Raw genomic sequence first — 288,358 nt, 5'->3', positions numbered from 1 at the left:
ACCGATGCATCAGATGTAGGCATTGGAGCGGTCCTGTCCCAAAGCAAAGAGGGTGAAGAACACCTGATTTTCTTCAAAGCCAAAAATTAAATGTACATGAAAGAAACTATGCTACGGTCGAGAAAGAAGCATTGGCCATAAAGTGGGTGTTAGAGATTCTCAGGTACTACTTGGTGGGAAGAAAGTTCAGATTGATCACTGACCATGCCCCTCTGAAGTGGATGTCAGAAAACAAGGACTGTAATGTGAGAATAACAAGGTGGTTCTTGGCATTACAAACCTTTACATTTATGATAGAATACAGGCCAGGAAGGCAGCTTGCCAATGCAGATGCTTTGTCATGTGTCCATTGTTTGGGGGCTGCAGTTGTTCCACCCCCAGGTCGAAACAAAGGGGGGAATATGTGATAGAAGCACTGGAGAAGTGTGGAATGGCTTCTATGTATGTCCTAGGTTCCTGTCATGTGTGTTCTGAAACCCCCAGGAGAAGTCTGTTTGGGAAAAACAGACTAGAAATGTCGGCTTTAGAGAAAAGACGGTTTGGGTCCTGGGGGTGTGGATGTGAGGAGAGGGAGGGCTCCATCCATAGGCCACTCCAGGTTTTGGGCTTTTCAGCCTGGTAACAAGCTCATTAGGGCTTGCAGCTGGAAATGGCTAACATAAGCTGGGTTTGTTTGTGGCTGAGTGTCTCACACCTGGGAGAGCAGGCAGACTAGCCTGTTCAGAGACAATTGGTGATAATCCTTGTAAGTACTGTGCACGTGTTTTTTTGATGGTGAGGGCAATAGGCCCTACCATTATTGTAGAGAGGGAATCTGCTGTGTAGCTAGTGAACAGCCGGGCAAGGACTTATGTTTATGTTTTGTTTATGTTTATATTAATTTGCCACAATAAAGACTGGTGCCGACCAGTTTGTACGAGAATCCCTGACCTGTATCCTGTTTCTTATGGCTGCTGTGTGTGTAAAGAGGGAGTCCATCTACCCCAGGAGACGGACCTGTATCCCGACCGTGTCAGAATAGCTACTACAGTGCATGGTCTGGGCATCTTTAAATATAGTTTATACAGATGCATACAGTATAATGTGCCAGATTGATAACAGCAATGCACTGTTGTAAATACACTATAGTTCTAGGATAGCAGTATATTCTTTTATATAAAATTAATTTATCTGTTTGTTTGCGTGTCTGGCTATGCATTCGGCCACACCTGCATCGATTGGGATGAAACCAAAGCGAGGTGGTCCAGTTGGATCCTGGTGAGGTTTTAGGTGGGTTTTAGAGTCTCGGTTGAACCTCCCATTGGTGTAGGCTGGGCAGAACTTTGGCCCAAGGAGCCTGATATGAGCATTCAACTGGATGTATTTGAACGAAAACTTCACAGAGTGGTAAAATTGGATCCCAGAATACATAGCTAGTTGGACCTAGGTCCTAGTTGGACCTCCCATCGGTGTATGCTGGGCAGAACTTTGACCTGGGGAGCCTGTTCACGGTCTTCCACTAAATGGATTTGGATGAAAACTTCACAGAGGAGTGCCAATTGGTCTGGGATGCCTAACTTGATAACTTGGAGATTTAAACCCAGGTAACGCCAGGTACTTCATTGGTCTGTTTGTTTGTCTGCCTGGTTATGTATTTGGATATCCATGCACCGATTGGGATGATAACAATGCAAGGTGGTCCAGTTGGATCCTATACAGGTTTTAGGGGGTTAGAGTCCTGGTTAGACCTCTCATTGGTGTACGCTGGCCGGAACTTTGACCCGGGGAGCCTGTTCTGAGTCTTCCACTGGATGGATTTGGCTGAAAACTTTACAGAGTGGTAACATTGGATTCCAGAAGACAAACTAGAGGGTTGAGGTCCCAGTCGGACATCCCATTGGTTTATGCTGGGCAGAACTTTGACCCGGGGAGTCTGTTCTGAGTCTTCAACTGGAGGGATTTGGATGAAAACTTTACATAGGGGTGGCAATTGGTCTGAGATGCCTAACTTAATAACTTGAAGATATAAACCCAGGCAATGCCAGGTACTTAAGCTAGTGTATAATAATTAAGCATATATGGTGATCCTGTTTATATTTGCCACATTAATGTGCTGCAAATGTGATAGGGGACCCAATATACTCACCATCCTGTGTCAAAGAGAACTGCATTAGGTCTAGTAAAGACCAAATCCCTGCCATTGTAAAACTATTTATATTATCTGTTTTTACCACTGAGATGATTTGTTACAACTGCATTATGACTTTGCATTATTATTATTATTATCCTTTATTAATATGGCACCACAAGGATTCCACAGCACCTCACAAAGTACATAAACAAATGAGCAAACACGAAAACAGTGACTTACAGTACAAATAATACAGGATAAGAACATAGTTTATAAACATTGCTGCAATGGCAATCATAACACTCAAAGAAGCAGCAGGGTGTCAGCAACCAAGTGCTAAGTGCCCTTGTGGGGAGATTGGAGTAGATGATCATATACAGTAAGTGAGGAAAGGAGAAGCACATGAGGGAAGAGGGCCCTGTTCATGAGAGCTTACATTCTAAATGGGAGGGGAAGACAGACAGGGGTGATGCGGGATGTAGTCTGGAAGCCAACGGTCTAAATGCCGAACGCTGGCTTCCAAACTTTCTAATCCCAGCATGGTACTAATGACAGGCATCGAAAACTTGACGCCTGCCATTAACCATATGCTGGAAGACAGACGCCCGGAATACCAAACGAAGGTAAGTCGGGTGCCAGGCGCGGACAGTTGCGGGGGGGAGAGGGTTAGGTTTAGGGCTCCCGAGGACACTTAGGGTTTGGCACCTCCCCAGGAGGGTTTGGTTTAGGCTATGGGAAGTGGGAGTTAGGGTTAGGCACCCCCAGGAGGAGGTTAGGGTTAGGCACCCCCCCGGGGGACTTAAGTTTAGGCTGCGGGGAAGGGGGGGTTAGGTTTAGGCACTTAGAGGGGGGATTAGGGTTAGGCACTTGGGGGGGAGGTTAGGGTTAGGTACCCCTAAGGGAGGGTTAGGGTTAGGGGGAATTAGGTTAGCAATACTTACCTTAGGGATGATTGGGATCTTCACCCTTGTCCGGCATCCGCTGTCCGGGTTTGAACTGCCGGCCATACCTACTACACCCGGTGACACAGATAGGGTAGACAGTGAGGAAGAAGCATGTAGCAGTGGGTTAGGATGAGAGGTGGAAGGCTTTGACGTAGTGAGTCTTGAGAGCCCATTTGAAGATTTGTAGAGAGTTGGAGAGTCTGATAGGGAGAGGGAGAGATTTCCAGAGGTAGGGAGCAGCAAAGATGAAATCTTGGAGGTGGGAGTGGGAGGAAGTAATCAGTAGGCAAGAGAGGCAGCATGCATTTGTAGGAAAGGGAGGGAGTTTAGTGTGATGGAGATGAAGGTGTGGTGTGGTGATAGGGAGAGGAGGGTCGGTGCAGGGCTTAGTGGTGGGGTAGTAGGACCATTGTGGGGGAGAAAATAATTAAAGTGGAGTAACAGGAGAGGAGGGGAGGGAAGCAGAAGGGAGGAATACAGTCAGAGGGGAGAGTAGGGGAGGAAGAAGTGGAGAAGACTAGGAGGGAAGGATAGAGGTGGGAACAGGGGGCAGAATAAAGGATTAGGTATGCACTGAGTAAAGAACGGAGAGTTTGAAGAAAACATGGTCATGGTGTGGATGAGGTAAGAAGGGGGAGGAAAACTGGAAGTAGGAATAGTGTCTGTATGAGAACAACAGTGCTAAAGATTTTGCAAAAATGCTGGTGAAAGAACACTGTTGGTGAAGGTGTTTGCTCGATGACAAAAGTTTTTTTTTTATTGAAGGGAATGTATGTGAAAATCTAATGGGTTTAGAAAATTAGTAATAAATAAGACTGTAGTAGTAGTTCGAAGTTGTGAGGCTAGGCAAAAAAGCAATGGTAAATCAGACAGTATATGCAAGGTTAAAGAGGGAAATTGGCATTGGTACAGATATGAAGTTAGTTTTTTGTGAAAAAAGAGAGGCAGCACAAATGACGCAAGTGACGTGGTAATTTCTTTGCGATGATCGAACAAGGAGTTCAGTATTGCATGTCCTGGAGGCAGCAGGTGTTTGTTGTGAAGAGGTAGTGAACTCACACTTGATGCTCCATAGGTGTTCATATGCAGTGTTGATTGTAGTTTAGTTTGATGAAATGTTCTCCTTCTGTTTTACTTCAGTTTAACGCGGTGTAACGCCGACATTTTTCGTAAAATCTATTTTGCACTTGTGAAATCTGCACTTATGAATCTGCTAACTACAGCCAAGGCCTACAGCCTAGTGAATGATATTTAAGATGTAGCCAAGTGTGCATCCTAATTTATGACAACCCCCCACTGGCCAGCCAATACAGACCTACCAATAAAATGGCTTAAACAAACATGTAGAACATACAAAACATTTACTACTTAAGATCAATCATGCCTACACTCAATCTAAAGACTAGAGATAGTACTTACGGAAATTTTTATACAATAAAATATTATAAAGCACCCGCAGACTTCAGATACATTCTGATTACCTTAATATATAATTCAAACAAAGCAGCACATCAGGAGTAATGTTCTGCACCAGACTTCAGATACAGTTTGATTACCTAAATATATAATTCAAACAAAGCAGCACATCAATATGCTTAAGTTTAGATAGAAATAAACCAAACACTCATGTTCATCAATGGTCCTGCTTCACCAGGTACCCTAAATAAAGGATGGGGTCGTGCCCCCCCAGGGATTTATTCTGTACCCCTGTGGGCCAGTCTGACACTGCTTAATATAGAGCATAGTTTATTATATAAACAAAAGGTAAAATTAATCAAACTAGAGTAGATTAGATATAAAAATAACCAACCACAGTCATTTTCAAAAGGGTGTGGTATGAAAAGTCAACAGTCTGAATGTCGACACGGACATTATGTTGACAGTGAAAAAATGTTGACAATAAAATGACATTTTCATAATGGCAACATGATTTAGCATGTCGACACCAGAACGTCGACATACAGTTTTTTGCTTATTTTAGCCTAACCTTAAATCTAACCCTAAAAATAACGCAACAATGAGTTTGATTAATTTTGGAAAACATGTATATGAAATGTAAAAAATACTGTTAACTAAATCTGCCTAATGGTAGAGTCGGTATATTCCCTGCCACTTGGCCATGATGAATAACATAAACATAACTCAGACATAGCTCAGACAGTGCTATGCAGGAGAATTTTTAATGAAAATGAGGGTTTGGGGAAAATGAAATAGGTAAATTAAGAAAAGGCCAAGTACTCTTAAGGTGCGTATCCACTACACGATATTAATGGACGACTGAACGATAACGATATCGTTATCGTTCAGTTGTCCATTAATCGTTCACTGATCAGGCAGTAAAGTGTCGGCAACGACCAACGATGCACGTTCATGCTGGTCATTGCCGGCATCGCTCACCGCCCAAACATGCTGGTCAACCTGATGATATCGTCAGGTTTACCATGTTCGGAGACGAGGGAGGGTGCCTGCACTGAATGATATATCATTCAGTGTGAGCACTGTGCAGTTTAATGAATGCCTGAACAATAAAGATATCATTATCGTTCAGTCTTTCACAGTCGGGTAGTGGATACCCGCCTTTAGATCCTGGAGTGCCCTTATAACTTCAAGTACATCAGTGTTCTGAGGGCAAGTAATGTGGCAGAAAACGATGTGTACTATCAAGCATTACAGTACAGTATCTGTTTCTCACTTTGACATCAGCACCAAGCTGACTTACTCAGTCATGTGCAGTAGGAGGGGGCTGCCAGACTGTCCTAAGACAATCTAACCAAGCAATATTACTTCACAGCAGGGCATACAGTACTGTATCTTGTACCTAATTGGCAATTTCATGTTAGACTAAAGGCAATCATAAAGTTGTGTAATTGTGTTCTGCAACACAAAATAAAAAGTCCCCTAGGACACAGTTACAAGCAATAATCAGTATATCTTGATGTTTTATATGGCAGATTACACTGGAGTTTTTTGTGTTTTGTGCTATTTCTAATCTTTCTAACTTTAATATTACATACTTTTACAGAAGTGAATTGATTTTTTTTTACCTTTTTATACTAAATTGGGCCTCTACTGAAACACATGTATGGATTTTGTTTTTTCTTTTCAAGTGCACAACACTAATCATCATAAAAAGAACAGGGCAGCCAGGGAAGATGAAAGGAAAATGGATTGAAATGGCCCTCTTTAAATTTTACTTAGAAAAGATTCACTGAAGTGTATTGTTAGTGGGGTTAGAAATATATGAGTGACACACTTCACTAACATTTATATTGGCATTAAAAATTGAGACAATAGTAAGCTATATGCCATTGGTAGAAAAAAAGCCTAAAAAGTTATGTAATAGTCTAACATTTTACATTGTAGCCCATTGCTTTGAACTAATTTTTTTAAAATTCACTGATTAACTAATATTCATAAAATGTGAGCATCTGTGGCATACAGTATATCTGTCTCTACATAACTATTTGATGAATCTATTAATGGTATATTTTTCCACCTTTAATAAACTGTGCACAATGTGCACAGAGTTCACGCAACTGGTTTGTTTCCATTGAGCTCTAAACTATTCATGCCAGACCCACCTTCCAAGATGGCATTTGATTACCTAACGCATGGCCAGACCTATGTTAAAAAGTATGCTGGCATGTGTGTGTATCGTGTGTCTGTGCATGTCCATGTGTGTGTGATTTTAATTATGATGATTTTGCTATTAGTAATACTATTATTATTATTAATAATACTAATAATAATAATAATAATAATAATAATAAAAAAAGAAAGCATAGTCACATCAATGTTTCACCTTCACATCTTCAGTAAAAAATTTCTTCATTTTGTTTACGCTTGTTGGTAATTTTTCTTCTAACAGCATGAGGGCCTCTTGTGTTATTAATGAGCTTGGCTGTTGATCTTAGCTTCCTGTTCACAGAATCTGGCTGCCTTCTGCTTGATAGCTGTTGCCTCAACATCAGTTCCTTATCTGCCAGAATCTCATATTTAAACAAACCCATAATTATCCTATAAGTTGTGTACAACAACAAAGTAAAAAAAAAAGAAAAAGTAGCGCATCTAAATGTTTATTCCAACATAATATTTAATGGTGACATTTAAATTAACAAAAAATATATAAAATATCCAGCAAAGCTACTAGTTGAAATAAATATATAACATGGGTTTTACTATTGTCAGCAACCCTGATCTACCTAGCTACAGCAGTAGCTCAATCAGCTTAATCAGAATTCAATATGTTTTCTAATGATATGCTGTTTAAATAGGAATTATTTTTAAAACCATATTATTAGCAATTATATTGCATTTTAATTAAACCAATTATGAATAGTTTAAGGAATAGAGATAATGGAAGGTTCTGGTTTGCCAGTTTCAAATGTGTTGCAAATATTACTAAAGATCTCTACTTGAATGCATATGCAGACATGTCTGAAATATCTAAAGCCGCATATCCACTTGCAGATATAAATGAGCGATTGAATGATTACGACATCGTAATTGTTCAATCGCTCATTAATCATGCATAAATCGGTTTAATATTGGAAACGACCAGCGATGCGCGCTCCCGCTGGTCGTTTCCGACATCAATTATAACCTGACCATGCCTGTCAATCTGCCGATAACGACAGATTGGCCATGTTCAGGGATGAGGGAGGGTGCCTGCACTGAACGACATATCGTTCAGTGTAGGTACTACAGGGAATGAGGAACGACTGTACGATTACGATGTTGTAATCGTACTGTTGTTCCACTATCTGCAAGTGGATACTCTTTCCTTTGCTGACTGTAGAGGAATAATATTCTATTTGTAGTAAGTCTGTACCATATGCATATTGTGCCCACCACCACTTTGAATACGCATCCCTAAATCTAATACTGTTTTGAGTGGCCAAATTTTCTCTGAAAAGCGCTGCAGAATATGTGTGCACTATATAAATAACTGGTAATAAATAAATAATAGCCCAAGCAACAGTAGTGTTTTGTAATATATAATTAATTGTTTACTTGTTGCATATAAGGGCTTTCAAACATATGTGAAAATAATTCTACTGTCAGTATGTACTAAACAGTTAAGAGCATACTCTCTGAAAAGAGGACACATTCTTTTCACTAAAAGGACACTACAGTTCCTATATTATAATATAAACAAAACATATATAAGATATAACAAAATATAATTGTGTAAAATTAATCTTAATAAACATGTTCCATGTAGCAACAATGTTGTAGACTGAATAAATGGATGTCATCATTATCAGTTCTATCTAAGTCTGACTCATATAACTTTAAACACATCCTCTGACCTAAAAAAATCCCAGGACCCAGCTGACAGATGAATTATGTAATGTGAACTTCACATAGAACAGTGTTTTTCTTATTATGACTTTGCAACATTTTAACCTAATATAGTAGTTACTGCTTACTGTTCATTCCTTTCTGCTCAAATAAAGGCTCCATGGAAATGTTATGATCGAAAAGCATAAATGTTAAATTCAAATTGTAATTTTAAGAATTTTTTAACAATTATAACTATAATAATGTAAATATAATGTCAGATATGTAATAAATATACTTTATACACAAAACTTCACTGCAAAAATGACCTGCTACCAGAACCCATATTAGCCCATATAGTTCAACATGCAGTGTTTTCTCTGGGAAGCCTCTGTCAACACTTTTAGATAAATAAATTATATTGGAGAAATAGCCCTACCACTGCTCATGACCTTGATAGTTTACTAGTTCCTGTCATTCCCATAGTCTTTCTATATAAGTATATTTCCTTTAAGAAAAATTCAGTGTTCTCTATTCCCCGGAAAAAGGGGGGAATAGAGATGATCATAATTTTCGAAACTGTTCTAAGAAATATTTTCCGTATTCAGTATTTACAAATCAATTTGCCTACCATATGTAATACTTTACTACTACCCCATCCACAACATGACTGGGGTAGTACTAATTATAGACTAAAAAGTCTACAAATGCAGACTTACAAATACAATGCAAAAAAACTATACTATTGAATAGCAGAGCTAAATTTGGAATCTGTAACGCACCTGTGTAATGGCCTTTTCTTCTTTGACATTTGCCTACTATTCAATTTGAACAAAATTCCTCATCGACATTGCTTATCTCTAGAGAAGTCTATAACTATCCTTTATTGTTTTGCATTTACTTATTTTTTATCATGCTACTTTTTGGTAGCACCTCATTTTCTGTGAGCAATTAACTCATATTATATTAATATACAAAGTTAAGACAGGACATCACATCTAATTGCATCTTTCCCATACAATGAGGTATGGTAGAATGTGAAATGAGGGCACTATGAGGCAAAATGTGAACTGGGGGAACCATGCGGCACAATGTGAACTGGAGACCCCATATGGCAAAATGTGAACTGTGGGCACCATGGCATAATGTGAACTGCGGTCACTGTGTGGCATAATGTAAATTGGTGCACAACAATGTGGCATAACAAGAACTGGTGGCACTGTGGTTTAATGTTGTCTAAGGCACTAGTATTTGGCTTAAAATGAAAACTGCTGTGGAGACAGGTGTCTCAGTATAATCATTAAGGGCCGCTTCCAAATGTTGCTATGGGGCCCAAAAAGTTATTAGTATGTCCCTGGTATAACCGTTATGCTTTGTGTACAATATTCAAGCAGCCGATTATTTTAAAATATATTTTAACCCCATACAAACACAAGGTTTTTTTTCCCATTAAATTTCAATTGGACAAATACCAAAACTACCACCCACTCGCATTTCCAATATATTTATTACAGGTTTAGGCGTAAGCCACACTTTTGGTCCTCATAATAATCTTCATATTAATGATCTGGAGGTCACTGCAGAAGTCAATATATATCTGTTTGCTGAGTGCATCTTGCATTTTTTTCAAACTGGGTGTGTTCCAAATACAAGTGCACACTACTACAGGTGATGCAGAGTCTTACGTATTTCATTTGGATCTCAACTTGTGACTGAATAGGTGTAGCAGTGCTGTAATGGGTCATTGTCACATAGGCACTGGTCAGTATATGGTCAGAGAGTTTGAATGCATCTGCAGGCTATGATGAATTAGGCAGACGCATAGATACGCATGTTTCCATCTCCTGCTCTAAGTATAGTCTGATGTAAGTGTGCACTGAAGGTGATGATATTTATGAAACACAGCGTACAGATTGGGAGCCTTATGGCTGCACGGTACATATAACTCTGCATACAAGTGCTTAACACATTTTTTTCCTGCAGTCAGAGAAAAAAATGCAGTTACATTGCGTTTACTTCACTTTACCGCATTAGGCCAATTGCTGACTGTACTTCAACGTATCCAAAATATGAGTCCTTACATCCTTTGACGACACTAAATTCTGTTTATCAGTTACAAAAATATGTATGAGCTACTGTCATTTGTTTACCATTCACACAGTTTCCCACATTTAACACAATACATATGTTCTCTTTTTTGCATACTTAACAGACTTCCCACATAAAAAGTCTGAGAATGGACTAATCAAATTAATAACAAAATGATCAGCAATAGCTAGTACGGTAAATAAGTTCCAGCTGCCCATTAGATACTGCCAGATCATTTCAACATGTTGTGTCATGACATCTGTGGTAGTCTGACTGACTAGATTACTATCTCCTGTTGTTTGATGCAACCATTCTGGGTGGTTCCAGATCTGAATACAGACAAAGTTGAGAAATCTTTAATCTTATCAAAATGAAAATGTTAAAAACCAACATGTATTACACAGTTTCACATGCATTATATAGGTATGATGTGATCATTTTCTGTTATTCATCACAGTCTACTAATAACATATACACTTTTCATGCATGATCTTAGTTACGACTAGTTACTACTGTACCTCTCTCACTCCTCCTTAGTGATCTCTTTATTTATTACTGCCCCTACTCTGCCATGTACTGTCTGATTACGTTTTCTTTATTTAATTCATGTACTATCATCCCTCTTATACTACTTGTCTTCTTTTCCCTCACCATCATTTCATGGACATTTTTTTCTACCTCCTCTCTCTAACATCTCAGCTCTTCTCTTCCCTTCAATTTATAGAAAACAAAAACATCAACATAAAAAGCAGCATTTACTAATGGCGCCAACTTTAGTTTCTTTAACTTGCTACTTCATCAGATCTGAGAGGCCTCACTACATGGAGCCCCCACAGTACTACAACACCAGAGCTTGTTATGTAGTATTTTATGGAGAAAATTGTGTTTTTGTCAAAATGTATGGAAGGTTATCACGTCTTCTTTTACATTTATTTATTCATTTTTATTTCAATTAATAAATGAAATATATAAAGTTTTTCAACTGAGCAGCTTCTGGCGTTATCTTGAACTAGTGTATAAAAAGCCTAATTGAGAGATGGACCCTTACTGTTCACACGCTAACTGAGATGTGCAAATGTGTACGCAATTGCATACGACATCGCAATGATTAGAGACAGTGTTTGTGATCCATTAGCATTTCAGGGTATTTGCAAAATAAAGCCATCTCATGGGCATGTTTTGGGATTGTCAAGGGTGTGTCTTTGATCGTGGTTGCATTCCGAATCGAATATCCACAGCTGGCCATATTTGGAGCACTTGACATGAATAGCCTGAGTAACCCTTAGGCTACTGCAAGAGCCTTTGGTGTATTCAATGGTGCATCGATAGTGGAGTGTTTACAACCACAGTCGCTGTTGCATAGTCCTCAAAGCCTGAAAGTGGGAGTCTCAGCAATTGTACTCTCAGTTGTATGCTGGTGCACAAGGGGAAGGCTGATATTATCATTTGTATATTTCAGCAACCACTGTGGAGACAGAATTTGTACCAATGAATGCATTAGCATCCATCTCTGGATCAGGCCCAGAGACCCTCACCCACATGGAACTGGCAAATTAGAGTGGTCTTCATGTTTGTTGTTCAATGATGTTGTATTGTCCTTGAGGGTTTATTTAATATCCACAAAATGTACAAACCTCTGTCACCTCTTTACCACGTGTCTACTCACATATCTGCTAACCCCAACTTGCCTTACTGCTCATGATTACACCACATAAATCAAAGGCATTATTTGTGCCATCCAGCAAGATCTCACACATTACCACCCACAGTTCTTTCTCTGCTGATATTGAAGAGGTCAGCACTCTCCTCTCTTCATCTTACCATCAACCTGTTTCTTAGATCATATTCCCTCCCAAATTCTCCACTCCCTCACCCAATTGTTGTCTGCACCTTACTCACACTTCAACCATTTTTTTCTTTCACTTAGTGCTTCATATGAAAAAACAGATCCTACTTATTTATTTCAGCTACTGCATCATTTATCTCTTCCACTTTGCAACCAAACTACTTCAGCAGCTTGTGTACAATCATCTGAGCTACCTTCTCTCAGCTTACTCTCTTATCAACATTCTGTTATCAGGCTCCTCCCTCTACACTGTGCCAAGACTGCCTTTAATAAAGTGACCAATGATCTACTCAATGCTAAGTCAAAGGGACACTTATCCCTTCTCATCCTTTTAGATATATCTGCCAATTTAAATATACTCGACCACCTGCTTCTCCTCAATATCTTTCACTCCCTTGGCTACTGCAGCACTTTTGTCTCTTTGTTCATCACCTTCCTTAATTGTCTGTATTATTGACACATCCTCTTCTTCTCTCCATCTATCTGTTCAGTTTCACCAAGACTTTCTTCTTGTTCCCTCCTTTTCTCTTCTTTTACTGTATCTTTTCTCTCAGAGAACTAATAGGCTGTTTTGGCCTCCACTGTGAAGATGACACACAAATCTATTTCTGTTGCCCCAGCCTCTCTCCTTCTTTTTTGTCCAATGTGTCCAACTGCCTCTTTGCCATCTCCACTTGGATGTCACAATGTTATCTAAATCTCAATATTTCCCCTCCTGGATATTCTCTGTTATAATTTCAGCTCTGCCTGAGGAGAGTTATGTTTAATGATATGATGTTAATGTAAGCTGTGTACACTTACTTGGAGTTGGTTTTTATATTCAATACTGAAGTAGCACTTGCCAGTGGAGTCTATCTGAAACATTTAATAGGTTGTGAATACTATATTGTATTTATTTACTTTCATAATTTGCATATTTATACTCAATAGGTTATTGTATACTGATATATCACATTGTGCATTTATTTTATAATATTGCCCAATATATTTTGGATATTATTATAGACATGATTAGTCTATATCTACAAATCTATGATTCAGTAGAATCCTTCCCACCCATACTGAAGTCCTGATGGCATCTGGATAGAGGTAACAGATAGTTTAAAAGGAAAAGCGACTATTATAGTTGAAACTGTAGGTTCTGATTTCTATGGATTTATCATGTGTAGGTGGTGTTAATAATAATAGTTTCTATTTTGACTTTTAATTACATTTTATATGATTTAGAATTCTGTCCTGTAATTTGCTGTGAAGGTTTGTGGAGTCTTACAAATAAACAATGACGATTATACAGCCATTTTGTGGTGGTAGGCAGGTAAATGTGAACCCTACTGGTGACTGTGATGCACTTACTTAGGGTACCAGGACGTAGTGTGGCTCACCCCTGCACTGTAACTTCCTCCTGCACATTCATTGCAGTAGATGTAAATAAGTAGGTTAAACTTCATGGTTGCAAAAAACTCTTGCACAAGTTCAACTTATTCTGAGTCGGATGGAGCTGCATCTTTTGACATTCGTACATCTGTGACTTTATGCAAATGCTGCTACAAAGCCCTTTCCTGGTGTACAACCATACAATTGAATATGCAAGGACTGAGATGCCTAATATCAGCATCTATATACACTTAAATACTGTTTGGTGCGCTTGGTCACACTATTGGAACTTGCCATAGATTCTCTGTCTAATATATGGCCTCCAATGTGAACAATTGTGCATGTCTGTGCACAAACACTATCGGCAACAGGCCTATGACACTCCCATAACATGCCCATAAGACGGACCAACTCCGTTCGACCACTAAGCCACCTTCCTGGCACCGCCCAGGAATTCCCAATACATTTTCAACATATTTCATTGCCCCTAAATCACTCCACTGCATATATTTGATATATACAGTAATACTAAAGTTCACCTCATAAAGCATTGAGTTGCTTTCAATCTATAAGCTTGAGACCACTTGAGAACAGAAACAAGCCTTTCCAGAACAATATTTAATTAGTTCTATAGACAATTTATTTCATTAAAGGTAGTTGTTTTTGTTTGAATACACTTAAAATAATGATTTGCCTGAAGGCATGAAAGAACTTCTACATGTTTTCAATGCTCTTAGAGGTTTCAAGAGAAAATGAATAAGACATCAACAAAAGTTAAGATACAATACGTTGTTCTTATGGAGAAATTGCTGATAAGTATTGTTCTCTTTTTCCTTTCTTCTTCTCCGTTTCAACAATGGTTACATCAAAACACATGAAATAAAGAATATAAAATATACAATGTGTAGTGTTGTCATTTGACCCAAAACAAAAGTCTATAAATGCATCTCTTTTTCAGTGGTGATTCAATATTGTTTCCCAATGGATAGGACTAGCGTACCAAACTCACAATAATTCCCTGGTGCTGAATGAATAAAGGCATCTTTCTCTTTCCCAATTATGTGCAGCATCCACCAAAGAGAGTAAGCAAGAAGGAAAGCATACCTGAACTCACTTACAGGACAGTAGAAAAAAATATATAAAGGTTTCTTTAAACACAGGTAAAAGGTATTCAGTTTCAATGCAGGGGGACCACACTCACAGTAAAAAAATCCATATAAATTCCTATCTTTTTTTTCTGACATGGATCCATATTTGCTCCCAGTATATTCAAGATAGATAAATACAATCAGACCATAGAAAAACAAGGTACAATTAGGAGTATGTATGTAAAAGAAAAATTTTTATTTCTAAATGCACGATCCCAAAGTAGGGGTTAAAAAAATATAAGTACACGATTGTGTAAAATTGCCGAAAAAAATAAAATGCAAATAGAGGCAAAAAAACCCCACCCACTCTTATGAATAAGAAACATACTCATCATCCTCTCATATCCTAATTATATTGTATGCTCACTGGAGGTCTTAAATAAAAATGGTTGCACACTTGATCCTGTCAAACAATTCTGAAGAGTGGTAAGAGACACTATTTAAACCACAATGCAGGGACCTAATCTACCACATTTTTTTTTTTTTTTTTTAAAAAGAAGCCAGCCGAGCAGGTGAATTGGATTTTCTTAAGAACCATTTTCCTTAATAAACTCACCCATTGTTTCAGACTCTGGTCGAGATATTGGAAATACACAGCCTCTAATTGGAATTTTCCCTGGGGATAAATTGATAGGACAGTGCCACTCTTGTTGATGAGTCAGTTCCTAAGCCTTGTGTTTACTAAAAACATCAAAAAATGCAGAGTATTGTGGAATAAGAAGTGGTGCTGAAGAGGGCATAAGGAGCATAATACTCTCTCTTGCTTCTATTGAAGATAGACATTTGGCGCAACAAAAGGATCCAAAATATAGTATTTGCCCTGTATGCCAATCAAGCATAGGGGTCGGCATCTCATACCCATCACGCTCCAAACCAAGGGGATCCAGGTATAATGGTATAAATGGGAATAAGTATCACAATGAAGGTTATATCCTCCTTATGCAGTAATCCTGGGTGAAGTTTGAAGGTTTGCAATAGAGTGAAGGCAACACATATTTTTCAAAAAGCTTTTTCTCAAATGTATCTTTATTTGCTGTTTATTTTCAGCACCACAAAAAGGAAAATTAAAGAGCCAGCCAGATGATGATGAGGTGGCAATTTTTTTTAATAATTACATTTTAGAATCTATTCTTGTGTCAGAATTGCACAATAATAATTATAAATACAATTTATTGTGTAGGTCCATCAAGGGTTGTTTTGCATCACACACCACCTGCATATTAAAATAATAGGTATGGTGCCTCTTTATATACACTTCTACCTTATTCTTAGGTGTCTTATTCTTAAGGGGGGTATCCACTAGACGATAAAGTTGAACGATTGAACGATAATGACAAAATCGTTCGATAATCGTTCAAACATCGTTTGAACATCGTTTGCAAATCGTGCAGTAATTGTTTCTAACGATGTACGATGCGCGCTCCCGCTGGTCGTTTGATCGTCTCCTCCATCGACTGAACATGCAGGTCAATTTCACTTGATTGCTTACACATCGTTTACACATCGTTTACACATCGTTTACACATCGTTCATGCTGAACGATCAAACGATGAACCACTGTCTGCCCACTATAGCTGAAAGCTCTCAATTACAGATTAAAACAACATAGTTTATTGTTAGATCTTTTGCAAATCGTTTGCAGATCTTTTGCAAATCGTTTGCAAATCTTTTGCAAATCCTTTGCAAATCTTTTGCAAATCCTTTGCAAATCTTTTGCAAATCCTTTGCAAATCTTTTGCAAATCCTTTGCAAGTCTTTTGCAAATCCTTTGCAAATTGTTCAGAGTGGAAGATCATATTTCAAGGGAAACTTCAAGGGAAAATCGTTAAGAGGTTGGACAGGGATAAAATCGTCTAGTGGATGCCCCCCATTAGGCTCCGGCAGTGTGATTTTGCTGGACATCCTGAGCAACCTGAGAGTTCTTTGGACCAAAGCAGAGCATCACTCAAGTTATTTTCCGCTATAAAAATAATTTGGGATTTTTCTTAATTGCTGCAGTGCAAATGCAAATAGATCAGCGTGGCTTGGTATGTTATTGTAGCCAGCATTATGATTTATAATTATCAATGGGAGAGGTCCAGGCATAACTAGCAATTCAGAAGACACTAAAGTACCTATTGTAGTCTATGTGTTTTGCATCGGAGTTCCAGCACCTGCAAGAGACAGTGGCATAGACATGTGTGTCCAGGTCTACCGCAATCCCATTTGCATGACATGTCTTTGCTGTGCTCAGCCTACACTTTCCGGTGTTTTCCCATTATGTTCTGCCCCTCTAAGGGAAGATAGTTATAAGCATAAGGTGTGTCCCAATCTGCATATAGATGTAAGTGTAAGTCTTGTTTGTGCGCAGTATGCAAATGTATCTTTACTCCATCCAACCGTGCCTGACCCTCTATATATAGTCAATCTAAATTAAATTTAGTAATGAAATTAAGAGATGTTTAGATACAAACTTGATACCACTCTGAGAAAGAAAATAACATTTTCAAGGTGCTGGAATCAGTTCTAGCTCAATGTTCTTGCCACTAGGAAGGCATTGTTCTTTTAAATAAAATATGTGAACATTCTATGTAAATTGTAGTCATTTTAGCTCCCTAGTGCAAATTCAAGTGGGACTTACAGAAAGCGTTGGAAAATGCCCAAAACCAAATGTCAGTACCAGTGCTGAAGTAGCAGTCTTTAAACCAGCAGGAGTTCCCCTGAAGATCTGACAGGTAATAGATAGGTAGGAATCACATACACACCAGATGTTCAACCTTTTCTTATGTTTGTACTAGTAAAAAAAGAACAGAGGCTGTTGTCTGTACATTTGCCTGACGCTAAGACATACAGTAAGTGCAACTAATAACTCTTGAAGAATGTGATTTTGTATCTGACACCAAATACTCAATTCCAAGCAGATAAATGATGTATAACACAAATGTACTATGATGTTTGATGCATCAAAAAGTAATTCAGTTTTGTGCATGGTACAGGTGCCGTATGTTAGTGTCCATATAGTACAACATATTTAAGACTCTGGGTCTGATTTAGAGGTGCACACAGATGCGGCTGCATCTTTTGCCGCATCTGTGTCGGTCTTTATGCTAATGTCGTAACCAATATTCTTGCTACTAAGACACCCACAGGCAGCGGTGCTAATACGTCTCGGTGTGTCTTCAGACACACCAACGATGCACCATCAAAACTTTCCGAAACAAACGTATGCAAGTGAAATTTCTCCATCTAAACATGGCGTCCTGTGTCAGCACCACTGTGTCTTTAGACACAGTCGCTGTCAGGGACACACCTACGACATGCCCACATCTGCCAAACCACACCCCCTGTTACCTCCCAGGACGCCTACTGCAATTAACAGCTCATGTATCCAAATTTGTTCTGCATCTCTATACAGTAACCATCAGTGTGCATGGACTGTGCGACTCATCCATATGCAATACTTCCATCAAAGGCCATCTGCGTGAATATCGGCATTGCATGCATTCAGCTTGCACCTTTGAGCCAGGCCCTTCAAGAGCTGATACCTGTGAAGCAAGGAGTTATGTATGACTCTCGTATAAGTTCAAAATTAATTCACTGTTGACATCTTGTCCTTTTCGACCTATTTCTCTCACCAGGCACCATCCATTCTGCTTTTAAGCCCTGATCTCTACCATTCTTAAAAACACAACTTTAACCCAGCCCCTTTCTCTAACTATAGACTGGTTTCATTACTACTACTTGGGGAACTATATAAGGGGCACTACTGGGGCACTGCATGGGATGACTACTACTGGGGCATTGCATAGGGGGGACTACTACTGGGGGCACTTTATAAGGGGCACTGCATATGGGGGACCACTACTGGGGGCACTGTAAAATGGGCACTGCAAAGGGGGGACCACTACTGGGGCACTGTATAAGGGGCACTACTGGGAGCACTGCATAGGGGGACCACTGCTGGGGGCACTGCATAGCGTGACCACTACTAGTGGCACTGTATAAGGGGATTTACTGGGGGCACTGTATAAGTGGTACTACAGGGGGCACTGTATAAGGGGCACTACTGGGGCACTGTATAAGGGGCACTGTATAGGTGATACTACAGGGGGCACTTCATAAGGGGCACTGTATTAGGGTGCATTACTGGGGGCACTGCATAAGGGGCACTACTGGGGGCACTGTATAGGGGGCACTGCATAAGGGGCACTGCTACTGGGGACATTGCATAAGGGGCACTACTACTTGGGCATTGCAAGAGGGGCACTACTACTTGGGGCATTAAGGTGCATAAGGAATGAAAAGGAATGTTCCCAGAGTGACGAGTAATGGTGGCGTGTCATGTTGACATGCCCCCATTTTCCAGTGGCCATGCCCTGTTGGCACGAACAATCTTGGGGGGGCTCCATTTTTCTACTTGCCCTGGGCTCCAAATACCCTAGTTACACCACTGCTCAGCTTTCTCCTCTCCTTTGCCACCAAACTCATTGAGCAGGTTTTTTACAAGCACCATAACACTTTCTTTCCTCCCACGCATCCTTGATCCACTTCAGTCTAGATTTTGACCTCTCTACTCCACAGAAACTGTCCTCACTAAAATTAGTTATGACCTAGCTGCCAAAACAAAGGGCCACTGCTGTTTCCTCTTTGACATCTCTGCTGTCTTTGATAGTATGGAAGTCCTGCGATTCCTTCACTTTTTTGGTCTGTATGACACTCATCTCCTGTCTGTCCTCCTACCTCTCTGACTGCTCTTACTCTGTCTCTTAACTCTCATAACTCCACTTATCCCATCTTCTGCTACCTGTTGGCAGCCCCTAATTATGTGTGTTTGCCCACTTTTCCCTATATATATTCTCCTTTGGTTAGTTCATCAGCTGTTGTGGTATCCAATATCATAATTATGACTGTGATAATCAAATCTACCTCGACTTCCCTATATGTTGAGTACAAGATCCCAGTGACTGGGATGCCGGCAGTCAGAATCCCAACAACTGTAGGTAACTAGCCTAACCCTAACCCATCTTTCCCAAAGCCTAACCCTAATCATTCCCCCCTGCAGCCTAGCCCTAACCCTCCCCTCCCTGCAACCTAACTCTAACCATAAACCTAACCCTTCCCCTAACCCTAATACTTACTGTTGGGATGCAATTGGTTGGGATTCTGGTGCCATAATTTTTACTGTTGCCGGGATTCCAGTGCCAGCAATGCCGGCATCCTGACAGCTGGGATGGTGACTACATCTCCTGACTATCACCAGCTATCCTCACTAATTCCTCCAGCTGTCTTCCTGCTTATTCCACCTGGATGTTACAGCACTTTCTTAAACATGTTCAAGTGTGAGCTCATCATCTCCCAACTTTCCTGAGTCTACTCACCTACACCCTTTTCACTGTCTATTGATAGCATCACCATCTCTTATGTCCTACAAGTTTACTGTCTGGGAGTTGTTCTTGATTCCATCATCTGTTTCAAACCCCACATCCATGCCCCTCCCATGCCATTCTTCAGATCAGATCATTTCTCACTTTGGAGGCAATGAAGACCCTTATCCACTCACTGGTCATCTCTCAACTGGTCTACTGCAACCTCCTCTTATACGACTCCTGTTTCCCTCCATTCCAATCCATCCTCTACACTGCTGCTTGCTTCATCTTTCTCTACAACCACTCTGCAGATGCTATCCTTCTCCACTGGCCCTACACTTGCTGCCAGAGTGCAATTAAAACTCCACACACTCAAATAAAAAGCACTCAGCTCCCCACTACATCTCTAACCTCATCTCCCTAAACACTCACACTGGTCCACTTCGCTCTGCCAACAACCTCTGCATCTCTTCACAAATGATTACCTCTTCCCACACAGGACTTCTCTCCTGCTTCTCACCATCATTAGAACTCACTCTCTCTCCCTATAAGACTCTCCAACTCTTTTCACAACGTAAAGAAATGAGTTCTGAGAGACTTTTATCAAACTCTACCAGCTTTTGTCAACACAACTTTAAGGTCAGCAAATAAGCTAGTGTTTAACAGTCCCTGTATGCCCCGCCCCTTTCTTTCTCTGCATTAACTACTTTCACAAGCAAGGACTACACATGGAACATCATGTCACTGATTTTCCTGCAGTTTTTGAAAGCAGTACGTTGACTGACCTTAGGGAGGAAGATATTTCTTCTACTTCCCAGCACCTTCTTTGGTCCCAATATCAGTCAACATGTTCCCAATAAGATGACTGTAGAATGCAGTACATGTGGTTATTTATCACTATTAGCTCACTCCTGCTATCATGATCTAAGTGAATATTGGCAATTGTTGTATACATGAGGCTGAGAATGTAAAGGTGCCACAGGTAGAAGTGATAGAGTAGGTAGTTATAGCTTGTGTGACTGCTTTCTTAGGACAGTCATCTTATTTTCTACTTAAATTCTCAATCTCACATTATTTATTTTCACATTATTATTTAAGTATCTAAATAACAAGGATACCTGTAAATAGGTTCACATGACTATTTTACCATATTTGGGCTTCTGATTAAATAATATTATTTCACGATGATAATACCGTTTGCATATTTGCACCAATATCTACTAGAGTTCAACGTCAAGATAGATACTGTATATGTAAACAGCTTTCCAGTCTTTGGTGCGTAGCATTATACTTTAAATTTCTTACAGTTCATAATATGAAGAATTCTTCTTACTTATTGTCTCTCTTTCTTATATAGATCAAACTCCTTTCTACAACCAAACAACAGTCTCCAATAATTGTATTAGTGTAATTTCTCTTTCCGTCTGTTATCTGGGAAGTGGTAGTTAGTGCAGTACTGTATGTAGACTATTCACATAGCATTCAAAATTGTTTATTTTATTTAGATACAGAACACACAAATGTAAAAAAGTGCTCTAAAACTCTGTATATATTTCTAAAAGTCACAAAAATCAAGAATGTTAAATGAATGATGAATAGTTCTAAGACAATGTGAATTTTTACTAAACAATACACATTTTATACTTTTTGTTAAATATACAGTATTTCACTGTTCTTGTGATACCTATGAATAATCGCACAATAAAAATACAATAAACTAGCAAAATAATACAAAAGCTGTAGGGAAAGATAAAAACACATATTGCTGATTGCACAATACCTTTTGTATCTGTCCTTTTAGCCAAATGTGTGCTTCAATATGCAAACTTTTGTTCAATGATTTTTAAAATTAGGCTAATAAATTGCCTCACTGTTTCTTTGGTGATAATGCACTACATTATGTACCTCTATATGAATAATGCTATTCGTAATGGGGGAAAAATTAAATATCAGACACAGACCAGATGTTCTTATATATATTTATATTTATATATATAACAGAATATGAAGTATCACTCTGTCATTGCTAGGTCTCAATGGGACAGGATAAGGGATGAGAGTTTTTCAAACGAAATGGGAAAAAAAACTTAACTGGGTCATTGCAAAGGATAAATGCAAATATGCTTCTATATGTGCTCACACTTTGATCTATTGAGTAATACTGTGTATGTAAACTTTTGCATATAAATAAAGTGCATTTCCTTGAAATTACAATATTTTGCCATAATATATTTTAAATGAAGGCACTCATATAGTTTATGGAATTAGCCTAGATTATTACTGTATCTTTTTAACATGATTATATATTTGTATGTGTCATATAACTATATATTATTCTAACGCATTAAAAAACTAGTAACATAGGCAATGTGATTTAAAAATCAAGACCAAAGTCTATGTAAGTTTGTGACATTGTTTGCCTGACTCACACACTTTTTGTAGAGCCAACCAAACAAGCCTTATGTTTAATGTTAAAGAAGATCTTATGCAAATATAGATATAAACCTTATAAATATGGATTTACACATCCTTTGCTACTAACTGCTACTCTCACTATTCATAGCTGGACTGGGCTACTACACATGTTATGTGTTCTTCACCAGACAAAATAAACCAGTGATGATGCCAAACTATCACTGAGCATATTCTATTGGGCAGCTCTGTTGGTGTAATGGTAATGTTCCTAACCAGTCCCTAACTGTGTGGAGTCTGTATATTCTTCTCGTGCTTATGTTTCCTCCAGGTACTCCGGTTTCCTCCCACAAATGTAAAACTATACTGGTAGGTTAATTTGCTCCCAATATAAATTAATTGTAGTGTGTATGCGTGTGTGTGGTCATGTGCTAGGGAACATAGGCCCTCATTCAGAGCCGTTCGCTATTTGCGGTCGTTCGTTCAAAAACAAGGGGTGGCTATTCAAATGATCCGTTCGCAAATTGCAGTCTGTTCACACCTCTAAGTCTGAACGAACGCGCAAAACATACGCTCGTTTATTTGATAAAAACGCCCCCTGGCCGCTCGCACCATACGTCATGTCCGCTATTTATTAGATTAATCGAGTACATCGTACAGCGTATGAACTGCTCGCTATTCTTGTGGTTGGTTTTTTCAACCGCTATTTTGCGAGCAGTTCTGAGTTAAAAAAAACCAAGTGACGTGGTCAATGACGCTGCTGGATTAATTATGCACTCCCTTAAAACGCCCGTTTTGACCTTTAAGCACGCCTGCGTTCGAATTCCACTCCCCCGTTTTCAAGCACCTTTCCCTGTTACCACCCACATACGCCTCATTCTGTCACTCAAAATAGCAGGCACTCGCTATATAGCGTACAAACGATTTTCGGCCGCACTGACTGGTTCGCGCATGCGTACTAAAAACCGTACGCATGCGCAGATGTGCGAACATCGCTCAGAACGAGCGTACGGCCGCTAGCGAGCGGCTCTGAATGAGGGCCATAGATTGTAAACTCCACTGGGCGGGGACTGATGAAACTAGCCAGATAACACTGCAGAATATGTGTGCACTATAACAAAAGTAATAAAATAAAAAAATACAGTATCCTGATTCCACAATACTAGTTGTGTGTTCACTTGGAACTAGTCATATTATGAAATGCACTATATATTAGCCACAGGATTCAAGAGAATGATGTCTCTATAATTACTACAAATTAGTAGAATATAGTGTACACAAAATATGGTAATAGTGTTCCTAATTATATTATTAACATACCTTGGAAATGCTATTTTTTAATAAGAGTTAAGGTGGGTATCCACTACCCAATTAAACAGAGCGATTGTATGATAACGACATCATTATCGTTCCATTACTTGTTAAGCGGACTCAAATCAGGCAGCATACTGTCAAAAACGACCAGCAATGCCCGCTCCGCTGGTCGTTTTTTACATCTATCATCGCCCGAACATGCTGGTCAACCTGCCGATAACGACAGATTGGCCATGTTCGGGGATGAGGGAGGGTGCCTACACTGAACAACTGATTGTTCAGTGTAGGTACAGCACAGACTGTAAAACAACTGCACAATAACAATGTCGTAATCGTGCAGTTGTTTCACAGTCTGCTAGTGGATACACAGCTTAAAGGCAGGTATCCAATACCCGATTAAACAGAGTGATTGAACGATAACAGCATCATTATCGTTCAATCGCTTGTTAATCGGGCACAAATCGGGCAGCTTAATGTCAAAAACGACCAGCGATGCGCGCTCCCGATGGTCGTTTTCGACATCTATAATCGCCCGAACATGCTGGACAACCTGCCGATAATGACAGATTGGCCATGTTTGGGGATGAGGGAGGGTGCCTAGACTGAACAACTGATTGTTCAGTGTAGGCACAGCACAGACTGTGAAACGACTGCATGATTATAATGTCGTAATCGTGCAGTTGTTTCACAGTCTGCTAGTGGATACGCAAGTGATACATTGACCTAAGCCGTATTCACTAGAAGGTGAACTTGAGTGCTTGTTAAATAGTGAATAGTTAACCACATTGACTAGTGCTGTTTTACTACTAGTTTCAGTTTTAACAAATACTTGAACATAATTAAGGTAATCTGCATTCAAAGTCTTTATTAAGAACACAACAAAAAGTCCTTAGCCTTATTTCACTTTTTAAAGTTGTATTAAACACAGTTAAGGTAATTGGGCCAATACATAAGAAAAATACTTTTTAGGTCCTATGTTACATTGACATGAGGGAGAAAAGAAAAAGTAAATGATATATTTTCTGGACACGTCTACTTCTAGTAAGAAGGAGCAACGTGATGTGAAAGCTGTACTAAGTAATGCTGCGATATTCCTATCTATAAATAAGCATACCTATGCCATTCTAAAACTCATTAAATCACAAATGACCCCCCGACATTGTCTCACTGATAATTGTACCAGTACAAGGCACATTTCATCCTTAGGGATTGCACTGACAATAAGAAGACAAGCTAAATGAACAAAAGACAATCTGTGACAGATGTGACTCTCTGTGTAAACCATGTAGAAAGATTTTGGAAGCATAAGCCACAATGTCACTGACTGACTTCACGAAATGTTGCTCCTTAAAATTTGTCATTGGCAATATTGATGACTTAAGTTAAAGTGTAAGGTGAAAAAAGCGAGTTGCAACTAGAATAGTAGAATACTAAATGCAGATTGTCTCATTATAAAAGCCTCTCAAGGTCACTTTTGTGAAATTCAACAAAGAGGAACAAAACCCATTTATATTAGAGATGTGCGGGTTTTGGTTTGGTTTTGGTTTGGGCAAAATTACCCTCAAATGTTATGGTTTTGGCATTGGTAAAACCACCCTCAATTGTTTTGGTTTGAATTTGGTTTTGATTTTGGATTTCTTTAAAATTGATAACAGCTAAAATCATATATTTGGTATATGTTGTTTACATGCAATCCACAACCGAGATTTCGTTTTTAAATTTGAATTCTGAATTTACAGCAGACCCGAATCGGGCGTCTGTGCCTGATTCATTACGGATCGCAGCTGTGATTACACACGCAGTCTCACTGCGAAAATATACTAATGATTGCTATCGCAATGCCATCGCAGCCTAACATTAGGATGTCCACTTCACATGTGATACTTAGCAAGACTGAAAAACCATCGGTAACATGGAGTACCATCGCAGCCTCACACACTACTTGCACAAGGTCTGACCTTACTCACAAATTGCTAACCTCGTCGCACACAGTGAAAGCCCAAGCTGCCTATGGCATCGCAGTGGCTAATTTATGCACGCCACTGTAACGACGTTCAAACACACTGGCACATCTGCGTTTCGCCTACCACCCCCGTCACCACCCCAAACGCTTACTTCCTGTCAATCACTCTGCGATGGGTCTGCGTAGTCACTGCGATCGCAGTCCGATCGCAGTGAAACCTTCGCATATGCACTCTGTGATGCATACTCATGCGCAGAACGCAATAATCGGCCATCTACGTGCGTAATTGCAGTTGCGATTGGTAATGAATCAGGCCCTCTGTCTATTTGGAACTCCAGCAGTGTTCTGAGCCGGGACTCTAATTGGAACCCCTAATTTTGGGTGTGTTCGTTTTTCAGGAAAACCGAACTGCACATGTCTAATTTACATACATAACTTTATTGAAAGCAATATTTGTTGTAAAACATAATATATTTTAAAGTGTTACTCTGCAGAGAAAACCAGCCGAAGCTGAGAAATGCCTTATTAAATAATTTTTACTTGTGCAGCTAACACAAAATGATGATTTATATTATAAGATGACTTATACACACACAATGGTGATACACCAAAATACCACTTTGGTAGCACACATAAATCATATAAAATACCAAACCCAGCTGTATTAAACAAGTATTGCTCTGTGCAAGAGGTTACATGGCAAAATTGAAATGATTTAATTACAATAAATTGCTAATACAAGAATGCTCAATTTTAAAGATGCCAAACAACACTATCAGTTCTGATCCATATTCAGTCTATAGTCAAACTTACTGGGGAACTCGGTCCCTGAGTTTCATGTCTTTTGCCCAATGGCGTTCAATCCGTTTACTCGTGTTGTGAAAAATGCATATACTGTATGTTGACACCAGTGGGTGGCCTTAAACTGGCAATGGTGGAGCCCATAAACATCACAAAAAAGGTTTCAATTTCTCACTGAAGTGTACTGTAAATGCCAGGTTGTGTTTAACCACTTAAAGGCCGAGGTACTTTATAGCTTTGTGGCCAGACACATATTTACATTTTTCTTATGCGCTGGTAAATGACCAAGCATCTATTTATTGTTAAGTGCTCAGTTGCTCTCAGGACTTACCATGTGATATTAGTGACTTATACCAGTTCAAACGTTTTTTTAAGCAGGGCAAAATCTAGGATTTCAGTCAACCGGGTCAAGACAGTAATTTGGTGCCCCCCCGCCCCCCCCCCCCCCCCCAAAAAAGCAAAATAGAGGACAAAAAAGATGTGTGCTTTTGTGATACAGTAACGTCCCTTACAACACATTATGCCACACGGTAATTTTCCTTGCAACACATTATGCCACAGTAATGTCATTTACAACACATTATGACACAGTAATGCTCCTTGCTACACATTGTGTCACAGTAATGTCATTAACAACACATTACGACACAGTAATGCTCCTTGCTACACGTTATATCACAGTAATGCCCCTTACACATTATGCCACAGTAAGGCCACTTACACATTATGCCACAGTAATGCCCCTCAGTGACAGCAGCCCTCCCAGAACTGACAGATAAAACACTATTAAAATCGGACTTTCACATTAAAATGGGATCTCCCAGTAAGCCAGCTCCCTCCTTTTACTTGTCAGGGCCACGAGGTGGGAGAGCTCAGGCGGCGCGGGATGGGACGGAGATGCCACATGCCGGGGATCGGTCAGCGCCGCTGTCATTCTAATGTGGCGCCAGTTGCAAACCGTTTGGAGCTCGTGGATCGGCAGCCGATGCTGATTGGCTGCCGGTACGCAAACTCTGATTGGCTTGCGACCGGCGTCAGATTAAACTGATGGCGGCGCTGTGTCGCTCAAGGCCGGGCTGCAGGAGCCAGGCGGTTGCCTGGAGATCCCGGCATCCGGCTCCAAAGCCACACAGGCAACTACCTGGGGCAGCCTGTTCTTGTCACCCCATCAAGTCCAGGTGCACGTGCTCCCTTAGCCCCCCTAGTTGCGGCCCTGGTGTAAGACATATTGGAGACCAATGGTACAGATAGAGGTGAACTGCAGTTAGACAGGTAACAAGAGCAGTACTCTCCTTGATTAGCATGACCACAGGTATTGAGCTGATCCAGAGAACGATAGTGAAGCCAGATAGTAGGATTGGCAATACAGGATGCAAGTCAAGATGAGATCAGTGCTGCAGCTTGTAGACCAGTATCCAGACAGCAGTCAGGACAGGAGGCTAATATGCAAGGCAATTATCAAGACAGATTTCTGCACAAGCAGCTAATGGACAAGGTCAGTACCCATACTGGGGTCAGAATATGCCGTATCAGTTTCCAGACAGGGTCCAACCACAAATCAATTAGAAAAGAAATGCTTGCTCCAGCAATACACAGTGTAAAGTGTAACTACAGTACCACTATCATCGGTATCACAGACCAGTGATCCAGCATTATAAGCAACAGGGAGCTAATCAGAAGGCTACTACAAAGCCAAGCCCCCTTTTAGTGATAAGCTGTAATTCAATCAAGTGGTTTTCTAAGTAGCTTGTGGGTTGTTTAATCAACCTGTCAGTTGCAGAAAAGATTTGGGATTCACCCACCAATCGGACACGCTCACAGTCCGTTTTCTTGTTACTTTATTGATAATTATAATGAAGTATCATACAGTAGGGTGTTAGTGGGCATAAAAAAAGTACTGGAGGTTTTTAAAATGGAGTCAGTTGGCTGATTTGTGCATATTTTAAAAAATGTGAAAAAAAAGCAAACCAAAAGAGGAGAAAAAGGTGATTTTGTGTTAATTTGAGGCCACTTTAACTTAAAAAAATGGTAAAAAGCAGTTATTTATCTTAAAAAATATACTGTAATTACATTTGAGGCGCCTAGACTAACGAAAAACAAAAAACTTTTTTTTAACCACTAAAAATTACATGTAATTTATTGGGCCAATTAAGCTAATTGAAAACTTTGAAATGCCTAATTAGTCATTAGGGTGCTGTCCAAGGGGTTTTGCACTGTGTGCCAACATATTTACTTTAAAATAAAGATTTTCTCTACTATCTCACACCCTCAGGAGGGTGTGCACAAAAAACACTGTTTTCCTCACAAGCTAACTCGCACCAACTTGCACATAATTGGAGTGATCCCTAAAGATGAGCAAAAATGTATGTTCCATGAAGTTTTACCTTCATTGATACTCATGAATTTCCTCCTCCTTCCCCAACCACGCCACAAAATCAAAATGTAGTGACAGTGTTGTTGTTCCAGATCAATTTGTAGATTAGTGGAATTTACAAATACAGGCCCATATTCAATTAGTTTAGCACCCGCGATACTTTTTCGCATGCCGTACTTTTCGCCGACATCGCCTGTTTTGGTCTTGAAAACTTTTTGTGCGCGCCCCCGCTATTCACCGTATTCAATTCCAAAGGACGCAAAAATGGCACCCGCCGAAACTTAAACAGGTTAAAATTGCTGTAAAAAATTGGGAAATCAGCCTTACACCCCCCAAAAGATGCCATTGAGGACCAATATAGAAGTCTCCGAATAGCCCTACTGAAGCTCTTTGGGTTACTTAAGTGCTGACAATTGCTTCTAATTAGCGTCTTTGCACAAGTGGTGAAGAATAACTTTTAGCTGTTTTTTTGGAGAAAATAAGTAGTCCTGTCAAACTTGGGGTACTTGAAAATGGGTGCAAGCATGGTTTAAATTCGCTAAAATTAAGTTTAAAAATCGTGAAAAACCCACCTGAGACATGCATTACAATTAAAAAAACACCAACCCCATACTTGCAGACCCCCCCAAAAGTCTATTTCGCTAGTTTAAAAGTTTGTACCCTAACTTTGTACTTTTCCGACCCCATTTTCAAAGTAATTTTTTGGGGTGTTCCACACTTTTTTTAGGGATTTTTTGATGCATTTATCCTTTGGGGGGCTGTCCCAAGGGTGCTGAGTGGTTTCCCCACCTTTGCACCCCAAATACGCAATTCTGCACTTTTTTCCGCCTGCTATTCAGAGGCCAATCTTTTTCGCCTATTACATTGCATTGCAATTTTCAAGTAGGCGAAAAGTCTTTGGAATTGAATACGGAAAGTTTCCACCTGGCGAATGACGTCATCTGCAATACTCTTTCACCGATCTCGGCTTTTCGCATCTAATTGAATACAGGCCACAGTGTGAAATTACTGAAGCTTAACTCCAATGCATTGACATTTGCTAAATCGCCCACAATATCACTCATCTCTAGCTGGCTTTAAAGGGTAGTAGTAATGATAATAATAATAATAATAATAACATTTTTCATCACTTGTTATTATTATAGCTTGAGGGATCAAACAATAAAATAGCATTCAGTAAATATGAGTAGGTGATTTGCTTATGTCAAGTGCTTTACAAGAGAATTGCTAAGAAAAGTCATATAAATAACACAAAGCTGATAATAGAATAGATTTTGTGTGACTATAAAAAGAAACATGATAAAAAGACAAAGAAATGCGTGAAAAATATAAAAATGGTTTTGCTTTAGGGTATGCCCCTAGAAACACACAGATGATGTAAAAGATTTGGTCAGGTGCAAAAAGGCATGTGAAATATAAAGAACATTAGCAAGTTGTTGTGTCTCAGAAATTAATTTCAAGTGAGTTGATCTACAGTGTCACAGATCCAGATTTCAGCATTATGGAGCCATTTTAAAAATAAAAGTTGATTAAATATAATTGTTATATCATAAGTTTTCCAAATTCATTGCGGTATGTATGCAGATGTGTCTGTAATCAGATAGAGAAATGTACATTGTACAAGACACATTTCTCTCTTAATAAATATATATAATAGACCCATAAAGGCTCATGTATGGTTGGATGTAAGACCATCACCAAATTGCAAAATGCGATTTTCTGTACTGTGCATATGCAGTAAAATAAAGTATGACTCTGCCTCTATCCTTAACGATGATTAAAGGAATAAATACATAAAAAAAATACTCAGGGTAGACAAAAAAGCATTGGGTTTCCCAAAATTGACAGCACTAGTCTATGGCAGCCAGTGTTGGTGGCAGTATTGCACAGAAAATGGCTGCGTGAGGTCCTCCTGCTATTAAACCAACCAGGTCTAAGCTGGACAGCATGTGACTATATTCAAAAGCTCAGTCATCCCTATGGCTGCCAGGGCTTCTTAGCACTTGAGGAACATAAAGTGGAAGCATGTACGGGCATCCGGTGCATACCGGGAATTGCAATGCACCAAGTGAAAATTTAATGCGGTGGGCTTTACAATAAAAGTGAGTGCTGCTTTAAATGTTCAGTTCCAACTTGCCAAGAAGTGATGGCTTACAAATGAAAGCTTCCACAATGGAAGCTTACACAATGGCATCTTAAGTGGAAGAGTTATTGTATATCAGGACAAGCAAAGAAAGCATAAACCAGGGAACATACAAAAGATTGAAAACTTTATACTGATGTGCACATCAAAAGCAAACAACAGGATATGTAATAACACCAACAACCATAGTAGCAGTGTATCCCTAAGACAGTGTTATGAATGGGTACTTGCTTAGTAATATAGTTCAGTGCTAAGTAGTGTTAACCGTTTCTCAATTAGGGGCTGTTTCCAATACAATGTATGATTAATTTGCTCACTATACATTGTGTATGCATTTGGGCAGGGGTGGTTAGGGTTGTTATGAAAAGCTGGCAAACCCATTCACATACCCCCTAGAGAAGCTATAAACCATCTTTCATTGGTCAATTAACTTGTTTTTGCAACTGTTAGTATATAGTTTTCTTTTGTTTGGGTCACCAGACAATCTCATGTGTGTTCTTGTATTGTGACATTGCAATGATTAAACTACAGTGTAAAATAGGAGAAAATATTTGTGTTGCTATTTTATGCCCTTGGAAGTATATCAATTGAAATGGGATTTCGATTCCACGTAGACATCATTGTTTTGCTGATCCCACAAAAAAAGAAAATATAACCTCGGCACTTCAAAATAAGATACCAATAATAAATAAATAAATAAATAATAATGTAAAAAATATATACTAATTTTAATTGGTACTAATCTAGCTGCAGTATTTTATGGGTGTTAACCAATTTCAAACAGAAAAATAAATAAAAATGATACTGCGCTTTAGGATTACCCAATGGCAATAATAATCAGCAGAATGTCAAAAATAAATGCCAATTTAGTATAATAAAGGAATAATAAATAAAAAGCAAAATATTTTAATTAAGGTGTATATCACATAAATTACATACAGATGAAACACAATAACGCATTTAACAATAAAGAAATATCTCATTTAAAGCGCTTGTGAACTCATAAACAATAATAAAATATCAAATAAAAAAAAATAAAATAAAAAGGAAGTGCCTTACTTTAATATAGTACAGCCGCGTCCGGCTGGTAGAAAATAACAAAACAATATTAATATAAAAAATGAGTAATAATCATTTTCCCTCAATATAGCTTCATTGCTATAACCACAAAAAATAAAATGATTAATCCAACTATTCAAGATGTTATTTTATTGATTTGTATCCAATGATGTGGTTAGTTTTAAGTTAAAATGTCACAAGTTCTTTGTAAGGTGATACCACTTGTAATTAGCAGCTTTTATCATAGGATCCGCCACCTCTAAATATCTCTATATTGAAGACAATCCACAGTCTATTGTGACAATGATATATATCTCTCAAGAAAAAGACAAAATAGTCTCACACTGTGTGATAGGTAGTGGCTATTTCTCCCACTCAGGATAGGACAAAGCCTTTGATACAAGTCACTGTTTAGTTTTCCGTCCTTTTTTATATTAATATTGTTTTGTTGCTTTCTACCAGCCGGACGCGGCTGTACTATATTAAAGTAAGGCACTTCCTTTTTATTTTTTTATATTTGATATTTTATTATTGTTTATGAGTTCACAAGCGCTTTAAATGAGATATTTCTTTATTGTCAAATGCGTTATTGTGTTTCATCTGTATGTAATTTATGTGATATACACCTTAATTAAAATATTTTGCTTTTTATTTATTATTCCTTTATTATACTAAATTGGCATTTATTTTTGATATTCTGTTGATTATTATTGCCATTGGGTAATCATTGTTTTGCTGGCCTCATAGTCTTTTGCCAATGATATAGGTATTGTAGGTCTTTCACTGTTTTGTCTGTATGCTATTTTTTCTTTCATTTACACTTATTGATTGCATCTGTTGTTTTAATGACAATAGCATATATGTATTTTATATTGTGGAAAACAAAATATTTACATAATTTCTTCCAAATAATTCAGGGTACTACCCTCTACCATTTGAACTTTCATGCCCAATAGTTCCATAAACAAACATACAAACAAACAGCTGTCTAAAGCCAATAGTAAGCACAGTGGTAAATGTAACAACCACTACTGTATTTAAAATAACTGTTTCTTAAACACAGGTACTAAAATATATATATATAGGGAACAAAGTATATAAATAAGCGGGATGTGGTTAGCAGACTGATGGCAAGTATCCCGCCGGTCTAAAGCACGACAGGGGAAGCTCGACACGGGACTTAAGATAGACATCGAAATACTGACGCGTTATTCCTCGTTTGGAATCCAGAATGACTTCATTCCAAACGAGGTACATCCGGAGTTTCTTAGCTGTTAGTCGCGGGGGGAGGAGTGTTAGGATTAAGCAGCGTAGCAGAGTTAGGCTTTTTTTGGGGGGGTTAGAGCTAGGCACTCCTTGGGGGGAGGGTTAGGGTTAGGCACTAAGGGGGGAGGGTTAGGTATAGGCATGAAGGGGGGAGACTTAGGTTTAGGCATGAAGGGGGAGACTTAGGTTTAGGCACTAACAGGGAGGGTTAGGGTGCGGGGTGGAGTGGGGAGGATTAGGCTACAAGAAGGGAGGGTTAAGGGAGGGAGGGGGAGTAGGGGGAGTGTAAGTATACTTACCCAACCCCTGTCGGGATACCGACCATCGGGATGCCGCTATCTGTATTTTGACAGGAAGCATCCCGACTGTCGGTATTAGAAAACGTTTCCGAATAAGCTACCTGTTTTTATATTATGTGAAACTCAGCTGCTATGGTGAGATCAAGAATAGGCAGGAAAAATGGTCCTGGTCAACTATGAGCCTGATTTAGAGTTGTGTGGTATTGCATAGCCGCTGTGACTTACGCAGCGGCTATGCAAAAATATGCTATTGATGCAGGTCTGTTGTGTATGAGGATGCAGCCATCGGATCACTCTGTGTGAAAATTGCCCATCTTGTTAACCCTCAGGTTACTTGATGGCAGTGAAATTCATGCAGCCGGGGCCAGTGAAGCTTCGTCTGAAGATGCAGACACTGTCCTTGGCATGCCTTGAAAACAAGGGCAACATGCCTCTGTTTTTAAAAATGCTCCCAGTGGTCTCCCTTTCCCTGTCCCCATATGGCTGCAGCAAGGCATCCCATGCTGCAGCTTTGGGGCAACTGCGACTGTCGTCCCAGACACGCATCCTGCACATGCGCCTATCAGCCACCATTGGAGTTGCAGACCATCGTGTTTGCATACAACTTTGAATCAGGCCCTATGTCTACACCAGTGGTTCTCAAACTCGGTCTTCAGGATCCCACACAGGTCACATTTTCCAGGTCACCCAGCAGGTGCACAGGTGTATTCATTACTCACTGACACAGTTTGAAAGATCCACAGGTGAAGCTAATTATTTCATTTGTGATTGTGAGGGAACCTGGAAAACATGTACTGTGTGGGGTCCTGAGGACCGAGTTTGAGAACCTGTGGTCTACACAATGATGCAAATTCATCCATCAAAGATTATTACATTTTCTATTTATTTGTATTCAAAACAAGTAAAATACAAGTAAAGTACTGTTGCAATAATCATATATGAGTAAAGATTTCAAAGAAACACTCTTATGAAGCACATTTCACGGGCATGATGTCTGTCTCATCAGAAAGTTTCAAACAATTAGGAATCGATTGTGAGATCTCCCTGATTCCTACAGACTAATGTATGAGTGATATCTGGAAAAGCTCTGTACTAATCATAGGAAAATAACATCATTCTATAGGGAAGATGCTATTACAAAAGTACTGCTGCTATCAATCATAGTTGGTAAAAATAGGTGGAACCAGAGACAGCAGCGCTACATAGGACCTAGATGGACCATGCTAAACTGGAATTCAGATATGTTTCATGGCTTAACCTTGAGCTTGTTTTGCCTGTTACAACAGCAATCAATAGAATAAATTGTTTAAAGCTGACGAACCTGAATACCATACTCTGTCACGGCAGTTGAAAAATGCAAGGATATAACTATATTTTGACAGATAATTCTGTTCTGTTTTTCTCTTCCACCCTTTATCTCACTTTGAGGCATATTTATTATAAAATGCAGCTAGCCTTCAAAAATTAAGAAAACTTATCACCGTATAACAGGGCAATAAGTATTATTTATTTCAGGGGAATGTTCCAATCTAAATTGCTGGGACATGGGCTCTGATAAGAGTCTGTCCCAGTGATCAGTAAGGCGTTAAGCACTTATCACTTTGCTTCTGGGTTTTGGACCTGGCTACAGCACATGCTTGGCTTTCCAACTGCATGTGCTCAAAATCCCTCTCCAGCAGTGCTGTCCTATTTAAGGTAATGGGCTGGAGATGGCATCAGCCCACGCATGGAAGATCCAAGAAGCTACACTTCCCTGATCTTGTTAAAAAAAAGATTTCCATGGGAATGGCTGTTGCCGTGCTGGTGGCTGGAAAGTAGAAGATATCTCTGACATTATACATCTTTCTGCTGGATTAAAAGTTTCCTCTATTTTCTTCATCACAACAGTGAGTGCCGGTACTTCATCTTTTTCTGTTTTTCTTGGATTGGGCGAGTGTATTATATTATTTTTTATGGACTTTGGCTCCACATTGAAATACTACACGTTTTGAGTGCTGCAAGCACTGGTGGCACTCAGGGGGCTTAATGTAATATAAAATAAGCATACTCACCAAGCAAGGTCATCCAACGCTTCAATTTGCTAAATGTTTCTATTAGGATGTAGTAAATCAAAACGTTGGATGGCCTGACATGATGACTATGCTTATTTCATATTACATTAAGCCCCTGAGTGTCACCCATGTATGCCTTACTATATGGTTCTGTATAGCTCACTGACCTAATGCACTGGAACAAGATTTCAGTTGGAGAGGATAACGTTCTATAAAACTTCAAAAGCCTCTCTGAAATAACGCAGCAGTATCTTCCTACTGCAACTACCACAGAGAAGAGGTCTACTCTACATAAGCATACATAATGCCTTCTCCAGAGGCCTGCCTGGTAACTCTAGAATGGGTCAAATATTTTTGAATATCGAAAGCATCGAGAACAGTGATTGGACAATTGCTGCAGTCATCATGTTAGTGTGCAAGGTGATCAATTTGGAATTGTTCCTGCAGACTAATACAACTATTAAAGAGGCACCAGAAGGTGACCAAATCGTGGACATCATAATCTTTGTTTTCCTGTTACTTGTGGTGTAGGGAATTACCATTAAATACTTATTTCTATATGGGCATCTGGACTTAGCATTTTATAAATTTGACTTGTTAAAAAATTATTCTAAATAAATAAATAAGTACAGTATTTTACTGTTAAATTCACATCTGGGCTACAGCCATGTAAGACAAATGAGGTTTTATTGTTAATACAGCCTTATTTGCTCTTATAATGCATGAATATGTCACCAAGATCAATGCATATTTGGTAACTAGGATCTGAATATTACAGCTGGAACCACAAAACATTTACTTTAGTTGCAGCAATGTTTTTTTTCATAGCAGTGCTGTAATTGTGCTCAGTGAGACCTTGTTAACATCCCAGAAGGAGATAGTTAAACAGAAGCACTGCTGGTGGCTGACAACAGATTGCCTCCCCCTAAGGGTTGAAAAGTCTCTGTAGATTCAGGGAGTTTTGGCATATTGCCAAGATACAAGCCCCATGTTAGGGATGACAAGAAAACATAAAGAGCAGAGATTAATTTTTCACAAGCATTACCTCTGTATACCATAATTTCTTGGCAGCAGTCCTGCTGGAACGATACCAGTTACAAATCTAAAAGTGCACACATTACTAAACAAAAAAAACCACTCCTATTCCTTTTCAGTCTACACACATTAGCTACTACAGTAGTTTTTACCTTTAATTAATCCCAACAGCTAAAAAAAAAAAGCTGAGAGGTTTTCTTTTCTCTCCTTAACCATTCATTCTTCTCAGGATGATTATCCAAGTCAAGGATTTGCTCCTCTATGTTGGGTTTCATTCCTTTATTATCTACTAGCACCTATTTAACGTTCTCTAATGAGAATGGGATTTCTTAATACTTAATGGGGTAAATTTACTAAACAGAGATTTCCAAAGCCGCTGCATCATCTGCAGTTTTGGCAGCTGGATTTAAAGGGGCAATAATACTAAAAACAAAAGCCATGTGTGTTTTGTATTTAATATTATTGCCTCTTTATATCCAGCAGCTGAAGACACGGCTGCTGTCAAAAAGCGCAGTTTAGTAAATTTTCCTCCATTGATGAGACTAGAGCAGATTTGTAATAAGAAAGTGGTAAATGATTGACAGCAGAGGTGGATCTCCAGATGATCTCATCTCAGCTCTAGAGACAGGGCCCGATTAAAGGTCACATTGGCCTGGGAATGAAACTGTTCAAGGGCCTATTGTGAGAAGTGGAGGATTTGTGACCAGCTTTGTTGGTGTGGGCAGTGCCATGTATGTTTGTACACCCCCCTACACTTTCAGCCCCAATGTCTCCCAATGTTGAAAAATTGCATTAAACAGCGAAGAAAATAGAAATAAACTTGTAATACTTATGATTTATGTCCGACTGTGTGGCCAGCTGAGCCTATTTTCATGTGGAGTCCTGGAGCTGTAGTCCCATCTGCCCCATTGTTAATCTGGACATGGCTAGAGAATACTGACAGTGTAATGCCAACAGCCAACAACATCTTCACAACACTCCACAACATCTTCACAACACTCCTCAACAATTTCCAAAAACCTAATTTATTTTTTTGAATCCATAATTTCCAAAAACATAAAACACTAATAGCGTTTGGTATAGCCATGTATTTTTCGTCATAGACAAGAATAGATTTTTAATAATTCTTATTGAAAAACAGTAATTTATATGAGGCAGGCAATTTTCTAGTTGTGTGAGAATAAAGAAGAGATGCTCAAGTTGTTCCAGCCAGTTCAAAATTTGATCTAACTGCCTTAGATCAGCAATCTGGAAACCGTGGATGAATCATTGTTGAAAATATTTTAAAAATAGTTTTGTGTTCACCTCCATTTTATAGTATGACTTTCACATTTAAAGTTCAAACTCGAAGCTCAAGTTTACTTTGCAGCTTGCAGTTAAAAGATGGTAAAAACTATAATCTGTTGTCTTTTTGCTCGTTTGATCTAACAAGGCTAACGGTTATAGTATTTTTTATTGTTTATAAAGCAAACATTGCTGTCTTTTTCAATGTAAAGCTCTAATTCTACATTTGCATGAAAAATGTAAATAAAAACTACAATGTAGCCATTTAAGCATGAACAATCTAGAGCATGCTCAAAGCAGCTCAAACGTGGTCAAACATGCTCACCTTCTTTGCATTTGTTAAAATTGTTAATCTATTTATTAGTGTTTCTTTTAATTTTCAGAATTTCTGAACTCTACGTGCCATTACATTTGAGGAATTTCTGATGACTTTTTAAACTTTACGTGCCATTTGAGAACCACTTTGAAACAATTGAATGCTCCTCACGATTGAAGTACATGTCTAGAATCTGTAACCACACCTACTGTATGGCCGTAATCACTTTAGTGAAAACAGTTTTGTTTCAGTAATTTGTTTGCCTTATAAAGTGTACAGTAATCTGAAAGCACACTTACTGTGGTAAATTCAATAAAACAAAACAGGGAAAAAAAGGTGTTAGAATTACACACAGCTACTGTTCGCATCATTGCCAGTAACATATATGCCCTATCATATTACAGTATGAAGCTCTCCAACATCAGTCAGAATATCAACATTGACAATAGGTCAACAACCAATATGTCGACATACAATTAGGTTGAATGGTTAAAATGTTGACATGTTCAGAATGTTGACATTTAACGTCAACTCCAGAATGTCAACATATTTTTTTTGTTGATGTTTAGGGTCAGGGTTAGGTTTAGGGTTAGCCTTAGGCTTAGGGTTAGGTTTAGGGATAGGTTTAGGATTGTAAATTGACATATTGGTTGTTAACCTATTGTTCATGTCAACATTCCGGTGTCGACAAGTCACACCACAACTAGCAAATCCTACTATTGATTAATATGTTACAATTAAAATTGTCCTGTTTTGGAATGTACACTTTGCTGTGGCATTAAAAGCCAATCATCATATTTAACAGAATTAGACACCAAACATTGTATAGACTGTAAACAAACGAATGCATCACACAAACGATTCATATCCAATCAAGGGCTGATCAGCTATCCTGTAACACCTCTTAATTTGCAGCCCATGCTGCGTTCCCTAGTCACATTAGATACACATAGTCAGGGGCGTATATGTGATAAACACTCAAATATAAATGACAAGCGTAATAATAATAATAATAATACAATTTAAGATAATCTTTCCCTTCAGCCTCATGATTAATTTACAGTAAGACATAATTGAGACTAAAACAAGCAGTATTTTAGGATAAAAGCTTACAATTATTGGAGTGTTCCTATGTAGATAGTAGATGGTCTTTGAAGAGATGTTCCTACTCTTTCCAGCAGATGGAATTGGAAAAGGTAATACAGAGTGCTTTGCTTTTATAGGTCAGTTCCAAATGGCAGAATAAAGTGTGTTATTAACTATGCAATGAATAGCAAGTAGGTGGCTTAGTACATATGTATTTCACCACTGCATATTGAGACCTTGTTTCTCTATTGTATTTTTGTTTAAAATTTGTAGTATGGCCTTAATTTAAATTTAAAGTGAAGCATAAAGAAAATATACATTTATAGCCAATTGGATAATTGAGAAAACCACAGGCGAAATGTACGTCTTGCAGGAGGTTCATGCTGTGCACAAGCATTGACAGCATGGTTTAAGATTTTACAGACTGTCCTTCTAACATAGAGGTGTGCAATAAGAGGCCCCCGAGCTGTTGTAGAACTATACATCCCAGCATGCCCTGTCACAGTTTTGCTATTTGGCCATGCTAAAACTGTTGCAAGGCTTACTGGGATTTGTAGTTCAACAACAACTGGAGGGCAGCTGATTGCCCACCATTTCATTTTCTGCATACCCACCACTATCTGTATATGAGACCCTGCACTGAATTTTCAACAAGGTTCACACATACTCCAAACCTAGTTCCTGGGCATATAATTATTTTCTATATTTCTGACCACTGTATGCAGGAAGAATCACTCACCTGCTGTTCACTGCTAACCTGCATTACAGTAGGAAGCAGCATTGCATTATCTGTATATATACAGTTATCATATATTTACTTTACTCTATTTTGTACCTTTTCTCTTTTACCTTTACTTGTAGAGGTATTTGCATTGAGCCTTATATCTACCTTGTAATTCTGCACTGACATAACATGATCAACTTTGGACAAAGGTACAAAAGCAGATACCTCCTTATCTTATTCAACCCCCGAGATGTGAATAAAGTGTGCGCTCACACATTGTTCACTGCTGGATACTCCAGCACACAGTGTGCAGCAGCTGCCCACCCCACATAATACTAGAGAGTTTATTTCTCTACCTTTATCCACTATTACAGTATATTTACCTGATATAAACGTGATTTTGGAAGTGTTTTCTAGCATATGGTGTTGCACTGTCTGATTTTAAAACACGATTATCGAAAAGATATAATCTCTGCTGATTTGGCTGATACAAATGTTTCATATGTATATGATGAATTATGTGCAAGATATATGTATGTGCCTGTTTATATGATCCATTAGGAGCAAACCTGGGTGTATCTTTATTGGTAGATCTAACAAGATTTAAAAGTAATTGGGCTACCACATTTACAGTACAGGTCTCCCATATCAAAATATTCCGAAATATGGAATATTCCGAAATATGGAATATTTTTAGCATGACTGAGATAGTGAAACCTTTGCTTTTTGATGGTTCAATGTACACAAACTTTAAGGCACAAAATCATTAAAAATAAAGTATATAATGACCTATAGGCTGTATGTATAAAGTGTATATGAAACATAAATGACTTTCATGTATGTACACAAACTTTGTTTGAGCCACAAAATTATTAAAAATTTTGTATAAAATTACCTTCAGGCTGTGTGTATAAGGTGTATATAACACATAAATGCATTCTGTGTTTAGATTTGGTCCTTATTCTTAAGACATTTCAATATGGTATGCAAATATTCAAAAATACGGAATGTTCCGATATCCAAATTACCCTTGGTCCCAAGCATTTTGGATACGGGAGACTCAACCTGTATATGCAATACCTACACAGAATCAAGGACACTGGATTATAACAAATAATATATTAGCTGTTAGTCTATTTTGGAGACTTTAACTCTATATTGATACCAAAATAATATTTTTTCTGTGAATATTTAGCTGACACGTCTTGAGCTATCCTGATATAGATAACTCCTCCTTTTGGTATTATTTACGCATTAGTTTTATATTTACCCATTATATATTAGTGTACTGTACTGTATGTTTGTATGTGTTGAGTCCAACTACGACCGTTATTAGAGTTTATAAATAAAAGTTACATTTTAACTTGTACTCAGACGTCAGAGTGCCCTTATAACTGAGTGCTTTTTCTCCTTTTTATTTCAATGTTACTGTCTACAAAATGTCATTTATATCAGGACATGTTATAGTATGTTCCACATTGCAGGATTATTAATTTATGATTGATATCCATCTGGACCAGGCTGCTGAAAAAAAGTCTTCTTACTGTGATGACAAGATTACAAATATTAAACATATGTTTGCAAATAAACCCCCTACAAAAACTACTAGAATTGTCCATGTTCAAAACCCAGAACTGTAGGTTCTCACCCCTATTGGTAATGCATCCAACACTTTTTCTAGACTAAAAGCTAAAAGATGTTTGAAACTAAACTACATCCATTATTGATGGAGCTGGTTAGAAAGTTGCCAGTAAGTTGAATTGACAGCCTTTTACATTTCTACTGACTATCAGCCTGGGAGAGTGATCAGGTGCAGAGTGAGCATCTAGCAAACCGCAAAGGTCTCAGGAAAAGAGTATTTTTAGCTGGAGTTCTTCCTTAATTATTGTATCCTCTTATGAAACAAACATCTGTTATCCATTCTCTATATGATGGATGATGTTTTTAACGTTTGGGAATAGTTGCTCTAGTTGTCTCTCTAAAGTTCCAATAATGTTTTTTTTACAGATGTATCCAGAGAACTGATAATGACAGAAACACTGGGTCACACGGATCAATTACACCAATTGCACTTTAAATAAAATAAATAACCTTGTGTCTCAACGGTTATTTCTTCAAACTGGACCACCATGTATTATGATGCTGCCTAACAAGCAATGACATATCCAATAGATATAAGATGACAAAGGAAACACATTACTTTATGCCAAGTATCTGTACATCTGTAAAACATATTTGTAGCTTATCCTTAAATTCAAAAGGATGAGACAAAGTAAAATTAAGTTGTAAAACTTTGATAACATTCAAATGACTTGATAAATCTCTTAGCACAAACAGCTTTGAAACAGCAGCTCATTGTAAGCCACCCTTATAACCCAGATCTATAGCATTTGTGAACGGTACAAATTCAATGTACACCAATGGGGCAAGTAGAGCAGAGGGAACAAGAGCTGAGCAGAAAAGGGTATTTCCTCAAAAAGCATGAAAGTAAACTTGTTAGCAGGAAATTATAATTATTATTGCTGACACTTGTCAGAATTCCTGTGCTGGCATTCCTACCACTGAAACACTGAAGGTAAGTATTGGGGTTATGAGATGGGTTAGGGTTAAGCACTAGGCGGAGGGTAAGAGTTAGGCTGTGGGGGGTTAGGTTTAGGCACTAGGGGTGGGAAGGAAAGGGTAGGGTTAAGGGTTGGGTTAGGCTTACTTACATGGGGGCATTGGCATTCTTACCTGGTTGGGATGCCGGTGTTGGGATTCTAACTGCCGGGATCCTGAGAGCCAGCATCCCGTACCCAACCCGTTGTTAATAACTTGCCCTATTCAACATAAAATGTTAAACTTTCTTATTAGAGCTTCATGATCTGTGATAAGTGAAAGTACCAGTAAATGAGTTATAATGCAGAGACATTATTTGAGATAATCTAGGTAGAAATAACATTAAAGCTGGGTACACACTGCACTACATTTCTAACGATTTGGCCAATTCTGATGCATCGGAACAACAATTCATCAATAACGTGTAGTCTGTATGCTCTACATCGTGTAGTTCACGCTCGCGTGGGGTCGTCAGCCACATTGCCTGATCTATTGTACATGCAGGAAGATCAGGCAATGTGGCTGATGAGCCCATGCAGCACTATGCTGCCGGCCCGGCAAATCAGGTGGTCTAGCACCGGATTGCCTAGTGTGTACGGACCACCCGATATGTCAGCCCATCATCGCTGGGGTCGTCGGTAGTATCGCTGGGTACACAGTCGCTTAGTGTTTACCCTGCTTTAGACTGCAGAAAGGAGCTGTGCCACAAATACTCACAGATTGGGGCAGATTCACAGGTGGATGCAGACTCAGCTGTGTCTGTATGCTAATGGCACAAATGATTCTGCTCATACTGAGTTGCCCACGTGCAGCAGCGCTAATCTGTCTAGGTCCATAGATGCACCATCGAAACTTGCACCAACCCTATGGCAACTGCAATTTCTCCATCTGAACATGGCTTCCTGTGCCAGCGCTACTGTGGTCAGTGTTAAGGGTTCATGGGAACATGATTTATAATTTTAGAATGCATACTTGCTACACTGTGTTATGCTACTGTGCAGTGACGAGCTACAGGCTGATCACTGACCACTGTGTTAAGGGCAGCTCTTATAGCACAGCGATGGTTCGCCATGCGTTCTTTAAATTGACTTTGTGTTTTTCCCACATAACATAGTCAACATGGACATGTTAATAGCTATACTACAAACTTTGAAGTGCATGTCAAGGAGTAATTGATCGTAAATCTTTTGCCTGAATGTGGGTGATGAAAAAAATTACCCACCATCATAGAGCTGCACGTTAGACAATCTAAACAGTGGTAGCACCCTGGTTTTTGTGCAAGAAAGCTGGTATTAGACAATTTTTTCTTTAATGGAGCTATATTATATTTAACTAATTGATCTCTCAAATTAGATCCTCTTTTATAGCTAGGCATAATCTTGTAATTTAACAACAGTGGTAGCTCAGTATCAGTATTAATCAATAGCCAAAGTTGTTTGGCTTTCTTAACTACCGAGGTGGTTCTCATGGTAAAAGTATTAACCCAAGGAATTGTGTAGTGTGACTGTTCTTGGCATATTGTGGGGGTCAATGTCTTTTCTCTAGGTATCAAATCAATTGTTTAGTGTCCTCCATTAGTTTTTTATCATAGCCCCTTGATGTAAATTTATTTACCATCAATTGCATATCCTTCTCTGTTGTTCATTACTTGTTATGCGCTTAACGCGTAATAGTTGGGAATAAGGTAGTCCTTTGCGCAGTGATGTTGGATGAAAACTATCGTTCCTGAGAATCGTGTTTCTGTCGGTAGGTTTCACAAATAATGTAGTCATCAATTGATTATTTTTTAGCATTATATTAACATCCAAGAACTGAATTACTGTAGGTTGGATGTTATAAGTTAGCTGCGCTGCATGTCCACAATTATTGTGTTTATCCAATAATATTTGTAATGTGGACTTCTCACCCTTCCAGATAATGAATAAATCATCGATAAATTGTAAATACTTTAAGATGATTTTGAATATCCGGTACTGTGAAGAACAATGACTGTTCTACCAAATACATGTATGCATTAGCGTAGGATGGGACTACATTCGATCCCATCGCTACGCCCGCTATCTGTAAATAGAAACAATTGCCATATTAAAAATAATTTTTAACAAACGCACAGATATGGGGAAGGGGCAAATGCACAGATATGGGGAAGGGGCAGGGAAAGATGGGAAAGGGCAGAAGCACATATAAGGAGGGGGCAAAGGCAAAAATATGGTAGTCTGAGTGAAGCACAGAAATTGGTAGGCAGCAAAGCAACATATATGGCAATGGGTACAGAGGAAAGATGGTAAAGAGCACAGCAACATAGAAGGAGGGGGCAGAAGCAGCAATTATATGGGTAGGGGGCAGAGGTGGGAGTGGTAAAGAGGACGATGGGACAGGACAGAAGGGCTGAGACACCTCTGTGTATGGCAGTGCTGTCTCACCCACCACATTGCCATTTTCTGTGCAGTGCATGCACTCTATGCCCGGCCAATGAGAGCAGGAGTGGAAAGCTGGGGGCGGGACATCTGACTGTGGTAGACAGAAGAAGGGAAACAAAGCTTATACGGTGGGAGACCTGAGAGGAGTGACATGCATGTGAGAGGGCGGTACTAAATGCTCCTTGCTTCCAATAATCTGGAAGGTAACAATGATCCCTGGGGGGAGGTGGGGCTTGCAGTTGGGGGCAAGGCCTTGGATGGCCACTGGCAGGCTGCTGCTGTAGCAGGAAAATAATTTTTCCTGTCTATATCAGTACAGCAGATGATGATGGGCCTATTTTAATGGCTGGCCTGGAGCTGAAGCTCCACCCAACCCATTGTTAACCTGGCCCTGGTTAGAGTACCTATAGAATAAACATCAATATTCCTGCTAAATTTCTGCAATATCTTTATACCTGCTATGTTCCTGTGACCTACATATAAGTGGTAAAGCCTTCCATCCTTGTCAATGACAAGTGTGACAAGTTTGCTCCTTTTTCCTAAAATATTACATGCTTTCCATAACAGGCATGCATGAGCTCCTCTGAATATTGGGACATACTCTGTTTTTCTTCTGTTGTTTTTACTTGTTATTTGTTTTATGGTTGATAAAGCAAATATTTCAGGGGATCTTACTATAATATTCCTGGATTATCTAAATCAGAGGTTTTATAGTCTATCATTTTCACATGACTGTGAAGCTTTTATTTAAGTAATTACCAGCATACAGTATTGCTATAGCATTAATACTCTCATTTTGTTGTTAAAATTCATAATATTCAGTAATTAAGCTTTGCAAAATGCAACTGATGGTCAGAATGCGGAAGAACTACTGGCTCGGTCTTTGCCACACTAGCCGGTTCCCTAGGCTTCGAGTGACAGAACAACATGCTTATTACCTGTATTTTATGCAAGGCTGTGTGTGTCTGATGTACTGCAGCATGTAATAGAATACCTTGTCTTCCCTACCGTTCCAATATTTAGCACTGCATGCCATTTACCTACAGTAGAAACTAGAGGAAAGTCCTTATATCATTTGTCATTACCTGAATTGAGTTTTCTACTGAAAGGAGTTTTGTACTCATCTTTTTATCACTCTACTGAAACACTAAAAAGACAGGTTTTCACTATAATACAACGGGCGCGGAGCATGACGCATCACATTTTGAATGCGATGTATGCCACCACTCATCACAAGCATAACGGTGTTTATTAACACAGTATGCTTGGAAAAAATCACAAAGGACAGCTCTCCCGATAAGAGCTGCCCTTTGTGATAGAAGGTTTCTGTGTTTTGGATCCGGGAGACCTTCTGCTTATACATCGAGTGCTAGACGCGCCACAAGGGGTGCTGAGAGAGATCAGATTGGATCCCTCTCAGGGGAAATTGCGAATAGAAGTCCATAGGCTCTAAAGATGGCATTGTCCACTGCATCCAAACCGCGGAATGTATTGCATTCTGGATCTTGGTTATATGCGGTAAGCGGGCAAACCTTCGAAAACTTAATTTTCAGAGGTTTGATTGTAAAATATACATTAGTGCATTCCGCCCCATGTCTTTTCTTTTTTTTTTGTATAGTATGACATTGGGATTAGAACTTGTGCATATGAAAAGGTAAGGGAGAAGACAATATTCAGAAGAAGGTAAAAATGACAACAATTAATATGTCATAATCCAAAAGGCAGGACTACAGTACTTTAAGTACATAAACAACATGCAGTAAAAATACATAATGACAACTCAACATGTCCACTTGAAAGCAAGACAGTTAAACACATACAAAAGACAAATTGCGGTGAAAAGAGCCTGTCAGGTTTGTTTATATAAAGTACTGCAGAAAGGTTAATGGATCAGATGAAACATGCAGACAGGCAGGGGCTATAAGAAAACACATACAGTACAAAGTAATTTTGCTAGCATCAGTATTCTACATCTGAGGGGCATAAGTAATGTTGTTAATGTGCCTTACCGTATTTGGCATTTAGGGCCTGTCTTATTGCTGATGAAAAACGGAAGAAAAGAACTTGAGTCCTTATAATACTGAGAGTTTAAGAAGGGCAAAGCATTTCCCTAGAAGTCAGTAAAAGCAGTAATGGCCATTAATGATTGCAGCAGAGAGGTTTTCTGAGTGCCCTACTAAAAAGATCTTTGTCCTAGTCTGTACGAGAGTATGATCTTGCGCACAGAGCACCTTCCCTGTACTTTGATTATAATGAGACATCTAATGAGTACAAAGTGTTTATGTTTCCCAGAGAGACCCATCACCATCCTCATTTCAGGCTGTTTTTGAATATATGGAATGTAGAAGGTTTTTTTTCCAACTTCGTTATAACTTTTTTGCATGGCATATGGAGTCCTCAAGGACAAAGTGTTTAACTGTGAATGAGCTAGGGGAAATCTACTGAATGTATCTTTTTTCTGATTCAAAGTTAAATGTTACACATCTGAGCATAGGGAGGAAAGAATGCCCCAAAGCATTGAGAAATATGGCTTACTTTGTACATTATGAAAATACTTTTCTTTTGTTTAGTTAAAGCTTCATCTGAAAAATTCCCTATGGCTAATTACTGATTTGACATTGAAGTGCGGAAGCCTAAATGCAGTTTTCATTAAGAATTATAATGTATTGCAAAAATGAAAAATAGTTCACATTGAATTACATGCCCCTTTTATTTGCTTTCTTATTATGAGCTTCAGTATATTATTCAATTGATGTTCTTCTTTTTAAGAATTTTTAAAAATGCAGGAATCCTTGCAAGCCTTTATTATCAGAATCATTTTTTTATCTCTGTTTATAAAATGACAGGCTCAAATGAGAGTAAAAATGGGTATTTGAATTTTAATTAAGACATTTCTATTTCAAAGAAACATCATGAAAACAATTTTAACTGCAGAACAGCTACCCACCTCTCTCACAATAGAATGCAACATCAAATTGAATCTAAGATTAAAGTAATTTATTATTCTCTGCAGACGACTGTAATGTGCAAAATGCATACATTGTTGGGCTATTCAGGTAAAGCAGGAGCAATGACAGTAAATAAATAAACAGCCACAATATTTTATTTTTACTTAATTACTCTATAAATCCTCCAACAAATATATTTGGAAATATGCACAATATAGTAAGTGGCATTACTCAGTGCCACAATTAAGGCTGGAGAGTTCTAGCTATTTTTACAATAAGCAACTAATTATTAATGTGGCTTTAGTGAAAGGTGCAACCCACGGTATTATGGGGTCTATTTACTAAGCAGTATTAGGAGACAGAGTGAAAAGTGATAAGAAAGTGATAAGGTGCCAGCCAATCAGCTCCCAACTGTCATTTCACAGGCTATGTTTGAAAAATGACAGTTGGGAACTGATTGGCTGGCACCTTATCACTTTCTTATCACTTTTCACTCTGTCTCCTAACACTGCTTAGTAAATAGACCCCTATATGATGTATGATCATTTGGCATTTATGTTTAGAAATATTTAGTAGGTGTGGCAAAATTAGAGACACTCTCATGACACTACAATACAGTTTGAGTCTCCAATATCCAAAATTTTGAAATATTGGAATATTCTGAAATACAGAATCTTTTAAGTGTGATTGAGATAGTGACACCTTTGCTTTCTGATGGTTCAATACACACAAACTTTGTTTAATGTACAAAATTATAAAAAATATTGTATGAAAATACCTTCAGAGTATATGAAACATAAATGCATTCTGTGTTTAGACTTGGGTTCCATTCCCAAGATACCTCATTATGCAAATATTCCATTATACAGAAACTCCTATATACAAAATACTTCTGGCTGGTCTCAAGCATACAACCTGTATAGTATTCATTTATTTTATTCAATCAATTTGTAATTACAGTATGTGGTTTCTAATATGTGTGGAATATCAAGCAAAAAGACAAGGGTTGTTTTCAAAGGGATTTTACAAAAAAAGTACACGTTGTCAGCTTGTATTCTAGCCTGTGCTAGAGGGTATTGTTATATTTTACAGTAGTTTTGTACTATTTTGTGTATTTGCTGTATACATTAAGATATACAACCAAGCCAACCAGATTAAACATTATGATATACAACAAAGCCAACCAAATTGTTCTTTAAATTTAATAAACACTTAAAGATGTTCATATTAAATAAACTTTAGTTTGTGCCATTGATAGTGAGATGGTGGTAATGGCAGCTTTTGCTTTATATGAATTATGTTATTGAAAACTTAATTATCACAGCTGAACATCAACAATTATGATGTTTTGTTTTTCCTCTGAAATGTTTAACATGTAATACTGTATGGAATACTGTCTTTTGAACTATAATGGGATGCAGACTCCACACACTGTAGAACCTAGATTAACATGGCTACAGTGAGAAAGTACCCTTAAACTTACTACTGCAATTTGTGGCCTATTCGTCATCACTAATGGGCCTCTTACACATGCAGAAATGCCACTTGTTTGATTTAACTGACCCATTCATTATTAGCGGCACAACAGGGCCGCCTAATATTCAGCAAATTTCAAAAACTGAAAGTTTTCTGAGTTTACTTCTGGGAATGAATGCCATTTTCAGATGGTGCTGATTCCTGGCATCCCATTGCTTCCTGTGGGAAGAAATTCTGGGGTTGCGAAGAAGGAGCCAAGCAGATCCCTTTACCGCTACCACTCAGCGTGATGTTAGGCTGTGCACATGCGCGACCTTAGGTCATGCATACGCAGTCAGCCAGGTAGTCTCTGATAAATAATACTGATACTTCTGTAGCACTGTTACTGATCGCAAGGACAGATGCTTTTCAGGGCAGCTGTCCCTGCACTGTAGCAATATTGAATTGCTCCTGTAATTATGTATCCACCGCCACAATTTGCGGGCAGTTGGATACTTAATTATTGAGGGCCTGACGGCCACCAATGATGAATAGGCCACTTAGTGCTTTAGAGAAGCTCGACAGAGTCTCTTGTCATAATCATGCCTCACTAATACTGGATGTTAACATTATAAGTAATCAATACAATTATACTCTGAAGAAGAGATGTATGTGTACCCCTGTGTTTTGGTTTTGGATCTGTATTTTTTTTAAACAGCTAAAATCATGTCCTTTGGACCTGTTTACAGTAATAATAACGGTGCACCACACAAGAAGTAAAAGGTAAGATTCTTCTTTATATATTTTCAGCAAATCATTCTAATCAGCAATGATATCAGCAGCTATCGACACAGCAGCAGCATGCTTTGGGCTTCAAAATGTAATGCTTTATATATTATTGCTCATTACAATATTCATAAATATACAGTGTCACCAGGTAATCGTTCACCTCAATCTACATCTCCGAGAATTTAAAGTGACATTCCTTAATTCTCATTGCTCCTTTGCAAATGTCCAGGACTGCAACTCAATGTCCATAGGTCAAGAGTCTTCTTGGATTCCATCCAAGAAAGACTACATCATACAGAGGTAGTCTTTCAGCTAACACCATACCAACTTCTCCTGGACCCCTTCCTTGGTATCAGAGCCCGCAATCTTCAGGAAGTATCTGGGTGTCTGCAGATTATGCTCAGAAAGAAATTAAAACCATGTCTGAAATATATTAGAGCCTGACAGCCATGTTTAGGAGAATTGGAAATATATTTTATTTACTTGATATGAAGTTTAAATACTTTATACTTCTTGAGCTGAAGATAAGATCTTTTATACAGGTGTCACTGCTATTCTACCTTTTACCTTAATCAATAATACAAGACTTGTATAAGTTTATTAATGAATAAAATTGTTTTGCAGGTATCTCATAGAGATTCTAATTCATATGGACCCAGGCCACTTGGTCAAACGCACTCTACCAACATGGTAGGAAATAAATACCAGACACCTTACTCCAGCAGGCAAACTGGGCTCTCAGAATTGTTGTCTTCTATTGATAGAGATGGTATTGGCAGTATGAAGAAGAGCACACCAAGCCCTCACTGTCTCACCACAATGTTTCTAGTGTCACATCTTCTGTAGATAACTTGGTTAGAACTAAAATTCCACCTCCCCGGTTACATGATGTAAAACTCTTTCACAAGCCTCAGGCTGTCTCTTTTAACACCTGTCAGTTTCCAACTGGCCAGAGTGACACCCAGGGGTGTGTGGAATTCCCAAGGAATACTTTTGGGTGTTTTAAGGGCTGGGTTGAAGTCTGTCCCTATTATTATGTTTTTCTAATTACCCCCTCTACTGGTTTGGTGTCTCAAAGTCTGATTAGGTCCCCTTTGGAAACAACAGATAATCAATCACTGTAACAGAGAGGTTTGGCTTCCTTGATGGAGTGAACCTCCAAAGTTTAATTCCTTACCTGCTTTTGTGATGTCACCACAGCTCCAGCTGTTTCTCACTTCTTGTTAGACCTGAGGGAGGGAGGGATGTTTACTTGTGCCCAACCAACCAACACATTGCTGGCGTGAAGTATGGTGAATGTCTATGAGATGCACATAACATTACACAACCTTATAATATCCTGAATGCTCATTCCATACATGGGACACTTACCAGCATAATATCACCAACTTTGCAATATCATAATGGGGCCCTTCCCTGCACTGAGCTGCCACCTCGCCACACATGTAGTTTATTGACTCACATGCCATCCTGATGAGTGGACATCTACACAGTATTAAAACCCTCAATACTCTGGCATATGGTGATAGAAGAAGTGAGGAGAAGAACAATGTCTGCCTTCACCTCAGTGTGAGAAAAGAGATGCAGAATTGTGGTCCCTCATCTCGTCACAGCATTGTTATGAATAATACCTGAGAGTGAGTGATAATACCCAAGAATAAGTGATATACTGTACATATAGAACCACTAACAAAGGCCTTCACCTATAGGAGCCTCCATCCCTATAAAATAAGTTTTTAAATGCTCCCGCGCAATGTTTAAACAGACATAAACTATAAGGAAAACACCTGACACATTATAATAAAATAACCCAGACAGATAAACAAGTTTGTAGGTTAAAGTCAGTGAACCATTGCTTGTGAACCTTAGTCCTGTACTCCGAGATAGAATAGAGTACTGACATGCATGTAGAATGTAACTGCTATCGCTGATGGCAAATAAAGTGCAGTTAAATACAAGTTAAATACAAAGTGCAGTTAGTACAAATCTATCATACATGAAAAATGTACGTGATAAAGAGAATAATTGAAAATATTCCAATGTTAGGGCTGCTAGAAAACAAATGTAGTCAAATGGATAGCCAGGGTCAGAAACAAGTAAACAATATAAACATTATGTAGATCTCAGAAGCATAGGTCACTACAATGAAGCAGGCAAGCTAATAAAACCTATCTATACTGATAGAGCAAGTAGTACAAGTCCACCCATAAATACTGTACCTTGGGCTGCTGTGATAAGAGGATGATGTCAGCGTGGGTCATCTAGCTCAGTGTTTTGCTATTAAAAGCTTTGTCCTATGTGTTTCTGTATTCAGTGTTTTGTGTTAGTATGGAGGGGGAAAGGAGAGCCAGTGTAATCCCCTAACCATACATAGTAGCTATCCACCAGTATTGAAAATATATATTAGTAACACTATGTACGACGATGAAATATCACACAAGACCCCAAGGTGCTTTCAACTTTTCAGAACATCTTTACTTAGGTTCTGACAAAAGATACTTCATCAGCGCCAGAGTGCCACCTTCACTGGAAAGTATATGTAGATATACTGTATGTAGATATACTGTATAAAACTGTATATGAATGATCTACTTACACTCCAAACTATAATTCATCTAAATTCAGGGAACGTTAGTTTCAAGTCACGGTCTCCCCTTCTGGTCAGTCCCTACACTGACTCTCAAAAACATTGTTCTGCCTCATTTGGCATCAGCTATCACACAGATTTTAAATTATGCTTCTTCCATGTGAGTCACTAACTTAAAGAAACAAAAGCACACCCAAGCATATCAGTTAATGAGAACCTGGGGAATAAGCTGACAAAATGTGATTTACATATGGGAAATTGGGGTGCCATAGAAAGTGTGACCACAAAAGCAATGTATATAAACAATTGTCCTCAATCCATGGCCCTCAACTATCTGTGGTGCCTTTGGTATGGGACCACACCATTTAATTAAAAAAAATCATACAAACTCAGTACTCACCTATTTACATTCCAAACTAATTCATTTAATATAATAAAATTGGTCACATAAATAAGGCGCTTACTAGATGTTTCATACAAATTAATGTAAAAACAGAAGTCCTTGGGATATCATTTTATATGTACATATTAAGATCCTTCATTCAGACGTCAATTCAGTATTTCTCGTAAGTGGCACCAAACTTGGTGCTTTAAGAGAGCGTTATTGGGGAGTCTTCCGGATAGACTACCCAAAGTCCCTTTAGGTCTCTGGCTTAACTCGCCTCACACGGTAAAGGATTCCACCAGCAGATAGATCCCAGCTGTGTTTTGCATTATACTTAACTGAGGACCAAAAGGTGACCCTACAGTTGGGCTTCTTCCAGGTCAACCTTCCTTCACTTGCAGAGTCAAGATCATTCCTACTTTAATGAAAGATCTCTTTCGTTTTAGCATATATCACTTGTTTAAATTGTCTGCTGTACTTTTTCCTTACCTACTGTAAAAGATAATGTTTGCCCCAATTGAAGGATATAGCGACCTGAGGTGTATAAGGTGGCCTGTCATTGTTAAACAATATTAAATACCAAGGAGCACATGCAATTTTTTAAAGATTGTTCCATATTGCAAGTGTACAAAACAGGTGTAGGCCTAAACCATTCATTTATTTTATCTGCTGTTTGATACAATTTGCAACTAACTCTATCCACAAATTTGTTTCACAAACTATATTGTGTGCTACCATCTAAACATGTTTAGGGTATCTGTTAAGTTGGGGATTATACCCTAACAAACTACTGTATATGACTAAAATCCTTTACAAAATGCCATTTTGTTTTGCACTTAGGCCCTCATTCAGACCCGGACGCAAGTGGCCGTTCGTACGTTCGGCGTACGTACCGAAATATGTTAATTTAAGCGCTCCCTCGTAATTTCGAACGCAGCTAAACTTCCTCCACAAAGTCTACCGACCCCTCCTCTAGCTAACGAGCGTGCCAAATAGCGAGCGTACATCCCCATTGTGGCTTGCAGGGAACGCACGCACAAGTACAAACCGGAAGTGGGCCTGTCAGATTCCGATTACCTGCTCGTTTATTCTGCCTACCTCCCTCAATCGTATCATGCCAATCAATATATCAATTAGCTTAATTGCTCGTCAATTTTTTATTTTTTTTTGACATGCAATAAACTTTACTCTTGTCCGTGTTTGTGTTTACCCGCAGAATACGTACGGCTTAAACATTCGCTTTTATTTGTCAAAATACATGTTTGAGGCAATTATCCATTTGTTTTCTGTGTTTTTACCCACGCATATTTTACTGGGTTCATTTCTTTATTTAAATTAGCTTACGCATGTCACTGCATCAAGCCTATCATAACTCTCAATAGATTTGTGGCCCTGTCGAACACATGACTCATACACTAACCAATAGAATTGGTCCTGTTAATTACCCAAATACATTAGCCAATCAAAAATTTTTTCTGGTCTTTATTAAAATTGTTTTATTAAAAATACACAATTGCCATCATGAGAGCCTCGGCATTTACCAGGCGCGAGCTCCTGGTATTAACCGAGGTGATGGACAGACGGATCACCAGCCAGCCTCCCCCCATCACCAATCAGGAAAAGCGTTCCGCATATGCGGAAGTACGTGGCCGCCTGCGTTCCTTCGGCTCACGCCGCCAGATCGGCCAGCTGGAGCGCAGGTGGTCCGACCTGCAACGGCGGGCGCCCCGCTTGCTGGCATGCTTTCGCATGCAGATAGCGGAAAGTAAGTTTATTTGACTTTGGTTTTCATGTTTATCTTTGTGGCCCTAACTGCGTGTGCATGTTTTCATGTATGGCCTATTTATTATTTGTACTCATATCTGCATGTGCATGTTTTCATGTATGGCCTATTTATTATTTGTACTCATTTCTGCATGTGCATGTTTTCATGTATGGCCTATTTATTATTTGTACTCATATCTGCATGTGCATGTTTTCATGTATGGCCTATTTATTATTTGTACTCATATCTGCATGTGCATGTTTTCATGTATGGCCTATTTATTATTTGTACTCATATCTGCATGTGCATGTTTTCATGTATGGCCTATTTATTATTTGTACTCATATCTGCATGTGCATGTTTTCATGTATGGGCTGTTTATTCTTTGTACTCATATCTGCATGTGCATGTTTTAATTTTTTGGGGTTCAACAATTAGCGTTTAACAAGGTGATGTTCTAAAGTAACCTCAATTTGTTTTCCATCATTTAGGGGCAGAGCGAAGACTACGGCGTCATCGCCGTCAAGTACGGCGCTCTCGGCCCCTCTCCCCAACCCCCAGCCAAACATCCTCTCCCCAAAATAACCTAAATTCCCCCTCCTCCCCAGCCTGCCCAGACCCTGTCGCACATCCCTTTGTGCTACTTCCCCTCCATCCCAATTCCCCCTCCCCTCCAACCACCCCTCTCGTGACTACCCCCTCGGCGGAATCCGTCATCACCCCTCCCACCTCGTTGGGGAATGTGGCCACCTCCGAGGAGGACGAGGGAGTTGGTTCTGGGCCAGCCGTCATTTTGAACGGTATGTTTCCCTTTTATCCTTTTTTGTAGTTTAAAATGTTTTGATCTAATCCTGTGTCTGTGCCTTTTCCTTTATTTGGTTTGTCCAAAGTTTGGGTATATCTCTGTTTGTCTTTACCTTTTACTGCTGATTTCCCCATACACATATCCCACATGGCAAAACAGTTTTTTTTTTGTTTGTTTGGTTTTTTGGGTGTCCATTTTTGTGTCCTTTCGTTTTTTTGGTTAAATGTGCTTTTGGTCACACTATTGTCATTTTTGGATAGCTCTGTTTTGCTTGTTTTTTCAGGGTGTTTCTTAAATTATGTATTAAGCCCCACACTTTTCTAACCCACAGAGGACCAGAGGCGTTTGGCGGACCTAGCCGGGTGCGTCCAAGTGATGTGGGGCCACGTGATCGGTCTGCTGGTGGTCCTTGACCGTATGGCTGGGATCCTGCGTCCATAATTTGTTATTTTCTACCAAAATTATTTTTCCTAATAAAAAATTTAAAGTTAGAGTTCAGTCTCATTCCTTGTCTCCAAATCTTAGATTGTTTACACTTACATAAGTAGACTCTTGCAGCAAGTATTTGCAACTAATGTCACTAAGATTGTGTGTTGTAGATTTTTAGAAAACAGGCACATGAAACAGCTAACAATAACAATCGGCTTGGGTTTTTTTTTTGTGTTACAATTTTTATATTAGTACATTTTACATGTTCCAATTTTGGGGGCAACCTGCTTAGCCCGAGATTCCAAGGCATACTGATTGTACATAATACCTTTTGGTGTTGGTTTTGACCCAGAAAGCATATTTAAATTTTGATCAAATTGCGACATTACAGGATTAACCCTTAAGCAATTTTAACCTGGGTGAATCTGGTTACACTTGCTTGCAATGTTCAAGAAAATTTGCAAAATTACACTCTCAAAAAATTTATTGAACATATAACTAAAAAACCAAAGTGTTGGCTCACAAACAATACACACAGTGATAACAAAAAGTATAACCCATCAAACACAATATGAAAAAAGTAAAGAAAAATCAAGAACTGATTGACGAATGAGCATGCCAACATGATTCCACAAATGTTGCGTTGCAATTTTGGGTCCAGAAAATATATCCAATGTGTCCCCATGAAGGTTTGTTTTGTGTAGCAGGAAGTAGTCATCGTTTCAGTCCCAAAGATTATGAAATCAAACAAAAGATGGGAAAAAATAAACAAATTAATTAGATGGTCTCCCAAAATCCTTACCACATTGTGTCAAAGAACTTCTTTTGTGCCAATAATTACCTAAAATATCTGGCCACCACATCATCGCGTATGGCCCCCCCACATACTGACCTCCGACCAACCTCGGGGGGCCATCCTCAGGCAAGGCATCCTCTGGCTGCATTGGGACACCGCTCCTTATGGCAATGTTGTGAAATATCCCACACAGGACCACAATTTTCAAAACCATATCCGGCAAATACATGAGCTCGCCACCAGAGCGGTGGAGGCATCTGAATCGTCCTTTTAAAAGGCCGATACAGCTCTCCACCACTTTCCTGGTCGCTGTAAGTGCGGAATTAAAATTACTTTGTGGCCCTGGTGTGGAAGCCAAATAAGGAGTGAGCAGCCAGGGCGTGCAAGGGTAGCCACTGTCTCCTGTGAAAAAGAAGTGACAACATCAGGATCACTGTGTATCAAGCTTAACATTGTTATGTACTAAAGGTCTCCACTTATCCAGTAGCCACGCATCACCAGCTTGTAGGTTGTTTAATTTTTGCCATATCCCTGATTGCCGGATGACGAATGAGTCATGTGCACTTCCGGGTAAGTTTGCATTCAGGGACAGGATCTGGAGGGAGGCATCACATACCACCATTACATTCAGGGAGTGATAGTGTTTGCAGTTGCAAAAAATGGCCTCCAGCTGTGCTGGAGGCTGAAGTGGTATGTGAGTACCATCCACAACCCCTATGATGTGTGGGAAGCCAGCTATTTGGTAAAAATTGGCCTTGGCCACACTAATGGCACCCATATCCAAAGGCATTTGAATAAAATGATGGAGGTGCTTGAAAAGGGCCTCCATCACTGCCCTCAGGATCCTGGAAAAGGAGGATTGGGAGATTTCCGCAACTATTCCCACCGTTGTTTGAAACGATCCTGAGGCACAGAAATGTAACACCGCCATAAATTGCGTAAGTGGTGGTATTGCTGTAGGACTGTCAATTTGCCGCTCAAGATCACTCTCTATTAATGAGAGAGTGTCTATGATGATTTGGGGTGGAAGATGGTAGCTTCTTAACACCTCATCATCGGGCATTCCAAAAAGGGTGACACGTGTTCGATATATCTGGGGCCTTGCACGCCTACGATGCCTATGCCTGGGATGAGAATGAGGTTGGTCGGCTTCCGGGAGCATGGCCACAACAATCCGACCAAGATCAACCTGAAATGGCAAGAATTGAATGTAAGATTTTTTTGCCCCCAAAAATTTGAAAAATAACTTATCTTTACAATACAATCCAATGATGCTTACATGCTGGGGTATTGTCATGATTTTCAAAACCTAAAAATAAAAACAAACAAACAATGCAAAAATTTAGGGTGGCCATTTAGGAATCTAAATTGGGTACAATACAAAACATAAAAGGAGATAAACACACATTTCGGCAAAGAGCAAAACGACAGTGCGCAGACTACCACAATTTGGGCCCCAAATTCTTAAAAAATTTCTAACGGGAGATCACAACCAATTTAACTACAGAAAATAACCACCCAAAAATGCGCTAATTAGTTCGCAATTACAATACAGAAAATAACCAGATAAAAATGCGCTAATTAGTTCGCAATTACAATACAGAAAATAACCAGATAAAAATGCGCTAATTAGTTCGCAATTACAATACAGAAAATAACCAGATAAAAATGCGCTAATTAGTTCGCAATTACAATACAGAAAATAACCAGATAAAAATGCGCTAATTAGTTCATACATTTAAGAATCACAAAACCAAAGGTTAAAACTGTAAGGTCAAACAAAGTTGCGTTAAACAAAACATGAACATTTAATAAACAAGTGAAAAAACAAACTTACCAATAGAGGATATATAAGTCACCGGATAAAAAGGTCGTTGGGGCAGAGCCAAAAGAAACTTACCAAAGGAGAATTAGTAAAAAATTAGCGACCAAAAATTAACAAAAAGAAGGATACACAAAGTGAACAAAAGGAAGACGGCCAAAAACTTACCAAAAAATGACAAGACAAATAAAACAACCACACCAAAAAAAGCAAACGGAAAGAAAAACTCCAAAAAGACACACCAAAAAAAACTCCAAACACCGCCAAATACAATGGATACGGACATGCCAGACTTTGCGGCTCCTCATGTTGTCCCAGGTAAATATTGTGATGTAACCAACTCTGAAATGTTATTGTGCCAATATGTAGATTCTAATGTGACTCTTTTCTCATTTTTCACACAGAGACACAGGCGGATGAGTCTGCTCCAGAGGGGAGCCTTGGCCGCAGAATTTCTGCTGGCTCTGCAGGGGAGGAACCAGTACATCCAGCTGAGGACCCTGCAGAAGCCAGTCCAGGGCAATCCCCCTCGCAGACAGTGGCACTTCTCACAGAACTCAATTTTAAACCGGATTTCCATACGGAGATTCTGCAGAGGATGGACGCCAGTCTGCTACGGGTGGCTGAGGCCCTGGAGCAAAATGCTGCAGCCAACATGACCATTGGTCAGGCCCTCGCGGAAAATACCAGGGCCAACATCCGCATCGCCAATGCCCTGGAGCAACTCGTTCGCCAGCACATGGTGGAGCCGACCTCCCTTCCTGCCGGAACATCAGGATCCTCCACCTCTGGCACAACATCAGCCAATCCTCCAAATGTGCCTAGCCCTGTGCCTAGTCCAGAGGCCACAACATCTGCCTCTGGACAGGCCAGCCCGATGACATCCCGGACCCGGTCTGGCACCCACCCTCCCCCAGCCAAACGGGGGGAAAAACGTTGACAGCACTGGCTACTTTTCCCACACTCCTTCTGTGCTTGCCCCATATTCCTTTCTGTCCAAAACTTCCCTCTCCTTTCTTGTGAATTGTTTTTAATTTTTTGTTTTAAGTTTCCATACCTTTTATGTTTGGCCAAATTATAATTTTTATTGGAATAACACTGCCAAAATAGTTTGGGCCAAAAATGGGCCAGAAAATGTTTTTATTTTCAAATAAATTTTGAAAAAATGTTCGACATTGTATTCTGACATTATTTTAGAAATGGTTTAGAGTTAATCCTGGCCCACAAAGCAAAAACGACCTCCCAAAAAAAAAAAAAATTTTTAAAATAAAGGACTCTTTAAGGAACACTTTAAAAATTACATAAGGATGCAAATTCTCCTGACCAAAGCAAAATGGTAAAATACACACAAACATGATGACATTATTGTTACAATAGCACAAAAACAAAATTCAAACAAAAAAAAACATACCTACAAATGTACGCTAATTAATTGTGTAATCCTGAAATTAGCAGCTATGATTTCCACCTGCGTACGGTTTTGTGCTAACCAAAAAAACTCTTTTCAAAACACATTACAAGCTGGTTTTCAATTCAAAATTGATTGTTTTTCTGACAAGCCATGATTAATCGATGAAACATCGTGGAGGCCCGGGACGGAGAAGGCCATCGCGAATGTGGTCGAGTAATCCAGACCCCAAGCTGTGCGAGCAGTTTGAACGGAAAGAGGATCATCCAGTGACGTATGACTTGATACGAACACATTTGACGTTCGCATCAGATAATGTATGTACTCCCCAAAAACGCCTCGCCACGCCTGCGTTTTTCCATCTCCACCCCCGTCAACGCCCAAAAACGTCCTGCTCTGTCAATCACATTTGACATGTCACTTCCTGTTTGCAATTTGACGAACGAGACGAAAAAAGCTCGCAATATGCCGTACGCACATGCGCAGTGTTACACCGACGCATGCGCGGTTTCCCAACATCAGAACGCAACGAGCGGCTCTGAATGAAGGCCTTAATTTGCTATTGGCATTTCCTTTGTACACACTATCAATAATTATGAATATATTTAACAGTTGAAACTGAAAAATCACTTACAGATCTCAATTCCCCACAGAACATTCACATGTTGTTGAACTTAATGAGCAGGAAACTGCAAACACACTACCTGAAGAGAGAGATATCAGCCTAGATTCACTTCACCATCACTTGTAGTTGAAATTGCTCTGTGCTGAAACATAAAAGCCACAACTTCATCAAGGGATCCTGGGTTGGAGATGGCAGAATTTTATGCCAATTTCCAAAATACTCAAACTGAATTTATGGCAACACAAAGTAAGCAGCACACTCTAAGGTTGTTACAAATGAGGCCTAAAAACTGGTTACGTTCCTCTATTAATTGCATCTTCTCTTGAGGCCATAAATTATGAACAAATATACATATCTGCAAGATTAGGTGGTCTATTTACTAAGCAGTGTTAGGAGACAGAGTGAAAAGTGATAAGGTGCCAGCCAATAGCTCCCAACTGTCATTTTTCAAACACAGCCTGTGAGGTGGCAGTTAGGAGCTTATCACTTTTCACTCTGTCTCCTAACACTGCTTAGTAAATAGACCCCTCAATGGTGCATATAGCAGAGTAGTTAAATATTAATATAGTGTCCATGACTATACACATGATATCTTTCTGACCTTTTTAGATACCATCAGAATTCAGTAGCAACACCCCATCTTAAGGTTCACAACTCCACCCAGGCAAGGTGTTTGTACTGCTGCTTGCCTGTCTTCCCTGATTCTCCTATCATTGCAGCCAGCTGCCTCTTCTGCTATCCCCACTAGTACCTTCCCTGGCCCCCCTGCTGCTGATTGGCTCTGCTGCTGCCCCCATTCCTCACCATTGCCCCCCCTACCAACACTGCCACCCCCTGCCACTGCCACCGCTGCCACCACTGCCCCTTGCTGCTGCCTCCCTGCTTCCCTGCCCCTTCCCATTGATAATACTACTTACCCTCCTCCCCTGTAAAGAAAAGAAGATAAAACGCACCTGTACTGGGGGCTGAGCGGTGACCTCTTCTGACCAGCAGATCAGCTGATGCTGGCACTTTACTGAATCTCACCTAACAGCAGTCATCAGCTGATCCACAGTTCAAAGGAGGTCACCGATTGCCGCAGGGGTAAATGCAGGAATTTTATGGGGGGGTTTATATATATATATATATATATATATATATTAAACAAATACAGTAAATTCAGTACCCAAATCAATCAATCAATTAATGCATAAACACATATAATACTGTGAAAAGTTTTTTAGAATCCAATAAATAAATGGACTTTTGGAACAAAGTAAATCTGTGTCACAGACGCCAGATATAGCACAGGCCACAGGTACCACACAGGCCGGCGTCTTCCCTACGTTAAAACCCGGATCCAAGCGAGTATTGGTTTATCTGGAATTGAGAGCAAGAAAGAAGGGGCACCACATAGTGCATGAAACTGTAAAACAGATTTTATTGCAGACAGCGGACATAAAACTCGTTCAATGAATATGTGTACCACAATCCGCGGTCAGATACCACCGCAAGTAATGAAAATGAAGAAGCCTAAATATCACCTGAACGTCTCCGGGGACTCCGTCGGCTAATCGATCAGTAATGGAAAGCAACGCCAAACCATGCCCCAACGTGTTTCGTCATCGACTTCATCAGGAGGCTCCAGAACTGAACACAGTATTCTAGATGAGGCCGTACCAAGGACCTATACAGTGGCATTATCACTTTCCTGCTACTGATTCTTCTCCCTATGCAACCAAGCATCTCATTGCTTTGGTGCATTGCTTGCCTGCCTTCAAGTTTTCTGAAATGGTGACTCCTAAATCCCTTTCCTCCTCTGTATTTTCTATTATAGTGTCCTTGATACTATATTTAGCCTTTAGGTAATTTCGGACCCAAGTGCATGATTTAGCATTTTTTGACATTAAACTGTAGTTGCCATGTTCTTGCCCATTCCTCTAGTCTACACAGATCCTCAGTCATTTGTTTTACCCCTCCTGGTGTGTCTACCCGGTTGCATACTTTTGTGCAAAAAGGCATATTATTTGCAATATCACCAACATAGATATTAAAAAGCATTGGCCCAAGTACTGATCCCTGGGATACTCCACTGGTTACCTTTCCCTCCTGTGAATACACTCCATTTACTACAACTCTGTTTCCTATCTGGCAACCAAAATCTTATCCATTCAACAGTCATAGAATCCAATCCCAAGCTTTCCAGTTTGTTTATCATTCTGTGATGTGGTACCGTGTAAAAAGCCTTACTAAAGTCTAGATAAGCTACATCTACGGCCCCCCCTTGATCTATTACTTTGGTCACCCAGTCAAAAAAATCAATAAGATTTGTTTGGCATGATCTTCCCTGAGTAAATCCATGCTGTTTGGGATCCTGTAAATTGTTGGATTTGAGATATTCCACCAGTCTTTCTTTTAATAGTGTTTCCATCATTTTTCCCACTACTGATGTAAGGCTTACTGGTCTGTAGTTACTTGCTTTTTCTTTGCTGCCAGTTTTGTACAGTGGTATTACATTTGCTCTTTTCCAGTACTCTGGAATCACTCCTGATACTAGCAACTGGTTGAATAATCCTGTTAATGGTGTTACCAGGACCCCTTTAAGCTCTTTTAGTATCCTTGGATGTATCCCATCTGGCCCCATTGATTTGTCCACTTTCAGTTTAGAGAGTTCTGTTAGGACCCTCTACTCTGTAAATGAAATTTCATGTACTTCATTTTATGAATGCCTCTGCAACTTAACTGTGGCCCCTTCCCCTCTTTTTCTGTAGCGAAAACTGAGCAAAAATAATTATTTAGATGATCTGCTATTTCTTTGTCTCCCTCGATCATGTATTCACTCTCTGTCTTAAGTCTTATTATTCCACCATTTGACTTCCTACGTTCACTTATATACTTAAAAAAAAGTTTTGCTCCCTTTATCTATTGACTGGGCCATTTTCTCCTTGGCTTCTGCCTTTGCACGCCTTATCACCTTCTTAGCCTCCTTACTTCTGGCAAGATACACCTCTTTGTCGTTATTATTTTGGGTCTGCTTATATTTCCTAAAAGCCATCTTTTTTAATTTCACACTAGTTGATACCTGTTTTGTAAACCACACTGGTTTCCTTTTCCTGGTGCTTTTCCTAACCCTTTTAATACAAAGGTCTGTAGCCTTCAGTATTGCATTTTTTATTTTTACCCACCTCTCCTGCAGTGCCAGATTAAGGCCCACATGGGCCTGGAGCTGAAATGTATGAATGGCCTATTGTGTATACCGCAAGAGGTGGGTCCAGAGGTGGGGGATGACTAGTGATGTGGGGTTGTATCCAGTATTGTGGGGGTGTTGTCTGCACAGCAGGTGTGGCCTGTGTGGTGTGGTGTGACTAGACCCTACCTTTAAAAAGTTCAATATCTCTTCCCTCTTCGCTTATATGAATAGTGTAATGTGAGAGTCTATGAATGAACAGAGGAAACCCCTCCTTGTTAAAGTGGTACAGTGATGAAGTAAATCTGAAAATTTCTCTATTAAAGAGCACAGGGGTCACTTAGTGATGTCATGAATTTTTCTCTGTCTCTATAAAAATATCTTATCCTATTAGTAGTTATACTGAGAAGATATTAGATCTAGACACCGTTCCCATTGTTCATTCTTTGTTTGATAGATTATATATATATATATTAAAATCTTGTCAGTGCGTAAATACCAGTGAGCTTTGGCCTGGTAAATCACTGACGCCTCAGGAGGATAGTCACGCAGCCGAGTTACCTTCACAGAGCAGTGGCTGTGTTCACTGGTCGGACACGGCTGCTTCAGTGAGTGGTGGTGTGGTGGCACCTATGTGAAGTCACACACAGAGACATATCAACGGTTAATGGCACACAGGGCAAAGAAAATCATGGGGCACCTTGAAAGCTGTACACAGGGCAAAGAAAAATTATGGGACACCTTGAAATCTGTTTTATAAAATTCTATCTGAATTCTTATGTTGGCGCTAAAACACACACTAGAAACGGCAATTAGGGACAATATTCTGTTATCTTTAATATTTAAAATCAGTTAAATAAAAGACATATTTGTGCACAAACAAAACAAAATGAGAATAAAAAAAACTGTTTGCTTTCCTGCACTCTAAATAATTCAGTGTGATGGAATAGCTTTTTTTGGGTTACCTGTCTCAATGATTCATTTTATTATTATTTCTCACAGTTCTCTTTGCGGGACTTTTTATGGGGGGTGGGGGTAGTTTAAAGAGGGACCTATCAGCAGGGGTCATGCTTGTGCTGTGTGCAACACTGCACATACCCTGGCCTGCCATCAAATGATATTACATAATAGAGCCTTAATTTAGGGGGAAAAGGGGTCTGTCTCTTAAACAGTAAATCTCACAGTATAAACTAATGGTAGTTGATTGCACCCTCTACTGCTGTGTATATATATTTTTTTGTAGTCAAACTTGGCATCAGGGGATGAACTGGTGCTTCATGACAAAAACTTACTGCAACTGCACAGCAGCTTCTAATAGGGTGGGTTAAAAAGTCTAGAACATAGGATTTGCTAACTTAACATACTGAAACTCGTAATATAACTTAACATAAGCAAATTTTTCACTGTATGCACACATATATATATACATGCCTGATGTACAGTCCTGATGAAAAGGTCTGCGGACCTTGAAACGTTGACAAATCTCTGTACTGAAATTCAACATGTTATAAGTATATTATACCTTTTTCTTATTCTACAAGGGAGTGCCTCCTCTGTTTTGTTCTACCCCGGGGTTTCTTATACCTTTCATAGGAAGAGCATTGGAATATATATATATATATATATATATATATATAAATAAAATTAGATATTAGTTAGATAAATAGATATAATTAGATATAGATATGTGTATATATGGGTTCGGTATGGGATGCCGGTGGTCAGAATAACGACAGCGGCATCCCGACAGTCAGAATCCCGACGCCTGCAGGTAAGTACCCCAACCCCTAACTCCTCCCCAGCAGCCTAACATTAACCCTCCCCCTAGTGCCTAACCCCTGCCCTAACTCCAAGCCTAACAATGTCGGGATGTCAGCGGCCAGCTTCCTGCCATCCCAACTGCCGAGATCCCAACTACATACTGAAAAAAAAAAAAAAATTATATATATATATAAATATATATATATATATATATATATACACATATACACTGTAGATATATAGATAGAATTTGATATAGATGTCTGTAGATAGATAGATAACAGCTGGAGGCCTGTAGTTGCCCACTCCTGCTGTCAATAGTAAAATATAGTTATGAGATAGATAGATAGATAGATAGATTTAAGCTAAATATAAGATAGATAGATGAATAGATATGAGATATATAGATATGAGATAGATAGGGAATCAGTATGGTTCAAATCCTGACAGCAGCAGCCTGACACAGGAGGAAAACCCGATCGTCCTAAGGTAAGTACTAACTAACCTTATTCCCCCCCCTAACCCTAACCCTCCCCCCTTAGGGGTGCCTAACCCTAACCTCCCCCCCCAAATGCCTAACCCTAACCCCCCCTTCCCCGCAGCCTAAACTTAAGTCCCCCGGGGGGTGCCTAACCCTAACTTCCCCCCGGGGGTGCCTAACCCTAACCCCCCCTTCCCCTAGCCTAGCCCTAACCTCCCGGGGGGGTGCCTAACCCTAAGTCCCCTATCTAAAACCCCCCCACGCGGCTGTCCGCGCCCGGCTTACCTTCAATCAGTAAGCCGGATGTCGGGCTCCCGGCGTAGGTCTAATGACAGGCGTCGGGATTTTGACGGCTGTCATTAGTGCCTTGCCGGGATTAAGCAGTCGGGAAGCCGGCGGTCGGGATTACGACCGTCGGCTTCCCGTCTGCTTCCCATAGACAGATATATAGAAGTGAGATAGATAGATAGATAGATAGATATGATATAGATATATAGAAGTGAGATAGAGAGATAGAGAGATAGATAGATAGATAGATAGATAGATAGATAGATAGATAGATAGATAGATAGATAGATATGAGATAGATATATAGAAGTTAGATAGATATGAGATAGATAGTTAAAAGGTTAGTCTACCCCATGTTCTGAACTTTAACCAGACAAACAATATACAGGATGGAGTGTAGGTGCAGTGGTTACAAAATAGCAGTAATAAATAATACCTACAATATTAAAAAAAATATATATATTTACCATTCAACCAAACAGTATAATAAACAGAAAATAATATTCAATATAATAAGAAAAAAACAAACAAACAAACGTAAAATAGATATCCTAAAACTGCCTTTTTCATTCACTGTGTTTTTCAGTGAAGATAGTCAGCCAGCAGTTTATCTCAATATTAACCAGCCCACCACCAGTACCTGCATCTTCATTCATCCAGCTCTCCATTCTTGCCTATTAGTTCCTCTCTCCTAGCATGTTCCTCTGCAGAGCGTGGCCGTGTGCTGACAGCGCACTGCTGCGACGTCAGTCTGCTGCCGCGATACAGTGAGACAGATGGCACGGGATCTTAAAGGTCATGGTGGCTAAGTGGCTCTTTGAAGCTGCAGCGCATGTATGCCTGTCTGGGTGCAACGGCTCTGCTTTCAGTATGGGCCTGTCTAAGGCATAGAAGCTCACCGGAGATGTCCATGATGAGCCTTCTCTGGCCCTGACGTCCCAGTGTTTCAACTTCCACAGGAGGGAGTGAGGGGGGGGGTTGGACCACGGTGCGTTCGGGGGGAGGTGCGGGGCTACGGACGGACACTAGCAGCCTGCGGTAAAAAATAAAAAAAAAACCTTGCCACAGATGCTATGGGCCTATATTAATATGGGGCCTGGAGCTGGAGCTCCATCTGCCCCATTGTTAATCCGGCCCTGCTCTCCTGCACCCCTTCCAAGTTCCTCCAATCTGCCACTGACTCAGCAACACATTTTTCCATCTCTGCAAAGTCAGCCTTCCTAAAATCTAACACTTTTGTTCGTGTATGGCATGAATTGGACCCTGTCTTTATACTATACCACACCGCTTGGTGATCACTGGATCCTAGGTTCTCACCCACATTTACATCCGATATTCTGTCACAGTTTGTGAGTATCAAATATATAAATATATATATACTGTCTATATATTTATATATATATATATATATATATTTATAATTCTATACACATACATATATGATATACTCACATATATACATACATAGACACACACATACATCTATCACACATACCTTACACACACACATGTATGTCACATACATTACGAAAAACTTACTTTGCAGCAGTTCAGATAGGAGAGAAAAACACTGCGCTCTGATATTTATGTTGGGACATAAGAACAACACATCAATGTATTAAAAGAATTTAATGCTTAAATTATGATAATAATGAAAAAAAAACAAAGACACATGTATAAACACAAAGATAAATATGAAAATTGTAAAAGATATTAATTAATAATAATAAGCGAGCCTGCTAGAAGCTCATAACAAACAGGAAATTACCAAGCATGCAAATGTAGGAGTTGATCAGGCTCCCAGATCTAAACACAGTCTCCTGTGAGAATAGCTGCACCATATACCTGTGCAGAATGAGCTATATACTGATGTAGCAAGTGAATTGTTAAGGCACTGGTGGAGCTTGCAGCCACTGATAGCTATCCCCAACAATGTACCAATAATGATATTAGTGGAACCGGTTGAAAAAATGCCAGTTTTGTATCAAAGTCACAAGTGATATAGCCAATCTCAAGCGTGATTAATGAGGCTGACCATATGTTCCCGAAGTTGAGCCTGTATATAACATTATTATTATTATTTTTTTATTTATATGGCGCCACAAGTGTTCCGCAGCGCCTTACAAAGTACAAAAACAAATTGTATACAAGTGACTTACAGAACAATACAATACAGGACATGGATAATATATATTGCTACATTAGCGACCATATCACCCAGATAAGCAACAGAGCATAAGCAACCAAGTGTTAGGTGCCCTAGTGGTGAGTAAGAAGTAAATGACACTATAGTAAGGAGAAGCACAAGAGGGTAGATGGCCCTGCTCGTGGGAGCTTACATTCTAAAAAGGTGGGGGAAAACAAACTGGGTTGACACAGATGGGGACGAAGGAGCATGTAGCAAGGAGTTAGAATGTTAGCTGGAAGGCTTTGATGAAGTAGTGGGTCTTGAGAGCCCGTTTGAAGGATTGCAAACAGGTGGAGACATGTAGAAAAGTACCCTATTGTGCAATAAACAGTCACGCAAAGTTCTGCTGGGTACTTAAATATTTAGGCTGTCAATAAGTACCTGTACATAGGGACCATGCCGTCCTTTTCACAAAGGAAATAGTAACTGAAAATTATCAGTGTATTTCAGCAAGATGTGCTAAGCATAGATGTCCGACAGGTCTGCAAGCCGCTTATTCGGCGTCAGCACCCGTCCTTTGTTTAACAGCCGCCGGGACCTCCGTCAGCGGCCACGTGACCCGGATCTGTAACTGGAGTGGGCACCGGAGGATGCTGATAGGGCAATGGTCTAACGGTGGTTCGAATCTTGCAGGAAAAAACTTTCAGGCTAGTTTTCAATGTGGCGGCACCTGGTTCCAGATGGGTAGTAGCTTCAGTGGCTGGTATGGAGAGCAGCAACGCGTTTCGGCTACTACTGTAGCCTTTTTCAAGCTGTAATGCTCCCCTTCATGGCTAGATGATATATATAGTGTATCAGGGTGGAACCCATTGGGTAATTAGATAATTACTTTACTAACCATCCAACTCTCCTTAACCCTTAACGGTCGGTTTGTGAAAAGGACGGCATGGTCCCTATCTACAGGTACTTATTGACAGCCTAAATATTTAAGTACCCAGCAGAACTTTGCGTGACTGTTTATTGCACAATAGGGTACTTTTCTACATGTTATATACAGGCTCAACTTCGGGAACATATGGTCAGCCTCATTAAACACGTTTGAGATTGGCTATATCACTTGAGACTTTGATACAAAACTGGCATTTTTTTAACGGGTTCCACTAATATCATTATTGATACATTGTTGGGGATAGCTATCAGTGGCTACAGGCTTCACCAGTGCCTTAACAATTCACTTGCTACATCATTATATAGCTCATTCTGCACAGGTATATGGTGCAGCTATTCTCAAAGGAGACTGTGTTTAGATCTGGGAGCCTGATCAACTCCTACATTTGCATGCTTGGTAATTTCCTGTTTGTTATGAGCTTCTAGCAGGCTCGCTTATTATTATCAATTAATATTTTTTACAATTTTCATATTTATCTTTGTGTTTATATATGTGTCTTTGTTTTTTTTTTATTATTATCATAATTTAAGCATTACATTCTTTTAATACATTGATGTGTTGTTCTTATGTCCCAACATAAATATCAGAGCGCAGTGTTTTTCTCTTCTATTGTTTATGCTTGTGAGGTTGGCAATCACCTCTTTTAACACTGCTGCACTGGTATTTGAATCACTGGCTTATTAGCGCTGAGGTGTTTCTTGTGAGCAGTTCAGATAGGGACAGGGTCTAGCAGGCTGGCACCATGTTTTTAAGCTCCGCCCCCTCACTGCAAATTGCCTCGATCCACGGGTCAATCAGGAGGGGGCGGGGCCAAATGACTCAAACCTAATTAAATTGCATCGTATTGGCTCCGCCTCCTCCATATTGACCCGTGAATCACGTCAGGATTACTGTGAGGGGGCGGGGCTTAAAAACACATTGCCTGCACTCCAGTCTGTTAGGGGGGTTTCTGGGTACTCAGAAAGCCCCCTGTGTGCGCTACTGAATTGCTGGTCCCTGTGCAGGAAAGTGTGGGTTTGTTTAACAATTTTTTTTTCCGTGTGATCAGCTTGTGGTCTATTTAGACTACAAAGCTGATCACAGGGGTTGGATTACGACTATGCTCTGCCTATCAAAGCAGAGCAGGAGTCTGGGAACCTGGGGAAAGCCCGAGCATTATTATCATCACAGGGCTTTCCCACTAATTTTTTTACAATTTAGTGTTAGTAAATTTCAGGCAGATCACATTACCTATTACATGTATTGAAGATGCAATCTGCAAACTAAAAATATGTGAATTGAAGGGATTAGAGATACTAAAATAATGTGAAAAGGGTGTGAAAATAGCCATTTTCATAATTTTTTTAGTAAAAATAATATTGAAAAATAGGGCCATGAGAAATAATTTAAAAAGCATATTCAGAACATTATGCCCTTGAAACAGAAGTAATAAGAAATATAACAAAATTAGGATTACTAGGTTTTGAAATTCAAATTAGTTGAATATACACACTAGAAGTCCTTGCAATAATGTCAACAAAAGATACATAAATAAACACTAATGCTGGCCATACACTCTGCAATTATTGTGACGATCCGCCCGATATCGGCGGATCGCAGTGATAATTGCAGCGTGTATGCGGGCGACCGAGGGTTAAATATTGCTCGGTCGGGCATGCTGGATTGTCCAGCATGCCCGTCCGATGCGATATTTACCTGGGAAACTGTCGGCCGCATCGGGCAGTGTATGCCCAGCGCGGCCGACAGACAGACATTTCCCGTGTTCCTTCCTACGGAAGGAACAGGGAAATGTCTCCTCCCCCGGGGACGGAGCGCGGATGTCGGGCTATACACTGTGAGATTTCTCTCACAGTATATGCCGGCGACAACTGCGGCTGGCAGGCAGCCAGATAAAATGTCTGTCGGTCTGACAGACATTTTATCTGGCTGTGTATGCCCAGCATTAGGCTGGGTACACACCTAAAGATTTTCTGTCCAACCATCCAACTAGTTGATTAGTTGGAATGAAAATATGGTAAGGTATGAAAGAAAATGACATTCGGCAATTTGCTTCCAAATGCCGGAAAATTGACAAAAACTGTTGTTTGAACAAATTGTTTAGATCAAACATTTAACAAACTTGTCTGATGACCATATCCATCTGTTTTCTGGCATTTAGGAGAAAATTGCTGATCATCATTTACTCCCATACGTTACCAGATTTTCATTCCAACCAATCAACTAGTTGTATGGTTGGACATAAAATCTTTAGGTGTGTACCCATCTTTACGATCACAACAATATCTGAGATATAAGAAATTGTTCTTGAGACTGTAAATAATCTGGAGTAGAAAAAGAGAGGTGGTTTTCAGAAACCTACGCATTTTAAAATCAAGGTATATTCAGGTTATTTAGAATGGAATTGTACGTAGGAGTGCAGAAGTAGTAAGACATTTCACAACAAAAAAAGCTACATAGTATCAATAAGTATGTAGTTCAACCCATTGAGCAGATTCACAAGAATCTGGAATTGACATGTCAAAAACATTAAGAAGGATCTTAACAATTGTCATTTCACATGGAATTACTGTTGATCCCATATTTTCCCTGTCATTATTTTAGAGTTGCTTTATTTTGTGTAGAATTAACAATAACAAAAATCCCCAGGATATTTGAGTGCTGAATCTCTCAGTCAGCTACAGTATCACTCAGATACAGATTAGTTAATATATCCCCAAACAGAATTCCCACAACACTAATCACACTTCTACTACTCACTATTATACAGGTCGGTGAGAACCAAAGTGGACACAAAGTTCCCTTGTAGTAAAGGGTTAACAATTCTCTCAATAGCGTTCTAGGGGTTAAATATTTAGCAGTCTAGCATTCAACAGTTCTCTATGGCTAGCAATGGTAACTGTGAAAGGCAGATTAGTATATTTACAACATAAGGATACATTTTTTTAACTTTTGATTTAATAAATAAATAAAGTGCATAGATACAACATTATTTAAGACATACAGTACTTTGCAAATTACAGTTTAAAAATAAAATACAGATGCTTTTCCATACACTATGCCTTCAGTCGTGCCAAACAGCCGCTCTCGGCACGCCAGGTCCTGGATGACTCAACGTCACTGAGCGCCTTTCTCGCTCAAAATATGCATTTTATTTGCATTAAAAAAAAACAACTGGAAGCAACAAAACTACTTTGCTAGATTAAACTGATCAATTGATGTGCAACATTTGTACATCTGTGTGCGAATGAGTCTGAATGTGTATACACAGTGTTACAATGTGGCGTCCGTAGCTTTTTCTCTTGCCAAGTTTCGTTATGCTTCATCTGTGAATTTTTAGTTTTTACTTGTTTAAAACTAATTCCTGCGCAGCCCAGCATCTCTAGCACACTTTGAATGGTGTTCCGCTGCATCTGCGATGCAAATAAGATGTAAAATGTCAAGAAAAAGAAGTATGATATACCTGTCAGCAGCTCTAGCAACGCATGAAATATAGACAATAGGGGGTAAATTTACTAAGAATCGTGCTTGGGGAGATTGCATTCCCGTGCGTGTATTGTCTGTATTTTTCCTAACTCGCAAATTTACTATAGGCAAACACATGCGAATTTGCAAGAAATGAACAGGAAAACTTGCATGAAAAAACATGACCAAATACACCATCGGCCAAACTCGCAAGTACTTTCCATAGGAAACAATACAACATGCAATTTACCAAGAATCGAGTTTTGTTACTTGTACAGGAAATTACCAACAATCACACAAAAATAGACCTTTCAAATAGACTACCTACTGAGCTGAGTGTTTGCATGTTTTCACAGGTGTTTCAATTTGCAGATAATGGTAACACGATAATGCCTATAAAACGGGCTAAAATAGCTGAATTGATTTGTGTGAAGCAAAAATGGCAGAATATACTACCAGTGCTGTACACTGCATGTGACTGGGATTTCAGAGGCTCTATGAACAGGTTGGAAGGACCCAGGAGCAAAAAACTGAATAGGCTCATAAGGTAATGCAGGTACCACAAAGGCTGAGCAGGTCGCGTTTTTTTAGGAGGCGTTTGAACCTGAACACATTGGCTGATGGTGTGGTCATACAGATGTTCCGGCTGAACCGTAACAACATATACCATCTGTATGACCAAGTTAAACCAGGCCTAGACCCTGACACAGCACGTTCCCATTCTGTCTCAGGCCTGCATAAACTTCTGGCTACTGGTAATTTTTAATCTTTGACCGTTAGAGTTCTCGGGATATACCAGTCAACATTCTCATGGTAGCTAACTGAGGTAATGTTGGCATTTCAGCCACTAATGGATACCTGCATTTGCTTCCATAGCCTGAAGTCACAGTGGCATGCAGTCATTTGCGAGTTTGGTCTGGGAAAACTCATGCATGTTTGTTGGATTTTGAGTTTAATCTCTTCCAAACACAATTCTTAGTAAATTTACACCTAGGTGTATGAGGACGCATCTGTAGGAGAAACATACAGTGTATAGACTGCTTAGGATTGTAACTTCTGTCATCTCGGGTACAGCAACAAAATAAGCTACTGTACAGTGTCTCAATTAAGTTGATCCCAGAGATACTGAATCAAAGGTTTAAAAAGACCTAGGGCCCTATTTACTACAATATGCATTTAAAATGCTGTTGTAGTGTGATTTTTTTTCGCCTAAATTAGCATTTCGAAATTTAGGAAATATCAAAAAATACAGTGAGAAGGTGTCTGCGCATGTGCTACCAACTCACCAACCCCTCCGCGTTCACCCGCACAACCCCGCCCCTACCCTACAGCTTCCCCCTCGCTCACTTATACTTACCTCGTTGAACGGTGCTCCGGTGATGTCCTCTGGGGCTCTGGTAAGATGGTCACTAGGCTCCTGCACGGTGACCCCGGTCAGCTGCTCTATGCCTATACCAAGGTCACCGTGTAGGAGTCGGAGACTAGCTGACCAGTGCCCCAGATGACATCATCGGATTGCCGATCACCTGTCCATGGATGTAAGTGTTTTCTTTTTTTTACAGTAATCAGCTTGTGATTTATTTAGACCACACAGCTGATCACAGGGGACGGCTCTCTGCTCTGCCTGTCAGAGCAGAGCAGGAGTCGGGGAACGGGGAGAAACCCTGGATAGCGCCATCTCCAGGTGACGTTATTATCATAGGGCTTCCCCCAGTATTTTTTAATAATATATTTTAGTGAATCTCAGGCAGGTCACATTTCCCATTACAAGTATGGGAAATGCGATCTGCATACTAAAAATATGCGAATTAAAGGACATAGAGTAGTTTTTCTTGAAAACTACTCTAATTGCCCTTTAATAAATGTATGTGATACTAAAATGATGTGAAAAGGGTAAGAAAACACAATTTTTTTAGTAAAAATAATATTGATAAAAAGGGCCCTTAGTGATGTCAGACATACAGTAGCATTCCTGTGACTGGCTGGATGAATTTATGACATGGTCTTACAGTCCTTGGCTACCTGTTTTGCAATATAATTTGTTATTTATTACAGATTTATGCACCTGAACTCAACAGAAAATAGAGACTTAAAACAATCTCTAATGCTGGGTACACACTGGCCGATATATTGGCCAATCAATTGATCAGCCAATGTACAGTATCTGCTGGCCGTCAGCCAGTGTGTACAGACCGCATCGTTCACAGACGTATTGCATTGACTGTGCAGTACAGCTGATGGACAGATATGTTTGCAGACCACCCATACACACACAGCGGCAGCCGCGGGGAGGGGGATGGCCCCATCCCCGACCCGCCTCCTTGCCAGCGGGACCCACGGCTACCGGATAGATGATGGCTGTTCAGTGTGTAAGAACGACCATCATCCAAAGATATATCTGCAGTATCTTTCAGTGGAGTACCCACCTTTAGTTTATATGCTATATCAATATGTATTTTTGGAAAATGAAATATAAATAGTGGAGTATACACTGGCATCCTGAGTGAAACCTAAATGTACAGAAGAACAATTAAAAAGACAAAGAGATATGCAGCCTGAATGAGTCCTAATTGTACAGAAGAACAATTAAAAAGACAAAGAGGCATATTTATCACAATTCGCATTTTAAATGCTATTGGGATGTGATAATATAGATTAATATCAAAGAATAATTCCGATATTCAAAGTCATCACAGAGATTTGTCAATAAAGGTGGAAGGATAGAAATTGTGAGAAAGCTCTGTCCCGGCGATGCCCACACAGCCCTGAGGAAGAGTAAGTTTGTACTTGAAACACGGCAGTAATCTGCATCTTGATTGGAGAATTTGTTATGAGCCCTACCTTTGACAGCACCTGTGATTGGGTGAGGGAAAAGAAAGGAGGATCTGGAGTCTGCCATCTTTATTAATATCAATGCTTCCCCACAAGATTGTCCACCATATGGTTCCAAACTTACCGAATGTGTCGAATTCCAATCTTTCGATCTTATATACTGATGTTTGATAATTGTTTGCTGGTATAGTTCCATTACCTAGTAGAGATTGCTGTATTTTTTATTTATATTCTGTTACACAAGTTCACCTTTGGAACGGTTCTATTGTGTACTAGAAGTTATAATTTATACTCTATAGGATTTTTTTATACTGCATATATTTTAATAAAGTCAAATCTTTCTTTGAAACTACTACACTATATATGTTTATTTTCTTTTAATAAATCTCGGATACCTGTGGAAGACCCACCCATCTTATGACCAGAGTATCCCAGGAAAGTAATATTGGTGCATAGGGTAAAGTTAATATTTTTCTTAAATAAGCAGATTACCACTGGGGTGACCCAGACCCTGAACTTCAATTTATTTTATACTGTATACATAAGGACATTTAAATAGTTTGGATTAATGTACAGTCTCTGTGCATACTATTTTGTTCCCATTATTTCACCCTTACATAAATATGTATTGTGAGCCAGCAGAGAATTTCACATGCTGAGTTGTATAAGATCAAGAGAAGTTTTGCATTTTCATTTTGTGCCATCTTTTTAGTGATTAATATCGCCTAGAGGGTTTCCTTCCTTTTTCATAATAGGTTTGTTTAACCTCAGCAACATTTCAAGTGATTTAAGGGCCAATTTATATATGATTGTGTTTTAGACCCAATAATTATAATTTTTTATCAACGTTATCAACAGCTGCAAGAAATGATGTGCAGCAGGAATGTATTATGAATCATCCAATAGTGATCACTAATGCAATCACATTACTTTGTGCTGCAGGACCCCCGAGGACTACTGTGCATACGTGGGCATCAGACCATGAATGCACAAGTGGCCATTAATGGGGAGGGATCCTATGGATCCCTTTCCTGGTAAATTCTGTAATCTGTAGTCTATAGGCTACAATAGCTAAGCATTAGATACCGGAACCAAGCTTCAGAAAGATTTGATTTCTGGAACTTTGTAAATTTCACACTCTAACAGTCCCAATAGAAACCTATGGGACTGTTATTGCAATTGGAAATGGGGGAACCGCAGCAGATATGTTAATACAAGTAGGGAATGGTTAAATTTTGCAGTTATCAACTGAAAGCGTCAGTTTTTGTGGAATTTCCCGCAAATTTTGTTTAATAAATATGCACCTTAGACCCTTTAACAAGTTGATAAAAGGTCTATATTACTTGAAACAATGCTGAAGCTAAATAATTTTATAGTTTAATTATATTGTTTATGCACATCAACAGAATTTTCTTACTTTTTCTCTATATGTATTTTTTTTAGCCACCTGAGTGTCAATTTTTCTTTGTATATAATATGTTAATTAATGTGAAAATTAGTAGTGCCAGGCAATAAAGACTAAGGAATTTAATTTGCCAAGGAATCTACCAAACTCATTTCTAAGATGCCAGAAATGACATGCTCTGCTGCAGACCCACTACATTCTAAATTAATGTATTTAGGACCTAGCCAGATGTGCTCAGTGTTCATATAGATTTTACGCATGCTAATGTCTCATTGTTATTCTGTCTTGCATTTTATACAGTAAATTGGTATGTCATTGTTCGCATAAGACTGCTAGTTGCATTCAAGGGCAAATCGTTCCCTTCTTCCATATAGAATTGTTTTTACACGCAATAATATAATAGTGCATGTTAGATCTTAAATATCCTATAAAATGTAATAAATACAAATATTATAGCTGACTGCTTGTTGAAATAGTATTACAATTCTTATCAAATGCAACCTGCATAATTTACAAGTACATGTGATCTGAGTACAGACATATTTATATGGAAGTTGTTGCAGACTGTGTTTGTGCCAATTTGATTGGCAATTAGCCATATATGGATTAAATAAATGAAATGATGTAATTCTTATTAGAAGAGGATTTCACAGAAGTGTAGAACTGGAATCTCTCTGGGGTCATTTCATTATTTAACCTGATAGCCCCCTGTTAATTAGGTATCCAACTCGCTGCTAGTTGCAGCAGCAGATACTACATTACCAGAATCAGCATTGCTCTGGTTGCAGGACAGCAAATTTCCCCAAGCCTGAATCTACCCCAGCGTCACCTTTGCTGAATAGAGCCTGACAAGATGCAGTCAGAATCCCGATGATTAGGATTCCTTCATTCGGAATGCTGACACCGGAATCCTGACACTTACAGAATCGAAATAACGCACCGGCATCCCGACCGCTAGGATGCCAAAGGAAACTACTGTGGTTAGGCACTAGTGGGAGGGTTAGGTTTAGGCTGCAGGGGGAAGTTAGGTTTAAGCTGCGGGGATGGAGGGTTAGGGATTAAATTAGGTTTACTTACCTCTAGACGTTGGGATTGTAACCTGGTCAGGATTCCGGCATCAGGATTCTGACCGCCGGAATCCTGAGCACCGGCATCTCGTACCCATCCCGAGACTGACTACAGTACTGAAGTGATTGGTATAGTCAGAGACTGGAGAGTGAGAGATACTGTAATAAGCTTCAATTTCCCTTTGGGAGCAAATCAAGCCAAAAGGGATAACTTTGCACCTGAACAAACCATGTAGGAGCATTTCAGTTCTGGAATATACCTGCTGGAGCCTATTAGCCTACTTAAGGAGGGGACAACACCTTCATATAGTCCCATATGCTACACCTGACATGGTTAAGTTAGTACTAATTATGTACATAAAATCATAAATGCAGTGACACACATGGGAAATTTCTGATTACCCAGATATAAACCCTCACCAACAAATTGTTTTTGCTCAGATGGAGACAACTTTTTCTCTACACTGGCCGCAGGCCATCTGACCATGATAGGAGCCCCATCCCAAATGGCATGTGGGAATTACATAATGTTTACCCTGCCACCTCTCCAAAGACCCATGAATCACAGCATTATGATGCTAGGGGTGGGGCCTAATTATACAGAGCACCCAGCCCATCCCATCAGCGACCTGCTGCTGTGTCTTCCCTCTGGGAGAAAGTGTGTGTATGTGATTATATATACACCGATCTGCCAAAACATTAAAATCACCTGCCTAATATTGTGTTCCCCTTGGGCCACCAAAACAGCTGACTTGCTGATGCATGGACTCCATAAGACTTCTGAAGGTGTCCTGTGGTATCTGGCACCAAGATGATAGCAGCAGATCCTTTTAGCCCTGTAAGTTGCGAGGTGGGACCTTCATGGCTCAGACTTGTTTTTCCAGCACATGCTACAGATGCTCGATTGGATTGACATCTGGTGAATTTGGAGGCCAAGTCAACACCTTGAACTCTTTGTCATGTTCCTTAAACCATTCCTGAATAAACTTTGCAGTGTATTATTCTGCTGAAAGAGTCATGGTCCCTAAAACCATTCTTGAATAATTGGCAGTGTATTATCCTTATGAAAGAGGCCATTACCATCAGGGAATACCGTTGCCATGAAGGGGTGTACTTGGTGTGCAATAATGTATAGGTACTGTAGGTGGCAAGTGTCAAAGTAACATCAACATGATGCCAGGACCCAAGGTTTCCCAGCAGAATATTGCCCAGAGCATAAAACTGCCATTGCTGGCTTGCCTTCTTCACATAGTGCGTCCTGGTGTCATCTCTTCCCAAGGTAAAATGTGCACAATGACCCAATGAAAGTGTTATTATTCAGACCAGGCCATCTTCATTTTCTTGCTGTCGGTCCCAGTGATCAGGACACAGCAGGAGAAAAGCCGCCGTTACCATGAGCAGCTGCTGCTCTGTTTACATTGCAGTCTCGCCTGCTCTGCCACCAGGTTGCATGATCACTTTGGTCACCAGTGATCAGGACACACTGGGGATGGACCCATGGGTGCAGGGCGACTAGTGGCAGCTTCTGACTGGCCGCATCTGATGCAACCACGTCAAGAAAGTGGTTAAGCAAAACATACTGTATGTCTGTGTATACTCATTTACTATTTATTAGCTGAATTTAACAAATTAATATAAAACAGTCAATGCGCAAACATTTGGCCACATTATCAGTTGATTCTTAAATGCTTGAGAGCCTTAAAACTTGGATGACACATACACATTAGTTCTTAAATTATAGTAGGTGATGTCAAGAAATATACAAAATAGTTAAATACTCTTACGCTTCTAATGTCTCGATCTGTTGTGCCTACAACAAGCTTGGGTTTCCTAAACATTTGAATGAGGTCATAAAAACAACAATAACTGTTATGGGAAGTCTAAAAACATGTGTAAGTACTAGGGGGGTTATTCTGAGCCAGACACATGTGTGAAAAAAAAGGGACACTTCTCCCAAATTGGTTCAGACTGCGCATACATGGTAGTGCTGCATCTTGTGCAAACGGAGACTAATGGGAGGTAGGCATTTCTGGAGAACAACTGGATGTGAGTAGCAAGACGCATGGAGTTGCTGTTTCTGATGGGAGTGTCATTGGAACTTGTGTGTGTACATAAACTTCAGAGTGATTGTGAGTCATGTGTATGGGGAAGGAATGGCTGTTTTGTGCCAATACTAATGATGATGGATTGCGTCTGCGGAAGCTAGAAAAATTAGCTGGATAGGTTTGCATTTTCAGATGCATGGATTTGCCGATTGTCGCATTGGCATATGAAATTAAGTTCAATGCCATGGCAGTATGGAAAAGCAGTCGCAGAAGTATCCAACTCAGAAAAAGCTCCTAGATGTTGTTCCTGGAGCTGCCTGGGTTTTCTCTCTCTTACCACCTCTCACTGTCTTTAGTGCTCCCCCTCTTTTTTTCCTTCTCTATCTCCTTCTGTTAGTCCATCTTTATCTTTCCACTCATCTGTCTATTTCTCCTATCACCACTTGAAAATCCTTAGCATTTTATTTCTTTGAATTTTTACTATTTTTTTTCTCTCTGTGTGTGACCTGTGCATCCCTGTGTGCCTTTTTCCTTTGTTAAATATTGTGCTTATGTTACTGATTGTTTTTCAAAAGTGTCTTTGTTTTCACCATGATGTGGTATGTGATGAGTAAGTATGGGAAATAACAGATGTGTTTGGAGAGGAATCGGTATGACATACTGCCGGACTTAAGCTAACCCTAACCCTCTCCCCCCCTAACCCTCCCTTAGGGGTGCCTAACCCTAACCTCCCCCCACTGGGTGCCTAAATCTAAGCCCTCACCACACCCTAAACCTAACCCTCCTGGGGGGTGCCTAACCCTAACCTCCCCCATTAGTGCCTAACCCCCTTCCCCTAGCCTAATCCTAACCTTCCCCGGGGGGTGCCTAACCCTAAATCACCCCGGGGGTCCCTAAATTTAACCCCACCAATCCCCAGGCTAAGTGTATACTTACCCGGTAGAGAGGACGATCGGTCCAGCGTCCTTGGCGTTCCGGCATCAGGATTAACATAGGCGTCAGTATTTCGACGCCTATGTTAAATCCCTTGCCGGGACTACGATGTCGGGATTGAGACCAACTACATCCCTTTGGGGACTGTAGATGTGTGTTTGCCAGTAACATCACTAACATAGGATTAAGTGGTCTGAGTAATTACATATTTTTTTGCACTCTTCAGCTTTACAATTATATACATGGATTTTTACTGTCAGAACCGTTTTATAGAAATTAAAGGGAACTGTTGAAGCTATTGAACAGGGGTGTAATTTAAGCCCTGTTGTCCAGAGGGATAAGGGTGTCACTGTACTAGGGGTTTGTGATTCGGGCCAGGGCCTCTTAGGCTAGCTGTATGGACTGGAGTGTGAGTGAGGTTGGGGGGCTTAATAATGCTATTCCTCATGCAGGCTACTAGTAGCAGTAGAAGACTGATGCTAAGGATAAGGAATAGATACTGAGACTTGGTGCAGGCTGTCAAAATAGTCTGTGGTGGTGATAGTAGTAGTAGTAGTAGTAGTAGTAGTAGTAGTAGTAGTAGTAGTAGTATGTAAGTAAATCTGGAACAGACTGCAGTAATACACTGGGCCTGGGTGCTGGAAGCACAACTGGAGCAGGCTGTTGGAGATATGAAATTGGGTGCTATAGAAAAATGGTAGCAGGCTGCAGGAACTTTAGAACTCGGTGATGGGAGCACAATTGAGACAGGCTGCAGGAGTGTATCAAGACTGAATGCTGGGAAAATATATTGGTGCAGGAAACTATTAGAGGCTGAAGTAGAATACTGAAGCAGGTAACTGGTGCAGGCTGGAAAAGAACTGGAGCAGATAATTAGAACAGGTGATAAATATTGTGTAACAAATACTGAAGCAGGTAACTGGAACACATGCTAAATGATGTGAAGCAAATACTGAAGTAGGTAACTGGACTAGGTGCAAATACTGAAGCAGGTAACTGGAACAGAATGCATGAATGCAAAACAGAACTAGAAGTCAAGGTACAGATCTTAAGGAAGAAAAACTGTACTGCCAATCAGCAGTCAACAGTTGCTGGTTTAAATAGGGTACCCTTAGAACTAATAGACTGGCTGAATTATGTGACAGGAGTTGCAGGAGATTGGTTTGTCAGGGTGGATCATGTGATACTGTCCAAGAATTCAGCATACAGAAAATTGCAGACCAGTGTCAATACAAATCTAAACATAAAATAGAAAGATGGAGCCTGGAGCTGGTGCTACCTGAGGAAGCTGCTGTTCAGAGGTGGTTGTCAACTCCCTAGCTCATAGAGATAAGTGTAGGGAACAGTGCTGAATCTATAAGCACAATAAAATATATATTATATGCAAATATATATTAAGTATAAATCATCTAATAAGACAAACTGTTCGCAAGATACATAATAAAATACAATGAGGAGTACTAAGCAAATAATAAGAAATGATTCTTAAAATAAAAAACTGAATAAAAAGATAAGTGGGAGTGCTCAATTGTTTAGCATAATATTATTTACTGAAATAGTTCAATCTTGGGACCACAAAGATATAATTATTCCAAAATCAAAAGACAAGTGTGCACACAATTTGTGGAATAATATACAGTAACCATCCAATAGACCATCAAGCACTAAATGGAAAATGCATTTATCAGAAGGAGGGAAAACTCCATGGTGACTTTGGCAAAAGGTCTTTGCAATAGGATGGTATTTTTGCCAAGCTCTCCAGCTGGCTTGAAATTCATAAACCAATTTGCATGCAATATTTGATAAAAGAATATAAAAATATATTATTTTATCAAATATTGCATGCAAATTGGTTTATGTCAATTATGTGAGCTACTGTACAGTATTTCAGCTGCCATTCATGATAAAATTACCTTTGGGTATTTAAGACTATATATGCTGCAAGACAATCACTTGCTTCTGAGGAAGCTGTGTGTCACTACTCTGTAAAACGCGTTAATCACTCAGTACTTTGTGGGACCTTATCTATCTTGGATACTGTGGATAAAGGACAAATTCCATCTCTATAAAACATCATTGTGCAAAAATCCAGCTGAGGACACCACAAAGTTTTCCTTTCCTTCATGTAAACAAATTTATCACATAGTGCTGGATGGTCTATTGGATGGTAATATTACTCCAGAAATTGTGTGCACACATTGAATTTTCATTATATTTCCACAGTCCATTTTTGATAAATTAAATCTTTGTGTTCCCAATAACTGAAGATTAAATTATTTTAATAGAAAATAATATTCGAGACATATGTCCCACTTATTATCTTTTTATCTATTTTTGTATGAATTATTTCATTATTATATACTTATATGCTTATTACTGTATATTATTACTGTATTTTATGATGTATTTTGTAAAAATGTTGTCTAATTAAATAATTTATATTTGATATAGATTTGCATACAATATATATTTTTGATTGTGATATATATTCAGCCTTGTTCCCTACTGCCACTACAAATCTGTTCTGGCAGCCTGTTCCTGACAACGATAGTCCTAAGAACATATCTAGTTTTCTCAGATGTAGTGGAATCCATTTTTATCACCTCAGGCCATATGAGTGGGCTTCAAGTGCAATAAAAAACATACAGTCCAAGAATGGTAAAATCAATGTGCATCCTTTGCCACCAGGAAGATGGCCACTCTCATGGGTGTAAAGGTGCCACTAGAGGAACATTTTGCATCTGCATGTAGCCTGTAAACTCCTTTGGAAAAATATTAATTTCACTATCAGTTCCCTGCAAAACCATCCATAGTTTCTTATGCAATTCTTTATTTTAACAGTTCGCAAGTGGCCTTCAGACAATTTATCCCAAACTTTGCTTTGGCATTTGGTTGGCATCACCACCCTAGTCCCTTTCCTTGGCATATGTACAATTGGTCTCTCATGCCAGAATATCCCCAATAAATAGAATTTCCAAACTTGGGACATGCCCATGAGAGTCAATTCAAAAACTTTGAAAAAACAGATTGTTCTTTATTTCTTTAATAATTATCATATTGGCCATTGGCAGCTGTTTATCATAATCAATTAGATTATGAAAAACTTCCAAAATGTCTTTCTTATTGTCTTCCATAGACTGTGGCAAGTGAGAATGTAATCCACCATCAGCGTTACCGTGATGTTTTTGTTCCCCTGAATTTAATGTCATATTGATGAGTACTGAAGAACAAGGACCATTGTTCCAGTTGAGTTTTTTTTCTTTACTGGAGAACAGCATATAACAACATGTAACTTTAAGAAGATATACATAACAAGAACCAGGAAGTACCAGTAACAAGTTAGAAGTTTTGGGGTATAATTCAGCCAAACAGCCTAATACAAATAGTGCTAAAGCACCTCTGATACAAGTAATCAACTTATATTGCATTGCTTTAATGATACTTTTTTTAGGTCTTCATAAGTTCTTTTGGATCACATAATGCTTGTATAAGTCTCAAATAATTGCTTTGCAGCAATATGCTACAAATGGAGATTAATTTGCTACTCTTTAGTTACTACATGACTACATTGTTTTAATTTTAATTAATCAAGAGCACAAACAGTAATTAGAATAAGTATGCTAATAATCAGGCAAAATAAATAGAAGGTGAAATATTTTTTCTGTTCCCTAACATACATTTCTGGGTGTATAACACATACTTTAAGTGTTTTACTTTGTGCTCATGAAAAATCTTTATTATGGTTTAGTTGCTTGCTGATCAATCTAGGATGGAGGTGCCTATTTAAGAATAGACAACAAAAAGAATGCAAGTACTGACATTATTTACACCCAGACAATATATATATAGCTTGTGTTTTAGCTATATTATAAAGTCAGTATTTTTTTTTTTTTTTAATAGGTTACTTGCCATGTGCCTCTTACATAATTAAATATAGTCCATTATCCTTAAGTGGATTAAAAAAAATGAAATAATTTGACCACATTGCAATATTTGACAATTTTCATCAGAGAACTCAGCAATAGTGAGTTGTACACTAGCTGACCACATAATTATTTGTGCATGTCACATAATCCATTTACAACCTATCCTTGGAGTAACTCTTCAGTAAAGAAGAAATTGTTGCTGCTGAGTGACCCAGGCAAGTGTGAGAAATATTGAGGGGCATCCAGATGTTTCCATCCCCTTAAGGTCAAATAATATGTCAAGACCTATGGCTTGGTCTTCTTAGCACTTAATTTTCCCAGTTCATCACTTTCCCACCTTACCTGTTTCTCACTCTTCAGCATCTCCTCATCTGGTAGCTTTTGAATAGGACTATGCAATATGATAGTTGCTGCTTTCACACCAAGTTTATGATGCCATTACATCTCTTTGTTCTGAAAACTATTTTTAAAAGTGATAAGGTATGATTCAGCCATCTTCGCAGCTGCCAATCAGACTACTATACCGAAAACTATTAGATATCAGCTCAGGCCTAATGTACATACTACACATGGCACCAATGACTGTAAGAAAATTTACTAAAATATGCGTTATATATAACTACAGTAACTTCTTGGTAAGACATAGCATTATGGATGAGGATAAGCAACTATTTCAGGGACTTTAGTACACATGTTAAAGTTAAATAACCTAAATCAATAAATCCAAACATATATCAAGATCTATAGCGTTTAATATGTGCAATTTGACTCACTAATTTACAATGTTATGCACAGTATATATAAAATATATATATTAAACAAAAAAGCTGGTCAATTGTCCTTAATTCTAGCATGCAATTAAATAATCACATCCTTCATAAGATTTACATTATTTATTTATTTTATTTATTTATTAACAGTTATAGCTCACACATATTCCGCAAAGCTTTCCAGAGACAATTACATGGAACAACAGGTTATTAAATATATTACATGACAAATAAAAGGTAATTATCTGTAATGTTCTTTCCCATATTTGCTATATTACAATTTTAAATATTTAGAAATGTGTACAGTATGTAATGCACTTGTGGAGGACACAGCATGATCACCCTCCTAATTAAATTGTGTTTTCATCAAGTATTCAGCCTTGAGCAATTAGTCAAAGCTAGCCATGTTAAGGAAAGACATTGCAGGTCTCTTTAATGCTAGCCCTTTCAAGTTGTTAACTAAAGACAAGGTCAACATCTAGGACTCTATTCTATTAAATTAATGAAATGCCTTATATGCATTGCAGATTCACTGCCCATGAGATCACATGTCTAAAGCAATCAGCTGAAATGTGATGAGGTTGAAGTGTAGCTAAATAAGATACATATGGTATAGAGTTTGTTAAATTTCAATTCACGTCAACTGTTCTCCCTTGTGTCAAGACAAAGAGCGAGTTGAAAAATCAATAGTTTAATCCAATTGAGACAAGATGGCTTATCCAGCATCTTTTCTCTGTAAATGCTGTTCTATCAAACAGAACTGAATTTCAGTAAGTGAAGAGAATCTACTTTATGACAGCTGACAAATAAGATAATTATTTCAAAGCCTCAGAGTAATTGCAGTACAATAATTGAATAGTCAGAAAGTCAGTTTATCCTGAAACAATACAAAGCACAATAACTCAACACAAAAACGTGTAATATGTTCATTTTATTATTTTTATTTTAAAAGTTTAGCTTAGTTGTATCAAATTGTATCATTTTTAGGCCGAGCATTTGGAAGGAGAGTGTACCTGACTAAAGAAGGATTCCAAGGGTAGGATTTGAGTTGATCATGCAGCGATCTCATCCGATCCTGGAACCCCCTCTGTGGCTAGGTACACTCTGCTGTTACAAAGCCTCCTGGTCAATCCAAATATATTTTTATGATGCTGGTAGGATTTTCAAACTCATTATTGTCTAGTATTTTAGAACAAAGAGATTACTTAACTTTTAGAACAAAATGTGGGACGTGTACATTTCTTACAAAATGCAAATCACAGAGGTGTTATAGCAAATATGTAGCTCAGCACAGACAGCCAATAAGAAACTATAATACCCTTCAGACATTTACTTGTACACTATCAATTGCAAATGCACCTGTGAGGTCATTGCGGGAGGAACATCATATGATTTAAATTGCTCCTATTGTGACACAGTTAGGTTAGGGGGTCCCTCTTCTGGGTAGAGGACTCCTTCCTTACACACACACACAGCAGCAGGGAAGCAGCACACCAGTCTGGATGCAAGTACAAGCTGGTCGGCACCAGTCTTTATTGTACAATGACAGAAATATAAAGAAAACATAAATATAAATCCTAGCCCTGTCGGGGCACTAACTTCACAGGTAGTTCCCTCACTACCAGAACCAGGCAGGGCCTAATGCCCTCGCCAGCAACAAAGCACAGCACAGTACTCACAAATAGGTTTTTCAAGTGTCTCTGAGCAAACTCCCTGCCTGCTCTCCCAGGTGAGACAATCAGCCCTAAACACACTAGGCTTATATTGGCCACTCTCAGGTGGAAAACTAACAAGCCTGTTACCAGGCTGCGAGAACCAAAACCTGGAGTGGCCATGGGTGGAGCCCTCCCTCTCCTCTCACCCACAACCCCCAGGTCCCAAACCGGCTTTTCAAAAAGCCGAAACTCAAGCCTGCTACACTGCAGACTTTCTCCTGGGGGTTTAAAACACAAAAGACAGGAAAATGGGACAAATATACCTGCCACAGACCACTTTACCAGTGATCCTATCACATATCCCCCCCCCTTTGTTTCGACCTGTGGGGCGGAACAACTGAAGCCCCCAAACAATGAACGCGTGACAATGGTCAGCATTAGCCAGCTGGCTTCCTGGCCTGTGTTCCACTGAAAATTTAAAAGTTTGTAACGCCAAGAACCATCTTGTAATTCTCGCATTACTGTCCTTATTTTCAGACATCCACTTCAGAGGGGCATGGTCAGTGATCAATTTGAACTTTCTTCCGACCAAGTAGTACCTGAGAGCCTCTAACGCCCACGTTATGGCCAACGCCTCCTTCTCCACTGTGGCATAGTTTCTCTCATGTACATTCAACTTTCTGCTAAGATAGAAAATAGGGTGTTCCTCACCCTCCTTGTTCTGGGACAGGACCGCTCCTATACCTACTTCTGATGCATCGGTTTGTACTATGAATTCCCTTTCAAAATTAGGAGTCATCAGGACTGGTTGGGAACACAACACTACTTTCAACTCCTGAAAAGCTTTATCTGCCTCAGGACTCCATTCTACCATGACTTTTTGTTTGCCTTTGGTCAGGTCAGTCAGTGGGACTGCCATGGTGGCAAAGTTGGGTATAAACCTCCTGTAGTACCCCGTAATTCCCAAGAAGGCTCTCACCTGCTTCTTATTCAGAGGTCATGGCCAGTTTTGTATGGCATCAACTTTATTGAGCTGAGGCTTTATCAGGCCTCTGCCAATGGTGTATCCCAGATATTTTACTTCCTCCATGCCTAGACAACACTTTTTTGGGTTGGCTGTCAAACCTGCCTTATAGATGGAGTCCAACACTGCTTGTACCCTGGGTAAGTGAGACTGCCAATCAGTACTATGAACGACCACGTCATCCAGATAAGTAGCCGCATACCGTCTATGGGGCCTTAGAATCCTGTCCATCATTCTTTGGAAGGTAGCAGGTGCCCCATGTAGCCCGAAGGGCAACATCTTGTACTGAAACAAGCCCTCTGGCGCTGAAAAAGCTGTCTTTTGTTTGGCGCTCTCGGTTAACGGTACTTGCCAATACCCTTTGGTTAGGTCAAGAGTGGTTAAATACCTTGCCATCCCTAGTCTCTCAATCAGTTCATCCACTCTTGGCATCGTGTAGGCATCGAATTTTGAAACACTGTTCAACTTTCGGAAGTCATTGCAGAAACGCACACTCCCGTCGGGCTTTGGAATCAACACAATGGGACTTGACCATTCACTTTGTGATTCTTCAATAACCCCTAACTCTAGCATATTTTTAATTTCTTTCGACACCGATTCTCTTTGTGCTTCTGGTAACTTATAGGGCTTTAGATTAACTTTAACCCCTGGGTCAGTGATGATGTCATGTTTAATGACCGAGGTTTTCCCAGGTACGTCAGAGAACAGCACCCTATTTCTAATCAGAAACTCCTTGACCTCTTGTTGTTGAATTGCCGACAGGGTTTTTGCCACTGTCACTTCGGGAACTAAGGGCCCTGGACTTACTGGAGGGTCTTGGACGGCCAACAGTACCGTTCTATCTTTCCAGGGCTTTAACAGATTTATATGGTATATCTGTTCCGGCTTTCTTTTCCCCGGCTGGTAAACTTTGTAATTGACCTGCCCCACTCTTTCTAAGATTTCAAAGGGCCCTTGTCATTTAGCCAAAAGTTTATTTTCCACAGTGGGAACCAATACTAACACTCTGTCCCCAGGAGCAAAGCTGCGTAACCGAGCATTGCGGTTGTATACCCTCTGCTGTGCCTGTTGAGCCTGTTCCAGGTGCTCTCTCACTATCGGCACTACCGCAGCAATTCTCTCCTGCATTTGAGAAACATACTCAATCACCGTTTTGTAAGGACTAGACTGCCCCTCCCATGTCTCTTTGGCAATGTCTAGTAACCCCCTTGGGTGTCTCCCATACAACAAGTCGAAGGGTGAAAACCCGGTGGAGGACTGGGGAACTTCTCTTATGGCCAACAATAAATACGGCAATAAGTAGTCCCAATCCCTACCATCCTTGTCGACCACTTTCCTAAGCATGTGTTTTAACGTCTTGTTAAACCTCTCGACCAGCCCATCGGTTTGGGGGTGATAAACCGAAGTTCTTAACTGTTCGATTTTGAACAGGCGGCATAACTCTTTCATGACTTTGGACATAAACGGTGCACCCTGGTCAGTTAGTATCTCCTTAGGTATACCCAGCCTGCTAAAGACATGAACTAGCTCTCTGGCAATGATCTTGGTTGACGTATTGCGCAACGGGATCGCTTCCGGGTACCTGGTAGCGTAATCCATTATGACCAGAATATACTGGTGTCCCCTGGCAGACTTCATTAAGGGTCCAACCAAATCCATCGCTATTCTTTCAAACGGCACCTCTATGATAGGCAATGGAACTAGTGGACCCTTAAAATGTGGCCTGGGAGCATGATACTGACACTCAGGGCAGGATGCGCAAAAGTCAGATACCTCTTTATGAAGCCCAGGCCAGAAAAACCTCTGCATTATTTGCTCAGTGGTTTTCTCTACCCCTAGATGGCCTGCCGTTATATGACCATGGGCCAGATCCAACACTGTTCTTCTGTAGGCTTTGGGAACTATTAGTTGTTCCACAACATCTTCCCCCTTCTTAGTCACCTGATATAACAAATCCTGACACATTGCCATGTGGGGATAGGACAAAGGACTATCAGGGTCTACGGGTTTACCATCAACTACTTTTACTTTCTCCCTGGCTTTTACCAAAGTAGGGTCATTCAACTGCTCCATGGCAAAGACCTCTCTTCTGACCTCTAAATCAGGCAGATGATCACCTGGCCCAACAACACTTCCCACCTCAATGGGAGGCACATCAGTTGGCGGGCCACTGTCACGTTCCGCATTCTCTAGTTCGCCAACCATAGTAGAAAAAGGGAATAACTCTGACTCAGTAGAAACTCCCTCCTCCACTACATCGACAACCTTCTCAAATGGATCGGGGTTGTTCACCTCTGGAACAAAATGGCTTTCCCACAACTTCCAGAAGTGAGCAAAGTCTCTCCCCAATATTGCATCGTACACTAGACCATGCACCAAACCCACAGAAACTATAGCAGAGCCACATGGTGTCTCGATGTTCACCTCGGCCGTAACATAATATCGAGTATCCCCATGTATGCAGGTCACACCAACAGTTTTCCCTGTATGCCTCAAGGGGTTCACCAGCTCAGCTTTTATAAGTGTCACCAAGCTACCAGAGTCTAACAGTGCCTCTACTCGGTTGCCATCTACATGTGCTTATCAGTCTCAGCCTGTCGGTCAGCCGTACAGGCTATCTGTACAAAGAAAGACCCCCTGCGGTAGACATGAGCAGTATCACATTGCATAGGTTCAGTTGTAAGTGCACAATTAGCGGCAATATGGCCGAAGCCACCACATCGGAAACACTGAGTCATATTAATGTCTAGTCGTTTACAGGGCAAGAACATTCCCAGCCTGGCAGGCCTGTCTCCAGGTTCTACACCCACAGTCTTAGATACATTCCACCGCCCAGCACCCTTCTCCCCTGGAACAGTCTTACCAGTGTCTCTGGGAGTTCGACGGTGCGCCATCGGGGCTCGGTGGGGCATACTCATCAGCTCCTCAGCCGCCACGTACCTCTCCACCAGCTCGACCAACTGGTCCGCGGACTTAGGGTCTGCATGGCTCACCCACTTGTGCAGAGTCACAGGTAATGGTCGCAGGTACCGGTCCATCACGACCCTTTCCACGATCTGTGGTCCCGTCAGCGTCTCGGGCTGTAGCCATTTTGAGGACAGATGGACGAGGTCATGCATCTGTGAACGTGGAGGCTTGTCCCTATAGAACTCCCAGCGGTTTACCCATTGGGCACGAACAAAGGTGGTGACTCCCAAGCGAGTTAGGATCTCCTGTTTTAGTTTTTTATAGTCCTTGGCATCAGCCAGGCATAAGTCAAAATATGCTTTTTGTGGCTCCCCAGACAAATAAGGTGCCACCAGACTTGCCCACTGCTCCTTGGGCCAACTCTCCCTTTCGGCCATTCTTTCAAATGCGGCGAGATAGGCCTCCACATCATCGCCCGAAGTCATCTTTTGGAGGAAGTGACTGCCTCGTACGGAGTGAGTGGTGTTGGGAGGACCAGTATTAACATCTCTGGGCCGGGCGACCAGGTGCTGTACCACCTCTCTTATGGCCTGGCTGTTTTCCGCTAAGGCCTGGTGGGTTTCCTCGATGGCGACCTGTTGTTGCCTCTGGGCTGTCTCCAAGGCCAACAGTTGCACCCTGGTGGATTCCTGCTGAGCCCAGGTAGATTCCCTGCTGAAGTTTGTTCGTCTCCTGCTGAGCTCTGGTAGATTCCTGCTGAGCTGCTGTAGCTTGGAGCAAGGCCTTAGTCATTTCCTCCATTTTGTCCTGGGGTGTAGATTGGAAGCTGAACCTTGCCTCTCTGAGCATTGGCTGATGCCTCCTCTATGGGACTCCAAGGACACAGTGTTATTTCCACACTCACAAATTGGGCGTCTGTCCCTTTAATTTTTAAATGGAAAGTTTTCCTCTTGCTGCAAGTTCAGTGTGTGTGGTTGCCCGCATTCTCCACCATATTTTGACACAGTTAGGTTAGGGGGTCCCTCTCCTTGCTAGAGGACTCCTTCCTTACACACACACACACAGCAGCAGGGAAGCAGCACACCAGTCTGGATGCAAGTACAAGCTGGTCGGCACCAGTCTTTATTGTACAATGACAGAAATATAAAGAAAACATAAATATAAATCCTAGCCCTGTCGGGGCACTAACTTCACAGGTAGTTCCCTCACTACCAGAACCTGGCAGGGCCTAATGCCCTCGCCAGCAACAAAGCACAGCACAGTACTCACAAATAGGTTTTTCAAGTGTCTCTGAGCAAACTCCCTGCCTGCTCTCCCAGATGAGACAATCAGCCCTAAACACACTAGGCTTATATTGGCCACTCTCAGGTGGAAAACTAACAAGCCTGTTACCAGGCTGCGAGAACCAAAACCTGGAGTGGCCGTGGGTGGAGCCCTCCCTCTCCTCTCACCCACAGCCCCCAGGACCCAAACCGGCTTTTCAAAAAGCCAAAACTCAAGCCTGCTACACTGCAGACTTTCTCCTGGGGGTTTAAAACACAAAAGACAGGAATCTGGGACAAATGTACCTGCCACAGACCACTTTACCAGTGATCCTATCACACTATAAAATGCATCATCCCTATTTTAAAATCAATCAAGACGTGAAATACATCTAGCCCCAGAACCAATACCATGCACACATGTTTTCCATTCATATTATTTGCAGCGCACTGCTTTCTGGTCTCTATTGTCAATGGACCACATTGTCTCTTTCTTGTGCTATCTTCCATGCCCGGCTCTATATATCTTGTTACTAGTAGTCTTGTTTCGCCTTTTCTTCCCTAACACCACCATATTGTCAGATACTTTGAAAGCCTTGAGGTATAAGCACATAATTCATCTTTGCCACTTAAAATATATCTAAATTGAGTCATAGACTGATGGCCTGTCCATCTCTAACTGTTGTAAAGTACAAGCACCAGTATGTCCTGGCAAAGTACTGTGTAGGCTGGCAATAGCAATACAAATGATAACCTTCCTGGAACAGGGAACCAAAATAAGAAAATTGTGAGAGTGGCAGTAGCAAAGCTTCAGGGTTCACAAAGACACATTACCTAAACTTATATTAAATAGATATACACAGATATTGTCGGACTGACTCACTGGGAAACGTAGCAGATTCCTGGTGGGCCCCACTGTCCATGGGTCCTGTCCCATCCCTTAAGACAACCCTTCTAAATAAGTGTCACAACATCATGCTTTGTCACGTGAAATGCTGCTGCAGGGATCTTTGAAAAGAAAAACGTTGGGTCTAGCAATGAGCAGAGGGCCTGATTCAGAGCCGGACGCTATTTGCGCTCGCTCAGAAAAAGGGGCCGGATATTTAAATAGAGCGCTCACTCTTTGCGGTCTGTTGATGCTCTGAACGAGCAAACGTAACATGCGCTCGATATTTTTTATAAAACACCCCCTGGCCGCTCGCATCCTACGTCATCTCCGCTATTTCTTAGATTAATCGAGTACATCGAAAGGCGTCTGAACTGCTCGCAGTGGTTGTGGTTGGATTTTCCTACCGCAATCATGCGAGCAGTTCAGGCTAAAAGACAACCAAGTGACGTGGTCGATGACGCTGCTTTGGTAATTATGCACACCCTTAAAACGCCCGTTTTGACCGTCTGGCACGCCTGCGTTCGGATCTCCACTCCTCGTTTTCAAGCACCTTCCCCTGTTACCACCCACAAACGCCTCATTCTGTCACTCAAATTAGCAGGCATTCGCTATTTTGCGAGCACACAATTTCCGACCGCAATGACTGGTTCGCGCATGCGTATTACAACTAGGGGTGTGCACCGGCCACTTTTCGTGTTTTGTGTTTTGGTTTTGGATCTGGATCTTTCTTCGTGTTTTGGATCTGGATTGGTTTTGCCAAAACCACCCTTCCGTGTTTTGGGTTCTGGGTTTTGTGTTTTGGATCTGTATTTTTTTGAAAAAAAGCATAAAAACAGCTAAAATCACAGAATTTGTAGGTTTTTCTGCTCCTATGCTATTATTAACCTCAATAACCTTAATTTCCACTCATTTCCAGTCTATTCTGAACACCTCACACCTCACAATAGTGTTTTTATGTCCAAAAGGTTGCACCGAGGTAGCTGGATGACTATGCTAAGCGACACGAGTGGGCGGCACAAACACGTGACCCATCTAGGAGTGACACTGCAGTGGCAGGCAGGATGGCAGTTAGAAAAACTAGGCCCCAAACTGTACATAATGCAAAGAAAAAAAGAGGTGCAAGATGGAATTGTCCTTGGGCCCTCCCACCCACCCTTATGTTGTATAAACAGGACATGCACACTTTAACAAATCAATCATTTCAGCGCCAGGGTCTGCCACACAACTGTGGCTGAAATGATTGGTTCGTTTGGGCCCCCACAAAACAAGCTGGCAATTAATGTGTCCCTGCACAAACTGGCTCTACGGAGGCAAGATGTCATCCTCATCCTCCTCATCCACCGATTCCTCACCCTCTTCAGTGTGTACATCCTCATCCTCACAAAGTATTAACTCGTCCCCACTTGAATCCACCACCACAGGTCCCTCTGTACCTTCTGGAGGCTGGTCTCCCTGGAAGAGCTGATAATTCATTTTGATGAACATCATCTTCTCCACATTCTGTGGAAGCAACCTCCTACGCCTTTCGCTGACAAGGTTCCCGGCTGCACTAAACACTCTTTCGGAGTACACACTGGAGGGGGGGCAACTCAGGTAAAATAGAGCCAGTTTGTACAGGGGCCTCCAAATTGCCTCTTTTTCCTGCCAGTACAGGTATGGACTGTCTGACATGCCTACTTGGATGCTGTCACCGATGTAATCCTCCACCATTCTGTCAATGGTGACAGTATCATATGCAGTGACAGTAGACATGTCAGAAATTGTTGCCAGGTCCTTCAGTCCGGACCAGATGTCCAAACTTGGTCCTGCCTGCCCTGCATCACCGCCAGCGGGTTGCTTAGGATACCTAAGTTTTTTCCTGGCAGCCCCAGTTGCGGGAGAAAATGAAGAAGGAGCCGTTGACGTGTCACGTTCCGCTTCAGCTGACAGTGTGTTCACCAGCAGGTCTTTGCACCTCTGCAGGCTTGTGTCGGCCGGAAAGAGAGACACCACATAGGCTTTAAACCTAGGATCGAGCACGGTGGCCAAAATGTAGTGGTCTGATTTCAACAGATTGACCACCCTGGAATCCTGGCAAAGCGAATGAAGGGCTTCATCCACAAGTCCCACATGCCGAGCGGAATCGCTCCGTCTTAGCTCCTCCTTCACTTTCTCCAGCTGCTTCTGCAAAAGCCTGATGAGGGGAATGACCTGACTCAAGCTGGCAGTGTCTGAACTGACTTCACGTGTGGCAAGTTCGAAGGGCTGAAGAACCTTGCACAACACGGAAATCATTCTCCACTGCGCTTGAGTCAGGTGCATACCCCCTCCTTTGCCTATGTCATAGGTGGATGTATAGGCTTGTATGGCCTTTTGCTGCTCCTCCATCCTCTGAAGCATATAGAGGGTTGAGTTCCACCGCGTCACAACCTCTTGCTTCAGGTGATGGCGGGGCAGGTTCAAGAGTGTTTGCTGGCGCTCCAGTCTTCGGCACGCAGTCGCTGAATGGCGAAAGTGGCCAGAAATTTTTCGGGCCACCCAAAGCGTCTCCTGCACGCCCCTGTCGCTTTTCAGAAAATTCTGCACCACCAAGTTTATTGTGTGAGCAAAACATGGGACGTGCTGGAATTTGCCCAGATGTAATGCCCGCACAATATTGGTGGCGTTGTCAGATATCACAAATCCCCAGGAGAGTCTAAGTGGGGTAAGCCGCTGGGCGATGATTTCCCTCAGTTTCTCTAAGAGGTTGTCGGCGGTGTGCCTCTTACTGAAACCGGTGATACACAGCGTAGCCTGCCTTGTAATGAGCTGGCATTTCTGAGATGCTGCTACTGGTGACGCTGCTGCTGTTGCTGCGTAAGGTGATACATCTACCCAGTGGGCTGTCACAGTCATATAGTCCTTAGTCTGCCCTGTTCCACTTGTCCACATGTCCGTGGTTAAGTGGACATTGTGTACAACGGCATTTTTCAGGACACTGAGGACACTTTTTCTGACGTTTCTGTACAGTCTCGGTATCGCCTGCCTAGTGAAGTGGAATCTAGACGGGATTTGGAACCGGGGACACACTACCTCCATCAATTGTCTAAATCCCACTGCACTAATGGCGGATACCGGACGCACGTCTAACACCAACATAGCAGTCAAGGCCTCAGTTATACGTTTTGCTTCAGGATGACTGCTGTCGTACTTCATCCTCCTCGCTAAGGACTGTTGGAGGGTCAATTGTTTAGTAAAAGTAGTGGTGTTCCTACTTCCTCTCTGGGATGATGAACGACTCCCAGCAGCAGCAGCAACAGCAGCAGCGGCAGCAGTAGGCGTAGCAATGCAGGATCCTCCGGAGGAATCCCGGATAGGAGAGTCAGTCATGCCAGTGATATGGCCTGCAGGACTACTTCCGATCCTGACTAAGGAGGAAATTGACGAGGAGGGAGTTGACGGTGTGGTTTGCAGGCGCTTGGATACAACAGGACAACGGGATTTAGGTGTCCCTGGACTGCTTACGGTCTGAGCCAAAGTTTCTGAACTTGACAGTAACTTTTTATGAACGCGCTGCAGGTGCCATATAAGGGAGGATGTTCCTAGGTGGTTGACGTCCCTACCCCTACTTATTTCACCTTTACATATGGTACATATGGCAAGACAGTTGTTGTCCGGATTTGGATAGAAATATTGCCAGACCAAAGAGGTGGAATGTTTGGTCTTCTGCCCAGGCATGACCGTGATGGGCTTTTTCATCCCACGGACAACAACTGTCTCCCCCGGAGCCTGATTTAAACAAACCACATCACCATCAGAATCCTCCTCGCCAACTTCCTCCTCAGCGCCAGCTACACCAGTATCCTCATCCTGTTGTACTTCAACAGTGACATCTTCAATTTGCATATCAGCAAGTGGACTGTGGGTGCTCCTTTCAGCACTTGCAGGGGGCGTGCAAATGGTGGAAAGAGCCACCTCTTCCCGTCCAGTGCTGGGAAGGTCAGGCATCGCAACCGCCACCATACTTGGACTCTCCTTGGGGATTTGTGATATCTTCTTAGAATGCACAGTTCTTTGCTGTGCTTTTGCCAGCTTAACTCGTTTGATTTTTTTAGCGGGAGGAGGGCTTCCATCGTCATGTGAAGCTGAACCACTAGTCATGAACATACTAGGGATCGACCTTAGCCGTTCCTTGCCACTCCGTGTCGTAAATGGCATATTGGCAAGTTTACGTTTCTCTTCAGCTGATTTAAATGTCTTTTTCAAGGTCATTTTCCTGAACTTTGCCATTTGGGATTGTATGTGCCCTCTACTATGACATTGGGCATCGGCCTTGGCAGACGACGTTGATGGCATGTTATCGTCTATGTCATGACAAGTGGCAGCAGCTTCAGCACTAGGAGGAAGTGGTTCTTGATCTTTCTCTATTTTATTTTTATCGGAGAAAGTTTGGTCCTCCATTTATGTTATATCGATTTGATATATACGTGCGGCTAAACACAGAAAATAAATTTTTTTTTGGTTCGGACTGGAGTGTACTTTGTGGGTTACAGCACCCTTTAACGGTCAAGCCAGCCGGCCCTTTACTTATGACACAGGCGCACTCTTGGCACTACTTTGTTGATGCACGTGCGGCTACTGCGCACACAATTCACAAACACAGAAAATAATTTTTTTTTGGTTTGGACTGGAGTGTACTTTGGGGGTTACAGCACCCTTTAACGGTCAAGCCAGCCGGCCCTTTACTTATGACACAGGCGCACGCTTGGCACTACTTTGTTGATGCACGTGCGGCTACTGCGCACACAATTCACAAACACAGAAAATAATTTTTTTTTTGGTTTGGACTGGAGTGTACTTTCGGGAGTTACAGCACCCTTAACGGTCAAGCCAGCCGGCCCTTTACTTATGACACAGGCGCACGCTTGGCACTACTTTGTTGATGCACGTGCGGCTACTGCGCACACAATTCACAAACACAGAAAATAATTTTTTTTTGGTTTGGACTGGAGTGTACTTTCAGGGGTTACAGCACCCTTTAACGGTCAAGCCAGCCGGCCCTTTACTTATGACACAGGCGCACGCTTGGCACTACTTTGTTGATGCACGTGCGGCTACTGCGCACACAATTCACAAACACAGAAAATAATTTTTTTTTGGTTTGGACTGGAGTGTACTTTCGGGGGTTACAGCACCCTTTAACGGTCAAGCCAGCCGGCCCTTTACTTATGACACAGGCGCACTCTTGGCACTACTTTGTTGATGCACGTGCGGCTACTGCGCACACAATTCACAAACACAGAAAATAATTTTTTTTTAGGTTTGGACTGGAGTGTACTTTCGGGGGTTACAGCACCCTTAACGGTCAAGCCAGCCGGCCCTTTACTTATGACACAGGCGCACGCTTGGCACTACTTTGTTGATGCACGTGCGGCTACTGCGCACACAATTCACAACCACAGAAAATAATTTTTTTTTGGTTTGGACTGGAGTGTACTTTCGGGGGTTACAGCACCCTTTAACGGTCAAGCCAGCCGGCCCTTTACTTATGACACAGGCGCACGCTTGGCACTACTTTGTTGATGCACGTGCGGCTACTGCGCACACAATTCACAAACACAGAAAATAATTTTTTTTTAGGTTTGGACTGGAGTGTACTTTCGGGGGTTACAGCACCCTTAACGGTCAAGCCAGCCGGCCCTTTACTTATGACACAGGCGCACGCTTGGCACTACTTTGTTGATGCATGTGCGGCTACTGCGCACACAATTCACAAACACAGAAAATAATTTTTTTTTTGGTTTGGACTGGAGTGTACTTTCGGGGGTTACAGCACCCTTAACGGTCAAGCCAGCCGGCCCTTTACTTATGACACAGGCGCACGCTTGGCACTACTTTGTTGATGCACGTGCGGCTACTGCGCACACAATTCACAAACACAGAAAATAATTTTTTTTTTGGTTTGGACTGGAGTGTACTTTCGGGGGTTACAGCACCCTTAACGGTCAAGCCAGCCGGCCCTTTACTTATGACACAGGCGAACGCTTGACACTACTTTGTTGATGCACGTGCGGCTACTGCGCACACAATTCACAAACACAGAAAATAATTTTTTTTTGGTTTGGACTGGAGTGTACTTTCAGGGGTTACAGCACCCTTTAACGGTCAAGCCAGCCGGCCCTTTACTTATGACACAGGCGCACGCTTGGCACTACTTTGTTGATGCACGTGCGGCTACTGCGCACACAATTCACAAACACAGAAAATAATTTTTTTTTGGTTTGGACTGGAGTGTAATTTCGGGGGTTACAGCACCCTTTAACGGTCAAGCCAGCCGGCCCTTTACTTATGACACAGGGGCACTCTTGGCACTACTTTGTTGATGCACGTGCGGCTACTGCGCACACAATTCACAAACACAGAAAATAATTTTTTTTTAGGTTTGGACTGGAGTGTACTTTCGGGGGTTACAGCACCCTTAACGGTCAAGCCAGCCGGCCCTTTACTTATGACACAGGCGCACGCTTGGCACTACTTTGTTGATGCACGTGCGGCTACTGCGCACACAATTAACAAACACAGAAAATAATTTTTTTTTGGTTTGGACTGGAGTGTACTTTCGGGGGTTACAGCACCCTTTAACGGTCAAGCCAGCCGGCCCTTTACTTATGACACAGGCGCACGCTTGGCACTACTTTGTTGATGCACGTGCGGCTACTGCGCACACAATTCACAAACACAGAAAATAATTTTTTTTTAGGTTTGGACTGGAGTGTACTTTCGGGGGTTACAGCACCCTTAACGGTCAAGCCAGCCGGCCCTTTACTTATGACACAGGCGCACGCTTGGCACTACTTTGTTGATGCACGTGCGGCTACTGCGCACACAATTCACAAACACAGAAAATAATTTTTTTTTTGGTTTGGACTGGAGTGTACTTTCGGGGGTTACAGCACCCTTAACGGTCAAGCCAGCCGGCCCTTTACTTATGACACAGGCGCACGCTTGGCACTACTTTGTTGATGCACGTGCGGCTACTGCGCACACAATTCACAAACACAGAAAATATATTATTTTTTTAGCACTTGGGGGGAGCACCCCTGATGGACAGAGCACCCCCTGGACAACACTACAGCACCCCTTTAGGACTGGGACACTGCACAGGACTTTGGAACTGACTGCACAACACAGTCCAGCCAGCCCCTATGGACTTTGAAGTAGTGGACACAGCCCCTATTAACAACAGCAGCACAGCACAACACAGCCAGCCCCTATGGACTTTGAAGTAGTGGACAACAGCAGCACTACACTACACTACACTACACAGCACTAACTCCCACCCTCCCTCTTCACTGTCCACAGCCGAGTGAGAAAATGGCGCCGACGCGGGTACCTTATATAGGATCCAAAACCCGCGAGACTCGGAAGGCGGGATGATGACGTTTTGCCTCGATGTCAGATCCGAGTCAGGCGGGAAAAGTCGAGCCTGACTCGGATCGGACTCGGATCGGGGGGGCTCGGGGGGGTTCGGATTTCAGAAATCCGAACCCGCTCACCCCTAATTACAACCCATATGCATGCGCAGTTGTGCGAACATCGCTAGGAGCGAACGAGCGGCCGCTTACGAGCGGCTCTAAATCAGGTCCAGAATGCGCACAGTAGCCAATCAGAGGCACTGTATTTAGCAGACAATCTGATGCTCCAAACACAGAAGTAATAGGAGTAAGACGGTTGTGCTCTCTACAAACATATGTGCTTGTGGGAAGAGGTTTCATGTCATATATAAGGCACAAGAGGCATTGTAGGTTTTATAAGTGTAACATGAGAAGGCCTGAGGGTAAGTTCATGGGTCTGATTGGTACTATAAGGGGCATTTTATTTATGTTTAGAACCATGGAACACTACTAATCTCTACACATTGAATTCAGTCCTAGCACATTTTGACTTCTTGTTCCAATCCATTAGTTAAGTTATGAAGTAAACTTTCAGTGTTGTCATTTAATTAGCATATATACCATGCACTAGAAATGTCTGCATTGCTGTTAAATTATAAACATCAAATTGAAGCATACAGTAAGTACTAATGTTAAAACATAACTTAAGCAAGCAGATGGGATGTGGGGTGTCTGATTGGCAAATTAAGTGGCACATGAGGAGGTCTAAGGGAAATGGGATACAATGTGCATTATAAGTAGCATGTCGGAGGTCAGATGGGCATTATAAGGGTCATGTAGGGTGCTTTGATATTAACTGGTGGGGGGGTCTGATTGACATATAAAATGCATGTGAGGTCTTAGGGCATGTGGGGAGGTCTCAGATGTTATAAATGACATATGATGAATCTGTTGGGAATATAAAAGGCATATGGAGAAGCCTGAGGGCATGTTGGGGGTCTGATGGGTATATGAATGGCATGTGGAAGAGACATATAAATGGCATGTGGGGAAGTCTGAGGCAAGAGAGGGATTTGGTGGACATATAAATGGAATGTGAGGAAATCTAAGAGCATATTAGAGTGGTCTGATAGGCTTATAAAGTTCAGTCTCAGGGCATGTATTGAGATTTTAGAAGCTTATAAACGGCATGTGGGGAGGTCTGAGAGCAAGTGGGGATCTGATGGGCACATAAAAGGATTGCAGAGTGGGGGGCCTTTTATAATACAATATGGCTAATTTATGTTTATGTTTAATTCTTTAAAAAATGTTGTTACCTGCAAGGACATTATTTTTCTAGTGTGCTACAGGATAAACAATATCTGGGAACCACTGTTCTAAGGGTACCAGACCATGTATTGTTCCTTGCATACTTAAGCATCACGGACATGACCTAGTGACACTGCAATGGTGCTACTAGAGAGGAGCTAGGTGGAGCTAGCTAAAGAGAAACCTGAGAGAAGAGCATGGCAAGAGAAGCTGACAGAAGCCTGGGGTAAATAAACTAAAGAATGTTTGAGGTACTGTAACAGTTCAATAAGGTTTTTTATTTACACACCAAGACCCAACTCATCAACTAACAAATATAACCAACCAGCCGAACAACCCAGACATTAGAACTTTGATGCAGATGGAACTTTGGGTCAGAAACTATCTTAGGGTACTGAAATGTCTATAGTGCAGAACACTTACAGTATTTATAAAATAGCAGTAACACCTGACTTAATTAAACAAGAAATATACTAAATGTAAGTACTATGTCAGGCCATGGAGACTTGCACTTAGTTACTTACCGGTGTGCTGGTCAACCTGCTGGGGGATATCCTGCGGATGGTGTCACTGCCACTGCCCAAGTCCCTGCTGCTGTCTCCAGTTTGCCCCGATTCTTCTCGTGGGTTCTTCACAGTCTTACCTGCCACCTCGCTCAGCTGGGTATCACCCGCGGTCAGCTGACAACAGCCTTTCCAATCACAAACCTAGAAATAGTCAGCTGATCCATTCCACCAATCACAATGCAGCAGGGTGAATAAAAGGACTTTTCTTTTCCCTTGCAAGTTGCCAGAGCAACGTTGCAACTCCAGCTGTCCCTTTGCTCCAGACTCCTGAGTAAAGTTATTGTTCCAGAAATTCTCTTCCCTTGCATTGGAGAATTACTGGTCTGCACCATTATTCTGCCAGGGTACTTTGCAAATTGTTCCGGCATTCTACGGCTAGTCCAACTAGGGCTACACTCTGTGTATATTGTTGGCTTCCTGGTGACTCCTGCTCTATTTCAGCCAGTTCCAGTCTGGTCCAAACCTAAATTACTGGAGATCACATGCCTTCTGATGAAACCGGGTCAATATTCAAGCCCAGAGAAACGCGTCAAGAGATCTCCTCTCCCTGGACATGTCATTGTTGCTCATGTTCCCGATACCTGCATATCCACCCACGTGCAGAGAAAGTCAGCCAAGAGAATTTTCTCTACCCCCCTTGACGGAAAGGATTCCTACACCTATGGAGCATCAAACCTATATAGCCGGACGGAGATCACACAGCCGCTAGGAGTTTGACAGCGGCTCCCGTCATCACACCTTCCATCAGCCACGCCAGCGTGGTGCACCAGGTCCCCATCTGGATCTTTACAGTGTAGATCATATATTGTGTGCGCTCCATTCCTTCTTTTTCTATTGTCTTTTCAGCAGGTGCAGATCCTGCAGATGTGAGCTGCTCTGTTTAATCAATGGGTTATTTTCTGACTGACAGCGCACCTAGTTAATTCTTTGTATTGCATATCTTTTCTGTTGTGGTGCGGCAGACAGCCAGTAATATAATCTGGTTTTAGACCCTTATAATACTTTTTAGAAAATTAATCTTACTTGTTACTCTGAACATTTTTTAAGAAGACAGGAATATTTCAATAGTTTTCAGGTGGATGATAATCATGCAGAATTGGGTACTGATAATGAGACCATGATGTATGATTATTTTTACAAATTAGAGGGACTCCTAAAGGATAAAACAAGACATTGGTTAGATAAATGTATTTTGGAAAAGTATACTGAAGTGAAAAGAATACCCAGGGGTCTCCGTATCGTTAAGAATTGTTCATTCAAGGAAGATATAGATTTTACAAAGAAATGGAATGATACATTGGACAAGTGTTTGTTTATATACCTATTTAAAAAAATGTGGATGGGGCGCCAGTGCAACTAAATGTCTAAAGGAGTTGTCATAGGAGATAAGAAATAATATTATAGACAAGCATGTTAAAAGTAAAGGCTATAAGACCATCTCCAAGCAGCATGGTGTTCAATTGCAAATATGTGACAATGTGACAATGGTAAAAAAAGAGCCAAGGAAAACTTTCAAACAGATACAAACTGAACTCAAAGATCAAGGTACATCAGTGTCTGATCATACCATCCAATGCTTTTTGAGTAGGCTCCATGGAAGAAGGAGAACATAAATAAGCCAGACAGGAATTTGCTAAAATGCATAAGCCACAATTCTGGGAGAATGTCTTTTGGACAGCTTTTTGGAAAGTATCATATGCTCTATGTTTACAGAAAATAATATGAAGCTTTCAAAGAAAAGAATGCCAAACCTACTGTGAATCATGTAGGCTTAGTTACTGTATGTTTTGGGGTGCTTTGTTTGGTACAGGGTGCCTTGAATTTGTGCACGGCACAATGAAATCGCAGGATTATCAAGGCATTTTGGAGTGAAACAAACTGCCCAGTGTTGGAAAGCTCTGTCCCAGTCTGAAGTTTGCTTCTTATATGATCACTGATTTGAATCCTATTGAACATCTATAGAAAGAGCTGAAACATGCAATCTGGAGAAGGCATTCATCAAACAGAAGACAGTTGGAACAGTTTGCTCAGGAAGAGTGTTATTAAGCTTCAAAGTAATAATACTATCAATTTCCTTCTTGTATGTTGAAGTGGGATCGAAAGATAACCATTTGTAACATTTACTGTCAGAAAGCTGTCTATTGACTTCCGCTATATAGTGTATGTGATTCAGTATCACTATACTGTACCCTTATTAGCTAGTCTGATCAGTTCAGGATTATTTCTAAGCTATTCAATGGCTTCCCTATCACCTAATGTAATGTTAGAGTAGGATATATATATTTTAATGAATAATCGGAGACAATCTCAGCATACCAATTTGATAAAGGCGTCATTTGATGCACTGGATACAGGCGAATCAAATGTACTTTTTTCTCGGAAGACATAGAGCTCACCACATGAGTGTTGTTTGTCGGAAAAAAAAATGTCAACTTCAGTTGTCTTTGAAATTTAAAAAGTTCTACCTCAAAGTCAAAGACATTGTCAGTGGGTCTCTATATCAGATGGTTGGTAGCCTGATAAGTTAAATACTAAAGATGTATCCTCATACACCTAGCCACACTACGCCATGTGGTGGAAGACACTTGGAGTGAGTGAGCAGGGCTGAGCAGTGTCTCACAGTGACTCTGCACTTAGTATTCAGATACAGACTTAAAAGACACTTAGCACAAGCCAAGTCCCATGGGACCTTGTCTGCCAAGAAAGGCCTCCTATGATTTCTGTTTGATACATTTTTGCCAATGCTTTTCTCTCATACACCTCTTTTTCCTCTTCTCCAGCTTTTACTCCATGTTCCATGTTCCTTTGATAAAAAAAAAAAACAGTGGCACTAGTTACTGATTGATCAGAGTCACTGTGAGAAGTGTGTGACTTAATGTCATCAAAGATCTCTCATGTTTGTTCCCTCTACCTTCCCTGACTGATGTCCAAGGCATCTGAACTCTACCCAAAAAGCCAAGGATATACATGTTTCTCTTTGTAATCATCAGTGGCAGATTTTACATAGGGGCTGTAAGCCCCCCTCTCTCCCCCAGTAAAATCCACCACCAGCAGGCACTGCCTTGAAGTGGCAGTAACTTCCCACTGGAAGCGCTCCCTGCATATCATAGCTGGACAGTCAGTCCCAGGGGCAGGTGTTTTCTGCTTGGACTGCTAGTCCAGATGGCAATTAGCAGAGAGAGTGCTTCCAATGGGAAGCCACTCCCCTGCTATAATGTCAGCCCTATCTAGCTTCTAGGGGCAGCAGCCAATGCAGTCCCTAGAGGCCTTGGCTGCTTGTCAACTTGTGTGCATACGCAGAAGCCCGCTGCATAGAGACAGACAGGTTGCATTGCAACCATAGTGTTTTAGCATAAGTGTGTGAATTCAGCTATAACAGCTGAGATGTCCATCCAGATTCTGCCTGCCAAGCATGGAGGTTTCCTAGTAACCAGTGGATGACATAATTTTCAGGCACCTCACAGGTGATGATTATTACACAAAGGTGGTCCAATGGATACTGTATTTATTTTATTGTTTGACATGCTGCATTTGTGCATGATTCCCTTGACAAAGGTGCACCAACCACCAAAACAGCTGTTGGGTTATCCTGCTATGGCACGGCACTATGGTTCAGAATAGAGATGTGCGGTTCGGTTCTCCAGAAATCCGAATCCTTTAAAATTTTGTGAATTCGGGTAAATGCGAGTCGCGGTTCTAATATCCTGAGGAGCTCTGGGTAAATCTGGGTCGTGGTTCTGATCTATTTGGATTTTAAATCCAAATTTTGGGATTTGGATTACTTGAATTACATGATTTTAGCTGTTTTTAAAAAATTTTATCTATTTGTTATTTAAAAAATCCAGATCCAAAACCAAAACCAATACACTTGAGGGTGGTTTGCAAATCCAAATCCAGATGCAATACCTTGAAGGAAGGAGATATTGATCCAAAACCAAAACACGGGGGTCGGCGCACATCCCTAGTTCAGATGAGTAATCTGCTGTTTTAAGATCTTTAAACATTTCTTGGATGTTGCCTTTAACTTACCTATTGTTGTATTTTCAATATGGTGTGCAGGTTTTGTGATATCTGCATCTGGTTGGAAGAAATATATATAAAAGTACCATCAGAAATGCACTTGATAAAGGTCATAGCGACCAGCCGGTCACAACACACTTCTTTACTGGACATAACTTAGCATCTTAATGCTATAAAATCATAGATAGACACATTGGGCCTGATTCAGAGTCAGATGCTCTGACAGAGCGCTCGCTCTGAATCAGGGCCGGGCATTTTATTTTTCAGAACGGCCTCCTGGCCACTCACATAGCTGTAGGTGACCACCGACAGCTACAGCGAGTGGCCATAATGATGGTCTCGATGGTCAAGACCATTGCGACCATCGGGCTTGCGACGAGACCCTTGTGGTAGGGTCTCGTTGCCGCAAGCCCCAGAGAGCTTTTGGCTCTAACAGAGCCAAAAGCTCTCCCACTGACATCACTAGAGATGTCAGTGGGGCTGTCCCCAGACTGTAGGCGTTCCCATGGGAATGCCTCAGTCTGGGCAGCCTCGCCCCCGGCCCGCCCACCAAAGGGGGCGCGCTGTCACTCAACATCGACAGCACGCCCCCTTTGGTATGAGACCCGGAGCGACAGAGTGCCCATCGCTATCCAGGTCTCGCGTATGCGCATGACAGAGCCGGCTCCGTCGTGCGCATGTTCACTGGCCTACCATCGACCCCGTTGCGAGCGCACAGCGCTTGTGACCGTGTCTGAATCAGGCCCATTGTCCTCTAAAGAGCTTACTTTACTTTATATATTATTCTTACAATATTCTAAATAAGGACTACCATGTTAAAGAATGCGATGAAGTAAGCCATTCCCGGTCAAAGCTTGTGCAAGTGTGTGTGAGGCTGCGATGGTACTCGATGATAACAATGGTTTCACAGTCTTGCTAATGATTACGAATATGGTAAAGTGGGCAAACCTATGCTGTGCTGTGGTGGCATAGCAATCGCAATGGGTTAGCATATTATAGCAGTGAGACTGTGTGCGTAAATCGCAGTTGTGATCCATAATGAATCAGGCCCTTTGTTTGTTTACAATTAACTCTATCCACATGCTGTAGTTTACAGGATAAAAGACTAATGTGCTATATTACAGTGGCATTCACACTTTTGTGTACCATGCAGGCTTCTGAAGCTGTTTTTCATGTAACTATGGTGACTTTTTTTTCACTGTTTTTGACATTAGTGTGGCTGCGTCTGCAACGGGCTTCAGGCATCCTGCACGAGGTGAATTGCATTTAAGGTAAGCTCATTGCATCTATTGTATTCCTGATGAAAGAAAATGAAAACAGTTCTAAAACCTTTAAACATCACTTGAGGTCATGTGCATTATTTCTCCAGGCATCCTTAGTGCCGCCTTCTATTCCTTTTGGATTGATCCATCCTGCTGTGGCCGGTAACTGGGTAGTCAGTGGTGCAGTATTTGTGTGCTCAAATAAGGGTCCCTATATAGCTTGTCCAGGTTAAAACTTACAATATTATGATTTAATATCATCAGCATACACAAACAGAAAATTATAAACAACCTAGCCCCCATTCAGGGCACTACCTCACTTCTTCAGCCCTAACTATCAAGTGCATCTAGTCTACAGACAACTTCACTCAAAAACTCAGTCCTGTCTTCTTCTAGCAGGTATGGCCTACTGAAATATATGGGTTTGTCTTGAAGAGCACACACAAGGGAAACGAGGGAGCGGGGAAGGGGTGGTGGGAATGTATTGTATTAAAGATGTATATGTATGATGCTGTCTGCATAGAAAATCGGTGACTATGATAAACGTGGTTCTCATAATATTTTTAATAGATTCAAGCAAAGTTTATATAACAATGAATACGATTCTGTGTGTATGTATGCTCTATGAGCTCTTCTGTTTAGCCTTTACCTTGATAAGGTATAAAATAGTATGTGCTTAGGTCATAAAAAAGACATTAAGACTCAAACAAATGTACATAAATAAATATATGAAAGATGTTCAGAATGTGCTGCACGCACTTAGTTTTAATATTTGTAGCAACAATGTCTCGGATGCTAGTGTCTCTGGCAACAATGTTTTAATTCCACATATTCTCCATTCCTGTGTTGATAGTTTTAGTCTTCAGTGAGTTTTCTTAAAAAAAGGGTTATATACTTCTCATGAGTTAAGAATAAAAGGGTAAAAAAACAGTAAGTCCTTGGGGTGCGTGCACCTCTTATCTCTTTCTATGTTTAGGTTTTGCTGGACTCCCCAGTAGATCTTAGGTGGGTGACTGATAGGCCCCCGTTGTTGCTGTTTATGTTCCGTGTGCAGTGGCCAGCGCTAGTCAGAGCTTCGTTCCCTGGTGTCCAGCGGTGGAAGATCTATGCTGCACAAGTGCTTCAGTCAGTGGCGTAACTAGGGCAGGGCGAGCGGGGTTCGCGCCATGGGCGCCGTTGGACCGGTGGCGCGGGGGGGCGCTGCCGGCCACGGTACCGGCCCGCCCGCCCTAGATAGCCAGTGTAGCGCCGACCGCAATGAGTGCGGTCAGCTCTACACATTTGCACAGGACCGGCGCTAGGCTTCCAGCACCGGTCTTGTGCTGCACGCCAGAGCCCGTTCCCTCCCCCTGAGCGCTTGCCCAATAGCGCCAGGAGGCGGGCTCAGGCTGTGCATAACACACGCATCGCCGCCAGTGCTGGCGGCGATGCGTGTGTTAAACAGCAGCCAATGAGAGTCAGATAGACTCTCATTGACTGCTGCAGCACCCACTGCAAGAGCCGGACTTCCGTCTGGCTCCTGCAGTGGGTAATGGGACTGACGTCATGACATCATGACGTCAGTCCCATAATGCTGAGCGCGCCAGCCTGGGCGGACTGGAGGGCGGGAGCGGCATCGCGGACAGGAGCAGCGTGGAATAAGGTAAGTATATTTTTATATATATTTATTTATTTTTAAACCTATCTGCACAACGGGGGAGGGGTTGGCTACTACTGGGGGGGACATCTATTGGGGGTGCCATTGGGAGGACCTCTACTGGGGAGGGGCTACTCTACTGGGGACTACTACTTGGGGGGGGACTACCACTGGGGGCATTCTAAAAGGGGCCTAGTATTACTAGAGGCACTGCACTCGGGGGACCACTACAGGGACCACTGGATAGGGGGGGGTCACTACTGGGAGCCTGCATCAGGGGGACCACTACTGGGGGCACTGCATGGGAGGAGGGGACACTACTGCTGGGGGCACTATATAAAGGGCTTACTGCTTGGGGCACTGCGGGGACCACTAAAGGGGGCACTAGATAGGGGGGATCACTACAGGGTGCCTGCATAAGGGGACCACTACTGGGAAAACTGCATGGGGGGGACTACTGCTGGGGGCACTATATAAAAGGGCACTGCATAAGGGGATACTGCTACTGGGCGCACTGCATTGTGGGGACTGCTACTGGGGGTACTGCATAAGGGGGAACACTACGTGGGGCACTGCATTTGGGGGGCCACTACTGGGGGTACTGAGTAAGGGGAACTAATTGGGGGCTGTATAAGAGGGACCACTACTGGGGATACTGTATAAGGGGCACTATTATGGGCCTGCATGAGAGGGACCACAACTGCATACTAGGGGTACTGTATAAGGGGTACTACTGGAGTTAAGGTGCATATGGATAGGAATGTTCAGTTTGAAAATAAAGGGGTGTGTCATGTTGACACGCCCCATTTTTAAGTGACCACGCCCTTTTTTGGGGGAGGGGGGCTCCCTTTTCAAATTTGCCCTGGGCTCCAAATACCCTAGTTATGCCACTGGCTTCAGTAAGTGGTCCCATGCAGAGGTTCTGGCTCCATCTGTGGATGATGGAGTCCAGTCTGTCTGAATATACTCTCTGGCCCTGTTTTAGGCAGAGCTCTTGCCTACAGAGCCAGGTGTGCACAATGTCCCAGTGTATGCTCTCTCTTTCTGGTTCTGTGAGGAACATGAATTTATGTGGGTGTACCCAACACGTTTCTCCCGGCATGGGCTTCGTCAGGGACAGTGGTAGTTGTGTTCATTGTGTGGTTGTTCCTTTAAGTAGTGTTCTGAGTTAATGTTAATTGATTAGCAGATAAATGAGGGTAAATTGCCCATAAATTATGTGACTTTGCCTGTGTACAGTTCAGTGTACAGTAGAGAGAAGTTTAGGAGAAATAGAGGTGTTGATTTAAGACAAAGATAATCGGGAAAAAAGATAAGATTTGTTAATTTTCATAAGGGTTTCCCCCCCTGAAATCAACCATCCAATGTTGTTACTCCCTCCTGTGAGAGAGCAGATCTTAATGCATTTTCAATAGTAAAATTTTATGAGATGAGTCCAGGGTGGATTTATCAGTATTTTCTATTTTTCATGCCATATAGAGTGGTTATGAGTGTTATTATTTCTTCAATATGATGTTCGGTGAGTTAGTTTTCAAATAAATATTACATAGCTACTGGCCTGGACTCCACCATCACTGGCCTTCACAGCCCCATGTGGGTTGTACCCTCTTTCAGCAACTAGGTGTGGTTACACCCTTTTTAAACTTGTGTGGACACACATATATATATATATATATATACATATATACTGTGTGCAATTGCAGGAGTGAAATGCTACGTTACAGTTTCTCAGCTGCTGACACTGTAACATAACATTTCGCATGCAGATATAACCGAAGTTGCATAAAGAATATAGACCTGCTGCTTATTATTTTAAACAGCAGAAGTTGCTTGTGCGCTTTGGGAATAAGACGCATTCGAAGGTAAAAAGTGCACAAAAAGAGGCTTTGTGCTACCGAGTCACGAAACGGCATGGCAGGACTAGAAGGGCTGTTTAACGCGCAAGGAAGTAAGACATATGTGGACACAACTGTATTTTTCTCTGAAAAGAAACCTCTCATCAAACACACCCACATAGATGCGATCAGTCTTTATAATACTATGAAATCCATTTTATGTATTTATTAAAAAGATAAAATATTTTTCTTACATTACACATATAATAGAGCTTATGCACCCTAGCTTTGGGATAGTTAAAATTCCAACTGCTACTACAGCCCAGATCTGGGTAGGTGCAGGGAATCCTCCAAATTGAGGCCGTTACGGTAAAATCCAATGTGTTTCGTCAGTATAAATGACTTCTTAAGGGGTATCTTAAAACATATAAGTAATGTAAAATATAATATTTAAAAAAAAATCTCATGCAATTATAAGGTTTTCTTCTATTAGATAAACAAATATTGTAAAGAGATTCTCCATCAAGGTGATAACTGGCTAAATTGTTCATTCCCATATATCACATAATGTATACAATAAATTATGTGCTTAATGCATACAGTATAATATCTACTAGATGCATAAAACATTATTTTTACTACAAATACAGTACATTTAACCTGTTTAAAACCTGTTTAAAATACGTGCTTAATGTATGCAGTATCACATTTTTAATCAGAATGTAATATGCTATTGCTTAACATTTACCAGTATGAAGGTAACTTATATTTATCCAGTATCTGCCTTTTAACACATTTCCTCTGTATTACAGTAACACAGTGCCCTCTGTATTAGATCTCCACAACTGAGCCCCACATATATGCCCTGAGACGGCGGCACTCAGGTCAATAAATGCAGAGTAGAAGCAGGTACATGTGCCAATGTTTCAGAGTACTTTATTCCTCCATCATCAGGGTAAAAATACATAAAATACATACACTTAGTTTATATTACCACCACCACCACCACCACACCACGTTCATATCGCTTCTCCCAGCATTCGGAAGGATGGCGTCCAGTCATGACATCATATGTGATACATTATTATTGATCATATCCCTAAATTGGTGAGAGGGGGCGATAAATCATTAAAACTTTTACAATATGAAACACGTTGGATTTACTGATTGGAGACTATGGCACCTAGGGGCCTTAATGAGAGCCTGGGATTACACTGGTTTTTTGTGATTGTTTTAGGGCTAGATTAGATTACATTACATTATCTGGTACATGTAAGTGTGGTTAATATAATATTAATTAAATAATTATTAATATAGACATTTTGATGTAAGAAGTAAACTGTGCATGTAGTTATATGTAACAGCTTCTATAGAACATTTACTTGCAGGTTTTGATGATCTGATGTTATGATGTTATATATGTTCTCAGATGCACATGTTGTATATGCGGTCTCCTTACGGGAGTGTAGTGATGATGTCATGACTGAGCGCCCTCCTTCTGGGTGCCGGGAGCCGTAATATGCACGTGGTGTGGGGGTGGGGATATAAAGAAAGTCTCTGTATTTTATGTGTTTTTACCCTGATGATGGAGGAATAAACTACTCCGAAACATTGGCATATTTACCTGCATCTACTCTGCATTTATGGGCCTGAGTGCCGCTGTCTCTGTTCATGGAAATTTTTTTGTTTAATCTGGCGTTTTGGTCCTGTATACATATAGAGGTTTTGTGTTTTTTTTCTTCATGGCATTTTAGAGAAGTGGAGATTTTCTTCTAACTTTCTTAACAGACTGTTGCAATTTGCACTCGGCAGTTCCTGTCAGTCCGAGAAATGTAACAGAAAGGAGTGAGATGCACAGGCCCACAATCAGCTGAGACCTTTGCAGTCCTTGATGCTATGTCACTGCATGCTGTAAACATTAACAATTTTCATCTTCTGATCCCCTATTCTAAGAACCTTGGGGGTCTATTTACTAAGCAGTGTTAGGAGACAGAGTGAAAAGTGATAAGGTACCAGCCAATCAGCTCCCAACTGTCATTTTTCAAACACAGCCTGTGACATGGCAGTTAGGAGCGGATTGGCTGGCACCTTATCACTTTTCACTCTGTCTCCTAACACTGTTTACTTAATAGACCCCTATGTGTCAACCCCAGGTATTAACAGCCAGCACAGTGATATAATTATTGTGACAAGTAATCTGCAACAGAATGCATATTTTCAAAATAAAATAGTAAAGTTGTATAGTATTTGAATTGCTTAACATAAGTTTACCCCTTACTCAAATAAATCACTTAATTGAAAACTATATCCTTTGTGGAGGAATGAAGACTGGACTCCAAGATATGTGGTAAATGATCAGAAGCATCTTTATCTTTAGAGAACAATTGCCGGGGAGATCTTATAACTGACAGTGTATTCACTGTTCAGTCAAAGGATTCTCTGTTTTTACCAGATACCACATGGTTTCTATAGGCATGATTACAAGATTAGAATCTTAAAGTATAATGATTGGACAAAAACAATATGCCATTATGGTTATACAGTTTCTCTAAAAATACAACACTTCTTGACAGATACCTAATGATAATCATATGTTTAGATACAAAGAAAGTTAAAAAATATCAATTATTCCGATAAAAAAGTAAAAAAAAAAACAAGTATAGATCAGCACAATAGATTAACACCAGTGTCAGCACAATTCTAGAACAAAGCACCCTTCTTATCAGTCACATACACATTTCCTCTTATACGGAACAAATTACAGAAATGTAATTACAGGATCAGCCCATTTACACCATACGACTTTCGTCCTTAGTATACTTTTCTTTCTTAACCCTTTCATGCTTCTTTTCAGTTACATACAAAAATCTTGTAATTTATGCACATCTGTTTCTCCCATAAATAAATAGAATTTTGTGCTAGAGTATGTGCATGATGATTGATCTTCAAATATAACAGATTTTGGGGAGATATAGTCTAGTGAGGAGGGGGCCAGTGTGCAGTCTCCATCATGGGCCCCCTCCTCTCCATTCAGCAGCCGGCAGCGCACTGAGCTGTGCACGGCCAGCACCGGAGTTATAGACTCTGGACACTAGAGTGTGCCCAGAGTCTATAGCGGATGCGCAGGTCACTGTGAAAATGGGTGCCGCGGCCATTTCCCCTGTACTGTGCATGCGCAAACAATGGGAAAATGGCCACCACGGCCATTTTCCAGACATTTTTACAGCGCCGGAGCCCCGCACTGACGTGGGACTCTGGAGAAGTAAGTATATTATGGGTGCAGGGTGTGCGAGGCCGCCCTGGACTCAGGGGTCTGTGTGCCCCACACTCCCTGCACCCATTATAGATACGCTCCTGGTCCTCTGAGCTATTAGAGTATTACTACTGTTAGTAATGCTTTTATGCAACAACAAATGTTTTTCATTCCTCCGCACAAATGGTCTGGGTGCCTGCTTTACTCTATCAATAGCAGTGCATATATATATATATATATATATCCCTGCAGTGTCCCTATTAAGCACACCTACTGCAGCATGTGGATTTTAAATACTTGGTGCCTGATGCTGATTTGGATGTATGTCTCTTTGCAGAGTGTATCTTGTGTGTTTTTGGAATTAAGCAGGGCCGTAATAAGGGAGGTATGACCAGCGCCGTCACCCAGAGTGCATTGTTGAGCACGTGAGCAAGTTGAGCACCTGAGCATGGCTGCTGCCCTGGTAGCATGGATGCCCTGCTAGTCAGATACCGGGAGAGGTGTCTGATACATTAAGTAGGCATCCAGTATTAGGCATCCTGCTCTGGACTGCATGTTTCCTCTATTTTGCTGTGCGCCCCTGCATCTCACTGCACCCAAGAGAAGTCTCAAGACTATTGATTTTAGCACAGTGCTAATTAGGTCCTCCTCTGCAGTTGTGTATGACAGATTGATGGATAGTGAACTGGGAAGATGGCTCTGCTCAAGAATGAAATAGGAAGCTTTACTTCAAATACAATTAAATAGATTTTAAAACAGACAATTGGTTTTAAATAGTAGAGTGTATGAAAAGTTTTTTATTCTGGGTTTATATAAACTACTTCCATACATAAGCAAAATCACATACTATTGGTCACTGGACTCTGGCACAAGGGTAGCATGACTGGAAGAGAGAAATCAGGAAGACAGAGCTTTTCACTGCTTTTTTCCTCCAATACGGCTCATTACACATCAAGCCAACCTTTCCTTTTTCCGTGGCTCATGCATGGAGTAAGGGGGTTCTGAGTACCCTGATGGACCGCAAAGCCCCACCCCCTCGCATGGTAATGTTGTGGATCACTGGTGTATGGGAAGGGGGCAGTGCCAATATGACAATTCTTATAATTTATTCTACCAGTGGCACTGATAATAAATATACTGGCTATAAAGTGATACAGTTACAGGTTATTCAAGTGGATCACTACATATTCCTCTGATATAATTATTTTGACTTTTGGAGCGCAGGTCATACTTCACAATTCTTTTGTTAGCATCATTCAGCTTCCTCCCTGTACACCCGCAAATCACTGCACTTTACGGCACCTCTGAGACCTTACCACTGAAAGTTTAATTGCATGTATGATGTATACATATATACTATATATATATATATAGTTTATATGTATATAATGCTATCTGTAGATGGTGTTAGCCTGTTGTAACCTATGGGCTACACTCCACAGATTTTTTAGTGCGAGGGGCTTATAGGATCCCTCCCCTCTGCTGCCCACTTGCACATGCAGGCAAATAAGTATTCCTTATCGCCATGATTTGTGGTGATAAAAATCCTCATTATTGGGACCAGGCTGCATCTATTAACAAATATGACCCTAAATCAGAAGCTTAGCTCAAGACCAATATGTAATAAATTGCGATTTGCTGATCCCAAAGTAGGCAAAAAAAAGCCACTAGATTTAAAAGCGCCAATTTGTTTTAAGGCAAAAGCAACCTGGTTGTTTTATACCACTAATTGCTGATTTAAATCTAGCGGCTATCTTGCTGAAATGAAGCCGGGACCATTAAATTACAACTTATTACCTATGGGCCAGGATGCTATTGAGCCAGCTCTATTCATAATCTATAGATATCATAAAACATGAATTTACATATAAAGTGAATGGTCATTTAAAAGCGTATTACTGTAAGTTAAACTTGTTATAACTCTGCATGTCTGTAACTTGACCCTTTCTGGCACAAAATTCCAATCTTATGAAATGTTACTTCACTATGTCATCATGTAACATGTATATCATGTCCATCTTTTCACTTTCATCAGGCAAAGTTGTCACATGAGTAATACTGTTAATGTAATAATGTATGTAGATTATATGTAGAATATACATTACATACATATATATATATATTTACATTACATATATGTATAATGTACATATACATTATATGTACAATAATGTATGTACATTATAAAATATAAATTAATGCCCTTAATATCTCAGATATGTATTTGGGTATTTAAAAATCACAAGTTAATATTTGATATTGAAGTTAACTAAGACAACATCATAAAGACAATCATTTAAGAAAATCAAAATAAAATTCCTGCATAGTTTTGGTTATTGCTATAATATATGCTAAAACCCAGTCATTGCAACATTCTTTAATACGTTCCCAAGAAATTACTAAGACAAAGAATGATTATTCCAATCTCTGTCCAGTTCTTCTCTCTAGATGGAGTCTGTCCTGGCTACTCAGTCCTGTTGTTTTACTATAAGACTTTTCTTACAATTGACCCTTTTGGACTATTGATTAGTGAAGCCAAGCACAGAAAAGGGCTTTCAGAGAACATCAGGCACAAACTCATTACCTCTGTGAGACAATTAATTTTCTATATCTTGCTTTTAAGAAAAGTCTAAATGAAACTGCTTTCTAGCGAGAGCTGCGTAATACATTACCCAAGTGCAATTTCTCAAGGCTTAAGATACAGCACCATCTCTTCACTTGTCAGGAGCTTTGTGCTTTCCCCTTCTGTGCCCATTTCAATACCTTTGTTCTTCCTGCTAGCAAATTCAGAATAGCTTCTGCAATTCCTCTGGCTCTCTGTACTGTAATTTAAAGGAAGATAAGGAAAGTAAAAAAGAATACTCTTAAAAAGACTTAGCAGATGTAGTACTCTCCACTGTAATATAAACCTTAACACTAATGGAGTTTAAGGCAGTAAAATGTGCTTTTGAAAGGCAGCGCAAAAAAACCAAAAGGTCACATTTTCTTCTTTTTTTGCCATATTGCTTTTCTGAAAATGGCATTCCTAAAGGAAAACAAAATATACTTTACAAAAGGAAATGCAGAAAATGTCTTATATTGTTTATTTATTTATTTTTATTATTTATTAACAGTTTCCTATATATCGCAGCAAATTCCGTTGCGCTTTATTGTTTAAATATATGCTTTGTTTAGGTTGTAATTGTAATAATTTGTTGAAATTAAGTTTGTGAGTTACGATTTTCTACTTATCCATTGTAAGCTTATTATAACAAAAATATTTAAATAGTTTTCTAACCCTGCATGAAAATAATTCACTGCATAACTGGTCAGTTTTCATTCTAGAAAAAAAAAAATCAACTATCAATTTACAGAAAAATAAATGGAAAGTTTGGTATTCTGCAGTACAATAGTGGGGACATACAGTTATCACTACCCTGAAAACAATTACAGTACAGTAGGCTTTAATGGTATACTGACAAAATAATTATTTGTAACATTTCTTGGTAACTTTATTGTATTTCTTCCTAATAAATAAACAATGTGTTTAAAACGGGAGGTAGTTGAACTGCCGGCTGTTGGGATACTGGCACCAGCATCCCGAAGGTAAGTAGTGGGACTAGGGGGAGGGTTAGGGTTAGGCACTAGTGGGGGAGGGTTAGGTTTAGGCACTAGTGGGGGAGGGTTAGGTTTTAAGCACTAGGGGGAGGTTAGGTTTAGGGTGCGGGGAGGTAGGGTTTAGTTTAGGGGTAGGGGTTGTGTTAGGGTACTTACCAGCCATTTTTGATATTTTAACCCTGTGAGGATGCCTACATCAGGATTCTAACCACCAGCATCCAATACCCAGCCCATTTAAAACACCAGATTTATGTCAGTAAGAGTAATATATCCTTACGTTTTTGTTACAATCACAAAAGGTGTGAGACCATGCTGCTTCGTTTAGTGCCCTTCTGTGCCAAATTCCCAGTCCTTCCCTGTCATGCATACAATTCTTGAAGCTACCCCAAAAAATCAATCTGGGTTTATTATTTGCATGTTTGCCAGTCAATCCTGAAAATGTGCTTGGTTGAAAGAGTGAAATATTGCATCCAATGATAACTTATTATTACTTTATAACCACTCCTTATAAATGTATTCTTTACATTATTCTTCTAAAATACTTGTTTAGCTTTATTTATGCCTTTAAAGTAATTAAGACAGTGTCCCCTACATCAGGGACGTCCTTACTATGTGTTACTTTTGTGTGATAGAAGTTTTACATTTTGGAAATATGCCAAAAAATGCAGCTGACAGATGTGAAATGTCTCCATGAAGAATAGGAGGTGACCCATTCAAATCCTTAGCAGGATAAAAAGGCTGTGTGCCATCCCATAAAGCAGGGTATACCCCTATGAATGTGCCCTCTACACTTCTTTATGTCACTTAAACAATCTTATCTCTCACAAGACAATCTCAGCTTGGTATACTCAGCACAGAATGCCTCCTGAACTTCCCCCAGATTCAGTGCAATAGGGAAAAGTGGATGCATAAGCAGACAATGGAGCATTTCTGATGATTCTACTTTTGAAAGTTGTGAATGACCCTTAAAGGACATATACAGTCTCTCAATTAATTATAATATTTCCGGAATTCTATTTGCATATTGATAAGACAAGCTATGTGCAATAAATTTGCATATATATGGTATGGAATCAGGAAACCCCTTATCCTAGTCAGCGAAGTGGAAGTTACATTAAACTAATAGTTGCTGGTTAGTAAAGGTCATTCCTCAAAACTCTGCACTAACAAGAAGGAGACTTGTGAGAGAAGCCCCAGAGAAGTCAATAATCAATTTGAATGAGTTACGGAGCTCAGTAGCTGACACTGAAGTAAAAACCTGCATGGGAGAGTGGGACAAAGGAAGCCATTACTTAAAAAGTATCATGTACATGCACATATGGAGTTTGCCCAAAAACAAATGAGCGTGATCCACCCTTGATGTGTCAAAAGGGTTAATGGTCAGAAGAGATCGAGATAGAGCTTCATAAAAGAGAGGTAAAGCAATATGAGTGGCACAAACCTAGCACTGACCACACCTAAATAGCCCCATATATCCAATAAAGCATGGTATAGCATTATGCTGTGGGGCTGATTTTCATCAGCAGGGACTGGGTATCTTGATAAAACAGAAGGCAGAATGTATGTTAAATAGAAAACTGAAGCGTGGGTAAAGGTTCATCTTTCAGCTGGAAAATGTTCCTAAACAAAGTTATTTTCAAATTTAAAGTCAAATTAACAGTGTTCATGAATCAATAATAAAAAGATGAATTCCCTTTAATGGATGAGTCATTTCAGTGGATCAGTCAATTTGATTTTAATTCAATTGAAGATCTGTAGCTCTATTTGAAAATTGGGGTGCATAAGCATCATCTAACAAAATGAAACAATCTGTAGCAAATCTGTCTGGAACAATGGGCAAAGAGCGGCTTGGAGGCTGAAAAATAAAACAGATTTGTTTCGATTTGCAAGCATCTAAATCACATGTAACCAGTGGCAGATTTTACCTAGGGGCTGCGAGGCTGCAGCCCCCCCAGTAAAATCCTCCACTTCAGTCCATGACTGCACTATTGGAAGCGCCACCTGCCGGTCACGCACAGGACAGGGAGCCCCAGGGAGTGGTGTCTCCTCCCCCTGGGACTGCCAGTCCTGGCTGCCATAAGCAGAGAGCGGCTTCCGGTGAAAGCCGCTGCTCTGCCTTTCGGGCAGCCTTACAGGGCTTCTCAGGACTGCTACCAATGAGGCCCCAAGAAGCTGGCCTGGTGTTATGTGCATGCTCGGCACTACCACCGCTCATGTGCATGCGCAAGTCTTGGTGCCTGACATTCATTGTGCAGGTGCCGGGACCAGAAGCAGCGGCAGCCCCCTCAGGTAAGAGCGCAGGAGCTGCTGCTGCATGTAACCCAGGCCAAATGGTGTAACTGAACATAAAACATACAGTTTTACCCTTACTGTTTTCTACAAGCCCATTGCAACACAGCACTGGTACTGTAGGAGGCACCCAAGAAACATATTAGTCCCCTGCACCTAGGGAGTACTGTACCAATGCTGATTAGCACTGTGTTCCTCCCGATACGTCTGACCAAAGGGTATCAGAGTAATACTTAAAGATATATTATTCAAGCTCCTTTGCAAATATTTAATTTTCCTATAAGAATGTAAGTATGCAAGTTTAGTTTTATGATAGATAGATAGATAGATAGATAGATAGATAGATAGATAGATAGATAGATAGATAGATAAATAGATAGATTGTAAGCTCCTAGGAGCAGGGTTCTACTCCACAATGTCTCACAGCCTTCTTCTCTAGCACTTCTATGACAGCCTTCACCTTCAGAGGTGTACTGTGTATGGATAATTGTACTGCTAATTGTTACTTGTGTTCTGTTTATATTTTGGTTACTGTATTGTAATGTAATGTTCTGTGTACGCTTTACTGTATGTACAGCACTGCGGACCACTTATGGCGCCCTATAAATAAAATATAATAATAATAATAATAATGATAGATAGATAGATAGATAGATAGATAGATAGATAGATAGATAACTAAAATAATATTAGTGTCCCTGTTGATGAAGAAATTGAAAGTAGTACTCCAGTAAGTATAAAAATAAAAAAATAGCATTGGCCCCTGTATAAATTAAAATTGCTTCTTGTTCAAAGAGATTAATATCCCCCCATAAATCTTGCCTCCTTACTAAACACTTATCTAAAATATTTTTCTTTCTTATTCAGACATAATCCAAAGTGAAGATGGACTGTCCATATGACAACAAAATACTTCTAAGAATGGAATGGAATGGACTGCTTCCAAGGAGTAACAGACAAACAATGGCTATTAAATCACTAGTCAGTCATTAACTACTTACCTCTCACTAACACATGAGATGCAACCACAGCCAGAAGTGCTTTATCTGACCAGGTAGCATTCTATGCATTAATGCCACCCCTCTGTTTCCCTTTCTGTAATGGAGAAAATTTGTTCGGCACTATAAATGAATACTAATATCATTAGTTTTCATTTATAGTCATTTACAGTCAATTTTATAAATGAACATTAGAGGCCAGTTCCTTTTAAAAACTAGATACTGATGATGTTGAAAATACTGCATCTAGAATAAATAAATCAATGCATCAGTGGTGTGTGAGGACGTTGTGGCAGTGGGAATAGCACATCTACCTTATTAGAATGTAGAATTATAGATGTGCAGTTAATCACTCATAGTTCAATCTAATAAAAGCTTTGAGGTAGCATTTATCAAGTACATTCCATAAAAATGATAGGTTGAAGCTGATTGGTTTCTATTAGGGGTGAGCGGGTTCGGATTTCTGAAATTCGAACCCCCCGAGCCCCCCCGATCCGAGGCAGATCCGAGTCAGGCTCGACTTTTCCCGCCTGACTCGGATCTGAAATCGAGGCAAAACGTCATCATCCCACCTTCCGAGTCTCGCGGGTTTTGGAACCTATATAAGGTACCCGCGTCGGCGCCATTTTCTCACTCGGCTGTGGACAGTGAAGAGGGAGGGTGGGAGTTAGGGCTGGCTGGGCTGTGTAGTGTAGTGCAGAGTAGTGTTGTGCTGTGCTGTGCTGCGCTGTGCTGCTGTTGTCCACTACTTCAAAGTCCATAGGGGCTGGCTGTGTTGTGCTGTGCTGCAGTTGTTAATAGGGGCTGTGTCCACTACTTCAAAGTCCATAGGGGATGGCTGGACTGTGTTGTGCAGTCAGTTCTCCATAGGGGCTGTGTCCACTCCAAAGTCCTGTGCAGTGTCCCAGTCCTAAAGGGGTGCAGTAGTGTTGTCCAGGGGGTGCTCTGTCCATCAGAGGTGCTCCCCCCAAGTGCTAAAAAAATAATATTTTTTGTGTGTTTGTGAATTGTGTGCGCTGTAGCCGCACGTGCATCAACAAAGTAGTGCCAAGCCTGTGTCATAAGTAAAGGGCCGTCTGGCTTGACCGTTAAAGGGTGCTGTAACCCCCAAAGTACACTCCAGTCCAAACCAAAAAAAAAATATTTTCTGTGTTTGTGAATTGTGTGCGCAGTAGCCGCACGTGCATCAACAAAGTAGTGCCAAGCGTGCGCCTGTGTCATAAGTAAAGGGCCGGCTGGCTTGACCGTTAAAGGGTGCTGTAACCCCCAAAGTACACTCCAGTCCAAACCAAAAAAAATAATATTTTCTGTGTTTGTGAATTGTGAGCGCAGTAGCTGCACGTGCATCAACAAAGTAGTGCCAAGCGTGCGCCTGTGTCATAAGTAAAGGGCCGGCTGGCTTGACCGTTAAAGGGTGCTGTAACCCCCAAAGTACACTCCAGTCCAAACCAAAAAAAAAATTATTTTCTGTGTTTGTGAATTGTGTGCGCAGTAGCCGCACGTGCATCAACAAAGTAGTGCCAAGCGTGCGCCTGTGTCATAAGTAAAGGGCCGGCTGGCTTGACCGTTAAAGGGTGCTGTAACCCCCAAAGTACACTCCAGTCCAAACCAAAAAAAAAATTATTTTCTGTGTTTGTGAATTGTGTGCGCAGTAGCTGCATGTGCATCAACAAAGTAGTGCCAAGCGTGCGCCTGTGTCATAAGTAAAGGGCCGGCTGGCTTGACCGTTAAAGGGTGCTGTAACCCCCAAAGTACACTCCAGACCAAACCAAAAAAAATATATTTTCTGTGTTTGTGAATTGTGTGCGCAGTAGCCGCACGTGCATCAACAAAGTAGTGCCAAGCGTGCGCCTGTGTCATAAGTAAAGGGCCGGCTGGCTTGACCGTTAAAGGGTGCTGTAACCCCCAAAGTACACTCCAAACCAAAAAATATATATATTTTCTGTGTTTGTGAATTGTGTGCGCAGTAGCCGCATGTGCATCAACAAAGTAGTGCCAAGCGTGCGCCTGTGTCATAAGTAAAGGGCCGGCTGGCTTGACCGTTAAAGGGTGCTGTAACCCCCAAAGTACACTCCAGTCCAAACCAAAAAAAATAATATTTTCTGTGTTTGTGAATTGTGTGCGCAGTAGCTGCACGTGCATCAACAAAGAAGTGCCAAGCGTGCGCCTGTGTCATAAGTAAAGGGCCGGCTGGCTTGACCATTAAAGGGTGCTGTAACCCCCAAAGTACACTCCAGTCCAAACCAAAAAAAAAATTATTTTCTGTGTTTGTGAATAGTGTGCGCAGTAGCCGCACGTGCATCAACAAAGTAGTGCCAAGCGTGCGCCTGTGTCATAAGTAAAGGGCCGGCTGGCTTGACCATTAAAGGGTGCTGTAACCCCCAAAGTACACTCCAAACCAAAAAAAATATATATTTTCTGTGTTTGTGAATTGTGTGCGCAGTAGCCGCAAGTGCGTCAACAAAGTAGTGCCAAGCGTGCGCCTGTGTCATAAGTAAAGGGCCGGCTGGCTTGACCGTTAAAGGGTGCTGTAACCCCCAAAGTACACTCCAGTCCAAACCAAAAAAAATAATATTTTCTGTGTTTGTGAATTGTGTGCGCAGTAGCTGCACGTGCATCAACAAAGTAGTGCCAAGCGTGCGCCTGTGTCATAAGTAAAGGGCCGGCTGGGTTGACCGTTAAAGGGTGCTGTAACCCCCAAAGTACACTCCAGTCCAAACCAAAAAAAAAAATATTTTCTGTGTTTGTGAATAGTGTGCGCAGTAGCCGCATGTGCATCAACAAAGTAGTGCCAAGCGTGCGCCTGTGTCATAAGTAAAGGGCCGGCTGGTTTGACCGTTAAAGGGTGCTGTAACCCCCAAAGTACACTCCAGTCCAAACCAAAAAAAAAATAATTTTCTGTGTTTGTGAATTGTGTGCGCAGTAGCCGCATGTGCATCAACAAAGTAGTGCCAAGCGTGCGCCTGTGTCATAAGTAAAGGGCCGGCTGGCTTGACCGTTAAAGGGTGCTGTAACCCCCAAAGTACACTCCAGACCAAACCAAAAAAAAAATATTTTCTGTGTTTGTGAATTGTGTGCGCAGTAGCCGCACGTGCATCAACAAAGTAGTGCCAAGCGTGCGCCTGTGTCATAAGTAAAGGGCCAGCTGGCTTGACCGTTAAAGGGTGCTGTAACCCCCAAAGTACACTCCAAACCAAAAAAATTATATTTTCTGTGTTTGTGAATTGTGTGCGCAGTAGCTGCACGTGCATCAACAAAGTAGTGCCAAGCGTGCGCCTGTGTCATAAGTAAAGGGCCGGCTGGCTTGACCGTTAAAGGGTGCTGTAACCCCCAAAGTACACTCCAGTCCAAACCAAAAAAAAAATTATTTTCTGTGTTTGTGAATTGTGTGCGCAGTAGCCGCACGTGCATCAACAAAGTAGTGCCAAGCGTGCGCCTGTGTCATAAGTAAAGGGCCGGCTGGCTTGACCCTTAAAGGGTGCTGTAACCCCCAAAGTACACTCCAGTCCAAACCAAAAAAAAAATTATTTTCTGTGTTTGTGAATTGTGTGCGCAGTAGCCGCATGTGCATCAACAAAGTAGTGCCAAGCGTGCGCCTGTGTCATAAGTAAAGGGCGGGCTGGCTTGACCGTTAAAGGGTGCTGTAACCCCCAAAGTACACTCCAGACCAAACCAAAAAAAAAATATTTTCTGTGTTTGTGAATTGTGTGCGCAGTAGCCGCACGTGCATCAACAAAGTAGTGCCAAGCGTGCGCCTGTGTCATAAGTAAAGGGCCGGCTGGCTTGACCATTAAAGGGTGCTGTAACCCCCAAAGTACACTCCAGTCCAAACCAAAAAAATATATATTTTCTGTGTTTGTGAATTGTGTGCGCAGTAGCCGCACGTGCATCAACAAAGTAGTGCCAAGCGTGCGCCTGTGTCATAAGTAAAGGGCCGGCTGGCTTGACCGTTAAAGGGTGCTGTAACCCCCAAAGTACACTCCAAACCAAAAAAAATATATATTTTCTGTGTTTGTGAATTGTGTGCGCAGTAGCCGCACGTGCATCAACAAAGTAGTGCCAAGCGTGCGCCTGTGTCATAAGTAAAGGGCCGGCTGGCTTGACCGTTAAAGGGTGCTGTAACCCCCAAAGTACACTCCAAACCAAAAAAAAAATTATTTTCTGTGTTTGTGAATTGTGTGCGCTGTAGCCGCACGTGCATCAACAAAGTAGTGCCAAGCGTGCGCCTGTGTCATAAGTAAAGGGCCGGCTGACTTGACCATTAAAGAGTGCTGTAACCCCCAAAGTACACTCCAGTCCAAACCAAAAAAAAAATTATTTTCTGTTTTTGTGAATTGTGTGCACAGTAGCCGCATGTGCATCAACAAAGTAGTGCCAAGCGTGCGCCTGTGTCATAAGTAAAGGGCCGGCTGGCTTAACCGTTAAAGGATGCTGTAACCCCCAAAGTACACTCCAAACCAAAAAAATATATATTTTCTGTGTTTGTGAATTGTGTGCGCAGTAGCTGCACGTGCATCAACAAAGTAGTGCCAAGCGTGCGCCTGTGTCATATGTAAAGGGCCAGCTGGCTTGACCGTTAAAGGGTGCTGTGACCCCCAAAGTACACTCCAGTCCAAACCAAAAAAAAAATATTTCCTGTGTTTGTGAATTGTGTGCACAGTAGCCGCACGTGCATCAACAAAGTAGTGCCAAGCGTGCGCCTGTGTCATAAGTAAAGGGCCGGCTGGCTTGACCGTTAAAGGGTGCTGTAACCCCCAAAGTACACTCCAGTCCAAACCAAAAAAAAAATATTTTCTGTGTTTGTGAATTGTGTGCGCAGTAGCCGCACGTGCATCAACAAAGTAGTGCCAAGCGTGCCCCTGTGTCATAAGTAAAGGGCCGGCTGGCTTGACCGTTAAAGGGTGCTGTAACCCCCAAAGTACACTCCAGTCCAAACCCAAAAAAAAATTATTTTCTGTGTTTGTAAATTGTGTGCGCAGTAGCCGCACGTGCATCAACAAAGTAGTGCCAAGCGTGCGCCTGTGTCATAAGTAAAGGGCCGGCTGGCTTGACCGTTAAAGGGTGCTGTAACCCCCAAAGTACACTCCAGTCCAAACCAAAAAAAATATATTTTCTGTGTTTGTGAATTGTGTGCGCAGTAGCCGCACGTGCATCAACAAAGTAGTGCCAAGCGTGCGCCTGTGTCATAAGTAAAGGGCCGGCTGGCTTGACCGTTAAAGGGTGCTTTAACCCCCAAAGTACACTCCAGTCCAAACCAAAAAAAAAATTATTTTCTGTGTTTGTAAATTGTGTGCGCAGTAGCCGCACGTGCATCAACAAAGTAGTGCCAAGCGTGCGCCTGTGTCATAAGTAAAGGGCCGGCTGGCTTGACCGTTAAAGGGTGCTGTAACCCCCAAAGTACACTCCAAACCAAAAAAATATATATTTTCTGTGTTTGTGAATTGTGTGCGCAGTAGCCGCACGTGCATCAACAAAGGAGCAGCGCCAAGCGTGCGCCTGTGTCCCATAAGTAAAGAGCCAGCTGGCTCATTTCTTAAAGGCTGGTGTAACCCACAAAGTGCACTACTCTCCAGCAAAAATAAAAAAATATTTTCTGTGTTTAGCCGCACGTATATATCAAATCGATATAACATAAATGGAGGACCAAACTTTCTCTGATAAAAATAAAATAGAGAAAGATCAAGAACCACTTCCTCCTAGTGCTGAAGCTGCTGCCACTAGTCATGACATAGACGATAACATGCCATCAACGTCGTCTGCCAAGGCCGATGCCCAATGTCATAATAGAGGGCACATACAATCCCAAATGACAAAGTTCAGGAAAATGACAATGAAAAAAACATTTAAATCAGCTGAAGAGAAACGTAAACTTGCCAATATGCCATTTACGACACGGAGTGGCAAGGAACGGCTAAGGTCGATCCCTAGTATGTTCATGACTAGTGGTTCAGCTTCACATGACGATGGAAGCCCTCCTCCCACTAAAAAAATCAAAAGAGTTAAGCTGGCAAAAGCACAGCGAAGAACTGTGCTTTCTAAGAAGATATCACAAATCCCCAAGGAGAGTCCAAGTGTGGTGGTGGTTGCGATGCCTGACCTTCCCAGCACTGGACGGGAATAGGTGGCTCTTTCCACCATTTGCACGCCCCCTGCAAGTGCTGAAAGGAGCACCCACAGTCCACTTGCTGATATGCAAATTGAAGATGTCACTGTTGAAGTACAACAGGATGAGGATACTGGTGTAGCTGGCGCTGAGGAGGAAGTTGGTGAGGAGGATTCTGATGGTGATGTGGTTTGTTTAAATCAGGCTCCGGGGGAGACAGTTGTTGTCCGTGGGATGAAAAAGCCCATCACGGTCATGCCTGGGCAGAAGACCAAACATTCCACCTCTTTGGTCTGGCAATATTTCTATCCAAATCCGGACAACAACTGTCTTGCAATATGTACCTTATGTAAAGGTGGAATAAGTAGGGGTAGGGACGTTAACCACCTAGGAACATCCTCCCTTATACGGCACCTGCAGCGCGTTCATAATAAGTTACTGTCAAGTTCAGAAACTTTGGCTAAGACCGTAAGCAGTCTAGGGACACCTAAATCCCGTTGTCCTGTTGTATCCAAGTGCCTGCAAACCACACCGTCCACTCCCTCCTCGTCAATTTCCTCCTTAGTCAGGATCGGAAGTAGTCCTGCAGGCCATGTCACTGGCATGACTGACTTTCCTATCCCGGATTCCTCCGGAGGATCCTGCATTGCTACGCCTCCTGCTGCCGCTGCTGCTGTTGCTGCTGCTGGGAGTCGTTCATCATCCCAGAGAGGAAGTAGGAACACCACTACTTTTACTAAACAATTGACCCTCCAACAGTCCTTAGCGAGGAGGATGAAGTACGACAGCAGTCATCCTGAAGCAAAACGTATAACTGAGGCCTTGACTGCTATGTTGGTGTTAGACATGCGTCCGGTATCCACCATTAGTGCAGTGGGATTTAGACAATTGATGGAGGTAGTGTGTCCCCGGTTCCAAATCCCGTCTAGATTCCACTTCACTAGGCAGGCGATACCGAGACTGAACAGAAACGTCAGAAAAAGTGTCCTCAGTGTCCTGAAAAATGCCGTTGTACCCAATGTCCACTTAACCACGGACATGTGGACAAGTGGAACAGGGCAGACTAAGGACTATATGACTGTGACAGCCCACTGGGTAGATGTATCACCTTACGCAGCAACAGCTACAGCGTCACCAGTCGCAGCATCTCAGAAACGCCAGCTTGTTCCAAGGCAGGCTACGCTGTGTATCACCGGTTTCAGTAAGAGGCACACCGCCGACAACCTCTTAGAGAAACTGAGGGAAATCATTGCCCAGTGGCTTACCCCACTTAGACTCTCCTGGGGATTTGTGATATCTGACAACGCCACCAATATTGTGCGGGCATTACATCTGGGCAAATTCCAGCACGTCCCATGTTTTGCTCACACAATAAACTTGGTGGTGCAGAATTTTATGAAAGCGACAGGGGCGTGCAGGAGACGCTTTGGGTGGCCCGAAAAATTTCTGGCCACTTTCGCCATTCAGCGACTGCGTGCCGAAGACTGGAGCGCCAGCAAACACTCTTGAACCTGCCCCGCCATCACCTGAAGCAAGAGGTTGTGACGCGGTGGAACTCAACCCTCTATATGCTTCAGAGGATGGAGGAGCAGCAAAAGGCCATTCAAGCCTATACATCCACCTATGACATAGGCAAAGGAGGGGGTATGCACCTGACTCAAGCGCAGTGGAGAATGATTTCCGTGTTGTGCAAGGTTCTCCAGCCCTTCGAACTTGCCACACGTGAAGTCAGTTCAGACACTGCCAGCTTGAGTCAGGTCATTCCCCTCATCAGGCTTTTGCAGAAGCAGCTGGAGAAAGTGAAGGAGGAGCTAAGATGGAGCGATTCCGCTCGGCATGTGGGACTTGTGGATGAAGCCCTTCATTCGCTTTGCCAGGATTCCAGGGTGGTCAATCTGTTGAAATCAGACCACTACATTTTGGCCACCGTGCTTGATCCTAGGTTTAAAGCCTATGTGGTGTCTCTCTTTCCGGCCGACACAAGCCTGCAGAGGTGCAAAGACCTGCTGGTGAACACACTGTCAGCTGAAGCGGAACGTGACACGTCAACAGCTCCTTCTTCATTTTCTCCTGCAACTGGGGCTGCCAGGAAAAAACTTAGGTATCCTAAGCAACCCGCTGGCGGTGATGCAGGGCAGGCAGGACCAAGTTTGGACATCTGGTCCGGACTGAAGGACCTGGCAACAATTTCTGAGATGTCTACTGTCACTGCATATGATACTGTCACCATTGACAGAATGGTGGAGGATTACATCGGTGACAGCATCCAAGTAGGCATGTCAGACAGTCCATACCTGTACTGGCAGGAAAAAGAGGCAATTTGGAGGCCCCTGTACAAACTGGCTCTATTTTACCTGAGTTGCCCCCCCTCCAGTGTGTACTCCGAAAGAGTGTTTAGTGCAGCCGGGAACCTTGTCAGCGAAAGGCGTAGGAGGTTGCTTCCACAGAATGTGGAGAAGATGATGTTCATCAAAAAAAATTATCAGCTCTTCCAGGGAGACCAGCCTCCAGAACGTACAGAGGGACCTGTGGTTGTGGATTCAAGTGGGGACGAGTTAATACTTTGTGAGGATGAGGATGTACACACTGAAGAGGGTGAGGAATCGGTGGATGAGGAGGATGAGGATGACATCTTGCCTCCGTAGAGCCAGTTTGTGCAGGGACAGATTAATTGCCAGCTTGTTTTGTGGGGGCCCAAACGAACCAATCATTTCAGCCACAGTTGTGTGGCAGACCCTGGCGCTGAAATGATTGGTTTGTTAAAGTGTACATGTCGAGTTTATACAACATAAGGGTGGGTGGGAGGGCCCAAGGACAATTCCATCTTGCACCTCTTTTTTTTCTTTGCATTATGTACAGTTTGGGGCCTAGTTTTTCAAACTGCCATCCTGTCTGCCACTGCAGTATCACGCCTAGATGGGTCACGTGTTTGTGCCGCCCACTCGTGTTGCTTAGCATAGTCATCCATCTACCTCGGTGCAACCTTTTGGACATAAAAACACTATTGTGAGGTGTGAGGTGTTCAGAATAGACTGGAAATGAGTGGAAATTAAGGTTATTGAGGTTAATAATAGCATAGGAGCAGAAAAACCTACAAATTCTGTGATTTTAGCTGTTTTTATGCTTTTTTTTCAAAAAAATACAGATCCAAAACACAAAACCCAGAACCCAAAACACGGAAGGGTGGTTTTGGCAAAACCAATCCAGATCCAAAACACGAAGAAAGATCCAGATCCAAAACCAAAACACAAAACACGAAAAGTGGCCGGTGCACACCTCTAGTTTCTATGGGCAACTTCTCCACTGGTCAACTTCTCCACTATTTTTACTGCTTGATACATCAGCCCCTAAATTTGATTTGAAAAATATAATTAAAATCTAAGAGTAAGATTTTTTTTAGTGGAATAGAAATAAATAAAAAATGAAGAATACAACTAAAAAATGTAGTGGTCATATAATAAATATATTTTATAACATGGAAAGGAAGCCAGATTTTTAAAATGATTAAAAAAAATAGATTTAATTAAAAAGATAATTAATTTAATTTTGAAGGATACTCTGACTGCAGAGTTTACTAGCCTTTGTAGATGACAGTGGTTGTGGAGAGATAGAGATGTACCATACAATGAGCTTTTGGACTATATTTTTTGGATTGGAAAAAATTTAGTAAACCATGATTACAAAGCAATGGTAACAGATTAATGTAGAATAATATCTACTATTAGACTTTGACATCTGTGGCTTATTTGGGCTGCTAGTGTGCAGTGAGGCAAAATAACACCTGTCCCACATCTGGCCTCTTGGCACCACCCAGTCACAATGGCCAGTAATCAGAATTAGGACACTATAAAATCTCTAAAGAGCACCCAATGTTAGTCTAGGCCGGTGCCAGAAGCAGCCTTCCAATTTTTGGTCTCTATTTTCTCCTCATGGGCTGGGACTGATGTAAATAACAAAAAACTAAAAGCAATAGATGATAAAATGCACACACAAGAGGCTAAGACAGACTGAGGGTGTTACCCTTAAACCATTAAAAAATATATTAACATTTTTCATGATTGAATATAATTTAATCAAAAGTAGTTGTTATCATTATCATTATCACTCAGTATTGATTGCATTCGTTGAGGATCATAGCACTTCTTCTCCTTTTGATTTTACTTTTTACTAAAAAGTCCCCCACAAGCAGCAGCAACATACATACAATGGATGATGATGTGCTTTTGGTTTGGAAATTATTTGAATTGTGGTTGTTACTGCTCCACCACAAAGGAGTGCTAGCACAATTGAATTCGCAGAAGACAAATCACATGCAAGAGGCACACAAGTTACTAAGTCAGACTCTGGTCATTACCTTTATCTGTTACTTTTTTTAATATAAATAAGAAAAACTTGATTGTCGAAAACTCCTAGGGCCTGATTCAGAGGCACACGCAATTCACACTCAATGCGGATGTTTACAAAGTTGAGCAATTATTTGCAACTGCACAAGTGTTAAAAAAATTCATAAAACCTCTACGGCTCATGCAGAAAGTATGCACACAGATGCTATTGCGATTGGATCAGACATTATCAGAAATGGGGCAGCAAAGCGATAGGTCTTATTGGGTGAAGACTGGCAGGTGGCTAGAAGTGAAAACAAAAAATGTCTGTCTCATGGACAGTGGCGTTTAGGGCAAGGACACCAGGGCTTGTGCCCTGGGTGCCGTGGGACCGGCGGAGCAGGGGGGCGCCACCGACCACGGTACCAGCCCATCCTAGTAAGGCAGTGTAGTGCCGACCACAGTGAATGCAGTCAGCACTACACATTTACTCAGTACTGGTGCTAGGCTTCCCTGCGCCCAGCGCCGATCATGTGATACACAGCCAAGCCCCTTACCTCCTCCTGAGTGCTTACCCAATAGCGCTAGGAGGAGCGTGGGAGGTGGGCTCAAGCTGGTGTACTAACACCAGCGGTGGTGATGTGTGTGTTAATCAGCAGCCAATGAGAGTCAGACAGACTCTCATTGGCTGATGCTGCTACGCCCATTACAAGAGCTGGGCTGGAGCTCACTCATGAGTGCCGTCTTCCGTCTCCTGCAGTGGGTAATGGGAGAGATGTCATGACGTCTCTCTCATAATGCAGAGCGTGCCAGCCCAGGAGGACTGTGGTGGTGCGGACAGTGGCGGGAGCCACTGCTCACGGACATGTTATGGGAGCATCAAGGGTGTGTCAGTGAAACCAGCTGCATTCCCAAACACACATCCACAGCCACAGAGACCATATTCAGATGGAGAAACTGCACCTGCCATAGGGTTGCTGCAAGTGTCGATGGTGAGTATTATGGTGGTGTCTAAACAATACACGGTGGTGTTACAACACTCAGAGACAAAGAAAGTAAGCACCTCAGTCCTAGCACATTAAGATGCAGGCTACTACACCAGGGGAAAGCTGATACTAGCATTTGCATATTATCACAGCCATGACTCTGGCAACAGATGCAAGACCGGACTAAGCAGCATCTACCTCTGAAGCAGGCCCTTAGTCAACTTTGCATCCTTACTGTTATGGATGGTTAATCACACAAGAATTGTCAGAGGACTGCTGCCAGTTGACTAGTTGTGGCCAAGTGTAGAATATGAGGAACAGCCTTTGGGCTGTAGAGGCGGCCTGGGGGGCTGGTCGATAGAGTCTAGTTGTGGCCAAGGGTAGGAGAGGAGATGCAACCTTTGGGCTGTAGAAGCAGCTTTGAGGGCTGATTTGATAGAGACTAGTTGTGACCAATGGGCAGATGATGTGATGCAGCCTTTGGGCTGTTGGAGCAGCCTTGGGGGCTGATTGTGGCCTTTATAATCGTAGCCAAGGGACTAATGGAGTGAAGCAGCCTTTGGGGCTGTTGCAGTAGCCTTGAGGGCTGATAGTGACCTGGGTCCCCATGACCATTGCAGCCTTTGGGCTAATGACACTCAGGAGAGGAATGTAGCAGATAATGTAGTGTTGCCAATAGATGACACTGGCGATGGTGTACTAGACTGCGCACCTGGAACGCAGAGCTGCTACCAGTGCCGCCAGGATGATACTGGTGATGTTGTGCTGGATTGCGCACCTGGAACTCAGAGCTGCTACTGGTGCCGCCGGGATGACACTGGTGATGGTGTGCTAGATGGTGCACCTGGAACGCAGAGCTGCTTCCAGTGTCACCGGGATGACACTGGCGATGGTGTACTAGATTGCATACATGGACTGCAGAACTGCAACTAGCGCCGCTGGGTTGCCACAAGCCGCTGGATGGTGACAGGCGCTTCGGAGGTAGGAAGCACTCCATGCTACCCAGATGTTACAAGCAACATGTGTGGACAGATTACAGGTGGAGCCACCTGGATGGAACAAATGGTACACACAGAACACAACAAGACTGACTCTGAACTCAACTGACAGGCAGGCTACAAGGAACCGGAAGTATGAAGAAACTTCTATCACCGGAATGGAGCACTGGGCTGGCTGGATCTTAACAGAGTCCAATCAGAGCAAGTCTCCCTTAATGACAGACAGATTACTGTGCAGCTGGGCTGTGTCCAGACAGGAAAATTAATTAGTGCACCTGACACTGCACACAGACAGGCAGTAATTAGTGCAGTGCCTCAGTAGCAACTAAGGTTGGAACTCCAAGCAATATGATCTGCTTAACTGCAGATCCTAACACTTACCTTCCCATTGGGGAGACCAGGTCTTCATCATGGGTATCCTGTTAGGACTCTGTTTTGTTATAATACTCGGGAGCATGATTCTCTGCCACCATAGGTCAACAGACCTCCTGATATGTGAGCTGCAGTTCTGAATCTTTCCAGAGATACTGCTCTTCTGACTCTGTTCTGCAGCCAGGTGTCAGGTGATTGAAACATAGAAACATAGAATTTGACGGCAGATAAGAACCACTTGGCCCATCTAGTCTGCCCTTTTTTACCTTTTGGTAACCTCAACCCTATGCGTTCCTTGATTGAATTATCATGACATACATCTGACACCTGGCTATTTAGTCTGCTTGATCCCAGAACTCTTTACTGGTCATCGTTTCTGGACTTGCGTTCCTGTGAGCGCCTATGTTTTGTGTCTACCAAGCTAAGGAACTTCTGCCATTCATTTGGCTACAGTACCTTCTGTCTTTTTTTTGTTCAGTTATACAGAACTTTATTTGCTTCTGCCTTGTTACCATTCTGATCTCTGGATTATTATCTGCATTTCCAAGTGTATCTGCATTTCCAAGATTATCTGCATCCTTTTGAATATTTTACTATATTCTGTGACTAGTTGCTCAACTACACGCAGGGGGTTCATGACACAAACCCAAAGATTATTAATATTTCACTTTGCTGCTGAAGTGAAAATGCTGAAGACTTGTAAGAAAAGCCACATCACCTTGGAGTACCATCACCATCCCTTTCATACTAATGATGGCTGCATGCTGCTTGTGCAATGCTCTACAGAGCCTGACCTGGAGCACCAGTGACCCCTCCAGTTGCGATATGGGTTTCACTGCACCAAGTGAGCAGGTCGCGGCCCTCTGGATAGGTACCTGGGAGTGGCTGGAAGACTGGAAACTTTATTTAAAAGAGTTGCCACTGAGAAACCTAGAAATGTATTAACACTAGGAAATGAAATGGTTACTGGAGATGATCCAGCTGCAGCCTTGCTTTGAGGATCACTGGGAATGTAGACACAGGGGTGTACAGAGGATTGTAGAGATCCAGTCACAGATATGCACTGAAAAACACAAGGAATGTAGATACAGGGTTGTACTGAGGATTGTAAGAGATCCAGTCACAGGCTTGCTCTAAGACACAGGAAAATGTAGTGACAGGAATACACTGAAAATTGTTAGGGATTCAGTCGCAGGCTTGCTCTGAAGAACACAGGAAAGTGTAACACAGGAATGCACTGAGAATTGTTAGGAATCCAGTCACAGGCTTGCTCAAACAGGAAAGTGTAAAAATGTGTAAAACAGGAATGCACTGAAAATTTGTTAGGGATCCAGTTGCAGGTTTGCTCTGAAGAACACAGGAAAGTGTAACACAGGAATGCACTGAGAATTGTTAGGAATCCAGTTGCAGGCTTGCTCTGAAGAACACAGGAAAGTGTAACACAGGAATGCACTGATAATTTGTTAGGAATCCAGGCGCAGGTTTGCTCTGAAGAACATGGGAAAGTGTAACACGGGAATGCAATTGATAGCTAACTAGTAATCAGCATGAAAGCTGATGCCCTTAATACAGGGAGGCAGCTGGGGAGCTTAACAGTACAATAATAAACAACACAAGAGCTATTACATGAAGAACTAAAGTTCAGTGAGAGAACTGAAGTGACACGCTGGGAGTCAGCATGGGAGCTGATACAAATAGCACTGGAGGACAGCAAGAAGGCTGAAGATTTACATGGAAAAACACTGATGAGTATCACAGTCACAGAAACAGCAAAGTTGAACAGCAATTTCCTGTTCCTGGAGTCAGACTAAATACCCCTGGGTAGCTGGTCATTGGATCAGAGGAAAAGCTGAGTGACCACACGACTAGCATTGGGAGAGACTAGTCACGTGATATAGATGAACATGGCTGCACCCTTGCCCAGCACCCCAGGAACCAGGACACATGCACAGAAGCCCTAGCATACCCCAGAGAGAATACTCAGCAACCACTCACCTCCACTCCCAGTGACTGATCACCTAAGCCCAAGGACACTGGCATGGAGATGTGTAGTGGACGATCCCAGACTGCATCCTGAGATTCAGGTATTCCTTTAGGGATTACCCTTAGCTTGTATATCCATCATGGACAGGTTTACTCCCACTACTGAAGAGGAACTCAATGTTGTGAGGAGTAGGGTAATACTTTAGGAACTCCCTTCATATAACTCGTGCTATATTCCCTTGGTGTGACTGGTGGTCACTATATAGGTGACAAGTAGTCACTATTTTGGCTATTTTTCACTGTTGAGATGACTGCTGGCCACAAGTGCAGTGTTTTGGCAAATCTTATGTCCTTATAAGTGTTTTGGAATAAATACCGGTGTGTGGAGACAGTATCTGTGGCAGCAGCCAGCTGTGTGTGATCCTACCTACTGGTCAGGGATGTGGGGGTGGTAATCCCTTGTGTTGGTTGTCGGGCTTCTAGGTATGAGCAGTGCCACACTTCTGTCCAGGTTTGCTCAGCTTCCAGATCATTATCATCATCATCACTGTCTCATGGTCAGATACACAAATATCAGAATCATACTACTGCACATTAACAACATCTAAATTTTCAACCTCTCTTTCTAAATCTTTCTCAATACTACTCATCCTCACATTTTCAGCTAATTTAGAAATTGTAGGAGGTGGCTGCTCAGAACTTATTACAGTTTCAAAATGTGATTTGTCTGACACATTTGCTGCTCATGGGGGATGTAGTCAAAAAGTCCACAATGACAACGCAGGAAATGTGTAGACATTCTCAGAATGTCTACAGGTGAAATGTCAACACTGTCAGAATGTGGACATTGGGATTAGACTGCGAGCGGGAGGTTTAGGTTTACACTGTGAGGGGAGGTTAAGGTTAGGCTGCGGGGGGAAGGTTAGGGTATGGCACTAGAGGGAGGGTTATGGTTAGGGGTAGGGATTAGGGATAGGAAAAGTGGAGAAATATTCATCCAAACACTGGAGGATCAGATATCTGACCCGGAAGTCACAGTCACATGACTGCCGGGACCAGGAAGATGCTGCTGGAGCTACTGCAACCTTCGGGAGTAGGTAAGTCACCACTGGTCCACCAGGGACAAATGCTGACATTCTAACCTGTCCACAGTTCATCACTGTCTACATGATGAATGTAGACATGGTCAACGTCAACATTATGACCATGTGGACATTCTCATGTCAACATGATGAATGTCAACATTATGACTGTCAACATATCATACCCCACCCTGCTCATGGACACCTTCGGACTCTCCTCTGGATTCTTCTGTAAAAACTCATTTTGTTCTTTGTCCTCAGTGTTATTATTTTCCATTATGGATATGTCTGTTTGGGGGATGACACCAATCACGCTACTAGTACTACACTTGGAGCGAGCAGCTAGCATTTGGGAAGTTGCAGGAGATGCATAACTGTGTTGGTCACTCACTTTTTGCCTGGGCTTGTTTCTTGTATACTAGTACTATTATAGCAAAAAGTTTCCATGGTCAGAGCCTTTCTTTGCCACTACAGGTAATGTGTGAAATGTTAGCTATTTTCTTTCTTATGGCCATATCACTACATTCATAAAACATGACATTTCCACTGCCAGTCACAGCCCCACAAGCTGATGTTTTTATTTTACGTTGAGTAAGTTTTATGTGATTTGGAACGGCCTCATTTAAACAATCTTCTTCCTACCTAAATTTTGTTTCCACTAGTAGAAGTTGGCTTACTAGCTAAATCCATTACAGAATATAAAGCAGTCTGATTTTACAAATAAATTACAACAAGTAAGCATGACATTATTACTATAATAGTAACACAAGATCATTTTTTGTGGTGTTTTTAACAGTGTTGAAAATGTAAACATTTTTTTTGGGGGGGGTAATGGAGCATACACACGGTCAGATTTGTCAGATCTGTCAGATCTGTCAGATGAATGATTGAATGATTTGAACGATTTTACCAAAGATTTGAATGATTTGAACGATTGAACGATTTTTGACTGCATTAAAATGAATGGAATCGTCCAAATCTGACTGCAAACACATCAGATGTCAGATATCGTTATCTGACCATCGGGAACGCGCATCGTTCATCGTCCATCATTCAGATATGTCAGATTTTCCTTCAGATATGAACAATTGAATGATTTTTTAAATTGTTATCGTTCAGATCTGAAGAAAAATCTGACCGTGTGTAAGCACCATAAGTTTACTGACAAATACATATAAGTAGTTAAATAACAAACTTTCATTTTATTTTTAATACAACAGTTTGCAATTATTATTATTATTATTATTATTATTATTATTATTATTATTATTATTATTACATTTTATTTATAGGGCGCCACAACATTACACAGAACATTACATTACAATACAGTAACCAAAATATAAATAGAACACAAGTAACAGTTAGCAACACAATTCTCCATACACAATACAGCTCTGAAGGTGAAGGCTGTCATAGAAGTGCTAGAGAAGAAGGCTGTGAGACAGTGGGGAAGAGGACCCTGCTCCTAGGAGCTTACAATCTAGGGGAGAGGGGAGACAGACAGATGACATGAGGCATGAGTGTGATGACATGAAACCTGAGTGCAGGTAGAGATGGCTGAGGCGGGAGGGATAGAGGACCTCATTCAGAGTCGGTCGAAGCGGCCGCACGGTCGTACGCCACCGATGTTCGCTATACTGCGCATGCGTAAAATTCACAATGCGCATGCGCAAACTAGCCTCTATGATCAGAAATTTCTTTCTCCTTGAACACAGCCAGGTCGGTAGTTTGAGTGACAGATGGAGGCGTTTGTGGGTGGTAACAGGGGAAGGTGCTTGAAAACGGGGGAGTGGAGATCCGAACGCAGGCGTGCCTCATTATGAGAACAGCGTTTTATGGGAGTGCATACGGATTATGGGAGTGCATAATTAACAAAGTAGCGTCATGGCACATGTGACATGGGAGGTTTTTACACTGACATGATCGTGGAGCTTAAGAGAGGGTATGGTCAACCTTTAGCTCTATGACCAGTTCCGATGGTTCCTGATGGTCTCGATTAATCCTTATATGCCCGGAGATGATGTGCAATGCGTACGAGAAGGGGGCGTATTTTTTTGTCTTCCGACCGCTTCCTCCCCTTGGTCAGCCAACTACCGATCCGAACTTAGGGACCCAACTTGCGAGGGAATCATTTGAATATCCGGCCCCTTTTTCCGTACGACCGTGCGGCCGCTTCGACCGACTCTGAATGAGGTCTAGAGACCTACCATGCGGCCGCTTCGACAGACTCTGAATGAGGTCCAGAGACATGGTAACATGGTTATGTGGTGGAAGGGTATGCTTTGGTGAACAGGTGGGTTTTCAGTGCACGTTTGAAGCTCTGCAGGTTTGGGGAGAGCCTGATCGAGCGAGGAAGCTCATTCCAGTGGATGGGGGCTGCACGGGCAGAATCTTGGACAGGAGCATGAGATGAAGTAACCAGGGTGGAGGAGAGGTAACGGTCATTGGCAGACCGGATTGAGCAGGAGGGAGTGTGTAACAAAACAATAAACAATAAAAAGGAGAAGGGAGATTCCGCACAGAACCTTAATGGACTCATTAATAAAAACCAACCATCTAATATCAATATACTAATTGTATCATCTAATATTGTTGGTGGTGCTCCCAAAGCCCAATTTGGTACATATGGTAAGCAACAGAGAGCAATGTAAACAATAAGTAAGGTTATTTTTCAGCTGGATGGTAAAAATGCAGACTGTCACCCTGGATCTTTCTTAAACTGCCTCTCATTCTGTCTGTCACTCTCAGGGCCTGATTCAGAGACGGACGCTCTGAATAGGCATTTTTTTTTTTTTTTGGAGCGGCTTGTGGGTGACCAGGATCTCGTGGCCACAAGCCTCAGAGAGCTTCTGGCTCTAATAGAGCCGGAAGCTCTCCCACTGACATCACTGATGATGTCAGTGGGGCCGCCCACAAACGCAGGCATTCATTTGGGAACACCTCCGTATGTGAAGCCACCCGCCGGCCAGACCTTCCAAAAGGGGCGAGCTGTCAATCACCATCGACAGCTCATCCCCTTTGGTGCGAGACCCGGAGCGACAGAGCACCCGTCGCTAGCCGGGTCTCACGCATGCACACGATGGAGCTTGCTCCATCGTGCGTATGTCCAGTGGGCAAACATCGACCCGGTTGCGAGCACTCAGCGCTTGCGACCGGGTCTGAATCAGGCCCTCAGTCTCTAGTATCAACTTCAAGTTTTACTGACAGCGATCCTTTGCCTACACACAGAAGTATCAAATGGTAGATGAGTGTCCTCGCATTGCCCTTATATGGGAAAATTAAGTTTAACTTGCTTCACCTCAGGATTGGATTATGTGATTTAAAAAAATCACACATGATTTAAGATTTCATGAAAAATGGCATTAGGATTTGTTACAGCGTCCAATTTTGGTGAACACCTGACTTGGTGTTAGTCGGTACCCCTAAATTTGGTTCTGTTGGATTGGTTCTGTTGTGAACCACTCATCTCTAGTTTCCACACAGTTTGTCATTTAGACTTGGGGAACCTCCATAAAGGTTTCTCTTTCATATAGACACACAAAAGAACACCCAACTTTGGAAAGTGCTGATCAGGATAACACTGACTAGCTTCGACCAAAGGATTAATCAACATGAGCCTCCATGTGTATAAAGATAATTTAAAGATACATAATTTGAAAGTTGTTAACCATTGTGCCAGCGCTTTACTTTTTTACTACATAGATGTTAGTATAATGGGGATGGGTACGAGTGGGGCAGGAGACGGGCAACTCCAGGGTGCCAATTTTACCTATAACCCTTTTAAATACAGTACCATATAGTAGGCTATTCATCCCAAAGCTTGAAGCTTACTGGAGGTGCTAGTCACAAAGAATAGAATAAGCTGTGCTGGTTAAAAATCTGCATATTTATCATCTGTAGGGCTTCAACTTCAATTGAAGTTGAAACCTTACAGATGATAAATATGCAGATTCTGTGATCGGAAAGCCTGTTGTTGATCGAATTAAATCAATTTTAAATTTATCTAAAATTTAAATCACCCTTATGGAGGCATACACGGGCGTTTAGGCATACACGGGCGTCTTTCTGACAGTGACTGTAAAGACGCAGTAATGCTGACACAGGACACCATTTTCAGCTGTAGAAATTACACCTGCCATAGGGTTGGTGCACTATATTGAAAGGGGGGTTTCCAAATCCTTGGTGATGAACCAATAAAAAAACATCTAGCCACAAATAAAGATAGATAGATAGATAGATAGATAGATAGATAGATAGATAGATAGGACAGGATTTAGGACCACTACAGTAAAATATACCACTCAGCCTATGACGGTGTGTACCACACACACTGACTGACACAGACACACACAGACACACACCCCTCTGTCACTAAAAAACATGAATGCAGCAAGAAGATTAACAAAGCCAGAATGATTTAGGAAAGACCACCCTCACCCAAGTAGTGCCCCTTATACAGTGTCCCCTTATACAGTACCCCCAGTAGTGCCTCTTACACAGTGCCCCCAGAAGTGCCCCTTATGCAGTACCCCATATACAGTGCCCCCTATGTAGTGCCACCAGTAGTGGTCCCCATATGCAGAGCCCCCAGTAATGCCCCTTATACAGTGCCCTCAGTAGTGCCCATTATACAGTGCCCTCAGTAGTGCCCCTTAAACAGTGCCCCAAGGAGTGGTCCTCCTATGCAGTGCCCCCAGAAGTGCCTCTTATACAGTGCCCTCAGTAGTGCTAGTGCCCCCAGAAGTTGCCTTATGCAGTGTCCCCAGTAGTGCCCCATATACAGTGCCCCCCTATGTAGTGTCTCCAGTAGTGGTCCCCCTATGCAGTGCCCCCAGTAGTGCCACTTATGCAGAGCCCTCAGTAGTGCCCCTAATACAGTGCCCCCAGTATTGGTCCCCTTATAAAGTGCCCCAGTAGTGCCCCTTATACAGTGACCCCTTGTACAGTGCCCCCAGTAGTGCCTCTTATACAGTGCCCTCAGTAGTGCAGTGCACCCAGTAGTGCCCCTTATGCAGTTCCCCCAGTAGTGCCCCATATACAGTGCCCCCCTATGTAGTGCCCCCAGTAGTGTTCCCCCTATGTAGTTCCCCCACTAGTGCACCTTATACAGTGCCCTCAGTAGTGCCCCTTATATAGTGCCCCCAGTAGTGGACCCCCTATGTAGTGCCCCAGTAGTGGTCCCCCCTGCAGTGACCCCAGTAGTGCCCCTTATACTGTGCCCCCAGTAGTGGTCCACCTATGCAGTGCCCCCAGTAGTGCCCCTTATACAGTGCCCTCAGTAGTGCCCCTTATACAATGCCCCCAGTAGTAGTCTTCCCTATGAAGTGCCCCCAGTAGTGGTTCCCCCTATGTAGTGCCCCCAGCAGTGGTCCCCCTATGCAGTGCCCCCAGTAGTACCCCTTATACAGTCCCCTCAGTAGTGCCCCTTATACAGTGCCCCCAGCAGTAGTCCCCCCATTCAGTGCCCCAGTAGTGGTCTCCCCCATGCAGTGCCACTTATAAAGTGTCCCCAATGCAGTACCCCCAGTAGTACTCCCCCCTATGCAGTGCCCCCACCTCTATGCAGTGCCCGTTACATAAATAGGACAAAAACACACAAAAAAACCCACTTGCCTGAATCCCCACGCCTGCTGCAGTCCATCCTCCATCCTCCCAGCCCGCTCTGCACTATGGGAGAGAAGTCAAGATGTCTCTCCCATCACCCACTGCGGGAGCCGGAAGGTGGAGCTCATGAGTGAGCTCTAGGCCGGCTCCGGCAGTGGGCGCAGCAGCCAATTAGAAACTCTCTGATTCTCATTGGCTGCTAAAACAAACACACCACCGCCGGGTAGTATGAGTGTACTAGCCGGCGGTGGTGTTTGTTACTGTGTACTGCAGAACGCACCCACTGCGGCCCGCAATACACTTACTGATCGGCGTGCAGGGGGTTTCTGGGTACTCAGAAACCCCCCCTGTGTGCGCGTATGGATGTTGCATCGATGATAATCTAAAGATGCACCGAGATGCATTAGCGCCGCTGCCTGTGAGCACCTCAGTAGGATAGTCATTGGTCATGGCATTAGCATAAAGACGCGGACACGTCTTAATGTGTTTGTGCAGTCAATTACATGCAGATCAATTTAAAAAAATAATAGATTAAAAAGAAGTATGCATTAATTCCACTCTCCAGAAATGTCAGCTTGTCCAAAATTTAATACATGATATGTACTTAATATTTAAAAGGTTCATTACTAAAGTAGTGAACTTTGCTGTGCTGAATTATTGATCCACAGAAGCTTGTCTTTGTTATGTTTTTTAAGCACCATTTATTACAGTTCTAGAATGATAAAGGTGATGATGAACTTTCTATAGGCTCTATAAAAGATAATAGAAGCGTGTCTGTATTGCACACACACAAATATGTGCTCTGTTCCCTAAAGTATATCTGATGTTATCAAGCAAACAAAAAACATCAACCGGCACATTCTGTAGACATGTTTAGCTAAATGGAACTGAAACAGTCACAGATGACAATTTCATAAATACATTAATTAGAAGTGTCTCCAAATAGCATGCAATTTTAAATTATTAACATAAAATACTACATTATAAATGACTGCAAATTGCATTCTGGGTGCACTTCATGCCTAATTTATTATGGCGTAGGAAAATTTGTAAATTACTTCCCTGTTTTATTTTTAATGGGTAGTTTTATATGTATATTGTTTCATTAAGCCAAGCTAAATTCACATTTTGCATCTTATGTGTCTTACCATAGATATGATTAGGCTTTTGAAGCTATGATGATGCTATATTCTTCTTCATCATAAAGTTTGCAAAATGTGAAACTTTTAAACGGAGTTAACAATAGAATAGAGTGTCGCAAAGTAAATATATGTTGTCTTTTTTTCTGCAAGCTGCAGTTACTGAAATGTCTTCATATAAAAACATCCTCATAAAATAACAAGAGATGTGTGCTGGACCATTTTTGCTGGCATTTGTTTTGGTTCTAATTTGTCTGCCAGTTTTGGTTTTGCCAAACTGCCGTGACTGGTTTTAGTTGTGGATTTTTTTTAAAAAAATGGCAAAAAAAGCTAAAATCACTTCATTTTAACCTTTTTTGTTCCTAGAGTATTATTAACTTCAGTAACTCACACTATTATTTTCAATATTCAATTTTTGTGACTGGGTGAGAGCTGTCATACTTGATTCCCCTTGAAAAGGATTGTTTCAGTAAGTTGTATTTTTAAAATCCCATTTTTGGATAAAGATCCATCCCCAGCAGCATGGATCCTATCAGGAGGAATCCTGACAGGGAAGGACTCACCTAGCCTTAACAAATTGGATGCAGGACTACCTCTGATCATTACTGTGGATATTGAGGATGAAGGTGCTGGCGGTAGAGATTGCAGGTGCTGGGATCTAGTTGAACTTGACAGAAGGTTCCTAAATGGTTAACATTCCTCCTCTACTTATCGTACTTTTACAAATGCTACAGATGGCTTGACAATTGTTGTCAGAATTTGGGTAAAAATAATTCCACACATAAGAGGTTCATTTGTTGGTCCTATGCCCAGGCATGCCAATGGCCTTCCTCTTATCATGGCCAAGAGCTGCTTCCACTGGTGCATGACTTACACAAACAACAACATCCTCATCCTTAACATCCTCATTAGCACCGGTGTCAGCTCCACAAATATCCCCCTCATCCTCTTGCACTTCCTCTGTGGCATCCTCAATTTTTATGTCATCAGCTATATTTGTGCTGCTCATCCCCACATTTGCAGAGGGAGCAGAAATGGTGAATAGCAACTTCTCTGCGAGTACAACAGTATCAGAAAGGTCAGGCTCACACATCACACTCATGGATACACTAAAGCTGGGCATCCACTATACAATTTTCTGTCAGATATCTGTCCAATCTGACTGGTTGGAAGGAAAACCTGGTAATGTATTGGAGCAAATGACATTCAATCATATGGTTTTAAACACTGAAAAAAGGACAATTTTTTTTTTTTAAATTGGTTACATTTGTGTGTTTTAACCAATTTGTCTGAACAACCATTTTTGACTATTTTCCATTGTTTGTGAGCAAATGGACGATTGTCGTTTGCTCCCATACATTACCAGGTTTTCATTCCAACCAGCCAGATTGGACAGATATCTGACAGAAAATTGTATAGTGGATGCCCAGCTTTAGACTCTTTTCTTTAGTGGTTATAATTTTTTTACACTTTTACACTCTGAGTAATAAGGTCTTGCATCGTCATGAGCGGAAGAGGAAGATGCCTCACTGACACTTGCAGAACCACCACTCATAAATAAAGGCCAAGGCCTCAGTCTTTTCTTGCCACTGCATGTGGTGAAAGGCAATTTGGCATGTTTTTCTGTACCACACTTTCCCTTTATTAGATGTGTTTTTTTCTTTAGCAATGTATATATTTTTTTTATTTTAGATGCCCTGACTTAGACCCTCTATGCCCTTGAGCACTGGTTTTAGTAGATGACGTTGAAGGACTAGCATCGTCATCATCACTGGTGGCAGCAGCTGCAGTGAAAGTATTTGGTTGCTCATCTTCTCTAAACAGAACGTTATCCATTTTCAATTTGCAGACCACTGCGTGGCTTATATATGCAAGTGAGCAAAGTAAAGCGCACAAAATAGTACAAACAATATGCAATACAAATTATTTTTTTTTGATGTTTCAGCTCTATTCCTGTGTTGGCCTGAGCCACAGGGCTTATATATGCACGTAAGCAAAACAAAGCGCACAAACAAGTACAAACAATAAAAAAAAATTTTTTATTGTTCCAGTTCCTGCGTGGACTGGATTCACAGGGCTTATATATGCACATGAGCAAAGCTCACAAAACAGTACAAACAATACAATTATTAATTTTTTTGATGGCGTAGCTGTATTCCTTTCCTGTGTGGACTATAACCACAGGGGTTGGGTATGGGAGACCAACAGTCGGGATGCCGGCTGGCAAAAGACCGACAGCAGCATCCCGATGCTCAGAATCCTGACAGTAGGCTAGGTAAGTATCTTAACCCTCATCCCTTCACCCTCTAACTCTATCCCTCCCTTCCTGCATCCTAACCCTCCCCACCCCGCACCATAACCCTAACCCTCCCGGTTAGTGCCTAAACTTAAACTTCCCCCTTAGTGCCTAACCCTAACTCCCCCTTGCTGTTGCCTAACCTTAACCCCCCCTGGTGGTTATTTACAATCAGGCTGCTAACTGTCAGGATTCCAGAATCGGCATCTCACCTGATGTCAGGATTCTGGTGCTGGTGTTGTGGCAGCAGGGTGGGGCTCTGGTGCGGGATTTTGCCTGCTGACATCCCATTTGTTGGTAAACTGACTACATCCCGAGCCACAGGACTTATATATCTATGTGAGCAAAACAGTACAAACAATACAATTATTATTGTGTTTGATAGTGCAGCTGTATTCCTGTGTGGACTGGAGTCACAGGGCTTATATATGCACATGAGCAAAACAAAGCACACCAAACAGTACAAACAATAATTTAATTTTTTGATATCGCAGGCGCAGCTCTATTCAAACTACGCGGAGTCACAGAGCTTATATATGCATGAGAATGTCTTACTCATGAGTATGGACACAGCACAGCCAATACAGCAGAGTACAGTACAGCATACAGAAGTGTGCACCCCCATATAAACATTGACTAAGTAGGACAGCCACTTTAGACTTGTGAGTGTGGACACAGCCTATACAGCAGAGTACAGCACAGCATACAGCATCATGCACCCACTATACACATAAGCAGCACAGCCACTTGTGACTTGTGAGTGTGGACACAGATAAAAATTACAGTAGGTTTATCATGCGCTCCTCTAAATGGAACCAGAGAGGGTTTGGGAGCTGCTCTTGCTGGTGAGGTCACCAATCTCCTAAACTACATATGGATTTGCTTGGAGCAACTAGCGCTCACCTTTGTATTTTAAGTCTATTTACAAAAGAGTGGCATAAGACATAGATATCTTTATAATGTATGGTCTTAGGGTGAAGTGAAGATCACTGTGAAGAGACTTGGTTACTAGTTTTAAAAGGTGGGATTTTATTGTGATAATGAGCTCACAGTATAAATAGACAGACTAACAAATACTTACAGGGAAACATGGAAGGAAGAGGAAGGGATGACAGTGAGGGAGGGTATATGAAAAAGGGGATAAAGACAAAAAAATCTTTTTTTTTCTTTTTTTTTTAAAGGGGGAGGGGTTATCCAGAAAAATGTGGACACAGCCTATACAGCAGAGTACAGCACAGCATACAGCAGTGTGCACCCCTATACACATTGACTAAGCAGCACAGCCACTTGTGACTTGTGAGTGTGAACATAGCCTATACAGCACAGCACAGCACAGCATACAGCTGTGTGCACCCCCTATACACTACACATTGACTAAGCAGCACAGCCATTTGTGACTTGTGAGTCTGGAGTATGGACACTGCATATACAGCAGAGTACAGCACAGCAGCGTGCACCCCCTATATACACATTAACTAAACAGCACAACCCATACAGCAGAGTACAGGACAGCAGCATGCACCCCATATATATATATATATATATATATGTATATATATATATATGCACATTAACTAACAGCACAGCTTATACAACACAGTTAAGCGCATGCTTAACAAAAAAATTGTGCCGAGTCCCGATCCGATGCCACGAGGATGACGTTTCGCCTCGTAGTGGAATCCAAGTCAGACGGGAAGATCTGAGCCGCCGCTCAGAGTTACACAGATTCCCAATGTTCGGTCGGGTTCGGATTCCAAGGAATCCCAACCACTCATCTCTAAAAATAACCTGGTGTCCCATTATAAAACTATATACAGCTTACATGTGATTAATAAATAACAATGCAAGAATAACTAATTTGCTAGATAGTAGATGCATATAACATTGTAGAACTGCTACTGTAATTTATTTATTTTTATGTTTTTGAAGCTATAGTACTCAGGGAAGACATATACATTACTGGGACATCACAAATATAAACTCTTTTTGGTTTATTACAATTCCCATCTAAAAGCATTTATTTTACCATCTAAAAGATGGAGGTGTTTATTTATCATTCTGCGGTTTCACAATCAGCTATGTTCGTCATGCAACTGGATTTAAAAAATTTTTTTGAAAAAGGCAAAACACATCTTGTACAGTACAGAGAGAGAGAAATGGGGTAGTAGAGTGAGATGGGTAGGGAGTGTCAAAGCCGGATAATTGGCTGAGACAGGATCTGCATGATGCCATTTTGCGAATGGCAAAACATGTACCATGGTGTACTCCACAAACATGTAGTTGCACAATGCTAACTAGTGTCTTTTCTCAATACCCCAATACTTACACACTGCACACTTACATAAAAAGGTTCCCTAGCATTAAAGTATAATATTCAAGGTTTATTCAGTATTAGTAATGTTGTGAAATAAATGTTATTTAATATCTAAGGTTTAGTACATGGTAGTACATGGTAAGCAGACTGTGTTTGGTGTTGTTCTGATCCACTGTGTCTTTGCAGATTTCCGGTACCATCGGTGAGAAGATCTCAACATGTGTCTGCAAACTATGGACCATAGAGAGTTAAACATTAAAATGTACTCTGTAATGTAGCCAGCTTAGATTTATTATGCAGTGGGAAAATGGACACAAAGGACTGTTGGAGACTGGATTGTGTCCATTCGAACTGACCTATGAACTATACTGTAACAGAAGGACCAGGAAGAAGAACCAATGGAATCATGCCAAACTGTTCTATTGTATTGCCTATCTCTGTAAGAGTATATATGTGGGCTCTCTGAAACTAGATACCCAGTCTTCTTGCTTTGCTGTTGAAGTAGGTATCTACTTTGATGCCTGGATCTGGGTCCAGAGCGCGTGCGTATGTAACGACTGTACCTTAGGTCTGTATGATTTATTTGCGCTAATTGTATTTAGATCACAGCATGTAACTATCTGTTTTTATATTGAAAAATAACTTTTTGTGCTTTGGAACCACAATCAAAGTCTGAAGGCAATTATTTCTTGTGCGACTCATAACGCTAAACAGCGACAATTATTTTAGAGTGTATAGGTAGGTAGGAATCGATAGGTAGGAATCGATAGGAGGGAGAGAAGGAGTGTGAGAGAGAATAGGGAGGGGGAGAGGCAGATAGGGGAGGGAGAGAGACAAGAGAGGAAAAACAAGAGATATATGGAGGTGAGAGGGAGAGATAGGGGAGGGAGATGGAGGGTAGATGAGGAGAAGATAGAGGAGACAAGGGAAGAATAACCTCCAGGTAATCTAATGCCACGGCGAATGACGGTTCCAAAGTAGTTTTTATATATATACTGTATATATATATATATATATATATATATATATATAACTTCAATGCCAGCACTCTCTAAATCCAGAAGTTAATGCACTGGTGCCTCCGTAGGTCGACTCACCTACAGGTGAAGGGACATAGCATACAAACATGAATAGGTGGCACTCGTGGTGGCTAGCACACAATCTGGTATGGAGCCTCGGAATATGAATCAACGTTTCAGAACCTTTAATCACGGTCTTTCATCAGGATACAGAAAATATATAAAAAAGACATATCTTTATAGCTACACCTTGTGTGAACGCCGGCCCTCCACCCGGAAGCGGAAGGGACGGCTGAATACCTGGATCGATAGTGACCCATCACCATGGAGACACACAACAACAAATACAATACGAGAACAAAACCATATAACCATACATAGAAATAAATCCACAATGAGACATAATGTCATACGCATTAGTGCTAACCCTAACAGCAAGATACTAATACAACAATAGACAGACACAAGGGTATGCAGGATCATACGCCATAATTCAAAACATTGTATATAAAGAACCAATTGCAGCTTACAAATGCAAACAAGGGAAAATATCAATAGTAAACCATGAGGACAGACATTCCCTAATTACTACAGAATGGCTAAAAGTAAATAGATCGTAGTTGATCAGGTCTATATGATAGAGTGGACAGATGGAAGCCACTCCTCAGTAATGAGTCCACAGCAAAAGCAATATTAAAAAAACACACAACACACCATAGAAAAGTATAATTTTATTAACACATACATGCACACACACATGTACTCACACATGCATACACACTATCTCACATACTCACCTAGTATCCCTGAAGCCATTCTGTCCTCTTCTCCAGTAGATAATCCAATGGGGAGTACCTGTAATAAAAATATTCCATACTCACCTCCTCCTAAGCATAGATCAGGTCCTCTTCACACAATCCAGTGTCTTGGCAAAAAAAAAAAACGAGATACCCGGAGCCTCACACATTAGTAGTGTTTTCTAAGAACACTACTACCCGAATGACAGCTCCGCCACCCGGGATTTCAGTACAGAAATCCCGGTCCGGAGTGCTCATTGGCTGAGAGAGGTTAGCCTTCCACCTCTCAGCCAATGAGCTGTTCTCACCATTAACTTCAATGGTGAGAACCGAGCGTGCCCTTTTCAAAAAAAGATAGCTGCCGCGAGCTAGTCACGGCTCACAAAGTCATCGCCCCACCTCCTTGGCTGGCTTAAATTCTGCCAGTGCGAGTTGCCATGCACTCAGTCGGTGGCGGGGAGGCAGCAGAGAAGAGCTGCTGAAGACAGAAGTTAGAAGACGCCGCGAAAGCCCTGGATGGGCGACGGCCAGGAAAAAGAGCTTAAAGGCCGTCGCCCTCCAGGTGAATATGCAATAGAAGTCCTGGGGGTGCGGCAGCCATGTAAAAGAGTTTAAGGCTGTTGCACCTCAGGTGAAGGTGCGGCTAAATAAAATATTTTTAAAAACGGTGTCTTTCTGTTTTATTTTAATATTTCTTTTTCAGGGGTACTATAAGTACCAGCAGGCCCTTAGTGCCCCGCCTGCTGGTGCTTGTGGTTCTCCAAGTGCCAGTATGTGGGGGATGCCTGCTGGGACCTGAAGTACTACTGCAAAAGACAATATTTATATATTCATACACAACACAAATCAACCCATCACCCATCGCCCAGGGGTGCTGGAGATAGCCCCAGGCTATCAGCCTGGGCCTAGGGTACCCTGGAGAGGGGGGACCCCTTTAATTGGGGGGTCCCCAACTCCCCTGGGATCCCCGGCATGGGCTAACTAGCAGTTAGTGGTGATGTTTCGGCTGGGGGGCCCGGTGAAAGGGCTCACCTGCCTGTGGCATCACCCCCCTGCTAGAAAGGGTCCGGTGCTGGTTCTGGGAAATATAGGGGGGCCCTATTCACTGCACTGCTGCCACTGCTCTGCACCACTGCTGCTGCCACTATCCCACATGCCTACAGCCGTCTTGCACTCTGTACCTCCCAAACCAACCTTGTACTTGCATCCAGACTGGTGTGCTGCTTCCCTGCTGCTGTGTGTGTGTAAGGAAGGAGTCCTCTACCCAGGAGAGGGACCCCCTAACCTAACTGTGTCACAATATGGTGGAGAATGCGGGCAACCACACACACTGAACTTGCAGCAAGAGGAAAACTTTCCATTTAAAAATTAAAGGGACAGACGCCCAATTTGTGAGAGTGGAAATAACACTGTGTCCTTGGAGTCCCATAGAGGAGGCATCAGCCAATGCTCAGAGAGGCAAGGTTCAGCTTCCAATCTACACCCCAGGACAAAATGGAGGAAATTATTAAGGCCTTGCTCCAAGCTACAGCAGCTCAGCAGGAAGCTACCAGGGCTCAGCAGAAGACTAACAGTCTTCAACAGGTCTCCATTGAGGAAAACAGCCAGGCCATAAAAGAGGTGATACAGCACCTGGTCGCCCGACCCAGCGATGTTAATACTGGTTCTCCCACCCCCACTCACTCCGTACGAGCCAGTCACTTCCTCCAAAAGATGACTTCGGGCGATGATGTGGAGGCCTAAAGAACGGCCGAAAGGGAGAGTTGGCCCAAGGAGCAGTGGGCAAGTCTGGTGGCACCTTTTTTGTCTGGGGAGCAACAAAAAGCATATTTCGACTTATGCCTGGCTGATGACAAGGACTATAAAAAACTAAAACAGGAGATCCTAACTCGCTTGGGAGTCACCACCTTTGTTCGTGCCCAAAGGGTCCACCGCTGGGAGTTCCATAAGGACAAGCCTCCACGTTCACAGATGCATGACCTCGTCCATCTGTCCTCAAAATGGCTACAGCCCGAGACGCTGACGGGACCACAGATCGTGGAAAGGGTCGTGATGGACCGGTACCTGTGATCATTACCTGTGACTCTGTGCAAGTGGGTGAGCCATGCAGACCCTAAGTCCGCGGACCAGTTGGTTGAGCTGGTGGAGAGATACGTGGCGGCTGAGGAGCTGAGGAGTATGCCCCACCGAGCCCCGATGGCGCACCGGCAAACTCCCAGAGACACTGGTAAAACTGTTCCAGGGGAGAAGGGTGCTGGGCGGTGGAATGTACCTAAGACTGAGGGTGTAGAACCTGGAGAAAGGCCTGCCAGGCCGGGAAGGTTCTTGCCCCGTAAACGACTAGACATTAATATGACTCAGTGTTTCCGATGTGGTGGCTTCGGCCATATTGCCGCTAATTGTGCACTTACAACTTACAACCTATGCAATGTGATACTGCTCATGTCTACCGCAGGGGGTCTTTCTTTGCACAGATAGCCTGTATGGCTGACCGGCAGGCTGAGACTGATAAGCACATGTGTGTACTCACTGTAGATGGCAACCGAGTAGAGGCACTGTTAGACTCTGGTAGCTTGGTGACACTTATAAAAGCTGAGCTGGTGAACCCCTTGAGGCATACAGGGAAAACTGTTGGTGTGACCAGCATACATGGGGATACTCGATATTATGTTATGGCCGAGGTGAACATCGAGACACCATGTGGCTCTGCTATAGTTTCTGTGGGTTTGGTGCATGGTCTGGTGTATGATGCAATATTGGAGAGAGACTTTGCTCACTTCTGGAAGTTGTGGGAAAGCCGTTTTGTTCCAGAGGTGAACAACCCCGATCCATTTGAGAAGGTTGTCGATGTAGTGGAGGAGGGAGTTTCTTCTGAGTCAGAGTTATTCCCTTTTTCTACTATGGTTGGCGAACTAGAGAATGCGGAACGTGACGGTGGCCCGCCAACTGATGTGCCTCCCATTGAGGTGGGAAGTGTTGTTGGGCCAGGTGATCGTCTGCCTGATTTAGAGGTCAGAAGAGAGGTCTTTGCCGTGGAGCAGTTGAATGACCCTACTTTGGTAAAAGCCAGGGAGAATGTAAAAGTAGTTGATGGTAAACCTGTAGACCCTGATAGTCCTTTCTCCTATCCCCACATGGCAATGTGTCAGGATTTGTTATATCAGGTGACTAAGAAGGGGGAAGATGTTGTGGAACAACTAATAGTTCCCAAAGCCTACAGAAGAACAGTGTTGGATCTGGCCCATGGTCATATAAGGGCAGGCCATCTAGGGGTAGAGAAAACCACTGAGCGAATAATGCAGAGGTTTTTCTGGCCCAGGCTTCATAAAGAGGTATCTGACTTTTGCGCATCCTGCCCTGAGTGTCAGTATCATGCTCCCAGGCCACATTTTAAGGGTTCACTAGTTCCATTGCCTATCATAGAGGTGCCATTTGAAAGAATAGCAATGGATTTGGTTGGACCCTTAATGAAGTCTGCCAGGGGACACCAGTATATTCTGGTCATAATGGATTACGCTACCAGGTACCTGGAAGCGATCCCGTTGCGCAATACGTCAACCAAGACCATTGCCAGAGAGCTAGTTCATGTCTTTAGCAGGCTGGGTATACCTAAGGAGATACTAACTGACCAGGGTACACCGTTTATGTCCAAAGTCATGAAAGAGTTATGCCGCCTGTTCAAAATCGAACAGTTAAGAACTTCGGTTTATCACCCCCAAACCGATGGGCTGGTCGAGAGGTTTAACAAGACGTTAAAACACATGCTTAGGAAAGTGGTCGACAAGGATGGTAGGGATTGGGACTACTTATTGCCGTATTTATTGTTGGCCATAAGAGAAGTTCTCCAGTCCTCTACCGGGTTTTCACCCTTCGACTTGTTGTATGGGAGAAACCCAAGGGGGTTACTAGACATTGCCAAAGAGACATGGGAGGGGCAGTCTAGTCCTTACAAAACGGTGATTGAGTATGTTTCTCAAATGCAGGAGTGAATTGCTGCGGTAGTGCCGATAGTGAGAGAGCACCTGGAACAGGCTCAACAGGCACAGCAGAGGGTATACAACCGCAATGCTCGGTTACGCAGCTTTGCTCCTGGGGACAGAGTGTTAGTATTGGTTCCCACTGTGGAAAATAAACTTTTGGCTAAATGGCAAGGACCCTTTGAAATCTTAGAAAGAGTGGGGCAGGTCAATTACAAAGTTTACCAGCCGGGGAAAAGAAAGCCGGAACAGATATACCATATAAATCTGTTAAAGCCCTGGAAAGATAGCACGGTACTGTCGGCCGTCCAAGACCCTCCAGTAAGTCCAGGGCCCTTAGTTCCCGAAGTGACAGTGGCAAAAACCCTGTCGGCAATTCAACAACGAGAGGTCAAGGAGTTTCTGGTTAGAAATAGGGTGCTGTTCTCTGACGTACCTGGGAAAACCTCGGTCGTTAAACATGACATCTTCACTGACCCAGGGGTTAAAGTTAATCTAAAGCCCTATAGGTTACCAGAAGCACCAAGAGCATCGGTGTCGAAAGAAATTAAAAATATGCTAGAGTTAAGGGTTATTGAAGTATCACATAGTGAATGGTCAAGTCCCATTGTGTTGATTCCAAAGCCCGACGGGAGTGTGCGTTTCTGCAATGACTTCGAAAGTTGAAAAGTGTTTCAAAATTCGATGCCTACCCAGTGCCACAGTGGAGAAGGAGGCGTTGGCCATAAAGTGGGCGTTACAAACTTTTAAATTTTTGGTGGAACACAGGCCAGGGGGACTGTTGTTTAAAGCAGACGCGTTGTCATGCGTTCATTGTTTGGGGGCTTCCGCCCCATAAGTCGAAACAAAGGGGGGGATATGTGATAGGATCACTGGTAAAGTGGTCTGTGGCAGGGACATTTATCCCAGATTCCTGTCCTATGTGTTTAAAATCCCCAGGAGAAAGTCTGCAGTGTAGCAGGCTTGAGTTTCGGCTTTTTGAAAAGCCGGTTTGGGACCTGGGGGTTGTGGGTGAGAGGAGAGGGAGGGCTCCACCCATGGCCACTCCAGGTTTTGGTTCTCTTAGCCTGGTAACAGGCTTGATTGGGTTCCCACCTGAGGGTGGCAAATATAGGCCTAGTGTGTTTAGGGCTGATTGTCTCACCTGGGAGAGCAGACAGGGAGTTTGCTCAGAGACACTTGGAAAACCTATCTGTGAGTGTTGTGCTGTGCCTTTGTTGCTGGCGAGGGCATTAGGCCCTGCCAGGTTCTGGTAGTGAGGGAACTACCTGTGAAGTTAGTGCCCCGACAGGGCTAGGATTTATATTTATGTTTTCTTTATATTTCTGTCATTGCACAATAAAGACTGTCGCCGACCAGCTTGTACTTGCATCCAGACTGGTGTGCTGCTTCCCTGCTGCTGTGTGTGTGTGTGTAAGGAAGGAGTCCTCTACCCAGGAGAGGGACCCCCTAACCTAACTGTGTCACAATATATATATATTAGCAACTCGCCCCGGCTTCGCACAGGAGCAATTTCACCCACTGTATCTTATAACAACCTGTGCCATGTGACCACAGTCCCCTGCATTTCACCACAAGCCCCTGCTTCTCACCCCCGCCCCTTACATCTTACCACAACCCCCACAGCTGCTGCCCTGCAGTTGTCTGCGGCCCGGCCACTGGGATGTGCTTGGAAGGGCAGGAGGATCATGGATGAGATTTGTATTGCAGCTACCGTAAGCATTATCAGCAGCATGTCCCCGGTGCATGGGCACCTATGCATAAATCTGCAGTCTCCAAGTGCAGCCCTCCCCTGCTGCCAATCTTAGCAATGAGTAATGTCCTCATAGAATAATGTACCTTGTGCTTCCTGGTCTAGCTGTTGAACTTCCTCGCCTGTGAACAGATCCGACTTCCATGGGAGGTGCCGCTTCACAGTGGAGGAGTGGTGGCCAGAGTCCACATGCAGGTTCAGCGTAGGAATAAAAATCAAAATCTGATGGTTGCAGCCATCAATGTTTTTTGTTCAGATGGTACTGTGTTTACTATTTGATGGTGGTGGACCAATTTTTGCCACCATCGAATGGAAATCATTCAATGGGGTTCCAATGGTTGTTTTTTTTTTTTATTATTCCAGATAACCTTGCCTCCCCTGGCTCCTTCATGTCTACTGTATCTGCATGGGCTCGTTGTAGGCTGTCTCTCACTCTCTGTCTGCCTCAGACATGACCCTGCTCAGTGCCTGACTTTCTCCCCTCTTTAAGCTACTGCTAAGCAACAGGGCACATTGCTACAGTATGTCTGATTGGCTCTCACTGTCTCAGAGAGCCAAACAAAGCACAGCCCTCGGCACTGCAGCAGTAGACAGTCACTCACACAATCACAATAGTTTTTTCTGTGACTTGCTTCATTTGTAGCCTCAGTTTCATATGCTCTATTGCTGTTTCAGCACCCTGGCAAGCTCCTATAGAGCAGCTTGGTGCAATATTTTTTATGTGATTTTGCTTTACTAAAATCGTCACTGCTCGATTCCCTTTTGTCACAGATGAATGGTTCATACACATAAGCCTTCCTTGCCCAATGCTGTATAGAATAATGGAAACCCCATCACAATCTTTCCAGTGGTTCAAGAGATTAGCTCAAACAAGCTGGCACACCCCTAAACTGGGGTCTTTATTTTGTATATATAGAGATATATATAAACATATGTATACACACATACACTGAGTGGCCAACTTATTATGACCACCAGGCAAACTAGCTATTCCACAGTTAATGCTGATGTAAGATGCCTGAAACTGTATAAGAATGGAAAGGTGAATATATCTAGAGACTAATGAAGTGTATCATTAATGAAACAGTGGCAGAACTCTCAGAGGCAATGAAGGCATTGGCTCTGGGCACCAGTTGTCAGAGGTACCATAGAGCAGAACTGGTGACAGAGGGGTATAGTACTATCGGGCCTCAGAAGGGCCCACAGATAAATCCATCTATAACTGCTGCCTGCACCCTGCTGATCACTACAGTGGTGCAGTCAGCATTTATAGATGGAGCTATCTGCGGGGTCTGGGGAGCTGCTGTCTCTTGATCTTCCAGCTAGTACAATAATATTTTCCCATTTATTGTGACCTGGATGTCACACCACACCATTGAAAGGCAGAGGAGCCATTGGCCCACAGCACAGCACAAACAGGATGTCAGGTTTGGATTATTTTTGAACCAGGGGTGGATGCAGGAGAACAAACTGGAACGGGTTTGCAGTATTGAAATGCAGCAGGTTTAATAGGATTATTATAATTCATGAAATGGTGTGTCGAAGCTGGATTATTGACTGAGACAAGATCAGTTTAAAACTGGATCGCAGCGATGCCATCTTGCGACTGGCCGCAAGATGTCATCTTGGAAATGAGATCGCAAGATGCCATTTTGCGAATGGCCGCCTAAGCACCATTTTAGATAAACTCACACTTTAGTACATGTGGAGATATTACTATTAGCATCATGTGATTGCATCTATGACCATCGCCATAAATTACGGCGATTCATCAAAAGCCCATTTCATGACTTTACGTAGTTTGGGTGCTCTGGATAAAGTGTGTGTATTATTATAATTCCCCTAAAGGATATATTTCAGAAATGGCTGTACAGTATGTCAAAATTGGATTGCATTAGCTAAACAGAGCAAATGGCCACGTGACAACTAGCCTGTGAAGACAAGCTTCATGGACATAACGTCTGCTCTCACTCCAGGTGCCCCTGCTCAAATACAGCAAGAGGGTCGTTTGTAGCACCTTACATTAGCAGGCTTCCTACAATAAAATACCTTCAAAGCCAAGAGTGTTATCTGAGGTTTGGGTCTTGTAGCTGTGCTAATTTGCATCCACACAGGCCCTGGGAGAACAAAGACCAGTATTTTGGAGCCTGAAAAGGGTGGGGGCTGCTGGGGCATGAGCAAGTCATGGAACTATAATGCTCAGCATTCCACACTGCTAGGTGTTCTCATACACACATTAATACGCACAATTGCGCTGTTAACTAGTCGCATATTAGCGACCCTGTATGAAAACGCTGAATATTAGCTTCACGCACACACATCTGCCCCAAGTTAACTAGCGTCTTTACATCAAACCCCACATACTCACACATTACATAATCACATACAAGGTTCCATAAGCTTTAAGGTTTAAGATTGAAGTATGCACATTTATTATAATTGTTAGGAAATAAAGATTATTTCGTAACTAAGGTTTTATACGTGATAAGTAAGCCATGTTTGGTATTGTACTGATGCGTACTCTCTCAACAGTATTCCGGTAATATCGATGGAGAGATCGCAACATGCATTCTCAACTTATGGACCGCAGAGACTTCAAGCAACAAAATGTACATTATATGAACAACTGTTAGGATTTGCATGGGGCGGGAAACCAGAGACCACCAGTTGTTAGAGGCTGGATCGTGTCTATTTGAACCAACCTGTTAAATGCCTTGTAACATATGCCCTCTCCTTTAGGACCAATGGTATTAGCAACAAACTTCTCTATTGTGTTGTTTATTTCTGGGGGTTATAAATATGTGTGCTCTGACCCTGGGTTCCTAGTCTTCGTGCTGAATGCTGATTGACGAGGGGTTTCTTGCTGATGCCTAACATCTGGACCAGAGAGCACTGCGTATGTATAATTGTACTTGGATATGTATAGTCTCTTTGCGCTGAGATTATATGAGGATCATAGCATGTAACTGCTGTACTTTTACTTGAATAATACTTTGTGCTTTGGAACCACAGGTTCTAGGTTTGGAGTCTTTATTTACTGTATGACTGCGTACGCAAATTAGCGTCATCCTTAGAGGTTTATAGGCAGGATATTAGAAGGTATAGGCAGGGGTATATAGAGGTTCAAAAGCAGAATCCTTAGGTGATATATATATAAACTGGCAGAAATAAACAAATCCAAGTGATGTGTGGCTGAAAACATGTCTGGCAGGAAAACAAAGTCCAATTAATGAGGCTGGGAAAAAGTGTCAGGCAGAAAAAACAAAGTCCAATTAGTGAGGCTGGAAACAGGTGTCAGGCAGAGAAAGCAAAGTCCAATGGAGGTGTGACTAAGGAACAAAGGTCTGAAGTACTGGAGTGGGTTCTGAGTCTGGAGTGCTGGAGGGTACACAAACCATGGAGTGAGTAACGGGATATAGCAGGGTAGATGGAGGTATCCAGGAACAGCCTGTGATGGAGACAGAGCAAGAAACATAGCACTGCTGGGACTGCAAATATCAAGCTAAGGAGCACAGAGAACTCTCACACAGCTTACACAGTGTATATGTTGCACTGGCAACTAGAGGGCATGCGACACACCCTTAAGTACCATGTTAAAGTGCATGATCGTCTGCTAAGAGTACACACAAGATGCTTCAACCTGATTGGTCTATTTAGGTAACATGCCCAAAACCAAGATGGTGGCGCCCAGCAATCCCCAGTGCAGCAGTGCTGCCAGTCACACCTTTCACTTCATGGGCCGTACCCTTCGGACATCCACGTGCACCTCGCTCCAACCTCCAGACACCAGCACCCTCACCAGTAGGACCACGCCAAAGCACTCACACAGGCAGACACTGCGACCTGCCAGGTACAACAAATCTGGTCATGACACAGGAGCAGCCAGAAGACACAGAAGATGGTAAGTGTCTGTGGGCTGGAGACAGAGGGATGCGAGTACTGGAGATGGAGAAACACTATAGAGCTGGCTAGAGCTGGAAAAACAGAAATGTCTGGCTGGAGCTAAAGAAACAGAAGGCGGATGGTTGGAGCTATATAGAGACTGGTGGGGATAAGCTGGAGCTGGAGAGATACTGGGAGGCTAGAGAGGCAAAAGGGGGCTGCTGAGACACTGGGGAGTGGGAGAGACAGAAGGGGACTGTCCAGGGCTAGAGAGATACTGGGGGCTAGAGAGACAGAAGGGGGCTGGCTGTAGCTGGTGAGACACTGTGGAGTTGCAGAGTATAAGGGGCCAACAGGGGCTGAGACTGTGGGGGGCTGGAGAGATGAGACTGAAGACATCCTGGTGTAAGTGGCTGGAGATTATCCACAACTGCCATGATTACTGGTACATTACTTTCTCCTTTGCCCTTTAGCTGTGCTACTGTGCACAGGGGTGCTGAGAGGGGGGAATGGGCAGAGCTGGATTTAGACCTCATGGGGCCCTAGCAAGATACCGGTTTGTGGCCCTCTTCCCTCAAAAATCCATTGCACTATATTTTTGTTCCTGAATCATACCCCTTACATTATTTGTCATTTTTCCTACTTATAGTCAAAGTTTTAAACATAACAGAAATTACAAATATGGTGTGGTGGTTAGCATTGCTGCCTCACAACACTGAGGTCATGGGTTCGATTTCCACCACAGCCCTGTGTGGAGTTTTTTATATTCTCCCCATACTTGCAGAAGTTTCCCTTGGGTACTCCAGTTTCCTAAAGGTACTCCGGTTTCCTCCCACAATCCAAAAATATACTGGTAGATTGATTGGCTCCCAACAAAAAACGTAACTCTAGTGTGTACGTGTACATATGTTTAGGGCAGACTAGATGGGCTAAGTGGTTCTTAATTGCTATCGAAGTCTACAGTATGTTTAAACATTAAAAAGGAGCAGAAAAGGAACCTAACACAGAGAACATTCTAGGGACTTTCAGTATATACATTCTTAGTATTTTACCACAGTAAAACTTCGGTCACATTTTTTACTCATTCTGATGTCTGGTCTGAGCAATAACTGAACCTCTTCACCATTCTGAATTATTTTATGCATTGAGTACTGTAGCTGCCATATGACTGGTTGATCAGAAATTTTCATTAATAAGGTGTAATGGTAAATAAGGTGTATACTGTGTAATGGTATCAGTTGATTAATCTAATGTGCAATTTACACACTAATCCCAATATTATCAGTTGCTGAATCTACCATCACACCACTCTCAATGCACCACAGCAAAGTCACTGAATGATCTGAATCCTGCCACCCATGGTCCTAGCAGTTGAATCACATAATGAGCTGGGTGCACAAAGACTCATGTGCATAAGATGCTGCTTGGAAACCAGGCAACAAGAAGGGTGTTCACACTATTGCTACTACTAGCAGAGGTGTAGCGTGTAGCCTGGGCGCCTGGTGCACGTGCGTGCTATGGTGCCCCCCCCCCTCCAATGTGTTCCAGGGAGGCGGGTCCAAATGGGGTTAAAGTACATATACATATGGGGCAGTATCAAACTGGGGCATGGAGGGCTAGATATATTCCAACCCACTAAAAAAAAAGGTATATTTTTATTGAGTGTGTACCTATATGGCAGTGTCTCCGCAATTGGAAACCTTTAAAGAAATTGATTCTCCCTGGGCAGACAATCTTCAGTCGGTATCCACTGTTGATGCATGTAGGAGATCATATGGACTGGAAGATGCCTGTTTGTGTAGGAATATAAACAATGTCATAATAATACAGCAAAGGTTGAACCAGACCCTTCATTCATGTCCCGTGTCCCCTACAGCCTTCTGCCCCATTTCTCCAGCCTCCTGCTCCATCCTTCCAGCCTCTTTCCCAGTCACTCCAGCTGTCAACCCCTTGCCTCTCCAGCCTATAGCCCCCTATCACTCCAGCCTACAGCCCGTCACTCCAGCCTTCAACCCCGTCATTCCAGCCTTCAGCCCCATCACTCCAGCCCCGACACTCCAGCATTAAGCCTCCTCTCACACCAGCCCCCTTATATATCAGCCCGTATTATATATTACTAGTGTCACCAACTCCCCCCCACACACACACATATGGTAGCAGGCCAGCACCATCCCCTATAAAACTCCTAAGTCACTGACTGCATTAAATATATAAGTGCTCCCCCTTCCCCCTACTGATTATAGCAGGCCAGCACCATGCACTATAAAACCCCTCAGCCATCCCTTCCCTTCCCTTCCCCTCCCTCACCCTCACCTCACCTCCCTCATGCAGGGCCCTAAAAATTATATTTGTAAATATAAATGGCAGCACTGTGCAACAAACAGGTGCCACGCTACCAGAATGCACCTTGCTCTTTTAATTTCTTGGGGGGCACATCCCGGTTCCTCTGTCTGTGCGTGTGACGTCATGATGCATAAAGACGGAAGTGCCCCCGAAGTTGGCTCCCTGCAGGCTGCTTGCTTAGACAGCTGCCCACCGGCAGATCCAAGGGGGGTGATAAGGGCGTTCGCCCCCCCTTGTACACATAGCCTTGATTCCTAAAAACCCTGCCCACCTAATAGGGCCGGATTAAGCCTTTGGGGGGCTCCCTTTAAGACAGGGGTGCCCTCTCCCTCTTGTCAGCACCACCTCCCATGTATGTGCCCACTGTGTGTACCCTTCCTCCCCCCACAACTCCATAAGGCTATTAACTAATATATATATATAGGTTCTGACGAAAATGGTGATGCATTGAAATGTTAACCGTTTTCTACAAGCCGTTTCCTGTGTCTTTATTGCGTGGAGTGCCACACCTTACAAAGTCGTATATATATATATATATATATATATATATATATATACCCATACATAAACCATTCTACTGTCTAGTAAATGCCTTCCCCCCCACTTCATTCCCTTATATATATATTCTATGATTGAGTCTCTTTCCACTTCCCAACAACTCATCACTCCCACCCTTATATCCTATATTTAAGGATCCCCCTCACCCCTTATATATTTAATGATCTCTTCCAGGGCCGCCATCAGGGAAGGACTGCAGGGACTCCAGTCCCAGGCCCGGAGAGAGACGGGGCCAAGGTAACAGAGGTGTGGAACAGAGTGACGTGTGGTACCGCATGTCACTGGTGGAATGCAGTGTGCACCGGCAGCCAAAGAAGAGGAGAAGAAGAGTCTTGGTAGCATTTAAACACTGAGCCGACCATGAGCCAATCACAGCTTGTGGAATGGCAGCCGGCTGCTGCTGATTGGCTGCAGTTCCGTGAGCCAATCACAGCTCATGGAACAGCAGCCAGCCAATCAGCAGAGACCGCTGCTGATCGGCTGGCTGCCATTCCATGAGCTGTGATTGGCTCATGGCCGGTTCTGCATTTTAAATGCTACCGAGACTCTTCTCCTCCTCTCTGGCTGCTGGTGCACACTGCATTCAACAAGTGATGAGCAGTACCACACATAACTCTGCGCTGGCTGTTCTCTGAGCTCCAAACAGCAGGTGAAGGACTGATGGACAGGTGATGTCTGCTGCGCTCATTTGGAATCTGTTGTAGGTAAGGGCCACCTAATTTATGTATAATATATATATATATATAGTGACACAGTTAGGTTAGGGGTCCCTCTCCTGGGTAGAGGACTCCTTCCTTACACACACACACACACAGCAGCAGGGAAGCAGCACACCAGTCTGGATGCAAGTACAAGCTGGTCGGTGCCAGTCTTTATTGTACAATGTCAGAAATAACACAAAGAAAACATAAACGTAAATCCTAGCCCTGTTGGGGCACTAACTTCACAGGTAGTTCCCTCACTACCAGAACCTGGCAGGGCCTAATGCCCTCGCCAGCAACAAAGCACAGCACAGTACTCACAGATAGGTTTTCCAAGTGTCTCTGAGCAAACTCCCTGTCTGCTCTCCCAGGTGAGACAATCAGCCCTAAACAGACTAGGCTTATATTGGCCACTCTCAGGTGGAAAACTCTAACAAGCCTGTTACCAGGCTAAGAGAACCAAAACCTGGAGTGGCCGTGGGTGGAGCCCTCCCTCTCCTCTCACCCACAACCCCCAGGTCCTAAACCAGCTTTTCAAAAAGCCGAAACTCAAGCCTGCTACACTGCAGACTTTCTCCTGGGGATTTTAAAAGACATAAGACAGGAATCTGGGATAAATGTCCCTGTCACAGACCACTTTACCAGTGATCCTATCACAATATATATATATATATATATATATACACAGTATAATCACGCACATACATATGGATAAGTGCTGTGATATTACTTACTGTGCTGACACATTTGTATGGTTTTAATTTAATATAGCTAAGTAACAGGCTTTTTTTGTATATGTTTATATATATATATATTTGTACACAAAACATCTTGTGCTTAGGTATATTAAATTAAAAACATGCAAATAGAAATGTCCGCACAGCAAGTAATATAACAGTACTTACGAACAAATAGTCTGTGCCCCCAATAGGTCCAGCCTTCCCTGTGTAGCTCCACCCACATCCACAGCTCCGCCCACCTCTGCCCCATACCCAGGGGGGGGCCCTGCCTATTTTGTCAGTACCGGGCCCCACAATTTCTGATGGCAGCCCTGATCTCCTCACTCCAATCCCTTATATTAAATGATCCATCCTCTCATCCACAGCCATTATATAATTAATGATCCCCCCTCTCCCCCAGCCATTATATAATTAATGATCCCCCATCTCCCCCAGCCATTATAGAATTAATGATCTCCCTCACCCCCCAGACATTATATATTTATTGATCCCCCTCAACCCCAGCCATCATATAATTAATGATCCCCTCACCCCCAGCCATATTATATTAAATGAATCCCCCCTCACCTCCAGCCATTATAAAATATATTTAATGATTCCCCTTTTCTCACTTACCATTCTGACTGGGGTGGGTTGCATTCAGCCTAGTCCTCTCAGAGTCCCAGCCTCCTACTGTACTGTAGCTGTCCACCAGGGAAGGAATTTTCAGACACTACCATGCACCAGCAGCAGAGGCATGAGACATCCCCAAGTGTCAGTAATGAAGCCACAGCGCCGATTCGTTTCAGCCCCGCCCGCTCGACAACTGGAGGAGAAGGCAAAGGAAGAGTGACAGGTCAGGTGCTAGTGTCTGTACTGGCCGGGGACCGATTCTGCTAGTCTCCAGCCTCCACCACTGGCAGTAGCGCAGGGCAGTGGAGGCTGGAGATGAACAAAATCGTTCCCTGACCACAGATCCACCCGGGAGGGGAGGGAGGGCCTGAGAGAGGAGGCCCCATGCGCACCTCCTTAATCCAGCCCTGCCACCTAATGACACTGTCAGCTGGCAGAGTTTAGCTGCTGGTGCCGCTGCCTGTCAAGAGCAGCCGAGTTTGAGTAACATCGGCCAGCCACTGACACGAGGTAACCAGAACCAATGATGGAACCAGAACCAATGATGGAATCCGCATACTCAGAGTGGCAGGAGGCTGACTATTCCACTGAACAGTAATATTAGGTCTCACAGCTGCACGCATCACTTCAGACAGCAGCAGCACCTAAACACCAGACACACCACCCACCTATTATCAGGTCAACCACAACTGTGCGAATGGTTCTGATGTTACTCGATGTTTTCACTGACTTGCGGATGCATGTCATGGGAAGTGGGCGGCTTTATACAGTGATGGGCATCTTGGTATAGTGCTGTGGTTGCCATGCGATTTCAATCATTAGCATATTTCTGCAGCTAGCGGGTGCGTGCGAACACAGCTGTGCTATCCAAGCTGAATAAGGCCCTTAATCTAATGACTGACTTTACTCCATCCTCATCCATCCTCACATTACCCATCCTTGTCAGTGCACCTACCACCCCCATTGCTTGTACTTGTAACTATGACTCTCTTAAGGTAGCCAAATGCCTCGCCATCTAATTAGTGACGCGCATGAATGGATGAACGAGATTTCCACTGTCCCTACCTACTATCTAGCGAAACCACAGCCAAGGGAACGGGCTTGGTGGAATCAGCGGAGAAAGAAGACCCTGTTGAGCTTGACTCTAGTCAAGATGTGAGATGTGAGTTCTAGTTACATGTGAGTTTGTCCCCCTTACCTGTGCTGACTGGCATCCAGTTATCTCACCCTTACTGGTATATATAACTCACTCAGCACACATTGCATCACTATATAACTCACTCAGCATCACTATATAACTCAGCAGAGCCTCTACAGTATATAACTCAGCAAAGCCTTTTAAATGTATCACTTGGCAGCTTGCACAGTAACCCTCCTCCTCCTTCCCTCCATACAAAACTCAGTAACTCACCTGTCACAGTTCACTGTGGCAGAGTAGTACATCATTTGCAACTTCAGAGTGCAGGGACACACAGTATGTAAAAGCCCCCTTTCCTGCCTGTGGTATTAGAGCTGCCCAGGAGTCAGGATTACACTAAGGAAGCCGGAAATCCTCTCAGCACCCCCTCCTGTCGCCTGGAGGAAATGCTCCTCATTGAGAACTAGAGGAAGACACAGTTGGTGTCTTCCTTCCTCGACACTTGTAACTAGTTGTTGTGACTGCGGCTGCTCCCCAGGGCCGGATTTCGGGAGGCCCAGCAAGGTTACCTAGCGGTAAATCCGGCCCTAGGAGTAGGTACTACTTACCCAGGACTGGGTTATCTGGAGGTGCCCAACAATATATATGTATATACTCCTCATTTCATTTGGCTAATCTCTCATCCCTCCAATTAGATTTGACAACCTACTGTATATCCCACAAAATGCTTTAAGATGTTTAATATCACATTGTGAACTACCGCCCTTTTACGCCCCTTTTTTGAAAGATATATTTCTTTTAAACACTGCATAAATGACTTAAAGACTGTCACAAGCAGCACTCAAGACCTCATAACCAGACCCCGGCACTTACCAGTTAGGACGCTACATCACGGTTCAGTGGGTTCCCAGCGATCAGCTGCTGTGGCTTCCCTCCTGCTTGCATCGTTGCGGGGGCTCACCTCTCCTGCTCCCCACCAGCTCCCGCATCCTGTCTGCTGCCTCCGGTCTGGCGTTTCCCATGTATCCTGCTGCGGTGCTCCGCTCCATCGGCAAGGCGATCTTGGTTTCACCCATGTGATGCTGTCTCCTCCAATAGAGTAACTCCTACACAGTTCTCAGCCAATCAGCATCCTGCAGCTTCTGTAAAAGGATTCCTGCTGCAGTAACGGATTGCCAGTGCTACAAGTCCTTTAGTTGTCTAAAGAGAGTCTCCTTCTCCATATGGCTTCCCAGCTGCACCAAGTAGCTCTCGTGCTACCACCAATCTCCATACAGCTTCCCAGCTGCACCAAGTAGCTCCCTTGCTACCACCATTCTCCATATGGCTTCTCAGCCACACCAAGTAGCTCCCGTGCTACCACCATTCTCCTTATGGCTTCACAGCTGCACCAAGTAGCTCCCGTGCTACCACCATTCTCCTTACAGCTGCCCAGTCGCATCAAGTAGCTCCTGTGCTACCACCATTCTCCACACGGCTTCCCAGCCATACCAAGTAGCTCCCGTGCTACCACCATTCACCATTTGGCTCCTTTGCAGCACCAAGCAGCCCGTACTGTCATCAATCTCCATTTGGCTTCATAGCCGCATTAGCAGCTCCTGAACTTTCATCTACTTTCAGCTGCCCTTCTACATTCATTCATAGCTTCCTTCTGATTTTAGTTCTTTCATGCGTAGGAACTTCATTTAACCCAGTCTCCTCCAAAGAACAGCTGAGTTTAACAAGTCAGGTCCAAGTCCCAACCCAGGAACATAGCTTCAAAACCCTTCATCTGTGACAAAGACTTTGAGAGAGGTAGTGTATTGTATTTGTCTTCCAATCTTATGTGCATTGCAGATGCAGCGAAACACCACTCACAGTGTTCTATAGACACTAGAGTACAACTTTAGCCACACAGTAATAATGTGTTTTAAACACATATGTAGCCCACCTTTACCTCCCCTAGTTAGGTAGAATACTCTTTAGCTGTGCCTCCACCCAAGCTATGTCCTAAGGCAGTGGTTCTCAAACTCGGTCCTCGGGACCCCACACAGTTCACATGACAGCAGGTGCACAGGTGTATTCATTACTTACTGACACATTTTAAAAGATCCACAGGTGGAGCTAATTATTTCACTTGTGATTCTGTGAGGAGACCTGGAAACATGTATTGTTGGGGTCCTGAGAACCGAGTTTGAGAACCTGTGTCCTAAGGTATCCAATATATTTTTCAAGCCTGCTTGGGTAAGCCCTATTTAAGGTTATGTACCTTTTTACACTACTTAAAACCCCTGGCCAGATTTAGCAAATATAACAATTTTACAGCCACATTGTTACCCAGGAATAATCCACACTTTATATGTTTCCACTACAGTTTCATAGAAACACTTCACTGAAGATTCTTCACAGGAACACCCTTCTGGATTGCATAAACTATAGGTAAGGGAATTTGTGACAAATACATGCATTTTGCTATATAGACTAACCATCATATATATTTTGCTATGGCTAATGACCATAAAACTTATATGGGGGTATTCAATTAGGCTGCGAAAAGCTGTTATCGGAAATAATTTATAGCCGATGACATAATTTTTGCCTATTTCAATTATCCCCGTATTCAATTTCAAAGACTTTTTGCCGGTTCTAAGAGTAATACATGGCAAAAAAAAATGCAGAACTGGGGTTTAGGGGTGCAGGCTTAAAAAAAAAAAGCCTGCAGCCATGGGAGTATCTTATAAAATAATAATCTGTGTCAAAAAAAGAAAAATAATCATCTGGATACCCCAAAAAATGTTCTTACATTTTGGGGGTGAAAAAAAAAATATTGGGGAACAAAGTTTAAAACTAGCAAAATTGATTCAGGGGTAGTTCCCAAGTATGCGGCAGGTGTTTTCTAAAATGCGGGTGGTAGCAGCAGGTGCATTTTTGAAGAATTTAAGAAAAATTACTTTAGGGACTTAAAATATGCTTGCACCCAATTTCATATACCCCAAATTTGATGGGACAAGTTATTCAAAAAAAAAAAAAACCTAAGTGCTATTCTTCACCCCTTCTTCTAAAGTCGCATTTATGCACCTGCCGCGGCTATTAAAAACCCCGACTACCTTCAGCAGCCCAAATCGGGGGTACCCATAGTGATCCACCATGTCAGGACATCTTTAGGGGGGTGACAGGAAGATTTCCCGAAAATTGAATGGACTTTTCAATACTTACCTTTCCACCGGGTCCTGTTTTCGCCGGATCCTAATTGAATACTGGGATAAAGCGGGCACGCGCCCGATACTTAATCCCAGAAAAGGCAGCGATTATGGTGAAAAGTCTGACCTCAGACTTTTCACCTGTAATTGAACACCCCCTTAGTATTTACTTTCTGCAGTCAACCGTGCGGGCACCCATTCCAGCAGCTACTAGCTTGGGAGAGCCGGACCTTCCACTGGCGTTTTATATACTGTATAGATGTGTATATATATATATATATATATACATATATATATATATATATATATATATTTATATATATACCGGGTGTGCTCCTGTCTCTTTAAGCCATGACCCATACTCATGTTTAAAATTTGTGTGCTATCTTAAACCAAATGTGGCAGAGCAAATATCATATATCTGAGAGTCAGAGTAGGGACTGGCCAGATTGGAAGACCGTGATGTGGTTGGTCAGCCCGACAAATTATTGCAATATTTTGGAACTAACATTCCCTGTATTCAAAGGAATTACAGTTTCAAAAGGATGTGAGTGCCGAGTTTGTATGATAGATATATATATATATATATATATATATATATATACAGGGCCGCCATCAGGGGGGGACTGCCGGACCTAATGTCCCGGGCTCGGGCACAAAGGGGGCCCGGATGGCAGGCTGGCAGCAGAGTGGATAACCGTCGGCGACATATTTGATTGGCTACTGGCTGGGAGCCAATTGGAGCTCGCGGACCGGCAGCCAATCAATAGCGGCCACAGCGGCGGCTACCTGATTGGCTGCCTGTCCTCCAATTAACTTGCGGCCAGCACTAAGTTAGAAATGCTGCTGCTAGCCGGGCCCCTCTCACTTGCCGGCCTGCTGGGTGAGTGTAAACGGGAGCCACAGTCCAGCAACCGTCAGCAAGAAGGGAGAGGCTGGGCAGAGAACAGCCGGGGGAGAATGAGGAGCCGGATCACCGGGGGGAGAAGCTATATACATCTGCTGCAGCACGATAGTGAAGAGCTCAGATGGGCAGGAGAGGCTGCGGGGGATCCCACTTCCAATGTGGTGGAGACAGACCAGGTACAGAGATTGCTGCTCTCCCACCCTCACCTTACTTTACTACCCTCAGCCTGCTCTCACACTTTCACTCTGCTCTGCCACCCTCAGCCTGCTCTGCCACCCTCAGCCTGCTCTGCCACCCTCACCTTACTCTCCTACCCTCAGCCTGCTCTGCCACCCTCACCTTACTCTCCTACCCACGGCCTGCTCTGCCACCCTCACCTTACTCTCCTACCCTCAGCCTGCTCTGCCACCCTCAGCCTGCTCTGCCACTCTCACCTTACTCTCCTAGCCTCAGCCTGCTCTGCCACCCTCACCTTACACTCCTACCCTCAGCCTGCTCTGCCACCCTCACCTTACTTTCCTAGCCTCAGCCTGCTCTGCCACCCTCACCTTACTCTCCTAGCCTCAGCCTGCTCTGCCACCCTCAGATTGCTCTGCCACCCTCACCTTACTCTACTACCCTGAACCTGCTCTGCCACCCTCACCTTACTCTCCTACCCTCAGCCTGTTCTGCCACCCTCACCTTACTTTCCAACCCTCAGCCTGCTCTGCCACCCTCACCTTACTCTCCTACCCTCAACCTGCTCTGCCACCCTCACCTTACTTTCCTAGCCTCAGCCTGCTCTGCCACCCTCACCTTACTCTCCTAGCCTCAGCCTGCTCTGCCACCCTCAGATTGCTCTGCCACCCTCACCTTACTCTACTACCCTGAACCTGCTCTGCCACCCTCACCTTACTCTCCTACCCTCAGCCTGTTCTGCCACCCTCACCTTACTTTCCAACCCTCAGCCTGCTCTGCCACCCTCACCTTACTCTCCTACCCTCAACCTGCTCTGCCACCCTCACCTTACTCTCCTACCCACAGCCTGCTCTGCCACCCTCACCTTACTCTCCTACCCTCAGCCTGCTCTGCCACCCTCACCTTAGTCTCCTAGCCTCAGCCTGCTCTGCCACCCTCAGATTGCTCTGCAACCCTCACCAAACTCTCCTACCCTCAACCTGCTCTGCCACCCTCAACTTACTCTCCTACCCTCAGCCTGCTCTGCCACCCTCAGCCTGCTCTGCAACCCTCACCTTACTCTCCTAGCCTCAGCCTGCTCTGCCACCCTCAGATTGCTCTGCCACCCTCACCTTACTCTCCTACCCTCAACCTGCTCTGCCACCCTCACCTTACTCTCCTACCCTCAACTTGCTCTGCCACCCTCACCTTACTCTCCTACCCTCAGCCTGTTCTGCCACCCTCAGCCTGCTCTGCCACCCTCAGATTGCTCTGCCACCCTCACCTTACTCTCCAAGCCTCAGCCTGCTCTGCCACCCTCAGATTGCTCTGCCACCCTCACCTTACTCTCCTACCCTCAGCCTGCTCTGCCACCCTCACCTTACTCTCCTACCCTCAGCCTGCTCTGCCACCCTCATCTTACTCTCCTACCCTCAGCCTGCTCTGCTACCCTCAGCCTGCTCTGCAACCCTCACCTTACTCTCCTAGCCTCAGCCTGCTCTGCCAACCTCAGATTGCTCTGCCACCCTCACCTTACTCTCCTACCCTCAGCCTGCTCTGCCACCCTCACCTTACTCTCCTACCCCCAACCTGCTCTGCCACCCTCACCTTACTCTTCTACCCTCAGCCTGCTCTGCCACCCTCACCTTACTCTCCTACCCTCAGCCTGCTCTGCCACCCTCATCTTACTCTCCTACCCTCAGCCTGCTCTGCTACCCTCAGCCTGCTCTGCCACCCTCACCTTACTCTCCTACCCTCAGCCTACTCTGCCACCCTCACCTTACTCTCCTACCCTCAACCTGCTCTGACAGCCACACCTTACTATCCTACCCTCAACCTGCTCTGCCACCCTCACCTTACTCTCCTACCCTCAACCTGCTCTGCTACCCTCAGCCTGCTCTGCCACCCTCACCTTACTCTCCTAGCCTCAGCCTGCTCTGCCACCCTCAGATTGCTCTGCCACCCTCACCTTACTCTCCTACCCTCAACCTGCTCTGCCACCCTCACCTTACTCTCCTACCCTCAGCCTGCTCTGCCACCCTCACCTTAATCTCCTACCCTCAACCTGCTCTGTCACCTTCACCTTACTCTCCTACTATCAGCCTGCTCTGCCACCCTCAGCCTGCTCTGCCACCCTCAGCCTGCTCTGCCACCCTCACCTTACTCTCCTACCCTCAGCCTGCTCTGCCACCCTCACCTTACTCTCCTACCCACGGCCTGCTCTGCCACCCTCACCTTACTCTCCTACCCTCAGCCTGCTCTGCCACCCTCAGCCTGCTCTGCCACTCTCACCTTACTCTCCTAGCCTCAGCCTGCTCTGCCACCCTCACCTTACACTCCTACCCTCAGCCTGCTCTGCCACCCTCACCTTACTTTCCTAGCCTCAGCCTGCTCTGCCACCCTCACCTTACTCTCCTAGCCTCAGCCTGCTCTGCCACCCTCAGATTGCTCTGCCACCCTCACCTTACTCTACTACCCTGAACCTGCTCTGCCACCCTCACCTTACTCTCCTACCCTCAGCCTGTTCTGCCACCCTCACCTTACTTTCCAACCCTCAGCCTGCTCTGCCACCCTCACCTTACTCTCCTACCCTCAACCTGCTCTGCCACCCTCACCTTACTTTCCTAGCCTCAGCCTGCTCTGCCACCCTCACCTTACTCTCCTAGCCTCAGCCTGCTCTGCCACCCTCAGATTGCTCTGCCACCCTCACCTTACTCTACTACCCTGAACCTGCTCTGCCACCCTCACCTTACTCTCCTACCCTCAGCCTGTTCTGCCACCCTCACCTTACTTTCCAACCCTCAGCCTGCTCTGCCACCCTCACCTTACTCTCCTACCCTCAACCTGCTCTGCCACCCTCACCTTACTCTCCTACCCACAGCCTGCTCTGCCACCCTCACCTTACTCTCCTACCCTCAGCCTGCTCTGCCACCCTCACCTTAGTCTCCTAGCCTCAGCCTGCTCTGCCACCCTCAGATTGCTCTGCAACCCTCACCAAACTCTCCTACCCTCAACCTGCTCTGCCACCCTCAACTTACTCTCCTACCCTCAGCCTGCTCTGCCACCCTCAGCCTGCTCTGCAACCCTCACCTTACTCTCCTAGCCTCAGCCTGCTCTGCCACCCTCAGATTGCTCTGCCACCCTCACCTTACTCTCCTACCCTCAACCTGCTCTGCCACCCTCACCTTACTCTCCTACCCTCAACTTGCTCTGCCACCCTCACCTTACTCTCCTACCATCAGCCTGTTCTGCCACCCTCAGCCTGCTCTGCCACCCTCAGATTGCTCTGCCACCCTCACCTTACTCTCCAAGCCTCAGCCTGCTCTGCCACCCTCAGATTGCTCTGCCACCCTCACCTTACTCTCCTACCCTCAGCCTGCTCTGCCACCCTCACCTTACTCTCCTACCCTCAGCCTGCTCTGCCACCCTCATCTTACTCTCCTACCCTCAGCCTGCTCTGCTACCCTCAGCCTGCTCTGCAACCCTCACCTTACTCTCCTAGCCTCAGCCTGCTCTGCCAACCTCAGATTGCTCTGCCACCCTCACCTTACTCTCCTACCCTCAGCCTGCTCTGCCACCCTCACCTTACTCTCCTACCCCCAACCTGCTCTGCCACCCTCACCTTACTCTTCTACCCTCAGCCTGCTCTGCCACCCTCACCTTACTCTCCTACCCTCAGCCTGCTCTGCCACCCTCATCTTACTCTCCTACCCTCAGCCTGCTCTGCTACCCTCAGCCTGCTCTGCCACCCTCACCTTACTCTCCTACCCTCAGCCTACTCTGCCACCCTCACCTTACTCTCCTACCCTCAACCTGCTCTGACAGCCACACCTTACTATCCTACCCTCAACCTGCTCTGCCACCCTCACCTTACTCTCCTACCCTCAACCTGCTCTGCTACCCTCAGCCTGCTCTGCCACCCTCACCTTACTCTCCTAGCCTCAGCCTGCTCTGCCACCCTCAGATTGCTCTGCCACCCTCACCTTACTCTCCTACCCTCAACCTGCTCTGCCACCCTCACCTTACTCTCCTACCCTCAGCCTGCTCTGCCACCCTCACCTTAATCTCCTACCCTCAACCTGCTCTGTCACCTTCACCTTACTCTCCTACTATCAGCCTGCTCTGCCACCCTCAGCCTGCTCTGCCACCCTTACCTTACTCTCCAACCCTCAGCCTGCTCTGCCACCCTCAGATTGTTCTGCCACCCTCAGCCTGCTCTCACAATTTCACTCTGCTCTCCCATCCTCACCCTGCTCTCCCATCCTCACCCTGTTCTCCCACCCTCACCCTGTTCTCTCACACCCTTACTCTGCTCTCTCACCCACACTTTTATATTACAGATTGACATGTTAGCACCCACCACAGCCCAAACTTTGATAATTTTTTTAAACTGTTTTATGCACCAATTAATGTCCCACCTCAGCTGTAGCTCCACCCACATTATCAACAGCAATTCCCACTTCTGAAAAACTGCCCCCCCCCCACCCAAGAGGAGGGGCCCTGCCTATTTTGTGAGTCCCGGGCCCCACAATCTCTGATGGCAGCCCTGTATATATATATATATATATATATATATATATATATATTAGGGGTGTGCACCAGCCACTTTTCGTGTTTTGTGTTTTGGTTTTGGATCTGGATCTTTCTTCGTGTTTTGGATCTGGATTGGTTTTGCCAAAACCTCCCTTCCGTGTTTTGTGTTCTTGGTTTTGTGTTTTGGATCTGTATTTTTTTTTTTAAAAAGCATAAAAACAGCTAAAATCACAGAATTTGTGGGTTTTTCTGCTCCAACGCTATTATTAATCTCAATAACCTTAATTTCCACTCATTTCCAGTCTATTCTGTATACCTCACACCTCACAATAGTGTTTTTATGTCCAAAAGGTTGCACCGAGGTAGCTGGATGACTATGCTAAGTGACACGAGTGGGCGGCACAAACACGTGGTCCATCTAGGAGTGACACTGCAGTGGCAGACAGGATGGCAGTTTGAAAAACTAGGCCCCAAACAGTACATAATGCAAAGAAAAAAAAGAGGTGCAAGATGGAATTGTCCTTGGGCCCTCCCACCCACCCTTATGTTGTATAAACAGGACATGCACACTTTAACAAACCAATCATTTCAGCGCCAGGGTCTGCCACACGACTGTGGCTGAAATGATTGGTTCGTTTGGGCCCCCACAAAACAAGCTGGCAATTAATCTGTCCCTGCACAAACTGGCTCTACGGGAGCAAGATGTCGTCCTCATCCTCCTCACCCACCGATTCCTCACCCTCTTCAGTGTTGTGTACATCCTCATCCTCACAGAGTATTAATTCGTCCCCACTGGAATCCACAACCACAGGTCTCTCTGTACGTTCTGGAGGTTGGTCTCCCTGGAAGAGTTGATCATTCATTTTTATGAACATCATCTTCTCCACATTTTGTGGAAGCAACCTCCTACGCCTTTCGCTGACAAGGTTCCCGGCTGCACTAAACAATCTTTTGGAGTACACACTGGAGGGGGGGCAACTCAGATAAAATAGAGCCAGTTTGTACAGGGGCCTCCAAATTGCCTCTTTTTCCTGCCAGTACAGGTATGGACTGTCTGACATGCCTACTTGGATGCTGTCACCGATGTAATCCTTTAACAGACAGACGCATGCTTGTCGCTGCTGCTTTGAAGATGCAGGTGCGGCTACAGCCCACACAATTCACAAAGACAGAAAAAAAAATATATATATTTTTTGTGGAGCACACTTTGAGGGTTACACCACCCTTTAACAGACAGAGGCACGCTTGTCGCTGCTACTTTGAGGATGCAGGTGCGGCTACTGCGCATACATTTCACACACAAACACAGAAAAAAAGATTATTTTATTTTGGTTGGAGCGCAGTTTGGGGGTTACACCACCCTTTAGCAGACAGACGCACGCTTGGCACTGATGCTTTGAGGATGCAGGTGCAGCTACTGCGCATACATTTCACACACAAACACAGAAAAAAAGAAGATTATTTTATTTTGTTGGAGCGCACTTTGGGGGTAACACCACACTTTAACAGACAGACGTATGCTTGTCGCTGCTGCTTTGAGGACAGTATCATATGCAGTGACAGTAGACTTGTCAGAAATTGTTGCACGTCCTTCAGTCTGGACAAGATGTCCAAACCAGCCCTTAACTTATGACACAGGCGCACGCTTGGCGCTGCTACTGTGTTGATGCATGTGCGGCTACATCGCACACAAGTCACAAACACAGGAAAAAATTGTTTTTTATTTTTTGGAGCACTTTGGGGGTTACACCACCCTTTAACAGACTTATGGGACACAGGCACATGCTTGGCGCTGCTCCTTTGTTGAAGCACGTGCAGCTACAGTGCACACAATTCACAAAGACAGAAAAAAAAAATATTTTTTTTTTGTGGAGCGCACTTTGAGGGTTACACCACCCTTTAACAGACAGACGCACGCAAGTCGCTGCTGCTTTGAGGTACGGCTACAGCCCACACAATTCACAAAGAAAAAAAAAGAAGAATTTTTTTATTGTTTGTGGAGCGCACTTTGAGCGTTATACCACCCTTTAACAGACAGACACATGCTTGTCACGGCTGCTTTGAGGATGCAAGTGTGGCTACAGCCCACACAATTCACAAAGAAAAAAAAAGAAGATTTTTTTTATTGTTTGTGGAGCGCACTTTGAGCGTTATACCACCCTTTAACAGACAGACGCACGCTTCTCGCTGCTGCTTTGAGGATGCAGGTGCGGCTACAGCCCTCATAATTCACAAAAACAGAAAAAAAAGAAGAATTTTTTTATTGTTTGTGGAGCGCACTTTGAGGGTTACACCACCCTTTAACAGACAGATGCACGCTTGTCGCTGCTGCTTTGAGGATGCAGGTGCGGCTACAGCCCACACATTTCACAAACACAGAAAAAAAAGAAGAATTTTTTATGTTGTTTGGAGTGCACTTTGGGGGTTACAGCACCATTTAACAGACAGACGCACGCTTGTCGCTGCTGCTTTGAGGATGCAGGTGCGGCTACAGCCCACACATTTCACAAACACAGAAAAAAAAGAAGAATTTTTTATGTTGTTTGGAGTGCACTTTGGGGGTTACAGCACCCTTTAACGGACAAGCCAGCCGGCCCTTTACTTATGACACAGGCGCACACAGTCGCTGATTGGCAAAAGTGGCCACAAATTTTTTGGGCCACCCAAAGCGTCTCCTGCACGCCCCTGTCGCTTTTCAAAAAATTCTGCACGACCAAGTTTATTGTGTGAGCAAAACATGAGACGTGCTGGAATTTGCCCAGATGTAATGCCCGCACAATATTGGTGGCGTTGTCAGATATCACAAATCCCCAGGAGAGTTTAAGTGGGGTAAGACACTGGGCAATGATTTCCCTCAGTTCTCTAAGAGGTTGTCGGCGGTGTGCCTCTTACTGAAACCGGTGATACACAGCGTAGCCTGCCTTGGAACGAGCTGGCGTTTCTGAGATGCTGCTACTGGTGACGCTGCTGTTGTTGCTGCGTAAGGTGATACATTTACCCAGTGGGCTGTCACAGTCATATAGTCCTTAGTCTAACCTGTTCCACTTGTCCACATGTCCGTGGTTAAGTGGACATTGGGTACAACAGCATTTTTCAGGACACTGAGGACACTTTTTCTGACGTTTCTGTACAGTCTCGGTATCGCCTGCCTAGTGAAGTGGAATCTAGACGGGATTTGGAACCAGGGACACACTACCTCCATCAATTGTCTAAATCCCACTGCACTAATGGCGGATGCCGGACGCATGTCTAACACCAACATAGCAGTCAAGGCCTCAGTTATACGTTTTTGCTTCAGGATGACTGCTGTCGTACTTCATCCTCCTCGCTAAGGACTGTTGGAGGGTCATTTGTTTAGTAAAAGTAGTGGTGTTCCTACTTCCTCTCTGGGATGATGAACAACTCCCAGCAGTAGCAACAGCACTAGGAGGAAGTGGTTCTTGATCTTTCCCTACTTTATTTTTATCGGAGAAAGTTTGGTCCTCCATTTATGTTATATTGATATATACGTGCGGCTAAGGCGCACACAAACACAGAAAATAATTTTTTTATTTTTGTTGGAGACTAGTACACTTTGTGGGTTACACCACCCTTTAAGAAATGAGCCAGCTGGCCCTTTACTTCTGGGACACAGGCGCACGCTTGGCGCTGCTCCTTTGTTGATGCACGTGCAGCCACAGTGCACACAATTCACAAACACAGAAAATATTTTTTTATTTCGTTTGGAGTGCACTTTGGGGGTTACAGCACCCTTTAACGGTCAAGCCAGCCCGCCCTTTACTTATGAAACAGGCACACGCTTGGAGCTACTTTGTTGATGCACGTCCGGCTACTGCGCACACAATTCACAAACACAAAAATATAGGGCCTGATTCAGACCCACTCGCGAGCGGCTGTCCGCTCGCAAGTGGGTCGATGTTATGGACTGAGCATGCGCACGACGGAGGGAGCTCCGTCGTGCGCATGCGCCAGACGCAACGAGCGAAGGAAAGTCCTTCGCTCATTGTGTCCGATCAAAGGGGGCGTGCTGTCAATGTTGATTGACAGCACGCCCCCTTTGGTGGGCGTGCCGGGGGCGTGCCTCCCTGACGGGGGCGTTCCCACGGGAACGCCTCCCGTCAGAAGCCGGCCCACTGACATCACTAGTGATGTCAGTGGGAGTGATTTTGGCTCTGATAGAGCCAAAATCACTCCGGAGCTTGTGGTTGAAAACCTCAACCGCAGGCTCCGGCTCGCAAATTCGATGGTCGCGATGGTCTCGACCATCGCGACCATCACAATGCACGCTCGTATAGCCTGTGGGTGGTGACCCACAGCTATACGAGCGTCCAGGAGGACGCTCCATGAAAATGGAGGCCGGCCCTCATTCAGAGCGTGCGCTCTGCTCAGAGCGTACGGCTCTGAATGAGGGCCATAGTTTTTTAAAAAAATTTTGGAGTGCAATTTGGGGATTGCAGCACCCTTTAATGGACAAGCCAGCCGGCCCTTTACTTATGGGACACAGGCACACGCTTGGCGCTGCTCCTTTGTTGATGCACGTGCAGCCACAGTGCACACAATTCACAAATGCAGAAAATATTTTTTTATTTGCTTTGGAGTGCGCTTCGGGGGTTACAGCACCCTTTAACGGTCAAGCCAGCTAGCCCTTTACTTATGACACAGGCGCATGCTTGGCGCTACTTTGTTGATGCATGTGCGGCTACTGCGCACACAATTCACAAACACAGAAAAAATATTATTTTTTTTTGCACTTGGGGGGAGCACCCCTGATGGACAGAGCACCCCCTGGACAACACTACAGCATCCCTTTAGGACTGGGACACTGCACAGGACTTTGGAGTGGACACAGCCCCTATGGACACCTGACTGCACAGCACAGTACAGCCAGCCCCTATGGACTTTGGAGGAGTGGACACAGCCCCTATGGACAATAGCAGCACAGCACAACACAGCCAGCCCCTATGGACTTTTGAGGAGTGGACACAGCCCCTATGGACAACAGCAGCACAGCACAGCACAACACAGCCAGCCCCTATGGACTTTGGAGAAGTGGACACACCCCCTATGGACAACAGCAGCACAGCGCAGCACAGTACAGCACAGCACAACACTACACTGCACTACACTACACTACACTACACAGCCCAGCCATCCCTAACTCCCACCCTCCCTCTTCACTGTCCACAGCCGAGTGAGAAAATGGCGCCGACGCGGGTACCTTATATAGAGTCCAAAACCTGTGAGATCCGGAAGGCGGGATGATGATGTTTTGCCTCAATTTCAGATCCGAGTCACTTGGGAAAAGTCGAGCCTGACACGGATCAGCCTCCGATCGGGGGGGCTCAGGGGGGTTCGAACCCGCTCACCCCTAATATATATATATATATATATATTATATATACACTAGCTGGAGTACCCGGTGTTGCCCGGGATTTTTAGAATGTTTGTTTACATATCATCCTCATACAAACCTCTCCTTAGGCAGGCCCCATGAGAAGTGTGACAAACTTCCCCATCCACAGTCCTAAGGTCTTTGAAGGAAGTAAAGGTGTAAAGCAAACTTCGGAGATGGAAGCATTAAAAATTTGTTGGATTTACAGTGTAAACACGGCCAAGAGCTTCTGTTGCTGTGATACCAGGATGACTGTGTACTTCCTGGTTGCTGGATTGCACTATGAAATGCACAGCAACTACTTCCAGTTCCTTGTGCAGCTGTATCCGGTATTCATGGTCTCCACGGTGTATTAGATTCATCCAATCAGTTTTGCCCTACAGGGGATGACAAAGGAATGAACCGGAAGTAGCCTCTGTGCATTCCATAGTGCAGTCCAGCAACCAAGGAGGTAGACAAAAAAGTTTGGTCACCACTGTTGACACCATCTAGTTGTGTAAGCTGAGGCATGAGCAAGTCTAAATAAAAATTTGTGCGGCAGAGCTTCATTTTTGCATCCCAGTATAGTTGCCATCTTTATGGGCCTGATTGTAAATCAGAACGATCTCTCCTCATGGATGCAGATAGCAATTTTTGCCATATTCAGACTCATAATAAGCCTGGCTTAATATCAATAGTGGTTATAAATTCTAGAGATGTGTGCTGACCCTCGTATTTTGGTTTTGGTTTTGGATATGAATCTGGTTTTGTTTTTTTTCCTTGGTGTTTTGTTTTTCGGTTTTGGTTTTGGATCTGGATTTTTTCTTAAAATATCATAAAAACAGCAAAAATTACAAAAAATGGGCCTATTTTTGTTCCTTCAGTATTATTAACCTCAATAACATTTATTTCCAGTGATTTCCAATCAATTTTGACCACTTCACAATATTATTTTTTTCATCTAGTTAAGGCCAAACGGTTGCATCCAGCTAGCTGGCTAACTAAGCTAAGTGACTCAGTGGGCGGCACTAACATGTGGCAGTTCAGCTTCCAATTTCCAACACAGATACAGTGTGTTATACAGTGTGGGTTGGATACACCAATAGTGCACTTACTGTGACAGCAGTGTCGGCAGAGCAGGGTTGCTGACAGTTTCCTCAGTACATGGAATGGCAGTGCTGCGGTGCTGGAAGTGTCCTCAGTGCAGGTTTGCTGACTGTGTCGGCAGTGCATGGGTGTTCTCAATGCAGGGTGCTGGCGATGTTGGCAGTGCGGGGGTGCCAGCGGTGTCCTGAGTGCAGGATTGCTGACTGTGTCAGCAGTGCAAGGGTGTTCTCAATGCAGAGTGCCAGCAGAGCAGGTGTGCCAGAGGTGTCCTCAGTGCATGTGTGCTGACAGTGTCGCCAGTGCAGGGGTGCTGGTGGTGTCCTCAGTGTGGGAGTGCCAGCAGTGTCGGCAGTGTGGGGGTCGCTAACGGTGTCCTCAGTACGCGGGGCAGCTGTGCAGAGGTGCCGGCAGTGTTGGCAGCGGGGAACGCTGCCAGGGGAGGTGCCGGCGGTGTCAGGCAGCAAGGGATGGTGGGCGCCATCTGCTTTTGCTTCCTGTGCACATATTAAATGGGTTTAACGCTGATTGGCTGAGAGCCTTGACAGATGGCTCTCTCAGGCAATCAGTGTTAAGCCCGCTCAATACAAAACCTCACGACCCGACAGCGGCATCGCAAGGTTTTGCCTTGGGTGAGGAATCCCGGGCAGGCAGGGAGATCCGAGCTTAGCTGGGATGGCCCCGGATCCCCAAAATTCGGGTGGGTTTGGTTCTCTGAGAACCGGACCCACTCATCCCTAATAAATTCACAGCATTTAGAAGGTACTGTAAACTCCACGCGAGAGCCATAGTAAATGATGTTCAGAATAAAATTCCATAATTCCTTAGTATGTAGCAAAATGCATGTTATAAAATCAAATTATGAAATTTCACAAAAATATAATTTTTATATTTTTATTATTGACCTTGCAGATGGCCCAAGAAGAATGGTGTCCAAATCTGTATCTAACAATAAACCTAACAGGACAATGCTTTTATTTTTCTTTGGTGTTTTAGGTGTAGAACTATGAGAGATCTTGGCTTGTAAACTGTGGTCTAAGGGGCTGATTCAGAGCTGCTTGCAAGCGGCTCAATGTTACCCCTCTGCGCATGCGCCGCCTCCGGCGTGTGCATGTGCGAGCCCCGACGTGCGACTGTGCTTCAGTTGCTCTAGGGCTCGATACAAGACGGGGCGGCTGTCGATGGTGAGTGACAGCTCGCCCCATTTTGTAGGCGGGGAGGGGGGGGTGGTTGGGCAAACACAGGCATTCCCAAAGGAATGCCTGGCATTTGAGGGCGGACCTACTGACATCACTAGTGATGTCAGTAGTGGACTTCCTGCTCTATTAGAGCAGGAAGTACACTCGGGCTTGCAGGAGCCGAGACCATACCACAGGGTCACTTCACAAGCCCAATGGTCGCGATAATCGTGACGGACTCCAGGCTGCTCGCACAAGCTGTGGGTCGTCAGCTTTGTGAGCGGGCTGAATAAACAAAAAAAAACATGCCCTGATTCAGAGAGAGCGCTCGCCAGCAGCGAGCGGCTCTGAATCAGACCCTAAATCCTTCTCTAATTCCGTACCTGACCTGTAGAGGGCGAATGCTATTCAAAAATTGTGGTTTTTAATTGATTAAAAATTAACAGTAATTAATTTCAATTTCAAATTTTTTTAGTTGCCTCCGCTGTGTTTTAATATGCTCATATGTTGGCTTGTAAACTGTGGATTTGTATAGAAAGACAGACAGAAGGACAAATTTTCATTTTTATATAGTAGCACACATTTGAATTTAATAATCTAGTTTTAGTGGTCAATCCAATTAGTGCATATTGCGAGGTGCGAGTTGCCTTTTTTCAAAATAATTTTGCAATCCAATTAGCAACTCGCACTGAACCAGTCAGACTGAATTCACATTTTCCATTCGCAAGAGAGATGAAAAGGAAACGTTTTATTTTAAGGTTAAAATGTTGGGACACTGTGCTGAATCCCCTGGACACCCCCTTTATGACTAATTAGGTAAATGGAAGTTTCCAATTAGCTTAAATAGTCCAATAATTATGTATTTTTGGGGGGTAAAAAAAAATTCCCCAACTACCCCAAAATCTACTTTTTTTGTTAGTTTAGGCACCCCAATATTTTTTATTGAAAAATAATTGTTTTTTATAATTTATTTACAATTTTTCAAGGTACCCTTAAAGTACTCCAAAATCATCCTTTTTTCCTACTTTTTTTTTGCAATTTACTTTAATTCGTTTGAGATTAAATGAAAAAAGTTAGCTTTTTAAAATTTTTGTGCATTTTTTTAAGAAAAAGCACAAACCAGACATTTCACACCATTTAAAAACATACAGTACATTCCTAATGCCCACAAACAGCCTTCTATATGGTCCTGCCAACATAATGATAAATTTTGGGGGTCCAGAATGGTCTCCCTACATTTTCATACACTTTTCTCATATCTCATTTGGCAGTCAATTCACAAACCTTCACTGCAAGTACCGCGAATAAACATTTTTAATTGGATCTTGCTACTCGCAATTCGCACCTAACTGGATTGACCCCTTAAAGTTTCAGGGACAAACTGGGTTGGTACTCCAAAAGATGTAGTGTAGGATGAAACATAATGCATTGGTTCCAAATTAATATAGTGTATGTTCAGGACCATTAAAGTTTTGGTGGTGGACTAACACACAAAGACATCCACAGCGCAATTTAATCAAAAGTATGTGAACTAATCATTACAATTATAGCAATGTTAATTCTATGATACATGTTAGTGGTCATGTCAACATGTGTTTTTTTATAAAATTTATTTAATTTGTTGACTTATTTGACAAAAAAGTATGGTCGAAGACTAACAGAGAAAGTGGTCTCAAAATAAAAAAAGAAAATTTAAAAAAGTATAGTATATTGAAACAGCATTTTAACATTGTAATGGTTGCTGTGGAGGATTGAAAAGGAATAAAATGATCTTCTCACATGGTGATTACAACCTTGAGTGAACCACTATCTCAGAAAGGAATAAAGCATGTACACTGGAGTAGATCTGGCATTACAAATACATTTCTGCATGAGATTATACAAATATTGTTGAAATATGGAATGCTCTACCATGCTGCCTCCATGAATGCTCCATAACTGTAGCATTCTACTTTACCTATACACAGTATACAAAATGGCATGAAACCAGGTTCTTGATAGAAGAGCAGGAGCTGCGTGCATTCATGCAAGTTCATGGCTGGAATCTCTGGGCACATTAGCAGGCACTGGAGGCAATTTGTAGCAGCCAATACTGGTGGGCAAGCCACCTGAACCAAGGCAACCTCACAGTGTAAAGACGGCTAACCGTGGAGAGACCAGATAAGATAAGTAACATGGCACATGGGAAACTTGGCATTGCTTTAACCACTGCCACTAAATCTGTGTAAGTGCTACTTATGCCATTCACCAGGAACCAATACAAAAAAAATACTGCTTGACCTACCTATACAAAAGGCAGGAAAAGACACAGGTAACTAGGAGGAGCTGCAGTATATACAGTCTAAGGCATTTTATCTAGCCTGTCACTATGTAAAAAAGTTAAAAGAGGAGTGTGCTACTGATTAGACTCCTGTTCTCCAAGGAGGCTTCCTTCCCCTCTTCCAAGATGGCTGCCGTGATCACTACTGCGCATGTGCAGGGGCCATCTTGTCTGTCCATGGTAGGAGATAGAAGTCTCCTACTTGGCTCCTATGAGAGACCAGGTTAATACCTGCATATAAAGCTGTCCAGGCATCCCTGCACCACTACCCATTTCCAGGATATGCTCACCAGCTGGTGAACTGTATAGAACCTTGCTCCGCTCCATTGCCATTGTGCATGTAACAGTGAGTACGGATGTACCTACTATACTTCAATAAACCAACACCACTGGTTAAGTAACTGAGTGTTCATAGTTTAACTCATCCGCTGGTGTGAGCCTATATAACTCTGCAATATCAATACCTGCACACACACAATTTTCAATCTTTAAATCTTCATAAACATGTGAAAACTTATTATAGGTTATGTTGCATTCATAAAATCTAGCATAAAATGAAAAAAGTTGTGTAATAATTGTGGAAGCTGAATAATTGGCTGAGACAAGTTCAGTTTAAGATTTAATCGCGACGACGCCATCTTGCGATTGGCCGCAAGAGGCCATCTTGAAAATGAGATCGCAAGATGCCATTTTGCGAATGGCCGCCTAAGTGCCATTTTAGATAAACTCACATTTTAGTACATGTGGCGATAATACTAATAGCACCATGCGTTTGCATCTTTCACCATTTCTCATACACACATTAATACACACAATTGCGCTGTTAACTAGTCGCATATTAGCGAATGCATACGACTTTGTATGAAACCGCTGTTTTATTAGCTTTATGAGCACGCATCTGCCCCAAGTTAACTAGCGTCCTTATATCAAACCCCGAATACTCACACATTACATATTCACACATAAGGTTTAATAAGCTTTAAAGTATATGATTTAAGTTGGTTTAGTTAGTTTAAATGCTGAGAAATAAAGATATTTGATAACTAAGGTTTTATACATGCTAAACAAGTCGTGTTTGGTTTCGTACAGATGCGTACTCTTTTTACAGTATTCCGGTGTTATCGGTGGGGAGATTGCATCATGCATTCTCGAGTTATGGATCGCAGAGGCTACAAGCAACAAAATGTATATTTCATGAACCACTGTTAGGATGTTACAGGGGGCAGGAAGGGAAAGACCCCCAGCTGTTAGACATCAGCAACAAACTGCTCTATTGTCCTGTCTATTCTGGGGGGTATAAATATGTGTGCTCAAACGCTGGGTTCTTAGTCTTCGTGCTGAATGCTGAATGACGAGGGGTCTCTTGCTGATGCCTATCTTCGGGTCCGGAAGCGCTGCGTATGTATACTGTACTTGGGTCTGTATAATTCCTTTTGCACCTAAATTGTATCTGGATCAATTGCGTGTAACTGTCTGAACTTTTACTTGAATAACACTTGTGCTTTGGAACCACAGATTCCAGGTCTAAGTCTTTATTTACTGTATGACTGCGTATGCAAATTAGCATCATCCTTAGAGGTTTATAGGAAGGATTTTAGAAGGTACAGGCAGGGGTAAATAGAGGTTCTGATCCAATATCGTTATAATACTTATGTTAGTCCATGACCATGCATTAGTCCACTACCATGTGTTAGTCCGCAACCATCAATTTTACTGATTGTGCTAACATTTGATATATATAAATATAGTAGCACATGGTATTGAAATGAGGACTCCAGAAAGGCAGGTACTTGGCAAGGCAGTGTCTTTTAATGGTAGCAGACATTGCAGCTTAGCATACGTGAGGTTAGGCCTGGATACACACAGTCACATAAAAAAATAAGCAAATAAACATAAAAGTAAATGTCCCAGCACACCTTGTGCTAATATCTGCGACCCTTCCAGGTCCTGACATCCTAATGCTAATCACCACCCCTGGCCTATCACCTGGCCAGTTTGTTCGGCATCAGGAGCAAGGATCATCAGGTGTGTGAGAGTTTTAAACTCTTCCTTTGCTGCTCAATGATGAGTTGCAGCTGAGTCTGTGCAACTGTAAAAACATGGAGTTCCATATTCTATTGCAGCTATAGAATGTACCGGTCTTGTTTTCCTCTCCCACTGTGACAACCTGAAAATATTCACACTCTCACTAACAATCCACAGCTGCTGTGGTGCAGTAGTCCACTTCATCAAGAAGAATTACAAATGTATTCCATAGGTAAAAATTGAGTGCACTCATCAAGGCTTCATGAAGAATAAGCACATTTAATCCAACATCATATCATAAAAAAGATTGACGTTTCTGTCTCAAGAGAGACCTTTATCAAGATAAGACATATCCACAACCTGGTATATCACCACTTGTGGACAAACTGACCTTATCGGGTATAACAGGGAGCTTACTAAATTGGAGTAAAGCGACTCTTCCCGCTTGCATTCCAGTGCATTCCAGAATCACTAAAGTAACCACATTGTTTTGTCTTACATCTATATATCTAATAAAATTGTAAATCTGTGTCAGATTGTCCCTCCTTTGGCCAAACTATTTAACTATTGTTCAGGTAAGTGACAGGTATCTAAACTTTAAGTGAAAAATATGTGAAAAAAATCTACCACCAACAAAATTAAAAAAAATAACAACTAGAAAAAGAAATCTAATAAATAAACTAAAGTACACAGCTGAAAAATAATTGTGTGAGCATCATGATACACATTTAAATTAGTCCACTGGGGTATCTTGACTGAGCAGGGCATTACCATGTTTGAGCAAGCCAATTTAAACCTATAATTAGAGATTCAAAACACTCCTCATGTCAAAAATGAACTTAATGAGTTATACTCATTTAGGCCCATATGAGCCACAGTGTCCAAGAGGTGTATCCACCTTGCTTCCCTCTGTAAATGTAATTGATGATGATTGCCACCCCTTCTGGATGGGGGTACCCAATCAATTATCATTTATCTCAGAGTCATAATTGATGTTGAGAAAATTAGCCTCAACCAGCTTATCCATTGTCCCTGTGTTATAGGCAAGATGAATTGAAGAAAGATGCTGATTCATTTGTTCCCTAAATGTTCTTATAGTTTTGCCCATGTACATCAGCCCACAAGAGCAAGTCAGGTAATAAACAACATGATGCATGATGTGGAAGGTAAGTCATCTTCCTATTGTGGGGATGACAAAATGATCATCCTTGAACCAAGGATCTACAAGTGGTGCATCCCAGGTATCTGAAGCAGCCATTCTGTCTTGGTAACCAACTGTCCACACAAGAAGATTGATGAAGGGCATTACCGAGGAACTTCACCCCAGCAGTTGTGGATTGTTAGTGAGAATGCAGATATTTTGCTACTAGATATTGGAGGATCATTAATGACTTTCTAATCAAGCACCTATCCCTGTTGTTGTACTGAGAGAAGATAAGAAATTAATGTAGGATTTCCAAAATCAGAGTTGATTCACCTACCAGTGAATTATGTACAGAATTATTTTTGTGAATGATTTATTTTTCTTTAACATACATGTTGGATTTTTTATGTATCATTTTTTGAGCATCAGGCACACATTGTTGCTTTAGCTCTTATTACAGTGATTATTCATGCTATGGGTCTTATTACAACTTGTATTTGCTCGATGGTGATGAATGTCCATAAGTTCTATGGTGATATAAAACAACTGATGTTTAGTATTGATAAGTTGCCTGTAAATTGTGCTTTACTGATTGTAAAATAGATTTGTCAACCCTGTATATAGGCATACACAAAAAAAAGACAAATCACAGATGCACAACTCCAAATGTATGTATATATATATATATATATATATATATATATTTATATAAATACATTTTTCAATAAAATGTTTAAATAAATAGAGGGTTTTGCATAATCATGGCCTACCCACCATATCCAGGTAACCTCTGTATGGGTAGGTCCCTAACATACAGGAGTTCAAATGCAGGGTGCAGGACACTCCCAAACCAGCTTAGCCGAGCCACCCCAGGGAATCGCTCTAATGGGAAAGGTGAAGTGAAAAGTAAGATAGATAAGAGCAGCTACAGCTGCATGTATAGCATAGAAAAGTGAAATTACATATAAAATAAACAAGCAGTAAAGTGTTAAAATGTGCAAAAAAGGAGAAATGTGTTATAATGTGATGCCCTAAAGCAGACCAACCAAAGTAAATATACAAATAGCTGGAATGGCTATGGGCTCAAACTTAGCGCATGCCTATGCCAACTTCCTCATGAACTGATAAGAGAATGAAAATATTCTTAATGTTTATGCGGATATCATACATTATAAGAGGTTCATAGACAAAGTATTTTTGATATGGAGGAGTGGAGCAAAGACATTTTTTAACATAGTTAAGTATCTGAATATGCTGGATAATCTGATACATTTCACAGTTACTGTAGACAATGATCAGGTTTATTTTCTTGATGTGACTGTGTTCAAAAAAGGTCGAAGACTGGGCCACACTGTCTATCATAAAGCCACCAATAGGAATACTCTTTTGTGGCTGACCAGTCATCATCCAAATGCCCTCAAAGTAAACTTACCAGTATCCTAATTTCTGATGGTACTAAGGAACAATTCTGAGAGAGATCTAACAGAACAGCTACAGGATTGTGCATTATGCTTTACCTCATGGGGATACAAGCATTCCACAGTTGAGAAATGCTTCACCTGGGCAAGAAAAATTTAGGCTAAGGGAAGTACACACTCAAGCACAGGAAACAAGGAGGACCAACTGATCCTTGGCAATAAATGTGATACCAATTTGAAGTTGGTACAAAGAGCAATCAAGAAGAACTGGTGTTTGATTGGCACAGATCCAGCTTTTAAGAAAATTGGTAATAAAACACCACTTATTTGTATAAGAAGGGGCTCCAACCTGAAAGATCTTCTTTTCAGGCCCAATATGAAACCTCAATCTTCTGGTGTGGATAGTTGGTTACCAAGACAGAATGGCTTCTTCAGATGACTGGGATGCACCAATTATAGATCCTTGGTTCAAGGACGATCATTTTGTCATCCCCACAGTGGGAAGAAGATTTACCTTCCGCTGATATATGTGGGCAAAACTATAAGAACATTTAGGGAACTAATTAATCAGCATCATTCTTCAATTTGTCTTCCCTATAACACAGGGACAATGGATAAGCCAGTTGCGGCTATTTCTCAAAGAGCAACATCAAATTACGACTCTGAGATAAGTGACCATTGATTGGGTACCCCCAATGGTGGTGGCATTTTTTCACCTATGTAGATGTAACACTTAAAGTTTAGATACCTGCCACTTACCTGAACAATAGTTAAATAGTTTGGCCAAAGGAGAGACAATCTGACACAGATTTACAAAAAAAATAGAGACTCTGTGCTGTCTCTACATCACCTTTGAAAAAGTCACATGATCTGTGATGAAGGTGGGACTCCCTCATCACTGGATGCATTGGATACACTGTTGCCAACTGACACTAGATTGATACACGGTCTACGGCTTTTCTCAAGACCCTGCAGCCTGACTATTGCACTGGCAGGATCCGGCTCGGCTGCACGCTTATCCCGGCAATACACACAGGAACCCTACAGTGCTGTTAAACACTGCACTGGCAGCATCTGATCTGGTTGTATGGCACTATGGACGTTACACAGGAACCAGAGGACAGAACAATTGGGGGGCCCCCACATTTGTCGATCTTCAGCCTGTGAGTACTTATAGCTGCACTGTGACTATTCAGTGCCACTGATTAAGCATTACCTGTTTTGGCCGTACTTATCAAATATCTGCCCAGCGGCAAAGTCTGGTACACTAGTACTAAGAATAACATTGGTTCCTCAACTTTGCCATTTGTGTTGCTCTCGGGAGCCAGCTTGGGTCATTTATATATCATTGACTATATCTACAAGCTATACGCAAAATCCGGGATATACTAAGTGTCTGGACATTGCACGAGCTGTGCTGTAAAAACATACTTTATTAACTCTCTAAGGAGACATTTCTTCTATATTATGGCGACTTTGTTGTGATCGTTATAAATACATTAGAGATTTACATCAGTTCTATTTCTCTATCTGCTCTACATAAAGCCGCTGGTAACAAATCTTCTGATCCGTTGAGACATTGATAATTTGGTCTGTAAGAGAGCTCTACAGTACCGGACTCAAGGATTCCCCTTGTTGTTTACTTCTTCCTTAATCATTTTAGCTGTGTTTAATCACAGTTATTGGCAACAATTGTACCACCGTTATATCTATTCCATCAGGGATTACTCATCATACAACTATTTTGCTGGTTTTTAAGTTACTATTATGTTATGTGTTGATACTATGTATTAAACTGATTATGTGTATGTTTATATATTTTTCAATCGCAACTATTTCTGTATTTTTATATTATTATTGATATGTAGAGACAGCGCAGATTCTCTATTTTTTTTGGTTCTCTATATTTCAAACTGACACAGAGTTTGATATCTGCTGCTGTCCTATATTATATCATCTTCTACACATTATTTGATAGCAGTAAAGCACCAGAATCTATCCTTTTTTTGACACAGATTTACAATTTTATTAGATATATAGATGTAATGGATAAGCCAGTAAGCCAGTATGGTAACTTTAGTGATTGTGGAATGCACTAGAATGCAAGCGGAAAGAGCCGCGGCATATAACTCCAATTTAGTAAGCTCGATGTTATACCTGACGCATGGAGTCCTGCTGTGCATTTCTGGCATTTCATTTTGATGTCGGTAGGCAAATGATGACCATTGGAACACCAGCGGGAAGTGCCGTGACATGCACTCTGAGGTTTGGTTACAGGAAGTGCAATGTTGTGCACTTCCGGTACTGGTTCTGTTTATTGTCTGCTGACAATATTCTTGTATTCCTGCACTTAAGATTGACTTAACAGCAGTGCATTGTACGCAGCTCTGTCGACGTTGATCTATGTATACTTTTTGTCTGTTAGCTGTGTAGCAGTGGGACAATATTATCGGTGGATATTTGGGATGGGCAATGACATCATTCTGGTGGCACTGCAGGTGTGTTTTATTCAGGTGCAAATGGGACACAGTGCAAAGACTTAGGGCCTGATTCAGAGCCGCTCGCTCTGAATCAGGGCCGGGCTTTTTTTTTTTGGAGCGACCTCTTGGCCGTTTGCATAGCTGTGGGCTTGCGACGAGACCCTTGTGGTAGGGTCTCATTCATCGCAAGCCCCAGAGAGCTTTTGGTTCTAACAGAACCGGAAGCTCTCCACTGACATCATGAGTGATGTCAGTGGGGCCGCCCCCAAATGGCAAGCGTTCCCTCGGGAACGCCTCTGTTTGGGCAGCAACCCCCCCGGCCCACCCACCAAAGGGGGCGAGCTGTCACTCAACATTGACAGCTCGCCCCCTTTGGTGCAAGACCCGGAGAGACGGATTGCCCGTCGCTAGCCGGGTCTCGCGCATGCGCATGACGGAGCCGGCTCCGTCGTGCGCATGCGCTGTGGGCCACCATTGACCCGGTTGCGAGCGCTCAGCGCTTGCGACCGGGTCTGAATCAGGCCCTAAGTACCAACAAATATAATGGAAGTAAAAAGAGGTTTTAATATCACACATATAAAAAAACATGATGATTATAAATATATTAGGGGTGTGCACCGGCCACTTTTTGTGTTTTGGTTTTGGATCTGGATCTTTCTTGGTGTTTTGGATCTGGATTGGTTTTGCCAAAACCACCCTTCGGTGTTTTGGGTTCTGGGTTTTGTGTTTTGGATCTGTATTTTTTTTTTTAAAAAGCATAAAAACAGCTAAAATCAGAGAATGTGTTGATTTTTCTGCTCCTATGCTATTATTAACCTCAAAAACCTTAATTTCCACTCATTTCCAGTTTATTCTGAACACCTCACACCTCACAATAGTGTTTTTATGTCCAAAAGGTTGCACCGAGGTAGATGGATGACTATGCTAAGCGACACGAGTGGGCGGCACAAACACGTGGCCCATCTAGGAGTGACACTGCAGTGGCAGACAGGATGGCAGTTTGAAAAACTAGGCCCCAAACAGTACATAATGCAAAGAAAAAAAAGAGGTGCAAGATGGAATTGTCCTTGGGCCCTCCCACCCACCCTTATGTTGTATAAACAGGACATGCACACTTTAACAAACCAATCATTTCAGCACCAGGGTCTGCCACACGACTGTGGCTGAAATGATTGGTTCGTTTGGGCCCCCACAAAACAAGCTGGCAATTAATCTGGCTCTGCACAAACTGGCTCTACGGAGGCAAGATGTCGTCCTCATCCTCCTCATCCACCGATTCCTCACCCTCTTCAGTGTTGTGTACATCCTCATCCTCACAGAGTATTAATTTGTCCCCGCTGGAATCCACCACCACAGGTCCCTCTGTACGTTCTGGAGGCTGGTCTCCCTGGAAAAGTTGATAATTCATTCTTATGAACATCATCTTCTCCACATTTTGTTGAAACAACCTCCTACGCCTTTTGCTGACAAGGTTCCCGGCTGCACTAAACACTCTTTCGGAGTGCACACTGGAGGGGAGGCAACTCAGGTAAAATAGAGCCAGTTTGTACAGGGGCCTCCAAATTGCCTCTTTTTCCTGCCAGTACATGTACGGACTGTCTGACATGCCTACTTGGATGCTGTCACCGATGTAATCCTTTAACAGACAGACGCACGCTTGTCACTGCTGCTTTGAGGATGCAGGTGCGGCTAGAGCCCACACAATTCACAAAGACAGGAAAAAAAAGAAGACTTTTTTTTATTGTTTGTGGAGTGCACTTTGAGGGTTACACCACCCTTTAACAGACAGACTCAGGCTTGTCGCTGCTGCTTTAAGGATGCAGGTGCGGCTACAGCCCACACATTTCACAAAGACAGAAAAAAAAAGAAGAATTTTTTTATTGTTTGTGGAGCGCACTTTGAGGGTTACACCACCCTTTAACAGACAGACGCACGCTTGTCACTGCTGCTTTAAGGATGCAGGAGCGGCTACAGCTCACACATTTCACAAAGACAGGAAAAAAAAGAAGAATTTTTTTATTGTTTGTGGAGCGCACTTTGAGGGTTACATCACCCTTTAACAGACAGACGCACGCTTGTCGCTGCTGCTTTAAGGATGCAGGTGCGGCTACAGCCCACACATTTCACAAAGACAGAAAAAAAAAGTAGAATTTTTTTACTGTTTGTGGAGCGCACTTTGAGGGTTACACCACCCTTTAACAGACAGACGCACGCTTGTCGCTGCTGCTTTGAGGACAGTATCATATGCAGTGACAGTAGACTTGTCAGAAATTGTTGGCACATCCTTCAGTCCGAACCAGATGTCCAAACCGGCCCTTGACTTACGACACAGGCGCACACTTGGTGCTGCTACTGTGTTGGCGCACGTGCGGCTACATCGCACACAAGTCACAAACACATAAAAAAAATGTTTTTTATTTTTTGGAGCACTTTGAGGGTTACACCACCCTTTAACAGACAGACTCATGCTTGTCGCTGCTGCTTTGAGGATGCAAGTGCGGCTACAGACCACACAATTCACAAAGACAGGAAAAAAAAGTAGAATTTTTTTATTGTTTGTGGAGCGCACTTTGAGGGTTACACCACCCTTTAACAGACAGACGCACGCTTGTCGCTGTTGCTTTAAGGATGCAGGTGCGGCTACAGCCCACACATTTCACAAAGAGAAAAAAAAAGAATTTTTTTATTGTTTGTGGAGCGCACTTTGAGGGTTACATCACCCTTTAACAGACAGATGCACGCTTGTCGCTGCTGCTTTGAGGATGCAGGTGGAATCTAGACGGGATTTGGAACCGGGGACACACTACCTCCATCAATTGTCTAAATCCCACTGCACTAATGGCGGATACCGGACATAGCAGTCAAGGCCTCAGTTATACGTTTTGCTTCAGGATGACTGCTGTCGTACTTCATCCTCCTCGCTAAGGACTGTTGGAGGGTCAATTGTTTAGTAAAAGTAGTTGTGTTCCTACTTCCTCTCTGGGATGATGAACAACTCCCAGCAGCAGCAACAGCACTAGGAGGAAGTGGTTCTTGATCTTTCCCTATTTTATTTTTATTGGAGAAAGTTTGGTCCTCCATTTATGTTATATTGATATATACGTGCGGCTAAGGCGCACACAAACACAGAAAATATTTTTTGATTTTTGCTGGAGAGTAGTGCACTTTGTGGGTTACACCACCCTTTAAGAAATGAGCCAGCCAGCTTTTTACTTATGGGACACAGGCGCACGCTTGGCGCTGCTCCTTTGTTGATGCACGTGCGGCTACAGTGCACACAATTCACAAACACAGAAAATATTTTTTTATTTTTTTGTTTGGAGTGCCCTTTGGGGGTTACAGCACCCTTTAGCGGTCAATCCAGCCGGCCCTTTATTTATGGGACACAGGCGCACGCTTGGCACTACTTTGTTGATGCATGTGCGGCTACTGCGCACGCAATTCACAAACACAGAAATTATTTTTTTAGTTTGTTTGAAGTGTACTTTGGGGGTTACAGCACCCTTTAACGGACAAGCCAGCTGGCCCTTTACTTATGACACAGGCGCATGCTTGGCACTACTTTGTTGATGCATGTGCGGCTACTGCGCACACAATTCACAAACACAAAAACATATATTTTTTTATTTTGTTTTTAGTGCCCTTTGGGGGTTACAGCACCCTTTAGCGGTCAATCCAGCTGGCCCTTTATTTATGGGACAAAGGCGCACGCTTGACACTACTTTGTTGGTGCACGTGCTGCTACTGCGCACACAATTCACAAACACAAAAAAATTTATTTTTTTATTTTGTTTGGAGTGCCCTTTGGGGGTTACAGCACCCTTTAACGGACAAGCCAGCCGGCCTTTTACTTATGGGACACAGGCGCACGCTTGGCACTGCACACAATTCACAAACACACAAAAAATATTATTTTTTTAGCTCTTGGGGGGAGCACCCCTGACGGACAGAGCACCCCCTGGACAACACTACAGCACCCCTTTAGGACTGGGACACTGCACAGGACTTTGGAGTGGACACAGCCCCTATGGACAACTGACTGCACAACACAGTCCAGCCAGCCCCTATGGACTTTGAAGTAGTGGACACAGCCCCTATGGACAACAGCAGCACAGCGCAGCACAGCACAGCACAACAGTACACTGCACTACACTACAACACTACATTACACTACACAGCCCAGCCAGCCCTAACTCCCACCCTCCCTCTTCACTGTCCACAGCCGAGTGAGAAAATGGCGCAGACGCGGGTACCTTATATAGGATCCAAAACCCGCGAGACCCGGAAGGCGGGATGATGACGTTTTGCCTCGATTTCAGATCCGAGTCAGGCGGGAAAAGTCGAGCCTGACTCGGATCTGCCTCGGATCGGGGTGGCTCGGGGGGGTTCGGATTTCAGAAATCTGAACCCGCTCACCCCTAATATATATCAATCACAATAACATATAACAGGAACATTGTAGCAGGAACATTGTATGGCTTTATAATTCTATTTACTGCCAGTAAATAGAATTATAAAGCCATAAAAATCGTTGCATATATATATATATATATATACTGTATATATATTAATTTATGTTACCTGTAGGAATAAATCCGTGTAAGCTAGAGTCCTTATCTCTGCTCTGGTATCGGGACTCAGCGCTCCTTCCCATCTATTAGGTTGCACCTATCCCCTTGGGACAGGTAAGACTGTTTTCTTTCTCTGTGGCATTCTAAAGGTGCATACACACGTAACGATTTTTTGAACGATTTGTTGATAACGACGTTGTTATCGTTAAATCGTTAAAAAAATCGTTCCGTTTATGAATTTTATTATTCCATTCACTTCAATACTCACATCCTACACTACACGCACCACATTTATTTTTATTTTCCTTTTTCTTCTGTTTTTCACTGCACTTAGAATAATATTTATTTATCTGCTATACAATAATTATTTACACTTCACTGTTTCACTATATACATATTTTCCATTTTTTTCCTTCTTTTCCACATGGATTATTATCATACAATGTACTTTAAATTATGACCTTGAATTTTCTCTCTGTATATTTAACGTTATTTTTTGTTTGTTCATCTATCCATCTATTTGTTCTTATTCTTTATACAACATATTTGTTTCATATAATTAACTTCAACTTACTGCTCTACCAGGTTTTCCTGATATACTTATTTAGTTTCTTTTAAGTCCTATCCACGGAGATCAGTCACCATGGATACGTGGCTGTTAGGCTAACTGCCAATAGCAACGGACTTGTTTCTCAGCCCTGCACCTGATTGGCCATGTGTGTACACAAAAGAGGCCAGCCCTCCGTGACATCACGGAGCTCACTGACAAAGCCGTAGGTGAAACGCGCGTCTGCTGCCTGTTTGTTGGGAGCCCCCGGAGTGCACGTGGGGACTCCCGCTTTCTGGACTCTCCACCGCTGCACACACACAGGTATCTCCCGTGTCCTATTCAACGGACATCCGGACTGCATCACCTCATTTACTGTTCCCACTGCGCTGTCTTTTGATATCAGTGGAGTGAGGTGTGTTCATTGCAGAGACCGGCGCTGTTCCATTCTGGCACTTTACTTTCATGGTGCTATTAGTACCAACTGTTATTAATATCTATCAGTTGATTACATTTTCTGACAGGGATGGTTATTTATTTTGCCATGACTCACTGTTCATATCTGGATAATCTCTCACTTCCCTTAGTGGCCCACCAGTAAACCAGCATTTATATACCTGGTTTTAGGTGGACATACATGGGTGACAGTATATGTTCGTTATTTCACTATTTTCCTCCCGCTCATATCCCATTCAATACTGGTGTACATGGGATACAGAAGCCACCTATCCCCTTACCTTAAGTGAGTGGTACCTCTACTGTGTCATTTCTACTTTTAATTAATCTATCATAGATACTGGATTTACCATTTATACGGTTGTGGACTACTACCTGCAATAGGATGACTAGATATAGGCACTGCTTATAAGTTGAAATATGTCCATACTGCATATGTTGTGTATATAGTACACATGAGATTTGGCTATGTTTCCTTTTTTCCTACAGTGAGAGATACCAGACTGTTCAAATTTGATTCAAACAACCTTGATACCTGTTACACTTTTCTGTGTTTATGTGTGTTGACACCTACATATGGTGACCCATATATGCTCACTTACATAAAGTAAATAATTATAAGACATTCACATAGTGCCTTGGTGATTATTGAATTTACCTGGCACTCTGTATTTTGGTCATCATGTATTGATACGGCGGATTTATGTTCCAGTATTTACTTCAGAGCTTATCTGTTCAATTATCATGTATTGTTTTATATATGTTCACCTATTGAATCGATCATATACTCTTGCTATAATAGCATATATTATTGGTTACTAGGCATAGTTTGATCATTGTCACCTATATGCTGCTATGCCTTCATATACTACTTATCTGAGATATGACGGTCATTGATACCCCATTCTATATATCAATTGGGTATTTGGCTTATTTTTGTTATTTGTTGTCTAGTCTTGTTAGTCCCTGTCTTACATTATATATTTATTAAAAGTTAAGTTTTATATTATAGAGGCGGATACTGTGCCCCAACAAAAGAGCGTACTTCTCTTTCTTTCTCACAAACATGATTATAAATATATCAATCACAATAAAATATAACAAGAATGTAGCAGGAATATTGTAGCTTATATACTGCCAGTAAATAGAATTATAAAGCCATAAAAATTGTTGCATATATATATATATATATATATATATATATATATATTAATTCATGTTACCAGTACGAATAAGTCCGTGTAAGCTAGAGTCCTTATCTCTGCTCTGGTATCAGGACTCAGCGCTCCTACCCATCTATTAGGTTGCACCTATCCTCTTAGGACAGGTAAGACTGTTTTCTTTCTCTGTGGCATTCTAAAGGTGCATACACACGTAACGATTTTTTGAACGATTTGTTGATAACGACGTCGTTATCGTTAAATCGTTCAAAAAATCGTTCCGTTTATGAGTTATAACGATGAACTTAAATAGTTGTCATTGCCTTGTGTGAAAAAGAAAACAAATCTCACAATATGTTATGTTTTTGGAATATGTGTCTACAGGTTGGTGTGGCAGAGTTAATGTACACACCAACAGATGCCCTGAGACAACAAACAGCCCAGATTACTTAACCAGTGGGTTGGCAGTACATCCATACTCACAGTTATACCCACTGATTATGTAGCAGAGCTTGCAGAGTATAGTGTTATACAGCTCACTAGCTGGTGAGTGTATAGGGGTAGTGCTGTAGCTGGAACCAGACTTTCCTTTAGCAGAGAATTGTTGTATAAGGTAGTATATTGCAGGTCTGACGGAGCTAAGCGGAAGATTTGCGTCAGCCACTGTGGCTCTCTAAAGGCTCATATACTTAACGATATGCTCCATGAGATACAGTGAACAAGATGGCACCACGCATGATGGAACTTTGGGCCTGATTCAGAGCCGGACGCTATTTGCGGTCGTTCGTCCAGAAAATAGGGGTGGCTATTCAAATGAACCGTTCGCTCTTTGCGGTCTGTTCACACCTCTATGTCTGAACAAGCGAGCAAAACTTGCGGTCGTTTTTTGAAAAAATACGCCCCCTGGACGCTCGCATCCTACGTCATTTCCGTTATTTATTAGATTAATCGAGTACATCGACCAGCGTATGAACTGCTCGCTATTCTTGTGGTTGGTTTTTGCTACCACAATCTTGGGAGCAGTTCTGGCTATAAAATAACCCAGTGACGTGGTCAATGACGCTGCTGTATAAATTATGCAAACCCTTAAAACGCCCGTTTTGACCTTTAAGCACGCCTGCGTTCGGATCTCCACTCCCTGTTTTCAAGCACCTTCCCCTGTTACCACCCACATACGCCTCATTCTGTCACTCAAAATAGCAGGCATTCGCTATTTAGCGAACAAACGATTTTCGGCCGCACTGACTGGTTCGCGCATGCGTATTCAAATCCGTACGCATGCGCAGTTGGGCAAACATTGCTCGGAGCGAACAAGCGGCCCTTTCTTCACAATATGATGTGGTAAAATGGACACTGATGGCCTGATTCTGAGTCAAACACATCCGTGGCTGCTTACTCCTTTATGCTAATGTGAGAATTGCCCATGTATACTAATAAATCCATCTTTCTGCATGTAGAAGCATATTCCTCCCTCCACGCCACCTAATAGAATCTGCTAGCTACCTGCTGGAAGGACAACATCTGAACGGAGGGTGTTGACTCTACTGATGCAGCCCAGGATGGATCCACTTTATGTTTTCTTAACCTCTGTTCTTCATTCTTTTGGTATGAAGCAAACCATGAGATTGTTTTTAGGAGATTTTTGATACTGTAAGTATGAATATTTATGTCTGTAACTGCAAAATATTAAAAATTACAAATGTTGATTTGATGGTGCTGCACTATTTTGCTGCAGTTGAAGAAGAAAGTTTTTTCTATTAAAGGCTCAGAACTTACTACCTACAGTAAGTGTATTTAACCTCACATTTAATTGATGTGTGGAACGTTTGGGATATTTGTGGTTTAGGATCTATGGGCCTGATTCAGCAAGGAACGCTTCTGCGATGACGCATGCAGTGAGCCGAGTGTTGTGTACTGTGCATGCATATGCATCGCCGTGCATGAAGCTATCACTGCAATCGTGCTGCTCTTGCAGTGACCACACAGACCCACCGCTGAGTGATTGGATGGACAGGAAGTGAGTGATTAGGGGTGTCAACGGGGAGGGAGGTGGTCGGGGAAACGCTGGCCACTACGATGACATAAGCAGCTTGAGCTCTCACTGCGTGCAATGAGGTTAGCAAATTCTGAGTAAGGTCAGACCTGTTGTAATTGTACGTGAGGCTCTGATGGTACTCGATGTTACCAATGGTTTTGTACACTTGCAAAGTATTACGGATGTGAGTATGGGTAAGTGGATGACGGCATTATGATTGCAAACATTAGCATATTTTTGCAGAGAATCTGCATGCATAATAGCAGTTGCGATCGCAATAGCGATCCTTGCTGAATCAGGCCCTATGTTCCTTCATTTGAAGCAAAATTAAGCGTTTCATATCTATTCCAACTCATTCAAAGCTGTCTGCGAAATAGTGTAGTGTAGTGTAATACACTATTGTTATTTTCGTTAAGCATTTATTATACGAAAAAATAATATTTAACACAGTGCTTAAAGTGTCAGGGGAAGATTTAATAAAGCTTGGAGAGAGATAAGATTGTGAGACATAAAGCACCAACCAATCAGCTATTAACTGTCAATTTCCAAACACAGCCTGTAAAGTGACAGGAGCTGATTGGTTGGTGCTTTATCTCTCACAGTTTTATCTCTCTCCAAGCTTTATTAAATCTCCCCCTAAATATCATTTGATTATTATATTTCCTGAGGTGTTTTCAACTGCCACCATTTTTGTTTGGGCTGCAGTGTTGGAGGTGTACCGATTTTCGTTCTACTATTATTAACCAATTTTTTTCTTCCAAAAACCGCTCAGAAATTGTTATTATTTATGATTGAATTGGGTCAAGAACATCTATCTTAAAACGTATCCAACACGATTTAAAACACATAACATTAACATTGTTTGTTTTTTTATTTCGCCATCGATATATCAAACCATCGATGCTTACAGCATCGCAACCATCACAACTGTGATATGATGTAGCAGCTGCTTCTCTGAGCAGTCGCAAAGTACACACTGGGGAGCTGGGGGTGGTTAATTTACATTTCCCCGGTGGATGTTCCACTCTGCAGCCGCTGGGTGGGGGGTTCGGCCACATGGCTGAAACTGGGGGAGGTTGCAGAGGTGCCTAGAGATCCAGTACTTCTGTAAGGTCATGATGTTTCTCGGGAGCTATGCATGAGGTTCCATATTTTTATTGTCAGCCTTATACTGTTAGTGTAGGAGATAAATATTGGACATTGTGCCAGGCCAGCTGCTATACTAATCTAGAATAAATAAGTGGCACACCATATTTTGCAGCTTTTCTAAAATAAAGTTTATTCTGTCAGATCAACTTTAAAAGTAATCACATCATCATATCAGTAGCTATGGTCCAGGTGCAGTATTATGTAACATGGCAACTTAATTTAACATTCTGATTAATTAGTATCACACATCTATAAAGATAACAATAAGCGAGGTGAAAACTAAAGAATACAAACTTATGTAATTTGAGACATTTGTTGGCCTAAAATATACTCAGCATCATATAACAGTCATTTCCTTAATGCACTGATTGCTATGCGAGAATGAATGCCTAGATAGCAAAAATCAACTCAGGAAATATAGATTACTTAGCTTTAACTATATTAAAATGATCTTTTTCTATTTGAATAATTTAAGCATGTTCTAAGTTACAATATCTGAAATGGTTTTACCTCAGAAAATTATTTGATGAGCAGAAAATAAATAGGGATGTATTTTGTCCTAGTTGAGTTACAGCAGCTGAAGAAGTCCCAGCTACCAAAGAGTATATAAGTACAGGGTAAATTGCAATGGTCTGCATGGAGATGCTAATGTTCTCATGGGTTTTTTTAAGGCAAACTGCAAAGTAAACTGCAGTCTCAATTTTCTTGAACTGCCTCTCTGTCTCCAGCCACAGAACTAATGAAGATTCTCTCAGCTTCTCTGGGTTGTACTTACTGTAAGGACAGTAAGTACAGTCAGTAAGTACAGTGATATTATAAGACACATCATAGTTTTCTAACTGCAATTAGAGGTACAGTTATCATACTGTCTTGCCTGACAGTGGAAGTCAAAAATATTTGTGCACTGCCCAACGGCACTGGATGACTTGGTGAAGCCTGTCCTCTCTCGGGCAACCACTAGGCCAGCAAAATTCCCCTTTGATACAGATATAGCAAGCATTAACATGACATCCTGTGTGTCTAAGTGTTAAGCTGAGCACACACTAGACCAACTTACATTGAACCAGCCAACTAGTTGGTATGAAAGTCTGGTAACGTATGTGAGTAAAGGATGATCAGCAATTTGCTCCTAAATGCCAGAAAACAGATGAAAATGGTCGTTCAGACAATTTTGTTAAATGTTTGATCTATTTGTTCAAACAACAGTTTTGGTCCATTTTCCAGCATTTGGGAGCAAATTGCTGATTGTCATTTGCTTTCATACCTTACTAGATTTTCATTCCAACCAATCAACAAGTTGGCTGGTTGGATGTAAGTTGGTCTAGTGTGTGGCCAGCTTTAGTCTTTCAATTAGTATATGTGTTACCATGTCACATTGCGTAATAATAAAATGTGCTAAAACTACAGCACATGTATACATCACACAGATTGGCTTTCAATGCATGAATAGAGAAACAGGTAAAAGGCCATACACAGAAAGTTTGTTTTTGCTATATTTGGGTCTGTTCAGTGGCAATTCCTTTTAATATTATATGTCTTGATTTATTTAGTTCCCCTGTAATCCAGCAATAGTACTTCAATATGAGGGGCTATAGTGATGTCCGGGGTAACAGGTAAAAATCCTTACTCTGTAGTGGCAACATTCACATCTCGGAGATCCCAGTGTAATGTAGACGTTTGTTCTGCCTTTCAAGTAGTTGAGGATGACTATTGTGGTCAATATTATCTTGACCCTCTGACTCTGATATTATGAAGCCTATCCTGGTGATTGACTTTGTGTCCTAGTTGAACCAAAGAACACTGCTAGTAGTAAAGTGGATTCACATGTGGTGTTGCACAATGACATAATTTATTAAGTTGTACAGTATTTCAGCAGCCTGTTGTTGATGTACAGTTATACAAATACAAATTTCTAAAGAATACAAAGACACTACAGGATTCAATCTTGAAGTACTACAATTGATATAACTAAAGGTGCTCATGGAAAGACATATAACTGAAGTCTTTGAAACACTCAACACTGGAGAGTGTTTTTCATTTGCCCAGGTCAGCAGGGACAAGTACATCTGAAAGGTGGAGAAGTCGGACAGTATATATTTTCCCATATTTTATAATGCACTATTATGTGCATACTTTGAAAAAAATTTACCAAGCTACAATCTGCAAGTGATTCTGGAAAGCACATAGTTCACACTGCACCCTATAAAATGTGTATATATTAGAGATGAGCAGTTCGTTTTACTCAGTTTAGTTTGGATCTGAAAACCAAATCTTATTGCCTATCTGGCTATCAGGTGTTTTGCATAGCCAATGAGATAAATCCAAACTTGTGCTAATTTGGTGAAAAGAACCGGGTAAAACCAAACAGCTCATCTCTCTTTAGTGTATACATCTCTAGTATATACTAGAGATGTGCACTGACCCCGTGTTTTGGTTCTAATTTGTCATTTGGTTTTGGTCTTGCCAAAACCGTCCTCGCGTATTTTTTGTTTTGGATCTGTATTTTTTCAAAAATGGTAAAAACAGCTAAAATCACATAATTTGGGCCTGTTTTCATCCCTACAGTATTATTAATCTAAATAACATTTCCATTCAATTTTGACCACCTCACAGCTCACAATCTTGTTTTCACTACTTTTCATCAATATAGGCCAAAGGCTGCAGCGAGCTAGCTGTCTGGCTAAAGTTAGCTACAGAGCAGCGGCACAAACGCACATCAGATTAAAACAATATAGGACATTTATGTAACATTGCCACACAGTAGTGGCAGACAGGATGGCAGTTTAATAAACTATACAAATGTCAGTCAGCAATGCCCCAAACAGAGCATAATGCAAAGAAGAGAGGTGCAAGATGGAATTGTCCTTGGGCCCTCCCACCCACCCTTATGTTGTATATATAACAGGACATACACAGTTTAACAAACCAATCACTTCAGTGACAGGGACTGCCATTTGTTGCCGTGTCACATGCTGCTTGAGCTGACAACTTGCTCGCCAATAGCTCTTTGCATCTTTGTCCATTGGAAAGAAAGACGACTTAAACCTAGGATCAAGCATGGTTGCCAAAATGTATTGATCCCATTTTAAGATGCTGATAACCCTTGGATCCTGGTGAAGCATATAAGGACTTGATTTATCATCATTTCAGCTCTTCCTTCAGTTCCTCAAGCTGCTTTTCCAAAAGTCTAATTAGGGGAATCACCTGACTCAAGCTGGAAGTGTCTGAACTCACTTCACAGGTGACAACTTTGAAGTGTTTCAGCACCTTGTACTACACGGAAAGTATTATCCACTGTGCTGGAGTACGGTACATACTTCCTATGTCATGGCTTGTTGTGTAGTTTTGGATGGCTTTTTGCTGTTCCTCCATCTGGTGAAGCATATAAAGAATGGAACTTCATCATGTTACTACCTCTTGGTTCAGCTGGTGGCAGGGCAAATGAAACTGTTCTTGCAGGTGGTGCAATCTTCTATGTGCTGAATGCCGAAAATTTCCCAAAATTTTTCAGCCCAAATGCAGCATCTCCTGCACAGCCCTGTCATTTTTCAAAAAATTCTGCACCACCAAATTGATTGTGTGAGCAAAACATAGGATGTGTTTTAGAAATCACACAGCTATAATGCTCTCACAATATTTGTGGCATTGTCAGAAATAACAAATTCCGAGGAGAGTCCAAGTGGGGTAAGCCATTTTGCAAAGGTTTCTCTGAGTTTTTCTAAGAGGTTGACACCGGTATGCCACTTAGTGAAGCTGGTAGCCTGCCTCTGAATGAACTGGCATTTGTTAGAAGCTGCTGTTCATGATGCTGAAGGCAATACACCTACCCAGTGGGTTGTCACAGTCATGTAATCTTTAGTTTGCTGCTTGTCCACATATCTGTGGTTAAGTGGACAGTGGGTACAACTGCATTTTGGAAACTCAACCCGCTTATCTCTAGTATATACACAGGCATATATGTTTTGAAGCCCACAACAGGTGGTGTGAGTGTAGGTTTTGGTGTTCCCATACCTTACTGGTAGATATGTGCGCCGCCCCTCATATTTTGGTTTTGGTTTTGGATCCCCCCTGGTTTTGGATCTGGATTGGTTTTGCCAAAACCTCACCTCCCTGTTTTGTTTTTGTGTTTTGGTTTTGGATCTGGATTTTTTCTTAAAAAATCATAAAAACAGCTAAAATCACATAATTTGGGCCTGTTTTTGTTCCTACAGTATAATTAACCTCAATAACATTTATTTCCAATAATTTCAAATCAATTTTGACCACCTCACAATATTATTTGCTTCATCTAGTTAAGGCCAAAAGGTTGCATCCAGTTAGCTGGCTGACTAAGCTAAGTGACACAGTGGGCGGCACTAACATGTGGCAGGTTCTAATTTCCAACATGGATACAGTGTGTTATACAGTGTGGGTTGGATACACCAATAGTGCACTTACTGTGACAGCAGTGTGGCAGAGCGGGGTTGCTGATGGTGTCCTCAGTACATGGACTGAGAGTGCTTCAGTGCTGGCAGTGTTCTCAGTGAAGGGTACTAGTGATGTCGGCAGTGCAGGGGTGCCAGCGGTGTCTTTAGTGCAGGTTTTCTGGCTGTGTCGGCAGTGCGGGGTGCCAGCGGTGTCTTTAGTGAGGTTTGCTGGCTGTGTCGGCAGTGCAGGGGTTGCTGGTGTGTCCTCAGTACATGGAATAGCAGTGCTGTGGTTCTGGCAGTGTTCTCAGTGAAGGGTACTGGTGGAGTCAGCAGAGCGGGGGTGCCAGCAGTGTCCTCAGTGCAGGTTTGCTGGCTGTGTCGACAGTGCAGGGGTGTTCTCAATGCAGGGTGTCGGCAGAGCGGGGGTGCCAGCAGTGTCCTCAGTGCAGGTTTGCTGACTGTGTCGGCAGTGCAGGGGTGCTCTCAATGCAGGGTGCCGGCGGTGTCGGCAGAGTGGGGGTGCCAGCGGTGTCCTCAGTGCATGTGTGCTGACAGTGTTGGTAGTGCTGGTGGTGTCCTCAGTGTGGGAGTGTCAGCAGTGTCGGCAGTGTGGGGGTCGCTGATGGTGTCCTCAGTGCGTGGGGCAGCAGTGCAAGGGTTCCGGCAGTGTCGGCAGCAGTGGTGTTGGCAGCGGATTGATGCTGCCAGTGGGGGTGCCAGCATTGTTGGCAGCGGGGGGGTGCCGGCAGTGTCAGGCGGCGGGGGATGGCATCATCATCTTCTTCCATGTTCATTTTCAATGGGCTTAACGCTGATTGGCTGAGAGCTGTGACAAACAGCTCTGTCAGCCAATCAGCGTTAAGCCCGCTCAATACAAAACCTCATGACCTGACAGCGGAGTTGCGAGGTTTTACCTCGGGTGAGGGATCCGGGGCAGGCAGGGAGATCCAAGCGTCTCTCGGATCGCCCCAGATCCCTGAATTCCGGGTGGGTTCGGATCTCTGAGATCTGAACCCGCTCATCTCTACTTACTGGGTATGAACAGATCCTTCTGCACTGTCTTGGTTCTCTCTATCCTTTTAGTAGGCCAGTAAGGTAGGGGGATTACTCTGAACACAAGAAATTGTACCCAATGTTTTCAAATGAACTTTTTTAAATTCAAATAAACTATTTCTCAATTTGTTTAGGCAGTAAAAGTCACATACATAGCTTTTCATAATTACATAAGTTCCAACAATCAACATTTACAGTTATAATTCACAACTGCCAGAGAACTAACAATTTTTTTTAATAGGAACACCAAGTCTTGAGCTGTTATTGTAATACAGACTAGTAGCTTACAGCTTTTTCATTTACCAACACTGCATTATACTAGCGCAGTTTCTTTTTGCAACAAATTCAATGATCCTATTGAAACGTTACAATATTACAATGTTACACTATCCACCAAGTAACTCCTTCCTAGAGGTTTTAACTCTTCTCCTTCCTATCCCTGTATGTATATATATATATATATATATATATACATATATATTAGAGATGTGTGCCGACCCCTTGTTTTGGTTTTGGATCTGTATCTCCTTCGTGTTTTGGGTCTGGATTTGGTTTTGCCAAAACCACTCTTGCATGTTTTGGGTTTGGATCTGTATTTTTTTCTATAAAAACAGCTGAAATCACATAACTTTTTTGTTCCTACAGTATTATTAACCTCGATAACAACATTTATTTCCAGTCATTTCTAGTCAATTGTGACCACGTTACAGCTCACAATATTAATTTCATCCTGTTTAGGCCAAAAGGTTGCATCGAGCTAGCTGGCTGACAAAGCTAAGTGTCAGCAGTGGGCATTACAAACATGTGGCAGTTCAGCTTCCAACATGGCACAGCTAGGAAAACAGAGTGGCACTGCAGTGGCAGCTGCATCAAAAGTCTTTGGTTGTTGCTCCTGCTCTTCTCTTCTAAACTGATTGTTATCTATTTTTCAATTTGCAGCTAAGCTCACACTGCAGGGATTCAAAGGGCTTTGTTGTACGTGAACAAACTCACTGTGGTACAGTACAAGTAACAACAGAATCACATTTTTTTAAACTTCATTTTATACTTTTTTTTTCAACTGACACTGTTTGGAGTTACAGTGCTTATGCAAAGTTAGTGAACACAGTGGGCTACGGTCTGTGGAGTCACTGCAGCACCAGTCTGTGACAGGACAGGGAGTGGTTGGAACACAGCACCTGGAAGGACAGCACAGCCCCTGGATGGATGGACTCAGCACACGCAGGATTGATGATGTTTTGCCCTGTTTTGGATTCCTAGTCAGATGGGAAAACCGGAGCCTGACTCGAAACCGGCTCAAAATATCAATGTTCGAGTGGGTCCGGTTCTCAAATAGATAAATATATATATACATATATATCCTACCACAATACAATAACATTTGATACACTAAAATATAAATACAACACTATACGTGTATTGCTCTCCTTAAGGGAGTTTATACCTTTTGGCCAATAATTCTTTTGTCGTTGCAACAGTGTTTCTCAGACTCGGGTCTATGATAACTTGGTCACTACCACCTTACAACCGGCAGTGGTGCCCGGCAGTGATGGACAGTCTGGTGGACGGGAGGCTGTCAGTGGCAGATTACACAGCGGCAGTGACTGACAGTAGGCGGTAGGCGGAACCGCAGCGGTGGGTGGAACAGCGTGCTGAAAAACCATACAGGCTAAAGGCTGCAGTCTCCCTGTCCAAAGCACAGAAGTGTTGGGTAAGCTGTACCACACCAGCACCTAACATCACAGCAGTGGCCAGGCAACAGGGACAGTTCACAGAGACACAGTAGAGTGCTGAATGTGGTAAGCACTGCTCAGGGGACAAGAGCAGCAGTAGCTATCAGTAGTGGAGCTGCATCTCAGGTACATACTGCTGTGGGGAAAAGACAAAGACGACTAGCACTCCCTACCAAGCTAATTCATTCAAATAGAGTGGATTATAATATAAACCCATTTTTCACATTGGTTACACATACAGTATGCTGTTATAGTTACTCTACTAAGGAGAAAGCTGGGGAGTATTTGCATGCTCACTTACTGAGAATAAGTGGGCAATATTTAATTATAGTCATAGACTATATCATCTGGAGGCTATATTCATCCTCTAGCAGCCAGTCACATTACTGTCTTCCTAACATATAAGCCATCAATGTTTAATGCAACTGGAAAAGTAAAAGATAACCTACCACTCAGGAGAAGGATTCTACTTTAAAGACATTAAGAGGAACATATGTATCCAATTTTGTTAAACATCCTTTTTCAGTGGAGATAGAGCTTAAGGGGTAAATTTACTAAGATTCGAGTTTGATCGAGTTTGTTTTTTTTTAAACTCGCTTTGCATCGCCGAAACTTGGGTGATTTTCTCATTTTTGAAGATGGGGGTACCTATGTGTGCAGAACAGACTTTAAATCCCTAGGCTATAGGACAGTTGTACACATCATTGCTGCATAGATAGTAGAGGGTTAAGCTGCCCATCCATTACACGATGCAGGGACGATGGCACGATTACGATGCCATCATCTCTCGCTGGGTGAAGTGCATACACTGAACATTCTCTCGTTCAGTGTATGCAGATCAATCATACGTGAACATGGCAACCTGACGGCGGTTGTCAGGTTGACCGTCATGTTCGGGCAATGATTGCTGTTAAAAACGACCAGCGGGCGCGTGCATCGCTGGTCATTTTTAACCTTTTATTGCCCAATTTGCGGGCGAATACCAAGCGATGGTGCGATAACGACCGTCGTTATCGCTCCATCGCTAGGTTTAATAGCCTAGTGGATGGGCAGCATTAATCTGTTTCAGTGTGTAGCCAATGGCAGAGTTATTATGGTGTGGTTTGGGAGGAGCTACAGTTTACTTAGGGCAGCTGCAGATATGAGACTGCCTCTTTTCAGCTTTTTCCTCCTGTGAGGAGAGCTGCTGCTGCTGCTGCTGCTATAGGCAGGTTATGTATTAGTGTTACTTTCTCTTTCCTTTCTGTCCTCATTCTCTCTTAGCGCTCTCTTTACTGATTACTCTCCTGTCTCCGTTTCTTTCCCTATGTCTCATGTATTGCCCAGTACCCCAGGTTCTTGCTCATGTTAGGGAGTGTCCTGACTCCCAGCAAGATTGCTCCTTCATAATCCAGCAGGGGGGGAGGATTCCCTTGTTGTCTGGCTAGATCTACAGTTACTGTACAGCAGGGTTGTGGAACCTTTTTTCTGCCGAGGGCCATTTTGATATATATAACTTTATTTGTGGGCCCGGTGCAGGCCATGCCCCCTCCGTGTGATGTCAATCAGGGGCGGGGCCACAATTGCCGGTGATTACAGCAATGCCCGGAGCATCTTGAGGATGCTCCAGAAAGCTGTAAGGGGAACAGCGTGACCGTCTGAAGCATCTTAAGGATGATCCAGGAGGCACTGCTGCATAGATTCTGACTGCAGTGTGCCATTCTAGACACCCTGCTAGCCAGATGAAGATAGCAGAAGAAAGCTGTGAGGGCCAGACCAAATGATTCCGGGGGCCTTATACGTCCCCCGGGCCTGAGGTTTCCAATCCCTGCTGTGCAGTATACAGGCTGCTGGATCACAGGGTTATAGCCTGCCACAGTCAGCAATAGGCTGTGGTTCTCACAATCCACACGTATTGAAGTATAATTATTACATTCACATGGCTTGGTGTGTTTATTTAGTGCATACATAGGGACTGTGGGCTTCATTCAGAGGCGGCCATATGGTCTACGACCGCACGGCCGCCTCGATGTTTGTCCAGTGCGCATGCGCACGAGGGAGCCGGCTCCTTCATGCGCATGCGTGAGACCCGCTACGACCGACAGCGCCGGTCGTAGTGGGTCTCTTTCCAGCTGTCGATGTTGATTGACAGCTCGCCCCGTTTGGAAGGTGGGCCGGGGACGGTGGCCTGCCGTTTGGGGGAGACCCCACTGACATCACTAGTGATGTCATCGGAGAGCTTCCGGCTCTGACAGAGCCAGAAGCTCTCCGGGGCTTACGACAAGTGAGACCCTACCCTAGGGTCTCGTCGTAAGCCCCGATGGTCGCGATGGTCTATGACCATCGCGACCATCACCCTAGCAGTCGTTAGAGCTGTGGGTGTAAACCCACAGCCTAACGACCGAAACAGAGGCGGCCGGTCAGCCGGCCAGTTTCTGAGCGACCGCTTGCATCCTCCGACCGCCTCTGAATGAGGGCCTGTGTGTATATGTTTACATGCAATTCTATGTCTAGGAGTTAATATTGTATGTTTATGTACAGTACAGTACCTAAGTACATACAGGTATATATATAGAAGGCGGCACTCGGATCAATAAATACCAGTACACAGCTGGTTAAAAAGTGTCAATGTTTCGAGACTTTATTCATCTCATCATCAGGATATAAGACATACACAACAGTACTAACCTTATATACCCGTCACCATCACCTCGTGCACCACAAACAACGGACATACTGACTGGCTCTTGAAAATGACGTCATGTACGGGAGTCCCGCTGTCAATGCAACAATATCAAAAACAAAACAAATGAGCAAAAAACTTCATATCACATTAATAAAGTGAGCAGACACCACAAAATATACATTCTAGAAAAAATATAACAAGCCTGTCATAAATCAATGTAGAAAATATCAGTAGTAATAAGATAATTAAATAATCAGTACTTAAGACATCATGCAACAATAGTAGTTATACAAAACAATGGAGTCCCAAATTCTCATTTAAACCCCTAGGGGACAGAGGCCCTGATTCAGAGACGGATGCTCTGAAAGAGCGCTCGCTCTGAATCAGGAGCGTTATTTTTTTTTGTGCGGCCTCCTGGCCGCTCGCATATCTGTGGGTGACCACCCACAGCTATTGCGAGCGACCAGGATGATGGTCGCGATGGTCAAGACCAACGCGACCATCGGGGCTTGTGATGAGACCCTTGTGGTAGGGTCTCGTGGCCGTAAGCCCCAGAGAGCTTCTGACTCTAATAGAGCTGGAAGCACTCCCACTGACATCACTGGTGATGTCAGTGGGGCCACCTACAAATTGCAGGTGTTCACTTGGGAACGCCTCTGTTTGTGAAGCCACCCCCCCGCCACGCCTACAAAACGGGGCGAGCTGTCGATCAGCATCGACAGCCGCCCCCTTCTATAGTGAGCCACAGAGCGAGAGAATTTTTCTCTTGCTCCGGGGCTTGCTGCTGTGCATGCGCAGAGCCCACCATCAACCTGCTCGCGAGTACTCAAGCGCTTGCGAGTGGGTCTGAATCAGGCCCAGAGTTCCCAACCTGTGTATCCAGTGGGCCTCGCAGTGCAAAAGCTTGCCAGAACGATCACTCCTCAGCATAGAGTCAGGTATATGGTCTATTAAAATAAAACGTAAGGTGGAAAGACCATGTCCCATTTTTAGAAAATGCCTGGCAACAGGCTGATCGCTGTGTCCACTCTCTAAGGCTGCTTTGATGGCAGAGGTCGGTGAATGGCCATCCGCTCTCTAATAGTTCTCTCAGTCTTACCGACATAGCTAAGTTTGTGTTTAGAACAGATATCAGTGATGTCAGTACGCATGATCATATCTGTACTAAACAAAATTCTACATGTAGTTTTCTGTCTTTAAAACCAGGCTGTTATAGGTGTTTGAACTGCCTCACATGTCGTTACATGACTACATGCAGCACTTTTAGGCACCCACTCAGTGGTAAGCATCTTAGCATTAAACATAGGCTTACTTGTCTTACCAAATTTGTAATATATCTCATAACTTGTCCTTGCGGACTTAGCTATGTTGGTAAGACTGAGAGAACTATTAGAGAGCGGATGGCCATTCACCGCTCTGCCATCAAAGCAGCCTTAGAGAGCGGACAAAGCATACCTGGCCCCTTTTGCAAGTGAGCGATCGCATCTTACGAGAGACTCTGAATTGAGATCCTCTATGCGGAGGGGTGATCGTTCTTTTGCGCTGTGAGGCCCAATGGATACACAGGTTGGGAACTCTGGGCCTGATTCAGAGCCAGACGCTCTGAACGAGCGCCCGCTCTGAATCAGGGGGTTTTTGGGGTTTTTTTGGTGCGTCCTCCTGGACGCTCGCATAGCTGTGGGTTACCACCCACAGCTTATGCGAGCGTCCATGATGATGGTCGCGATGGTCAAGACCATCGCGACCATCGGGCTTGTGACGAGACCCTGTGCCGCAAGCCCTGGAGTGATTTTGGCTCTATCAGAGCCAAAATCACTTCCACTGACATCACTAGTGATGTCAGTGGGGCCGGACCCAGACGGTAGGCGTTCCCATGGGAACACCTCCATCTGGGCAGTCACGCCCCGGCACACCCACCAAAGGGGGCATGCTGTCACTCACCATCGACGGCACGCCCCCTTTGGTGCAAGACCCCGAGCGACGGCTTCCCCGTCGCTCACCGGGTCCCGCACATGCGCACGACGGAGCAGCCTCCATCGTGCGCATGCGCATTTGGGTACCATCGACCCTGCGCTCGCGAGCGGGTCTGAATGAGACTCTCTGTCCCCTAGGAGTTAAATGAGAGTTTGGGACTCCATTGTTTTGTATAATTACTATTGTTGCATGATATCTTAAGTACTGATTATTTAATTATCTTATTACTACTGATATTTTCTACATTGATTCATGGCAGGCTTATTATGTTTTATTTGCTCACTTTTTTAAGGTGATATGATGTTTTTTGCTCATTTGTTTTGTTTTTGATATTGTTGCCTTGACAGCGGGACTCCTGTACATGACGTCATTTAAGAGCGCCAGTCGGGATGTCCGTTGTTCGTGGTGCACGAGGTGATGGTGACGGGTATATAAGGTTAGTGCTGTTGAGTATGTCTTATATCCTGATGACGAGACGAATAAAGTCTCGAAACATTGATGCTTTTTAACCAGCTGTGTACTGGTATTTATTGATCAGAGTGCTGCCTTCAAGTTACCTTATCCTCACCGTGGGATACCTAGGAGGGCACCGGACATTTGTACTACTATTCAAGGAAGTGCTGCTCACCTGCTATATTTGTGTGTATATATATATATATATATATATATCCGAGGGCAAGACAGAGAGGCAGTTTAAAGAGCGGATGGCCCTTTATCCTTCAGCCATCCGTGCAGCAATGAATAACAACCATAGTGATCAGCCGGTGGCTAGGCATTTTCTAGCTGCTAGACATGGAGTAGCAGATCTGAGATGCAAAATAATAGATCATATCCCCTTTAATGGTAGGGGAGGCAATAGGGGTAAATTCTTGCTACAAGCAGTCTAAATGGATATTAAGCTTGATACTTTGGCTCCTAAAGGGCTCAATGAAACATTGGGCCTTCAGTGTTTCTTGTAAGATATATTCATTTACTGGTCAGACACATACACTGCTAATGTGTCTGGTCCGGGTCACACGGTTTGTTTTTTTGACAAGACCTGGAGATGCTACAGAGAGCAGCACCAGGATATAGGTGAGTATGAGATCTTTTTTACAGGTGCACCTGTGGATTCTATGGGAGAAGTGGACATGAACAACTGGCAGCAGGTAAGTATGTGTGAGTGAGGTAGGTGAATGTAATAAAGTTGAACTTTAGATGGTGTGTGTGTACTGTGTTTTTTTAACTATTTATTTTACAGTGGGAGTACGTGTGACATCCGCATGCTGGCACTTGTAGTTCCACAAGTGCCAAAGGGCAGGCATGCTGGCACCTGTAGTTCTACTGTAAAATACAATAGTTTTGAACTATTTCCCCAATTACCCCCATACCCAATGCTCCAGGGGTGCGGGGAAGAGCCCCGGGCTGCAGCCTTAGCCTGGGGTTTCGGGAAAGAGGGGACACATTCTTGGATGGGTCCCCACCTCCCCTGAGATCCCCGACTTGGCCTGACTGGCTTGGAGTGTTAATACTTTGGCTGTGGAGACTCAGTGATAGGGTCTCCTGGCTGTGGCATTACACCCTGGTCGGTTTGGGTCCTTTGCTGGTATTAAATATAGGGGGACCCTTATGCTTTTCCCCCCCTATATTTAAAACCAGCACTGGCCCTGCAGCCAGGTGCTGCTTCCTAAATTACGGGGGAACCCTACATGTTTTGTTCAGTTCTGCTTATGCTTTTGTGGGGGAGCCCTATGTAATTTTTTAAAATATTAAACCTTTAGATAGTGTTTATATGCAGAAACATACACAAATCACACTGATCTTCGTATGTTTCTGATAAACTTTCAGCTCAGGAGGTGGAGTGTTTGAAACTTCAATTTATCAGGGAATTTGCTACAATCTCACCCTAGATTGTAATCTCGATTCTTGGTAAATTCCCTAGATGCATCTTTTTCATGAAAAGTACTTCAGAGTTTGGCCGATGGTGAGTTGATTCAAGTTTGCAATCTCACCCGAGTTTTACCAGTGAAAAGAGAGAAATCTCTCCCAAACTCACACGAGTTTGGGGGATATCCAATTAGCCACGATAAATTACCACGGCTAATTACCTCGACCGGGGCTATCCAATTAGCCCTGAAGCAGGTGAAACCAAATCCCTGATAAGAAGGTGTTTTTCTCCCGATCGTGGCAGAGAAAATACACAGGTCTGCAAGTTTTTGCAGATTCTATGTATTTTCAGGAGAAAAATAGAACATTTTCGGCCATAATAAACAGGCTTTAATTCAGCAGTTATGCCCGGATGCAGGAGACCTTCACAGAAAAGTATGGAACAGTTGCTCCAAACAAATTCTCCATCAAGGGGCTATCAAGTTTCAGGAGACAGGGAATATCGCGGACACAGCGAGAAGCAGGCAACCAAAGGTGTTAGCAGAGGAAAAGTTAACCAACGTGCGAGCTGCATATGTTGTAAAGTCCCAGGAATTTTTAACACTTGATTTCAACAGGTCAATACCACAGCCCATATAGCCAGAAACACAATGACTTACTTGGAATATTTTCCAGGATGACTGATCTCATATGGACTGTGGCCAGCTCAATCTCCGGATTTAACACCCTCGATTTTTTCTTGTGGGCGTACCTGAAGGATGTTGCCAACACAACTCACCCGCACAGTATTCCAGAACTGAAAGAATTCCCCGCTTCCAGCATTTTACAGGCTGCCTCAGGGTTCTCTGCCTGCCCCAGCAATTATGACTGCCTCCTTACTCTGCAGCTGCACCAATCCAACTTCCTCTCCAGTCACTGTGGCTCCCCTTCACATCATCCTCTACACTTCTTTGTGTCTCACCTATCCACGCTGCTGTGTCTCCTCCCCTCATCCACACCACTTTTATCCCATCTGCACAGCTCTATTTTCTGCATTGACCTCAGTTGCATAGACTGCATGTTTGTATTCCAATGAGCACACAATTCTGTGAATTAGCAGCTCCACCATGTTGTGAGTGTCAGCAATCTCATTCTGTGAGAGTGCTGAATCTGCCGTTAACCACAGGGTGTGAAGGCATACCATATCTGTATTGCGCAAGGAACACGTCCATTAAGGCGTCAGGTTTTGTGAATTTTTAGATCATGTCTAAGCAGCCTTAATGGGACATGTGAAACCGTAAGGTTTTTTGTCTATGGAATTTCTTAGCTTTTTTAAAATTTATTAACTATCAGGGTTTGGATGAGCAAACCGTGCCACCTGCAGGGGAGAAGGGCAACAAAATGGTACACTAACACAGGTGGAAGAGGGGACAACACACAGGAGGTTGGTTTGGGAGGTTTAGAGTTCGTGCCGGCTGTAGGCGTGTGGGGTAGCGGCAGCAGCGGTATTGTAGAGCAGTGGCAGTGGTGCAGTGTAAAGGGGGCATTAGTGGGTGACAGAAGCCTCACTGGTAGTGCGTATGCACCTGAGAAAATCAAATCAATAAGTCACTGATGAATGAATGCAGCAGTGAGATCTACGCATCTATGTTAAAAATTGAATGTGTAAAAAAAAAAAAAGGCGCAGCCCCGCCACCCAGAAAACAACCAGCACCAGGCTTTGGAGCCCCAGTACTGGTTGAGCTAAATACAGGAGATAAACGACATAGGGGAACCCCGTATTAAGCACAACCAGCACCAGGCTTTTCAGAACCTGTCCTGGTTGCCAAAATATGGGGGACAAATGACGTAGGGGTCCCCCGTATTTGGCGCAACCAGCACAGGGCTCTGAACCAGTCCTCGCTCTGGAAATACAGGGGGAAAATTGCATAGGGTCCCCCTGTATTTATCAAAACCAGCACTGGACTCCTTCTAGCAGGGGGGTGATGCCACAGCCACGTGAGCTCTTTCATCGGGCCCCCCAGCAGCATCATCATCCCTGACCGCTAGTCAGCCCAGGCCTGGGATCCATGGGGAGCTGGGGTGCCCCCCAATAAAGGAGTACCCCTCTCCAGAGCACCCCAGACCTAGGCTGATAGCCCGGGCGGTGGGTGCTGGGTTGATTGTGTTGTGTTGTGCATATGAAATTATAAAATTAAATATTGTCTTTTGCAGTAGTACTACAGGTCCCAGCAGGCATCCCCGCATACTGGTACTTGGAGAACCACAAATACCAGCAGGCAGGCCTGCTGGCACCTATAGTACCCCTGCAAAAAAAATATTAAAAGAAAATAAACAGACACCGTTTTTTGAAGTATTTGTTTATGCCGCACCTTCACAAGGACTCGCCTCTCTCAGCCAATGAGCGATCCGCACCGGGATTTCTGTACTGAAATCCCAGGCGGAGCTGTCATTCGGGTAGTAGTCATCTTAGAGAACACTACTAATGTGCGAGGGTCCGGGTGTCTTGCGGTTTTTTTTGCCAAGACCCTGGCTTGTGTGAAGAGGACCTAGGCCCTGATTCAGAGCCGTTCGTTAGAGGCAGTACGCTCGTTGCGTTCCGATGTTGAGTAACCGCGCATGTGTCGGAGTTACACTGCGCATGTGCGTACGGCAGATTGCGAGTTTTTTTTCGTCTCGTTCGTCAAATAGCGTACAGGAAGTGACATGTCAAATGTGATTGACAGAACAGGCCGTTTTTGGGCGTTGACGGGGGTGGAGATGGAAAAACGCAGGCGTGGCGAGGCGTTTTTGGGGCGTACATACATTAACAAATGTGAACGTCAAATGTGTTCGTACCAACTCATACGTCACTGGATGATCCTCTTTCCCTTCAAAATGCTCGCACAGCTTAGGGGCTGGATAACTCGACCACAGTGGCGAAGGCCTTCTCCTCCGTCCCGGCACTCCACGATGTTGCATCGATTAATCACGGCTTGTCAGAAACTCAATTAGTGTTGGATTGAAAACCGGCTTGGTATGTGTTTTGAAAGCAGTTTTTTTGGATAGCACAAAACCGAACGCAGGTGGAAATCATAGCTGCTAATGTCAGGATTACACAATCAATTAGCGTACATTTGTGGGGGTGTATTTTGGCCGCAATGTGTTCGTTCTTGGACTATTGTAACAATAATGTCACCATGTTTAGGTTTGGTCCCTCATTTTGTGTTTGCAAGGTGTTTTTTCCTCCTTAGGTAATGTTTTAAACGTTCCTTAACGAGCACTTTTTTTACAATGTGTCATTTTTTATTTTGAACGTTGTTGGCTTGTGGGCCCGGATTAAAAGTAACCCATTTTGTCAATAATGTCAGAATACAAAGTCGTACATTTCTGGTAAATTTATTGGTATCCACCCATAAAAAAAAACACATATTGAACTCCAACATTTTGGGCAGTGTTCCACAATATTTATTAATTGTGCAAACAATAATTTTTGGGTAAACGTAAATGTAAAAATTAAAAACAATTCACAAGAAAGGAGAGGGAAGTTTTGGCCAGAAAGGAATATGAGGCAAGCACAGAAGGAGTGTGGGAAAAGTAGCCAATGGTGTCACCGTTTTTTCGCCCGTTTGGCTGGGGGAGGGAGGGCGCCAGACCGGGTCCGGATGTCATCGGGCTGGCCTGTCCAGAGGCAGATGTTGTGGCCTCTGGACTAGGCACAGGGCTAGGCACATTTGGAGGATTGGCTGATGTTGTGCCAGAGGTGGAGGATCCTGATGTTCCGGCAGGAAGGGAGGTCGGCTCCACCATGTTCTGGCGAACGAGCTGCTCCAGGGCAGTGGCGATGCGGATGTTGGCCCTGGTATGGTCACGTTGGCCGCAGCATTTTGCTCCAGGGCCTCAGCCACCCGTACCAGACTGGCGTCCATCCTCTGCAGAATCTCCGTATGGAAATCCAATTTTAAATTGAGTTCTGTGAGGAGGGACACTGCCTGCGAGGGGGATTGCCCTGGACTGGCTTCTGCAGGGTCCTCAGCCGGATGTACTGGTTCCTCCCCTGCAGAGCCAGCAGAAATTCTGCGGCCAAGGCTCCGCTCTGAAGCAGACTCATCTGCCTGTGTCTCTGTTGGAAAAATGAGAAAAGACTCACATTAGAATCGACATATTGGCACAATAACATTTCACAGTTGGTGACATCACAACATTTACCTGGGACAACATGAGGAGCCGCAAAGTCTGGCATGTCCGTATCCATGTTGGACACGCCAAACACCTCCACAGGCTGCACACACCCCTGTGCCAGCTCTTCTAAATCAGTGAACTCCAATGACACAGGGGTGGGACCTCCACCTGTCCCCCTTGCATGCCTAGCCCTGTGTGCCATTTTTTGTTTCAGGCGATATTTGAAGTCTTGCCATCTGTGGGTTAAATTGGAACCATTACTTTTTATTTGATTTGGTTTTTGGTTTTAGGGTGGTCAAGTGTTTACTTACCGCCGTTTGACATCCCGGGCTAGACGGACATAATCACCCACCCTATTGACATCCACGGCTACCTCTTCCCACATTCTCCACTTCTGGCTTGCACTCATATTCCTGTCTGCCTGTGGCAGGATGTCCACACACTTTTGAATCAAAACCTCCATCTCCTTTCTTGTGAATTGTGGCTGCCTTTTCTTTTTGGCAGCTTTGCCCGGAATACTGGGCCCAGCAGCCTCTTCCATGTCATCCTCCTCACCTATTTGGGGAAATTTGCAGAATTCTCAACTTCCCAACTTGCACAATAATATGTTTCTAATTAATCATTGAGTCAAAATGCATGAAATACTTACCACGTGACTGTTGTCCATTGTTTTCCTGGTCTGTATCCATGTGCGTTCCTCTGATCCTTCCTTAATTTGTGCGGGAAACGAAACACTATTTATGGCTTGGGGCGTCTCGACTCGAGGTGGCGTTTATTGAATGTTGGAGGTTACGTTGGTTGGAGTTGATTGTTGGCTGGTTTAGGAGATTGCGTTTATTGTGGGGGTTTTTTTGGTTTGCGGTTTTTCTTGGTTTTCCGTTCCTTTTTTTTCCCTTTTGATTTTTTGGCTCGTTTCCAGTTTTGGTAAGTTTGGGGAAGTATAACTTTGGGTCAATTTGTCTCTCATTGTGGTGTTGATTTTTCTAATAAGTTTTTTCCATCATTTCATCTCTCTTAGGTTTTTTTTTGGCTCTGCCCCAAAGACATTTTGGTCCGGTTTCTTATATATCAGCTCTTGGTAAGTTCATGTGTTAAACTGTTTAGGAAATGTTCTTGTTTGTCTGTAGCAACTTTGGTTGGCCTTCCACATGTAACGTTGTTTTTTGCCAAATCGAACTCTGTGTTTTTGAAAAAAAATTTAGCGGCGTTATTGTGCCCTGTATTTGCGAACTAATTAGCGCATTTTTACTACTTCCTATTGTGCCCTGTATTTGCGAACTAATTAGCGCATTTTTACTACTTCCTATTGTGCAATGTATTTGCGAACTAATTAGCGCATTTTTACTACTTCCTATTGTGCCCTGTGTTTGCGAACTAATTAGCGCATTTTTAGTACTTCCTATTGTGCCCTGTATTTGCGAACTAATTAGCGCATTTTTACTACTTCCTATTGTGCCCTGTATTTGCGAACTAATTAGCGCATTTTTACTACTTCCTATTGTGCAATGTATTTGCGAACTAATTAGAGCACTTTTACTACTTCCTATTGTGCCCTGTATTTGCGAACTAATTAGCGCATTTTTACTACTTCCTATTGTGCCCTGTATTTGCGAACTAATTAGCGCATTTTTACTACTTCCTATTGTGCCATGTCTTTGCGAACTAATTAGCGCATTTTTACTACTTCCTATTGTGCAATGTATTTGTGAACTAATTAGCGCATTTTTACTACTTCCTATTGTGCCCTGTATTTGCGAACTAATTAGCGCATTTTTACTACTTCCTATTGTGCCCTGTATTTGCGAACTAATTAGCGCATTTTTACTACTTCCTATTGTGCCATGTCTTTGCAATCTAATTAGCGCATTTTTACTACTTCCTATTGTGCAATGTATTTGCGAACTAATTAGCGCATTTTTACTACTTCCTATTGTGCCCTGTATTTGCGAACTAATTAGCGCATTTTTACTACTTCCTATTGTGCCCTGTATTTGCGAACTAATTAGCGCATTTTTACTACTTCCTATTGTGCCATGTCTTTGCGAACTAATTAGCGCTTTGTGAAATGTGTATTCATCCCTTGAAAATGTTTTTTTTCGCCTGGAGCATTGGTTGCTTACATTTGGCCTCTATTTGACGTAGTGTGCGTAACGTCGTTTTGCTCTTTGGCCAAATGTGTGTGTGTCCCCTTTTATGTTTTGTGTTGCTTAAATTTGTGATAATGACATGGCCAGCATAAAATGATGTATATTTTTTATGTTATTATTTGCAGTTACAACATATCATGACAATACCCCGGCATGTAAGCATCAATGGATGGTATTTGAAAGCAAAGTTACATGTATTTTTATTGGGTGGGGTAAAAAGGCTGACCTTCCAATGTTGTCATTTCAGGTTGATTTGGGTCGGATTGTTCTGGCCCTGCTCCCGGAAGCCGACCAACCTCAATCTCGTCCCAGGCGTAGGCATCGTAGGCGTGCAAGGCCCCAGATATTTGGAACACGTGTCACCCTTTTTGGAATGCCAGATGATGAGGTTTTAAGACGATACCGTCTTCCTCCAAAAATCATCATAGACACTCTCTCATTAATAGAGAGTGATCTTGAGCGGCAAATTGACAGTCCTACAGTAATTCCACCACTTACGCAATTAATGGCAGTGTTACATTTCTGTGCCTCAGGATTGTTCCAAACAACGGTGGGAATAGTGGCGGGCATCTCACAATCCTCCTTTTCCCGGATCCTGAGGGCAGTGATGGAGGCACTTTTCAAGCACCTCCATCATTTTATTCAAATGCCTTTGGATATGGGTGCCCTTAGTGTGGCCAAGGCCAATTTTTACCAAATAGCTGGCTTCCCACACATCATAGGGGTTGTGGATGGTACTCACATACCACTTCAGCCTCCAGCACGGCTGGAGGCAATATTTAGAAACCGTAAACACTATCACTCCCTCAATGTAATGGTGGTATGTGATGCCTCCCTCCAGATCCTGTCCCTGAATGCAAAATTACCAGGTAGTGCACATGACTCCTTCGTCATCCGGCAATCAGGGATATGGCACAAATTAACCAACCTACAAGCTGGTGATGTGTGGCTTCTGGGTAAGTGGAGACCCTTAGTACATAACAATGTTAAGCTTCATACAGAGTGATCCTGATGTTGTCTTTTCATTTTCACAGGAGACAGTGGCTACCCTTGCACGCCCTGGCTGCTCACTCCTTATTTGGCTCCCACACCAGGGCCACAAAGTGAGTATAATTCCGTACTTACAGCCACCAGGCAAGTGGTGGAGCGCTGTATCGGCCTTTTAAAAGGCCGATTCAGATGCCTCCACCGCTCTGGTGGCGAACTCATGTATTTGCCGGATATGGTTTTGAAAATTGTGGTCCTGTGTGGGATATTTCACAACATCGCCATAAGGAGTGGTGTCCCAATGCAGCCAGAGGATGCCTTACCTGAGGATGGCCCCCCCGAGGTTGGTCGGAGGTCAGTATGTGGGGGGGTCATACACGATGATGTGGTGGCCAGATTTTTTAGGTAATTATTTGCAAAAAAACAGTGTTGATACCTAATGTGGTTGGGTTTGTATGAGAACATCTAATTTTGGCTAATTTTTTTCTCCCTCTTCTGTTTTTTGACATAATCTTTGGCACTCCAACGATGACTACTTCCTGCTACCCTTACAAAACCTGTATGTGGATATTTTGTGGCTATATTCTGGAACACGTATTGCCACGCCATATATGTGGAATCATGTTGGCATGGTCCTTCGTCAACCTTTTTTTTTATTATTTTTTTATGTTGGTTTTTTGGTATGTGTTGTATTTGAGATTATCACTGTGTGTTTTGTTTGTGAGTGACCACTTTGAATTTTCAGTTATGTTGCTAATAAATGTTTTTAGAGTGAAATGTTGTCCCTTTTTTGGAACGTTACCACCAAGTGTAACCAGGTTCACACACGTTACATTTGACTAAGGGGTAATCCAGTACTGACGCCATTTGAGCAAAAATGATTCCTTTATTCAGGGTCCAAACCAACACCAAAAGGAAGCCTGTACAATCCTTTTGCTTCGTAATATTGCCCTAAGCTGCTTGCACACCAACTAGGAACCTGTAAAATGTAGAAATATCTAATTGTGACTACACCAAAAAAGGGAAATCAGATTTGTACTGTTAGGTGTTTCTTGTGGCTGTTTGACCAAAAAATACAACACACACTCTTATTGGCCCAAATTTGAAATCCTTGCAGGAACACTCTACTTATGTCAGGGTAAACAATATGTGGTTGGGACAAAACGAATGAGCCAGAACGTAACTTCAAACAAAACAATTTATTTACAGAATGGGGAAAAAAAAAACAACTACTCCCTAAGGAGGACCGACATACGGTCAAGGACCACCAGCACCCCGATGATATTGCTGTGCATCTGGGCCACACAGCCGGATAAATTTGCCCGAAGCCTCTGTTCCTCTGTGGGTGAGAAAAATTTGGGGATTAATACAACAATAGTGAAACCACATTAAAAAACACAAAAAAAAAAAACAACAAAAAACATTTTAACAAAACTGCATTAAAACTCATCACACTAAAATGGTGTAGGGCAAAAATACAAGGCCTATGTCCAAATTCCGACAGGTGTGCTATGTGTATGTTGAAAACAGCAGTAACAGGTTACGGCAATCGGCCAAAACCACTTAATTTTGGGAAAAAAACACAAAAAACAAAACAAAAAAAAAACATACAAACAGTTTGTGACGATAAAAAACAGCAAAAAAAAACATACCGGAAGACCCAACGCCAGCTACAGAAGGCCCTCCATCGTCCTCCTCGGAGGTGGGTCCATTCCCCAAAGATCGGGGCGGTGTAATGACCGACTCCGGGGAGGGGGTCATTCGAAGAGGGGTGGTTGGAGGAGAGGGGGAATTGGGACGGAGGGGAAGGAGTCCAGAAAAATCTGGCTGAGGGTGTAGGAAGGCTGGGGAGGAGGGGGGAATAGGGGAAGGAGTGGAGTTGGAGTGTTGGCTGGGGGTGGGGGAGAGTGGCCGTGCTCGCCGTCTGGTGGGACGCTGACGGCGTAGTCTTCGCTGGGCCCCTAAAAGATGGGAAACAAATTGGGGTTAGTTCCAACAAAAATCCGCGAACAAAATCAATTTCAAATGCACCCCCAAAAACAAAAAAAAATAAAATATGAGGAGAATTAATAAATCTGAAAGACAGGGAAAACATGGCCATGCAGATATGAGGAGAATGAATAAATATGAAAGACAGGGAAAACATGGCCATGCAGATAAGAGGAGAATGAATAAATATGAAAGACAGGGAAAACATGGCCATGCAGATATGAGGAGAATGAATAAATATGAAAGACAGGGAAAACATGGCCATGCAGATATGAGGAGAATGAATAAATATGAAAGACAGGGAAAACATGGCCATGCAGATATGAGGAGAATTAATAAATATGAAAGACAGGGAAAACATGGCCATGCAGATATGAGGAGAATGAATAAATATGAAAGACAGGGAAAACATGGCCATGCAGATATGAGGAGAATTAATAAATATGAAAGACACGGAAAACATGGCCATGCAGATAGGAGGAGAATGAATAAATATGAAAGACAGGGAAAACATGGCCATGCAGATATGAGGAGAATGAATAAATATGAAAGACACAGAAAACATGGCCATGCAGATATGAGGAGAATGAATAAATATGAAAGACAGGGAAAACATGGCCATGCAGATATGAGGAGAATGAATAAATATGAAAGACAGGGAAAACTTGGCCATGCAGATATGAGGAGAATGAATAAATATGAAAGACAGGGAAAACATGGCCATGCAGTTAGGGCCACAAAGACAAACATGAAAACCACAATCCATTAAACTTACTCGCAGCGATCTGCATGCGAAAGCATGCCAGCAAGCGGGGCGTCCGCCGTTGCAGGTCCGACCACCTGCACTCCAGCTGCCCGATATGGCGGCGTGAGCCGAAGGAGCGCAGGCGGGCCCGAACCTCCGCATATGCGGATCGCTTCTCGCGGTTGGTGATGGGTGGAGGCTGGCTGGTGATCCGCCGATCCATCACCTCTGTAAGCACCAGCAGCTCGCGCCTGGTGAATGCAGAGGCTCTCATGATGGCAATGGAGTTTTTCATAAAAATCATTTTTGATAAAGTGCTCCAAAATTTTATGATTGGCTAATGTATTTTGGAAATTAACAGGAGCAATTCTATTGGTTAGTGTATGAGTCATGTGTTCGACAGGGCCAGAAATCTGTGGAGACTTATGATAGGCTTAATGCAGTGACATGCGTAAGCAAATTTACATAAAGAAATGAACTCCAGGAAATATGCGGGTCTAAAAACAAATAGACCAATTATTTAATAGGGACTAACATGTATTTTGACAATTAAAAGCTAATGTTTAAGCCGTACGTATTCTGCGGGTAAACACAAACACGGACATAAATAAAGTTTATTGCATTGTGTAAAAAAAAAAAAAAAAACAATTAAGCTAATTGATATATTGATTGGCATGTTACGATTGAGGGAGGTAGGCAGATTAAACGAGCAGTTAATCGAAATGTCTCAGTCCAACTTCCGGGTAGTACTAGTGCGTGCGTTCCCTTCAAACCACTTCGGGGATGTACACTCGCTATTTGGCACGCTCGTTAGTTAGAGGAGGGGTCGCCTGAGTTTGGGGAGGATGTTTTGATGCGAACGAAAATACGAGCGTGTGCCTGAATTTAAATATTTGTTTACGTTCGCCCAACGTACGAACGGCCACTTGCGTCCGGGTCTGAATGAGGGCCCTAATCCACGCATAGGAGGAGGTATGAAAGTTTTATTATAGGTACTCCCCATTGGATTATCTACTGGAGAATTGCTTCAGGGATACCAGGTGAGTATATGAGATAGTGTGTGCATGTGTGAGTGCATGTATGTTTTAATAAAATTTTACTTTTCTATGGTGTGTTGTGCTTTTTTTAATATTGCTTTTGCTGTGGAACTAAAAGTACCAGCAAGCCCGTAATGCCCCACATGCTGATACTTGTGGTTCTCCAAGTAGCAGCATGCAGGGGAGGCTTGCTGGGAACTGTAGTTCCACAGTAAAAGCCAATATTTATATTTTCATATGCACCTTACTTTAAATAATCAACCCGGCACCCACCGCCCAGGGGTCCTGGGGATAGCCACATGCTATCAGCCTGGGCCTGGTGTGCCCTGAGGAGGGACCTCTTTATTGGGTGGGTCCCCAACTCCCCAGGGATCCCCAGCCTGGGCTGACTAGCAGTCAGGGGTGATGCTGTGGCTGGGGGGCCCAGTGAAAGGGCTCCCCTGTCTGTGGCTTCACCCCCCCCCCCCCCCGCTAGAAGGTTTCCGGTGCTGGTCCTGGTAAATACTGGGGGACCATATGCATTTTTTCCCCCTGTATTTCCAGAAACAGGACCGGCTCAGAGCCCTGTGCTGGTTGCGCTAAAAACGGGGGACCCCTACGTCATTTGTCCCCCATATTTTGGCAACCAGGACAGGTTCTGAAAAGCCTGGTGCTGGTTGTGCTTAATAAGGGGGACCCCTATGTCGTTTGTCCCCTGTATTTAGCACAACCAGTACTGGGGCTCCAAAGCCCGGTGCTGGTTGTTTTCTGGGGGGGCGGGGCTGCGTCACTTTTTTTAATTAAACACAGAAGCAGGTATCATGGATCTACCAGTTCCGAGCCTGCATTCTGTGTGCTGCTACCTCCCCCGGGTCCTAGCACCTACCCCACCGCCGTCCGCACTGCCGCCCGCACAGCCGCCACTAAAGCCCGCTACTGTCCCTGGTTTCTGGCCGCAGCTAATGCCCACTACCCCCCAACGCCTTTCCGCCGGCTCTCGCTACAGCTAACGCCAGCTTCTTTCCTCCGAGCCCGCCACTGCTAAAGCCCACAAATGGCAGCCATCTTTGTGCACCCAAGTGAAGCCACAATTATTACACCTGCTGGAGGCTCCTACTGCAGCTGCGCAACAAGTTGAAAAGTCCTATTTCTACAATGGCGCATTCTTGAGGTAATAGTTTCAAAACTGTAACTTTCTAATTTACCTGAACCCCAAAAGCACGTATCCTGGCACAATAGCTACCTAATAAAACATACCCCAAGTATTAATTCCACCCCTACCCTGAGTTTTGCCTTCCCAAAAAAAACCCATAGACTACAGCAGAAAAATGGTCCTAATTGAGAATGTCAGAAAAATGTGACAGTTGGAGCATTAGATTACTCCCAAATCCTAATTTTTTATATTTTTGTCCTGAAATTTGGCATGCAGCACCCAGTAACAGTTCTACCTGGCCATGCCAAATTTCAGATCCGTAATTCTAATAGCTTTTGAGGTGTAGCCCCTTGAACTCCCTGCCCTCCCCTCCCGAATTCTCTATGGAGAAATCTGTTTTTTTAGATGCAGCCTTAATATAAAGGCACGACTGTGCCCTTATAATATATCCAGAAATGTAAAGACATGGCACTCACAGGTCTTGCTACTAAATTCACCAACAGGTTATTTAATATGCCAATGTTTCAATCTCTTTAATCTCTTTAATTAGAGATTTTACTCAGGGACCTGAGGAAAATCTCTAATTAAAGAGATTGAAACGTTGGCATACTAAATGACCTGCTTGTGAATTTCTTTGCACATCCTGTGAGTGCCGTGTCTTTACATTTCTGGATGAATAATGGTTGAACTTGTTTCCTAACCTAAGGAGGGCATCAATGCAAGATAGTGTTTGTTTAATAGTGGAGTGCCAGTCAATTATTCATCCTGAAAAATGCAGACACACTGCTCAACTAGGTTTCTTCACTCCTGATTCATAAGGGTCTTATATCAGTCAGTGATATAATCAGTCATTTATTTATTCAATTGATCGTACATACAGTGGCGGGCTGGGCCGGGGGGCAGGGTGCCATGTGCCCCCCGGGCCACAGCGTCATGCGGGCCGGTGCAGTCTGTGTCACTGTGACACAGACTGCACCGCGTGTGTAGCGCTGACCGGACGGAGTCCGGTCAGCGCTACACAGCACAAACACACAGCCGCCGGAGCCGGCAGCTGTATGTTTGCTGTAATCAGCAGCCGCTGAGAGTCTGTCAGACTCTCATCGGCTGCCGCTGCTCCCACTGCGGGAGCCATCTTCCGGCTCCCGCAGTGGGTAATGGGAGAGCCGTCGTCATGATGACGTCTCTCCCATAATGCAAAGCGGCCAGAGGAGCCCGTGGAAGCGTCGGGACCAGGAGCGGGAGTTTCAGGTAAGTGTTTTTTTTTTTGTTTTTTTGTTTTTATTAATTAAGTCTCTCTCTCTCTACTGGGGGGGGCTACTGGGGGCACTACCAAGGGGGGGGATTACTATGGGGGCACTACCAAGGGGGGGATTACTATGGGGGCACTACCAGGGGGGGGATTACTATGGGGGCACTACCAGGGGGGGGATTTCTATGGTGGCACTACCAGGGGGGGGATTTCTATGGTGGCACTACAAGGGGGGGGACTACTACTACTGGGGGCACTACAAGGGGGGACTACTACTACTGGGGGAACTACAAGGGGGGACTACTAATACTACTACTGGGGGCACTACAAGGGGAGAGGACTACTACTAGGGGCACTGCATAGGGGGGAGGGGACTACTACTAGGGGCACTACATAGGGGGAGGGGACTACCACTGGGGGCACTGTGAGGGACCACTGCTGGGGGCTCTACATAAAGGGCAATACTGGGGGTACTGCATAGGGGGGAGACTACAACTGGGGCTACTATTTAAGGGACATTGCATAAGGGTTACCACTATTGGGGGCACTACATGGGGGGGTGGACTGCTACTGGGGGCACTGCATAGGGGGTACCACTATTGGGGGCACTATATAAGGAGCTTACTACTGGGGGCACAAGGGGCACTGAACAGGGGGGACCACTACTGGGGGCACAAGGGGCACTGCATATGGGCACTATGACAGGGGGCTGCCCCTAATCTTTATTTTTACCTTACATTAATCCCATATGGACCCGCCTCCTCCCTGAAACACTTGAGAGGGGGCGGCGCCGTAGCACGCACGTTCTTTGGGCACCCTGGCTACACGATACTCCTCTGCCAGGGCCGCCTGCATGCATTTGCCCCCCAGGCTAAAAGTTGCCAGCCAGCCCCTGCCCACATATCAGTGTATAATTCTGTTTATCTGTTGATGGCATTATATAAGTATTCATTTTATTATATACCCAAAGCGCCACTCAACATTTGGGCCCAAATCACAAATTTTTACATCATTAGGTAAATGTAATAGGATATTTTGCGATATTTTGTGAGTTTGTGGTCGCCAAGTCTCGCTGCGAGTGTGTTGCGAGTTTGTTCCAAAACTCAGAGCATGTAATGGCATGTGAGTTATAAGTAGGGGTGTGCACCGGTCACTTTTCGTGTTTTGTGTTTTGGATCTGGATCTTTCTTCGTGTTTTGGATCTGGATTGGTTTTGCCAAAACCACACTTACGTGTTTTTTGTTTTGAATCTGTATTTTTTTGGAAAAAAAGCATAAAAACAGCTAAAATCACAAAATTTCATTTTTTTTGTTCCTACGCTATTATTAACCTCAATAACATTAATTTCCACTCATTTCTAGTCTATTCTAAACACCTCACACCTCACAATATTGGTTTTAGGCCAAAATGTTGCACCAAGGTAGCTGGATGACTATGCTAAGCAACACAAGTGGGCGGCACAAACACGTGGTCCATCTAGGAGTGGCACTGCAGTGGCAGACAGAATGGCAGTTTGAAAAACTAGGCCCCAAAGAGTACATAATGCAAAGAACAAAAAGAGGTGCAAGATGGAATTGACCTTGGGCCCTCCCACCCACCCTTATGTTGTATAAACAGGACATGCACACTTTAACAAACCAATCATTTCAGCGACAGGGTCTGGCACAAGACTGTGGCTGAAATTATTGCTTCGTTTGGGCTCCCACAAAACAAACTGGCAATTAATCTGTCCCTGCACAAACTGGCTCTACACAGGCAAGATGTCGTCCTCATCCTCATCCACCAATTCCTCACCCTCGTCAGTGTTGTGTACATCCTCATCCTCACACAGTATTAATTCGTCCCCGCTGGAATCCACCACCACAGGTCCCTCTGTACTTTCTGGAGGCTGGTATTCCCGGAAGAAATGATGATTAATTTTGATGAACATCATCTTCTCCACGTTTACTAGAAGCAACCTCCTAAACCTTTCACTGACAAGGTTCCTGGCTGCACTAAAAACTCTTTCGGAGTACACACTGGAGGGGGGGGGGAATTTAGGTAAAATAGAGCCAGTTTATACAGGGTCCTCCAAATTGCCTTTTTTTCCTGACAGTACAGGTACGGACTATCTGACATGCCTACTTGGATGCTGTCACCAATGTAATCCTCCACCATTCTGTCAATGGTGACAGTATCATGTGCAGTGACAGTAGACATGTCAGAAATTGTTGGCAGGTCCTTCAGTCCGGACCAGATATCCAAATTGGTCCTGCATGCCCTGCATCACCGGCAGCTGGATGCTTAGGATATCTAAGTTGTGTCCTGGCAGCCCCAGTTGTGGGAGAAATGAAGAAGGAGCAGTTGACGTGTCACGTTCCACTTCAGCTGAAAGTGTTTTCACCAGCAGGTCTTTGCACCTCTGCAGGCTTGTGTCCGCCAGAAAGAGAGACACCACATAGGCTTTAAACCTAGGATCAAACATGGTGGCCAAAATGTAGTGGTCTGATTTCAACAGATTCACCACCCTCAAATCCTGGCAAAGCAAATGAAGGGCTTCATCCACAAGTCCCCTATACCGAGTGGAATTGCTCCATATTAGCTCCTCCTTCTTTCACTTTCTCCAGCTGCTTCTGCAAAAGCCTGATGAGAGGAATGACCTGACTCAAGCTGGCAGTATCTGAACTGACTTCACGTGTGGCAAGTTCGAAGGGCTGGAGAACTTTGCACAACACGGAAATCATTCTCCACTGCGCTTGCGTCAGGTGCATACCTCCTCCTTTGCCTATGTCATAGGTGGATGTATAGGCTTGAATGGCCTTTTTGCTCTCCTCTAACTTCTCTAACCACTGCATCACAACCTCTTGCTTCAGGTGATGGCAGGGCAGGTTCAAGAGTGTTTGCTGGCGCTCCAGTCTTTGGCACGCAGTCGCTGAATGGCGAAAGTGGGCAGAAATTTTTTGGGCCACCCAAAGCATCTCCTGCATGCCCCTGTCATTTAAAAAAAATTCTGCACCACCAAATTTATTGTGTGAGCAAAACATGGGACATGCTGTAATTTGCCCAGATGTAATGCCCACACAATATTGGTGGTGTTGTCAGATATCACAAATCCCCAGCAGAGTCTAAGTGGGGTAAGCCATTGGTTGATGATTTCCCTCAGTTTTTCTAAGAGGTTGTCAGCGGTGTGCCTCTTACTGAAACCGGTGGTACATAGCAAAGCCTGCCTTGGAACGAGCTGGCGTTTCTGAGATGTTGCTACTGGTGACACTGTTGTTGTTGCTGCATAAGGCAATACATCTTCCCAGTGGGCTGTCACAGTCATATAGTCCCTGGTCTGCACTATTCCACTTGTCCACATGACTGTGGTTAAGTGGACATTGGGTACAACCGCATTTTTTAGGACACTGAGGACACTTTTTCTGACATCTCTGTACATTCTTGGTATCGCCTGCCTAATGAAGTGGAATCTAGACGGGATTTGGTACTGGGAACACACTACCTCCATCAACTGTCTAAATCCCACTGCACTAATGGCGGATACCGGATGCACATCTAACACTAACATAACTGTCAAGGCCTCAGTATCCGCTTTGCAACAGGATGACTGTTATCATACTTCATCCTCCTCGCTAAGGACTGTTGGAGGGTCAATTACTTAGTAAAAGAAGTAGTGGTTCCAACTTTCTCTCTGGGATGATGAACAACTCCCAGCAGCAACAGCAGCAGTGGCAGCAGTAGGCGTAGCAATGCAGGATCTATTGCAAAAAAAAGGGGTTAGGCTGATGCACACTCTAAGTACTAAGAATAATAAAATATCAAAAATATATATAATAAACTATTAATTAACATGGTGTAAATTAGAGGTTCTTAGTACATGTTTGGCCAAAGATGTTTGCCCACCTACCACTTCAAGGTGACCTCATCAGGTGGGTCCTTAACATCCCTAAAACTGACACATAGAGGGGTATTCAATATGAAACGTTAACTTCACTGTCGAAGTTAACGTTTCATATCGGAGTTTTTACCTGTGTTAAAGTATCGGGCGCGCTCCCGCTTATCCCCGTATTCAATATAAAATTAACGAAAACGGGAAACTCCGAAGTTGGATTTGCGTAAAGTTACGAAGTTTTCCTTAAAAAAATTGTAAGACCCCCCTAAAGTTGTAAAAACATGGGGGAACACTATGGGTACCCCCGTTTTAGCCTTTAATTGAAAGTCGGGGATTTAAATAGCCGCAGCAGGTGTTTTTTTCCCGACATTGAAGAATTGATGCAGAAGAGCATTTAGGTTTTTTTTTCATTTTTTTAAGTGGTCCCATCAAATTTGGGGTACATGAAAATGGGTACTAGCATATTTTGATGTCCCTAAAGTAAGTTTTTTAAAATTCTGCATTTGTGCACCTGCCGCTATAAATCTATTCTTCAAAACACCTGCCGCATACATACAGAATAGCCCTGAACCTATTTCCCTATTGTTAAACAATTTTTTGCCATTTTTTTTTTACCCCAATTTTTAAATTCATTTTTTGGGGTGTCCCTATTTTTTTTTAGAACTTTTTTTGACACAGTTCTTTTTTAAATGTCATTCCCAGGGGTGCAGGTTATTTTTTTTAAGCCTGCACCCCTAAACCCCAATTCTGCACTTTTTTCCGACACCTATTCAATGGTGAAAAATTATCCCTGTTTTTTAAAAAATTACCCTTGACCCCATTTAAGGAAAAAAACAGGAATTTTCGGGAAATATGCCAGGGACCCCCCTAAAGATGTCCAGACATGGGGGATCACTATGGGTAACCCCGTTTTTGCCTGCAAAAGAAAGTCGGGTTTTTAAATAGCTTTGCAAGGTATTTTTTCCTTCCGCGGCTATTCGAAACCCCGACTTCCTTCAGGAGTTAAAAATGGGGGTACCCATAGTGATCCCCCATGTCTAGACATCTTTAGGGGGGTCCCTAGAATATTTCCCGAAAATTCCTGTTTTAGCTAACCTGTAAAAAAAATTTGTAAAAAATGACAAATAAAATTACAAAAGGTCCCCACCCCCAAAAGCCAAACCAGCCCCATGCTTGCCAGTCAGTGTTGGTTTCTAAAAATACGGGGAACAAAATGTGTAGGGTTCCACCGTATTTTAGAAACCAACACCAGGCTGCAGGGACTAGTGCTGGTTTTAAATATAGGGGGCAAAAACGACATGGGGTACCCCCTATATTTAAGACCAGCACCAGGACCAACCGACTGGGGTGTAATGCCACAGCCCGGAGACCCAATCACCGGGACTCCAGGTCCAAAGCATTACACCCCAAGTCGGTCAGCGCAAGCCGGTGATCTCGGGGGAGTCGGGGACCCCCCAAAAAAGGGTCCCCCCTCTCCCGAGCACCACAGGCTTACGCTGAAGCCTGGGGCTCTTCCCCATACCCCTTGCTTGGTGGGTATGGGGGTAATAGGGGGGCCAAATAATGTAACACTATTGTACTTTACAGTGGAACTACAAGTGCCAGCATGCCTGCCATTTTGCACTTGTGGAACTACAAGTGCCAGCAGACATGCGGCACCTGTAATTTCACTGTAAAATAAATAGTTAAAAAAAGACAAAACACACACACCGTGCCCAGTATAAGTTTATTACATACACCTACCCATTCACACATACTTACCTATACCAGAAGTTTCTGTCCCCTTCTCCAGTAGAGATCCATGGTACCTGGCCCTGCAAGAAAGATTTCATACTCACCTACATCCAGCGCTGGTCTCCGCAGTAATCCATGGGATTAAAAAACAAAAAAAACGAGTTACCCGATCCACGCTACAAGCTATCTGTATGTGTGTTGTCACACATACAGATAGTTCCCGAATGGCCGCTGCCGGCACTTCACGGGGCATTGCAGTCCCATCAGCCAATCAGCGGCAGCGCTCACTGTAGAGCGCCCACTGATTGGCTCCGGCAACTGACCATGTGGGTGAATCAGCCCATGTGGGAACTGTCAGTTGCTGGAGCTAATCAGCGGGCGCTCTACAGTGAGCGCTGCTGCTGATTGGCTGATGGGACTGCAATGCCCCGTGAAGTCCCGGCAGCAGCCATTCAGGAGCTATCTGTATGTGTGACAACACACATACAGATAGCTTGTAGCGTGGATCGGGTAACTCATTTTTTTTGTTTTTTAATCCCATGGATTACTGCAGAGACCAGCGCTGGATGTAGGTGAGTATGAAATCTTCCTTACATGGCCAAATTTGAAGTATCTCTGCTGGACAAGGGGACAGAAACTTCTGGTATAGGTAAGTATGTGTGAATGGGTAGGTGTATGTAATAAACTTATACTGGGCACGGTGTGTGTGTTTTGTCTTTTTTTAACTATTTATTGTACAGTGAAATTACAGGTGCCGCATGTCTGCTGGCACTTGTAGTTCCACAAGTGCAAAATGGCAGGCATGATGGCACTTGTAGTTTCACTGTAAAGTACAATAGTGTTACATTATTTGGCCCCCCTATTATCCCCATACCCACCAAGCAAGGGGTATGGGGAAGAGCCCCAGGCTTCAGCGTAAGCCTGTGGTGCTCGGGAGAGGGGGGACCCTTTTTTGGGGGTCCCCGACTCCCCCGAGATCACCGGCTTGCGCTGACCGACTTGGGGTGTAATGCTTTGGACCTGGAGCCCCGGTGATTGGGTCTCTGGGCTGTGGCATTACACCCCGGTCGGTTGGGTCTGGTGCTGGTCTTAAATATAGGGGGTACCCCATGTCGTTTTTGCCCCCTATATTTAAAACCAGCACTAGTCCCTGCAGCCTGGTGTTGGTTTCTAAAATATGGTGGAACCCTACACATTTTGTTCCCCGTATTTTTAGAAACCACCACTGGCTGGCAAGTGTGGGGCTGGTTTGGCTTTTGGGGGGGACCTTATGTAATTTTTTTCTACATATTTACACATTTTTTTTACAGGTTAACAAAAACGGGAATTTTCGGGAAATATTCTAGGGACCCCCCTAATGATGTCTAGACATGGGGGATCACTATGGGTACCCCCATTTTTAACTCCTGAAGGAAGTCGGGCTTTCTAATAGCTGCGGCAAGTGCATAAATGCGACTTTGAAGAAAGTGGTGCAGAAGAGCATTTAGAATTTTTTTGGGGGAAAAATAACTATGCCCAGCAAATTTAGGGTACTTGAAAATGGGGGTCAGCATATTTTAAAGTTGCTAAACAGACTTGAAAAAATCACGAAAAATCCACTTGCGCAAGGAGCTGCAATGAAAAAAACACCTGGGGCTTACTTGGGCACCCCCCCCAGAGTCAAATTCACTATTTTTTTACTTTGTTCCCCTTTTTTTTTTTTTTTTTGGCTCCCAAATTCAAAGTGCTTTTTTTGGGGTGTACCGATTTTTTATTTTTTTTTGGACACAGATCGTTTCAAGGGGTAATTCTGAAGGGTGCAGGCTATTTCTTTTAAGCCTGCACCCCTAAACTCCAATTCTGTACTTTTTTTCGACACCTATTCAATGGTGAAAACTTATCCCCGTTTTTTATCTTCGACTTTTCAAAACTGCGATAAGTCTTTGATATTGAATAAGGTGTAAAAGTAAAACCTCCGATAATGACATCATAGCTCCGATATTAACGCAAAAACGGACTTATCGCTCCCATATTGAATACCCCTGATAGTATAAATTTGTCTAGGACTTACCTGTAATAGTGCCCATTACATGTGTGTGCTGCAATGCAAGGACCAATACTAATCAAAAATGGTAGGAGGCATGCTAGCCCAGGAGAAGGGGACTCACACCTTCAAGTGTACCTTAAATGCACATACATGGGAAAAAAGGGGGGGATGGGCTGCACAACCTAATTACAACTTTATAAGAGGTGCTACCATGCTGAGACCTGTAGTTCTATTGCAAAAAAAAGGGGGGAAGCTGATGCACACTCTAAGTACTAAGGACCTCATTCAGACCCGCTCGCAAGCGCTTGCGCGCTCGCAAGCGGGTCAATGTTTGGCTGTGCGTGGTGGGGGGGTGGCTTCACAAATGGAGGCGCTCCCAAGTGAACGCTTGCCATTTGTGGGTGGCCCCACTGACATCACCAGTGATGTCAGTGGGAGAGCTTCCAGGTCTATTAGAACAGAAAGCTCCCTGGGGCTTGCGCAGACGAGACCCTACCACAAGGGTCTCATCGCAAGCCCCGATGTCGCGATGGTCTTGACCAGCGCGACCATCATCCTAGCCGCTTGTTAAAGCTGTGGGTGGTAACCCACAGCCTAGCAAGCGGCCAGGAGGCCGGATAATTTTTTAGATGCGGCCGCCCTCATTCAGAGCGAGCACTCGCAGTTTGCGAGTGGCTCTGAATGAGGTCCTAAGTACATAGGGGGAGGGGCCCTAGATTGCACACTCCTAGCACAATGTGAGATGCTACCTGCTGAGACTTGTAGTGCTGCAAGCATAAAGAGACAAATGCAAGTGCACACTCTAACCATGCTGAACCTAATAATATAACTGCTGAACAGCATCAAAGAGGTTCTTTGCATAATAATGGCCATAATTATGGGCCTGCCCACCACATCCAGGTGACCTCTATCAGGCAGGTCCCTAACACTCCTATAGAACAAATATACGGCACGGGACCCCCCAGGCCAACCCAGCAGAACCTCCCCATGGCATCACACTAGTGTGAGATTTAAAGTAAGGGTTAAAGAATAATAAAGAAAAAAGAAAGCCTATGTGTTAAGTCCTACATAAGTAGAAGGTTATAATAATAAGTGTATAAAGTGCTACATATATAAAACAAACTTAAGAAGTGAAAAAGTGTACATTATGATGCCATGAAACAATCCAGCCACACCAGCTCAGAGAGCCCCGCACCCCAATACCAGTTCCAAAACTGACACAGCATATATATAATACGTCTTAACCTCAGTGTGCCTCATTAGATGTGCAGTCTTGGGGTCCCATTCAGACCAGCTCGCAAGCGCCAATGCGCTCGCAACCGGGTCGATGGTCCCCACAGAGCATGCGCACAACGGAGCCGGCTGCATCGTTCGCATGCGCGAGATCCAGCTAGCGACGGGTGCTCCGTCGCTAGGGGTCTCGAAGCAGATGGGGCGAGCTGTTGGTGTTGAGTGACAGCTCACCCCATTTGCTGGGCGGGCCGGGTGCGTGCCCGGCCAAACGGAGGCGTTCCAGTCGGAACGCTTGCCGTTTGGGGGCGGCCCCACTGACATCATTGATGATGTCAGTGGGGAACTTCCTGCTCAAACAGAGCAGGAAGTTCCCTGGGGCTTACGAGTGCCCAGACCCAACCTTAGGGTCTGGTCGTAAGCCCCGATGGTCGCGATGGTGATGACCATTGCGACCATTACCCTGATCACAAGCTAAACTGTGGGTGGTAACCCACAGCTTAGCTTGTGACCTGGAGGCAGCACTTCAAAACAAGAAGTGCCTGCCCTCATTCAGAGTGAGCGATCGCTTCTTGCGATCGACTCTGAATGAGGGCCTTGGAGTGCAAGGACTCCTTGCTAATTAAAAACACCCAGGAACAGGTGGGAGGGGTGCTAATCAAGGTGGAAGTAGTCTCATCCTTCCAGTGTACATACATACATTCAGTACACAATACATAAGGGGAGGGGCCCTAGATTGCACACCCTAAGCACAATGTGAGGTGCTACCTGCTGAGACTTGTAGTGTTGCAAGCATAAAGAGACAAATGCAAGTGCACACTCTAACCATGCTGAACCTAATACTATAACTGCTAAATAGCATCAGGATCCTCCAGAGGAATCTCAGATAGGAGAGGAGTCAGTCATGTCAGTGACATGGCCTGTAGGACTACTTCCGATCCTTACTGAGGAGGAAATTGACAAGGAGGGAGTTGCTGGTGTGGTTTGCAGGCGCTTGGATACAACAGGACAAAGGGATTTAGGTGTCCCTGGACTGCTTAAGGTCTTAGCCACAGTTTCTGAACTTGGCAGTAACTTTTTATGAACGCGCTGCAGGTGACGAATAAGGGAGGATGTTCCTAGGTGGTCAACATCCTTACCCCTACTTATTACACCTTTACATACGCAACATATGACAAGACAGTAGTTTGGTTGGTTGGTCTTCTGCCCAGGCATGACCATGATGGGCTTTTTCATCCCACGGACAACAACTGTCTCCCCCGATGCCTGATTTATACAAACCACATCACCATCAGAATCCTCCTCGTCAACTTCCTCCTCAGTGCCAGCTACACCAATATCCTCATCCTCTTGTACTTCAACAGTGACCTCTTCAATTTGAATATTAGCAAGTGGACTGTGGGTGCTTTTTCTAGCACTTGCAGAGGGCGTGCAAATGGTGGAGGGAGCCACCTCCTCCCGTTCAGTGTTGGGAAGGTCAGGCATGGCAACTGCCGCCACACTTGGACTCTCCTTGGGGATTTGTGATATCTTCATAGAACGCACAGTTCTTTGCTGTGTTTTTGCCAGCTTAACTCGTTTCATTTTTCTAGTGGGAGGAGGAGGGCTTCCATCGTCATTTGAAGCTGAGCACTAGTCATGAACATAGGGAAGGACCTTAGCCATTCCTTCCCACTCCGTGTCGTAAATGGCATATTGCCAAGTTTACGTTTCTCCTCAGACGATGTAAGTTTATTTTTTAAGGTCATTTTACTGAACTTTGGCTTTTTGGATTCTACATTCCCTCTACTATGACATTGGGCATCGGCCTTGGCAGACTACGTTGATGGCATTTCATCTTGTATGTCATGACTAGTGGCAGCAGCTTCAGCACTAGGAGGATGTGGTCCTTGATCTTCCCCTATTTTATCCTGCATTATTTTTATGGAGAAAATAACCCCTGTAAAAGGTTTTCTTTTTGAAGGGCAACGTACCCCTGCACCACACAGGACAGCGCCTGTACAAATTTAAGAAGGGCAGCGGCCTACACCACAACACACAGGACAGCCCCTGTAAAAGGTTTTGTTTTTTTTGAAGGGCAGCGTAGCCCTGCACCACACAGGACAGCACCTGTTAAAATTGAAGAAGGTCAGCGGCCTACACCACAGCACACAGGACAGCACCTGTAAAAATTATTTGTATTTTATATTTTTGGGCAGTGTTGCCCAGCACCACACAGGACAGCACTTGTAAAAATTATTTGCATTTTATATTTTTGGGCAGCGTAGCCTGGCACCACACAGGACAGCACCTGTAAAAATGTAAGAAGGGCAGCGGCCTACACCACAACACACAGGACAGCACCTGTAAAAATTATTTGAATTTTGGGCAGCGTAGCTCTGCACCACACAGAACAGCACTTGTAAAAATTATTTGTATGAGTGTACCCCTACAGCAGACAGGGCACCACCTGTAAAAATGATTAGTATGAGCGTACCGCTACAGCAGACAGGGCACCTCCTGTAAAAAAAAATTGTAAGAGTGTACCCCTATAGTAGACAGGGCACCGTCTGTAAAAATTATTTGTATTAGTGTACCCCTACAGCAGACAGGGCACCCCCTGTAAAAATTATTGGTATGAGTGTACCCACACAGCAGACAGGGCACCCCCTGCAAAAAATATTTGTATGAGCGTACCCCTACAGCAGACAGGGCACCCCCTGTAAAAAATATTTGTATGAGCATACCCCTACAGCAGACAGGACACCCCCTGTAAAAATTATTTGTATGAGCGTACCCCTACAGCAACGGGCAGCCCCTGGACAACACAGCACTACAGCCAGCCAGCCCCTATGGACAGGACAACAGCCAGCCCCTATATGGACAAGGACAACAGTAGCCAGCCAGCCCCTATGTATTGTATATGGAAAACAGTAGCCAGCCAGCCAGCGCCTATGGTCAGCATCAGCAACAGCTCCCTCACTCCCTCTTCACAGTAGCCAGCCGTACTTTATTATTATTTATTTTTACAATAACAGTCCATCTAACACACTGAGCTCCCAGCTCCCTCCAAACTCGGAATGAAAAATGGCGGCGATCACGGGACCTTTTATAGAATCCAAAACCCGCAAGAATCCGACAGTGAGATGATGAAGTTTTGCCTCGATTTCCGATCCGAGCCAGGCGGAAAAACCCGAGCCTGACTCGGTTCCCGGCTCGGATCGGGGGTCTCGGGGGGGTCCAGATGTCGGAATTCCGAACCTGCTCACCCCTAGTTATAATGTACCTACGTAACTCACATGTGACAACATGCGGGTCTGCAGCTGTCTTAAGGTGCAAAATATGTATTTCTGCATGGTTAACGGGCCATTTAAGTCATGTTGAATAGGCCCCAGAGTGTGTTGTCATTGTGCCCTTGTTTGTCTTGGTTCTTATATTTATTTTGCAAAACTTTTTGGTCCTTGTCTAATATCTGCAATATAAAAGTGTGGTGTGGAAGAAAGGCGCTATTACCGGTCCCCGAAGTACATATATTTATTTTTCCGGGGACTGGTCCCGGTATTATATACGTTTTTTGGTCACTCCGTACTCTGACGCTTTCTCCCCCCAGACAACACTATCTAAAGATTAATCTCTTAATTTCTGAGAATATAACTTTACCTTTACAAGATCATCCACACAACTTTCTACGTGAGTATCGGTATGAATCACCATTGAGTATTAAAAAGAAACCTTTATAAGTGTAGAATACTTTCTATTTATGTAAGTGAGGTACGCCATCCCCTTCACAAGAATATCTTTGTACTGAAGAAATTCTTCTAGGCAAGCTGCTGTCACTGACTAGTAACAAGACCCTGCCAGAATGACACCTTTCAAGGAGCTTCATCCTACTCTGAAGAGTGAGTGGGGATACGCTTCACTTACTCACTATCGTTGCAGCACCGTCTTTGGTTATATACTGTATCCAAACAGTAATTGGTTCACACAGTGCATTATTTTTTTCTTTGTTTTTATATCCTAATGATTACACATAATATTTCTGAGGACATCAACCCAGCAAGTTTCAAGAAATTTGAAACATACCTATTATCTTAAAGCTAAGTATTAAATAAAAATTTTTTTTGTTTATATACCCTTATCAATATTTAAAGAGATCTGTGATAATAGCGCCTTTCTTCCACACCACACTTTTATATTGCCTTTGATCTATGCAAGACCTTTTGGGATAGGTCTCAGGTTTTGGTAAGAGTCTGCATTTATCTTTATTGGAGCACCACAATATCCTTGTACCTAAAAACTGCACTGTGGAAGCAGTAACATCCAACCTACTACATAGAGCTCTTTACAATGAAAATGTTAAAAACTGATATATATACAGGTTGAGTCTCCCATATCCAAATATTCCGAAATACGGAATATTCCGAAATACGGAATATTTTTAGCATGACTGACAAAGTGAAACCTTTGTTTTCTGATGGTTTAATGTACACAAACTTTGTTTAAAGTACAAATTATTAAAAATAGTGTATAACATAACCGTCAGGCTGTGTTTATAAGGTGTATATGAAACATAAATTTCATGTATTTACACACAGTTTTTTTGATGCACAAAATTATTAAAAATATAGTATAAAATGACCTTCAGGCTATGTGTATAAGATGTATATAACACATAAATGCATTCTGTGTTTAGATGTGGGTCCCATTCCCAAGATATTTCATTATTTTATGCAAATATTCCAAAATACGGAATATTCCGTTATCCAAAATACCCCTGGTCCCAAGCATTTTGGATATGGGAGACTCAACCTGTAGTACTGTAGGAGTCATCTTTCTAAATCTAAATTAGCCGATAGTCACATTTAGGAAGACCACCAATTTGCTAATATATGGTGCCCAATTCCTGATGGGCAAAATTGATATCTACATTTGCACTATTATTATTGCTACTACCATTTATTTAAAACATTTTGAGGATATTTATCATTCACTTCAGTCCATGACCCATTGGAATTAATAGTCTAAATTCCCTATCCCTATAAGACTATGGGCGGCATGTAATGGAGTGCGAGGTTTTAGTAAAAAAACAACTCACACCATCTCACGTGTTTAGAAGGTGCGAGCTGGTGCTGCAAATCGCAAATGTAATAGCCTGCGAACTTTTGAGTTTGAGGCTACTACACTATGCGAATCTGTGCGAGTATTTCCCTATGTAAACTCCGACTTTTAATGCGACTAGCATTAAAAGGTCAGAGTTATACAGAAGCCTTCACAGAACAGCGGGATCCGTGGAGGTTTCTGTGTGTAAAAAAAAGTATTAACAGTAAAATTTTAAAAACTATGACATGCCCACCTTCCCCACAAGCATAACCAGCCCCTGTATCTGTAGTGCCTGTCATTTTTCTTAAAATACAGGGGACAAAATGCATAGGGGTCTCCTGTATTTTAAGAACCAGCACAGGGCTAGAGCCTGTCCTGGTTCTTAAAATACCGGGGAAAAAATGCCTAGGGGGCCCAGTATTTTAAGAACCAGCACTGGGCTCTGTTGAGCCAGTCCTGGTTGTGGAAATAAAATGAGTAGGGGTCCCCTGTATTTTCCATAACCAGCACTGGATTGTTTCTAGCGGGGGTGTAATGCCACAGCTAGGGGAACCCTTTCACCAGGTCCCCTGGTCAAAACATTACACCTGACCGCTAGTCAGCCCAAGCTGGGATTCCCTGCGGAGGTGGGGACCCCCACAATAAAGGGGTCCCCCTTGCTAGGACACCCCAGGCCCGGAGCTATCCCTGGCACCCCTGGCCGGTGGGTGCCAGGGATAGCTCCTGGCCGATGGGTGCCGGGCTGATTGTGTTAAAGTGTATATTAAAAATAGATGTAATAATATTGTCTTTTGCTGGGGAACTACAGGTCCCAGCAAGCCTCCCCCACATGCTGGCACTTAGCGAACCACAAGGTTGACCTCTATTAACCTTGCGGTTAACTGTATAGGATACAATGTAGCGGTTCCCACCATAAGGCCCCCATACATCAGAGATGGATTGCAGCAATCGTGCAATTTGCAATCAATTGTGTATAAAAATCTGCAATGTATGGGCTTCATAGATCGCAGATTGCAACCAAAAAGTGATTGGAATTGTTTAATCAGATTGTCCAACATGTTGGATTTCACAGATCGATTGGGGCTGTAGATTGCTAGTGTATGGACATGATCAGCAGATTTGCAGACCGTTTCTAGCAAAATGATGGGCCTTTCAAGATTGCCAGATCTGTGTTTGCTGCAATCGATCTGCAAATCACTGAAAAAGATCTGTAGTGTATGGGCGCAGATTGCTCGATTGGGAAATCCTAAGATCGGGCAATAAATCTTCAAATTGTTCAATTGTGGTTTTCAGATTGCTGATGTATGGGGGCCTATAGACTTCAATGGAGTTTTCCCACTATTCAAGTCTATGGGGGAAAGACTGACAGGCAGCCTGATCGCTTAGAGCCAATCAGCAGCAACTCCTACGGAGTAATGACAGGAGTCACGCGAGTCTCTGCCTTGCCCGCAGAGGAAGTGTAAACACTTACCCTTCCTCCTGTCCATGTTGGATTCATGTACTGTTTTTTTTATTTTTTAACACTATGAATGCTTACATGGACTGAAGTTGATGTGATCTACGCTAGGAATAGGAGAGTATGGTTTTATTTTGTGATTTTTGGTAAGGTTGCGGGTGCGAGTTTCAACCCATTACATTGCCCGAGTTCTATCTTGTGAATGGGAAAATATCTGGATGTGAAATATAGTTCAGCTAGAAAAATGCACGTTTTTATATAGTCGCACCATATTACATTTGCGAGTGTGTAAAAAACACAGGTTTAGCGCTAAACTTGCATTTTTTACAAAATCGCATCCCATTTCCCATTACATTTGGTCCTAACAGTGTCTTCCTTTAATCAGCTTCAGTGAAGTCATTCTTTGAAATTGTTTAATGTTGGCGGGAACATATAAAATATTATTATTATTATTATTATTATTATTATTATTATTATATTATTATTATTATTATTATTATTATTATTATTATTATTATCATCATCATTACGCAAGAAGGGGATTGTGATGCAAGTGAATGACATGACACAGAAAGTGAAGATGGCCCTGCCAGGCTCAGAGCCAGGACACTTATTTATTATTATTAACAATACAGTAAAACTGTCCAAGTCCAACCTACTTCCACTTTAGTAACAACCCCTTTTTTAAATAAATGTTGAATACATCTTTCTACTATAATACTTTCAATTGAGCTTTGTTTGTGTGAGAGTGTAGTGTAAACAACCTGCACTTAGCAGCAAAGCCACAGATTTGTCCAGCTACTCTTATAACACTGTGCGACTTTTGCAATCAATGCATTTGATGTGTACTAAAAATGTTAAATGCATTAGATGCAGGTGGCCAGTTGTCTCTAGAGTATTGTGATCACAATGTTGTGAGCACAAGTAATCACAAGTGCAACTGGATTTCTGGATAAGCCCTAAAATATATAGAGAAGTCTGCTCTGTAATGTGTATTATAAGTTATAATTGTGCAGTTTGGGTTTCCATGTACAAGTAGACATAATCAGGTACATTTATATAATAATGTACTTCTTTCACCATCAATACTTACTATGCACCAATAATATGCCATACATCATTTGCGATAAAAAAAAAAAATCAATTTAGGGAAACATAAGGGAGGATTTTGTCTTTCCAGCCTCCAAAAAACCATTAGCAATTCACAATCACCCATGTGAAAGCCAGAGACATTTTGGCATAGCATATAAAAGCATTTTCATAGTTTGGATTAACATTTCCATGATGCTTCTATCTGTAAAAACAAATTGATCTTACAAAAGGCCATTTCCCAGCAGTCATTTGGCTGGAAGTGATAGGAGCTCATTTTAACTGGATCTGTTTACTTAGAAAGGAGAGTGGAACAGAGTATCTCACACAGTGTGCTTCTCTTTCCCATTCCACATAGAAAGTGTGTCTATTAAATGTGACTTTTACTGCCAAAGCACTTGTCATTTTACATTAGCTGTAGCAACTTCTGCTGTGACAAAGTGAGCAGCGTCTCCTTTTGCATAATGAAAATATTTTCACATCTCTGCTCAACCTGCTAACTGCGATTACAGCCAATTGGCCTATGAAATGACATTAGCATCCAGTTTCAACTAAACGAAATCACTGTGGCTGTCTAGCCTCTTAAAACATCCTCTCTATGTATTTAATTGTAGAACTGTACACTTTATAGTGAAGAATGAAAAAGAATTGCCAAAACAAGTAAGTATGTAGTTAATTATAGTATTTATGTAGCTTTTATTTTCCAGTTATTGTGTTATTTTTATATATTGTTATAGGGCCAGATATGCATATTATATGACACATTCTAACTTGAAATATACAGCCAAATCCAAGTTACAAGATATGTGAGTCATGGTTCAGAATGCTAAGACTTAATGATGACACTGGCCCTCATTCAGAGCCGTACGCTCTGAGCAGAGCGCACGCTCTAAATGAGGGCCGCCCTCCATAATTATGGAGCGTCCTCCTGGACGCTCGTATAGCTGTGGGTCATCACCCACAGCCTATACGAGCGTGCAGTTTGATGGCCGCGATGGTCTGGACCACCGCGACCATCGCCACTGCGAGCCGGAGCCTGCGGTTGAGTTTTTCAACCGTAAGGCCCGGAGTGATTTTGGCTCTATCACAGCCAAAATCACTCCCACTGACATCACTAGTGATGTCAGTGGGCCGGCTTCTGACGGTAGGCGTTCCCTTGGGAACGCCCCCGTCAGGGAGGCACGCCCCCGGCACACCCACCAAAGGGGGCATGCTGTCAATCAACATCGACAGCACGCCCCCTTTGATCAGACACAACGAGCGAAGGAAAGTCCTTCGCTCATCGCGTCTGGCGCATGCCCACGACGGAGCTCCCGCCGTCGTGCGCATGCGCAGTGCACAACATCGACCCACTTGCGAGCGGACAGCCGCTTGCGAGTGGGTCTGAATCAGGCCCACAGTTGGCTATTGTGGTTGTCTTCGGGCATATTTACTAAAGTGAGAGTTTTTAGAAGTGGAGATGTTGCCCATAGCAACCAATCAGATTCTACTTAACATTTATCTAACACCTTATTGAAATAATAGCTAGGATCTGATTGGTTGCTATAGGCAACATCTCCACTTCTAAAAGCCTGCACTTTAGTAAAAATACCCCAAGTTCTTATTTTGACCTTCCATGTATTCAAGCAAAAAGAGTGTTAGCTGGTGATTCAGAATGCAGAAAAGTCCAGAATGTCTCAGAATGTCCCAAAGGGAATATTAACTGCTATTCGGGAATGATCATGTGTGGGAACTAGAGTACTTCTTTGATATGTTGCTCCTGATGTTAACATATTTGAGTTTTATAATATTTCAAACAGTGGCCCTGATTCAGAGCCGGACACTCTGACAGAGGACTAGCTCTGAATCAGGGCCGTCCTTCTCTTTTTTAGAGCGGCCTCCCGGCCGCTCGCATAGCTGTGGGTGCCCACCCACAGCTATAGCGAGCGGCCAAAAAGATGGTCGCGATGGTCAAGATCATCTCGACCATTGGGCTTGCGATGAGACCCTTGTGGTAGGGTCTCGTTGCCACAAGCCCTGGAGTGCTTTCGGCTCTATCAGGGCCGAAGGCACTCCCACTGACATCACTTGTGATGTCAGTGGGGCAGGCCCCAGACGGAAGGCGTTCCCATCCGGGTCTCGCGCATGCGCACAACGGAGTCGCCTCCGTTGTGCGCATGCGCACTGGCCCAACATCGACCTGCTTGCGAGTGCTCGCGAGCGGGTCTGAATTAGACCCAGTGTACACTATATTTTTGCTTTTATTCTTTTCTCACCTGCACCTGCTCTTTCCAGAGCATTTATATTAACACTTTTAGAGGAAGATTTATCAAACCTTGGAAAGAGATAAAGTGGAGAGAGATAAGTAGCAAACCAATGAGCTTCTGTCATTTTAAAGCCTTATGCTAGAAGATAATTGGTTGCTAAGGGCAACTTCTCCACTTTGTCCCTTTCCAAGATTTGATATATCTCACCCTTAGAAGACTAGTCAGATTAGCCAGACCAGTGTCATGCAACCTGTGACCTAATTATTATGGCTCTACAAACCTTAGCATGCCTTGAATACTGGAATTTGAGGATCGACAACTGCTGGAGCATACTATGGAGTGGGAGGGGAGTTTGTTTTTGGACTGGGAAAGAAAAAGAACAAGCTACTATTTCTTTATAGGGGAGGGAGGCTTGTTCTTTGGGAATATGTTGATAGTTGAGTGGGGCTGGGGGCAGCAGGCAACTAATTGCTGTTCTAACTATGAGTGACACTGTATCTGTGGATTGGATGATAAGAGCAAGGGATGGTGTTCTATATTTATGCTTATGTGGAAGGATATGTGTGTAATGAGTAGTTATCTAAAGGACTCTGGACCTGATGCAGAGAATGAACACAACTACATCAAAGATTCCAGGCATATGCAAAGTTGTCAAAATGATAACATGTATTGAGGTCTTCACCAGCAGCATATGTGCCCAGTTTAAACAAGGTATATGTCAGATACACTAATGCACAGATTTGGAAAAATTTGTTTTGATTGCGCAATACTCTGTGAATTTGCTATTACATGTAAATCATACATGCCTAGTCTCCCGAAATGGTTGAGAGGCTCCCAAAAATTGTGTGGTGCTCCCAACCACCCAGAAGAGTAGGTAAGTCATCCCCGTAGATGACCGCACAACCCCCCCCCCATGGCTGCCCACTTCCTGAGCAAAATTGGGCAGTGCGGGGGGCTGATGATGCGATTTGCGCTACATCGCGTAATCGTAGCCATGCCCCCCGCTGTACAGTGCCTGTAATATCAGCTCTGTTCAGGAGTGGGCTGGACCACAATGATGCAACTGAGCCGCCATGCCCCCCACACTGTCAACCCATTGGTATACCACACTCCCCTGCTGTGATATTGACGCAGATCATGTAGGCAAGTCTGGTGTAAATAACATAAACCATTTGAAAGCAGCAGGTACAGTACAACTCTCCTTCTGTACAAAAAAGAAAAGTAGGAAAAGTTGCTAAAATACACCACATCATAATATATGCATAAGCAATGCTAAAAAGCACATATTAGCTTCAAGAGTGAATCTGCAATCACAAGTGATTGTCTAGTGCTGGTAAACATTATCATCATCATTGTGTATTTTCACCTGCTTTCAGGAACCCACAGAGGATAAGGTTATTGCAGGTATATATCTGTTCACCATTAATATACTTTTATATTTTCAAGGCCTATGTTAGAACATCTCTACCTCTCCATCTTGCTTCTAACGTTACAATCGGGCATAAGTGTCAGATTCATGCAAGTCTGCATATCTGCTTTCACTATCACTTTGCTTCTAGGTACGGAACTGGCAAGTGCACTGCGCATGCATGAGATTCCGGCGTTGGGATCTAGATGGGCGCCTGGATTTCCACGCCTACCTTTAGTCCCGAGTCAGGATTTAGACACTGGGATTTAGACATTTAGGCTTCACGGCCGCTGGTATTTCAACTACATCCCGCATCAGAGCTGTAACTAGACTTTTTGGTGCCCTGTGCCAGAAAGAGCATTGGCGCCCCCTATTTTTTAAATAGGGAGATAACATAATCAAAAAAGGGCCATAGCCTCATGGGGAAGGACCAGGGAAGAGATAGGGGAGGCCAGGAGATGCTGGGAATAAAATAAGAGGAAGCTACAAGTGAGAATGATAATAAACAGAAAATTGACAGGCCCGAACAGCGCCCCCTGCCCTGCGGTGCCCTCTGCCAGGGATCGGTAATAATGAAATCCTGACGCCGGCAGACCGAACAGCGGAGATCCCGATGAAGGTGAGTTAATTACCTAACCCTCCCCTCTCCCCCCCTAACCCTAACCCTCCTTTAGGGGTGCCTAAACTTAACCTCCCCTTTAATGCCTAACCCTAAACTTCCCCATGGGGTGCCTAATCCTAACCCCCCTCCCCGCACCCTAAACCTAACACACCCGGGGGGGGGAGTGCCTAACCTTAAATTCCCCCAGGGTGCCCTAAACCTAACCCTCCCCCCCCTGCGGCTATGAGGATGCGTGGACCGTACTTACCTCATTCGGTCCTGCGTCAAACTAGATTCCGGCGCTGGGATTATTGTAGGCGTTGGTATTTCGGTATTTTAATAATCCTTAGCTGGCATTCTGCCATTGGGATCGTGACACATGACTGCATCCCCTGTGCCATACCACTGGTCGTACTACCCTGGATACGGCCCTGTCTCGCATGCACGGCTGTTGGGAATTCCTGTATAGTAAAATGTGTGATTCGGAGCTTGGTAAATCTAACAGTTTAGTAGCCCCTATAGAAAATTATAGGGGCTACTCTTTAGGGTTGGAAATGGAGGGACAGCAGCAGATGGTAGAAATATTTGCTGCAGTCCCTCTTTCTTCTCCTAGGGATGCTTACCTTTTGCAGGAATCCTTCGAAAATGCCTAATTTTTAAGTATTTTCCACAAAATGCGGTTCATAAATAATATACTCCCTATCCCTATAAGACTATGGGAGGCATGTAATGGAGTGTGAGGTTTTAGTAAAAATCTCAAGTGTTTAGAAGGTGCGAGCTGGTTCTGCAACTTGCAAATGTAATAGCCTGCAAACTTTTTGAGTTTGAGACTACTACACTATGCGAATCTGTGTGAGTATTTCCCTATGTAAACTCAGACTTTTAATGCGACTTGCAATTAAAAGGTCAGAGTTATACAGAAGCCTTCACAGAACAGCGAGATCCGTGGAGGCTTCTTTGGGTAAAAAAAAGTAATAACAGTAAAATTAAAAAAAAACGATGATGTGCCCACCTTCCCCACCAGCATAACCAGCCCTGGGCTCTGTAGAGCCTGTCCTGGTTCTTAAAATAAAGGGGACGAAATGCCTAGGGGGGCCCTGTATTTTAAGAACCAGCACAGGGCTAGAGCCTGTCCTGGTTCTTAAAATACCAGGTAAAAAATGCCAAAGGGGCCCCTGTATTTTTAGAACCAGCACTGGGCTCTGCTGAACCAGTCGGTTGTGGAAATAAAATGAGTAGGTGTCCCCTGTATTTTCCATAACCAGCATCGGACTTTTTCTAGCGGGGGTGTAATGCCACAGCCAGGGGAACCCTTTCACCAGGTACCCTGGCCAAAACATTACACCTGACCGCTAGTCAGCCCAAGCTGTGTATCCCTGGGGCTAAAGGGTTCCCCCTCTCTAGGACACCTCAGACCCGGTGCTATCCCTGGCACACCTTGCCGGTGGGTGCCGGGTTGATTGTGTTAAAGTGTATTTAAAAAATAGATGTAATAATATTGTCTTTTGCTGGAGAACTACAGGTCCCAGCAAGCCTCCCCCGCATGCTGGCCCTTAAAGAACCACAAGGTTGACCTCTATTAACCTTGCAGTTAACTTCAAAGGCTACAATGTAGCGGTTCCCACCATAGACTTCAATGGAGTTTTTCCACCATTGAAGTCTATGGGGGAAAGTCTGACAGGCAGCCTGATCGCTTAGAACTAATCAGTGGCAGCTCTTACGGAGTAATGACAGGAGTCACGTGGGTCCCTGTCATTCGCGTTTACCCTTCCTCCTGTCCGTTCTGGATTCAGGTGGAGTTTTTTTATTTTTTAACCCTATGGATGCTTACATGGATTGAAGAGGAACGTGATCTATGCTAGGAATAGGAGAGTATGGGTTTTTTTTCACGATTTTTGGTAAGGTTGCGGGTGCGAGTTTCAACCCATTACATTGCCCAAGTTCTATCTTGTGAATGGGAAAATATCTGGATGTAAAATATAGTTAAGCTAGAAAAATGCACGTTTTTATTAGGGGTGAGCTTGTTCGGATTTCTGAAATCCGAACCCCCCCCGAGCCCCCCCGATCCGAGGCCGATCCGAGTCAGGCTCGACTTTTCCAGCCTGACTCGGATCTGAAATCGAGGCAAAACGTCATCATCCCGCCTTCCGGATCTCGCGGGTTTTGGAACCTATATAAGGTACCCGCGTCGGCGCCATTTTCTCACTCGGCTGTGGACAGTGAAGAGGGAGGGTGGGAGTTAGGGCTGGCTGGGCTGTGTAGTGTAGTGTACTGTAGTGCAGAGTAGTGTTGTGCTGCGCTGTGCTGCTGTTGTCCATAGGGGCTGTGTCCACTACTTCAAAGTCCATAGGGGCTGGCTGTGTTGTGCTGTGCTGCTGTTGTCCATAGGGGCTGTGTCCACTACTTCAAAGTCCATAGGGGCTGGCTGGACTGTGTTGTGCAGTTAGTTGTCCATAGGGGCTGTGTCCACTCCAAAGTCCTGTGCAGTGTCCCAGTCCTAAAGGGGTGCTGTAGTGTTGTCCAGGGGGTGCTCTGTCCGTCAGGGGTGCTCCCCCAAAGTGCTAAAAAAAAAAAAAAATTCTGTGTTTGTGAATTGTGTGCGCAGTAGCCGCACGTGCATCAACAAAGTAGTGCCAAGCGTGCGCCAGTGTTATAAGTAAAGGGCCGGCTGGCTTGACCGTTAAAGGGTGCTGTAACATCCAAAGTACACTCCAAACCAAACAAAATAATGTTTTCTGTGTTTGTGAATTGTGTGCGCAGTAGCCGCACGTGCATCAACAAAGTAGTGCCAAGCGTGTGCCTGTGTCATAAGTAAAGGGCCGGCTGGCTTGACCGTTAAAGGGTGCTGTAACCCCCAAAGTACACTCCAAACCAAATAAAAAAATATTTTCTGTGTTTGTGAATTGTGTGCGCAGTAGCCGCACGTGCATCAACAAAGTAGTGCCAAGCGTGCGCCTGTGTCATAAGTAAAGGGCCGGCTGGCTTGACTGTTAAAGGGTGCTGTAACCCCCAAAGTACACTCCAAACCAAATAAAAAAATATTTTCTGTGTTTGTGAATTGTATGCGCAGTAGCCGCACGTGCATCAACAAAGTAGTGCCAAGCGTGCGCCTGTGTCATAAGTAAAGGGCCGGCTGGCTTGACCATTAAAGGGTGCTGTAACCCCCAAAGTACACTCCAAACCAAATAAAAAAATATTTTCTGTGTTTGTGAATTGTGTGCGCAGTAGCCGCACGTGCATCAACAAAGTAGTGCCAAGCGTGCACCTGTGTCATAAGTAAAGGGCCGGCTGGCTTGACCGTTAAAGGGTGCTGTAACCCCCAAAGTACACTCCAAACTAAATAAAAAAATTATTTTCTGTGTTTGTGAATTGTGTGCGCAGTAGCCGCACGTGCATCAACAAAGTAGTGCCAAGCGTGCGCCTGTGTCATAAGTAAAGGGCCGGCTGGCTTGACCGTTAAAGGGTGCTGTAAACCCCAAAGTACACTCCAAACCAAATAAAAAAATATTTTCTGTGTTTGTGAATTGTGTGCACTGTGGCTGCACGTGCATCAACAAAGGAGCAGCGCCAAGCGTGCGCCTGTGTCCCATAAGTTAAGAGCCGGCTGGCTCATTTCTTAAAGGGTGGTGTAACCCAAAAAGTGCACTACTCTCCAGCAAAAATAAAAAAATATTTTCTGTGTTTGTGTGCGCCTTAGCCGCACGTATATTTCAATATAACATAAATGGAGGACCAAACTTTCTCCGATAAAAATAAAATAGGGAAAGATCAAGAACCACTTCCTCCTAGTGCTGTTGCTGCTGCTGGGAGTTGTTCATCATCCCAGAGAGGAAGTAGGAACACCACTACTTTTACTAAACAATTGACCCTCCAACAGTCCCTAGCGATGAGGATGAAGTACGACAGCAGTCATCCTGAAGCAAAACGTATAACTGAGGCCTTGACTGCTATGTTGGTGTTAGACGTGTGTCCGGTATCCGCCATTAGTGCAGTGGGATTTAGACAATTGATGGAGGTAGTGTGTCCCCGGTTCCAAATCCCGTCTAGATTCCACCTGCATCCTTAAAGCAGCAGTGACAAGCGTGCGTCTGTCTGTTAAAGGGTGGTGTAACCCTCAAAGTGCGCTCCACAAACAATAAAAAAATTCTTCTTTTTTTTTCTGTCTTTGTGAAATGTGTGGGCTGTAGCCACACCTGCATCCTTAAAGCAGCAGCGACAAGCGTGCATCTGTCTGTTAAAGGGTGGTGTAACCCTCAAAGTGCGCTCCACAAACAATAAAAATATTCTTCTTTTTTTTTCTGTCTTTGTGAATTGTGTGGGCTGTAGCCGCACTTGCATCCTTAAAGCTGCAGCGACAAGCATGCGTCTGTCTGTTAAAGGGTGGTGTAACCCTCAAAGTGCGCTCCACAACAATAAAAAAATTCTTCTTTTTTTCCTGTCTTTGTGAAATGTGTGGGCTGTAGCCGCACCTGCATCCTTAAAGCAGCAGCGACAAGCGTGCGTCTGTCTGTTAAAGGGTGGTGTAACCCTCAAAATGCCTCCACAAACAATAAAAAAATTCTTCTTTTTTTTCTGTCTTTGTGAAATGTGTGGGCTGTAGCCGCACCTGCATCCTTAAAGCAGCAGCGACAAGCATGCGTCTGTCTGTTAAAGGGTGGTGTAACCCTCAAAGTGCGCTCCACAAACAATAAAAAAATTCTTCTTTTTTTTCTGTCTTTGTGAAATGTGTGGGCTATAGCCGCACTTGCATCCTCAAAGCAGCAGCGACAAGCGTGCGTCTGTCTGTTAAAGGGTGGTGTAACCCTCAAAGTGCTCCACAAAATAAAAAACTATTTTTTTTAAGTGTTTGTGACTTGTGTGCGATGTAGCCGCACGTGCATCAACACAGTAGCAGCGTCAAGCGTGCGCCTGTGTCATAAGTCAAGGCCGGTTTGGACATCTGGTCCGGACTGAAGGACGTGCCAACAATTTCTGACAAGTTTACTGTCACTGCATATGATACTGTCCTCAAAGCTGCAGCGACAAGCGTGCGTCTGTCTGTTAAAGGATGGTGTAACCCTCAAAGTGCGCTCCACAAACAATAAAAAAATTCTTCTTTTTTTTTCAGTCTTTGTGAAATGTGTGGGCTGTAGCCACACCTGCATCCTTAAAGCAGCAGCGACAAGTGTGTGTCTGTCTGTTAAAGGATTACATCGGTAACAACATCCAAGTAGGCATGTCAGACAGTCCGTACCTGTACTGGCAGGAAAAAGAAGCAATTTGGAGGTCCCTGTACAAACTGGCTCTATTTTACCTGAGTTGCCACCCCTCCAGTGTGTACTCTGAAAGAGTGTTTAGTGCAGCCGGGAACCTTGTCAGCGAAAGGCGTAGGAGGTTGCTTCCACAAAATGTGGAGAAGATGATGTTCATAAAATGAATTATCAACTTTTCCAGGGAGACCAGCCTCCTGAACGTACAGAGGGACCTGTGGTTGTGGATTCCAGCGGGGACGAATTAATACTCTGTGAGGATGAGGATGTACACAACACTGAAGAGGGTGAGGAATCGGTGGATGAGGAGGATGAGGACGACATCTTGCCTCCGTAGAGCCAGGTTGTGCAGGGACAGATTAATTGCCAGCTTGTTTTGTGGGGGCCCAAACGAACCAATCATTTCAGCCACAGTCGTGTGGCAGACCCTGGCGCTGAAATGTTTGGTTTGTTAAAGTGTGCATGTCCTGTTTATACAACATAAGGGTGGGTGGGAGGGCCCAAGGATAATTCCATCTTGCACCTCTTTTTTTTCTTTGAATTATGTACTGTTTGGGGCCTAGTTTTTCAAACTGCCATCCTGTCTGCCACTGCAGTGTCACTCCTAGATGGACCACGTGTTTGTGCCGCCCACTCGTATCTCTTAGCATAGTCATCCAGCTACCTCGGTGCAACCTTTTTTATATAAAAACACTATTGTGAGGTGTGAGGTGTTCAGAATAGACTGGAAATGAGTGGAAATTAAGGTTATTGAGGTTAATAATAGCATAGGAGCAGAAAAAACACAAATTCTGTGATTTTAGCTGTTTTTATTCTTTTTTTTTTTTTAAATACAGATCCAAAACACATAACCCAGAACCCAAAACACGGAAGGGTGGTTTTGGCAAAACCAATCCAGATTCAATACACGAAGAAAGATCCAGATCCAAAACCAAAACACAAAACACGAAAAGTGGCCGGTGCACACCCCTAGTTTTTATACAGTCGCACCATATTACATTTGAGAGTGTGTGAAAAACGCAGGTTTAGCGCTAAACTCAAATTTTTTACAAAATCGCATCCCATTTCCAATTACATTTGGTCCTAACAGTGTTTTCCTTTGATCAGCTTCAGTGAAGTCATTCCTTGTAACATTTCATATGTCTCCTTACGGCACCACAATGTACTATTTTTGGTTAATTGAGGACTCTCAGCACAAACTTCAGAAATTATTTTCTACAATTATAAAGCTTCCACAGGACTAAAAATCTGCCCTACCATTTCAAACACAAAGGCAGGGGTCAGGCAGAGCTGAATTTCCCATTAGGTATGTGAGGCATGTGCCCAGGGTGCCACTTATCGGTGATATGGCACTTGATGCTTGTTTTATTACTGTTAGTCCAAAATTTACCAGTAAATACAAAATATTTCTACTCTACCATACGCTATCTTGAGTGGAGTATAAATGGGTAGGGCATGCGCAGACAGGGCCAGTCCAAAGTCTCTAGCCACCCAAGGCAAAGCTATGTAAATACCGCCCTTGCCCGCCCTATACCCACTGACCAGCTCCCCATATACATAACAATTCCAGCCTCCTAGTCATACACATTTGCAAGTCAGACATGCAAATGTGAAAATACTTGCAATGAGAAAAGGCAACTCTACCAACCCTAATTTCCAGTACGGAGTTTCTTCAGGTCATACAAGCATAACACAATCCTGATGCCCTGTAATTAATTGAGCATGCCGACATGGTTCTGTGGTCTGTGCTTGATAGATTGTGTCTTAACCAGGATCTGCCATATAACAGTGCACTAGTATCTCTCATGTGGTCCTGCAATTGTGAAGAAGTATATAAGTGGTCCCACTGGAATCCTGTCGTGTACAAATGATGTGCACACATCCTTTCTGTGCCAGGTAAATATAACAATTTTATACAAACAGCTGCCCAATAATGGACTGCCCACTCCATGTTCACCCACTCTGTGTCTTGTTACAGACACATACATACAGGGCCCTATTTACTACTGTCCGCATTTGAAATGCAAATTGTAGTGTGATATTTTCACCTAAATTCACCAGTATTTGGCTCCACTCAAAACCCCAAAAGTGTTTCAAGCCGGGACTCAGTTCACCTCGGAACCCCAATGTTTGGGTGTGCTTGGTTTTCAGGAAAAATAAACCACTCATCTCTAATATACACAGACACAGATATACAGCTACACAGATACAGACATATGTACAGTCAGTTACACAGACATATACAGAGTTACAGACACACATACACATTTATACAAACACATATATAAACATTTATATAAAGACATTAAAACAGACAGTGCCACCAGTCATTACGTTACTAGTCCATCTATGTCATCTACTAAAGCCAATGGCCAAGGGCATACAGGGCTTAAGTCAGGGCATCTAAAATCAAAGAAACAATCTTTTACAGTGGTATAGAAAAAAACATCGAAGGGAAAGATAGCTGCAGAAATACATAAAGTTAGCAGTATGCCTTTCACCACACAAAGTGACAAGGAATGGCTATATTTATAACTGGTGGTTCTGCTTCTTATGATGTAAGCCCTTCTCCCTGTAGATGTTTAAAAAAAATCTTTAAGGCACAGGAACCAACTGTACACTCAGAAATGTCACAAATTCCTGAGGAGAGTCTAAGTGTGTCTGTGGGTGCCATGTGTGAGCCTGACCTTTCCAAAACTGTTCTCAAAGAGGAGCCTCCTTCCACCACTTGTGCGTCCTCTGCAAATGTGAGGATGAGCAGCACAAGTCAACATGCTGTACCCATTGTCATGATAGAGTAAGTAGAGGTAGGGACCTTAACCATCTAGGAACCTCCTCCCTCTTACGTCATCTGCAGCGCATCCATCCATAAAGTTTTTTCAAAGTTCAGAAACTTTGGCTACAAAAAGTACCAACAAGCAGTACAGCATCAGCTAGCTCCCTTCTCTCTGCTAGATCCAAGCACCTGCAATCTTCACCACCAACACCTTCATCAACAATATTAGTCATAAAGCAATTAGCTTGTTTGGGCCCCCACATAACAAGCTACCAATTAGCATCTAATATTGCTGCCAATTATCTCTACATGCACAAACTGGCTTTAGAGAGGCAAGATGTTGTCGCCATCATCATCTACCAATTCCTCACCCTCATCAGTGTGTACATCATCTTTACACAATATTAATTCTTCCTCACTGGAATCCACCATTACCAGTGCCTCTGTAATTATTAAATGTAATTGGCATATAATTTGTAGTTCATTTTGATGGACATCATCTTTTCCATCTTTTCCACACTTTGAGAAAGTAGCCTCCTACGCCGATCGCTGATAAGGTTCATGACCTTTTTTTTTCCTGCCAGTAGTCAAACGAACTGTCTGACATGCCTATTTGGACGTTATCATTAAAAAATGTAAATAGTCTTCAACAATTCTTTGAATGCTGACCATATCAGATGGATCATGGTAGAAGTCTCATTAATTGTAGGCAAATTCTTTTAGACCTGACCAGATGTCAGAACTTGATGTGTTGACTCATCTGCATCACCAGTGGGTCTTTTGGGAAAGTTAAATTTTTTCCCTGCAGATGCACTTGCTGGAGAAACTGAAGGAGAAGCCATCGCTGCATCACGTGCCACTTGAGCAGACAATTTGCTTACCAACAGCTCTTTGCATTTCTTCAGATCTATGGGCCTAATTCAGACCCGCTTGCAAGCGCTGAGCGCTCGCAAGCAAGTCGATGTTAGCCCGGATGCGGCTCCATCATGCGCATGCGCGAGACCCGGATAGTGACGGGCAAGCCGTTGCTATGGGTCTTGCTATAAAGGGGGCATGCTGTTGATGGTGAGTGACAGCATGCCCCCTTTGGTGGGTGTGGCTGGCCAGATGGAGGCATTCCCATGGGAACGCCTACCATCTGGGGCCGGCCCCACTGACATCACAAGTGATGTCAGTGGGAGTGCTTTCGGCTCTGATAGAGCCAAAAGCACTCCAGGGCTTGCAGCAACGAGACCCTACCACAAGGGTCTAGTCGCAAGCCCGATGGTCGCGATGGTCTTGACTATTGCGACCATCTTCCTGGCCGCTCGCTATAGCTGTGGGTGGTCACCCACAGCTATATGAGCGGCCAGGAGGCCGCTCTAAAAATTCAGTGAGACAGCCCTGATTCAGAGCGAGCGCTCTGTCAGAGCATCTGGCTCTGATTCAGGGCCTATGTCCGGTGGGAAGAAAGACACATCATATGACTTAAACCTTAAATCTTAAATCTTGCATTTGCTCTGTTCAGCTTGTGTGTACAACGGCATTTTGGGGGCCACTAATTAAGTTTTTTTTACCGTCCCTGTACAGGTTGGGAATTGCTTTTCTAGTGAAGTGGAATCTAGATGGGATTTGGTAGCGGAGACAAAGGACCTCAATTAACTGCCTAAAACCCACTGCATTATTGCTGGATATTGGACGCACATCTAATACCAGCATAGATGTCATGGCATCAGTGATCCGCTGTGCAACTGGGTGACTGTTGTCATACTTGCTCCCCGTTGCAAAGTATTGTTTAACAGTCAATTGTTTTTTAAAGTACTACTAGTAGTCTTCCTGGTACCCTTTCAGGATGAACATCCACTCCCAACAGCAGCAGCAGGCATAGTGCTCAAGGATTCTTCTGGGGCAAGGACTGATGTGAATGATTTAAATATTTTTTGTCAGTGCTTCCCCTGCTCCCTTCCCCTCCTCTCTCATAAATTTGCTTCAGAATCAAAAAATTTAATGAAATGTACTACTAATCAAATCTTCCTATCCCTGTCTTCAACAATGTACATACTCCAACTCCCTCAGGCCTCTTGAATAATAAAAACATTTGTTTCCTGATGTGCCATGTTGGAAGTTGAACTGCCACAGCTGCTGTAATCTTTGACATGCGGTTGCTGAATGCCAAAAATGGCCAGAAATGTTTATGGCCACAGACAGCATCTCCTCCATGCCCCTTTAATATTAAAAAATATTATGAGCCACCAAGTTGATTTTGTGGGCAAAACATGGGATATATTGTTCACCCATGCTCTCCCTTCCTCCCTTCCTGGCTCTGCCTTCAACTACATATATAATCCATCTTCCTCAGGCCTCTTGATCAATGAAAACATATATTTCCTTATGTGCCATGTTGGAAGTTGAACTGCCATGTGTTTGTGCCGCCCACTTCTGCCACTTAGCTTAGTCAGCCAGCTAGCTTGGAAAAAAATTGTGGGCCTAAACCAGATGAAAACAATATTGTGAGCTGTGAGGTAGTCAAAATTGACTGGAAACGAGTGGAAATTTATGTTATTTAGGTTAATAATACTGTAGGAACAAAAAAAGCTAAAATTATGTGATTTTAGCAGTATTTATACATTTATGAAAAGAAATACAGATCCAAAACCAAAACATGCAAGGGCAGTTTTGGCAAAACCAAATCCAGATCCAAAGCATGAAGGAAATACAGATCCAAAACCAAAACACGTGGGTCAGCGCACATCCCTAGATTTGACATCTGGTCGGGTCTGAAAGAATTGCCTACAATTAATGAGACATGTGCCGTGACTCCATGATACAGTGACCATTCAAAGACTGGTTGAGGACTATTTTACTGATAGTGTCCAAGTAGGCATGTCAGACAGTCCATTTGACTACTGGCAGGAAAAAAAGGCAATTTGGAGGCCCTTACACAAACTGGCTTTGCTTTACTTGAGCTGCCCACTCTCCAGTGTGTACTCCAAAAGTTTTCAGCACAGCCGGGAACCTTGTCAGCGGTCAGCGTAGGAGGCTACTTCCTCAAAATGTGGAAAAGATGATGTTCATCAAAAATTAACTACAAATTCCACGAGGAAGACCTTTACCGCCAATTGCGTCAACAAATTACACAGGCACCTGAGGCTGTAATGGTGGATTCCAGTGAGGATGAATTAATATTGTGTGAAGATGATGTACACACTGATGAGGGTATCTTGCCTCTGTAAAGCCAGTTTGTGCATGGAGAAATCATTACCAGCGATGTCAACTGCCTGTTGGTAGCTTGTTTTGTGGGGGCCCAAACAAACCAATCGCTTCAGCCACAATTGGCAGTCCTTGGCACTGAAGTGATTGGTTTGTTAAACTGTGCATGTCCTGTTTAATTTATATAACATAAGGGTGGGTAGAAGTGCCCAAGGACAATTCCATCTTGCACCTCTTTTCTTTGCATGATGTGCTGTTTGGGGCATTGCTGCCTGATGTTTTTATAGTTTATTAAACTGCCATCCTGTCTGCCACTTTTTTATAGACGTCCTATATTTTTTTAATCTGATGTGCGTTTGTGCCGCGGCTCTGTCGCTAACTTTAGCCAGCCAGCTCCCTGCAGCCTTTGGCTTATATTGGTAATAAGTAGTGAAAATAAGATTGTGAGCTGCAAGGTGGTCAAAATTGACTGGAAATTCCAGGAAATTAAAGTTATTGAGATTAATAACACTGTAAGAACAAAAATAGGCCAAAATTATTTGATTTTAGCTATTTTTACCATTTTTTTAAAAAATATAGTAATATAGTTTATTAAACTAACATCCTATCTGCCACTGCAGTGCCATTCTCTTTCCTTGATGTGCCATGTTGATAATTGAACAGCCACAACTGCTGAAGTATTGGACAAGTGGTTGCTGAATGCCAAAAATGTCCAGAAATGTTTATGGCCACAGACAGCATCCACTGTATGCCCCTTTCATTGAAATAAAAAATTCTATACCGCCAAGTTGATTGGGTGGTAGATTTTAAAATTTAGCCAGTTTTTTTCATTGCTCCCAACCCCAACCAGTTACCTGAGGACCCTGGTGAATTGATAGGCTGTTATAAATAACAGTTCAGCTCAATAAACACCTGCCTTCTTTGTATGTAGGTGACTCTAAGTGGAATAACTGGATAATGTAGATGGTGGGTGTCATGGAAGAGACCAGAAATATGAGCAGCACCACAGAGCATCTTCCTGCCAGAATGTGTGCAATAAGGTGCAAATACGTTTAATACAAAAATTAGTTGTGCATATTGGTCACATTACATACATATTTACATGTTACATACAGTGCATAAAGCAGGCTGAGGTAATCTGAGGCACGCCATCTGTTGTTGACAAATAACTTCCAGTTGGCCTGGCAAACATCAAGGATGCTGGGAGTTGTAGTTCAGCCAGAGAGCTACAGGCTGCTTTCCTCTGATGTAAACAGCAAGTCTTGGTCCCATTATCCCTAACAACCTCCCTAAGCACAAAGTACATGTCTGTTTACAGTGCAGACTAGCAGCACCTCCACAAGCAAGGCCACCGCATTATTAGATGTATAAAATCCTCCTTAAAGATGTATTTCATGAACTGAACAACTTGATCCTACTTTAAACAACAAGTCTTGGTCCCATTATTCCTAACAACCTCCCTGAGCACAAAGTAAATGTCTGTTACAGTGTGTACTATTTAACAGCACCTCCACAAGCAAGGCCATCAAATTTCTATTAGATGTATAAAATCCTCCTCCAGATCAAAGATGTCTTTCATGAACTGAAGAACTTGTTCCCACATTGATCTTCCTTTATAATTATTTTTAAGAATCAAAACATTAAAATAAATAAATTAAAAACTAATCAATCCTTCTGTCCTTTCCCTGTCTTCAGTCCATAAACATTTTCCAACTCCCTTGGGCCTCTGACCTAATACTTGATTAATGAAAACATTCATGGTATTTAAACTTCCTATGGGGTTGTATAGTTTATTAAACTACCATCCTGTCTACCACTGCAGTGCCACTCTCTGCCATGTTGGAAGCTGAACTGCCACATGGTAGTGCCACCCACTGCTGTCACTTAGCTTAGTCAGCCAGCTAGTTGGATGCAACTTTGACTGGAAATGACTGGAAATAAATGTTATTGAGGTTACTAATACTGTAGGAACAGAAACAGGTCCAAATTATGTGATTTTAGCTGTTTTTATGATTGTTTATAAAAAATACAGATCCAAAACCAAAACTCGCAATGGTGGTTTTGCCAAAACCAAATCCAGATCCAAAACACAAAGGAGATACAGAGAAAAAAAACCCAAAACCAAAACATAGGTGTCGATGCACATCCCTAATATATACACACAGACACAGACTAGGCAATACAATATAATTTAATGTCCCTCATACCTTACAAATTGGTACTGTAGTTGTCACTGTGAGTCAACTGTGGTAGCTCTATCCCTCCTATGTCCTATCTCCCATGTTACATTGGCTACGATTCAATTCAACTCTATGCTAAATAGCCGCGGGAGGGAGTTCCCAGGGCTATTCAATTAAGCGCGATGTTTGGTCCAACTAAATGATTTCTTCTCACACCCTCCTGAGGGTGTGACGAGAAATCTGACAAAAGTACCGTCCGCGCGGCTGTTTGCTGGCTTAGCACGGTGCTAACAGCCTCGCAGCCAGCACTTTAGTTGGACAATGCAGGTTCTCCCTACTAAACACCCAGGTTAAGTTGCAAGAACCAGCATTCTCTGACTTAACAGTTAGCTGAATTGAATAGCTCCGAAAGCTCCCTCCCAGGACTATTCAGCATTGCGTTGAATTGAATCGTGGCCATTGACTGCTGGAGACAGGGCTTTACCCTCTGCTGGGTAGCCCCCTGCTTGGACACTGCCACTGCCTTCTCCTTGTTCCTTCTGCCTACAGGGCAGTTTCAGCTCAAATAATGACCAAGTGTGGCTTGTTGAGGGAGGATGGCCCGGGACACATACCCCATGCCCCCCTTCAGTGAGCCATCATTCCGAGCAGCTGCAAGATCCTCATATGGGAGGCGGAGTTTCTGCCTGCTTGACTGGGAGGGAAGGGGGAATAAAGTAGGGGACAGGGAGACTTAGGAGGAGCTGCGCTGAATTATTATTATTATTATTATTATTATTATTATTATTATTATTATCCTTTATTTATCTGGTCCCACAAAGGTTCCGCAGTGCCTTACACAGTACATAAATGAGCACACAAGAAAAACAGTTGATAGTAATACAAAACAATACAGGACAAGGACATGGTTTATAAACATAGCTGCATAACACAAGCAGCAGGGCCTTAGCAACCAAATGTTAGGTGTCAATTGGGGAGTTAGGAGTGAAAGATACTATGAGTAGGGGGAGGAGAAGCATGTGAGGAATGAGGGTCCTGCTCATTGTATCATTGTTGTAACCACAAGATTAACCTCTATTAATCTTGCGGCTACGATGTAGCGGTTCCCACCATAGACTTCAATGGGGATTTCACACCATAGAAGTCTATGGGAGACACAGGCTGGCCACATTCAGCTAATCAGGGAGCTGCTCCGACGGAGATGCTCCCTGATTGGCTGGCGGCCTCTTCAATGACGGGGCACACGTGTGCCCCGGTCATTTACGCGGAGCAAAGGTATGTATACACACATACCTTTGCTCAGTCCGCATGGATCATTTTTTTGCGTTTTTTTATTTTAACCCCTGGATTGCCTACTTGGACAAGTGGACGTGATCGATGCATAGGAGAGATGAGTATGGATTTTTTTTTTCAACTACCCCTATGGATTACTTTGGATACTAGGTGAGTATGTGTGAGTGTGAGTGTGCATGTATGTTTAATTAAAATTTTACTTTCACTGTGTATGTTTGTTTATTTACGTATTTCTTTAGTTGTGGAACTACAAGTGCCAGCAGGCCCGTAATGCCCCGCATGCTGGTATTTGTGGTTCTCCAAATACCAGCATGCAGGGGAGACTTGCTGGTACTTGTGGTTCTACAACTAAAGACAATATGGAAACTTCATTTTTACACTTTACACTAACACTATCAACCCGGCACCCATGGCCATAGGGTGTCAGGGATAGCCCCAGGCTATCAGTCTAGGCCTGGGGTGCCCTGGAGAGGAGTAACCCTTTATTGGTGGGGTACCCAACTCCCCAGGGATCCCCGGCCTGGACTGACTAGTGGTCAGGAATAATGCTTTGGCCGGGGAAACCAGTGAAAGGTTTTCCCTGGCTGTGGCATTATCTCCCCGCTAGAAAGAGTTTAGTGCTGGTTCTGGAACTTTCAGGGGACCCCTACTCGTTTTGTCCCCTGATTTTCCAGAACCAGGACCAGCTCAACAAAGCCCTGTGCTGGTTCTTAATATACAGGGGCCTCCTATGCATTTTGTCCCCTGTATTTTTAGAACCAGAACAGGCTTTATAAAGCCCGGGGCAGGTTATGCTTTTGGGGAGGGGGTGCACGTCATTTTTTTTTTCATTTAAAAATATTTTACATAAGTACACATAGAAACATGTACATAACTCATGGATATGTGCATGTTTCTGTGTTAATCTGACCTGCTCAGGATGTACTCGCTAGCCTGAAGCAGGTCTATTATTTGGGGATTTTTGGTAATCTTTTTTTTGCGAGTCTGAAACAGACACTCTATTACATTGGGCGAGTTGATTGTTTTCAATGTGAAAACATCTGGATGCGAGTTTGAGAATGGGGAGTTTTAGTAACTCTGAATAATGCGAGTTTTAGTGAACAGACACCCTATTACATTGGAGAGTTGTGAAAAATTGCGAGTTTAGCACCAAACTCGCAATTTACCAAAACAGACACCCTATTACATTTGGCCCTTTGAGTGTGGCTCCAAAGCACAAAAAGTTATTATTCACTTTAAAGCATTCATTTACACACTGTGATCTAAATACAGTTTAGTGCAAAAGATTATACATTCACAAGGTACAGTCGATACTTACGCAGGCGCTCTGGATCCAGATTTCCCAGCATCAAAGGTGAAGCCTCCGTCAAAAGAAAGAATAAGATGACTGACTACTGGAAATAGAGCGCTTGAATATATACCCTTACAGGGAGTAGGCAATACAATGCAAACGAGTTGGCATAATCCCATTGGTTCTTCCTCTTGGTTCTTCTGTTACGATACAGTTCATAGGTCAATTTGTACAGTAGTGGTTCAGCCCTCCAACAGCTCTTTGTGTGTGTTTTCCTGCCGAATAAGTAATCAATAGACACTACATACAAAGTACATTCTATCACCTAATTCTCCATAATTCATAACTTGCAGACACTTGTTGCGATCTCCTTGCTGATGGAACCGGAGATCTGCAAATAAACAGTGGTTTAGAATGGCACCAAACATGGTCTGCTTATTATGTACTAAACCTTAGATATCAAATACATTCATTTCACACCATAATTGATAACGAATAAAACCTCTAATATTAACCTTAATGATAGGGAACCTTTCAGTGTAAGTATGCAATGTGTAAGTGTAGGGATATTTAAGTTTAGAAGCTAGTATGCGATGTGCGTCTACGTGTTTGTGGAGTACACCAGGGTACGTGCTTTGCAGGGTTGTTCATATTATGTGTATTAATAAATGTACGTATTGTATTGTAAGGACTTTTAATGTAGGGCGGTGGCAGATGCAGGACGCTAATAATCATAATAAAGCGCCGTACACGGAGGTATTGTGTAGGCGCCGCAAGATGGCGTCGGACAGACAATGCAAAATGGCGTCGTGCAGATATTATTTTACAATTTAGGTCTCAGTCAATCATCCGGCTTCAACAAGCCATGCCCAACATGCTGTGGTCCTATAGGATGTTGCTGTATCCGGGCCCAGAAGTTCTCTTGGCAGCCCTGGAGGTGACAGGCAGAACCAGGAGGGAATGGGGCTTAGTGGTGGGGTAGCAAGTCCATGGAGGGGGGGGGTGGTTTAGAGTGGAGGAACAGGAAAGGTGAGAGAAAGAAGCAGAGGGTTGGAAAGCAGACTGATGGTAGAAAAAGGGGGAACAGTAAGTGGAGGAGATAAGAGGGGGAGGATATGGATGGATAAAGTAGAATGTACAAAACTACAGCACACAACAAGTATGGGGTACACAGAGTGAAGAAAAATTGTTGAGATAGTGCTGGCTGCGACGAATAAAACTCGCAGCCATTGCAAAAATCATCTAGATGAAGAATGATGTCTCTTTTAGAGACATCCTTCAGTTTTTTGGTAGGCAGCCCCATTGATGCTCTCTATGGGCTACCACCCCATGTAGCTGCTTAAAGCTGCAGACTGTTAGCTCCAGTCCTATGCACAGACTGCCCCTGTAAGCTGTCCTACTTAGTAAATATGTATACACAATTAAAAATAAAACAATATCATAGTTCATGGCTTTTTATTATTAGATACAATTGACAAACATCAAATGATGGCTTATAACAGAGCAATTAAATTATAAAATTGGGCAGAGGGGGGCCATTACTGTTGTGCCTAGGGTTGCCCTGACCCCTAAATCCACCCCTGAAGTTGGGCCTTCCCGAGACTCAACTATATTGGCTGCCTCTTTGGGGACAGAAAAAGAGAGGGGCTATCGGGTTGTTCTGCCCCCTGATGAAGCTAATGCTGTGTAGATTAATAATGGCATACAAGATCTATAAAGAAATCTAACAATCCAGAACTCAGGACATAGCATGCACACAACTCCATAATAACATAATATAAAAACACAAAAGGACCTAAAAGAGAAAACACATACCTACAACATGAGAGCACTCAGAGACATAAGACATATACACTTAATACAGATAATAAATACTGACACACAGCTCTATATATTGACACAGAGCCTTATATACTGACAAAGAGCTCTCTTTTCAATATGTAATCAACAAGATAATTAATTTTATCATAATTAAAGACTGCAATGTATAATGGGAGAATTGAACTGCATTTCCAGCACAAAAAATTATCTTTTACAACACCAGTTCCTCTCCCTCCTCTATATATGATCCACTGCATGTTTGCTGTTTGACCTCTCAGTTACTCAAAATAACCATTATTTTAAACACATGAACCAGTGTTGGGACTTCACGGAAAAACAACCTCTATGTCACCTGCTGGTGGGAGCAGCTGATGGACTCACCTGGCTGCCAGCTACGTCCCATCCTTCCCTTGGCCATAGACATGGTGTTGCTGGCACTGAAGTTCCCGCTCAGGTCAGGAACAATGCTTTAATTTTACATTTTGCTGAATTAATTCCAATTCAAATAAGCAAATTTAGAACATGTAAATATAGTGCAACCAGATTGGAGCTTTCATTAGACTAATTTGTTATATTATAGTCAAAGTTAAACTGAGCTGATCTTGCTGAAGTGGTCCTTATCTACTTTATATATAATACAGTATATAGGATGAATGTAACCTTGTAATCATACTACTCTTTTTAATGCAAATATTTCTAATACACAACACACCTAACGCAATGTTGAAGAACATAATACAGAGTATGCCTGTCGTGGGTTAAACCACAAGACTATGGGTGGATTATGCGAGGTCATATGGGTTCGTTTTAGCCAGTTAAGTGTTATGGGGTGGGGTTAAAAGTTAGAATATTTAAGGTTTTGGGTCATATGGTATTAGCTTCTTTGTAAAGAATTTGCCCTTCCTCCCACCCTTTAGATTGGTTTAATTGGTTGTTAGCTATTTCCTGATGACAGGTCATTCAGCTGGATGCAGTTGATTTATTTTTGAGTGTGCTCATTCTTGACTGATGTCTGAACCACCCCAACGGGGGCAGCACTACACCTTTTCGGGTGACTTGTTATGTTGCAAGATTAAGTTGGATACCCTTTAATTTTGTGTGGTAAGCAACCATAGGGCAAACTCCACCCACAATTTATTATTTATTATTAGCAGTTATTTATATGGCGCACACATATTCCGCAGCGCTGTACAGAGAATATCTTACCATTCACATCTGTCATTCATAATGCATGTTGTGTGCTTGTGCTAGTGCATTGCTGAGCTACAATGATTATTGGCCATCCTTTCTTGCTACCATACAGTCTTTTCAATAGATAGCTAACCTTTATTAATGCCAATTCCTGTCTCTGTGACGGTATATTATTTAAGGCTTAAGGTTATGGGACTTCTACACAAGACACATATTAGACGTTGCGAGGTTTATACAGAAACAAGTTTCCTTCAGCTACTGTAGGTTTTATTGTTTTTCTGACACTCTAATTGCTTTTTCCTGCATAACGAAAAGCTTGATGAGATACAATGAATGTGTTACAAATTAATATGATCTTAATTTATTCTTCAATTTTTATTCTAACCATATTAGACTATATAACCTCACCTCAGGTCTCAAAGCCCAATTACCAAATAATGTATGAAAGCAGGGCTGCATATTCCATAGCAACAGCTGCAAAATTGTTAATATTGGGTGTAATTTAGCTGCTATAAATGAGGGAATGTGCAGAGGCACAATCATGGCAGCATAATTATGACACAAGTCGATACGCTGAAGTATATGGATGACAATGTGTACTAATTTTGCTGATCAACATATCCAATGAACAGACGCCACTAATACATCAGACACATGCAATTAATGCAACTAGTCACTGTAACAACAAAAAAGATAGATGATGCCGGTCAGAATGTAGTGCTAACAAGCAGTGCAGTCTGGAGCCATTTGCTGTCAGAGGTAATCACACTCAAAGCAATAGAAAAGCAGTAACAAAGCAGCGTTTTGATGGTGATGATGTACTGATGTACAAGCACACACCTGTAAAGAGGATACTAAATCTACCATAGCATTCATTACTGTGGTGGTAGGAAAAACAACACTAATAATGAAAAGTGTAAACGGAAATAGCAGACAGCAGAGAGTGACATTTGCTTGGTCCCAGACAGCTTGTTAGCTGAAGTGGGTTTTAATTAGCTATTTTCCAGCAGCAAATGAGCAAATTAGTGACAGCCATAAACAAGCAGAGACAATCAGGTCTGAAGAAAATGAGGAAAACATAATTTTTATGAAATCTTAGACATACACAAAGGCTCAACTGAGGTATAGTTTTACCCCAAACATTCCAGACTACATGTATCAAAAACTTGTATCTCCTCCACGGCTTTTGCTTCAAGAGATTTTCCAGCTACTGTATTTCCATAGTGAGAACAGCAAATAAGTATAAACTTTTTTTTTTTAGTTTTATTTTTTAGGAAGCCACAATTGTGGAAAGTTTAATAAAGATGATTTGTCACCTGACATGTGTCTAATTACACAATATGTCTTTTAAAAACTAGGATATGTTTCAAGAGATTTTGTAGGATTTCCAATAGTAAATATATTATGTTTTCTTTAGAAAAATATGCTCATGAAAAGCTTGGTAAAGGGTCATCTAAAATGCTGCTATTTTGGAGAACTATAGGGTTTTTTTCAAGCTTGGACAATCTTAAAAAAGTATTTTTAATTTGATATTGGTACCTACTAAGACCGTTATCCAATTAGCAGCGCTAAAGCAGCGCTGTCAATGAATTGTGGCGGGGCTATCCAATTAGCTCCAAAATGCCTGACGCCGGCACTTATTGTGGGTTTTTTCGGGATATGTCCCGAAAAAAAATCCACGAAAGTTCGTTTTTCACCACCGCAATGGGGAGAACACATACTTTAGGTCCGTGAGCTTATCATCCTATGTGTTTCACCCGAAATAATCTAGTTTGTTGTCTGAAATAATAGGATATAGGGAAAAAAAACATTGGTGAGAAATGGGGATTATCAGCAAAAAATCCCTGGTTTTCGCCACCAAAATAAAATTGGGGTTAATTGGATACCCCTCCAAGTATGGAATATTTCTCACTGTTGCAGCGTAGGAAATCATTACATTCAGCCACTGCACTTTCTATTCCTATAGCAATTTTAATTATAAATATATAAATAGTTGAGTCATATGGAGACCTAGCAGCATGGTTTGGCAGCGCCACCTTGAATCATTTGTTTATCATACGTCTTGGAAAGGGAAGACCACCAGGAAAGCCACATAATGGAGCTTCTCAAGAATTAAACAAAGCCTTCACCTTCTAGGATATGGGGATCTTTTCCGCTGAGATGCCACCTTCCCCCAATCGATGCTAGAGCAGAACTCTGTGGACCCTAAAGGGGGCATAGTCACTCTGTGGACCTAAATGGGGTATAGTTACCTTGCAAAATGTAATCAAAGACCATAAGCTAAAGCAGCATTTCTGGGCCTCTACCCACATTTTGCTGCATGATCCAGAAATGCACTGTTCTGCCTCTGGCAAAACTATAATTAAAGTATAAAACACATTCCGCACTCCTGCAATCTGACCAATGCAGTGATGTAATTCTAAAATGTTTTGTCTTTATCCCCTTTGTTGCTGAGGGTTTTCTCACCCTTGTTTTGAGGTTATTATTTCACACAGACACTCGTCATATTCCAACATCAATATCAATGATTTTTTTATGCGGTACACACACAAATTATACCTTTTTTTTTTTCAGATGACCCATATAAAAATATACTAGATAGGCGGAGAAGTTGCTCATAGCAACCAATCAGCTTCTAACCATCATTTGTCTAGCACAGCCTGTGAAATGGCAGTTAGAAGCTGATTGGTTGGTATGAGCAACCTCTTCACTTTATCTCTCTCCAAGATTTAATAAATCTCCCCCTTAGTTTTAAGAATTAATTTGAGCAAGGCATACAATTTTAGGAGAGCTTGGGATACTCTTTTCAGAAATACTACAGGGTCACCCATATATTCAACTCATGACATGGCACATCCCCATGAAACAAATGGCAAATATTGAAAATGTGAGTTAAAATTTTTACTGTTTTTACTGTGCTTCCTCTACTAATGTACACAGCCCACCATAGTTTTCACTTTAAAACTTTGGAACTCATTTATATTTATTCACCATCTTAATGCTAACATATGAATCTACTGAATTTGCCTTGCAGGAATCTCAAAAGGAAGATGGACTAATTGTATCCATCCATATGTGTGGACAACTATTAGACACAGGACAACAAAATGTTTTATAGGCAATGTGGTAAAGGAAAATATTTAGAACTAAACAAGAAATATTTCCTTCAGCCCAAGATCTTTGTTGGAGGGAATATGAAGATACAGTATACAGTACCTTTCGAACATATATGGTGGTTGTGTTCATCGTTATTAGTCAATTATTAGAAAATCAGAAATCTATTCAATAAAAGTCAAACAATCTATATAAACCCAATCATTAGCAGCAGGAATGTAACAGGGCTTTTCTGTGCCCTGTGCCGGTCACAACCCCCTGAGAGCATGATGTCTTGACGCCATGTGGAGGGGGCGGGGCGGCGGCCCTGGTAAATACAGCTCTGACCGGTGCATCACCAGAATGCTATAGGAAAGCTGTTAGAGCTGTAGGGTGCCTTCCTGGAGCATCCAGAGGTTTCTCCGGTGGCACTGAAGCAGCGATTCTGACTGCAGGGTTCTGTTTCAGACACCCTGCTAGCCTGATGCAGGGGCCATGGCCAGGGCACTGTGCTCTGTGCAGTGGCACCACTCAAACACTCCTAGTTACAGCACTGATTAACAGGCATATCAAAATGGTCAAATATAACATCACTGCTCCAAAGCAATCTTCTTGAGCCCCCTCTCAAATTATCCCTCCATTTTTTTTTATCATTTAACCAAATAAAAATGAATATTTTTTATATTAGCAATTGGTTCTTATGATTTATTTATATAAATCTCATGTGTCGCCTTCTGTTGTGCTTGTATGTGAACCTAATCGCTTACCCTGCATTAACATATGGCAATGTAAAGTAAAGACATTGGGGCTATTTAGTAAACTAAATAGAGGCTTTTCTCCTGCATTTTTGCTGGAGAAAAGCTTTAATTTTCATATGTGACTATTTAGAAAAAAAACTGTAGAGGAATCACTAAATTCTCCACCTTTTCTTTTCTTTAATAACAGTGCTGCAGCCCCCCCATTGGTTTCAATGGGGGCTGCGCACAAATTGTGTTTAATAAAATGAGAGTAGCAAAGACGGCACTGGGCTCCTTTATCTCCTTGCCGGGACAGACCTTTACCACCTCTATCGGCACCCAAAAAAATATAAATATGGAGATAAAAGGAAAGCAAAAGCATCTATGTTTTAATGCCGCTTTTCACTTTCATTTTTAAATAGAGCCCATTGTGATAAAAAATAAAAGCAAAAAAACCTGTGTCACTGTAAATTAAACAACTATCCATCACAATCCAACGTTTTTATACCTGGCATGGTAACATTTGTTTAATCCATTGTTACAGCTATACAATATAACATACTATGTTATGTAGTAAATGTTTTCAGATTAATATTAATTGATTTGACATGAAAATATGTTTGAAGAATGAAAATGTTAATTAGAATTACAGAATTGGGAGGTATACTGCAACCTGAGGAAGATAAATACAGCATAAATGTGCAATGTGTGGTCTGACAAAATGATAAATCCTCTCAGTCTCACCTCACAAAAACACTCAAGGACACACACGACTACAGCCTGCTTCTCTGGCTCTATCTACAAACACCAGTATTGTGCCCTAGAGAAATGGACCTGAAGAACGATGACTGGTGTTTCATACAGATGGCATGGGGAAGCCTTTATGCGTGTGAGCTGGGAGAGGTAACCTGTGTTCATTTTGTAGAATGTTGCAAAAAATAAATAAAAAATTTCCGTAAACTTATAGGACAAACAAAAAGCGCAATGTATTTACTTTGCTATCGGGCTTCTTACACATCAATAATCCCTGTTAAACACATATTACTGTATATATTAAAACTAAGCTGTTTTACATGTATACTATTAAAATAAATGCTGAAAATCTGTCATTTTATAGACGGAGCCCTATAAATGAAAAGTAGTAACTGATTGGTTGCTATGGGCAACTTCTATGCTTTATCTCTCTCAAAGGTTTGATACATCTCCCCTTAAGCTTCTAACTATTGTTACAAATGTACCTTACATATTCCTTTTTAAACATAATAAAGCATAGCATAGGAATAGAGTTTGGATTACACTGAATACATATTTGGGCTGTATAGCACAAACATGTAGTCAAGCACAGCAACCTTTTTTGTTTTTGGAAATTTAAACCTTATGCTGGGTACACACTGAGACGATGTTGTTATGATTTGGGCAAATTTGGACTCCCCTGTCTACCTTTTCCGCATATCCCTGATCAAAACACACCAAATTTCCAGCACTATATACTGCTACACCTTTGTATAATGCCCACATAAACCCTCGGGTTCCTATATGTATCTGTAGATCTGGCTCTGATACTAGCCAGAGCCTCCCCAGCCATTTACCTCACCACATGTCACTAGTACCCAGTATACGATATGTCGTCCCATCTGCCACCATATCGTTCCAGTACACAGTGTGTATATTGTGCAGTGTGTATGCATGATATGTGCGCTCCCCCGGTCGCATGTGATGTCAGATTTAATGTGCTGCACATCAAACCTGACAATATTGCTTGCGGCTCCATGCATGTTAATGACGGATGGAATGAGAGATTGTTCCGTCGTTCATTACGTCGTTCTAATGTGTACCCAGCAGTGAAGTGCAGTCAGGTGAGGCAGGTGAGGTAGAGCCTTTTCTGTCATACTTTCTGTCATATACTCCACAGTTTTGACTATAAAAATTCAAATAAAAATTGAAGGAAAATATTATAAATATCTTCTTTGTATCATTCTAATCATTTTTATAGTCAAAACTAAGGAGTAAAAAGTTTATGACAGGTGAGGCACTGCCTCCCCTGTCTACCTTTTCCGCATATCCCTGATCAAAACACACCAAATCTCCAGCACTATATACTGCTACACCTTTGTATAATGCCCACATAAACCCTCGGGTTCCTATATGTACGTGTAGATCTGGCTCTGATACTAGCCAGAGCCTCCCCATCCATTTACCTCACCACATGTCACTAGTACCCAGTATACGATATGTCGTCCCGTTTGCCTCCATATCGTGTCATCTCGGTGCGTACTGAGCTTTATACTAAATTGGCTTTCAATACTGTGGTAAAAAAGTAAGTTACGTTGTGCTTGTAAGTGCTCTCGTCAAACCTGGTAATTGGAACTGCTAGCAGTCGAGGAGGTGACAGAACTAGAGGCAAACTGTTCCCACAAGAAAGTGTTGAAGCTGCTAGTAAATCCGCATACCCCACTATTCCTTAACAAACATGAAAACTGATCTGCCGTTTCCCTGAATATAATATCCATATTGAGGTTATCTGGAGTAGCCCCCACAAAACCAGTTCAGACTGAATTCACACACTAAAAGTTATTTCATGCCTGATGCCCATTTCTAGAAAGACTTTACCCACCTACACAATCATCAGGATCTCCAGTGTGCACTTATGAAAAGGTTTTGTGAAAACTTCCCTCATCTTTGCCTCGAGGCCTTAATTGACCACTGAGTTAATTGGAAGGCAGATCAATAAATTAAAAAAACAGTAATTTCCAGGGGCAGAAATGTTCAGAAGCCAAATCTGTAAGACTAATGCCGGCCATACATGGTAAGATTTTTTTATATGATGTGCACTATTTCGATAGATCGCAATGATCAATTGTGCATATCGTGTATGTTTGGCATGCTGTACGACGGCGATGCGCGTCCCCGCCGTCGTACATCGGCATCGTAGATGGTGGAAAAACCATAAGATCTGCGATCCGTCATGCTGTTAAATAGGAAAACGAAGCATCTTGTAAGATGCATCGTTTACTATTCACAGTAGCATGCGATTTGAAAACGTACCGAGGTGTCGTGCGTTTTCAAATCGCCCATTGTATGGCCCGCATTAGGAATTTCCTTAAGAAGTAGGGCAACAGGAAACTATAAAATTACCACCTCAAAGTACAATATCTAATGACTTAATGTATTTAGTATTTACCTAAGTGAATTATTGTTTCACTTGACTTGATATGCATTTTTTCTACTAATGGTGCATAGTCATACACACGGTCAGATTTTTCTTCAGATCTGAACGATAACGATTTTAAAAAATCATTCAATCGTTCATATCTGAAGGAAAATCTGACATATCTGACATGTCTGAACGATGAATGATGAATAATGCGCGTTCCCGATGGTCAGATAACGATATCTGACATCTGATGTGTTTGCTGTCAGATTTGGACGATTCCATTCTTTTTAATGCAGTCAAAAATCGTTCATAGTTCAAATCATTCAAATCGTTGGTCAAATCGTTCAGATCATTCAAATCGTTCAATCGTTTATCTGACACATCTGACAAATCTGACCGTGTGTATGCTCCATAAATGTATGTACAATATTGTGTTTTTCTTTTAGTAAGAAAAGAATAACATACATTGTGAGTTTCTGGGTGGCTTTAGTCTTTTTACGCTATCATATACTTATGAACAAGTCTTACTGGGTCACTAAAGGCTCAGTGTTATCAGTGTTTGATATATTCTTTTTCAAACACAAAAACACTGGGCATCACTTCACTAATTCATATACAGGATTAGACAACTGCCAAGTTATTGTTCTACAAAAAAAGATAGATCCTCAGACACCTGTCAACTTGATGAAAGCAGTGCCATCCTCTGACCTTTGACAGTTCAAGGTCGATAATGAGACAAGTCAGGCAGTAAGATCAGCTTGTGCTGGCTCCATTAGTGTTAGCTGTGTGTGTGCTGTGTAGCACTGCAGCTCCTGTCAATTAGTGTGGGTAAACCAGAGGCAGAACATAGTGTGCTGCTGATACCTTTTCCCCTACACCCTGCTGCATTTTAATTAGCTTGAGTCCCTTGACTATTCCTTTAGAGCTTCATTACTGCCATCTTCAAGAAATTCAGGAGAAGCGTTTTTACATTTCTCCCCATAAATTAAAAGAAAGGGCTGATTATTTGAACAATAGATTCTGATAATGTAGGATTGTGTGCAGGATTTTAAGGGCATTATTATAATACAATGCTCTTCAATGTCGGTCAGAACCTTCCGCACAATCAAATGAAGCCCAAGGGGCGCAATTTAAAATCAGCAGGGGATATCAGCATTTGAGTGAAGAGTGGAAGCCTATGCATTCATGTGTGTAAGCATGCATCAACTTTATGCTGGAATAACTCTCTCATAATATTCATGCATAAATATAGTCACTAATGTAAAACATATAGCAGCATGTGGATAGCTGGTTAAATGAAATGAGTGAAGCAGTATAAATGTGGAGTAATTCTGCTGTTCTTTTGTTCAGAAGGTCACTTATCTCTCTCGTGCAGAGAATTAAAAAATGCAATTGTAGTTTGCATTTGTCCATGCAAGTGTATACCTGCGATAAAGTAGAATTATGTTCTGTGCAGACATTCACAGAGAATCATTACAAATCCAAAGTTATTGAGACTATTATTTATTCTGCTTTCCAAAGTAACCAAAATTTCAATATCCCCCTTTTGTACCTGTAATAAATGTAATAAACAAAAATATTTAATTCTGCCACAAGGCTTCTTTTCTGCCAGTCAGTTTTTATGTTATGAATACGAAATAAATAATAAACATTGTGTAGAATACTTTCTAGATAAAATAATTAGCACTTACCCATTCTAGGAACCTAGGTCCTGATTCAGACCCGGACGCTAAGAAGTGTTTGCTCATAGCTGGCCGATATTCAAATTCTGCGCATGCGTAGGCATCGCAGTGCGCATGTGCGAACCAGTGCGAAAGCTCGGGAAGCGTTCGCTCGCTGCGCATAGACTGCCCAGCGCATAGACTGCCCAGCAAAGTGAGTGACAGGAGAAGCCGTTTGTGGGTGGTGACAGGGGCAGGCCACTATAAACGGGGGAGTGGAGGTGCGAACGTAGGCGTGCCTGAGCGTCTTAATGCCATTTCAGAGGCGTGCATAATTAACAGGCAGCGTCATAGTACACGTCACTTGGTTGTATTTCACACTGAAGTGATCGCAGTGCTTGCGGCAGGGTATAGTCAACCTCAAGCGCTGCGATCGCATCCGATGGTCCTCGATGTACCGATGGTTACACACACTTCCTGGAGATGACGTGCGCAAGTGGGCGTCTTAAGACAGGCTGGTGGGCAACTGCATACACCAAGTGATCGCACGCCAAGACATAGTGGGCATGCTAATGCCTTGCCGTGCGATCGCCTGCCTTGCTGGACGTTCACTGAATTTGCATACGCTGGGTGCGAGCGAACGCATCTAGCAAGCGGGTCTGAATGAGCTCACTAATCCAATGCACCAGAAGTGTTTTTATAATACTTTATCATTCTGTGTGGAAACCTTTGAATTTTCTGCTTACATACACATAGATGGAGCACTATTTATCCAAAAAAGATTTAATTTAATGTTGGGTACATGCTGCAATTTTAATTGCTATTAATGGAAATTTAGTCCTTAAGGCACTACTCACAACAGCTCCCTGAAACTACTCACTACAGCTCCCTGAGGGTGATCTACTGTGTCATATGCAGCAGAGAGGTCAAGGAGAATGACCAGAGAGTAGTGGCCCTTGGATTTGGCAGAAAGGAGGTCGTTGCTGACTTTTGTGAGGGCAGTTTCAGTGGAGTGGAGAGAACAGAAACCAGACTGAAATGAGTCAAGGAGGGAGTGGGAGGAAAAAAAAGGTGGTAAGGTGGTTGCAAACAGTATGCTCAAGGAGTTTGGAGGCAAAAGGAAGGAGAGAGATGGGTCGGTAGTTGGAGAATATGTTAGGATCGAGGGTAGGTTTTTTCAAAATGGGGGAGACAAGGGCATGTTTGAATGCAAAAGGGACAGTGCCAGATGATAGGGAGAGATTAAGGATGTGAGCAAGATGGGAACAGGCAGGAGACAGGTAACAGAGGAGATGGGTAGGGATAGGGTCAAGAGGGGAGGTGGAAAGAGGGGAGGACCGGATGAGGGCCATGACTTCCTCTCCAGAAACAGGGGAGAAGGATGTCAGAGTTGATGATGCAGAGGGGGAGGGGTGGTCAGGGAAAGGAGGGCCTGGAGTGTTAAGGGTCTGATGGGATATGATGTCCTCATGTAAGGAATCAATTTTAGATGTAAAGTACTGTAGGTGGCAAAGTCAATTGCAGAGAGAGAGGAGGGGAGGTGAGGAGGGGAAGGGCAGAGGAAGGAGTTGAAAGTGGCAAAGAGATGCCGGGGGTTAGAGGACTGGGAGGTGATGAGGTTCTTGAAATATATATGTTTGGAGAGGGACAGGGCAGCAGTATAGGATGAGAGAATAAATTTGAAATAGAAATCAGCCTTAGAGCATGATTTTCTCTACTGATGCTCGGCAATTCTTGAACACTTTTGCAAGTATCTGGTGCATTTGGAATGCCAGGGTTGTGGTGTGGATCTGCAAGGGTGAGTATTTATTGCTGGAGCAACAGAGTCAAGTGCAGAAGTAAGGGAGGAATTGTACAAGGAATTGGCTTGTTCAGGACAGGAAAGAGAAAGTATAGGGGAGAGAAGAGAGTCCAGAAGGGAGGAAAAAGCAACAGTGTCAATAGCCTCAATGTTACGTTTAGTAATGGTAGCCATAGGAGGTAAAGGAGGGGAAGAAGAGAAGGATAGCTTAAAGGAGAGAAGGTGATGGTCAGAGAGGGGGAATGGGGAATTGGAGTAATCAGAAATATCACAACAGTGAGTAAAGACCACATCAAGTCAGTGCCCACTCACACGGGAGAGTGATGAGGTTCATTAGGTGAGACCAAATGAAGAGGCGAGGGTGAGGAGTTTAGTAGCAGAGGATTCTGTGGGAATGTCAATAGGAATATTAAAATCACCAACAATAATGGAGGGAAGATTTGAGGAGAGAAAGTGAGGGAGCCACAAAGTTGTCAAGGAATTTGGAGGGAGAGCCAGGGGGACGGTAAATAACAGCTACTCTGAGGTTTACTGGTTGGAAGAGGCGTATAGCATGAACCTCAAATGTGGGGAATGTAAGGGATGGTTCAGAGGGGATTACCTGGTAGGAATAACTGGTGGATAGAAGCACCCCAACACCACCAGCATGGTGACCCCCATGCCGGGGGGTGTGGGAGAAGGTGAGGCCCCCAGAGGATAGAGCAGCAGGAGAAGTGGTGTCAGAAGGTGAGATCCAGGTTTCAGTAATGCCCAGGAGATTCAGGGAGTTGGAGATGAAGAGGTCATGGGTGGGGACCAGTTTATTACAGACTGACCTGGCATTCCAGAGGGCACAGGATAGAGAGACAGCGTTTGTGGGGGAGATGTGAATAAGATTATCTGGGCTGCTGTAATGTGGAGGCAAGATTAATTTGGGGGACCGATATGAAGAGAGTTTAGTGATGGTGCGGGCACCTGAGCTAGAAAGGGAATGTATAGGAGGTGGGTAGGGAGGGAGATGTGGTTGGCAGTGGGGTGAAGTGACAGGGAGAGGAGTGTAGGAGGAGGGTTTAGTCATGGGGTAGTAGGACAATGGGGGTTAGAACAGGAAGAAAGTGGAGTAATGGGTGAGGAGGGAAGAGTAGTCAGACAGAGGAGGGGGGAGAAGGGAAGGAGGAGGTGGAAGAGACAAGGGGGAGAGGATAAAGGTGGAAGCAGGGGGTAGAACAGAGGATTAGGTAGAGATTGATTGAAGGAGGGAGTTGAAGAAATCCTTTTCATGGTGTTTTTAAGTAAACAAAGGAATGAAATTTGGAAATGTAAATGAAATATGAATGCAAGAGATTTGTAGAAATGCAAGTGAAAGAACAGCGTTGGTAAATTTGTATGTAGATTATCAAGTTTGTTTTTGAGAGGACTAAACGTGGGGTTCTAATGTGAGCAGCATTTGAATAATAATGTGGATTGTAAGCAAATAGAGGTTGTGAGGCTAGGCAAGAGAGCTAAGATAAAGGATAGTGTTTCCAAGTGGAAAGAGGTAAACTGACATGGGGACAAGTACAATAAGCATTGATATATTTGTGAGAATCAGAAGGCCAGCATTATTAGTAGTAATAGAAGTGTTGTGTTCTTGGCTTGCTTGCGCAGGGAATCCAGTTGTAACAGTCCTGAATCTTTAGGCCGTTGAGGTTTGTTGTTTGATGGAACATAGAAGCCTGCACTTTGAAAAACTGCACCATCCAGCCTAGTTACTGACACTTATACAGAGATGCAGGAAAGTGTGGACACTAATTAATTACCAGTGGCGTAACTAGGGCAGGGCGAGCGGGGTTCGTGCCCTGGGCGCCGTTGGACCGGTGGCGCAGGGGGGCGCCGCCGGCCATGGTACCGGCCCACCCGCCCTAGATAGCCAGTGTAGCGCCGACCGCAATGAGTGCGGTCAGCGCTACACATTTGCACAGGACCGGCGCCAGGCTTCCAGCGCCGGTCCTGTGCTGCACGCCTGAGCCTGTTCTCTCCCCCTGAGCGCTTGCCCAATAGCGCTAGGAGGCGGGCTCAGGCTGTGCATAACACGCGCATCGCCGCCAGCGCTGGCGGCGATGCGTGTGTTAAACAGCAGCCAATGAGAGGCAGATAGACTCTCATTGACTGCTGCAGCACCTACTGCAAGAGCCGGACTACCGTCCGGCTCCTGCAGTGGGTAATGGGACTGACATCATGACTTCATGACGTCAGTCCCATAATGCTGAGCGCGCCAGCCCGGGCGGACTGGCGGGCGGGAGCGGCATCGCGGACAGGAGCAGGAGCAGCGTGGAATCAGGTAAGTATATTTTTATATATATTTATTTATTTTTAAACCTATCTGCACAACGGGGGAGGGGTTGGCTACTACTGGGGGGACCTCTACTGGGGGAGGTGTGGCTACTACTGGGGGTGCCATTGGGAGGACCTCTACTGGGGGGGCTACTCTACTGGGGACTACTACTTGGGGGGGGACTACCACTGGGGGCATTCTAAAAGGGGCCTATTACTAGAGGCACTGCACTCGGGGGACCACTACTGGGGGCAATAATAGGAAGGGCCACTACAGGGACCACTGGATAGGGGGGGGTCACTACTGGGAGCCTGCATCAGGGGGACCACTACTGGTGGCACTGCATGGGAGGGGGGGACACTACTGCTGGGGGCACTATATAAGGGGCTTACTGCTAGGGGCACTGCGGGTACCACTACAGGGGGCACTAGATAGGGGGGATCACTACAGGGTGCCTGCATAAGGGGACCACTACTGGGAAAACTGCATGGGGGGGACTACTGCTGGGGGCACTATATAAAAGGGCACTGCATAGGGGGGGACTACTACTGGGGGCACCATATAATGGGCACTGCATAAGGGGATACCGCTACTGGGCGCACTGCATTGTGGGGATTGCTACTGGGGGCACTGCATAAGGGGGAACACTACGTGGGGCACTGCATTTTGGGGGGGCACTACTGGGGGTACTGAGTAAGGGGAACTAATTGGGGGCTGTATAAGAGGGACCACTACTGGGGATACTGTATAAGGGGCACTACTATGGGCCTGCATGAGAGGGACCACAACTGCATACTGGGGGTACTGTATAAGGGGTACTACTGGAGTTAAGGTGCATATGGATAGGAATGTTCAGTTTGAAAATAAAGGGGTGTGTCATGTTGACACGCCCCATTTTTAAGTGACCACGCCCATTTTTTTGCCGCGCGCACATGGGGGGGGGCTCCTTTTTCAAATTTGCCCTGGGCTCCAAATACCCTAGTTACACCACTGTTAATTACCCCCCCCCCCCCCCCATTGGCCAACCAAAAGAAAGCTAGCAATAAAAATGGTTTAACTAAACAAGCAACACAAACCAAACATCAAGGGCTAGAAATAAATCAAGCCTTCACTTTGGTCAATAGGCTGGAGAGAGTCCTTATAACAAATTAACTATTACAAATCATAAGGCATTAGAAACAATAGTATAAGGATTCAGTGAAGAAAAAGCTAGTTACCTATAAGTTTAATTAATAAAGCAGGCACAGGAGGAATAATACTCTGCAGTCAAATTCAGTTACCTATAAGTCTAATTAATAAAGCAGGCACAGGAGGAATAATACTCTGCAGTCAAATTCAGTTACCTGTTGGATAGAAACATAGAATTTGACGGCAGATAAGAACCACTTGGACCATTTAGTCTGCCCCTTTTCATGTATCCTTTAGGCAACTTCAACCCTATTTACTCCTTACGTCTCTCAAGGATATTCTTATGCCTGTCCCAAGCATTTAAATTGTTTCACTGTTTTAGCTCCAACCACATCTGATGGGAGGCTATGCCACTTATCCACTACCCTTTCTGTGAAGTAATTTTTCCTCAAATTTCCACTGAGCCTACCTCCCTCCAGTTTCAGTGCATGTCCTCATGTTCTTGTACATCTCTTCCTTTGAAGAATGCTTCCCTCCTGTCACTTGTTAAATCCCTTCATGTATTTGAAAGTTTCTATCATGTCTCCCCTTTCCCTTCTCTGTTCCAAACTATACATATTAAGATCTTTTAGTCTTTCTAGGTAAGTTCTGTTCTGTAGGCAGGGCCGGATTAAGGGGGGGGGGTGACAGGGGCGGTCGTCCCTGGGCCCCCACACACAGAGGGCCCCCACACTACTGCATGCAGCAGCACATTAAGTGCTGCTGCATCAGCTTGGAGTAGGGCGGTAGTGTGGACGGCACATAAGTGCCATCCGCACTACACAGCACAAACACAGATTTGTGTTTGTTTTAGCAGCCGATGAGAGTCACACAGATTCTCATTGGCTGCTGCGCTGCGGCCCACTGCCGGAGCCTCCGTCTTCCGGCTCCCGCAGCGGCTGATGGGAGAGATGATGCAGGCCAGCCCGGGAGGATGCCAGACGGAGGAGCAGATGCCGGAGCGGGGATTAAGGTAAGTGGAGATTTTTTTTTTTGTCGTGTGTGTGTGTGTGTCTGGGGGTGGGGACGACTACCACTAGGGGCACTGCTGGGGGGGGGGAGGACTATTACTAGGGGCACTGCTGGGGGGAATGGACTACTGCTAGGGGACTGCTGTGGGGGGGGAAAGGACTACTACTAGGGGCACTGCTGGGGGGGAAAGGACTACTACTAAGGGCACTGCTGGGGGGGGGAAGGACTACTACTAAGGGCACTGCTGGGGGGGAGAGGACTACTACTAAGGGCACTGCTGGGGGGGAAGGACTACTACTAAGGGCACTGCTGGGGGGGGGAGGACTACTCCTAAGGGCACTGCTGGGAGGGATCGGACTACTACTAGGGGCATTGCTGGGGATACTGCTGGGGATACTACTGGGGGCACTGCACACTGGTGGGACCACTATTGGGGGACACTGCATAGAGGGGGGTACTACTAGGGGCACTGCTGGGGATACTACTGGGGGCACTGCTCTGCTGGGACCACTACTGGGGGACACAGCATAGAGGGGGATTACTACTAGGGGTACTCCTGTGGGGACTACTGTTGAGGGGGGACTGCTACTGGGGGCACGGCTGGGCTGGGCTGGGCTCGGCTCTGTGTGGCTTGAAGGGGGCCCCCGCAACTTAGTTGACCTGGGGCCCCCACAAGCCTTAATCCGGCCCTGGCTGTAGGCCATGCACCATTTTAGTTGCCCTTCTTTGTACCATCTCCAATGTGTCTATATCCTTCTGGAGATATTGGGCCTGATTCAGACCCACTCGCAATTGGGCGTACGTACGTTCGGCGTACGTAAAAAAATATTTAAATTCAAGCACTCGCTCGTATTTTCGTACGCAGCAAAAAATCCGCCCCAAACTCAGCCGACCCCTCCTCTAACTAACGAGCGTGCCAAATAGCGAGCGTACATCCCCGAAATGGCTTGAAGGGAACGCACGCACAAGTACAAACCGGAAGTGGGACTGTCAGATTCCGATGACCTGCTCGTTTTTTCTGCCTACCTCCCTCAATCGTATCATGCCAATCAATGTATCAATTAGCTTAATTGTTTTTTTTTTTTCAACACAATGCAATAAACTTTAATCTTGTCCGTGTTTGTATTTGCTCGCAGAATACGTACGGCTGAAACCTTCGCTTTTATTGTTCAAAAGACATGTTAGCCTCAATTAAACAATTGTTCTATTTGTTTGGATCCCCACAAATTTTCTGTGGTTCATTTCTTTATTTAAATTTGCTTACGCATGTCACTGCATCAAGCCTATCATAACTCTCAAGAGATTTGTGGCCCTGTCGAACACATGACTCATACACTAACCAATAGAATTTGTCCTGTTAATTTCCCAAATACATTAGCCAATCAAATTTTTTTTGGGTGCTTTATTAAAAATATTTTGCCAAAAAAACACCATTGCCATCATGAGATCCGCCGCATTCACCAGGCGCGAACTGCTGGTGCTGACGGGGGTGATGGACAGGCGGATCACCAGTCAGCCTCCACCCATCTCAAATAGGCGAAAGCGTTCCGCATATGCTCACGCCAACATATTGGCCAGCTGGAGCGCAGGTGGTTGGACCTGCACCGGCGGACGCCCCGCTTGCTGGCATGCTTTCGCATGCAGATTGCGGAAAGTAAGTTTTCTGGACTGTGGTTTTCAAGTTTATCTTGTGGGCCCTAACTGCGTGTGCATGTTTTCATGTCTGTCCTATTGAGTCATTGTAGTCATATCTGCATGTGCATGTTTTCATGTCTGTCCTATTGAGTCATTGTAGTCATATCTGCATGTGCATGTTTTCATGTCTGTCCTATTGAGTCATTGTAGTCATATCTGCATGTGCATGTTTTCATGTCTGTCCTATTGAGTCATTGTTTTTTTGTTGTTTTTTTTTGGATTCCTGTTGAAACTAACCACAATATTTTTTTCCTTTTTTAGGGGCACAGCAAAGACTACGGCGGCATCGCCAGACAAGACGCCGGTCCCGGCCCCTCTCTCCAACCCCCAATTCCTCAATTACCCCCTCCTCCCCAGACCCTGTGGCCGAGATTTCAGGTCTACTTCCCCTCCAGCCCAATTCCCCCTCTCCTCCATCCGTCCCTCCTCCAAATACCCCCTCCCAGGATTCCTCAAACACCCTGCCCCTAGGTTTGGAGAATGTAGCCACCTCTGAGGTGGTCCAGGGAGTGGCTTCTGGCTCTGGCGTTTTGGAGAACGGTATGTTTTTAAATTTTCTTTTGGCCACCATAAACTGTTTGTATGTAATCATGTGTCGTCCCCATTTTTGTTGGCTTTCTGTCGCCTTAGGGTATTTTTGGGGGTTGTTTTTACCTGTTCCTGCTGATGTCACCATACACATATCACACCTGTGTGCATTTTTTTAGGGCCCTTGTATTTTTGGCCTACGACATTTTGGGGTGCTGGGTTTTATCCGTGTAATGTTTTTTTGGCCCACAAGCTTTTAAGTTTTGGTTTGCTTGTTTTGTGTTTTTTTAGAATGTTGCTTCATTATCGATTTATTAATCCCCAAACTTTTGTCACCCACAGAGGAACAGAGGCGTCGGGAACAAATATTTCATTGTGTGGGCCGTATGCGGGAGCAGGTCACCGGGCTTCTGCAGGGCCTTGACCATCTGTTGGTCCTCCTTAGGAATTAGTATTTTTTTTTTTTTTTCTAATTGTTTCATAATAAATCAGTTTTAAATCAAGCTCTGTCTCATGCGTTTGGAGTAAATCCAAGATTCTTTACACTGACATAAGTAGACTCTTCAAGCAAGGATTGCCACAGAATCTCACTACAGATTGTGTGTTGTATTTTGAATGCAAACAGGCACAAGAAACACCTCCCAGTACCAATGTCATTTTCCTTTTTTGTGGTGGTCAACATGATAGTTTACACCATTTTTCAGGTTCCTATTTGGTGGCCAAACTGCTTAGGACAATCTTACGAAGGCAACTGATTGTACAGGATTCCTTGGTGTGTTGGTTAGTACCCCGAAAACATATTACATTTTAGCTCCACTTGCTTCATTACTGGGTTACCCCTTGGGTAAAATTAACGTTTGGGAGTTTGTTTACACTTGCTTCTAACGTGCCCAAAAAGAAAACAAATTACACTCTCCAAATATTTATTCACAACAGCAATCAAAATACAAAGTGGTCACTCACAAACAAAACACACAGTGATAATCAGAAATATACCACATACCAAAAACACGAAACAAACACACAACAAATCAAGAACTGGTTGACGAAGGTCCATGCCCACATGATTTAAAAAATATGGCGTTGCAATATTGGTGTCAGAATATATTCCAGAAGTTTCCACATAAAGATTTTTGAAGGGTAGCAGGAAGTAGTCATCGTGGGAGTGCCAAAGATTATGCACCCAAACAGAAGATGGTGCAAGAATTAATATCAAAAAAGATGAACGCTAAAAAACCGTAACACATTGGGTATACACACTGTTGTTTGGTCAATAATTACCTAAAATATCGGGCCACCACATCATCGCGTATGGCCCCCCCACATACTGACCTCCGACCAACCTCGGGGGTCCATCCTCAGGTAAGGCATCCTCTGGCTGCATTGGAACACCACTCCTTATGGCGATGTTGTGAAAGATCCCACACAGGACCACAATTTTCGAAACCATATCCGGCAAATACATGAGCTCGCCACCAGAGCGGTGGAGGCATCTGAATCGGCCTTTTAAAAGGCCGATACAGTGCTCCACCACTTGCCTGGTGGCTGTAAGTGTGGTATTAAACTCACTTTGTGGACCTGGTGTGGGAGACAAATAAGGAGTGAGCAGCCAGGGCATGCAAGGGTATCCACTGTCTCCTGTGAAAAAGAATAGACAACATCAGGATCACTGTGTATCAAGCTTAACATTGTTATGTACTAAAGGTCTACACTTACCCAGAAGCCACGCATCACCAGCTTGGAGGTTGTTTAATTTGTGCCATATCCCTGATTGCCGGATGAC

This window comes from Taudactylus pleione, unplaced genomic scaffold (assembly GCF_031769625.1).
Source record: "Taudactylus pleione unplaced genomic scaffold, aTauple2 ptg000179l, whole genome shotgun sequence".
NCBI classification, from domain to species: domain Eukaryota; kingdom Metazoa; phylum Chordata; class Amphibia; order Anura; family Myobatrachidae; genus Taudactylus; species Taudactylus pleione.
The sequence above is the reverse complement of the archived record's forward strand: the minus strand, read 5'-3'. Positions refer to the sequence as shown.